At 41.5% G+C, this 287,108-nt stretch overlaps 2 protein-coding genes across 4 annotated transcripts; one reads left to right on the top strand and one right to left on the bottom strand.

The window, feature by feature from the left end:
• Positions 1 to 35,769: 35,769 nt before the first annotated feature.
• On the bottom strand, positions 35,770 to 91,608 carry MUSK (muscle associated receptor tyrosine kinase). 3 transcript variants are annotated; one of them, XM_071580540.1, is made up of 17 exons: positions 91,530 to 91,608; positions 86,920 to 87,046; positions 84,691 to 84,842; positions 83,188 to 83,315; positions 82,553 to 82,694; positions 67,738 to 67,862; positions 63,813 to 63,972; positions 62,329 to 62,335; positions 59,314 to 59,580; positions 54,515 to 54,690; positions 54,077 to 54,100; positions 50,333 to 50,421; positions 49,885 to 50,044; positions 48,458 to 48,647; positions 47,926 to 48,117; positions 38,493 to 38,641; positions 35,770 to 36,446 (listed from the first exon to the last, which is right to left on the bottom strand). In XM_071580540.1, exons 1-17 carry the CDS (start codon positions 91,606 to 91,608, stop codon positions 35,770 to 35,772), a joined length of 2,844 nt encoding a protein of 947 aa, XP_071436641.1. The 3 variants fall into 3 exon arrangements, with proteins under 3 accessions (XP_071436641.1, XP_071436642.1, XP_071436643.1); XM_071580541.1 differs by lacking the exons at positions 49,885 to 50,044; positions 50,333 to 50,421; XM_071580542.1 differs by lacking the exons at positions 49,885 to 50,044; positions 50,333 to 50,421; positions 54,077 to 54,100; positions 59,314 to 59,580.
• Positions 91,609 to 150,583: 58,975 nt separating this feature from the next.
• SVEP1 (sushi, von Willebrand factor type A, EGF and pentraxin domain containing 1) lies at positions 150,584 to 286,627 on the top strand. Its single transcript, XM_071580647.1, has 50 exons — positions 150,584 to 151,105; positions 173,027 to 173,282; positions 174,485 to 174,661; positions 200,877 to 201,035; positions 201,281 to 201,460; positions 206,020 to 206,199; positions 210,206 to 210,403; positions 212,788 to 212,906; positions 214,332 to 214,461; positions 215,115 to 215,222; positions 215,439 to 215,570; positions 216,906 to 217,100; positions 218,102 to 218,223; positions 220,093 to 220,201; positions 222,859 to 223,044; positions 223,366 to 223,599; positions 224,109 to 224,270; positions 224,962 to 225,123; positions 226,004 to 226,165; positions 227,637 to 227,731; positions 229,043 to 229,139; positions 229,785 to 229,898; positions 230,763 to 230,876; positions 231,758 to 231,959; positions 232,768 to 232,925; positions 234,067 to 234,268; positions 234,932 to 235,107; positions 236,401 to 236,525; positions 240,896 to 241,019; positions 241,543 to 241,713; positions 243,952 to 244,125; positions 247,046 to 247,165; positions 247,932 to 248,108; positions 248,879 to 248,963; positions 249,256 to 249,447; positions 251,458 to 251,625; positions 253,615 to 254,287; positions 255,679 to 258,458; positions 259,619 to 259,844; positions 260,943 to 261,098; positions 262,917 to 262,980; positions 263,681 to 263,854; positions 264,695 to 264,868; positions 265,319 to 265,492; positions 265,848 to 266,024; positions 267,526 to 267,696; positions 273,002 to 273,097; positions 274,632 to 274,727; positions 278,122 to 278,215; positions 284,102 to 286,627. Exons 1-50 carry the CDS (start codon positions 150,584 to 150,586, stop codon positions 284,130 to 284,132), a joined length of 11,073 nt encoding a protein of 3,690 aa, XP_071436748.1. The 3' UTR covers positions 284,133 to 286,627.
• Positions 286,628 to 287,108: the final 481 nt, after the last annotated feature.

The following is a 287,108-nucleotide window of genomic DNA, read 5'->3' as shown; positions in this document are numbered from 1 at the left end:
CCTTTATCTTCCTTTCCTTTTTTGCTATGCTTAGACATGTTTGTCCTACAACATATCCCCAGAAGCTGGTGGTCTTATATAAATAAATTAATGTGTCCACACACAGCTCTACAAAGTCATAGGAGGAAGGCAGAAATTAAATAATTATTTCAGTGTGCTAAAGTATGGGCCATTTAAGGCTCTTTTTTCATGCTAACTCCTATTTCACATTTTGAAGATGAGGACTTGTGTGAAGCGGTCATTAACCCTCCTGCCTTTTGTTAGAGAAGCCAGTCATTTACACACTGATAGAAGCCAAGTGTCTGCTTCAGCAAAATGAAAGAAGATAAAGTTGGTGTTCTTAATCACTTGGGGCATTATTGAGTAGAAAAATTGAAAAAGGAAGAGTTTAATTTTTTCATCTCCTCAGATGCTGGTGATTCATGACTGAAAGCGCTGGTGCTGGGCTTCCCATGGCATGTCATGTGCCATGTAAAGCAGCCCCATAGAGCTTGAGTACTGGACATAATGAGCAGAAAGCCAAAATACACAATTGCTAAATAAATCACGCCTCAGGAAAATACATTGCAATGCCTCCGGGATTTTCTGTTTAAGCCCTGGATCACCATTTGCTGGGAAAGTCAGGCTGTTTATATGGCAATCTGTTAACATTAAATACACAACACGTGCAGCAACACAGGATGCAGCCTCAGCATGTAGTAGGCAGCACACAGGGCAGGAGTTCTGAGAGCAGAGAGCCAGCATGTTTGAGATCACAATGCCCAGCCTGCAGCATACTTCTCTGCGTTGCTTGGGCGAGCACTCCTGTCCTGCTTTGTGCCTGTGTGTGCCCCTTCAGGCTGGGTGTGTCTGGGTGGACAGACCTGCTGCACGTGAGCTGGTTCCAGCAGAAGCAGATGCAAGTCAGTCTAAAACCTTTCTCCTTTTTACTGCCTAGGCTTCATACAGTTACGGATCTGCTGCTCCCTCCTCTAGTCCTTGCATGCTCAATGTCATCTTGAACATTCTTGTCACCCCTCAAAGAGTCCTTCCAGTTCCTCATTTGTGTTGCCTTTCTCTGTGCCTCCTCCAGAAAGACTAAACCATCTTTTTGTCAAAAAACTGCAAGGTAAATGCCAGCTGCTTTACATCACCCATACAGCTCCTTTGTAAACCCCTGGGGAACAGAATGGGAATGGAGTTAAATCCAGTTCACAGCTGGTCACAAGTGGAGTTTGCAGGACACAGTATTGGAGCCTGTTCAATGTCTTTACCAATGATGACCAATGGATGTCACTATCCCTGGAGATACACAAAAGATGTGTAGATGTGGCACTTGGGGATATGGATTACTAGTGGGCTTGACAGTGTTAGGTTAATGGTTACACTTGATAACCTTAAAGATTTTCTATAACCCAAACAATTCTATGATTATAAGGGAAATAAATAAATACAATATATAGAGAACAAGGAAGTGAGTAACTGTGGGGAGGAAGGGGCAGCACAGAAGAGACTCCTCTACCTTCTGTGAAGCATTTGGTTTGTAATTGTTTCAAAGGCTTTCTGGCAAGGTTTGTGGGGTTTTTTTCAAGAGGAAAGAATTATGCTCCTATCACATGGCACTACTTTTTTTTTTTGTCTGACTGTTGGTTTAGGTGTATTTCATTTATTAAGAGATCAAAAGGACTGCTATAGGTTGGTGGTTTTTACTTCTCTGTTTTTCCAAGGTTCGTGATATCTGGATATTTTACTGCTATTCTGCCACAGATTTTGAAGTTTGTACATTTTTCTTGTCCTCAAGTGTCTCTCTGCAATCATGCCTTTTCAAAATATGTAAACACTCCTTAGTTCTAGGGAGTTACTCAAAAATGTGCCTGGTTTGAGCTAGTCCAGCTGCTGCAGCCTTCCAGACCTCTCCTCTTTGCTCACAGTGAGGTCTGATTTTGAGCCTCAGCTAGATGCTAGCAAGTGACAATTATTTTGTTTAGAAATTCTTTTGTCAGGGAAAATGTCAGTAATGTATATGTGTCCCTACAGCTAATGCAACATGCTGCAGGCAAACTGGCTGCCCCTGTGGTGTTTTTTCAAGAGACGCATCAGAAAAACAGACTTTCCTGACCTGGACTCAGTTAAGGGTTTGAAAGAGGTGCCTGACCTTCCTTTAATTTTTGAAACATCATTCATACTTCTTTGCATGAACATGCTTAGGGGTGAGCTGTTGTTTAGTCTTCAGATCATCTGTCCTTTCTCTTGCTGTTCAGAGATATGCACACTCCTGTCTGTGGTCCTGAGAACCCCAACACTGTCAATGGCAACAGTGCTGGGATGAGAAGTGCAGGTGCAGGTGCAGGAGCAGAAGTTGTAGAGGATCTGTCAAAAAAGCTCAGTAATGGTCCAGCTCTGGCCAACACAGATTTGCACTGACCTACTGGTGTCAGCAATGCCCTGTGGGCTCCTGAGCTGCAAGTTTGGCAGTGTCAACCAGTTCTTTCATTTTGGAGGTGGCAAACCCACTGGGAAGAAGGATGTTCCCAGTCCATGTTTGAGGAGGTGAAGGGTGAAATTGTGCTCCTGTGAACATCTGCAGAAGTCTGGTTCTTATCATTACTTGTTGCTCTTTTCTGCTTCCCACATCACTTATTTTACCTCGAATGTCTAGGTGGGGACATCCCTCTGGGGATATGAAGTACCTGGCACACAGAAGCCCAGTGAAAAACTGAGACTTTTTGGGTTATCAGCCAGAGGGTTTGTAGTCACAAGCAGGGGTGGTGATGGTGCCAGTCCAGGGAACAGCAAGGTGGCATGCCCATGGCTTCTTCCTTCACTTTCAGGAGAGATTGAGTAAAAGCTCTTCCATGTTTTGGGGGAGGAAAGGTCATTCTGACACCCCAGGTGCAGGTTGAGAGTGCTTCTTCAAGTGGGTTGACAGCTCTTCAGGAACACATGCCTTATGGCAGGGAAGTGGGGGCCAGGCTGGGGCATCTGATCACGACCACATCAAGCTGGCACAGGCCCATGGGAGTGGGGGAGCTTCCTGGAAATGGCAGGGCCCTGGGGTTCAGAAGCTGGTGCTTTCCTTTGGATTCATTCCTCAAAAGCACAGCTACAGGGTGGAGGAAGTGAGGGCAGGGGGTATATTTTCTATACATTGTGGAAAACTTGTTTTTCTTTCCACTTGCTTAAAAGCACAAGCCATTCACACATGGTCTACCAGAGGGAGTGCACAGGAAAGTAAAGCAGGAGCTGGGACCCTTGTCTGTCAGACTTCTTTTCTTGTCAACTGGACACATGAATAGTCTATGTTGTGATGTCTATTTTTTTGGTCTGAGAACATCAGACATGTTTAGTGACTTAGAATCTAAGTACACACATAAAACACAGTTGTGACACAGGCAATGATTTTTCATCGACAAACTTCATGAAAACTTGTAAGATTAGAAGACTTTCACTTTCAAAGGGGTATTTTTAGATTTCTATTTTATATTTCTGTGCATAAAATTGGACAGGATTACTTTAATTTTTTGAAGTAAAACATACCCTGAATCTAAGTAAGTGTTCCAAAATCCTAGAAAAGCATAAAGAGCAACTCTAAAGGGAAAAATTATGATTTTTTTTCATCACCATCCAGAGATGACAGCTTCCTTTTTTGAATGAACCATATTAACCTAGCTGCTATAGAAGGTTTACTGTCCTTGAAAGCTGCCAGCTTCTGCACCTGACTTGCACCCTGTGAGCTTGGGAAAGAGAATACTGGGGAGGTTTTGTTCACTCTCACAATTTTCTGCCTTGCCATGGCATTGCAGAGTAGAGGCACCACGGGCCAAAAAAACTGTGGGGGAGAGGAAAAGCTGTTGTCTCTCTAGGATGTGAAGTCAGCTGGGGTGGGCAGCTGTTCCAGGAGAGCCTTACCACAAGGAGAAGCCACAGGTGAGCCACAGCGTCATGCTGCAAGAAGATCATGGCAAAAGATACTCACAAGTATTTACATGAAATGGATCCAGGCTACTCTTCCCTACCTTTAGCACTTTACAAAGAGGTGAAATCTCTGTGGGGATCCAACAGAACACTATTAAATTTTTATTGAATTAATTATATGGTTATTATGAACCCATAAAGTGGATTATAAGGATTGCAGATGTGGTCCAGAGAGCAAGGATTTTGTCTTGGACAAGGCTTCTTGTCAGGAAGCATCACAGCACTCCACAATTAATTCAGGATGGGCTTCTCTGCACTGTCATTAAATTGTGCTCTATGGCTGTAACAGCCAAAAATGACATGTCAAATAACATATATGGCTTTGACAATATGAGAGGGTCCTCCCAGGAGTGTGGAAAAAATGGCAGCCTGATGGCCCCTCTGCAATTCCCATAGCTCCTGAGCAGTGGACATGTCTGGTTTACATTGCCTGGCTGGAAGGTTGAGCTGTGGCAGCAGAATCCATCCCACAGCAGATGCTGTTTATCAAGATGTGTGTATCCTTCAGATAGAAACAAGGTGTGGGATTTTCTTTCTCTCTAGCATTTGAATAGTGTTTTGAAAGTTTCTTGCAGCACAGCTATAGCCAAGCTAGATGTTTTATTAGTGAGCAGACACCAGGCAGTTCATGTTTAAGAAAACACATCTAAATCATCTATGCAAAATTCAAGTTCTTGCTTTTTCTACTCATGTTCCAGGGAACTGTGGTATAAAAGGAAGTCTTTGTAACACAGTTGTTTGGGGTTTTTTCTCTTAATCTTAGTGCTCTGTTCCTTTACTTGCAAAGCTAGCATTTCCCCAAAATATTTGCATAGCTGAAGAAACATAAAGTTTTTTCAGAATAATTGACTGAAAGTCAATGACTTTTCTTCAAACGTACCCTAAACCACTCACAAATAAGGCTTCATTCATTTTGCTAAGTTTGATATAAGAGACACAACTCAGCTTGTGTCAAAAGGTCTGTGCTGGTCTACCATTGCTTATGCCTGTCCAGGATAATCTGGTTCAGGAACTAAAAGAAAGGGCACTAGTAAAAGGCACCTTTTTTGCAGTGTCTTGTATTACTCTCTGAAGGTGCAACCATTGAAGGAAAAATATGACATCCAGTCCAGTATGCACCAGTGAAATTTTTCTGGTGTAGGCTGTGAACTCCTAAGTAGCTCAGACACTTTTGAAAATACTGCTCTTCATCCAAATAAAGTAAAAAAGCAGCCAATATTCAGAGTAAGTGGCTTTGCTAATAATATTCCTTAATGCAACCTCCCACATGCTTCACCTTCTGTGAGTAACTTCATAACTGAAAAGTCTGGAGATCATCCAAGTAAAACAGTGTGTTTTCCATTAAGAGTGGAAAAAAATTATACAGCATATAAATTTACTATGAAGCCATGTTGTTTGCTATGAACTAACAGTGACATACGCATGATTTTAATAAAAAAATTATGATTTCATTAGTTAACAGTGTGTAAGTCAACCATACAATGAAAAACAAACAGATCCAGTCATTCATCAAAGAATTGTTAATCAATAAAGCTACATGAACCTTTGCAATCACGCTGCCAGTCTGGGTGGGCTTCTGCCTTCTTTCCTAACCATACCCAGCCTATTTGCAGTTGGACTTGCACCATGCTGAGAAGGGCTGGGTCTATATGGTCCTGATGCATGCCCCTCTCCTGGGGTTCAGTGCTTGTGCACAAGGCCATCACATGATACAATGTATCAGTCCAGTCACTATAGCATCCTGCGCCTTACTTTCTGGTCCTGCCTCTGAGCCAGAGACCCTGGACACAGTCAAAAAACACAACGAATAATAAGACTAGCAATAATATTTTTTAAAAAAGGGGGGAGGAAAGAAAAGCTTTTAAAAATTAATTAAAACAAAAAAGGAAAAAAAAGAGGCAATACAGCCAGATGAATAAAATGCTGTGCAAATACTCCTGAGACAGAAGTCATGCCTGGCTCTGTTGCAGGTTGTACACAACTAGGCAATTAGCCCTTAGTATCTAAGTTTTCCATTTCACTAGGGGGATTATGCCCTCTGCTCCCTTTTCACCAGAAATCCCATAGTATGGGAAATACCTCTTTGTAAGGTGTTTTTGCAGAACTGAGAGCAATAAATGAACATGTTCATGAGAAAGCACTTACACCAATCAATTAGGCCATTTCTGGATGAAGACTCAAGAATCACTCAGTTAAACAACTCAATTACCCAGCTGACTCACTGTCAGCTTAGGCGTGAGCTGCTTAGTAATCTATTTACCTCATTCTTCTAGAGGACTTTGGACAGAAAAGAGGGAATTACATAAGAATGCAGTTGGACACCAAAAATAAGCAATAAAGGAAGAAATCAAAATATATGTTAAGTGATTATAAACTAAGAGGAGAATTGTAGAAAAAAAAGGTAAAAGTAAAGGATTAAATGTAAAGGTGAAAGACTCCTTGTGGTTAAGCTTTACTGAAACACATCCAGAAAACTAATGGTCTGCAAGGCTTGATTTTCTGCAGGACTGGAGATAAGGAAGCAGTCAAAAAACCTGCTGAAAAGATGCTGAAGTAGTGTCCATCCAAAAACACTTGTATTTCCTGAAAATCTGGGAGGCTTGAGTTGGTCAGCAGGTTTATCATTTACACAAACCTAGACCTCTACAGCTGAGGAGGGTTATGGAAAATCAGTGGTACTATATGGTCCTGTGAAATGCTGTTGCAAGGGAGCCTGTGGTGCTTGGGAGGAGAGAGAAGGGAATGGGCTTTGCTTGAAAAACACGGAGTGGAGCCGTTCAGCTTCAAAATATGACTAAAACACAGAGCAGCATTTGTTGAAGCAGACTTAGTTCACAAGAGATCCATTATAGAGGATCTTGGCTGGAACGTACAGCATCGAACTCACTAGTGGGTGAGATGGCTCTTGGATGGGAGCATGAACCCACAACACCCTATGGATAAACAGGACCTGAATTTTCCCTGGTTTTCTTTCCTGAGCTTATGGTCCCTTCAGGCATGGTAATTCCCCAGGGGCAACTAAGAATTTCCATTCATAAACATGGAGATGAAACGTCTAATCCAGGGAAGAGAAGGGCTCTGGTGACCATGTTGAACTGACCCTCTGTGAGCCAGCTGCAAACTCACTGGGGCTGATTTCTATCACACTTTGTGCAGGATAGAGCTCGAGTCATTCAGCTGCCAGCCCTTCTGTTTTCTGTTGTGTAGAGTTCGGCTGGACTTTTATTTCTTTCCTCACCTTTGTGACAACTGGAAATGTGTTCCTTGCTTCCCTCACCAGAGCCAAGGCCATGGCCACAGCTATGTTTTGGTGAAACAATCAACCTGACACTTTGCTGTTGAATTTTGTTGTAACAATCAAGTTCAGAAAGAAGGTAATACAGTTGCTTGCAATCAGTCTCACGTCAGAGTCCTCACATCTTTCTGTAGAGAAAAACACAGAATGGATCTTTCTCTGCAAGTGGAAACATAACTAACTGAATGGGAATGGGACATCCAAGAGAGACAAGGCAGGTGGTATTGGAAGGGATTTCCTTCTAGCATAACTGAAGTTACAGAGTCTAATGATCTCAGGGCACATGAAAGCCTTGTCAATTTTTTTGCAAGATTATTGAGTTCAGAGGCCTGCTGCCTTCTTCCAAGACACTAAAGGTGATGGAAAGGAAATCTTGCTGACTTTAGGGACTTTTGGGTGGGAACATCCCTGCCATGGAGGGAAGCAAGAGTCTCACCAATGGTGCAGGGTCTGAAGCCAGCATAGTTTCCCATGCTGCCCAACACCATGCCTCTGAATGGAATGCCCAGGATGTCAATACACACTTAGTCATTGGGCATGTCCTTGGAGGCAGAAAAGAAAGTGCCTCATCAGGGATTTAACTGAAATGCACAATGCCAACCATTTGTGACCACTTCATAAGAGCACTTGTCCATTAGAGCAAACAAATGCTCTTCAAACAGGCCAGCAGCCATTCTTAAAAGGGAAAGATCTTTTCTCTTTTACAAAGTCTCCATCAAGTGTGCTACAATGTTCAGTGCACTGGTGGGAACTACTTCTCTAATAAAATCATTAACTTGTTTGAACAGTTTTGCAGGTGGTATACCCTGGAAAAATCGATAGTCACAGGTTTAAATTCTTACTAAAATACATATTTTAAGCTGTTTACAGAACCACACAAGATGAAATACAGAAAGTGGTGTTACTATCTTCTGTATAGTCATGATCTTGTCTCATTTCTCTGTAAATGCCAGACAATCCTATTGCAATCAGAAAATCAACTCCAGATGTATGTCTGTGAGACCAAGATCAAAGCCTGGGCACTGCTTCTACACTTTTCCAAGTGGGAGTTAAACCTGTCTTTGATGTAATCTCTGGAAACTCATGAAAATAGAAATGATGGGTAAAGTCCATACTAATTATAAGGACAAGAGCCCAGTTCTTCTGTGATGAGGACTGGTATTAAGTCTCTGAGCTATCTCTGTGACAGCAAGTGATCAGGGCGTGGAAGGCTACAAGCATGACTGTGGTCATTGATAACAGTTGAGTGAGCATTGGCCTGGAACCTGAATTTGCTATTGTCCTAATCATTATCCTCGTAATACTTCTGGATATGTTTGGGGTTTTTTTTTAAGGTAAAGATGAAGTTTGTAGTTTGAAGTCATACTGATGCAGTGGCTAAGATTTCCAAAGAAAATCTTTCCACATTAATTTGGATAGAATTAGCGCTAATGATAGAAAAATTTAATCTTGTTCACATCCACTCAGAACTCTAAATCAACACTGCAAGTGTGTTTCAGAGAAACATTCCCACCTGCCTTCACAAATCTCCTACAAAACTGCCACTGCAAATTGTGGGCCATTCACAGCATACTTGTTTTGGAGACTTTTCATAGTCAGGAGTAAGTAAATGTTCTGGTTGTGGAAAAAATGGAGCTCTGAAATCAGGTAGTGATCTACATCCAGTGGGGGTAATGTCTGTTCTCTGGTACATTATCCTGTTTGGAGAAGCAAGTGTGAATGTTTGGAAACCCAGCAGCACCCTTGGCAAGACACAGAGGCATTGTCAATACTATCAAAGGTAGATTTCAGAGTAAGTGGAGCAACCTGCTTTCCCTGCAATTGTTTTTAAACATTGTGGAAACTTAAAAATTCATGTTCCTGGAAGCTAACTATTGAAATGCACTTACTTTTCAATTTTTCAAAGGTGTTTCATTCTCCATGGTTCTTCTAGAAATCAAAAGAAGAGCTGAGTTCAACACTAATTACGATTTAGCTTCATATTTACCTTTTTCAACTGCTACAAAGTCAGGTATCCAGTACAATAAATTTTACAGTGCTTTTCTTAAGAGTATTTATTTTTCAGCAAATAAGTTGCTGTCCAAAAGTAAAGTGAAGAAAAGGGCAACCAGAAATACAGGTGTGGTGTTTGGTGTATAAGTTCCTTCTTCACCTCCAGTTTGACTGTCTGGTAAGTTGTTCTCAGGACGTGTTTCCAAAGTTTGTATATTTGCTGAGGGGCAACTCACTCCCTTGTGCAAAAATCCTCACTATGTCATGATGTTTGTAATAAAAAAAGGTCATGGGATGGTGTAGAGAGAAGAAGGCTTAGGGAATGTATAGAAGACTGGCTGAAGGATGCTTTTGTCATGTGCATTATTGGCCAAAGGGATGATCTTAATCAGATGAAGAATGCTCACAGCTCCAGGCACAAAGATGGGCTGTCTTCAGAAAATATATAGAATTTATGACCTCCAAGAATTATTTCTGGGAATTAGAATGCAGGTCCCAGAATATCACCAGCCCTTACAAAACCCAGAAAGTGCCTCTCCCATTTCCAGCTCTAGCAGGAGGGCTGAGGAGCCAGAGCCACTCTGTGATGACTTGCCTTCAGCAAACTCTGAAGCAAAGAACAGCAAACTGTGACAGACTAAACAGAAATAACACAGCTGAACAAGAATGGGCTGCTGGAGGTCTTTCTGAAAAGATCCATTATACTTTAGTAAAGACACATCAGAACGCTGACTGCATTTCCTATTATTTTGTGAATGAATACTAGTAGTTGATGTGGTAAGAGTGGAAATTAGGTGAATGATGACTCTGGGAAAGGGACGGCATTACAACATTCACAGTTTGGAGAAGTGTTAACAGCAGGAAGGGGAAATTGTTGGCAAAAGGAAGTGTGGGACCCTGTAAAGAGGAAATGGAAACTGAAAGCAGAACCCACATAGATGGAGGAATTTATTTCTGTCTGATCCAGGCAGTGGTATCACTACAAAGGGGTTTGAGAACTATTGCTCTAGATACACTGTGTGCACCCTGGCAATGTCTCTCTCATACAGTTGTTTTAAACAACTTCATAATTTCAGAAGTGTCTTTTTCCATAGCACTTGGCACTACCCTTGTCTGTGTAATTAGTGCTAAAATTCCACTACAAGTGAGGAAAATAGCAAAGCCAGTATAAAGAATTTTTTGTTTGTTTAGAGTGTCATTCATCACTATGATATGATGGAAATAGCCTTTAACTCCCATGCTGACACAACCCAAACACAAATGGCCAGGAAATGCTCATGAACCCACCTGATATCTGAGCTTCCAGTAAACCTAAAAGGGAGAAAGGCAGGCAGGCATCTGTCCTGAGGCACTTGAGAGATAAAAAGAAATATCAGTGCAGTGGGTAGAAAATGTCACCATCTTCCACTGAGACATCTTTGCACTCTGGAGGACCCCAAAGCACTTTCCTTAGCATCTGCCTGGATGCCAGCTCCTTGGGAGGGTAACAACTGCAGACTTTGGCAGAAACAGACGAAACCGTGTGTGTTGGCATAGGAGGATCTCTTCATCCACAGCTGTTGTCTTTCTGTGATGAAATGGGAATATGGAAATCCATTGATATTGCATATCTTACCTCTGTGTTTGGAACAGGCAGATTGGTCATTTAGTCTATTTTCTAAATTATCTTAAAGTGAATCAAAACATGTGCTCCTAAAGAAACCACGCAAAGCAGCATAGGTATGTGAACTGTGCTGTAAAAAGCTATCCCAGAATTTGGGGTTGCTCACATTAATGAGTCTCAGTCCTGCAGCTGGAAAATACATATTTCAGCAACGTGATGGCCAAGGATTATTGGAAATTCTAGTGGGCTGGATTCTTGCAAGACGGGGTATTATTAAGTGACCTTTCTCTAATAAAAGTCTAGAGGTGATCTGGAAAAGTCTAACTGCCTGGAAAAACTCCAGGCTGCTAAAACTTACCCTGACCACTGCAGAAACGAAGTGTCTACCTTAAAAACAGAGAAGAATTCCTCATTTTTCACCAGCTGGAGATGCTGATTGCTTCAGTTCTGTTGCCATATAATACAGCTCTTCCCTGTCCACCACTCCTTTTCTTCATCTTTCTTTGACCATGCTCCTCATCCTGACAGTTCTACTCCCTGTTACATTACCTGCTTTGACAAGTGTTTCTTCAGGTTACTTTCCATTAGCAAATTTCTTCTATTTCTGGATCATACCATCTGCAAGAGCAGGACCTGAAGATAAATACCAAATATTTATGACTTTTAGAAATTTTACTTAAGGGACACATTTTGAGTTCAACTCTTAGTCTCTTGGAAAAAAATTAGCTGTAGCTCTGGATGTTCCAAGCATAATTCTTCAGCAACATAGTCTCAGTATTTTCTTGTGTCCAAGTCCTGTGAGAAGAGCAGAAGCAGTTACGCAATCCAGGAAGAAACACAGCTGCAGAAGGTTGACTTCCCATGACAGCTCTAAACAAATTAGCTGTTCTTGTCTGTCTGAAAATATGCTTATATTGCTATCTTACTTTCTTCTCTCTCTCCCTAGCCTCTTGTTTCCCCCATCTGTTGCATGTTGTCATAGATACGGGGCAAAAATATCCTGTTTTCTGAATGCTTCTGCAGCACCTAGCACAATAGAGTGTTCCAACTTTACAAAGAGCCCTTGGATACCACCTAGGTTTTTGCAACAATTTTATATCTCTTAGGTTAGGGTCAAAGAATAAGTTTTGAGGATTTGTTCCAGCAGGAAGAAATAAAAGTTTGGTGTTTGGCACATGTGTAATCATTATAGCAAATTTGTTCTATTTTTTCTTCCTAAATAAGGCCACCCTATAGAAAGAAGTACCTGGGAGGCTCTTGTGTGCCTGTCCTTGCATGTTAAAGCAAGAAAAAAATTCTGCTGTGAAACAGCACATTAAACTCATGAGCTGCATACTCAGTGGTTTGGAGTGTCACAAGTGAGTTTCTGTCTCACTCTGTTGCTAAGCTCTTTAAAACGCTTTTGAGCAAATAAACAGTTACTCCTCCAAGGCCTCTGATTCAATTGTAAAACTGTCTTTTGGACCAGTGAACATATGAATATGGCAAAATTTTTCTGGTGCTCTTTGGATTCCACAGCTTGAAATAATTTTGCTGGAAGAAAGAAAGTTGGGACTGTGGGGAGCAATAAACATGAGTTTGGGAAGATACATGATAGAGGTGTACTTTTAGGCCATTTTTTTCCCCACAGTGGTCTGTTCATTTTGTTCATGCACATTACAATTTCTCCCTTTTATATTGCATAAGCTTGTCTTTTCTGTAGCTGTATGCTACTAACAAAGGTGCTGCAGCTGCAGAAGAAATAGCTGCAGAAATGGTAATATAAGTATCTCCCACTTATCAGAATCATTTAACTGTCTGTGACAGCCAGTTGTACTGATTTTAGTGGGACTGAAAGAACAGCTAACGGTGACCTGGGCAAGGAGTCCCAGCGTGTCCCTGTTGTAGGCGTGGAGTCAATCCTGTAGTCGTAGGCAGAAGATAAGTGGCTGTGTGCACACAGCAACTGTTCAAATAATAGGGAAAATCTGAGGATTACTTCATAGAATTCATTCAAGACTGTTCCCAGCCCACTTCCTATCAGCAGTCTGGTTAATGAATCAAAATTCTTTGAGCTGGTAACTGTTTTCCATGAAACTATTCTGGGATAAATTTTTGGCTAGTGACAGAGGCCCTTTAGTCAGAAATAAATTTTCCGAGAAAGGAACTGGTATGGGAATTTTATCACCTTGCAGTAGTACAACCATATGCAAAGACAAAAAATTGTTCCCAAAGTGATTCTAAAGAAGGGAATAAATAAAATTACCTTATACCAAATCACTCCTTACAGTCAATGCCTTGAAATTAAAACTACAGGAAATCATTGGCAGGTTTGGTAATAGCTACTATTAGTTTTAATGAAAAACTGCTGCACAGTTACAACCACAGTTCCTATTAATCAGCACAGCCCCATCAAAGTCACTCTTCAGTTTTTGAAACCTGAGGTTCTGTCCTGGAGAAGATCACAGGAAAGGCAAGTCATCTTATCCTATGTCATCCTAGTAGCATAGATCTGTTCTACAGGACTCTAAACAGGAGTCCTGTATGTCTATCTATCTAAACATCTATCCAAATCTATCTATCTATCTATCCAAATATCTATCCAAACAGGAGGGGTACCATGCACTACAGAACAATTTCAGCCATAACTTCCATGGAAGTTATGCTGGAAAAGATTTATTATATGTTAATGCAAGATTTCGAAGGTTTCATGCTTAATGTGCATCATGAAGGATTTCAAGTAACTCTGAAACAAATAATGGCTGGAGACAACTCATTGCCCTTTGGACTCCTTAAAAATTAATTACCTGTTACTAAGGCAGTCTATTAAGCACCTATTAATAAACTTTTTCAGTAATTTGTATAAAAGCCTTCATGAAAACTATGACTTATGTTTCATTTCTAAGCCTTCTTCCTCTCCAAAAGTCCTGGTTTTGCAGCAAATAATTGCTGCCTCTACTTATTTGGAGTATATGGCACAATTCACTGATTTCAAAGGAGCTGTTCTGCAAGTAAAATACAACTTCTGCCGATGAAAGATGATGAAGTCTATCTCACAACCTCTGTTATTCTAAAATAGGAATTTTTTTCATAAAAAGGGGGGAAATTGTGTGTGGATTCATGGGGAGATAGCAAGTAGGAGAGGCTTTCAGGCAGTTGCAATGCAGAAGTCAGAGCCAGCATGGGTGAGGCACTGTGCCTGCCAGGCCTGTAGGCAACAGCAGATATACACTCCTCCAGATGACAAAACCACCTGTCTTGGCCCTGGAAGACGCATCTCTACTCTGACTAACTCATTAAAACTACCCTGCCTTGTACTTACTGCTCTACAATAAAGTAAAAGCAGTCTGTTCACTTTCACAGAGGGAAAGAACATAAAAGAAGGCAACAAGGTGGTTTTAATCATTTGGCTCACAAAGCTAGGAAAAACCCTATCACACAATAAGAAAATCAGATTTTCTGCACATCAGTTCAGATTATTAGAAAAAAATCTGTGGAAACCTCATGAAGAGTTGTTTGGGAATGATCTAGTTACCAATTTTTTTTCCATGCAGCTGGGTGCCCTACTGCTTTTTAAGGACTAACCATTCTGAATTAGCACAGCAAAGTACCAAGGATGCAACTGGCTAGGGAGGACCTCCAGAGACTCACTGTCGAAAGAGAGGAGTTAATAGCAAAGGTTGACACCAGAGGTGAAAACTGGTAGGCAAAATGTGCTTGCTGCTTTTTAGGAAGCATAAAAGGGAAAGTTTTTTTCCTCCAACTTGTCTTGTGTTCAGCTGTAGAGTTAAGAGAGGTCCTTCTGTTTTTCTATTGCTTTTTCTCAGCTAGATTTATCTTGAGAAGGGTGTTGGGTTTTCTTTCCCTTCTGTTTCCTTCCTCCTGTTTTATAATACCTTTCATGAAAGCCCAGGAGTCCTGGATGTGGGCGTGGCTGAGGAGTGGTCCTGAAGATGCACAGCATGCTTTTTCTCAAGTTCTGCGTGCAGAGTGACACTGTTTGGAGTTCTTTTCAGCTGCATCATGCTTTTCATCCCCTCTCTGCTCACGGAACCTTCCACTGTGTGTCACTCCTGATCCACAGCTGGGCAGTTTGTGCATCCCAACCTTGAAAATGAGCCTCTGACATGATGGCTTCACATTGTCCCTGCCCACTTCCTGCAGCTTCACTGGTCATATATCACCCTTCAGTCTTCACAGGCTTTTAATGGACCAGCACTGATAAATTATGTGATACATGAGAGCACTAGCTTCCCTGTTGGGTTTTGATGTATTTTGGTTTAATTTGGTTGATATTTTTGGTGCGTTTTTTAATTTCGGTTTGGGGTTTGTTGTTTGTTTAGGTTTTGTTTGTTTGGGGTTTGTTTGTTAGGGTTGATGATGTCATTGTTGCTATTGTCGGTTTTGACCGGTTAGATTTGTCTTAGTATAGCTTTCCAGGGCTTGGAGAACTTGAAAATAGTAGTGCTTTCTCTCCTCTCTCCACTTTCCCCACATACCCTGCTCCATCTAAATACATCCACATCAGCAGGCAAATGGTGTAGCCTGGTGCCTGGTGTGACTTAGATCTTGTGAAAGGCAACAAGCCACTTTCTAAATCTTTTGGGTGGAGAACTGGCTTGCACCATGGTTATTGCCATGTACTGACATGTTTTTTCTTGCTGTCAGAAATTGAACTACACCAGCAAAAGTAGGAAACCTGATGAGGAGTTTTTTAAAAAAGCCTTATACACAAAAGGCCAAAGCAATAGGCTGCCCAGGATGGATGATCCAGCCTTTGCATGTGATCTGCTTGTAATAAAATAATAAGAGATCTTGAGTCATTGGCCATGGTACAGTGTCCAGTGGAACAACACACTCCTGCTGTTTGGCTTTTCAGCATTTTTTGCTCCATTAATTTTCCATATCTTGCCTTTTTTTTTCTTTTATCTCTGGATTTTGCTTTCTCTCTCTTGTTTCATTCTTGCATTTTGCGGGAAAAAGCACAGTGCAATACGAAGGGAGCAGAACATTGGTTGTGACTCATTCCTATGCAGACTTGGTGCAATGTATATAGGTGGCACATGGGGAAACATATGCATATTTTTTTTTCCTTGGAAAACATTAGGTAAGGTCCTGTGTGAAGTTTGCCAGTTCTGAGTTTTCTCAAGGTGTGTAATACATTTATTTTATTATTTTGTAACACAGTCTTCAAAAACTGTTGGCTTATGATTCAAGGCAGACCATTCGGAAAATGATATCTGTGGGGTTTGCCACTGTAAGATAGAGCAGGGATCTACTTGTTAGTTGGATCATTGCATTGTTTTGGCCTTAAGCAAGAGATAGAGAAAGAAAAAAGGAAGATACTCATTTTATATGTGCACCGAGATTTTCAGCTATTTTCTGTCTTCACCAGGAACATATCCTGCTATTGTTCACCTATCTTGGGACTCCTGCCATGAATTTGCCTGTTTGCACTTGACAAAAAACAGATGCTTTCTTTTTAAATGTCCACAGGATTGGGCTAAAAGACCTTAAAGTCAGGTCTAGACCAGGTGTTTTTGCTGAAATAAGAACCCTTCTGGCATTGCACTAATATTTTCAGCATTTTCAGATCTGCATTATGTTCAGAATGAAAAATAGTCATTTTTTTTTAAATTGTTTTTAATTGGTGGAATGAAATAAACTGAAAGAGTAGGTCTCTGTGATATTCCTAGCTTGGATGAAGTCAGAAATCACTCACATACCAGAGATCAAGCCCAGTCATTTCAGTACATTTCTGGAATGAACAAAGTTTCAGCTCTTCAGTCTTTTCTGCAGTAGCCCTAACGATTTCTTTAGTGTTTTCTGCTTTATACATATGTTTAATTTTAACATGATCATTTAATAAACCTAGCAATTCAAGTTGCCTTTGAGCATGTGACTTTACTACATCTTTTAAAATTATATGTAATATTAAAATTTCACATGAACAAAATACCATTTCTGATTCACTTAATTATCTGATAAGAAAATAAACGTGTACTCCTGTGCTTTTCTGTTCCGTACCAAAGTAGTTATGTCAACTTTTTTGTTTACCCTTGGCAACATCTTTCTTCAGCATTTTGTAATTTCATCTTGATGGCTGTTTTGGCACAGCTTCTTGTGTGTAATGAATTGTTGTGTAACAGTATCTGCATACCATGACATATTCAAGAAATGAGTAAGGGAATATACAGAGACATTAAAATTCTATGGTGAAAATTCAACATTAAAACCAACTGTATCTGTAGTTATGTCACAAGTTTGATGGGAAGCACAATTTCTGTGCAAAGAAGAGCTTGCTTCTTACACATAAAATTTATTGAAGACCTATGACTGATTGAATTGCTTTGGTATCAAAGCTTAGAAGTAATTCTAGACTCAGACTTCCACAAGTTATGACATTGCATTAGAAGTTATTAATAGTTTAAAAACAGTGCCTTTAGGACACTTTTGCCTCCTTCTCCCTCTTCCAGGTATTCTCGAATTTTTCTAGCCTTTTCCTAACAGCTACACAAAAGCTCAGCATGTCCAAACTTGGACTTAAACACCAGCATTTACTGAATTTGTACTCTGAAATTGAATACACTTGTAGCCTTGTATTTGAAACTAGATAAGGAGCTTATTTTGGGTTACTTTTTCGCCTGTTTTCTGCTCTATCCCAAGCAATCCCTGTTCTCTCAAGTGCCCTGTAGCCTGCAGAGAGTTAAGTTGTCAGGTTTTGTAAGCTGCCTTGAAAGCCCCAAACTGGTTTTAAACCGAGTTCATTGCACTTTTCTGTATCATGGACATCTCTGTGGTAGTCTGCAGAGTAAGATATAAAAGTCTCCCTGACACAACTAATACCTTTGCAGACTTTTTTATGGACAGACTGTCTTTGTCCTTGTATTTCTAGGGTTTGTTATAGAGTAGCAGACAGTTCTCCTAGAGTACTAGCTTAGGGCAGTCTCTGCAGCTTGCAGTGAGGGCATTTACTACTATTTTCTTTAGGTAATAGGAGCAAAATTTTTAAGTTTTTATCTAGCAGCATGGCCAAAGCTTTCCTCTTCTATCTTTGGAGGCATGCCCATAATTTGCAGTAGTGTGTGGTCCAGAACACTGTGAGAGGTGATGAGGTGTCTATTACTTTTGCAGAATCTTTTCTGTCTTCTGGTCTCTGAGAAAATACTTTCTTCAGGACCTTGACACCAAAGAAATAACACAACAGAAGTGAATAATTTGAAGGAAACTCTCGTTCAGCATGGAGGTACTGACTTGTTGCCCCTCGGGATGTGCTTTGCCTCAGCTCAAGTTGAGTCCTCCAATGTCCTGAGTATCTCCTGCCAGGGATTGGGTCTTGTTTTGTTTTCAGCTGACCACATTATTTTACAGAAGTGCTGGAAAATTCACCCCGACAATATTTTTTAATTGTTTATTTGTAAGTCTTCCTTGGCCAGTGGTAGGGAGCTAAGGAATGGTGGGCATCCAGGGCTGCAAACATGAGCAGCTCCACAGACAAAAGCTTCCATCTTCTGTGGCATGAAACATAATATGTGTTCCCCTCTGGGAGATGTACTTCCTCTCCTCAAAAGACATTGTCCCTATTGTTTAAGCCACGTCAAGTCACAAAGGCTGTGTCCCTTCTCTTGCATCACAGCCACCACTTAGCCACAGATGGGACCTGCCAAACAAGGATTGCAAGACCTTATTCTTCTCACAGTGCTGCCTGCAGACGCTCCAGTGCTTTACATGCTGGACAGGGAGAGGCACTTCTATTTTTCACTAAATAGTGCAGTAAGATCATGTTTTTCTCTCCCACCTGTAGGCAGACCTGAGCTGGAAATTCCTTTGGCATCTTCACTGGAAAAAAGGAGTTGGGAAGAACTTATCCGCTGCCTGTGTGTGAAAGGATAGGCTGAGAACGTGTATCTTCCTGAGTTTTTGCCTGTTCACAAAGTGGGATATGCTGTACATTACATATGCATAGATGATGACTTGTAATGGAAGCATGTTCCAGAAACATGGGACAGGCCTTTGGAACTCATATTTCTTAAACAAATCCTGCAATGCCTCTCTATTCTATATGTTTAATTAGAAGAAAAGCACCAGCTGAACACCAGTTATTTCTGGAGTTAATTCTTTTTTGAAAGTCAGTGCATATTACTGACACAGAATGAAGGCACAAGGCTTGTGTGACACCGGATTGTCCTGTCAGGATGCTTGCACTCAGCCAGTCTTTCTTATATTCTTTAATATTAAGTAACCTTGTACCAATACAGCTTTAAACAGAGTATATATTGCACCTCCTGATGCACAAGTGTCCTGTGAACTTCTTATATTCCCCCTACAGCAGACATTTCTCATCCAGATGGTGGGCAAAGAAGCATTTGCAAAGTCCAGGGACATAATACTGCCCACAGGTTTATGGACATACTGCTTCATTGAGGGAAAAGATCTGGCCAAAGGATCAGAAAAGCTTCCTTGGAATGCTCAGGAACCAAATGGGCAGAGAGACGCATTTCAGCTCCTATTCTCTATTAAAGGAATCCCTCTTTAATAAATAAAAATATTTTAATAAATTAAAATAACTGTTTAAAAAATGAAAATAAATTTTAATTAAAGAGCTTGATCCCTTAAATGCAGAATGATTCCCATGAGAAAATAGAGCAAATTCCTAACTCTGCAAAATCTTATGGGGAAAGATTTGCTAGCTTCCCAAGTGCTTGGGTGCCACAACAGTCCCTGCAAAGATCAGCTTCTATCAGTGAGTTAAGGCTCTGTGCTGCTCCAGGAAAGCATCTGAGCACAAGGTTGAAATTAAACATGCATTTATGTGTTTTGCTGAGTAGGGAAGAGCAATAGAACTGAGGCCAGTGGTAAGGAAAAGGTGATATTTTGAAGCATAATGTAAAGGCCTGGTTAAGCCATTGAGTTATACACCCTTTTCTTCCTTTTAAAAAAGCACTTAGTGACATTAGACTCTGTCTCCTGAAGAAGTGCATATCATGCTTACAGATTGTTCTTAGTTTTGCAAAATACTGGCTGCATTCACCTTTTTCTCAGATATACCATTTTATCTCTTATGATTTTGTATTCCTCTGCCACTGCAAGAACACTGCAAATCAGTAGACCCTGGATAGAGACCTGCTGTTCTGTATTTCAGAAGACTGAGTCCCACCAAAACTGGTGGTACTTTTTTCCTCTGTCTCTCATCAAAGAAGGAGTAACACCCCAGTGAGTCCTCTCATACCATTGCATTGATTTTTGCAAAATATTTCAGGTTTTTTATAATTGTTTTCTACTTTTTCCACTTCAAAGTTTTTCTCCAAAATCAGTTATTAAATTTGTAGTCTCTTAGTCCCTCACCGTTTGTATTTTATAGGATAAGGAGAAAAGAACATGCTGAAGTCTGTTTTGTTATTCAGCATCCTCCATTCTCCTCCTATAGACTTCTGACCACACACAGAGAGTCATTAGCAGTCTCTATAATCACTGCCAGATCAGAGCAGAGTGTGCACACAGCTTTGGAACTGAAGATGCCAGTGGCAGAAGCAAAGGACTGTCATGTGTTCAGGACTCATGTCCAGGCTAGAGGGTTTGACACTATGGGAAGTGCATGCTGTTACTTCAACTGTGTTATGATTTGGCCCTGCAGATGTTCACCTCTGCAGCATTTGCTAGGATAACAGAGCTGTGAGTGCCTTGCTTTTTGTGAGTGCCTTGCTTTTTGTGAGTAGCCTCAGGGTAGACAGCAGAGACTGCATCAGGTGTATTATTGTCATCTTTGGCAAAAATGTATTATTGGCTGCCTCCATTCCTGTTGCATCAGATGCTCTGGAAACACCAGACTCATCTCTCAGCTAGTCTTATCTCACTGAACATCAGAGTGACTTGTGGTCACTGGTGAAACAAATGTGTGTTATTCTTCTCTCACAACAGGCTGGAGAGAGGAAGCGCAGTGAAGCTTCACGAATTTCTCAACAGTGGATGTGGAGGAATTATTTAAGCAGGACTCAGGACTTTCAGGCTCTACAGGTTCCCTTTGTTCTTAACATGCTTTAAGAGGTCTCCAGCATCTTGAATTTCTGTGCCTTGCAAGAGCCATTAAAAACTTACCAAAACTACCTTTTTCCAAATTTTTAATGTAGTTGACATCAGAAAGCTAAAACAACCAGAAAAAAAGGGTAGTACTTGAGAATCTTGCTACATAGACCCAATAATGTGCAGAAGTACTGACTAAAACACTCCTTGAACATGAGCCATGGCTTAAGACATAATTTCTTTACAGAGTGCCTAGTAGAAAAAATACACCAAGAGGCTGCTGCTCTTGGGCCATTGTTGTTTGACTCCTGTGCCCAGACTTTACTGGGATCATAGATCCATTAAGCTGAGTGCTGAAATGACACAAAGTAAGGGGCAGCGTGTCTCAAAAAAATCCTGTGTTTAACACCTAATCACGAAACTAATTATCAGTGTGGATAAAACCTTTATCTGAGCCTGGCCAGGATAAAGTTAATTTTTGCAGTAACCAGCAGGGCATGGCTGGGACCCAGAGGTTGTTCTATACCACCTCATGTCACTGCTGCTGTCAATTGCACAAGGGGTGGTTGGGTACTGTCTGTTGTTGAGGGGTTTCCATGTGAATCATTCACCTCTTTCTTGTACCCTCTGTCATTAGCATTGTTGCTGTTGCTCTTCACTTTCTTATCTCATTGCTGTTTCCAGTAAATTGTTCTTATCTCATCCCATAACCTTTACCTTTTGTGTCCTCAGTTCTAAACTCCAGCCTGCTGAAGGGGGAGGGAAGGAGGACAGGGGGATTGAGCAAGCAGCAGCTCATGGTTTGGAGAGACTCAGTGGGAGCACTCGACTGGAGAATACTATTCCTAACATATAAAAACCTTGTGTGCTCCAGGATTATACTTATATTATGTAAGGGAAATTGTCCCAGCACAGGCCAATCAGAACAAGACCTAGGCAAGTGCCACATGCTGGGCTAAAAGGTGTGTTAATGAAGAAGTAGAAGAGAAACAACTGGAAATGGAGGAATGTGCCTTAACACTGTATTATCCACAGGCCTCAGGCTTTTCCTTGGCGGACAATGCTGTGTATTCCTGACCAAACTGGGAGATCCAAGTTTCTTTAAATCCCTGTTGCTGAGCTTCTTGAAGACCAGCCCAGCCCATGGTCCCAACCTTTGGATTTTGTTTGTCTCTGATATATAAGATCATCCATATCAATGCTCTCATTTCTCCATATGCTGTAGTCTCTCAGCTATCCACTGTGGCTCATCTCTTCCTTTCTATCCCCCTGTCTTGGGATGAGCTGGCAAAATGCCAACTGCCCAATACAGAGTCAACTTCCCTCCCTCTGGCCGAGAAAAGGGAGAAGGGGAAAAAACCTTCAAACTAGGTTTATGCTTAAACTAACTATATATGTTTATACAGAAAAGAGAAAATTAAAACTACAATATAACACGCACTTACACAAGTTAGAAATAACATGAAATAACTTCCCACTCCCCAGTGAACAAAAATTCCACCATTCTAACTACAAATTACTCCATAGAACTCAATCCTCAGAGAGACAGACTTGAGCGAAAAACTAAGAACAAATGTTTTACTTCCCTAAGATAACATGATGTTATCTGGGCCTGGGCTTCCCCGCCCCTCCTGGAATGGCATGGTGTGTCCAGTTGGGACAACAGCTACAAAGAAACTGGCAAAGCCACTCCTACACCAGCTCTTACCCTTGAGATGATGTCAGAATATGGTATGGAATACTATTGGCTAGAAGAAGTCAGCTGTCAGCTAGTTCAGCCCAGCTCAAGTCAGCCGACAGTCCCAGGTCTAGACTGAAATTTAAAGCCTAAATTTAGGCCTACTTAACTAAACCCATAACATCCCTGGATTACTGACTTGGAGTACTGTTGTTCAAACATGGCACTAAGCCTTGAGATCTTTTACCATGGTCATTATAAACAAACAACAGACATAAAATCCCCACCACATTAAAAATCCCCAAACACCCACAGTTTCCTTGTTTTCTACAGTACACTTCTACTAAAAAAATTCTTAAAAAAAATCATCCATATAAATTTTAAGGAAGACATTACTTTTTCAAAGAGCCTGTCCTTGCAGTGTGGAAGTTAGCTTCTTCAGACAAGGACAGCATCCAGCTTGCCGCAGTGAATTTGTTGTTCTACAAAGGGCAGCATCACCTTCAGAGGGTTAATTTAGTGCCTGCAGATATGATGCAACTGCAGAAACTCCAAGGGAGATTAGAATCAAGCTCTTAGCCACAGACATAGGCACCTTGCTGATATTTCCCTGGACCTCCCTACCAAGAGAAGGGCAAGAGCAGAATTTGTCCCTCTTCTCTGAATGACTGTGTCTCCTCATTAGGAAGCAGGGCAGCAAGTCAGGACACTGGAGTGACCTTTAATTCTCTCCTCTTAGCAATGACCAGGACTGTGTGACTTGGGACTCTTGGTCATGATTAAGGTGTTGTATTTATTCTTGATTGCCTACAACACATGAGGATATGGGGAGAAGTTATTTAGTCTCTCTAAGAAATAGGGATTCAGAAATACAGCCTCAAGGGTCACATGTTGAGCAATACTGAATTTTGGAGCCATCCTCCAATGTACACTCTTACTTTATTTGTGAAGCAAAGGGAGGAAAACTGCTTTCCTTGTGCTCATAAATAATTTTGCTGGGTGACTACTAGACTAGATTGGTCAAGCATACTGAAGTCCCATCTCCCTTATTCTGATCAGAACTGTCTTGCTAACAGATTCCCATCCCAGCAACTGACAGACTTGTAAATATTTATGAGCTAGTTCTGTGCCCTGAAATGCAATGGCTGTTGTTTCTAAGAGCCCCTAGAGGTTGTGTGTGGCCTGAGCCTGCTTAAGTTGCAGACATTGCTACAAGCTTGAGAGCACACACTAAGACATGGGAAATGTGCTGGTAAAGGAAAATGTGGTCCAGAAAAAAAGAATGAAATGAAAGCTGTAAACCTTTATGGTTCCCCTCCTGGAAGTGATATCAGCTAGCCAAGAGTCAGTTTTGTCTCCCTCACATGCATGCAAGGAGAACTGAACTGAAGGAACTGGTAAATGACCTTCAGTCAGCTCTTCCTCCTGACTTTTGCTTTTCTGGCTCTTCTGACTTCATTCTTCTCCCAGAAAAATATTCTGTGCCATGGTCTCCCTTGTGGCAGCATATTCTGTGGCTGTGATTTGAGTGTGCATCATATTTTGGCAGACCAGCATCCCCTAAATAATAGACACATGCCCCTGCCAAAGCACGTGAACTCCACAAACCTGTTGTCTCTTTCCAAGCCCTTTACTCTTTACACCTGTACCTGACCCTTGTACATGACCTCTGCCTGTGCTACTGCACAAGCCATGGAGCTCAGCCATTATAGCTCCACTTGGGTATTTTTTGAAAAGAGAAACTTACTTCTTCCCGGCATTTCTGAGTTCCATGTAGACAGACTTCTGTTTGGATTTTTTCTTTTTTTACATTCATGAGTTTCTAACTTTCTGTGCTTCCCTCTGATAAAAATGCAACCTTCAGTTTTATAGGCAGCCAACAGCTAGTGACTACCTATGTCTCAGCCTCCACAAACTGCAATGCTAGCAAGTGCAATGGTTAGCCTTGTCTTGTTCTCAATTTGCTTTTGCAATGAGAGGAAAGGAGAGCAAAACAGCCTGACTCAAAGAGGCACTGAGCCCTGTGAGTTATTGCCTTGTTTTCTCATGATCTGAAAGGAGAGAAAAGGTCTGCCTTAGCCAGGACTGTGAATATTTTGGGCAATCAGTGTGAGATGTCCCTCCTCCTCTTCTCTCTCCTTTGCACAACTAACATTGAATCAGAGACAGCACAAAAGTGCCCAGCCAGGACCACAATTAGCACCTGTGTGGTCCAAACTACTTCCAGCTCTACATCAGTATTAATTTTGTCCAGTGTTCATCAAACAACAATGCTTTGTGCCCCAGGACACCTACAGATAGTTGTGACTGCTTTATCAGAGAAAGTCAGGGAATAGCCAGTAGAATAATATATATTATAACGAAAGAAAGCAACAGTCATACTCATCCTCTGCCTCCAAGACAGTTTTCCAAATACTGTTTTAGTACACTTTCATGCCAACTGATTTGTACCTCTGTGGAAGAACTTTATTCATTCATCTCAAAAGACCTGTTTCTCTGTGAAATAATTTCTCCTAGAAAATTTGTTGTTTTGCATCCCCAAGGATGCCAACACCAGGGAAAAGAAGCCATTGTAGTATTCCTCATTGCTTTCTGAATGTTTGGGTTTGTGTTTAACTTGACTAAAGTCTGCTGTGCACTGTAGCCATCTCCTAAGTGAGGTCAATGAAAGCTGGCTCACACTCCATTATGCTATATATAACAGATAGTTTTAATGACATGTAAGCTCTTTTTGTTTGCATTTTAGCCTATTTTTTTTAAGATAGGTTGAAGAACCTGGCTCACACTCTTTCAGAGAACTATCCTGTTTCATAATAGGTTTTTGGTTCCTAGTCAGATGTTTATGTAAAGTTTCTGTCTGAACTTTTGTGCTCGGAGAGCGATTAACTGCACACACCCTTATGGCAAGCTCTGTTAAGTATTCTCACCTTTTGGCTCCACAGCAGCTCTCAACAGCTCAAACAAAATACACACTGGGGAATAATTAATAGCTTGATCCCAATCCATTCACAATAGGAGTAGAGATTCTTTTTGCTCACCAACAGGCAGACTATCTCTTTTTGTATGAGCCTTAAATAATGAGTTGTCTGTGGTGGGTCTCACAAAATTTCAATTATGCTACTGTGGGTATATGTTTGATGCCTTTGTTTGGACAGAATCAGGAAAATGATTTTTACACAAAACCATGCTTCACTGACCATTGCTGAACAATACCCCGTGGCTCTAGGGCCACTCATTTGTTTATTCAGGCTAGAGATTGCTATGTAAAACTAAAGGTAAAGTAAGTTGGACTTGATGATCTTAGAGGTCTTTTCCAACCTTAATGATTCTATGATCTCAAGATGTAGGGTGATAGCCCTGATAACCTTTAGATAGTTTAAGGGGAACACCCTGCAGGAGTGCTCCCAGGAACCATTGTCAGGGGAAGACTCCAGTGGCTTCCTGAAAGTGTTTGTCATATTGATAGGATTACCAAAGAAGTGCTATGGAAATGACATGGCCCTTCTTAGACACACCCTATGGAGACACAGGGAGCCAGTCCCCAGGCTTATGTCATCCAGCTCTCCCCCCCAAAATAAAAACTATTATTGACTATAACCACTTCACCTACCTAATCATGCAGTAAAATGTTATCATTGACTAAGCAACCCATATAGTCATTGTCACATATACATACTTAATAATATACATACTTAATAAGTTATTTTGGGTGCTGCAATAGGGAAAGTTCTTTCTTGCTATTAAGTGTGGTTTCATAACAGAATATCAAAAACCTTTCCAGACAGTGTGCCATCCAGCGTTGTCTTTTTAAGTGAGACGCAGACAGGCTGATCTGGGTTATATAAAACTTTGATGTTCTGGGGATGCTTATAGCTAATATCTTCATAAAGTTCCCCCTGGCTAAATTGTGGTTCTCAAAATAGTGTTGATGACCCACCCAGACTGTGTTCTGTCCAGTGTCAGACAGGCAGTGCTGAGTTCATACGACTTTGATGTTCTCAGGGTGCTTATAGCTAATAACTTTGTATTAATACAGGTGGGACAAGAAATCTTTGCATTTCTGCCCCCATTTTCACATGACACAAAGGCTCTGGCACCTGTTGTCTGCTGGATCTCCCATGGGCCTGGCATTATATGTCTAATTCAATTAAGTCCTGGGGCTGATAGTTTGCCTGATTGGAGCCATGAGTTACAGAATGCCCCTTCCCACTGCTGCAGGTTTAGGTGACAAAGACCTGACCTAGGAATGTACTTGTTTTCCCCATTTCCTCTCCTACTCTTGCTCTCATCAACACTGTGTCACAAGCATTAGAAGGCAGGGAACTGTCCTGTCATTGTGAGTTGGGAGACTCACAGCTTGAATTTACTCTGGAGTTGCAGCTTACCAGAAATTTTTATAGCTGTTTCAATCTAATCATAAATTTGTCACCAGAAGAGCTTTAATTATATATGGGGAGCTGCCTGGTGAGGTAAAGTACAGGTCACTTTTTTATAACTCCATCATGAATATGCAACAACTCAAAATGTTGTGTTATGTGATCAAAAATGCCTGGATTCACAGCAGCATAGATGTTATAAATCTTTGCCTTGCATAATCACTGAAAATCTTACTGTCAGCGGCGAGGGTGGCATTTTCAAACGTGATCTGAGCAAGCCAAATTCTCCCGCTGGAGCCAAAATCAAGGGAATTGCAACTTCAAGGGCCAGCAAGCAGCACTAACTACAAGGAGAAGGTTGTAGGATGAGCCTCATACTTCTGCTCGACTTCTTCTTCCTCAGGAAGTGGAGTGGGTCAGGAAATGATCCCTGCTGTTCCTCACCACATCTGTTACTTGGTAACAGCATCAACACACTTGCTGCTGCTTGGCTAGGATAAATTGTGTTCCTCAGGACAGAAAAGCCATCCCAAAAGTAGTTACACCCATCCTGGGGTGCCTTACAGTTGTTGTCCTACAGTATCACACTGTCTACGCAACGCAAATTTGCACCATGATGAATGGGGTGCCCCAAAAGTCCCGCTCCCTGCTACTGCTCAGCCAAACATTGAGCCTGAAACAAACAGCAAGAAGCTTCTGCAAAAGCAGAATTGATGCCCATGCTGGGGTTCGTGTCCTTGCTGGGGCAGCAAGCCCTGGGATTGCTGGTTTTCTTGGCTGTGGGTGGAGCTGCCTACTGATCCAGGGAGCCATCTGCAGATGAATCATGGGTTTCCTTGGAAAAACACCAGCCCAGGGGAGACAAAGCCACCAGTTTCTTAGGTCGATGGTTTCAAGATTTGGAACTGAAAGAACTTCATTTGGCTGCAATCATTTGAAGCTGGGGGACTCAGAGCTGTTAGTGACTGGATGGAAAGAGCACTTGCTAAGAAGTGCTGCTGCTGATACTGTGTCGGTTTTTCACAAATAGTGGCATTGCAAAATCTGTATGAAGAATATTATGTGATCTTAAAATGTTGGTGCACCAAATCGGCTCAGTGCAGGAATAGTCTTAGGGACTCAGAGAAACTTCAGAAGTGTGTATTCAGCTTTCAGAACACACTTCCCTATGGCTTGCCCAGAGGTGAGGGCTCCAAATATATGCTTTCTTGATTTGAACTTGGAAAATGGCTGTGTGCAATCCTGGCTGACACAGTGGGATCACAGGGTAAGAGTCCCAAGTGCAGGTAGGACTTCAGTCCTGGGCTCTAGCAGTTGTCTCTGCAGATGAGCTTGGCTCTTTGCTCTGTATCCTCGGGTCTACTTTTCCTTATTCTTACCAGTTATTTCCCTTCAATGTTTACTACAGTTGCATCTCTGTCAGTTGGAAACATGGTGAAGGCTTCAAAAGTCATTGACACAAGTCAGTGGGTCGCAACACGTCAAGTTACACTTGGAAGAGTCTTTTCTGGTCCTTTTAGCCCTGCAGATACATGCCGGGCATTTGCCTATTGAAAGCTTAGGTTTTGGTTCAGAAGGCATTATAGCATTATCCAAGAGATGCTAAAAGACAGCACACAAAAACCGAAAGTTAACAATTTTTCATCCAGTTACATGTCAATGCCAAGATCAGACCAATTACCCTTCAGGTAAGAGATATCTGTGATCTGAGCCCAGATTTTACAACCTAGACCCCTTTGCAAAGGAATCTCTCAAAAACAGCAGTAAACCAGGCATCAGAAGGACAAACATTTGATATCCTGACTCCAACTCTCACCAGCAGCAGTTTTAAGGAAAGTACCAGTTCAGGTCACACCTATATCCATAAAGTACATTCTTCGTTCTGTCTTCCTCTAAAATGTTCTAGAAAACAGCACTGTGAAGCATTGAAACCATCAAATTAAATGAAAATTGGCAGGCCTTTCTTGTGTGAACTTGTCTAATCTCTGTTTTGTTTTCTTTTTTCTTTAAATTTGTTCATATTTTTGGCATCTGTAGCTTCATGTGCATATAATTGTGCACTGTGCCTGATCTTGGTTTCTTTTTTGTTAAGTTCATGGGTAGCCCCTCATTCTAGTATTGGCAGAAGCTGTAATAATTATCAGCCCCACTAAAATCTGAGTAAAATAAGAAGGGTTGCCAGTGAAGTCAAAGAGGATCTCAGAGTCCCAAAAGGATGGACTGTGCATATTTATTGTAGACAGAGATACTTCTATCTCATGTGTAAGATTTTAATCTTTGTCTCAAGTTATTTTTAAAATCTTCTTGCTAACAGATAATCCTTTGTCTGGATTGGCATAAAAGGGCAAATGTGTACTAGCAGCTATTTCATTGCATGGTAGTTGTCCAAGAAAAATATTTTTGCAAGTCTTGCTGAGTCAGGGTATGTTTCCAAATAAGCAGTGTGTCCCTTTCCTTGACAGGATTTATCTCATGTAAGCCAAATCCAATACTCTAATGTCCTGTGCACTCAAGGCAATAGTATACACAGTTTTCAAAAGAGGCAGCAGTCCCGTTCAGCACAGTGTAGAGGTATCATAGCGTTTTGTTTGTATATGGTGTGTTACACAGTAAAATAGATTAGCCAAAAATTTTATTGTTTTGTCTAGACAGGTGCCACCTGTTACCCAGACAGTATTTCTTGATTTTTCACATCTGAGATTAATGAGAAGACAGATCATTAGCATTCTTTGCTGCTGACTTGAAGATTTCACATGCAAGACTTGCCAATACCAAGTCGTCTTGTCCATTCCACAGCTGTTGGACTGCAATGTGTTACTGACACCAAGCTATAAATCAGAGTAGCTTCTCTTGAAATGTAGCTGAGCAGCAGCCTAGTGGCATGCAGATTATCTTAACAAAACTCATCAGGGTGAGTAAAGACACCCAAACCCATGTGACTCTCCATTGCTGGAGGTTTTGATCTGAACATTTTGTACAGTTCTCTTCAGGAGCTCTTTGCAAACAAGATGCAGCTTCCCAGTCCCATAAACACTTGCAGCTGTATCACAGGTCAGGTACCTGCCATGGGGGATAGTGCTGATCTCTGCAGGAGCCACACAGCCAACATCTCTTCACCACTGTAAGAGATGTGGAAACATGCATCTTGTTTCCTGGTGCTGCCCTGCTCCACAGAGAGGCACCTATCTGGAGTCTACAATCAGATAAAAGTGATGCAGGGTTAGGAGTAAAGGAAGGGGAATAGGGTTATCCTGTTGCTTGCCTTGAGAAGAGCATGGGGAGTTTGGGGTCTTAGAGTACCAAGAGAGCATATGGTGTTCCAGAACTGAACAAAAAACTAACCAAGGCACTACAAGTAAATCTTAACCAAATCTGAGTGAATTCAGCATGGGACTGTCTGTGCCCTGGTACTGTATCCCTCAGGAAAGAGGCATGTGCGTCTGCTGAGGAATGCCCCTCTCCTTGCTGCACATTCCATGCAGCGATCCTGTGTTACGATGTCTGCTCCCAGCCAGCCATGGAAAGTTCTCTGTCTTCACAATAACCAAAGCCCTCCTGTTCTTCAATGTTGCTGCTGTGAAGTTAACACCACTTTAAGTAAGATGTTATATTTAGCTCAGTGTGAGTTCAACATCCAGAGGGTGAATAACCCCCATTCATCTGGCGCTCCTCATTTCTGCACAGATCCCCTCTTCCATTAAGTTGTTTGTTTACATAATAGTTCACTAGCCTATACAAATTCCCAAACTGTAACATCTCTTTGACATAAGAGTCATGGAGGAGGGCAGATAAACATACAAGTGCCTCAAGGTGTTCACTCATGCTCAGTAGAAATGTGTAGTGTGGTTATCTCAAAGTAAACACACTGGCCTATAAATGGTATGAAATTGAAAGCATCCTAGCAGACAGAAAAAAATATTTCTTCAGTAAATACTACCAATTAATTAATTGATTGCATGATGATTCAAATCTGTCAGAAACCATTCTAACAGTTGCTGATGAAACTTTTATTTACTTAATGTAAGTCTGTGGGACATTATAAGATGCTGTGTTAGCACAGAAATATATCAGTGGTATAAAGTATGACCTTTGCTAAGAGCTACCACCTTCTGCACTGAAGAAAATTGTAGGTACTGGTTTAAAGGGCAGCTTTGAGCTCCTCAGATATTACCCCTTTCACAGTGACAGCTGGCCACTGTGTGTGAATCATTATATGGGGAGCTGCCTCTAGGGAATGCTCTTGACTACATACAGCAAGACTATAAAAAACAAGTTTCTACGGACTTTTCAGTGACTGAATGCATGATTTCTCTCCTAAGGTTAGGAAACTTGTAAAACAACCATGACATCATTACAACAGGTTCTGTGTCTTTGGAGGAGTTGGTAAATTGACAGGATGTTTTTTTCTCCCCTTTTTACTTCTTGTTAATAACAAGAAGATCCTAGTCTGCATTTGAATACCACTGGAAGCCTCCAGTTTCTTTATGAATTACAAAAAGCTGCTTCACAGTACTTCAGAGCTCCATACCAGCAGCAGAGAGGGGCACAACTCCTACACCACTGTAATGTCAGAAACTTCACTAAGGCCTCTTAGGACCTCAAGTTTCCTTTGAGGAAGTGAGATGTCATTACATCCAGCTGAAGATGCAAAGTTTTAAACTGAGTGGAAATGGTTGGATGTTTTGAAAGACAAGGAATTTGCATAGAAGGCTAACTGAAATCTCTTTTGCCCTCCACACAAATCATGCTTCCTCACTCTACCTGTTCCCATACAAACATACACAAACACAAGGATATGCATCCACAAAATCACAAATAAAAGCCAAGGAAAATGAAAGTAGTTATTACATGCTCCTGCTCTCCCCAGCCACATGTTACTCTCATTGCTTCATGCAGGACAGCTGATATTACCACTGAATTACTCAAAATACTTAGGGTGATTCATGGCATTGAGTCCACTTGTGCTGTCTGGTTTAGGTGACCTTAAAGGGAGTTACAAGGGAGGGAAGCCTAGAAGAGATTTTACTGCTGAAGACAGTTCTGTCATAGGGTCACACTGTTAGCCAGGCTGAAAAAAACATTTCTCAGCAGTTTTAAAAAAACATTTTGCGATGGGAAATGAGTGTACCACTTCTCCTTGTACCTTAAAAAACTTGGCATGTAATAGTCAAACCTTTTAATATGATTCAATCTGATTGAAGGGGTAAAAAAGTAACTTTTCCTAGTTCATTATAGACTTTCTCAGTGAAAACAAATTTTAAAAACACTTTTTTCCTAGGATTTCTAGCAAGAAGATTTGCAGAAAACACTTATATTGTACCTGGGAAAAGAAAAAATGAAAGACTACTTCATGGTTCGCCTGGTTAATTGTAGTTGGAAATATTGTTTTATTCCCCATTTCTGATTGTTAAATATTTTCAATTACTTTTAAATAGTTAAAATTCCCATAGACTTAGTGAGGGAGTTCATGTTCAAGAAGCATGTGCAGAATATACCTTTTAGATAAAACCATCAGTAGGAAACTTTTCTCAGCTGTGTTCTACAGACAGCAAACTCAATTCCCTTTTAATTTTATATCTTACCTTAATACCCTGTGCATCTAGGTATGAGATCAAAACACAGGCACAAATACCAGCAGATGTTGGCAGGGAGGCATATGTCATTCTCACCTATGTGAGACATCTTTCACATTGGGAAAGTGGCCAAGGGACTCCAACTCATGCTGCTGTGAAATCCTCCTCCTTTCCCTGTGTCAGTCTTAATGTGTTCTCATAAAAGAAAGTCTTTTAATGTGTGCCTACAGCACACAATTTAACTCATTAAAACATGTCTTTGAGAACTCACAGTAAGTTGACTTTTTACTGCAATTGCCTGCAGTATAACTACTGATATATTAAAGCTGTAATAAAGATATTTTAATCAAATTAAATGCATCCATTCTCAGAAAACAAAACAAACCCAAACCAAACCATGCTGAGGGAGGAAGAGAACAGAGACAACAGAATCAGTATTATCCTTTTTTATACTTACTTATTTTTAAAAATATTGCACACATGAGTTACACAGGTTGAGATGACAAATGTACATTTATTATGGGGATGTCTTTCAAAGCCATCATTCATGAAACATACAACATACAATCATAGACTATTAACTAGTATACTACCCTTGCAGAAAGGAGATGGATTGTATCTATGCATATTTGTATGTATATGTCCATCAAATGCTCTAGGCAGCACACTTGCAGAGGGAACAGGTACATCAAGTATAATGTCAATCTTCCTCTTCTTGGGGTTCTTACAAGTGCTGCTGCAAGGTTCCCTCTGGCATCAGTGGGAATGGGAATCAAAGCACTGGAAAATGTTTGTTTTGTATATTAGCATGGCCCTGACACAAGAGTAGTATGCAAATTCATGAGGGATTCCATAATTTTTGGGCCAGTTCTGTAAGGGCAAGATGAAGAAAAGTACTCTAAAATACAGCACAAAAATGTTCAATAATTAGCACAAAAATGTTCAAAAATTAGAAAAAAATGCTCATTTTAGGTTCATCTTCTTTATCTGCATGAATTATAAATCCTAACTACAGAAGCAAAATATTTTTGCTTCCAAACAACTTTTTTGAGTAACAAATTTTCCTTTCTCTTCTACTCTTTCGTAATCCCTTTGTTTACTCCACAAATAATTTGTGTTATGTGATAGTGGTACAGAAAATCTGGAAGCATCCAGAGTAGCAGACTACATAACATAGAATGAAGATCATAGAAATCTTAAACAAAAGGAGGAAAAAAATTCTGTGAAAGAGGACGTATCATGAAAGCAGTTCAACCTCCAGCTTTTAGCAAGCTGAAAAGTGTACAGCAGAAAGCAGCAAAATCCAGCTAACTGTCAAGTAGGAGTTCTGCCTGCCATTTAATTCTCAAAAAACACCACCATTTAGGTGCTAAGCCCTTCTATTGGACCAGTACACAGAAGCAATTACCATCCTTGAAGAGCATGTTGCTGAGAGCCTCTCTATTTTGAAATAATCTCTTTCCCCTTGCAATGCAGGAAGTGTTTTCTGTCCTGACCTGCAGTAACTGACTACCACACACTTCTGTGCCTGCTTGTAATGGAAAGGCTGGAATGCTGAACAAGGAAAACCAAATCTACCACTGTTGTCCTGAATATGGGGTCACTGAGAGAAGGGGTTGGGCTAGGAAGAAATCAGAAAGAAAAAGAAATCAGGAGAGCAACAGAGGAAGCAATATTCTTTCAAGTTTTGTTCTTCCTGATGGTTGACAGAGCTTTTCAAGCTTACCTTTCTGAAACCAAGGGTACTGCTGGTAGCCCCAGAGATGGTTGCTCTCTACTGCTGCTTTTTGGATAGACTCAACCAGAGCGTCTCAGTTACAGAAGCCACACTGAACTCTCATTCACTGGTACTCCTGTTCTGCACATCCCAGCCATGGATTGTATTTTGCATCAGCAGTGAGGGTCTGAGACAATGGCTCCTCAGTCCACAAGGAGCTAAAAGGTAAAACCTGTAATCAGAGAAATACAATTTTCTCTGGCACTAAAGTATCTGTTACAATTTGAAGAACTTTAGCAGAGAAACAACATTTGGATTTGGATGTGGGCTGTAATTCAGCCAGTCTCATCTTTTCCCTGCAGATGAACAGTCTGTAACATCTCTTGTGTGGAGTGTGAACTCCCATTTTTTCCACCTTCTGCATGGCTGGGTTTCTCAGAAGACCACTGATGGCAGAGATCCACCTTCCTTCTGTGTCTCTAAACTGTAACACAATGAAAGGTGGCCAGCCAACATTGTTGTGGAGCTTAGGTGCCGCTGTCAGGAAAGGAAAACCACAAACAAGAGGCAAGATTTGAATAGAAAAGGAGAGAAATAATTAACATAAGCTGCCACATTTCTGCAAGAAGGACTGGATTTCTCCCTGCTTTTGGCACAGTGGGGATGATACTGCATACAGTGGCAAATAAATACCCCTCATATACCTAAGAGTTGCAGGACTAGGGTTTTGTGACAACTTTCTCCCTTAGAAGCAAATCATTTTGTTGCTGCAGTGGAAGGTAGGAAAGATGGGCTGCAATGCTTAAAGAAAGCTTTTGCATGAGACCTTAATAAACCTCACAGTGAACCTCACAGTGGATTTCCCACTTTTGAAAATTGAAGGTTTCATGCTTGACAGGAGTTCGCTCGTCTGTGTAACATGAGAGGCATGTGTCTGCCAGTGGTCCTGAAGGCACTTGTTCTGACTCTGTCAATGTAATTGTCATGCAAGAAGGTGAAAGCTACAAGGAAAAGTGGCCTATGGCTTCAGAAACATCCATTTTCTGCAAAAGAATAAGTATGCAAAAATGAAATAGTAAACAGTATGCAAAAATAAAATAATAAACAGTATCCCCAAAAAAAGATTCAATTCTGCAACCTTTTTTTTTTTTCAAATAATACTTGAAAGTATATGAGGAAGGGAAAAAAAGGTAGAAGCCAAGAGCGCAAATGCAGGACATGGAGGGACCTGTTAGGAAGGGAAGTGTCACCATTGAAACATTGGCTTGGTTTCCCTGGGGAACTCTGTGCTCCTGGAAATGCTTAATATAGGTACTGAGTTAGCATGGTCAGCACATTCACCAGTTTAAAGAGTCCTGGCTTGGTGTCAGAGATCACCTCTGTTGTTTTGGAAGTACAGTCCCACTCAGAATGGTGCATAAGGGTATGCAGTCCACAATTCTTGCTTGGTAGAGGAGCAAGCTGTTTCTCCTCCCCTGAAGTGGGACTTTGTGTGAACCCACCATCACTCATGGGCTGGTCCAAGTCAGTCTGGATAGGTGCACACAGGAGACAAGGAAGGAAGTGCAAGAAGGCACATCCCTCAGACAGACATGTTGGCCACAGCCCTCTCATACATGCGCTCCAAGATGCGGTGGATGCTCGCGAAGCCTGGACGGTCAGCAGGCAGCTTGCTCCAGCAGAGGCGCATCAGGTTGTAGAGCTCCAGGGGACAATTGTCTGGGCAGGAGAGGACGTTCCCATCCCTCACATAGTAGATGACCTCTTCATGAGCCATCCCATAGTAGGGCTGCATGCCATAGGAGAAGATCTCCCACAGCACCACTCCGTAGGCCCACACATCAGATTCTGTGGTGTAGCGGTTGTAGAAAATGGACTCAGGGGGCATCCAGCGGATGGGGATGGCATCATTCTCGTTCGCTTTGTAGTAGTCAGCAGAATACATGTTCCTCGAAAGACCAAAATCGGCAATTTTGACCACCATGTTCTCCCCTACCAGACAGTTCCTGGTGGCCAAATCCCGATGGACAAACTTGCGCTCAGAGAGGTACACCATGCCAGCAGCAACCTGCTTGGCAATGCACAGCTGGCTGGTGCAGCACAGTGCTAGGGGGTTAGGAAGACGAATCCTTGTGTCCAGACTGCTGTGTGCCAGGCTGCAGAGGTTGCGGGGTGAGCGGTCACGCAGATATTCATTTAGATCACCATAGGCCATGTACTCAAACAGCAGGCACATTGGTTTCCCAACAGCACACACACCTGTAAGAGGATAGATGCACCACACAGGTCATTTGGGTAGCAATGAGAAATCTGATGTGCAAATCCCAAAAAGTAAAAAATACTTACACAAAAGGGAGACTTCAACAATGCATGAAGAGCCAGGGAAAAATCTGACCATGCAAATACCATCAAGTTCACATGCATCCACCATGCATGCTGTCTCTTTGAAATGCCTTTACCAGGGATATAACACTGAGCTCTGTGGGAGATGCTAACAAGTCATGGACTTCACTAATTTGTGTGGACATCCCAGGAAAAATATAAACTTTTGGATTTATATTTAATTAAGAGCCTGATCCTGTTTAAGCTAGCATTAATAGAAATATTGCCTCTTTCCAAGTGCAACTGCAAGGTCATACATTCAGGAAGTAATCTTTGTAGCTCTGATCACGCTATTTTGTAATTCTTTTATATGTTGCAATTATTGTACTAATTATTATAATTATTACTAATACTAACGTGGAGGCAACACATAGGCAGGAAGACTTCAAATGTAATCACAAGGGGCATGTTCAAGGGTTCAGTGGGATATTTGGAATGCAAAGAAACTCCCAGTACAATTCCTTCTGAATTTTTTTTTAAACAGCTCATGCAAAAAATTTCATTGCAGAAATTACTTTTGGCATGAAAGATACTCAAAAATTGAGGAAAGACAAAGAGAAAGCAGACATCAGAAAGGAGGCATTTTTCATATCTGATAGATAAAGAACCTAGTCCCACTGAAAGGCACATTCTTGGCTCTACATCAGCTGTATTGGTGGGCCAGCATCAGTAGAGGACTAGATTTCCACCAGTCTTACTGAGAATACAGTGATATTTTAAAAATATTTGTGTGCCTATCATTAACTCACCAACAAGCAAAAGCCAACATTTAAAATGTATGTGTTTTGCTTTCCTAGGACCAGCATTTAGCAATTGGTCATTCAAGTCATTGTGAAATCTTAAATTTTGGTTGATGACCTAACCTTTGAATCTTTGAGGCAAAACAGATAGCTATTCCCAATGTGATGAAATCAGGATCTCACAATCATTAGAACTGTATGTAAGAACTTTATCTTCTAAGCTGTCTTCAATAATGTAGCTGTTTTATCTGTTTTTCTGTACCTTTGCCCCTTCCTGACCCTAAATGTGTTGATCATAAACACAAAATTTATTTGTGTTTGGGGCATTTCCTGCTTTTCTATAGCCAAAGCAAAGATTTTTAACTCAAACTTCCCAATACTGTGGTTTATCTATTTCAAATCTAATTCAAAATTACTGAAATAAATCAAGATCTCAGCTGCCTGTTCACCAGTGTGAGATCTGTATACAGCAACTTACAGCAGGATTGCCAGGTGAACGTGGCCAGCAGCATCTATGTTAAACAAAAAATGACAATTCACTGAAAGACTATTTGTTCCCCAGCTTTCTTCACAGAAGAATGCCCTATTAGTCAAGCTGCAAAATCAAGACTTTCAAAAAAAAAAAAAAAAAGAAAAACCCAAACCAAACAAACAAAAAAAAAAAGGCAGAGTTTCCTTTCAGATGAGAAGGGAAGGGAAGAAAGAAACCATTTTTGTGATTGGCTTTTTTTGTTCGTTTGTTCAATTTTTGTTTCTTTAATGCCGATGAATGTTCAGACATCACAATAGTATGGGACCTATAAAAGTAACAAGACTGGTGCCTGTATTTTTTAAGTACCCACAAAATTAATAACAGCTCCAGGAAGTTCATGTCTTCACTGTAAGATATATATTACAGTGGAAGCAGAGCTAGGCAGCAAGATGGCCAACAGTATACTCAATGCATCATGAAGAGGTTTAATATGTTGCACCATCCTGTTAAGCCTTCATCACACATACATTTTGAGCCTTGTTTCAGTGGACAATTTAGCAGAGCATACAATGGCACATAGAAAAGCTCATGACTTTGTAGAATAGACCAGCATTGTCATTTGCGTTAAGCTCGAGTCACTTGCACTTCCAACAGCCCCACAGAAGATTTGCAGGAGGTGGTACCCTGTACGTGGGTGTCCCACTGAGATACCTAAAAGCTTGACAATATTTGGATTATCAAACTCTGCCATGAGAGCTGCTTCCCGCTGAAAATCGGCCTGCATGTCTGCAGATGCTTCCTCCTTCAGCATTTTCACTGCCACCATTGTGAAAGGCTCATACGGCAGCAGCCCTGGGGCCCTGCAAGGAGAGGGAAAGGAGGAAAGCATCAGTGAATGCATGCACACTAAACAAGGTGGGAGGCCCCAGCATCAACTAAAAGAATATTAGAGACCATCTTCACCTCTCAGGCATGTCTGCATTGCATATTACAGAGATATATAATTTGGTTCAGGAGGGTCTAAATCCAGTATTAACTTTCTTGATCACTGTTCTTTCTATTTACAGACTCATTACTATGACTGATGAAGACATAAATAAGTTAACAGGCTGGTAAACAACAACCTATCCCTAGGTTGGAGGTCACATCATAAACTTCATGAAGGACAGGATGAACTCTCTAGTCCAAAAAATTCACTTTTACAGTGTTGCATGCTCTGGAGAGAGAAGCAACTCACCCCAGGCTGATGTACACCCAACCAACTAACTTCACTAAAACTTGTAGTGTAAACTATCCTAACTGCAACCAAGAACGATTAAGCTACCCAGTCTTTTATCTGGCCTTCAAGCAACAGCAAGAAATTTCACCCTTGGTAACTCATTCTAATGCAGCCCAGTTCCCAGCAGACCTGGGAAACTCACACTGATCTTCACAGAGGGAGATTGAAGTGCTGGCAGACACCTAGCAAAGCTGCCCCTTTTGGTGCCCAAAAGACAGTCTTTGCATAAAAGGATAGGGGCACATCTCTAGGGGAGCAATGAGAAGCTGCTGGCTCTGAAACAGGAGAATTCAGGTAAAGGACCACAAAGTGGAGGGTTTTCTAACAAATACTTTAATTCTCGTCTGAGTATGGTGAAGACCCACTTTTCCTATCTTTTGGTTAAATTTATGTGAGGGTAGGAGAGTGCTCTGAACTGACAGGGGCTCATTTTGTCATGCCTTTTTTGGTTTTCAAGGGTTTGGGGTATTTTTTTTTTACTTTGGAGGAGTTTTTTCTTTTGGTTTTGGGGATTTTTTTATGTTGGTTGGTCAGTCAGTTAGTTGGTGTGCTGGTTTGTTTTTGGATTTTGAGGGTGTTTTGTTTTGTTTTAATTTACACCCACACTGTTAATTAATATCCATTAACATCCATACACTGTTTTTCAGTGATGTTTGAGATATCAGCTCAAAGAAACACACTTTGTAGATGGAGAGAAAATGAGGAGACTTCTGTCAAGAAACTCTGACCTTAGAAACAGCTTTGTCTCTTGCAGGAACAAAAAGCTGTGCCTTTGCAGTGGGGGTCTACTAGCCTGTTAGCAAAGGCTTAACATCCAGGCTTTTAGGCAATCCTGGCCTTCAGTCTTAGCCTGGACCAGCTCTGGGAGAAAACTTGCATGCTGGTCTGCATTGAACTACATTAAGCTGGTGCTCTGGTGTCTTGTGGGGAGCAGTGTGGTCCTCCTAGGGGCAGAGTCCAGGCCCCAGCTGGAATATACCTGAGCCAAGTCTTGAATTTTGTTTTAAGCATGGTTACTTCCTCATCCTTTCCAGTGTGAAGCTGTTCCTGGTGAAGACAGCAGCCTTTCAGGAGAAGCTGGTAAGTGATAGCCAGACACTTCCTGTCCTAACATGTTGCTTGACCCAAGAGTGAGTAAACACTGAATCAGGACTCACAGCAAGCCAACTGGCAAAGGCACTGCGGCACTGTGTGCAGAGCTGTGTTTACAGGATAGGGAGAAACATGAGAGCAGGAGGAGTATTGCTAAACTTAGCTCAAGATGCCCATTTAACACATGTAGGAAAGTACATTTTATTCATTCAAGATGGAGAGGCAACAATCTGAGTTGATTTAGTTTCAGTAACCTGCAGGGATACACATCTTGTGCTACTGGATCAGCAGTCTGCACTGATCTCCAGCAGTGCACAGAAATGCCAGTGGCCTATTATAAGGAATTATAATAGTTACAAGGAATTATAAGGCCATGGAGGAACTTTTGACAGGGTTATTACTAAAAATAAGGAAGTTCCTCAGAAACGATATCTGTGGCTCCTTTCTTGAGCCACAGAAAGCAGACATTTCTCAGGGTGTGGTACTCTCTACTTGGCAAACACTGGCTAAGATGTGATGCTTTATTTTTCCCCATCTCTTTTACTCTCAGTTTCCTCTATCAATAACAAAAAGCTTTAATTAAAAGAAATTGCAGCACTGAGGTGAATGAAATCCACATAAAAGATCTCTACACTACTTTAGCATTTGCTTAACCCAGCACTTCAGCAACATTTGAATGTCCTTTGAGAGGTCCTGTTTGATGTCCATGAGAGTCATTTACAGCTCAGAAAGATCTGAGTAGCATTTATATTGCATTAAAGCTTCTAGTGCAGGTCCAAAGTGGCACTTGACAGTAAGACCGTCTGTCCTGCTTGCTCACCACAGCTGCTGCATAAACTGGAAGATGATGCACCATAGGGCACCCTGAGCACTGTGCTGAGACAAGAGCTGCCTTGCTGGCACACTGCCCCCAAGCACAGCTGTTGTGCAGTTTCTACAGTTTTGCTCCTGTTTCAAGCTCAGATGCATTCGGCCATTCAGGCAACAATCAATCACAGGCTAAGCATCTGTGACTTTCCCACTGTGTGCCCCTTGAACGTTGTTATTTTTAGCTCTTTCTGTATTAAACAAAAGTATGCCTGCATGTCTTCCATTAGAAATAACTTATCCCTTCATTAGAAAAATAAATCCATCACAGCTATTGAAACTTTTTCCCAGCTGTAACATATTTAACCTGTGCATAGCTCATTTCCTAGCAGATATGCTAACAGCATAACTATAAACATTAAAAATATCTGTATTATGACTCCTTTATGCAAGGAGAGTCCTTTACCTTTGAAGTCAATGGAAGCAGTTTCACCAGAAAAATTTTGGCCCATGGTGGAACTCTGACACATCCTTGGGGTTTTTTTTGAGGTCATCATACACTATTCCAGATACAGGTACAAAATCAGCCACATCCACTATTATTTAACTGTAAAGAACTGTCATGAGTAAGCATGGAACTAGGTAGTCTGTAGACTTCCTCTCAGGAATTTGGGAATGAGACTTTCTGAAGAACCCAGTATAAAGATTGTCCAGCAGAAATTATGGATTCTGTCAAGACTGACAAGACATCTTCCATCCACCTCAGTGTAGGAAGGACTGGGTTCATCTTTGGGTTTATTTGGGAGATATCTTTGTAAGGAGGACCTCCATGTACAGCAAGGACAGTGGAACATGTTGGAACAAGGTATCCAGTGCTCAAGGCAATTAGACATACTGGAGATAATTTTTTCAGAGGATGAGAGATTCCTTAAAAGTCCACATGGTGTAAAGTGCACATCCCAGATGTGGTTAGAATTGCACAGCTTGGGTCAGAAATGTATTCCCACTACCAGCAATGTTGCAGGTGGAGAGAGGGAGAGGACAAGGTGGGAGCACTGGTTAGCAAACTCAGGATTTATGAAGACACTGTTATTGCCCCATTACAAACCCGTGTCTCATCTGTGGAAATAAAACTGGACAGACTGGAAGAGAAGATTGTAGAGGGCCACCAGAAGCTAAGAGAGGAAATTAAGGAAGGAATCTTCCATATCTTACCAGGACAAACAAGAGTCTCTGCCATAAGGAGCAGACATCCCCCAGCTAAGGAGAAAGGGTACAATCCACACGGCAATCTGTGGTTTTACATCCATGAGCATGGAGAAAATACGAGGAAGTGGGATGGAAAACCCACCTCTTCCTTAGCAGCTCGGGTACGTGAATTGAAAAGAGGACCAACTACCACAAGGAATTCTTCAGGGTAAAATGCTGCTCCAGTCTCTCGTCGACAAGACTCCAGATGGTATAGGAGTGATGATGTCATGTCTGATCCTCTTGAAGGAACCTCCCAGTCATACTCACAAGGAAAGCGCAGTGAGTACCATGATCAGAATTAGGGGGGACCTGCCTCTAGCCAGGTAAAGGAGAGGGACAATCGGGTTTATTGGACTGTGTGAATTTGGTGGCCTGGCACATCATACCCACAGAGATACAAGGCTTTAGTTGACTCTGGCACACAGTGTACATTGATGCCATCAAGATATGTCGGGGCAGAATCCATCTCTATTTCTGGGGTGACAGAGGGATCCCAATAACTGACTGTACTAGAAGCTGAAGTCAGCTTGACAGGGAAGGAATGGCATAGACATCCCATTGTGACTGGTCCAGAAGCCCCATTTATCCTTGGCATAATTACCTGAGCAGTGGGTATTTCAAAGACCCAAAAGGTGTTTGTTGGGCCTTTGGCATAGCCACTGTGGAGACAGAGGAAATCAGACAGCTGAACACCTTGCCTGGCCTCTCAGAGGACCCTTCTGCTGTGGGACTGCTGAAAGTTGAAGAACAATTGGTACCGCTGGCCACAGCAACAGTGCACCGTCGGCAATACCGCACTGACCGAGACTCTGTGACCCCCATACACAAAATGATCCGTGAGTTGGAGAGCCAAGGGGTGGTCAGCAAGACTCACTCACCCTTTAATAGCCCCATATGGCCAGTGCGAAAGTCCAGTGAAGAGTGGAGGCTGACGGTGGATTACCGTGGCCTCAGTGAGGTCACACTCCCCCTGAGTGCTCCTGTGCTGGACATGCTGGAGCTTCAGTATGAGCTGGAGTCCAAGGCAGCCAAGTGATATGCCACCATTGACATTGCCAATGCTTTTTTCTCCATTCCGTTGGCAGCAGAGTGCAGGCCACAGTTCGCTTTCACCTGGAAGAGTGTGCAGTACACCTGGAATCGACTGCCCCAGGGATGGAAACACAGTCCCACCATTTGCCATGGACTGATCCAGACTGCATTGGAAAATGCTGAGGCTCCAGAACATCTGCAGTACATCAATGACATCATTGTATGGGGAAACACAGCAGGGGAAGTTTTTGAGAAAGGAGAGAAGATAATGCAGATTCTCCTAAGAGCTGGTTTTGCAATTAAATGAAGCAAGGTAAAGGGACCTGCTCAGGAAATTCACTTCCTAGGAGTGAAGTGGCAAGACAGACATTGCCAGATTCCAATAGAGGTGATCAACAAAATAGCAGCTATGCCCCTACCGACCAACAAGAAGGAAACACAGGCTTTCCTAAGTGCCATGTACAATCAGATTGTAAGTCCTCTCTACCTTGTGACACGGAAGAAAAAATATTTCCAGTGGGGCCCTGAACAACAACAAGCCTTTGAGCAGATTAAACAGGAGATTGCCCATGCAGTAGCCCTTGGGCCAGTCAGGCCAGGCCAGGACATGAAGAACGTGTTCTACACTGCAACCAGGAAGAATGGCCCATCCTGGAACCTCTGGCAGAAAGTAGCTGGGGAGACCCAAGGACAGCTGCTGGGATTCTGGAGTCGGGGATACAAAGGATCTGAAGCATCCTATCCTCCAACTGAGAAAGAGATCCTGGGGGCTTATGAAGGAGTTTGAGCTGCCTCAGCAGTGATTGGCACTGAGGCACCACTCCTTCTAGCACCCTGACTACCAGTGCTGGGCTGGATGCTCAAACAAAAATCTCCTTCTACCCATCATGCCACAGATGCCACATGAAGTGGATTGCTCTGATCACACAGCAAACCTGGATAGGGAATCCTATTTGCCATGGGATTTTGGAAATCATCACCAACTGGCCAGAAGATGAGCATTTCAGACTATCATCTGAAGAAGAGGTGCAGGTGACACGAGCTGAGGAGGCCCCACCATATAACGAGCTACCAGAAGAGGAAAAGTGATATGGTCTCTTCCCATTAGGGACAAACTGGAAGTGGAAAGCAGCTGTATGGAGTCTTACATGTCGAGTTGCAGAAGCGACTGAAGGACAAGGTGGATCAAGTCAGGTTGTAGAGCTGAAAGCCATTCAGCTGGCTTTGGATATCACTGAACGAGAGAAGTGGCTAAGACTCTACCTCTGCATTGACTCATGCATGGTGGCCAATGCTCTGTGGGATTGGCTGGAGTGATGAAGAAAGGCCAAGTGGCAGCACAAACGGAAACCCATCTGTGCAGCTGAGATGTGGCAGGACATCACTGCCTGGGTAGAGAAGCTGAGTGTGAAGGTCCGTCACGTAGATGCTCATGTACCCAAGAGCCGGGCTAATGAAGAGCATCATAACAACGAGCAGGTGGATCGAGCTGCCAGGATTAAAGTTTTGCAGGTAGATCTGGATTGGCAGCACAAGGGAGAATTGTTTCTAGCTCAATGGACCCATGATGCCTCAGGTCATGAGGGCAGAGATGCGACATACAGATGGGCTCGGGACCGAGGGGTGGATCTAACCATGGACAGTGTCTCGCAGGTTATCCATGACTGTGACATATGTGCTGCCATCAAGCAGGCCAAGAGGGTGAAGCCTCTATGGTATGGTGGACTGTGGTTGAAACACAGGTATTGGGAAGCCTGGCAAGTTGACTACATCACACTTCCCCAAACACGCCAAGGCAAGCACTATGTGCTAACCATGGTAGAGGCAACCTCTGGATGGCTGGAGACATACCCCATGCCTCACACCACTGCCCGGAATACCATCCTGGGCTTTGAAAAGCAAGTCCTGTGGTGACACGGCACCCCAGAGAGAATAGAGTCTGACAATGGCACCCACTTCAAGAACAGCCTGATAGACACCTGGGCCAGAGAGCACGGCATTGAGTGGGTCTATCATATCCCATACCATGCACCAGCTGCTGGGAAAGTTGAGCAGTGCAATGGACTGCTGAAAACTACCTTGAAGGCAGTGGGCAGGGGAATTTACAAACACTGGGAGCTGCATTTAGCTAAGACCACCTGATTGGTCAACCCCCAAGGCTTGCCCTGCCCAATCAGAACTTTTGAATACTGTAGATGGAGATAAAATCCCTGTGGTCCATATGATAGGTATGTTAGGAAAGATTGTTTGGGTTAATCCCACCTCAAACAAGCAAACCCATCCACAGGATTATGTTTGCTCAAGGACCTGGTTGCACTTGGTGGGTAATGCAAAAAGATGGGAAAACACATTGAGTACCACAAGGGGACCTAATTTTGGGTGAGAACAATCTGTAATGTTTCCTTGTGTGTGGATAGATAGATAGATAGATAGATAGATAGATAGATAGATAGATAGATATGCATGTATATACTTTTAAAAAGGTTATCAATTTTGGCATGATATAGCTGGTATAGAATAAGGAGTGAATATTATCCTGCTTCGCAGACAGGACCAGTTTATCACTGTGGGTGTGACCAAAGTTGTGTATTCTCCACCCTCTACATCATTTCTCATGAGCAGTTAACAATGGACCATTTGCAGCAGCTGGCCAGGGCACACCTGACCCCTCAGGCTGTGAACTGGGTGTTAAAGAAGCCTGTGAGATAGGAGCTGTGATAAGTCCCCTCCAGGAAGTCATTAGAACCTCCACACCCAGCCTGAGGGGTCATGTCTGCTAATGGGCCATCAACAATTCCAAAAATACTCCATGACTCACAGAGTCAGATCACCCATTGTGGAACTACCCACCCTGGGGAGGTACTGGGCGTTCCCACATGAACCACGGGTTATATAACCTTTGGGTTTGAAGACCTCTGGGACCACTTGCCAGATCCAGAGGAGGACCAGAACCTTGACAGGACTGTGACCACCACTCTCAACTGGACTGCAATGACCATCTGCACCAACAGGTTTTCCCTTCCTTTTTACTTTGGACTCAGGGGAACCACATGGCTCTCAGCACAGGGGCTAACAAACATCATTGTGTTTGTGCCTCAGGGTGCTGCGTTATACTTCTGGGTGTTGTGGGTTAAAAGCAATTTCTCTTTGTATCATTGGATTCATTGTAACATTTTTATCAAATTGTAACTCTGAATTATAATCTCTTTTGTGTTGGATTCATTTCTCCTGCTGGTTTACCTTTAAACCAGCACAGTCAATTAAAGACTTTTCACATTTGAAGAAGTGCATGATCTCACCTTCCATGAGATTTAACAAAACTGGAATCTAATCTATTACTTTAAATTTAGAACAGGTAAAAATGGCTGCAAATTCCAAAAATAAAAAGTGAACAAAGGGGACACCTCAGAAGCCTAGAAGATAAGGAGATTGTTGTGTAGGTCTCAAACAGCAATAGCCCAATAGCTGTGGAGCTAACCCACGATTGTTGTGGCTGGAGAAGGGGGCCATATGGAGGTAGGGCAGCACTTTTTGGGAACAAACATTCTTGTTCCAGCTACTGGAGATAAACACAGCACAGTACAGCACAGCTGCAGGAATGAGGTCAAGTAGAAGGGGAATCAAAAGCACTGAAGACCCCCAAAACCCCCGGACCCATTTCCAGAACAAAGAAGAAGAAGAAGAAGAAAGAAGAAAAGGAAGAGGTAAGAAGAAAGAAGGTCTAGAAGAATGGACTGTGCATGCTAACTTATTTGCATAGAAGTCAACAACTTAATCCCAGGGCAGGAAAACTTGTCTATAAAAAAGTATCCCCGGGAAAGCCTGCACACATGTGCCCTAAGACCCTAGATATCCTATTAGCTGAAATGATGCTGAAGCCAGGGATGGTGATCTCTTTTTCTTCCTATCTTTCTCTCTTCCCATCTTTAATTCATCTCTCTCTCTCTCCCTTCCTTTTCACACTACCCCTTTATTCAAAACCCACCACTGTATGTTTATATAGAAGGTCAGGGACCATAACATACCAATTTCCATGCAAGGTGTGTAATATACTATAAAAATTTGTAAGCTTTTGTGAACCCTCTGGCTTTTGCTGGTCTTTTATACCACAAGCATCTACAAATCTTAGGTGTGCCCTTTCCCTTAAGACTGGGACACCACAGACATACACACAAAAAACCCCTATTTTCCTAGCTGGGGTTCGTTTACAGGCGATTTTTTGTTTGGTTTGGCTTTGTCACTGAATCAAATTGAAAGTGGCTCAGGAATGAACTATAACATAACACATTGCCTTCTGTGGTAATTACTGGCCACTGTTGGTGTTATAATGGAGGCCACTACACACAATTTGTAAATAATGGAAAATGAAAGAATTTCACAATAGGTCATATGTCACAGACAATACTCTTGGCAAAAACAGTGTTGATAAATTTAGCTAAACTTTTACACCCCTTTTTGGTATGTGAATAGAGAGTAGAACAAGAAAGTCATATGTGACAGAAGTTTAACCAGTATCAAAAGACAGCAGAGGACAACAGAAAGAACAATTTAAGACTGAGTGTACCATTTGGTACACACATATTTGATCTTGGTTTGAGTGAAAGAATGAATAAATGAATGATTTCCAGTGTCAGTTTGTATAGGTACCTCCAGATAAAAAGGACTCCCACAGAGATCGCTTACCTGGCTTGGAAGACTCTCCCAAATGCTCCTTCCCCAATATCTCTCACATATTCAATATTGTTCCTGGGATACTCCAGGCTAAGCAATTTTGGATTGAGGAGAAGGGGCATGCGCTGATACATTGGGTTTGGGTGCAGCCGGTCCAAGAGTAGTTCTGAGGGCAGAGTGGTGAGTGCTGGTGTCTCAGACTCTCTGAAACAATAGAGTGATTTCCAGTCAGCATGTGCACAGCTTTCAACTAGGACATAACTAGCTGCTTCTTCTCCTGGGCTTACTTCTTTCAAGGTGGAAAAGGTATGTGCAACAGACCTACTGTACAAGCCTTGTAGGAAGGTTTCATGCCATGTTGCCAGTCACCAGGCAGCCACTTTCTGCTCTGGCATAGGAGTTTGCCAGAACTTGCACTGAACTGCCACAGGCAAAGAGGGGGTTGCTACTCCCTAACATGTATTTGCAGGACTTTGCTTTCAGAAACAGGCAAGCCCTCTTTCAAAGCAGTGTTTCATGTGTTGAATTAGGTTTCAAGCTTTACCTTTTTTTAGTTTTCCACTGCTTTCGATGATGACAGCAAACCAGAGTGACAACGCCAAAGATCATGACCAGAGCAAAGCTGGAGATAATTGAGATGATGACAGTCATGGAGTACGTAGGTGAAAAGGGAGGAGCAGCAGGGATATTTAGAGTCTGTTCATTTGGTTTTCTTGTTGCTAGTGACAGCAACACTGTAATGTAAACAAAATCAAAGGGTTATGCCTCTACTAGTTTATAGCGCTTTCTATAAGAGGAATTTATGGAGTCAACCTGATTTCCTGGGAATTACTGACATTACATATACAGCTGTATAACCACATGAGAGAACCATACGAGGGAAGCCAGGTTTTCAGGAAGCAAAACCTATTTATGCTTGCCAAATGTGAAAGTCTGGTATCTGGTGAAGACTAAGAAATGGATCCCATTAAGCTGGGAACACAGTTTTCTTACAGAATGTTTGCAGGAGTTAAAGATGGGAGATCACATTTGATGGTCTCAACAGTAGTCAAATACAGTTATGTCTGCAGTGGGAAAGATCAATGGTCTACACTGTGAACCACAATGTATCATGTGTCCTAAAAGGAATCTGCAAGGAGGAGTGTAAGACCAAGTAAGTACACAGTGATACTCTCCTGAAATACCCCCTTGCCTTCAACAATCTCCATCTCAGTGTCTTTATGGGGCAAATACGGAAAACTAGTTTAAAATACACTGAGCTGTATCATCAGGAGAAAAAATCACATATCTATCTGCTGAGTTTTTTCTGAGACATTTGAGAAAATGGTACTCTGTACATGCAATGATTGAGAACAGAAAGAAATTTAAACTCTTCTTTTCAAGGCCAGCTCAGAAAATGCCCCGCTCATCTATATCCATCAAATTTCTAGTCTCTGTGTAAGAAGAATTGTCTTTTTTCCAAGCATTGACATCCACAAACTGTGAATCTTGGGTAAAATACCTATCAAATATTGTTCTTTTCTTTGAACAAAAAATAACATGAACACTTAGTTTCAACATCAGAGAGAAAACATGTTTCCATGTTTTTCAGAACTTCTTTTTAGTTAAAATTGGCTTTTATATTATGGAAAAAATATCACCCAAAATAAAATAACTTTGGAAAAGGACCTAAAACCTTACCTTCAAAACCCAATAGGGCAAATCCATTTTTCAGAATACCACAGGCAATCTTATTCCATCCTTTGGCATTTATATATTGTAGGACAAGGTGCTCAATTTTACCCATCTTCATTTTCCCCTCTTTAAGGATCAAGTTATACTTTCTGGTCAAATATGTTGAATGAATCTATGAGGAGGCCCAGAACTAGCTGAATCCAGAAGGCAGAACAGATTGGTATACGCACAATGTAAACACCTTGCATGGCCCCGAAAAAAACACAGTGGCAGCTATCATAAATTGCAGATGCCTACCGTCTTCACAGGGAGATACGTTGCAGTATTCCCAGATCACAGCTGGATTCTTTGTGTAGCACCAAGGACGTTCGTTCTCTCCTCCTGGATTGCGACAGTAGTTCTCAGCATCAAACAGCTCAGGAAAAACCTGAGGAGTCCTCCTGTGGAAGTGAGGAGCCTTTGGGAGAGGAAGCAAATTGGATTAGTGTTTAAGGATAGTTTTTCCTGTTGTTATTAGTAAAATAAAAGCAAGTAAAACAAATTTAGTGAAGAAAGGCAGAGCTTTTCTTGAAACAGCCTTCAAGAATGACAGAGAATGCATCTTGCCACAGGAAGGGGAACTTGCTGATTGAAATGTGATGAGGTTGTGAAATGCCAGTGAATTCAAGAATGAAGGCAACCTGTCCCCTGCTTTGCCCTTCTACTGAGACTGGGCTGCCTGGTTCTGGAATACATTGATACACACCTGGTCACTCCACTTCTGGCAGGGAATGCCGGAGACTGTGACATTGACCCAGCCCTGGTAAAACTGGCCATTGCCACTGTAGCAAGTTCCTGTGAGAGAGCAAAACACAAACAAACATGGCGTCAAGGCATCTCAGACCATGTCCTGCAGCAAGGACTGACAAGAAGAAATTTCATGTCCTTACACAAGAGCATATGGCAATTAGCATCTGATCTGAGGCACATAATGGGACAAGACAACTGCAGGCCTGGTACTGCTTAGCCTCTTGTTTATACTTAAACGGATTTTGGGCTCAATACATAAGATCAAATCTGGTAAAACTTCCAAGAGGAAACTGGAGCTCATGCAGATTGAGGAAATAGGCCATATGCCTGTGACAGTTGAGCTGCAACAACCTCATGCACAGCACTTCCATGCAAAGGACAGGCAGAACCACACCAAACCCACGCAAGCCAAAACAAGACAGAAAGCAAATTGCAGCACTAGTTCCATGATTCACAGCCTGCACTGTAACAGGGGCACTAATAGGAATAAACCTATGTTCCTCATATAGGTAGCAGAGGGCTGAGATTCATAAAGTTCCAAGGTGGCATCCCTTCTTCTGCTTCCATACAGTGCTTGTCTGCTTTGAATATTTGGAAATAGCCTATGATTTCCAGCATGTGTGGAAACCACACACGCATGGCAACTATGATCTGAAGGAATAGTATCAGTAAAAAAACCATGTTCTTTCTAATGAAGAATGTGTAGTTTACTTTCTATATACAAGGCTTACTCCAGCTGCAGATAAATAAAGAAAAAAAACTTGAGAGGATTTTGCTATAGGAATATGCATAAATGTAGATATCACCTGTCATCATAGGAGATGTTAATCCACACTGAAATAATCTAGGAAGCAGGAGGACAGTATAGGAGTTGCAGCCTTACACATTTCAACACATAGTAGCTAAACTTTCGTAAACGAGGCTAAGCAGGGGCCTACATTCTGATTGTTGGCATGCATTAGGGTCCACTGAATTAACAAGCCAGCAAATACTGGCAAATACAATTATGTTGTCATAATTTCATTTTCTATTACATTCATAAACTTGCAGCTCAGGAAGAAAGAAGAACAAGAGGAAACCTGATGTGTTCTAAAATAATTATTTTTCTTAAAGCAAATATTTTTCAGCTTCATAAAATCTCTTTATAAATTTTGATGCAAATTTGAGACAAGGCTGTGTGTTTTAATTTATTCTTGCAAATTGTCCTGTTTCCCCTGTAGGAGGACCATAGTCAATGCACCAAGATGACTATCGGCTCCTTTCTTGTTGAAACCCTCAAGATTGCAGTTTTATTTTGTTATAGACCCTTAGCTTTATGAAGTTTCACCAGGCAGCAAGCACTACATATGAGTAGGTAGAAAAATCACAACTGAAGTGTTTGATCCAGGTAAGTGAGCTTAAGCAAAGGATCAATTTCCTGTTGCTCAAACAATAGGGATGACTGCGGACTGTGGACATCCCTCAAAAATACAAAGAAAAATAGTCTAATTGGACTTCTTTGACTTATATGTAAATACCATTTATGACTCACATCAGCAACAAGATAGCAGCCCCAACATGACATAGATCTGCAGAGGTGAAAAATCTTGTTAAACTGCCCTGATACATACTTGTGTGCCTGAGCCCAGCATTTTACATGTCTCACATTCAAAGGTAAGGAAAGCAATGCCTCATGATGGAGTTAGAAATGAACATGAAAAAGATTTCTGCACAGATCTGAAATAAATGAAATAGAGGATCAATGTGCAGTTTTCAGGGTAACAAAAACATTAAGGAAGCACCCTGAGTCCTTCATACTCTGGAAAATGAAGATGTATTCTTAGATGGTCTTGCTATAATGAGGACAAAAGGAATATTCTAAGTGGTCAATTTGGGTTTTAATGAATGATTTGATGGCAATCTAGAAGACAGTTTGGTTCATGCTCCCCAAACCTTTGTGCACACAACAGAGGCTCTAAAGTAAAAGGAAAGGGGTAATTTTACTAAACTTTTACTGGTATGCTTTCCTGGTTCATGACTGAATATTGCACATCTGTGCAATGCCATTCTGGGAAAATGCTGTGAAAGCTGAACAAAATGGTCATGCATTTCCACAGGAGACAGAGGCTATGTCCTGAACTTGCAACCTGTCTTGGGTTGAGCTGGCAAAATGCTAACTGTCTAGGACAGAGTGAAAAGGGTTCTTCCTCTCTTCAACTAGCTAAGGGAAAAAGAAGAAGGAGAGGGGAAAAAAAACCCCTTCTAAACTAGGTTTATGCTGAAACTAACTATATGTATTTATAAAGAAAAGATAAAATTAAGAGAGAACTATAATATAACATACACTTACAAAAGTTATATATAACTTTGCAGTCTTCAATTAATACAAAGTGTATCACTTTAAATCTATAAGTATTCTAAAAGACACTTAGCAAGAAACAGAAAGAGTAACAACAAAAATGTTTCTACTTCCCTGAATTCAAACAAAATGCAAGCAGAGGCAGCAGGAGTAGAAGCTAGGCCTACTCTAAGACAGAAGCTGGTCACGTCCAGCTTGTAACTCGGCCATGGCAGAAAACTGACTTACCACCTCCCACTGTTCCACACATATCTTAAGTTTGCGTGATTTGGTATGAAATACTTCCTTGGTTACCTAGTCAGGTGATAGCTGTCTCTCAATCTACATAGATTCTCTGAGCCTGCCAATTTGAGGCTTAGCTAAAACCACTACACCGACATCTAAGGGGAGGCTGAAACCATCCCATGAATGCACCACTCATTTGCTGGTACCCTTCTCTTGTGGTCCTTCCACCAGGGAGGAGATGGCTGCACCTGTTGGCTGTAGGCATTGGGCAGTGATGCTGCAGTGCCTATGGGGTGCTGAAGCCCTGTCTCCCAAGTATGTATCAGTGGACACCTAGGGTTTGGGTCCCAGGTGGAGCCAACATCTTTTCACGAAAGAATAGTCCCCAAAATTCTTCATTTTGCTCTTTTTTTTTTACTTTCTCTCTCCATGAAGAAATTGCCTACCACTGCTAGATCTGCAGATCTCACCTGCTTAGAAGCATGACAGGAGAGAGATTCTTCCTTTTTCCAATGGCACAAGTTCAGTGGCTGAGCTTGAAACTGCCATTACAAGTCAGTGGAAGTGCTGCATATGTTTCAGCCATGATGAGCAGCAGGGCAGGAGGGGTGACAGGAGTCATAGCAGCACCTCAGGAGGTGTCTGGGTCTCACCATTGGTCATGGGGAGTCACACAAGAAACAACCAGACTTCAGAGAAGATTTGAGGAGAATTCTGGGACTTTTTGGATATTAGAGTCTTGTAAGGCCAGCCTGACATTAAGTAACCCAGTGGGTAATGGCATATAAGGCCAGGATAACCTCAGGCATTATCACAAATACCAAATATGGATAAAGTAGAACTAGAAGAAATTGGTAGAAAGAAAAGGAAACAGCTGGAGGGGAAGGTGCTACCTAACACCACCACACCTCTCCCATCATCTTCAAAACGTACCAGCCCACATTCTCCCCAATCTCTGAAGAGCTGGAAATGTGTTTCCCCATGCCTTGGATGTGGAAAACCAGACATTCCCTGGTAATCACCTGAATTAAGCCAGCCAGGACCAGAGAAAAACACAAAAGTACTGTGCAAACTGCATCTTCATTGAAGAATATATGTCCACCTCTAAAAATATAGAGCCTGGAGCAATCTACTTACTGGTTATATTCTCCTTCTTAAAATCTGCAAAAAGACAAGACAAGATGTAAGGAGGGATTGTCCAGAATGTGATATAACTGGATCCTTACCTAGGAGCATGTTATAAGAAAAAGTTCTCACCCTAGCAGTGCTTAAACAGCTTGTTTCTTTGCAAAGGCACCTGAATGGCAATTTTGCTGTCATTAAGACTGTTTTTTGAGATTGTTATGATCTTCTCAACAAAGATCCAGGCTTTATTTACTTGAGGTATTTTTCCCACATCCCAAGGACAAGACAGGCAAACACCAAATGCAGCTGTTACAATTCGATGCAGAGGTGCTGACAGGATGGTACCCACCACTGGCTTTTGTTTTAGCTGTAAATTATGGATCTCATCCTTCCCCCATCCCCTGCCAAGAACACAGATCTCCAGACAACAGGCAGCATGTGCCACCTTACCAAAGAAAGGGATGCGGGTGCAGGAGCTGGGGTCCTCATGCAGGCTGGGTAACCTGTTGCATTCAGGAAGAGTGAGCAACATCAGCCCTGGCTTGTAAATCCCCTTCTGAGAGTTTTCCTCTATTGACAGCCATTCCTTAAAGCAGTAGAGATCCTTTACAGCAAGGCAATTCTCTCTACATTATTTTGCAAAAAACAGTGAAATACAGCAGTCAATGATAACGTTGATAACAATAGCTGCACTTAGCAGTGGTGTGCAGGGGTTATGCAGGCTGACAGAAATCCATTAATGTAGTGACACCTCTTTAAAGCCCGCCTGTCTAGCTCATAAACCATAAAGGAAACTATGAAATGTAGGAGCTTCTTTTAGGAAACAAACAAAGCTACATTTTTAATGAAGCAGCATTATGTTCAAAACACAACACATATCACAGCCTGTGAGACGTTCATTCCCATCTTTGCCTACAGATTTGTTGATGTCTTCTACTAATAAACATCTTAGAATCATAGAATGGCTTGGGTTGGAAGAGATCTCAAAGATCATTTAGATCCAACCCCCCTGCTATGACACCTTCCACTAGATCAGATTGCTCTAAGACCCATCCAACATGACCTTAGACACTTCCAGGGATGAGGCATCCACAACTCCTCTGGGCAACCTGTTACAGAGCCTCAACACCCTCACAATAAAGAATTTCTAGGTAATACCTAATGCAAACCTATGCTTTTTCAGTTTGAAGATGTTCCCCCTTGCCCTGTCATTATATACTCTTGTAAACAGCATCTCACATGTCTGAAGTTAGAATTTTTTGATACATTCTGAAAATCTCACCTGCATTCTCTGAATTGTAGATTAACATGTCATCTACTAAAAGTAAGACATGAGCTGCAATTCTTTATCTTCTTAAATTAGGTATTTGCCTGTATTTTTAATGTCACAGAATCACTCATTCAGTTTTCTTCTTTTCTCTACAGACAACTTTCAATCTCTTTTTTCTCTGTTAGCTGTCCGCGGCAAAAGCTTTCAAGTGCCTTGTAAAAGGGAGACATGTCTCCCACCAAATGTATTACCTCCATAACAATGTGAGACATTCTCTGACAAGAAGTGCTTTAGATGTTTAAATGGACTTTAGATGAGAAACAGTTTGTGAAAAAGGGCAAGACAAAAATATCTGCTCTAGAAAAAAAAATAGAAAGAAAATGCACCATCTCGGAAAATTTGTGAATTTGTTGAAGTCCTTCACAGAGCTACAACTTTTCCAATCATCACACCATAATGCAGAAAGACAGAAAGGTACTGCTAGGGTCTGTTTTGAAGGATTTAGCCAAATTCATCACCTGATGCAATCTCTCTAATTGTACAACAGTTTTGGCCAGAGCAGATGGCCATAACATTTGGTAATGACTATCAACACTGCAAACCCTCTAAAGCACCTGAAGGATGCAGGACATTGGAAATTCCACCAGGGCAATACCTTTTCTGCAGCAGTAATGGATGCCTTTCAAGTCTGCAAGCTGGAACCATCAAAGCTCAGCTGCTCAGTGCTTAGTTTTAGCTAGAGCTGGTTTATTCCTTCCTCACTTCCATGAAAACCAGAATGCAGATATATGGCACAATTTATTGTTTTTATGTTAAGCAACAAGTGAAACAGGAATGACCCTCTGAAGTAAAGAAATGCTTAGATAGGAAAATGAGAAAAACTTGCATTTGAAGCACTGGCTGAGACTTGGGACATCTGGATTGAGTTAGCTTTGTTCACTCATGGAGCCTGAGCATCCTTAAACAAGCCCTTTATTCAGTGTTCAATTGTAAAACAAGAAAGACCATTCCTCTGCAATACTGTCTGCTCTGGCATTAAGGGAAGGTTATCTTCACCACAACCCTACCCTGGAAGCATGGTAAGGCAGTCAGAGGGAGGGATGGTCAGTCTCCTCTAGCTGGGTTCATACCATTGTAACACTTAATGCTGAGCATTGAAAGCTTGATGAGATCATATGCAAAGATTACTTCAGATTATTATTAGAAATTTTATGTCATGTAAATGACAGATGGACAGAGAACAGTAGCGACACAAGAGAACATGTGTGCCAGTAGTGATTTTAGGGACCACAGGAGACTATATAAGAGGAGATGGGGACACATAGGCCCAAACAAAGTGAGACAGTTTCCAGCACAAGACTGTTCCCTGCAGCCTAGTCACTTCATCTCAGCCGTCCTTGAAACAGAGAGTGTTTCTTTTGCTATCACAATAGCAGCCAGTGGCAAAAGGAAGATGTAATCAAGAAATATTAAATGAGACATCATTTCCTTAAGAACTCTTATTTTAATCAATTTGCATCTTAATTTACATGAAGTGAAATTTTTCCCATATTGTTTTTTTTTCTATTTCATCTTGTTTTACCCCCAATCACTTTTATAAAACCTTTACTTAGTCTGTCAGTTGTTATTCTTCCTAACTAGCTTCCAAACCAAAATGGGCATTTAAAAAAATGGCATGGAGAGAGAAAAAGTGGTGCAGAGAACAAATAACAAGACAAAAACACAGGAAAATATTTTAAGACAAATATGTGCCTCACAGACTGAGAGACTTCTCCCATCTCTGAGACAGTTAAATTCTCATTCAAGAATTATTTTGGCTGAAAACTTGTGTAGTCTAGCCATTTCTGCAGAGAGGTATAAAGTTGTCAGTAAAAAGTAATTAAGATAATTGGAAAGTAACCAAGGCCATGCAAGATGTGTTAAAGAGCCCCCAGACCTCTATCAGTTGTTCAGAAATACTTATTAGATGTTTCTGTTATCAAAAGGAGTATTGGGCTGGGACTTTGGAGGAATTGCTTTCCAGCTGATTCTGGGAAGAAGAATTGGAAAGGATGCTGTTACAGGGCTTTTGTTACGAAGAAAACTTAATTAAAATTGGGGCTGGAGGAGGGGGCAATAATTAAAATATCCAACACTAATTCATGAACATAAAGAAAGATGATGCCAGACAAGTTCATTAACATTTAGACATGTTTGAAAATGCTGTACCTGTTAGCTCAAGCACAGATTTATGTTGATTTACATCACTCTGACTTTAGAATTGCCCCAGAATTTCAGACCTTCAGTCAATCACCATAAGTTCTGGTCCTGCAGGGCCACTTTTGTCTAGGAGTAAATGAAGTAAGGACCTGATCTAACTGAAATGTCTTGTGGAGTTCTATGCAAAATCCTTAGCTGACAAATGTGATGTGTATGAGTGGCTGAAATATAAATACTGGCACACATCTTGAAAAATGGCAGAGAATCAAGTCCTTAGGGACACAATGACAAAAAGCACAATAATTAGGTGGCAGGGAGGAGTCTGCCAGCAAAAAGCAAGTTTCAGTACTTGGCTGCATAGTTATCTGTGGGTACTCGCACATACACTTCATTTGTAGCATATATGCCACCCCTGTGTTGATGGTGGAATACTGAACATCATAGGTGCCAAATAGAAAACTGAATGTATAGTCAAGCTTCATTCCGGGATTTTCCTCTGTGCTTTTATTTTAGAGCTATTAAAGGAGGAGCAACCAGAAAGGTCCAGATTATAAAACCATTATGTTTCTATTGTCCTAAAAAGCCCCTACATAACTGGAAAAATGATTGCCAATAGACCATATCTAACCCAAGTGCAGCTGGCATTGTGATTGCCGTGTCTGCAGAGAGGACTCGTATTTTAGCTGAGACAGTAGAGCTGGCACTGCTCTTCCAATAAACCCAGATCTGAATAAAGTTTTAAAATGTGTTTCAAGGAAGACAAGAACAAAGCACTGCACTTCAGACCAGGATGTGAGCTGCCCAAATGTAAAATGGGTAATGGCTAGCCCTCTAGGGAGTGAATATACTAGGAAAAAAGAATGCTTCATCCTGATATATCTGTGTGGGACTGACCTCAGCAAGACACACCAAGCAATTATAACTCCATTATAGTTAACAAGAACAGAACCTAGACTGGCCAGAAAAGCAAGAGTTATGTGCAGAGCTTGGAAAAACCTGTTTTATTTTAGTCAAAAAACCTGGAAAAGATGTAAAATCTCACTGCAAAGAGGAAGGGAAGAAACTCGCCTCCATGGCCATGGTGGGAGAACAAGGAACAACATGGATCGCTCATGAGGTTGCATGGGAAGGAGCAGTGTCTCTGCCACTGGGATGTGTGCACAAATACCTGTCAGCAGTGGATTAGTGAGAGATGCTTTGGACTCCTCAGGGTCCCTGTCAGCCCAGTTTCAATAGACATTTCTCTGCATATGGAAGGATACAAGAGCCAGATTGGAGTTTTGGTTTAGCAAGTTCAATTACACTGACAGTGTCTCTGATATTATCATTTTTTGCTTCCTCTTTGTCATAGTGAGAAGTGCTAAATGATTGTCTTAACCAGATTTGCTGCACTCTCTTGGACTGTATTTAGCCAAAACTCCAAATAAGCATTACATTTGATAGTAATAATGAGTATATACTGACCTAGTAAGATTTAAGTGATAACAATATGTTAAATATTTAAACCAATTATGTCATTTGAATGGATACTTCTTTTTAACAGCCTCTGCTAAATGCCTGATATAATACAAAGTTCTGGGCCTCAAATTCAGTCCATTCCCTAGCAAGGAGCACAGAGACAGCTGAATCAGTCATCTCTGAGTGTACAGAGAAGAAAGAAAAGGGAAAACTTTGAAGGCCCTAACTTCACTCAATGCTGCTGCAAGCCTGGACAGTCCTCTCCCACCTATACATCCCAATGAAATGAAAGTGAAATATAAGCATTTTTTTCTTCATTTACCTGCACAATGGTTTTGGAGCTGGCCCAGCTCCCGAGGCATTGCACTCCTGGAAGATGTAGTTACACAGCAGAGACTCAGCAGCTGGTTGGCAGAATGAACTCACCATTTTCAGTTCAGTCCAGGCAGTGTGCACAAGCAGCTCTTGGGTCTCCTCTGGGTCAGCATAGGAGGAGTTGAAGAAAACAAGAGCATTCTCCGCCAAGATAGCACTACACACCTCACCTCTGTACGTGCTGCAGTAGCCTGCATCACCCTTGTACAGGTTGCTGTTGAGGACAAGAGCATGAGGACATACACAGAGTAAGCTCACAGCTATAAAAAGCTACAGGCTTACAATGCCTGGGCTCTGTTTCTGAGTAAAGTGGAATGTGTAAGCCTAACAGAGGACAGAGTAGATAGTAGGTTGTTATAACCACTAAACCAGCTAATATATTCCAAAAATGAAACTTCTGCAAAGTACCCCAGTGTGAGCCCTGGGGAGCTCCAGGGATGAAAATCTGGTCAAGTGTTGCTAACATTGTAAGTGAGCAAAACACTGAGCAATCACACGCAACCATGACCAAGAGTGGCCCCTCACCCTGGCCCTAATGAGAAAATATTTTATTTTCCCTGCATTAGATATCAGCTGTGCTGCTTCTGCAGCCCTGTCCTTACTCAGGATTTTTTTGCCATGCGATCTAATAACAGTTTAATTTAGGATAAACTCAATCAGCAAGAGCCAGGTAAATCCAAACCAACATGTGCCAATGAATTTTTTACAAGGTCAAACCAAGTTCCTGCCTGCCCCTCTTCAGATCCTTCACCCCTCTAGATCCTGCCTCACTTCCACACACAGGTGGGAGACAGAGAGGAGAAAGGCACATGCCTCTGCATTTTAATTTCTGGTTCTTCCCTGCAAGGTCCATCTCCTCCTCTCTTCACTGTATCTGCTACTTTGCAGACTCCTGCCGCAACACATGGAGATAGAACTATGCAGGACCTTTAAAAAGCGCAATAGCATCAGCTCATTTGAGGGCCATTTATTTATCTTTCCTTTGGTTTTCACATCGAGAAGGAGATCCTTCCCTTCTTCCCCATGGCCATCAAAAGGAAGTAGAAGGGCAAGGGTAAAGTACAGGTCAGCTGAAGCTGTAGCTCCCGCAGTCACTCAACAGCAGCAAGGTCTGAGAGTGAGGAGGTGCCCCCTGCCTAGGCAGCCTGCGGAATGCAGAGTCCTTGGTGTGGGAGGGAAATGTGGGACAACAAACTCCCTGTGTGTGGGGGATGGCCAAATCAGGGGAGGGAGGAGGGCGGGGTGCAGCTGTCCCCATTGCTCATTAGGTCAGTGTAACTGGGGTCAGGGAGTTCAATTCACAACATGCCAACCATTTGGAGCAGTCAACAGAGCTATTTGTATCTTTGCCTTTTATTTCTTTTCCCTGTCCAAATAATCACCCATTGTTAACTCTGTGTTTCTTGCTGTTTTTCCTTCAGAAAGCTGGAGGTTCATGGACAAGGGATTACACACTATGCTCACATATCTGCTTTGCAGATGTTTTCTTTGCAGATGACACTCCCTGGCCCTGTTTTAGCTGTTGTACTTAGGGTTCTATGTGAATTTTTTTTAATTATATTTTTTTTCTATTTTACATTGGCTAAAAAACACAGGAAAACACCGATCTCTTGAGGTATTACCAAAATGGCAGTGTTGCCATGACACCCTGCATCATCCCAAGTTTCACAGATATGCCTTTGTGTGACACAGGTGTCCCTCAGCATGCTGTACCAGTCTCATAGCCTGTGACATCACACTGGCACACAGTAAGTTTCCCAAAAGCAATGCACTGCCCCGAGGACCATGCCAGAACTGTTCTTGGCACAGAGGGGTCATGTTATTTACGTTTTCCTGATGATGCCCATTGTGCTTAATCTGAAAGTTATGTCCTTCCTGTGCCTGAGAGGTAAAAGAAGGGGCAGATGCACATGGGGCTGCTGTGCTGCTGACTTCAGTGGGTTGCAGAAGCAGCCTAAGAATAGCCACCAGTGCTAATATTGTGTTTCCTTGCTTTTCTAAAAAATGCTTGGAGGCACAGACTGAGTTGTGATGGAAAAGCAGCAACAATGTGTTTCTTACCGTGCCATGTCACAGAAAGGGAATTTTGTACAGCGAATGTTGAGAACGTCTGTGGGACAGAAAGGCTAAACATTTGATCACTGTTCCCATGCCTGTCTCACCTGCATAGAGCAGGTGTAAGGCATAAGTCTGCCATCATCATTGAGTGGTCACTTAATCACTTACAGGCTTCCTAAATCAATCTAGCAAGTCCCTGTGATGGAGGTAATGGCCTTTGCAGGGATCCTGTGTCATTAAACTGGCAAAGCCATTTACTCTGACTTTCTCAGGCCCTACTCTTTTCTCTGAGGGCCAGAAGCTCCCAGCACACCTCCTAGGCTAACCCTCTCATTTTCCTTCCAGACAGATCTGCCAGTGCAGCATGTAGAAATACAGTGAAAGAAAAATCTGGCTAAATTGTTCAGTGCTCCAAAAACTACTATGCAGAAGTGCGTTTCTCAACACATATAAATGGCTTTACCCAGCCATATCTGCTTGCAAAATATCTAAACTTCTCTTGCCATAACCTGGTCATCACCGAACCAAATACATCTACATTTACTGATTGTGTACAGGCAGGAGTTTAACTTGCAGTTAAGCTTTGCATGTTAGTTTATAAGGTCAATTGAAGGTGAGGATCTGTAACTGTGAACAGAACTTACTCCAGAATGTTCTGCTCACTACTGTATTTCAAACATCCTTACTGCTGTGTGATCCACTGTTGGCTGGGTACAAAATCATCCCTATCTACTCTGCCTCCATAGAGGAGTTCAGTGTTCCCTCAGGTGAACTTTATCTGCACAACTGGCATCCAGAAATCCTCTCCCTTCACTTAAGCTGAGTTAAGCAAATCCCCTTGGTACATCATTCTTCTCCCTGGTCCAGAAAAAACCTTCACAAAGCTACAGAAAGTCATTCTTACCTCCACTCTGCTGAGAGGCACCAGATCCAGGAATTGTGATGAACCAGAAGAAATAAGAAATGGAAAAGACATCAGTGACACTTCATTGCTCCATCTGAGATGTGTAAGTTAAGATTTCCATGCTAGGAAATTTGTCTGAAAACAGTTAAGCTGTATGAAAAAGAATGCACTTATATTTCTGGCCTTTCTTTTTTTGGTACCTTCTAGTAGGGTATAAATGTTGGGCAACACTGGACGCTGTAAATCTAGAGGGAATGAAAAGGAGGAAGTGCATTGTTAACTGCAGTGCTGGCTGAGGTAGACTGTTGCACTCTAAACCCACATTTTTAGCCTGATCTTTTGGGTCTTACATAATCAGGAGGTAGCACCCTCTGCTTAAACCACCCACATACCCACTACTTCAGGCAGCAGCTGCAACAGCTGGGAGAAACCAGTGCTGGAGATGCAGCACTGGCACACAGCAGTGCTCCTGACTTGCCAGTGCCATGGGGACCTGGGGTGTGCCAGCATAGGAGGAGGTACTGAGCATCAGGCAAGGACCAGGACACCTGTGCCCTTGGCCCCTTGTGAGATGGGACAAAGCTGAAGCAGACTCCTGCTTAGGTCTAGGGGTCTGTTTCCCTTCTGCTGAAGACACACAGTCTGGAGGGGAGCAGTGCAACTTCTCCCACCAACCCAAAGCACCTGTCGTCCCCACTGCCTTTGTAGCTCTGCTTTGTGAAATAGAGCACCAAGTGCTGAGTCTCTTATGGGGCAGAACTTGCTGTTAGGTTTCAATGTCCAGTATAAGAAAGGGCATGGTTATTTTCTCAAGAAGGCACAGAGAGAGGAACAGGTGCGTGCCTGGTTAAATGCAGGACCAGGGCTGTCATCCTGTGTCTCAAGGGATTCTTCTTTCCTCTAACTAAACCTCCCTGCCTGTCCAAAGAGGGGAGGCACAAGATGCCACCTTTCTCTCTGTGTACCAAATGCTGTAAGCTAGCTCTGTCCGTTGGTATTTCTCCCCTTTGAAACACACTTTTCACATTTAGGAGATGTCTTTGGGAGCAGAGATTACTCCAGGCATGGTGGGATACTACTCTGACAGCAAACTCCCTGCTTTATGCATGCAACTCCCTGTGAAGCTAAACTGTTCAAAGCTATTTTCACTTTGCTGTTAGGTGATACCAATGCTGGGTCATGGCCACGACTTCCTTTACATGGATGAATTTACCAAGTGCACTTCTGGGACACAAAGTACAAGACAGCATCAAGCATTCAGGACATGACAGCTGTGGCAGTCTCCAAAGTGTAAGAATATATGAGGAAATAGCCTAGTGAAGGATGCACTTGTACTCAGCTTTAAGCCCCTGCATGCCATCAGCTCTCCAAGGCTTTTTGTCTTCCTCCAGAGGACTTCACACCCCTTAACTCTCCCGCAGCAGGAAAGCTAAGACACTGCTTTCAATGGTAAAAAATTAATGACCCCTTTTTTCCATGCCTACCTGAAATGCTGATAGTTGCTGCTGCTTTAGCGGCTCCAAAAGTTTTGCTGTGTTTGTTCGTGGCAAGGCAAGTGAACAGGCCAGGTCGGGTGACGTACACCTGCAGTCTGGAATCAACCACTCTGTCCATCACACTTTCTGCTATAGACCCGGAAGAAACCTAAGAGGGTGGAAACATCAGTGCAGTGATATTTCAAAAAAAAAAAAAAAAGGGCAAACAAACAAACTAAAGAAAAATCTAAGAGACACAGGTCCAAGCCTTTAAATTAGCAGAGAAAGTTGTGGCAAGCACATGAAAGTGGCAGAGTGCTAAACCTGCTGCTGAGGTAACTTTGGTGCTTTCATAGCACCTGACTTCACAGACAAAAGTAAATGTTAAGGATCTCTCCTATTTCCCACTTCAACAATATTTTTGCAATTATGTTTCAGTTTCAGAGGGCTGTGGTCACAATTTTGCACTTATAATTCATCTGGCTATTTACTCCAGGACTTCTTGTAGTAGATTGTCTCCTCATGCCTTAGCAAGGAAGGGCACAAGGTGACTTTGTGGACATTCGCGATACAGAAGAAGAAAAGAAAATAGTTTGGAAGTCATTGATTCCTGATTAATATAACCAATGCCTCACTTTCAAAGCAGTCATGAGCAAAGAAAGCACTCTGGCTTCAATACTTCAGCAAACACCTGGTAGATTTTCTTATCTGACAACTGGAAATACGGAAGAGGCTGCAAATGTGGTGATTTTGGCCAGCTCTTTTCCAGATCATAAATTCCCAGGTAAATGAGTTTGGAGCCTGCTGATTTTGGCCAGTTGGGCTTGATTTCCTGCTCATATGGAATTCATTAAAGTAGGAAGGCATGGTACATCAAGACTCTACCTTGCAAGGTAAGTAGGAAAGAGCAGCATTGCCAGCTTTAATCTTCATACTGATAGGAAGCATCAAATGTAATTTAAGTGAGATGTGGCTGACTGTGTATCCCATAGGTGTGACTAAGAACAGTGAGAATTGTCTCTCTGGATTCATCCAAACAAAGCACTCTACCTATGCATCTAACTGAAAAAACAAAGATATCAATCTGACCTCCCAGGGGGTTACTAGAAATGTCCTTTCAATGAAATCTTTCAGCGAGATGAAATACCCACATGTATTAATGGCAATAATTGAAGAAGGAAGATGGAACATATGAGTGTTTATCACATCTTTTGTAAGCAGACTGGATTCTTTCTGAAAAAAAAAAAAGTTCAAAAGAATACATTTATTTTGCTTCACTTGAGCTCAACTTGGAGTTGTGGTGAAAGAATGTGCATGGCAAGAAATCACTAACCAGACCAGAACAGTTTGTAAGTATTGTACCAGGTATGCCAGTCACTGTGCTAATACAGGGACCAGCAGTACTTTTTGCCTTATACCATGAAGGCAGTTCAAGTGGATGGAAGCTCAGGGGATATTTTTTCACAATTTTCTCTTTCATTATGGTGCTGGTCAGATTTAGTTTTAGAATCTTTTCTCTCCAGAAAGCATTCAACACTAAAATAGTGTGGGGACCTTCCCAGTAGAAATGGGGAATTCCTTATAGGCTGCCTCTGCCTCCCTGCTTCTGCCTAGGATATGTGGCTGATTGCCCTGAGCAGCATTTGTTGATTCAGTCTTCTCTTCTTTCTTGGTCCTCAGTCCTTGAGTATACTACATCTGGCAGCACTGGACTGTGTCTGGCGAGCACAGAAAACTGGTGGTTTTCCTTACGGTTTGGGACATAGGAGGGAGCAGTTGCTCAGGTAACTGCAAGCAGTACAAGCACTTTACACCATGTGCCATGGAATATCATAGGTGAATGTGTCAGGTAGTGGTGCATAGGACTTCCAACTCTTGTCTTCTCCACTGGGAACCTCAAGACATCCCCTTGTGTTAATTGATTCCCCTCTCTTTTCAAATACATTTCCTAAGATTTTGTTCCCAGCAGGTTTCTTTTTAGCCTGTAGAACAACCTCTCAGCCATCACCAATGCAGAGACCTCTTCACATCTTCACACCTGGCTCATTTATTCTTTGTGGTATGGAAAACTGCATTATAAGGTCCATGATGCCCTGTGGTGCATCTCAGTAGGATAATTACTTGTGTTTCTATTTAGGTAGTCAAGGCAGCTGCTGCACAGAGTCGTTTCCATCCTTCTCTTCAAGGGCAACTCAATAAATTCAGCAGAATCCCATTCTTTAAACCTCATGTCAATTATAGGCTGGTTTTCAGAGACCATAATGCCACAGGCATGCTGCGTCTTCTAATGACACCATTGTTGTGAACCAGCCCTCAAATGCACCATCACCACTCCAACCACTTCCTGCTGACTTTCCCAGAAACAGATGCTCATATTTAAAATGAGGCAATCTGGACCACTACCCTCTTGGGACTGGGCTATGCTTTGCAGAGCAGGGATGGGGCAGAGCAGATATGACCAGCCAGGCAGTGGCCACAGACAGAGACTGAACATCATCTCACACACAGCTCTCTGCAGAACCCACATACGGGTAGCTTGGCAGAGCATAGGTCTGTGCTCTGGAAATACTCTCCCCGTGTCAGGTACCCCTGACCCCTGCAAAAGGTTTCATACCCAATGGGAAAGAACTCTTAAATAAACACAGTTGCCTCAAACTAATTACTGTCAGAAACTACTGAAGATTCACAGTCTCTGCAGAGGCTGATCTGATCCCTTTACTATTCTCCCTACTAGCCCTAATCAGACTGAAGGACACCATAAGATTTACAGGAGGTAAGGAAGGCAAGACAGCCTGCTTATCAGTCCTGGGGCCTCAATAACATATTTTAATAAATGGAAAGAGGGGATACAGACCAGTCCCCGTGAAGTAAGGAGCTTGAACAAGAGGATTTATTGGTCCTACTGGACAAGGAAGTCCACAGAAATGGCCATGACCAGCCTGTGGTCAGGAGGACTTGGGATTGACAGGGGATCAGTGAGAAAGAGCAGATCCAAATAGCCAGTCTGCACTCTTAGGACACTCCACCTGCCTCCACAGGACCACACCCTGGGGCTCACATCCTTAAAAAAGGTGTTGAAAGACCACAGAGAGTATAAAACATGTTCACCATAACCATATGAAGACTAGAGGAAACCCATGAGAGGCTGAGGCTGCAGAGTTGCTGCGACTGTGGTGCACTACACATTCCATGGAGGCACTACGCACTTCAATGGAGGCACTACTGGGTGTGAAGCAGCTCTTCAGTTCAGCTGAAGTAAAGACATTGCAATGACTCACACACAGGCAGGAAACCCATAAAAATTCAAAGCAAGCACCTACGGACCACAAAACAATTTCCTGTGAGATGCAATGGATTTGCATCTCTTGGTGCCTGCCACCTTTCCTGAGGTCATGCTTCTAGCCAGGAACAAATTGGTAACATAGTTCATTGCATCACCTAGATCGGTCTAGAACATTTCAGATCTATTCTCTTCTGCAAACATAGGTATTGTATCACAAGACAGTTGGCCCTATCTAACTCCTTGGTTTGCGTTGTCTTGCCAAATAAGCAATTTTGCCATATTTTTCAAACCACATTAGAAGAAAGGAAAGGGAAGATAACTGCAGAAATATTTAAACCCACAATAGTCTTAGAAACCCTGGCTTGGAGGAAGGTTGAACAGTACCCTTCAGCTAAAGTATCCTTCAGCTTGAGCTTTCCAGATCTTAATAAAGTAACTCATGCAACACCCTGAAGAAGGGGAATAGTGTTTTTCAGAGGAGGCTACAGCAGAGAGATGAGGTGGACTCAGCCAGATTGCTCAACAAGTTGCTGAATAAGGCATGAATAGAAATCACTGGTGCTGGATCTCAGCCCTGCATTTTAATCCCTGGGCTTTGCTTCCAGATGTTAGCAGTCCTCCAGGACCAAAGGATGAGAAAGAGGCACTTACAGCTTTCCCGTTTTCCAGCCAGGTGACAGTAGGGACTGGAAGTCCGGTCGCCATGCACCGCAAGGTCACCACAGACCCAAAGGTGATATTTTGGGAATCGGGAGCCTTCAGGATTCTGGCAAACACTGCAAGAGAAGACCAAGCTGCTTAGTAGAATGGTAAAGTACAGCTGAGGCTGGTGCTGGCATGGTGGTACTTCCTCCTGAGCAGGTCTTTATAAAAGCCAAAGCTCCATAAATAAGAGAAACCTAATACAGACTTCCCAGTGAGTGACTGTTTTGGCAGAGGGAAGAGTAGAAGAAAGAAAGGGATCAGCATGGTTACATTCTGCATCTCATAGACCAAAATTTTAACTCTGGAAATTTCTACATAAATTTGATGACTTAGAGGAGATAATGTGCAAGAAAACCAAAGACAAACTCCTCAGAAGCATGGAGATGGAACAGCTTACAGCAAATAGTCAACAAGTTACCATGCTGCCCTGCCAAGGATGACCTCCTGTGAAACTTGTTCAAAACCATCAAAGAGGAACCCTTATGTGTGGACACATACTATGAAAGTTAAGAGTTAGGTAAAGTCCTAAGCATGATTTCAGTGATTAGGACTTGCCACAGAGTGCCACAAACAGCAACATTTTCCATGCCACAACAAGCTGCCCTGAGGGGAGAGAGCCTAACATCACGTTAAGAGGAAATGGCTGGCAACAACCTAAGGAAGATGAGATTATGATGAGAAAGTAGATTTTTAAAGTGACTTCTCATTTCTACTGCTGTTGCTTCTTTTGTGACAGTATGGTTACTGGGCAGTTTGAAGATAAGCACACGCCTGACTCCAAGAATTTGGTTTGGGTTGGGTTTTTTTGGTTGAATGGAAACGACAACTGAAGTATTTTTGCTGAAAACCTACCTCAATCCAGAAACAAAATTCTGATGGTCTTCACAAGCTGCTGTACTGGGACCACATAGAGGAAAGCAGAGAAGAGATATTTCCCACCTGGAACATTTGAGTTTTGATCCAAATTTTTTAATGGAGATGACAGAATGTCTGTACAGAAACGGGCTGAATAGATCTGCCATTTCTCACTCCAATTTCTCATGCCTAGTGAGCAACACCTGGACTTCACAGCAATGACTAAAAGTCTCCATCAGAAATTTTAGTAAGAAGGGGAGCTACTCTTGGAGTTGCCAGAAAAGCCTGATCTCATTTGCCACTTTTTCTATCTGTATGTTATCAACATATCTAGTGTCACAGTCTTCTGTGTCTCTGTTTGCCCTGTTCAGAAACAGAACATCTGACCCCACTATTTCAGATGGGAAGGCTTTGAAAAATTTGAGTCTTAATGAAAAAAGTATGTTTTCCACATAGTCCTTCCACCCAGCTCTCACCTGGGATGGCCCTTAGATTTGTTTTAACAAAGGGCCTAAAACTAGTTTTTGCTCATGCATAGTTGGTACTAGGAGTTCATTTCAGCATGGAAACCTTTTTATCTTAGAAACACAGTCATTCAGTAGGCTCCTGGGCAGAGGTTTTTAGGAAGATTAAATTTAATGTCACTGGAGTAGAAATGATGAGAGGGTACACATTACAATGTTTATTAATTCTTCTGTATATTCCAAGAAGTGTCACTGTCGGTGCTCAGTTCCACTTGCTTGAAATCAAAGCAGAGCAGCACCAGGCTTCTGCACTACCTCTACATCTCAGCAATACAAGCTCCATCACTAATGAGTAAAGCTGCAGTTGCTGGCCAGGGACTTTTCTGATGAACACTAAATAAAATGAAACCTTTGCCTGAAGTTTCTCTTCAGGCCATTAGCACCAGATGGTTATGAATTTGCACCAAAGTGTTGTGGGCCAAGCTCGTAATTACTTTTATACTTCATTTGGAGAAATACTAAACTTTTGGACCTGTCCCCTGGCAGCAGTTACATTCTCATGGCTCCTGATGATGCCAGTACATTAGCTTCCGGAGTCGGAACATGGACCTCAGTGCTTTTCTCATGTTGCTCAGTGTCCTGCTGGGACCCTGCCCACCTGATGGCTCTGCTGCTCAGATCCTGGCAGCTTAGTTAATTCCAAAGTGACAAATTACCAGCACCCAGTCAACTGATGCTGGACGCTGGCACATATGCCCTCCTCTCTGCTAGCTGCTCTCCCAAAATCTTCCAGAATCTCTCAGCCAGGGATAAAAAAGGTACACTTTGAAAATGGCAATACCACAGGCAGTGTGCAAAACCACAGTGAGTGCTGTGGCTGGTCCAGCTCATGCATGGCATGATACCTATGAAGAGACCAGAAAGCGGCATCCCGCTTCCTGAGGTCCTCCTACCAGCATTGATCACAGCACTTGCTTTAGTAACCTAGCACGCTGCTCATGTGAGAATTGCCAGGACAGGGAAGGAAAAGGGCCAGGCCATTCAATCTCAAAACACCAAATATAGGGATAAAAATTCCAGCAGCAGTTGCTAACATGCACATGTTTCTTGTGGCAAGTAGTGCATAGAGGGATGGCTAAATAAAATTTGGCCTATAAAGAAATAAGGTTATTTCCAAAGTGTGAAAGAACTGAAGCTTCTGCTACCCCCAATGTCACTATGTTTACTTTCAGGACCTTTAAAATTGAAGTTACAGATTTAATTCCTCAAGTTTCAAGAACTTACATATGCATCTTTTTAAAAAATATTTACTTAAAGTTTAGTTATTTAACTCAATTACTTAGCTGTAGATACCATCATTGCAATAACCTGGTGAGAGAGGTTATATTATTCTATTTTTTTAATGAGAAACTTCCTGGGACAAAGGCTGGACTCCCCAGGTCCCAACAGCCTTTGGAGCATGGCTCATTGGCATGTCCAGGGGCACAGTTTACAAAGGGCTTTAAATCACTATTGGAAACAGCATTAAAAATACTAGCATCAGCTATTTCTCACCCACATCTTATATTGCTGGATTATCAACACACTGCGATTGCTGTCTGGCCTGGCTGCTGTGGCAAAGCCAGGACAGGTTGTGTAAGAGCAGCCAGTGTCATCTTCCACCACTGCAAAGCAGGGCAAGACCTGGATGAGCTCAGGGTGCATTTTCGCAAGCAAATCTGTCCTGTAGCTAAATGGCAGAACCCAGGTCTCAAAACCCATTCCATCCCCCACCACACATACTGAATTACACAAAGAAAAAGAGGCAAAGGCAAGGAAGAAATAGCAAAATTGATGGTGCAGCTGCTGGGAAGAGAGGAGTGAAAGGCAAGAAGAGGAAGGTTAAGGAAATAGCAATAAATGTTTGTGAAATTTGCATTATTTGGTGGGCTCAGAATACTATTTTGTTCTCATTTTTTTTTATTGGAGTGAAAATTCCTAACAATCAGGTGATTTTTCATACCTCCATTACTTGTCATCATTTTCCAGTTCCTCCTGAATGTGGATTTTGTCAGAACCTTTGCCTGTTAAGCTACATTGCCACAAGGTTAGCAACATTCACATCAAGACCCCCAGGCTCTCAACAGTAGATTTGCATGAAGAAATGCCAGAAAGCAGTTAGGGAAGGCAGGCAAGGAGGACTTCGTTGATTTATTTATTTATATAATCAGAAAATAAAATAGAAATGAAAATGAAATTCAGACAGCTAAAAGCCAAGCCAGCATGTCAAATTTCACTCCCAAGTCCCTTAATAAATGTACTTTCTTTCACAGCTCTGGTAAATGATGTGCTGTGCACTGCAGGGCTTGCTAGGAGTTATCTGTACCGTGGCCAGCTGCTCTTGTTTCTGAGAATTGCATAACATCATCCAGTCCAAACAGTAGAGCTTTAATTCAAAAATTTTTATATTTTATAAAGATTAAAGTAGCACTCGCTCCCCCTGGCACTGCTTTTCCCTGCCGTCACTTTGAATGGCTAACTCTTTCCAGGTGACTGTTTTCTCATTGCCTTTGATTGAGCTATGTTTCATTTCCCAGGTTTGGGGCCTGATCCTGCAATCCTAGCAAATGCCTGTCCATTGTCTGAGTAAGGTCTGGTTTTTTGTTAAAGCAAGTTGAATTGGGTCAGTCACAGCCAGACAGCAGCCTAGGTGGCCTGGGGCCATGCTGCTGCTTTTTGGAAAGGACAAAATGATGCTCAAAGCACCAGGGCCAGTCAAGCACTTGTTTGGGGGTGTGAGGTAGGTTGTTTTTTATCCAAGGACGACAGTAGCTTTGGTGCACCCCAGCCTTCAGAAAACATGAGCAGCACTTGCCCATGTATATGAGCAAACCCAGACTGTCAGCATCTATGTGCATTCACGTACAAAAATTTGTTGCTAGTCCTGGAATATTGTTAAGCATCCTTGATAGTCCAAACCAAGATGAGGCCACCAGGAGCTAAACTCATGTTCGCAACCACCTGGCAACACTGGGTGCACGCTCCTTTCCCACCACAGCCTGAGCATGCCCTGACATGTGAGCCACAACCAATTTGTCCATACCGCCAGATCTGATCGCTCCACCTCCTCCATTTCCCTAACTTTTTTGTTTATATCATGTAAAAAGGCCTTTTGGGTGACTGCAACCAGGTCTCATGCTTTCTTTTTTAAGCAGCAAAACACAGTGGACAAGGCAAATTCTCTGCAGAATACATTTTCCTGTGTTGATATCCAATGTGTCTACATTGCTGCAGGAATAAGCTATATATTGTCTTGGAAACTTTCCTGATATAAATACACTGGCACAGACTTTGCACTGTGCAAAATTCCTGCGTAAGCACTTATATGATCAAAACTGCAAGCATTTTTTTGTTTGTGTTTGCCAGTGTTCCTGTAGCTCTTTGATACCTGAAGCATGAGAGATCAAAATTACTTCTCTACAGAGGTCTTCTATGGGTGGGACTTTGCTGACTAATCCATGAAGAACCATGAACTTGTGCCGCTGTGATTGCAGTCTTCTGCCAATGGGAAGTCTGGTTGTCTAAATCTCCATTCGGATTCATTCATCTCATATCCATTTACATTTCCTGAGAACTCGAAACTTTTCATGGAGAAGTAACCAGCAGAGGGGCTACCATTTCCTTCCCACTGGTGAGAGATGAGGGAAGGTCTGATAAATACATTTTTAAGCACATAGTAAGCCGGGGCATTTATGTTTTATGATATGAATTAACCCATGTAAAATCCAAAAAATCCTTGAAATGCCAGGGCCAAGAATAGGCCACACACCATGTGTGTGGATCAAAGGTCACAGAGACAGCCACGCCAAGCTGTGCAGCAGCTAATCACATTCCAAGAGCCAGGGCTGAACAAACAAGGCACAGTCTCTGCAGTTGACATGACAGGACCAAATCTCAGCTTGGAGAACAAAGAAATTCTTTAGTAAGGACAGTTGACAACTCGTCTCGCAGCAGCAGCAGGCTCTGCATATGGCTTACCACTTCCAAAACTGATGGGTTAATAACACAAGATAAATAGAAGGCTAGTTTCACTTTAATCTCCAAGTATTTCTTACCAAATGGCAACATTTACCTTTTTTACAAGCCTACCAAGTAAACAAAAAGAGATACAAAATGGTTCAGGCAAAGCTGATATGAGTGAGACACTTTCAGTTATCTCTATCAAATTGCTCACCTATTTTTATTTAATCCATGTCCAAATATGCTTGTTGCTAGAGGACCATGAGTATTCAAGTTACCAAAAGAAAAAAAAAGTACAAATGCAGCAGCAAATGCACACAACCACTGTATTGTTTCTCAAGGAACAATGCTATTAGGTGTGGGCCCCCAAAAAAGCAAGTTGAGGGAAGACTGTAAGTAAGCAATACTTCATCATTGACCTGCCCCTCACTCTGTTATCATTCTAACCTAGCAGGATAACCCTCCAATGCAGCTGAAATACCTGCATTTTGTACAAAAATCTCAAAATCTCCAAGCTCTTCTGACCCGATACATGATTTTGTTAGCCTGAGGCTTGTAGTAGTCCTTAATACATTAAGCAACATTGCACAGCAATACACAGACACTCAGTGTAGAACCTTAAGTTGTGAGAGGGACAGCAGGAACAATTTAAGATCTGTGTGGAAAGGAGACAGAGCAAGCATAACACCTCCATCCTGAGGCATATTCCTTCAGATTCAAAGCTCTAATGTCTAATATCAAAGCAAGTTTTTCTTAGCAAGGCAATAACTTTTCAAGGTAACTTTATTCTAGGGTGAACCCCCAGATTTAAGGATGGTAGGACAATATGCATCAGCAGAAGTCCTCATATAATGTTAGTCACAACAGCCACTAACTTCTCAGCTGTGAAACATTTACATAGCATGTAGATATCCCTGGAATTCTAAAAGGAGACACTGCAAATATGCAAAGATGTAATAACCAGCAGTAAATTGTAAATAGATAGCTTATATCCTGTGTAACTATATAACTGTTCTGTACAAGTGTTCATCTCTATATACAGAACAAACACCAGATTCAAGGACAAGTGAGGATAGGACGTTCAAATTACTTCCCAAGGAAATGAATAAGGAAATTCTCCTCATGTCGGTACCAGTCTTATATATGTGTTTGGTTTCTTTGAAAGAAAAACCCTTTTAAGCCTCTCCATATTGCTTCTACAGGACACAGACATAGCATGTGCCATTTAACTCTGCCATAACCTGTTACTGCTTGTGAAATTGGAAAGGAAGTTCCAAGCCTCCTGAGTCAAGGAATAATTCTTTTGCCTATTCCATTTGTGATCACAACCCATCATGACTGCTACCAAGGCTACCAATCTGTCTGCACATACTGAGATCTCCACAGCTATACACAACTTTTTCTTCCTCTCCCGCTCTCAGGAATTGAGCAGGCCATTATGGGAATCACTGAGATACCCAAAAATGAGATAAGCCCTGCAGCATCTTCACATCCTATCTCCACTAGTTGGTAGAAGCAGTGCCAGAAGTTTAATTGCATGCCATATGAAAAGTACTTCCATTAATCTACTTGAAACTGCTGCTAGCAGTAGCTGCTAGGATGTATCTTGGTTTGGGTGATAGCAAGTAGCCTGTTCCCTGCTCATTTTGTCCATCATGCATGCTTGATTTTCAATGCTGAAAACTCAGCTAGTCACTCCTACCTCAGAGATCCATCTTTGTTCCAAATTCTCAACTCCCAGTTGGATATGCCATTTTTTCGAGGGGCTAACTGGGGCTGCAGTCTCTTCAGGATACATGTCTGTTAGCTCTGGTCCCCTTTATCTGGTAGCTTTGGATATTTTCTATCCTTTGTTGCTTTTTGGGAAGCACATGCTTCGTGACCAGCCAACAGTTTAAAACCCAGAATTTTAACTGCCATATCTTTCTTTTTTTCTGAAAACCACAGTCCATGCAATGATGTCAGAAGTTCATATACTTTTCAATCACCTTTCCAAACACTTGTTAGATGAAAGAGGTTTTTGCAAAAGGAAATAGCAGGCTCAAATGCTCCTTCAAGAAGAATTGTGTGTATATCCCTTGTCAGAAGCCTCCTGCTCCTACAGCATTGCAGCTTTTCAGTGCAGGAGGCCACCGTGTGACAATTACTCAAAAGCAGCATACACCTCATGCCAGTATAGCAGCAGAGCCAGATTTGGGAGTAAATTAGACAGCTCACATTTATTTGTTCATTTGCTGAAAGTCTGGGGCTGTTTTCTTTCTCCTGCAGCTTGCCCTGTTACCCTGGAATTAGGGATACAGTTGTTTTTTCAGCATCTGAGATCCTTGGGATGACCATGGTGAATGCTGTAGATAGGAGGAGATTTAATGAGATATTCGGGGCTTTTAGTTATGCCCATGCCACCCCACTGAAACTAGTCAAATACTTTGGCGTAATTACAGGCAAGGTTGTCTTTCACTGTTATACTGTCTCCCCCAAAACCCTTTGCAATTTTTAACAGCAGTGTTATTGGACACGGCCTGCAGGTAAATACACATGCATCAATGCAGACAGAGAAGGCATCCTTCCCCAGAGTTTCTCCCTCTGCTCATGGTAGAGCCAAAGACTCGTCCTCAGTGTTGGATCAGAATTTCCATGACAAAATTTCATCCAATACTTAAATGAAGATTTACAAACTTTCTTGCCAGTCTGATGTTTGACAATTCACCTCACCCAAAACATCCTACCTCAAATGATGGCTTAAAATAAAAATTCTGATTTCATCTAGATATCTAATCTGTGGGAAATGCAGCAAGAGTCAGGGTAGCAGTGCTGACTGGCTGCTTTGGTGGTCTCTTGGTATCTCGCTTTTCTACAAAATCTATGCCAAGTACAAATGAGTTGGCACAAAACTGTAAAAAATATTCTGGATGGTACATCAGTAGTCAGCTTTCATTTGAAACAGAGATCATCTCTGAAATGTGGGCCATCCAAATTGGTAGATTACCTGCACTAAATACATATTTTCATTCTTGTTACTTTAATTTTGGTGTGACTTTCTAGTCTGTTGATTTATATATGATGCAAATTTGTCCCAAGACTACATAAGTGGTCCTAAGAACAGCTGATGGAAGCTAGTGATTTGTACTTATGGGGATAGTCATTTTATCCTGATGGCATTGCTTTCTATTGTCAACGATCTGCTGTCTACTCATTACCCCAAGACCTAGACAAAATTATTTTTAAAAAATCAAAAATCTAGACCAAATCTGGCAGATCATTCCTTCTAAAGGAATTATTCTCCAAGGAAAACCTTCCTATTTTTAGGCTAAGTCAGTTCTCAGAAGTGGCTTATAGGGTAACATTTTTGTGGCCTGTGGCGGGGTATTATTTTAGCAGCTAGCAAGCAGTAACAAACTCCAGATAGGAAAAGAGTTCTACCAACCAGGGTTGCAAAGGAAAATCAAACAACATCTAAGTCAGGGGAGTGTAGGGAGCATTGCTTCTACCCTTGTTTTGATTTAATTGCTTTGTGTGCTATTACATAATAGCACAGGATGAAACAGAGCAGCAACATTTCAGCAGGAGAATGCATAAAACTGCCTGGATAAAGAAAGGATCAGTAGCCCCCAACTGATCCCATTCTGACTAGTGAAAACTGCAGAGAAGATGTTATCCAAAACCATCACTAAATCCATGAAAAATCTAGTTAGTTTCTTTTAAAACACACTGGATCTTCCAGCATTTGTCCTGGCTAATTTGTTTGTTTTCTTACAGATTTATGATTGCTAATTTCTAGACATGTCTCTATAGAATGACGGCTTCAAAATTAAACCTTATCACACCTCTCTCATGCCACAGGCTGAACTTCAAGTTCAGTTTTATTCAAATCACAAGATGGAGATGCATCTAACCCAGTACACAACTAACAGGACCATCCATATACTCCTTCCTTTCACATTATAGCCCATTTATTTATTGCTTTTTTCTTTTTTTATCAGTATTAAAAATGCATCACTGGGCAACCTGAGATTTCAGAGATTTCACTAGCTGAGTACAATACCTAAAAAGGAACAACAGGAAGGTTGCTTTTCATGCTCAGGTGAAAAAAACCTTTTGCACACAAAGTCCCAGTAGATTATTCACCTTCTGCTTTCCTGCATTAGAAGACTGACACACACATGCTTCTGTTGAATTGGAAGTACATCCCTCAGAAGAATATTTAGCCTTCAGTTGTGTTAGTGCCTAATCCACCACAACCCTCTGTACATTTCAATGGTAATAACTCCATTATTTTCCATAGTTGAAGCTAAAAGTAAGACTAAGGCTAAAACATGTAGCTCATGGCTTTATGTCTCATTTTTAAATAGTTACTACTTCTAAACTGTAAAATATTCATGATCGATTTTTCAATTTCTTTTGTGATTTTTCATTTTTAAGAATGAAGAAGGACATATAAGGCAGGAGCTTATTCTACTAATTCACAGAGTGGCACTTCCCTTTCCCCAAGGAGAAAAGGAAACATTTTCCTAAACAGGCCCAAAACCTGAGTCCAGGTCAGGCAATAAAACTGGTAAATCATCATGAAATTTACTGGTTTATAGTTGTTTTTCAATAGACACTTCTTATTTCATACAGCAATTACATATACTTTGAATCTATGTAAGCACAACATATGAAAAAGATAGAAAGAGGTTAAAGCAAAACCATCCAATAGAATTCATTCCTCACGTTAAGAAAAGAAAAATACCAGGCAACTTCTCTCTGTGTCTGAGTGACAAGCATACTCATAACTGGAATGTTCCCATCCCTCTCACCAGACAAGAGTTCATGGTTTTAAATATATTCTTTTAATAACATACAATTCATACATAATGGATATGGAGAACATCGTATTCATACACATCAAACTCTGGGGACTGCAGAAGGTGTTCAGTTTAAGGCAGCAGGCCCAGAAGCTGAACCTGAGGAGCTTTTGTGAAATTGGTCCTATTAATAGACTGGATTGATGTTACTGCAAACACCAATGAAAAACAAAATTCTTCCTGTTCTATATCCCATGTTACATAAACAACTGACCAATGCATGGAGGAAAAAACAGACAAAGGTCTTGCAAACACTATAGATTGCAAATTGTCAGACATGGTCCAAACAATACATTCTTGGCACAGTTTAAAAGCCTTTACCCTGCCCTAAATTTTCACTGACCTCAATGGGAATTTCTGCAGTTGAGGACAACTCTTAACACTACTGAAGGCAATAGCTGCTCTTCTATTTATTTCCAAAGGAGTGGCCTTCAGGTAAAACTGGATTGACTATTTTACCCATCTCAACCAATATATTTTCAATTCTTCAGCCTTCAGACATCTGTGTTAACTACAAATCAGGTAAGCTTCTGTCCTACTATCATCCTGAATCTAGCATTCATCCAGGAATCCTTCAGCCAGAGATTCACTTTGGGCATCAATACAGCAATCAACAGAAAATTTGTAGAAATCCTTTGGCAATGTACTACCTCATTGTCCTAGTTCAGCAGGAGGGTCCAGCTAACCCTGTGTGGTGGTGATCAAAGCTGTGTATTCTATCCCCTCTATTCATTCCCCAAGGACAATGGGCCATTAGCAGCAGCTGCCCAGGGAGTCATCACTCAGCCTGAGGGGGCGGAGCTGCTAATGGGCCATCAACAGTTCAATACCCCCTGGCTCCCAGAGTTAATCACCCATTGTGTGAGTCCCCGCCCAGGGGGAGGGACTGGGTGCTCCCTGAAGGTATATAAGTGGTGGGTAAGAAAACTTTGGTAGCTTCTCGTCGGATCCAGAGGAGCAGCAGGACCTCGACAGGAGGAGATCACCGCTCTCGCCCAGACCACAGCCCTCGCCTGCACCAACAGGTTTTTCATTTCCTTTTGCTGTGGTCTTGGGGGAGCCACAGGGGTCTCAGCAGAAGGGCAAACAAACCCCCTGGGGTTTGTGCCCCAGGACACTGGGTTATACTGCTGGGGTTTTGTGAGTTGAAAGCAATTTCCCTTTTGTGTCAGTGTTTTTATTGTAATATTATTATTAAATTTTAGGTCTGACTTATAATCTCTCTCTCGTGGTGAGTTCATTTCCCCTGCTGGTTCGCCTTTAAACCAGCACACTCATTGAGTATATAAATGCTCTTCTATGGTTAGCAGAAGTGTGTGTTATCAAAACTGATAAAGCAGTGAATAAGCAGCTTGTTAGCAAAATGCTTAAGATGGTAGAAAGTGAATACAAAGCTGCAGGTCAGAAATGTGGCCTCTGGGAAATTAAAACCACGTTTCTTGGCAAACAACCAAGATTACATTATTGTTCCTTTATCTCAATGCACATGTTACCTTCTGTAGACATCTCTGGATGTACACGAGCAAGAGGAGGTCATCTCACATGCTAGTTTTGACTGACCCAGCAAACTCATTGTTGTTTACTTGTTTTGCTTTGCAGAGTAGTGTGGAAAAGGGTTGTGTCTGCCTAATGCAGTTTGCTTCATGCAAATACTTTCGGTCCTTTTTTTCATCATTTCAGTGGATCATAACTAATGGAACAAACCAGAGGAAAGACAACTCAATACAATCATACAACTTCTCCAGATCTGTAAACCTGGACACTAGTGGGGAAGCGCTTCATAGTGGTTTCTCTCTCTCTCTTCCACTCTTTAATCTATCTCTCTTGCTCACTCCCTTTCCTTTCATCCTACTCCTTTATCCAAAACTCACTGCTGTGTGCTTTTGTAGGAGGTGAGGGATTAAGAAATTTCCATGCCAAATGTGCAATTTATAAATAAAACTTTGTTAGCTTTTGCAGGCTCTCTGTCTTTCATCATTCCTTTCAATGAGAACCTATGAATTTGGGTGCTCCCTTCCCCTTAAGGGTGGAACACCACACAGGGATAATGCTGGATTCATTAAAGTGGAAGCTCACAACAGAAATCAGATTCCATCTGATCTAGATTTAACTAGGCATAAATGTTTGCACTGCTCTTTGAACGAGCACTTGCCTTGGTATTAAATATTCATAGTTAGCCAGCCACGCTTAGTCATTTTAATTTAATATTAAACCACACTGTGAAGGATGGTGACTCCAGTAAATACTAGCACCAATATTTAAGCAAAAATATTGTAGTATCATTAGAGAAGCAATAAACAGCAATTTTCATAAGTTTTCTGAACACCGTGAATGCTGAACACTACTACTGGAGTGTAATTTTCCTGCTTTGAGTAATTTTATTAATTATTTATTTGGAGTTATTTTAAACTGGAGAAAGGGAGGAATACTAAAGGTAATAATAAAAGCGGTGTGTGAAGGTGGTGCATGTGTGTATTCATCTGCACGTGTACACAGGCATGTGTATGCATATGTATGTATGCTCAATAGCCATAAGAATTAAATGTGAGGGGAAGAGATTTGTATACACAGCAAGCTATAGCCAGGAATAAATAATAGCTTTGCTTTTGGAAGCCAAAAAATGTAAGACAAACATGCATCAGTCTAGTTTGGGTGGCAGCCTGAAATTAGATACAGTATATAGGTGTTCTACCAGAGAAACCAAGATGAGCCTGGACAACAGCATTTCTTTGTTCATTCAACAGATGCAGGGAATATGAGGGGATAACTTGTGCTGGAGCACTGAGCTCCCATTGATTAATTAGGAATTAATCTTTCTCATTTAAAAAAGACCATACACAGGCTCTCCTTTGCAAGTAGGATATTTGTGGATTATTTTGCCTTTTCTTAAATTAACAGGTCACAGCATAATTCTGGAGATGGGGACAAAACAAGATATCCACCTTAACAGCCTGGATTTTTGGTGCAATTCCAGCTAACTTTTAGGTTCTTAACTGGCTCTGGATTTGGAGCAAGAAAATTCCACAGGCCAAACTATAATTCAGGACCCAGGCCGTTCACACCAAGATCCAGTTGTTTTCATTTTGCCTCATCGCTTTTAGCTGGGGAGAATTACAGCTCTGAATCTAGATTAGGAATAGCTACTTTCCTGTTTTAAAACTATTTAAGGAATTTCTATCATACTTGAAGTCTGTATATATAAATATTAAAAAGAGAGAAAAAACCACTTGACAAGTCAATGCACTTTTTAGGAAAACAGCAGACCTACAGTAATTGGTAGTTGGAACTAATATATCTGGTCCTGTTCCCAGAAGAACGTCAGTAGTCCACTTAGAAATGACTTAACACCATAAATAACCCTCAATAGTCCCAGGCCTAATGTAAGCTATAACATGCTTCTGAAGCTTACTAGGCAAATGGAGACCTTTCTGCACTCTTTACAGTATGAAATCAGAAATAAAAAATTAGTTCATCTACTGCAACATTCATTTCTTCAACCAATCTATAAAGCCTTGCACAACCCAAAATCTCTTATAGGATTCAGGAAGATAGAATGCCTTGTTGCCTATGTTAGGGTTTCCCTGCAGTTCAAAGGTCTCAGCACTCTGGAACTGATGATGATTTATACCATAAAGCAAATATCTTCTGTACATAAGAGATGGACACTGAGTACATAAAGACCAAAAACTGAAAAGTCAATCTGCTGTTCAGATTAGTATGAAGAAAATGTTCAAGTCTACAAAGAGAAAAGCTCCCCTCTCCTCCCCTCTCCTCCCCTCTCCTCCCCTCTCCTCCCCTCTCCTCCCCTCTCCTCCCCTCTCCTCCCCTCTCCTCCCCTCTCCTCCCCTCTCCTCCCCTCTCCTCCCCTCTCCTCCCCTCTCCTCCCCTCTCCTCCCCTCTCCTCCCCTCTCCTCCCCTCTCCTCCCCTCTCCTCCCCTCTCCTCCCCTCTCCTCCCCTCTCCTCCCCTCTCCTCCCCTCTCCTCCCCTCTCCTCCCCTCTCCTCCCCTCTCCTCCCCTCTCCTCCCCTCTCCTCCCCTCTCCTCCCCTCTCCTCCCCTCTCCTCCCCTCTCCTCCCCTCTCCTCCCCTCTCCTCCCCTCTCCTCCCCTCTCCTCCCCTCTCCTCCCCTCTCCTCCCCTCTCCTCCCCTCTCCTCCCCTCTCCTCCCCTCTCCTCCCCTCTCCTCCCCTCTCCTCCCCTCTCCTCCCCTCTCCTCCCCTCTCCTCCCCTCTCCTCCCCTCTCCTCCCCTCTCCTCCCCTCTCCTCCCCTCTCCTCCCCTCTCCTCCCCTCTCCTCCCCTCTCCTCCCCTCTCCTCCCCTCTCCTCCCCTCTCCTCCCCTCTCCTCCCCTCTCCTCCCCTCTCCTCCCCTCTCCTCCCCTCTCCTCCCCTCTCCTCCCCTCTCCTCCCCTCTCCTCCCCTCTCCTCCCCTCTCCTCCCCTCTCCTCCCCTCTCCTCCCCTCTCCTCCCCTCTCCTCCCCTCTCCATTCTGGGATGTTTGTGTTGACATCAATGTGATACTTCAGGTTAATTTGAGTTGAGTACTCAAGTATGCACAAGGAGCTGGAACATGTAGCTGAAGCTTGGTGCAAGAGTTACTCACCTTCTACTACAACAGTTGCAGGTTTCGAGTACGCTGTGCCCAGACTGTTCTTGGCTACACAACGATACTGTCCTGCATCTTCTCTCTGAACATTGTGTATCCTTAAATTCCCTGAATCGAGAACAGCAATGCGAGCAGTTTCCTGCCAGAGGAAGGAGCAGTTGAGATGAGGCCTCTACCTGCAGGCTGCATATAAGCAGCATCAAATATCTATTTACAAAGATTGGGCTTACGTGCATGAATATTGTTTGTGTTATCCTACAGCTGAAGAATTTGGGGCCAGCTCTTTCTGCTTAACATTGTCATAACACACTCACCCACTCCTGTTTGTGCAGATCTGTGAATTATAGCTTCAAAAGAGCTCTTATTTATGAGTACACTCACAAGTGCTTTCATCAGCACTTGTCCACACTTAGCAGTAATAAGGATATATGATATAAGATATAGATAAACAGAGCCTGTTTAGGTTCCATGCAGAACTATTGCAGATGAATATATTTATGAGATGAGCCCTGGATTTTCCAAATGCTTGCTTTCTAGGAACTAGAATTTACAAATACTATAACTGATGGTAATATTTAACAAAATACCTTTAGTAAATTATTGCTATTACTTCAAAATCATTCTCAACTCACCTTTACAACTGTTTCTCCTTTGATCCATGAAACAGAAGGTTTTGGATTCCCCATTGTAGTGCATGGAAGAACAGCCTTTAAACCTTCTATTATTTCCACATTTAAGGGTGGCCGGGTTATTTTAGGTCCTAAAATTTTAAAAGTCAAAAATTAGAGCTGAAATGAAGCTAAGACACACTAGAACAAGGAAAATTCAGAAATTACAACAAAAAATCTGCTGCTTTTTCTGTGTACTGCTGAAAGGTAGAGCAGTTTTACTTGGTCATGAGCAGCCCTGGAAAGAAAGAACTTGCTTCAGCACAGCGTTAAGTTTCAGTTTATGGATGCAAAAGCAGCTAACTTGCATGGGTTGTTTGTTTTCCTGACAGGAGTTTGACAGTCATTTAAATTGGGCCGGTAGCTAAAGTCCAAATTCAGATAAGAGTATTTCCAGTATTGAAGAATGTTTGCATTCCAGGTTTTGACATTCTTCGCTGTATAAACACTGTCTTGTATGAAAGTTCATATTTGAATTGATTTTTAAATTTTTTTAACCCAGGCTTGCCTTTAGCTCAACAAGAATTAATATCACTAATTGAAGGATTTATAACTATGCTAGTGGAAAGGAGAAATGGCCCTTAAAGAAAAAAGTCTTCCAAGTACCTTAAAGTTAATAAGGTGTAAATTTAAATTTATTTTACCCAAAGAAGAATAGGGCCTAACTTACTCTGAGCAGGAAGTGAAAAAGATTGCCATCTCAGATTTTGGGAGACTGGTCATTTTGACTCTCTTGCATGATACTGAACCAGCAGGAAAACAAACTTCAACAGAGCATCACCTCTTGGCTCTCATGTGCCAGTGACTTGGGTGCTGTAGAGCTCCAGAATTATGAGAGCTGGAGGGTCATCCTCATTAGCACAAACAAATCCTTTCCTACAAATAGATGCTTTAGCCAGAATATATCTCCTCTGCTCTTTGAATTGTTTGTGTAAATTATTGAAGCCACATGAGTTCAGCTTCACTGAGTTCAGAATTTATGTAGACCTTTGCAAGAACAAGTAATTTGCCTTTGATGTGGGATGATGACATTTATCCAATGGTGCTCCAGACCATTCCACACTACTATATTGAAGGCATCTGAACATCATTTACTTGCTTTTGCCATCCTCAGGCAGAAATCTGCTTCGTGAAATCTTACATTTAAAATTCACAATATTGTCATAGAGGTCTATTATATCAAAGTGCACCTCTTTTATGTTATGGAGTTTTACACAAAAGGCATTCTTAAAAGTGTTTCCTTTTTCCCTTGATTCTATCATGTGTGTATTACTCAAAATGAGTAATCAGAACTGCATTAAGATTTAATCCAATATGCTGTGTCTCTGCCTTGAAGGACTGCACCTAGCCTTACAAAAACATGGGTCTGCCTTGAACTTGGAGCCCCAGGGGCCATACCTGGGGGTCTGCTCAGGCTTTCAGTTAAATACTCACATGGTGTCAGGAAAAAATTGCATTTCCACTTACGCATTTTCACCTGAAGAGCCCCACAGCTCTGTGCAGCTGCTCCAACCCCGTTATCCGCTGTGCAGCAATACACCCCATCATCACTGTCCTCCACGCTCAAAATGGTCAGGAGCTGCCCGTTCCTCTGTATGCTGTACCGTGTGTCAAACAGCCTGCAGGGCACAGCACAGGTCATCCGTGTTGGGAAGACAACAAAGGGCAGTGAGGGGAATTATATTTGAATCTGCAGACCAGTGACAGCACTACAAATGGCAATAAGCTTTACTTTTAAGCTCATTGTAGAGGAAGTACTGCTTACACAGGAACTAGAACTGGCTGAAGTTGTTCAAAGAAATCAGATTTTAAAAAAAGTGTTTTTTGACTAAACAGATAAAGTTACAGGAAGATTTATACTGGTCTGAAAATAGACACAAACAAAACCCCATGTATTTTTGTGTCTACATCCAGAAGTGGTTTTGTCTATTTTTTTTTTGAAAACAAACAAACAAGTAAAGAAATGTGCTGAATTCATTTGAAGGTTTGAGGTTGCAAGGATAGCTCTAGTTTTCACAACAGCAAGCTTTAACCTGGAAACTTCAAAGCAGTCAAAAGAAACTCAGAAGACGGAGCAACAACGATATAGAATATTGAAACAAAGTATGTGGAGCGAAGACCAATTCCATATGTGAGCATGATGAGAGACTAGGGAGAAAGTGGGAGGGTGAGGAGTGGATGAGAGCAACGGAAAGGCAGAAAGGTGATGGGCAGCAGGAGTGCTGAACTGGATTTTCATTCCAAAACTACAAAAATACAAGAAAACATCAGCCAATCAGCATTCACATGAAATTTGATAAATTTCTTTGTTTGCTGTAATTTGCCTTTACAGAGGGAGTCACTAAGAAGGGTCTAGAATAAGAAACTCATGTGAAGACGTGGCAGATGCAACATGGTTTTGGAAGTGGAAGAGTCTGTCTATGGCAACAGAGCAAAAGCAATAATAGTCTTTCATAACATATTTCCAAGGCCGCCTTCTTTGTCAGCATCTTGATGCCTGGTGGTTAATGTCTGAAAGTGGAACAATAAGAAGACACTTTCCTATGGTTAGATCCAGAACTAGAAGCAAACAAGAACAGCATAGCATTACCATGCAAAGTTTCCAAGAATACTGAGACAGGAAAGAAGCCTTGTAAAGCTTTTAAATATTATACATCACCCTGCAATTTCATAAATGTATAAACTGGGGAATAAAGGAGATTGAACTGTCTGAAGCTAGAAAGAAAACTCATTGCAGAGCTTGCAGGAGAAAGTCTTCAAGCTCATGAGTGGAGGTGCAAGAGTATCCCCCAGGTGCTCCTATCACTCCATTGTCCTGGTTCAGCAATCCAGGACCAGTTTATCACTGTGTGGATGTGACCAAAGCTGTGTATTCTAAAACCTCTATGTAATTTCCCATGAACTGTTAACTATGGACCATTTGCAGCAGCTGGCCAGGGCACACCTGACCCCTCAGGCTGTGAGCTGGGTGTTAAAGAAGCCTGTGAGATAGGAGCTGTGATAACTCCCCTCTGGTGAGTCATTAGCACCTCCACACCCAGCCTGAGGGGTCATGTCTGCTAATGGGCCATCAACAATTCCAAAAAATACCCCAGGACTCACAGAGTCAGATCACCCATTGTGGAACTACCCACCCTGGGGGAGGTACTGGGTGTTCCCACCTGAAACACAGGGTATATAATCTTGGTGTTTGAAGACCTCTGGGACCACTTGCTGGATCCAGAGAAGGACCAGAACCTTGAGAGGACTGCAGCCACCACTCTTGACCGGACTACAGCGATAATCTGCACCAACAGCTTTTCCCATCCTTTTACTTTGGACTCAGAGGGACCATGTGTGTCTCAGCCCAGAGACTAACAAACATCATTGTGTTTGTGCCTCAGGGTGCTGGGTTATACTTCTGGGGTTTGTGGGGCAAAACTAATTTCTCTTTGTATCATTGCATTCAGTGTAATAATTTTATTAAATTGTAACTCTGATTTATAATCTCTGTTGTGTTGGATTCACTTCTCCTGCTGGTTTACCTTTAAACCAGCACATCCATAAAGAACACAGATTCTATATAATTACAGCCACTCACCCTCTTCCCTGCCACAGACCCATTTTTATGATGTTTCCAGATATCTCCTTCATCATGAAGGAAAGCACTGCCAGTTTTGGCAGGAGGTGCTGTAGGGGACTGGGGGTGCTCCCTACCTGATGGGAATGCTGTTTCGTGTCCACGTAATCTCTGGCTCAGGGTAGGACTCCACTACACAGACAAATTTGGCCACGTCCTCTACCAATGCATCCACTGTTTCCAGAGGAGTGCTAATCAAAGGAGCTATGTGAAGGAAGAGAAAATGAGAAAGCTTTATGATGCCTCCTGGAGAGAGGTGCTTAGACTGCCAGACACCTTCAGTGGAGACAGGCATCCCTCAACAACATTTTGCCTTGTGGTCTCTTCACAGTGTGCAAAACAACCTCCAGCTAGCCTAATGCATTCTGTGTCTCTAATACTTCTCTCCTCCAGGGTTCACAGCACTAGGTGGCATATTGCAAGGCCAAAGGTGAGGCTGTCCCCTGCTACAAGGCTGGAAGTGCAAGGGGGCAGCACACTAACTGAAGCCCAGCTGACCTTTCCCTGGGGTGGGCAGAGTGCCTCCTTATTAATGCATAATGCTTGAGATCTGGGCTTCTTTGTCATTATTACAGCATTTGTTCCACTTAACTATTTATCTTAAAAAAAACCCAACAAACTCACCTGTTGTATAGCACTGTATTTTTCAAAGCCAAGTTCACAAAGGTCATTCAAGTCTTTCAGATTTGTGTCACAACTCGCACATATTCTCTTTTTCTCACATTTTCTAGCCAAGTAGCACAAGAGTTAGAAGTCTAATAGCTATATCTGATAGTTCTTATCACAGACCTGTTGTGATACCTGTTGTGATACTTGAATGCATCTTTAGAAACACTTGCTGTCACTCTGGTAAAAGACTTGAAACACAACTAGAAGGGATTAAAGCATAAGCCTAGTGAATCACTGTTCCTCCACATGGCATGCATTGCAGCCACTGCCTCCAAAGACACTTGAATGACTTTTAATCTATGGCTGCAAGGGACACACATCCATATTTGTTGAACTAGATTTCACTGGCTTCTGTGTTGAGATAAACTGATTTCATACCATATTTCTAAACATCACCTTAAAAATGTATAATGGTGAAGGAGTCTTCCTGTTCCTCACTGACTGTAGCAGTGTCTGGCCCCCTGTTTGTCTTTTCACAGGAGAACACCAACTGTTGTGTATATGCTGACCCTCTGATACCAAAAAGCAGCAGAAGCAAACTTCTTAACACCAGTTTGTAGGTGTTAAAAAGGGCATTCTTTATTCAGCATAATGGATGTTTGAAGGATAGCTCTTTCAGTTGAACATGAGAAATGACAGACAGGCTTATTATTACACATAATGTTCACATATTCTTACTTGCTAATACATATTTATTGGCTTTCTTTACATAGTCAAACCCATATTGAAAGTCCTTTTGGTCCTTTCAGATCTTCTTTGTCGTCTTGACCTCAGTTCTTGGACAGGCACAGCATCACAGTGTTTCAGCACCAAAAACTGTAGTGTTTGTTCTTTACCTTATTTGGGTACACAGACTTCAGTTTACATCCTGTTTGTTTGAGTTACATCCCTTATCTGATTTTCCAGGACTTCTCTAAGACTATATTTTTCCTTATTTCAGCATTCCAGGATACTGTGACTAAAGTTTCTATTTGTCCTATCACCTCCTTAGTGCAATAAGATTTAAATTCAGGCAAAAAAAAAGTAAACTATATTAATTTTACTTTCTTTTGTAAGGAAAGGCCAAAATAGAAGGCACTCAGATTTCAGTGACTTAGAATAATAGAAAATCTACACCTTAATGCTTTTTCAATTTACATAGGAGTCAAAATTAGAATGCCTTTGGAGTTCTGCCAAGAGTAAAGCTAGAGGAAGAAAGGATCAGCTTCCACTATCAGCATTATATAAAAATCTAAACACTTTTGACTTTCATTAGAACAAATATGTCTAAATAATATTTCTAAATCATATAACCTTAGGTTGTGTCATTGAGTAGCAATAATGACTACACATATAAATCTCAAAACTATAGCTAAGCTCGCACTAAACATTCTATTAGAGAAAATTTAATTCAAGCAAGTCTGTGACAGTCATTGTTGAAGATAACAGCTTCAAATTGTATCATGCTTCAGTGCTTTGGGTCATTTTGGGTTACATTAGGTAGAAATAATCATCTGTATTTCACCCCAGATGAATCCCACCCACATCAGTGAAACCAAATGGATTTCTATAAAGCTTAAATTTTCCTGCTACCGAGAGTTGTCCTAGGAGAATAACCCCCACCAATGGCTATCCTGTCTGCTTCAAAAGGGACATTATTGTTTTGTGACAGTTTATTGGGGTTTGATGGAATTAACCCTGGAGTTTTGCAATCTAATTTTATATAGTATGTTTTTATTGCTCTTGTCTGCATGCCTCAGTCTCTGCAAGGATGCTTATCTAACCCTGAGACATGTAAATTTTTACAGTAATGATAATTCAAAACAACCAAATTTATTACTGTTGTCAGGATGAGCACAGCTGTTCTCACAAGGAATAGATACATTTGTACTAAGAGCCGATAGGCATAATGACAGTAACTTATTCTTTTTGGGTAAACAAGCACCGTCAGCTTTATATATTAAAGAAATTATCTAGAAACAGTTACCTACTATTATGGTGTGTCTTTAATTCAGTAACTGACAGAATATTGCCCACACCTGGTCTGATCTGGCACCTTCTGAAAGCCAGCATACAGCCCATTGGGCAGAATTAAACCTCATACTTACAGATTATATCATCCAAATCAACAGCACATCAGTAAAAGCAAAGGAGCATTTTTACAGCTGCCTCCCCAAATTCTGAATCCTTGAAGACCAACCATGACAGCAAAAGTGATGTGGCATTTTCTTGTATGCTTTTTTTTACCTTTGTGATATTAAAATCAAGTGGAGACAACGAGCAGTGGAGCATGATGCCATTTTGTTGTGAGGTGGCAACAGAGCTCCAAAATGGCTGAGATAGTGCTTGCTTTCACTTCTAAAGGCCATCCAAACAGCTCAAGTGTTTCTATTAGTCAATGTTTTCTTCAGAAAAAACTCAAAACTTGTGATGCCTGTATTACCAGATTTTAGCAATGGAAAATAAAATCTGAATAGTGTATAGACATATCTATCAGCACATAGAAATGGAGCCAAGCCTTTACATGTGCATCCATTTGGGCTTTCTGACATTTTTAAGATAGCCCGGTGGCTTTAAATAACATTGGAAATCAATTAAATTACATATATGCAAAGCCACATAGGTGCCCTTTTTGTAGTTGTCAGCTGTAGTTTCCTGAGATAGCAAAATGACCCAAGGGTGGTCACGGGACCATGAGAAAAGCCAAATCACCTCTTATCCCCATCCCATGAGAAGCTTTCAAATTGCCTGGGTTCAGATTTGGGTTCACACTTTTGAAACTAGACAAGCTAGGCAAACAAAATAATGCAGAAAGAAGAGCCAGTCCCTCCTGCATTACAGATGCCTAGAGAAACTGCAATTCCCGTTGTCAAAAACTGCTCAGTTGTGTTTGCAGCTAATGCTGCAAAACCTGTATAGGGCAACACTAGACTATAGTCACCTTTCAGCCTCTTTCAGGAAACAAGCTAATTCATTCACCTGACGAACTTTTCTAGAAAAGGATATGTGTTTGTTCCTTGCACTGTGACACGAGGGAGAAAAAAATCTATTCTTGTCTTCTCTGGGTTTTTTCTTTCTCCATTACTGTCTTATCATAGCATTCAAAAAGACTAGGGTTCACCAACTTACTTTAATGTCTTAGGGACACCTTAATATTTTTATTTCAGAAGGTTTTTACAAAGAACATACCTGTCTTTTTTTTTCATTTTGAGAACAATCTGTCTAACAATTATAAAAGCGCAGCCCTACAAGAGAAGTAGTGTTTGCCTAACATGTGAATACTGCTATCCTCCTTAAGATTTTATTTTGTGTTTTTTTCCTGAAGCTGCAACATTTCTAGTATGCATTCAATGGCTTTGGATGACCACTGTGCAGCAAAAATTGTTGTGCACAGTGTTATCAGATGGTACATCCAGAAGACCACAGTTCTACTAGGTACCTCAGAGACTTTTCTAAATAGATTTTTTTTTTCCCCGGTTTCTTTGTTGGCTAAAAGTATGAGTGCAGGTGTCCATCTGCATGTGTGCACACTTGATAGGAATAAAGTATAATAACTTCTATGTTATATATTATAGAAACAATGCACTTTTGTATTTATGTAAATACACTTTGTCAAGACATCAAGCTATTTATTTCTTTTGAAGCTTTATATACTTATAAGCAGACATAAGCACGCAAAACACCACAAATCTTGGACCCTGCAACAACAGTTACTATCAGCCATTAACTCTCCTGGTTTCCTCTGACATGAGAAATATACATCCCACCCAGGCTGAACCCAAAAATCCGCTTGCCCATTACAATGGACTATGTGTCCTTCAGAGACAAAGAACCTTCAATTCCAGACACAAATTAGAGAATATTTTCACAGCTATGCTTCTAAAAGTAGTGAAGTGACCACTAAAACCATAGCATTTGTCTTTTTTGGGAACATTACAGCACCACCCACCCAACCACTACCAGAGATACCCTTCCCTTTGCAAAACCTCTTTCAGCAAGTGGCAGAAGAAGAGTAGGGCAAAAGCCTCTCTAGCCAAACCTTTCAGGAGCATCTCAGCCAAGCTGAGGGTTGCCAGGGTGAGGATGTGCACCAAAGGCACCTTCAGTAGATCATTCATGTTTGATCCAGAAGGCATCCAGCTTCTTCAGACAAGGCGTGTGGACCTCCCAGCCTGCTGCATTTCAGAAGCAGTGCACAACTAGAGCTTCTCTGCTGGCGAAAGAGTGGGGTCTGAGGGATCTAAGTATAATCAGGAATTCTCCCACCCAGTGGTGATGATGGACATGGCCAGCTGGTGCTTATCCACTTCGGTCAGTGTGAAAATGTGGGGCTCATGAAACAAGAGAAAGCAAATCCCTTTTGAATTCCATCTAAGCAAACAGAGAGCAGTACAATGGGTAAATGCATTTTCAGGACAGTACCCTACCTCAGTGCTGCAAAGTCAGCAGACTTTTATTCCATCACCATGTAAGAGCAGTAGTGGAAAAAATGCTTGCCATTAGATTTTCCTTCTGATTAGTCACTCTCTTTTCCATTTTTTATCCTCTCCCTCTCACACACATTCCCTGTTATTATAACCTTTCAAGATTGGCTGCAACATGCCACCTGTTGTCCTGCTGATAGCATTTCTTTTCTTAACAGATGCATTTGCTGGAGCAGGAGAGGTCAGCATTGGTGGTTGAAAGTGCCTTTCTTTGCCAAGAAGGTTAGCAGTGTTTGAGAACCACTGCAGTATAATGAAAAAACAAAGTCTTGTCCTGGAAACAGACCCCAAAATAAGTAAATAACCACAGCAGAAATTAAATGTATAGCATAGGAGAAAAAGGCAATTTTATTTCAACATCAGCAAGAGCCCAGGGAAATTTAACATGGAAATTGCTGTTGGGAAATAAAACTGCTGGGTATAGATATTAAATTTTAGAAATATCTTATTAACCACCAGATCTCTGCCTAAGGTGAAAGACTGAAAAACAGTGTTTGTTTTCTGGGAAGATTTAGAGGAGCATAAGAGTCAAGATGATCTCCTGACTCCCTCTGTCTTGCCCATCCCAAAACAATATCAAGTCATTTGTACTGGCTATTTTTCCAGCATACATATTTATATGAAAAGTGTCAGTAAAGAGGTTTTACCTCTTTGTCAGACTGATTTGGGGGCAACAACTGCATGAGCAGAAGAGAAAAAGATGGATAATCTAGCTGGGAGGAACCTAATTGATGATAAAGTTTTTGGAACATGACTCCAAATAATTTTCATCGTGTTATCAGCAGAGTGGATGAGAGCTTTACATTAAACCACATGGTTTGAGGAAAGGGAATGCCCAGTCATAATGTATCACAATAAAGGGTACTTCAAGATCTCTGGAATTTGCTTTATTTGCTGAAACTCTTGATTTGAACCACTGCTTAACAATTGTTTCTGCCATGAACCTACATAGAGTTCTGTAGTGCTTCTTCTGAGGAGCAAATAGAGTAAAACTGGACAGTGTTCTAAGTGTGTGAATCCCTATGGTTTGGCATGGCTTGATAAAGGCAATGTTACTTTGGGGACATGCCACAGCTCTGAAGATGAATAAAGCCTGAAACACAGAGGATGTTAAAGATATTTCAGGAATTCTGAAGCTAGTAATGGCAACAAAGCAAAGCAGAAGACAACAATGAAACAACAATTGTCCTAGCAGGGAACAGAGAAATCCTGATTCATGGCTGAACTTACAAATATTCTTTTGTTTAAATCCAGACATATCCAATTAATCTGCTACATAGAAATGCATCTTGGTCTTTTAGGGTAAAATTCTCTTCATCTTTTGTGAGGATGCCTGTATCTGAGAGGCCAGCATCTTTGAGGAGTGAAGCTGCAAGAGTGCACCAGGCATCAGGTTAGTGCAAGTAAGGACATGTGCATGCATGCCCCTCAAGGAAAAATCACACAGTGCATCCTTTTGGGCTCTCTTCTGACTGGAAGAGGCTTGGAGCTAAGACATGGGAGCTTGGGATTTGAAGATCACTTCTTTTTTGTCTGTACACATCTGCTAGCTTGGCAGGTTAGGGCTCACTCTTTTCTGACTTGCCTTCATCAAGGCACAAACAATCTAAGAGGTTCTTGGAAAGCATGTACCTGCCTGACCTCAGACTGAGCTGAGGCTGACTGGAAGGTAGTTCCCTGGGTCCTCCTGCTTGACCTTTGACTGGGTGACATTTGCTTTCTTCCAGTCCAAAGACTGAAGACCTTTACATCAGAGTATAACTGTTTGGAACATGTTACAAGGGCTTTGAAACTGCACCATCCATACAAGTGTAAAAATTAATATTTCCCTTTTACTTGCCAGTTGCAACATTTAGAAATGAGACTGCCAGCTATGGATGTTAAATGTTAATAATGCCTTCACATTTTTAAGATTAACAAAGTACTCCTAATCTCTCATTTCCTCTGCTTCTTTTCTTAAGGATCACAGTGAGCTCCATGGCTTTAAACTGACAGTATGTAATCTTAAGTAGGACATGGGAGCAGAGAGGCTACATGTGCGCAAGGTCCACAAGTTCCAGCTACACATGCCACGTACCTAACATACAATATAGATGGGAAGCTGATGGTCATATGTGTCCATCATGGAAAGATGTTTCTATACAGAGTGAAATCAGTGAAAATTAAATAATAGTGACACCAAACCTTTTTTTTATTCCAAGCATTTTCCAGGCTTACCTTACAAAAGTAAAATGCCCCTTTAATTTTAACTCCCAGTAGCTGTGAGTTTGCTGCTTGTTGGTTGTTGTTTTGGTTTTTTTCCCTAACAAAGCTAGGTTGTATACAGTTTACAGCTAATTGTATTTACATATGCTGTTATTTTTAGTCATGCTCCAAGGTCTTCACTCAGATGAGGTCCCAGCATTCTACACAACAAGAAGCAGACCCCAGCTTTCAGACATTTCAAGTGAAGCTTTGCTCCCACACAGATTTCTGCAACAGCTTAGCTCTCTGCACTAACATTTTCACAGAAGTCAGTTCATGAAGTTCAGTACAAAAAGATAAGGTGTGTTGGAATATTCATTCACCTACCTACTATTTTTCCCTTTGTAAACTGTTGGCAGAGTGACTTTTAAAAAATACAGTGTTTTAATACAAATGCATAAATACATAGAAAGTAATAATTTCTTAGATTTTGCTGACTAGATAACTGTCTTGCAATCAATTAATTGCTTGGCATCTGCCCCAAATTGATGAGCAGGAACTGTTTGCAGGACAGGACCATGCTGGACATTTTTCTGTACACTTCTGTATGCCTCCCTCCTTCCAAGTATTCTACTGGAGGGTGACAGTTTCAGATGTTAATGTAACATCATTGGATGTCACTGAATCCTTTGAAAATTGCCTTTTGTCCCACTTCATCATTTGGGATATCATCTTCCTAGGTAGACCAAGCTAGGACAGGCTAGGACAGGTATTTCCAGCAGAAAATGTCCAGCTAGGGAACAAAATTCTACTAGAAAGGGGCCTGATGAAATTGCTTTGGCAATGGCCCTAGGCACTCAGCACCTGGTGATTCACATGGAAATAATCCAAGTCAACATTAACCCAGCTGACCAGTGATTGACCTGCCTAACCTCACACTGAGGTGAGTCTGACTGGCTGATGGTTCTCTGAATTCTCCTTTGACTGCGTGACATTTGCTTTCTTCCAGTCCTCAGGCACCACTCCTGGTCACCACGACCTGTCAAAGATTTGTTGTTGGTATGAGGTTCAACACTACAACCTTTGTCACTGGCTCCTCCACCTCTTGTACCAAAGTTATCCTCGACACTTTCCAAGAACCTCTTAGATTGTTTGTGCCTTGATGAAGGCAAGTCAGAAAAAGAGCATACCTTAACCTGCCAAGCTAGCAGATATGTACAGGCAAAAAAGGCATGTGATCTTTGAATCCCAAGCTCCCATGTACTGTTTCCTTGAGATGCATGCACGAGCATATCCTTCCATGCACTAACCTGTTGCCTGGTGCACCCTTGCCGCTTTCCTTCTCAAATCTACTGGGCTCTCAGATACAGGCATCTTCACAGAACTTTTGATAGTGAAACCTACTGATCACTTGGGGCTGCCCATGTGCCTTCTTACACAGAAATGAATCAAGAACACAATGCCATAGGGTTACAATCGCACCAGTCCTCCCTGGATATATGGTATGGAAAGAGCATCTTTGTCAATGCATGTCAGCACCAAAGGAGAAGAAAAACATCATTTCAACTCTTTAATACACATTGCAAATCACTTCTTTAAGGTGATCCTGAGTGGAAGCAGCTGATACAGCCACTGGCTCCAAGGGACTTAACCCAACCTGCAACACATATATGGTCAGTAAGGTATTGTTGATTGTGTCAAAATAGTGAATGCTGGTATTTAGGGTAGCATGTATAGGTATAAGCTCTGCTGCTGCTGTTCTTTACCCTGAACTTGAGACTTTTTTATTTAGTTGTGCTGGTTTAAAGGTGAACCAGCAGGGGAAATGAACTCACCACGAGAGAGATTATAAGTCAGACCTAAAATTTAATAATAATATTACAATAACAACACTGACACACAAGGGAAATTGCTTTCAACTCACAAAACCCCAGCAGTATAACCCAGTGTCCTGGGGCACAAACCCAAGGGGATTTGTTTGCCCTTGTGCTGAGACCCCTGTGGTTCCCCCAAGTCCAGAGCAAAAGGAAAAGAAAAACCTGTTGGTGCAGGCGAGGGCTGTGGTCTGGGCGAGAGCGGTGATCTCCTCCTGTTAAGGTCCTGCTACTGCTCTGGATCCGACGAGAGGTTCCTGAGGTCTTCTTACCCACCACTTATGTACCCTCAGGGAGCACTCAGTCCCTCCCCCTGGGCGGGGACTCACACAATGGGTGATTAACTCTGAGAGCCAGGGGGTGTTGAGCTGTTGATGGCCCATTAGCAGCTCTGCCCCCCTCAGGCTGGGTGTGAAGGTGATAATGGCTCCCTGGGCAGCTGCTGCTAATGGCCCATTGACCTTGGGGAATGAATAGAGGGGGTAGAATAAACAGTTTTGATCACCCCCACACAGGGTTAGCTGGTCCCTCCTGCTCAACTAGGACATTATCCACCCCTTATTCTACTCCATCTAGTCATTCCCAAATTAATCCCCTTTTTACCTATACATACATATATATACACATATATACAATGAAACATTACAAACTCTTCTCGCTCAAAATTAGGTCCCCTTGTGGTACACAACGTGTTTCTCCATCTTTTTGCATTACCCACCAAGTGCAACCAGGTCCTTGAGCAAAGACAATCCCTCAGATGGGTTTGCCTTTGTTTGAGGTGGGACTAACCCAAACAGTCTTTCCTAACATACCTCTCATATGGACCACAGGGACTTTATCTCCATCTACCGTATTCAAGAGTTCTGATTGGGCAGGGCCAGCTCAATTGATGGAGCCCTGGGTGTTGACCAAGCAGGTGGCCTGTGCCAAATGCAGCTCCCAGTGTTTGAAAGTTCCCCCACCCAACGCCTTCAAGGTTGTTTTCAGCAATCCATTACATCGCTCAACTTTCCCGGCAGCTGGAGCATGGTAGGGGATATGATACACCCACTCAATGCCGTGCTCTCTGGCCCAGGTGTCTATGAGGCTGTTCTTGAAGTGGGTGCCGTTGTCAGACTCTATTCTCTCTGGGGTGCCGTGTCTCCACAGGACTTGTTTCTCAAGACCCAGGATGGTATTCCGGGCAGTGGCGTGAGATACGGGGTATGTCTCCAGCCATCCAGTGGTTGCCTCTACCATGGTCAGCACATAGCGCTTGCCTTGGCGTGTTTGGGGAAATGTGATGTAGTCAACTTGCCAGGCTTCCCCATACCTGTATTTCGGCCACCGTCCACCATACCATAGAGGCTTCACCCGCTTGGCCTGCTTGATGGCAGCACATGTGTCACAGTCATGGATAACCTGTGAGACACTGTCCATGGTTAGATCCACCCCTCGGTCCTGAGCCCATCTCTATGTCGCATCTCTGCCCTGATGACCAGAGGCATCATGGGCCCATCGGGCTAGAAACAATTCACCTTTTTGCTGCCAATCCAGATCTACCTGAGAGACTTCAATCCTGGCAGCTCGATCCACCTGCTCGTTCTTACGATGCTCCTCATTAGCCCGGCTCTTGGGTACATGAGCATCTACGTGACGGACCTTCACACTCAGCTTCTCTACCCGGGCAGCGATGTCCTGCCACATCTCAGCCACCCAGATGGGTTTCCCTTTGCGCTGCCAGCCGGCCTTTCTCCAACGCTCCAGCCATCCCCACAGAGCATTGGCCACCATCCACGAGTCAGTGTAAAGGTAGAGTCTTGGCCACTTCTCTCGTTCGGCGATATCCAAGGCCAGCTGAACAGCTTTCAGCTCTGCAACCTGACTTGATCCACCTTGTCCTTCAGTCGCTTCTGCAACTCGACGTGTAGGACTCCATACAGCTGCTTTCCATTTCCGGCTTGTCCCTACAATGCGGCAAGAGCCATCTGTGAAGAGAGCATATCGCTTCTCCTCTTCTGGTAGCTGGTTATATGGTGGGGCCTCCTCAGCTCGTGTCACCTGCTCTCACCTTCCGGCCAGTTGGTGATGATTTCCAAAATCCCAGGGCGATTAGGATTCCCTATCCGGGTTCGCTGCGTGATCAGAGCGATCCACTTACTCCATGTGGCATCAGTGGCGTGATGGGTAGAAGGAGCTTTTCCTTTGAACATCCAGCCCAACACTGGTAGTCGGGGTGCCAGGATGAGCTGTGCCTCAGTGCCAATCACTTCTGAGGCGGCTCGAACTCCTTCATAAGCTGCCAGGATCTCTTTCTCAGTTGGGATGTAGTTGGCTTCAGATCCTTTGTATCCCCAACTCCAGAATCCCAGCGGTCGTCCTCGAGTCTCCTCAGGTACTTTCTGCCAGAGGCTCCAGGATGGGCCATTCTCCCCGGCTGCAGTATAGAGCACATTCTTCACATCCTGTCCTGTCCTGACTGGCCCAAGGGCTACTGCATGGGTAATCTCCTGTTTAATCTGCTCAAAGGCTTGTTGTTTTTCAGGGCCCCACTAGAAATCATTTTTCTTCTGTGTCACAAGGTAGAGAGGGCTTACAATCTGACTGTACTCAGGGATATGCATCCTCCAAAAGCCCACGGCACCTAGGAAAGCCTGAGTTTCCTTCTTGCTGGTCGGTGGCGACATAGCTGCTATTTTGTTGATCACCTCTGTTGGAATCTGACGACGCCCGTCTTGCCACTTCACTCCTAGGAACTGAATTTCCTGAGCAGGTCCCTTGACCTTACTTCGTTTAATGGCAAAACCAGCTCTTAGGAGAAGCTGGATTATCTTCTTTCCTTTCTCAAAAACCTCCCCTGCTGTGTTCCCCCATACAATGATGTCATCGATGTACTGTAGATGTTCTGGAGCCTCACCCTTTTCCAATGCAGTCTGGATCAGTCCATGGCAAATGGTGGGACTGTGTTTCCACCCCTGGGGCAGTCGATTCCAGGTGTACTGCACCCCCTTCCAGGTGAAAGCGAACTGCGGCCTGCACTCTGCTGCCAACGGAATGGAGAAAAAGGCATTGGCAATGTCAATGGTGGCATACCACTTGGCTGCCTTGGACTCCAGCTCATACTGAAGCTTCAGCATGTCCGGCACAGCGGCACTCAGGGGGGGTGTGACCTCATTGAGACCACAGTAATCCACCGTCAGCCTCCACTCTCCACTGGACTTTCGTACTGGCCATATGGGGCTATTAAAGGGTGAGTGAGTCTTGCTGACCACCCCTTGGCTCTCCAGATCACGAATCATCTTGTGTATGGGGGTCACAGAGTCTCGGTCAGTACGGTATTGCCGACGGTGCACTGTGGCTGTGGCCAGCGGTACCAATTGTTCTTCAACTTTCAGCAGTCCCACAGCAGAAGGGTCCTCTGAGAGGCCAGGCAAGGTGCTCAGCTGCCTGATTACCTCTGTCTCCACAGCAGCTATGCCAAAGGCCCAACACAGTCCCTTTGGGTCTTTGAAATATCCATTCCTCAGGTAGTCTATGCCAAGGATAAATGGGGCTTCTGGACCAGTCACAATGGGGTGTCTATGCCATTCCTTCCCAGTCAAGCTGACTTCAGCTTCCAGTACAGTCAGCTGTTGAGATCCCCCTGTCACCCCAGAAATAGAGATGGATTCTGCCCCAACGTATCCTGATGGCATCAACGTGCATTGTGCACCAGTGTCCACTAAAGCTTTGTATTTCTGTGGGTCTGATGAGCCAGGCCACCGAATCCACACAGTCCAATAAACCCGATTGTCCCTCTCCTCTACCTGGCTAGAGGCAGGGCCCCCCTAGTTCTGGTCATGGTATTCACTGCGCTCTCCCTGTGAATATGACCAGGAGGTTCCTTCAAGAGGATCGGGCATAACATCATCATTCCTATACTGTCTGGAGCCTTGCCCACGAGAGACCGGAGCAGCCTTCAACCTTGAAGAATTCCCTGTGTTAGTTGTGCCTCTTTGCAATTCACGTACCCGAGCTGCTAAGGAAGAGGTGGGTTTCCCATCCCACTTCCTCATATCTTCTCCATGCTCATGGAGGTAAAACCACAGATTGCCGCGTGGAGTGTACCCTTTCTCCTTAGCTGGAAGACGCCTGCTTCTGATGGCAGAGGCTCGTTTGCTCTGGAGAGATATGGAAGAGTCCTTCCTTAAGCTTCTCTTCCAGTTCAGCCAGTTTTGTTTCCACAGCTGAGACGTGGGCTCGTAATGGAGCAGTGACAGTGTCTTCATAAATCCTGAGTTTGCTGACCAGTGCACCCACCTTGTCTTCTCCCTCTCTCCACTGCAATGTTGCAAGGTAGCGAGAATACATTTCTGGCCCAAGTCGTGCAAATTTTAACCACATCTGGGATGTGCACTGGACACCATCTGGACTTTTAGGGAATCTCTCATCCTCTGAAAAGATTATCTCCAGTACGGCTAATTCCCTTAAGCACCGGATACCTTGTTCCATCGTGTTCCACTGTCCTTGCTGTACGTGGAGGTCCTCCTTACAAAGATATCTCTTCCTCACGCTTGACAACAGTCGCCGCCAGAGGTTGAGAGTTTCCTGTCTCTTTCCAATGCCCTGATCAATGACAACATCTCGAGAAAGGGATCCCAGCTGCCTCGCCTCGCTCCCATCTAGAATTGTATCATTGGCTGCAGCATCCCAGATTCGAAGTAGCCAGGTCAAGATGGACTCATTTGCCTGTCGTGTGAACTCTCTCCGGAGCTCACGCAACTCTCCCAGGGATAGGGACCGGGTGATTATTTCTGGCTCCATTTCTTCTGCTTGAGATTAAGGTCCTGACTCTTCCTCGTCATGCGCTATACGAACTGATTTGGTCTTTGATTTTCTTTTCTGGACAGGGGCAACTGCTATCGGTTTCTGTTGTCCTTCTGGCTCCTCCATGGTTTGTGTGGACATGGTGCTGGTTGATTTGTTTCCCTTTCTCTCTGGCTCAGCTGTAGTTTGTGTGGGCATGGTGCTGGTTGATGTGTCTCTTCTCTCTGACACAGCCATGGTTTGGGTGGACATGGTGCTGGTTGATGTATCTCTCTTCCTCTCTGGCTCAGTCATGGTCTGGGTGGACATGCTGCTGGTTGATGTATCTCTCTTCCTCTCTGGCTCAGCCGTGGTTTGGGTGGACATGGTGCTGGTTGATGTATCTCTTTTCCTCTCTGGCTCAGTCATGGTCTGGGTGGACATGCTGCTGGTTGATGTATCTCTCTTCCTCTCTGGCTCAGCCGTGGTTTGGGTGGACATGGTGCTGGTTGATGTATCTCTCTTCCTCTCTGGCTCAGTCATGGTCTGGGTGGACATGCTGCTGGTTGATGTATCTCTCTTCCTCTCTGGCTCAGCCGTGGTTTGGGTGGACATGGTGCTGGTTGATGTATCTCTTTTCCTCTCTGGCTCAGTCATGGTCTGGGTGGACATGCTGCTGGTTGATGTATCTCTCTTCCTCTCTGGCTCAGCCGTGGTTTGGGTGGACATGGTGCTGGTTGATGTATCTCTTTTCCTCTCTGGCTCAGTCATGGTCTGGGTGGACATGCTGCTGGTTGATGTATCTCTCTTCCTCTCTGGCTCAGCCGTGGTTTGGGTGGACATGGTGCCTGTGGATTTGCTCCTTTTCCCCTCCTCCTGATGATGCTGTACCACACCAAGCAGTGTGCGGTAGGCAGTGGCCAGGGCCCAGCAGGTTGCTGTGAGCTGCACCTCTCTGGGACTACCAGAGCATCTTCCTTTCACATAGCTTAGCATTTTGGCAGGGTCCTGCAGTTGTTCCGGGGTGAATTTCCAGATCATTTGAGGAGAGAAGGTCTCCAAATACTGGCCCATATCTTCCCACTTCCCATACCACTCAACATCATCCGCTCCCAGGGCAGGCCTCCAGCAAGTCTCCTTAGAAAGCCCAGTTCGGACCCTAAACATGGTGTATACAGTACAGAGGAGACAAAGCAACACTAACAGCACTAACAGTAGGATTATACTGTCCCTAACATCAAAAGGAAGCTCAATATTTTCAATGATTGTTGTAGCAGAGGTGAAAAGGTGGAAGTAACCATCTCTGCCTGTTTTCCCCACAGTCTGGGTGCTATTTTTAATGAGACCCCAGAGGTAACAACCCAAACCAGGACAGGCACACCAGACTGAATATACATTCACAATGAAATTCATTGCTTCTGATGTTATGACAACATAAACATAGTATATTAATAAAGCAATTTTGATCCTTCTCCTTGGTATTAAAGAGAGCATCAAAATAAGCAAATGGTTCCCCATGTGTCGAAATATGAACAGGCCCAGATACACCATCCACATGAATACATCAAGCAACATGGAAGTCAGGGAGTTTCTGTACCCAAATACACAAAATGAAATTGTAATTCTGACTTCTCTCTCGTGGCCCCACGTTGGGCGCCAAAAGATGTGCTGGTTTAAAGGTGAACCAGCAGGGGAAATGAACTCACCACGAGAGAGAGATTATAAGTCAGACCTAAAATTTAATAATAATATTACAATAACAACACTGACACAAAAGGGAAATTGCTTTCAACTCACAAAACCCCAGCAGTATAACCCAGTGTCCTGGGGCACAAACCCAAGGGGGTTTGTTTGCCCTTGTGCTGAGACCCCTGTGGCTCCCCCAAGTCCAGAGCAAAAGGAAAAGAAAAACCTGTTGGTGCAGGCGAGGGCTGCGGTCTGGGCGAGAGCGGTGATCTCCTCCTGTCAAGGTCCTGCTACTGCTCTGGATCCGACGAGAGGTTCCTGAGGTCTTCTTACCCACCACTTATGTACCCTCAGGGAGCACTCAGTCCCTCCCCCTGGGCGGGGACTCACACAATGGGTGATTAACTCTGGGAGCCAGGGGGTGTTGAGCTGTTGATGGCCCATTAGCAGCTCTGCCCCCCTCAGGCTGGGTGTGAAGGTGATAATGGCTCCCTGGGCAGCTGCTGCTAATGGCCCATTGACCTTGGGGAATGATAGAGGGGGTAGAATACACAGTTTTGATCACCCCCACACAGGGTTAGCTGGTCCCTCCTGCTGAACTAGGACATTAGTATTTTGGGGTTTGAGCTGTCAAAATGAAGGAAAGGTTTTTCTCTAAAGTCCTTTAAGAAACACAGACATTCCAAAGCCTCACTTACTGTGTTTAATTTGGAGGGTTTCAGGCACACTTGGTTTGGCCTCTACCCTCAGCCATATGGACTGATCTCTGATGTCCTACTAATATTTCAACATTTACTGAGCTCTGATTCCTGAATCTAAAGAGGTCCTCTTTTTCTCTTGAGATTTTGTGGTAATTTTGAAACCTAACATTTGCACTGATTTCTTGCTATCATCTTGCTTATCATCTTGCTATAAACTTTTCTGTAATTTTTCAGCTCACAGGATCTGACAGTACTGGCTAAGGACAATCTAAGCTGCTGTACTATGTTTTGTGGTGGGGAAACATTATGTAGTGTTATGAGATATAATTACTGTAGTGAAATAGTGGAAATACTGTAATGAAAGAGGAATATCCTTTGTGACGCATCTTGCTAACTGTGCACAGTGTATATAATATGGAGGGTGAGTTGAATGTGGTTATTTCATAATATATAGAATTAATTTGTCTGCTGGGAGACCTGTCTCCTATTTCAGCTTGTTGTCCACATTTTCCAGACCCACACCGTAACATGGGGAAAGAGCCCACCCTCAGTAATCCTTTACCTCTCTGAGAGGATAATGCTGTCACAGTGCTGAACTGAGGAAAGTCAAAGAAGCCCTTCTTTCCCCAACCAGGGGTGCCACAGGAAAATACAACCCTTTTTACCTAGCCTCTGATTTTAGTCTTTTATCCTCTGCTTGCCATCAGAAGAGTGCAGTCTGTGGGGCCAGGATGACTGCTGACACAGAAAACCTGCTCTCCATCACATGGTACCACAACCCAGCAAGTGAGAAACAGGACCTGCATTTAGAAAGAGTTATAGCAGAGCCCTGGCTGAAACCCCTAGGAATCAGGGGCAAGGAGAGACAGTGTAGATTTCTGGGTTACGGGAATTGCGTGAAGGAGAACATCTCCCTACTGAATCCCTTCTTGATGAAACCAGGAGGTGCTGGTGGACAGCAATGCATTAGGATTTAATACAGCCCACTGATTTTGATTGCAAAATACTGCATCTTGTAAAATCTCACTCTCAACAAAAAGTAAATTCAACCTCAGCTTGATCCAACTGTAATGTTGGCAGTTACTGCAGAAACACAGTCAGTACAAAACAAATTCTGGCTGTTTCATAAAAGAACTCCTGTAATATTTCAATTTTGTCAACACCTCTTTAAATTAAAACTAAACCCGAAGAAAGGCACAATTAAATATATATATGTACTGTGATGTCTCATGTGTCAGATTGAAAAATTTTCAATTTTCAATTTTTGCCTGTTGTTGCTCTTGATTGTTGTTTTAGATTGTGGAATAGCAAAAGCCTAGAAGCTGGATTTTATAAACATGTCAAAAGCAGCCAAACAGTTTGGTTTCAAACATACAGCTCCTAGCACCACTGCCTTCAAGTGAAGGATCGTGGATGTGTATACAATGCAGAAATTGACTGTTCTGAGTGATCATAGAATCATAGTCCTGCAAATACCTTTTCCTTCCATCTCTCTGGCATCTCTAGAACTCGCAGCATCTCTCTGCAACTGAATAGGATCCAAGAGGTGTTACAACATATGGGTGTGATATGAGGAAACACTCAAGTTTCAAAAGTACCTGCACCCATGCAATAGCATGTCTGCCAGTGGAACTAGACACCTGAAATGGAGCTGCCTCATCCTGCCAGCTGATGGCAGGTTGCCATGAGTGGTTGCAGGAGATGTGCAACACCCGGGTGCCAGGGGCATCTTATCCCTTTCATTTCACTGAACCATGACTAGCATGTTGCAACACGCAAAACAGCTCCAGGAGCTTTTCCCACTCAATATAGCTTTTTTCCTGTTGCTGCAAGAGCAAGATCTTTGCAGCATGTCTAGCTGAGTAGTAACTGATGACATTTGTAGACACTGTACCATATGCTAAAAACAATTTGGGGTGTTTGACTATACACGAGGCTAAAAATGAGAAATTAAATTCTGTTCTGTGTTAACCCCAGGCAACCTCACTGACGTCAATGGAGTGTAACTGAGAGCAGAAGGTTGCCTGTGATCTTTATTTCTTAGAGTTCACCTGCTGCTCATTTGAAGCCATAATCCTTGGTGACATCCCAGTCGTTTCTACAGGAGAGAGGCTTGCACTTCAGGGATTGGGTCCCAGTGTGAACCTCATTCAGTGAGACATTCTTGACTATGGTGTTTTGGACCATTCCAATCTCTCCCTGTACAGCAATCACATTGACTGCTATTTAAACACTGCTTGCATTACATGGAAGCACCACAACTAGCATAGCGTATATGGGTATGTCTCCTTAATTAAATGGCAGATCTTTGTCGAAAAGATGCATTCAACACTTTCAGCACATTTAAAAGCAAGCACTGCAATAGTGATATGCACCCAGATGATATGAAGCAAGAAATGGGAGAAGAACTAAAGACACAAGCCTCAAGGAAATATCCTTCGCAATGCACAGTTCCCCATGGTAAATGGGCTCCTGCAACAGCTTCAGAAGTATTGCAGACATCCATTGCTTTCTGCAAGAATCACAATGGCATTATGTGCCACTACGCAGCTTTTGCAGCCCTGAAAAAAAAGCCTGTGGGGCACTCAAAAATGAGAGGAGGAGGTTCAGTAGCCCATAAGATGCTACAAAAGAGCAGTAGGTATAGGATTTTGCATGTGCCTGATGAGCCTAAGGAAGAAAACTAAACACTGAGAAGAAAATTCTGCAGGTTCTGCATAGCAGGTGGCATTTAGGACATTATGGCAAGAGGTGTTATGCTATCTTGCCCCATATTTATTTTTGCTTAGATTTAGTTCTCCAAAAGAACTAGAAGACCTGATGCAAATAATGCAGATGTCAATGTGGGTGTCTCCTATAGACATCTCAGCCAGGACAATGCCAAATCAATGAATTATTCTTTGGGAAACTAAGGGACACCTCCCAGTCAACTACCCTTGTCCTTATGGTTGACTTCAACTTGCCAGAAATCAACAGGGAGCAATCACACAGCTGGTGCAACCCAGGCCAGAAGATTACTGAAAAACTTGGATGACAACTTTATGGAAAAGGTCTTGAGGAAGCTGACTCAGAAAGATGCACTCCATGATCTGCTGCTTGTCAACAGAGTGGATCTCGTGAGGGCAGTGGAGATTGGTGGCAGTCTTGGCCACAGTGACCATAAAGTGATCAAGTTTAAAATCTCTGTTGACAGGAGGAAAAGTGCCAGCAAACCCTCAACTCTGGACATAGGCTTCAGGCTGCTAAGGGAATTAGCAATTAAAGTTTCCTGGGAAAATGTTTTTGCAGGTGCTGGGGTCCATCAGTGCCGGTCACTTTTTAAGTCACCTCCTAAGGACACAGGAGCCACAAATTGCAAATGTCAGAACTCAAGCAGCAAGGCATAAGGATGGCTTGGCTGAGCAGGGATCACCTAGTTAATCAAGGGAAGCCTGATGTGACCTTTTTGGATTTCAATAAAGCTTTCAATACTATCTCTCATAGGATCCTTCTGCACAAAATGTCCAGCACACAGCTGGATAACCACATCACGTGGTGGGTAAGCAGTTGGCTCATGGGTCAACCACAGAGGGTAACAGTGAACGGGGTGATGTCAGACTGATGACCTGTCACTGATGGGTCCCTGTGCTCTTCAACATCTTCATAAATTATTTGGATGCATGACTGGAAGCAAGTTTGCAGATGATACAAAACTGGGAGGAGCTGTTGACTCCCCAGAAGGCAGGCAGGCCCTGAAGAGAGACCTCAACAAATTAGAGGACTGGGCAATCACCAGCCATAGGAAGTTCAACAAGAGAAGTGCCACATTCTGCACCTGGAATGGAGCAACCCTGTATGTCCATACAGACTGCAGAATGAGATGCTGGAAAGCAGTGCCACAGGAAGGGACCTGGGGGTCCTGGTCGATGGCAACCGTGTCCTGGGGGTCATCAAGCACAGCATTGCCAGGTGGGCAAGGGAGGGTGTTGCGACACGGGAAGCATGAGACACTCAATATGAGAATCAGCAAGCTTCGATTTATTATCAAGCAACAAGCTCTTTTATGTCATAATGATAATTACTTCATGCATATGATAATTAAGCTATACATAATATAATTCTAAACCCCTGATTGGATAACAAAGGTATGCAACCTAAAAACCCCTATGGTTAAACATTGCTTAACTTGGAGACGACTTGTCGGCTCACAGATCCTGTTTTATTGTTTTAAAATCCTGTTCTTAACCGTTGGTGATTTCTGGTAGTTGGTTCTGCTTCGTCTGCACAATGGATGTGCTAAGTTCTACATTTCTGTGGTCCGTGTACCAGAAATATCTAACTGTCCCATACCTACATGTCCTTTTTCAGCTAGCCATGTCTCCACAGGAGGGGATTGCCCCATTCTGCTCTGCACTGGGGAGGCCTCACCCTTAACATTGTGTGCAGTTTGAGGCACCACAATATAAGAAAGACACTAAGCTCCTATAGAGTGTCCAAAGCAGGGCAACAGAGATGGTGAAGGGCCTTGAGGGGAAGCCATATGAGGAGCAGCTGAGGTCAGTTGGTCTGTTCAGCCTGGAGAAGAGCAAACTGAGGGGAGATCTCATTACAGTTACGACTTCTTCCAAGGGGAAGAGGAGGGAAAGCAGCTGATCTCTTGTCTGTGGTGACTAGTGACAGATTCCAAGGGAATGCCCTGAAGTTGTGTCAGGGAAGGTTTAGGTTTGACACTAGAAAAAGATTCTTCACCCAGAGGGTGGTTGGGCACTGGAACAGGCTTCTCAGGAAGTGGTCACAGCACCAAGCCTGACAAAGTTCAAAAAGCATTTGACTGATACTCTCAGGCACATGGTGTCACTCTTGGGAATGGTGCAGGTCCAGGAGATGGATTCAGTGATCTTTGTGGGTCTCTTCCTATTTGGCATATTCTGTGATTCTGTGAAAAGATTTTCAATTTCCTTTGTTTCAACTAATTTTTTTGTTTTAATTTGAAAATCACATTCTGAATCTAAATGCATTGAAATTAAAAGCTAATTTTCCTAGTGGGTGACAATGCTGTATTTTATACTTTCATGATTTTTACATACAGAGGGAGCAAAGCTACCATTATTATTTAAACAGGCATTAAATAAGCATTAGAACTGTTTATTCTAAATTGACAGGTTCTTACATTCCTTTGAGGGACTTTTTTTCATATTTTTTAATTGGACAACAACAGAACATGGAATTTGACATGCTGGTTGGCCATTTGTCATGCTGCAAGCCTGGCAGAATTCAAGAAGTGTTTGGATGACACTTCAGACACATGGAGTGACTCTTGGGGATGGTACTGTGCAGGATTAGGAGTTGGACTTGATGATCCTTGTGAGTCCCTTCAAACTCAGTATATTTTGTGATTTTGTGGTTCCGTTTCTGTGCCTTAAGGAAGTGTCAGAAGCTGAGAATATTTTTGGTTTTGAACCAATCTTTAGGTTCCCTTAAAAGTCAAGTTCTTAAGCAAATAAATAAATGCATTTTATCCAAACCTAATGCTACACATGAATGTCACAAGGGACAAGTTTTAGAGGAACAGGGTGCATTTATCCAAATACAATGGGTCACATGCTCCCTGAGCAAGGCCCCTTAAACCTCAGAAGGTCCTTTGAAATACTATGCTTTGTTCTGCTAGTTAATTTGTCACTGCATTTGTTCCTCAGGGGCTTTTCTTTTCTCCTATTCAGACTTTTTCCATTGATTGAAACAGAACTATCATGCAATTTCTGACAGCCACTATCCAAAAACTGCAGCCTGGAAAAATTATGTCTGTGAATGACTGTACCAGAGCACACTACTCCTCTAGATGTGGGTTGGCAAACCAGCTCCCAAACCTATTGCCAGGGCTACAAAAGTTAATTTAGCTCCAGTATTTCCAACTGTTGGGATTTTATCACATTATCTGATGTTTTGTTTAATGCCTCAGCTCCTAGGACTGTTAGCTTATGTAGGAATCTCTGCTTTTATTACAAAATACAGTTCAGTTTTCATTTTTTCCAGAAGAACTTAGAAATGTGACCATTAATAGTGCAGATGGCACAAGGATACTAATCCCCAAAACTATTATAGTTAAGCCAGCTATGGGGTTTTTTAAGACCGGACTCATGGTTTTTGAATTCCTGAGGGGCTCTAGTTTATTTTCAAAAAAAATTTTTCAGCTTTTCAGCTTGATTTCTTATTTCATCAACCTGACAGAATTGCCTAATTCAGAGACTTTTGTTTTTCTGAATGTTTTGAACCAAGTAGCTCTGTAACGCATTACTGACATGCCAGAAGCAAGCCCCCAGGAGCCTCTGTCATGCATCTGTCACTGGAGGTGCCTTAACAAGTGTGCTATCACATATCTACAGTTTCAAAAACATGCTTATTAAAAAAAAAGAAAAAGAAAACAAAACCCCAAACTGGTCTCTACTGTGAAGCACCCATATATCACCTTAATTATGTGCAGCCAGCACAAGTGCTTTTGTGACTTTACAGGTACAAATCACACCCCCTTTTTCTGGCTCAGTATCTGGGGAGATTAAATTGTGCTATACTCAGGAGCATGCTCTTCTCCCCCCCCCCCCCCCTCCGCAAGCAGACTCCCGGAAGAAACACATGCCATGTTGTTTGACTCCTGATAGTGCTGGTGAGTGGTGTTGCCTCTTGCATGAGTGTGCAATGCTTTCCTTGCTCATAGGGGAAAAAGATGAGAACTGAGTGGGAAGAGGACAATATCTTCATCAATGTCTGGGTGAGTTACTTTACTATAGCTCTGGGCTAAAGGTGAAAGGCAGCAGTGTTTGAGAGGAGTTTACTGAGACAAGCACATGGTATGGGACAAGCATTGTCATCTGGCACTGGTGACAACAGCCCCCAGAGCTAGGGCTATAGTCTCTATAGATAGCTGTAGACAATTGCCTAATAACTGCCCAACTTGGATGGATCTAGAGAGTTACTGTGAAAGGCTGTCCAGAGTACTCCTGCTGGTGTGAAAAGCCACTGGCACAAAGGGGGAGAGCAGCTCTGGGGTCCATGTAAGCTGAAGTAAAGCCTAACACCCAAATATCCCAAAGATATTTTTCAGTCTGGACTAAAATTCTAGACTCCCCTTGCTGAACTAAAAGGGGGTCCCTGACTTTGGTTGGACATTGTACCTCCATATATACCTGTAGATTGCACAGCAGGAACTGGTCCCAGTGCCTGAAGCTCCAGGTCCATACTATTCAGTGGCGTATTAGTTTGGGGCCATGTTAAAACAATGATCAGGATGGCTTGCATTTTAGAACAGGCCTTTGCCAGCAGGTGACTGGAAGGCTGTCCACCTCATGCGGTTCAACAGCACAGATGTAGACCAGTGGGTGGTGGTTGCTGTTACAGAGCTTTCTCTTTTCTTCTAGGCCCAGTGAAAAGGAATTGCATTTTGCTTGATTTATAAAAGATCCAGGCACTTTAACAGAAACTTCACATTCAGAATGCAGAATCTGGCTCCTGGCCTGATTTGGTGTAAAGTCAGAAGGTACATCCACCAAAGTTTTAATGTAGATCATACACAGCCTCTATGGCACAAGTCTTCACAGAGACTTGATTTAAAATGTATTCATGCACTAAACCACTTTTTTTCCACTGGAGTTAGGGCAGAGGAGAGCAGAGTTGTTCACAAAGAATAGCAGCTGCCCAGGGAAACTCTGAAGTGCAGATTAGACGAAAAGCTGAAGTCTCAGAGATGCTAATCAAATATGAAGTTCTCAAGCAAGGTCAACTGGCATAGCTCCACTATTGCCAAGGGAATGATAACAGTTCACACCAGATGGAAGTTTGTGGACATTTTACCATCCTGCTTTTTTTGTCTTGCATCTTCAACTTTCTTATCAGCACTCATAGAAATTAGATTCCTGGTGTCAGTGAGAGTGGAATTTCCAGCCTCTGCTAAGAGAGGAGTGAGTCTCTGTGCATACTTCATTGACATCTCCAGTGTCCCCAGATGGCTGAGGAAGAGTCATGGATTGGGAATGCAATGATCCATTCCTTGATGTAGGGCAGAGAGGGTTGAAGGACACAGATGATTGCATTCTGTGGAGCTGTGTGGCCTGTCCCAGCAGTGTGGATTATTCTGCAGTTTGGCAGACCTAGTCTCCAACCACACAAGGGTATTGCCATGGGAAAGCCCATGCCTGCTCCAGACTGCCAGCAGACATTGCTCAGCAGCTGCAGTGCATTAAACATGGCATTGGGGAAGGGGAATTTCACCCATGGTGCATGCCTGATGAAGTGGTCAGAGGAGTTGAATTTGACCCAGTGAATTTTTTATTTGTCAAGATTGCTCCAGAGTTACCACTGCTACTTACACAAGAAAGGTATTATAAAAAAGCTCCAGACAAAAGCTTTGCATGGAAGCACTGACTGGAAGAACTGACTTATTGGGTTGTAAGCTATTTTGGGGACCAAAGCTCGGTGCTGCTTACCAAGGGATTTCTAGGACAGAATCAAACCTTGGTCACCACTGCAAAGATTCTCAAGTGCCTTACTACTCCTGAGGAAATCTGAATCCATACCAGTTACCCTAACACGACCTTCTCTCCCAGGGACCACCTGCCTCCAGCAAATCTGCCACTGATGGGGAAGAAAGTCCAAGGTGGAAACGTGCTGAAGCAGTGACCAGAAGCCCCCTATCCATCTGGACTGGGATGGAGGAGGTGGAGGGGAGAAGGAACCTCACTAGAGTAAATGTTCCCCTCTAGCTGCACTCTGGGATTGGCTTCTCAGGCAGTGCAGATGTTTGTAGAAGTCAATGCCCCTTGGCAGCAGTAGCCATTGCTCTTGGAAGGTATTCTAAGCCTACCTTCTGAGTCTCAGCCTCTTGCATAGTTAACCAGGGTAACTGTTCCCTGTTCAGTGTTTGAGTGAGTGTTTCGGATGAGTTAGTTACAAGGTAATTTCTGTTTAGGCATAAACCTTTGACCTCCGTCTGTATTATCTCCTGAGCAGCTGTACAGCTGATGCATAATTAATTAATTACAATATATTAAATGACAGAAGCATATCATGTTGGCCAAGGATTTGGGCTGTAGGGGTAGGCCCACAAACAGGAAATTGTCCTTATTTCAAACATGTTTAATGATGCTATGTCAACAACAGGCAGGGACAGGACCCTTAGGCCAAGTTCACTGAAGTTTAAAGGCTAATCTTGTGGATATGCCAGCATTTTCACAGAATCACAGAACATGCTGATTTGGAAGGGACTCACAAGGATCATCAAGTCCCACTTCTAGCCTTGCATGGGACCATTTCCAAGAGTCATATCATGTGCCTGAGAGCGTTATCGAAACACTTCTTTAATTCTGTCGGACTTGGTGCTGTGACCACTTCCTGAGGAGCCTGTTCCAGTGCCCAACCATCCTCTGGGTGAAGAATCTTTTTCTAATGTCTACCCTAAACCTCCCCTGTCACAACTTCAGGTCATTCCCTTGGAATCTGTCACTGGTCACCCCAAAGAAGAGATTAGTGCTTGCCCCTCCTCTTCCCCTTGGAAGAAGTTGTAACTGCAATGAGGTCTCCCCTCTGTGCCTTGTGGAACTTCCTATGGTTGGTGATTGCCCAGTCCTCTAATTTGTCGAGGTCTCTCTGTAAGGCCTTCCTGCCTTCCGGGGAGTCAGCAGCTCCTCCCAGTTCTATGTCATCTGCAGACTTGCTCATATCCCTAGTCCTGTTATCCAAGTCATTTATGAAGATGTTGAAGAGCACAGGGCCCAAGATGGAGCCCTGTGGAACCCCATTAGTGACAGGTCATCAGTCTGATGTCACCCCATTCACTGTTACCCTTTGTGGTTGACTCATGAGCCAATTGCTCACCCACCACATGATGTGTTTATCCAGCTGTGTGCTGGACGTTTTGTGCAGAAGGATCCTGTGAGCAACAGTATTGACAGCTTTATTGAAATTGAAAAAGATTACTTCATTGGCTTCCTCTGATCAGCTAGGGGGGGTTACCTTGTCCTAAAATGAAATCAGGTTTGATAAGCAGGACTTTCCTTTCATGAAGCTGCGCTGGCTGGGACTGATGACTGCATTGTTGTTCAAGTGTTTTTCAATACTTCGCAGAATAATCTTCTCCACAACTTTACCAGGCACTGAAGTGAGACTGATAGGCCTGCAGTTTCCAGGGTTCTCCTTCTTCCTCTTCTTGAAAATCAGGACAACATTCACCAGCTTCCAGTTATCTGAGACCTCTCTAAATTCCCAAGACCACTCAAAAATCATTGAGAGAGGGTTTACAATGATATCAGTTGCTATTCGAGGATTCTGGGTGAACCCCATCAGGCCCCAGAGATTTTTAGGAATCCAGCTTGAGCAATAGATCCCATACAATTCAGGTTCAATTCATTTTAGCACTAGATCAAGAATGTCAAAAAAGAAATCTAGTCAGAAAATCCTTGACTGTTATGGCTGAAAGTGTGTGAGCATTTCCCTAGTGGTACCCAGCACCATGATAGCAGAACCAGAGGGCACAAGGCTCACACAGTTCTGGGCTGGAAAACAGAACAGTAATGAACAGGTCTAGTAGATTTTCATTCTCCTATAGAAACTGGTGACCTGTGAGCCAATGAGCATGATTGGTTCCTCTTGCAGGGTTTTCCAGAAGACACTCTTTCCCCCAGTAGTGTGGCCATTAAGGGCATGAAGCTTTCCAGTGGTACCCAGCATGGGAGGAGCTATATCACATACGTCATCATGGCTAGGCTTCGCGAACAAAGACTTGGGAAGGGCACTACCCACGCTTGCTGCAAACGTGCTGGTGTCTAAAAAGACCAATGCGGGATAGGCAAGTCCAGTCTCAAAAGGCACAGTGGAACGTCTCCTTAGGTGATATCGGCAAGGAATGGTTCTTTCTGCGTTGTCTTTTTTCCTCAAGACTGATTCTGCATGAGTTCTCGAAGGAAGCAGCAGCAATGTCATGAATGGTGTGTCTCCATGAATCCCGATTGGAGTGGTCAGAGTGGATGATTGATGGCAGTCACTGTGGCCAAGGCTGAGGTGTTGTTTCAGGGAGTCCTTGTATCTCTTCTTCGGGGCTCCTCTCTTGCAGCAGCCAGTGGCGAGTTCACCATAGAGCACAATCTTCGGGAGGCAGCGAGTGATCCTCCATCCTGGAGATGTGCCCTGCCCAGCACAGCTGCATTCGCACCATCATGGCCTTGATACTGGTGACCCCTGCCTGCTAAAGAACAGACACATTGGTCACATAATCAGTCCAGTGGATTTTTAGGATTGAATGGAGGCAGCACTGATGGAAGCGTTCGAGAAGCTGCAGGTAAAGTAAGAAATGTCGGTTTTTGAGCTCCCCAGGTTTCGGCACGAGAGTCAAAGACGTTTCCTTCATAGAAGTATGGTCAGTGCTCTGATCTATTGTTTATACTACACACACACATATTGCATACTTTCTGAGTCCACAAATAGTACAGAAATATCATTGGTCAGTGGCTAGGGTGTGCTTGTGCTTGGTTTACCACACAGCGGGATTGGTACTTTTCTCAAAGCCATGCCCTTCTGTATCAATGTTTTTACCTGCTTCTCCTAACAGCTGCCGCATCCTTTCTATTGTTTACTGCTCTTCTTGAAGCAGGCTCAAAGTGCAGGGGCCCCGTTTCCGTCTCCATGGCCTGGGCTGTGCACATAGGCTTCCAATAACACACTGTGGCCTGTGTTATTAAAGTATTCCTCAACACGCAGGTGGTGGCGGTAGATGACCCAGGATTCAGACCCACATAAAAGAGTAAGACAGTACAATGGCTCTGTAAACACTGATCTTTGTACTTTTCTTAAGGTGTTTATTGGACCAGACTCTTAGGCAGTTTTCCAAAGGCTCTGTATGCCTTTGCTACCCTGTTGTCTATCTCTTTGTCAATCTTACTGTCTGAGGAAATGATACTTCCCAGATAGGTGAACTGCTGGACTGACTTAAGCTCTGATTCACCTATGGTGATGTTGTAGTTTGGGATTATTATGTAAATTCTCTCCCCTGCCACTTAACTGCCCAGGCCAGCGGTTAACAAAAGAAGCAGTTAACTGTGATCGCTGGGGTGGGGGCAGGTTTGTCTCTTTTGGTTTTTTTTTTTGGATATTCTCCTCAGTCTTGGCTCGGCGGAAGGGGGGAGTGGGGACTCCAAGGAGGCAGGCTGCCCTGCTGGTTACTGCTGGGGTTTTTTTCCCTGGCTGTCTTGCCACTGCCTACTTCGGACCACCTTTTCCTGCCGTGCTGCTGCCTGCCTTGGATTTGCTGCTGGTTGCTCGTACCTTTCTGCTTCTTGGACGGGGAACACAGGGGGAAGAGACTGAGTCCATCTGAAAGCCCACTGCTCGTCTGTTTCGCTGGAGAGGGACTGAAACTCACTCTGCAGCCAGCCGAGCTGTGACAAGGACACTTAAGTATAACCTTTTCTCCCGGAGGAAAACCTGCTGGGTTTTGTTGTTGTTTTTTTTTTCTCTTATGGTGTTGGGGAAGTGGGTTGCACTAGTCTGTTTACATATATATATATATATATAGCAGTTATCCTTCTTGTATTAAAATTCCTTTTCTTAAATTTGATAAAGAGTGGTGTGATTATTGTGGAGGAGGCCCCTCCCCTGCTTGTGGGTAAAACATTTTGGTTTTTCCCCTCAAACCTAGACAGGTGACATGGGGATAACAGAAGGCTTCCTGAGGTGCAGGTTGATAGAGAACTTCTGTCTTCTTCAAGCTGACTTCCAGCCCAAAAAGCTCAGTAGCCTCTGCAAAGCAGGATGTTAAGCACTGCAGAGCTTCTTCTGTATGAGCATAGTCACCAAAAAGCAGCTCACAGACAAGGTGATTCAGGGTCTTGGTGTGGGCCTTCAGTCGCCTTAGGGTGAATAGGCTTCCATCGGTATGATATCGGATGTAGATGCCATTTTCTTCATCGAGGTCTGCTGTGTCTCTTTGGAGCATCATGCTGAAGAAGATTGTGAATAGAGTTGGTGCAAGAATGCAACCTTGTTTCACACCATTGGTTATTGGAAAGGGCTCAGAGAGTGCATTGCTGTATCTGACTTGTCCATGCTGATCCTCATGTAGCAAGATGATCATTTTGAGGAACCTGTGGGGACATCCTAAACGTTCCAAGATCTGCCACAGGCCTTTTCTGCTCACAGTGTCAAAAGTTTTGGTGAGGTCAGTGAAGGTTACATAGAGACCTTTGTTCTGTTCCCTACACTTCTCTTGCAGTTGTCTGAGAACAAACACCATGTCTGTGGTGCTCCTATTGGCTCTGAAACCACATTGGCTTTCAGGTAGAAGTTCTTCTGCAAGAGCAGAATCTGTTCAGAAGTATTCTTGCAAGGATTTTACCAGCAATGGAGAGCAAAGTAATACCTTGGTAATTTGAGCAGTCTGATTTTTCTCTTTTCTTCTTGTGCAGCGTGATGATGACTGCATCACAGAGATCTGGTGGTAGTTCCCCTTGTTCCCAGCAATGCACAACAAACTTGTGAAATTTAGCATGGAGTGCTTGACCTCCATGCTTCCAGACTTCGGGTGGAATTCCATCAACCCCAGCTGCCTTTCCAGTTTTCACCTGCTGTATGGCCTTAAGTGTCTCTCCCATAGTAGGGGCTATATCCAACTTGTTTTTCACCAGTTGTTGTGCAATGTGCTGAATTGCTGAGCCTTGAACTACACGGTTGGCACTGAAGAAAGTCTGAAAATATTCAGACCATCGGTTCAGGATGGAGGTTTTATCTGTGAGAAGCATTTGGCCATCTGCACTGAGTAGGGGGCTTTGGACCTGGTGTGTGGGTCCATACACTGCTTTCAGAGCCTCATAGAATCCTCTGTGTCACCCAAATCTGAGCATAGTTGAGTCTTTTCTGCTAGGTTGAGCCACCATTTGTTCTGGATGTCTCAAAGTTTCTGTTGGAGCTTGCTGCATGCAAGATGAAAGGCAGCTTTTCTCATATGGCAAGATGGCTGAGCAAGGTGTGCTTGGTGAGCAGTTCTCTTCTTCTTCAGCAATTCTGGATCTCTTGATTGTTTTCATCAAACCAGTCTTTGTTTTCCTTGGAGGAGAACCCTAAGGACTCTTCAGAGGACTGCAGGATGCAATTTTTAATATGTTACCAAATTGCTTCAGGAGAGGGATCTATGGGATTATCTTTAGGTCTAGTTTGAAGATTTATCTGGAAGCTGTCTCTCACTGTTGTAGCTGTTTAAAGATTGTTAACTTGGAGCCTCCTCCCTGGAATGCCACCCCTCTTAGGATTGGGCTTGAAGTGGAGGTTTTTTCAACGCACAAGCCAATGATCTGTTTAACATTCTGCACTCGGCATCACTCGGGTATGAGGGACATCATGAACATGTCTCAGTTGCACTAAGACATAATCAATGAGGTGCCAGTGCTTGGATCACGGATGCATCCAGGTTGTCTTCAGGCTGTCTTTCTGTTGAAAGATACTGTTGGTGATGGTGAGCTGCTGTTCTGCACAAAACTCTAGCAGGAGTCCATTGTCATTACAGTTTCCAATGCCGTGCTTGCCCAGGACTCCTTTCCAGGCTTCAGAGTTCTTACCTACTCTGGCATTGAAGTCACCAAGGATTATGATCTTATCATCTGCAGGAACCTTTTGGGTGAGGCGGCGCAGGTTGGTGTAGAATTTGTCTTTTTCCGCTGGGTCAGCTTGGAGAGTTGGGGCTCATACACTAAAAAGAACAATATGTTGTTTGTTGTGCAGCGGGAGGTGTAAGGAGATAATGTGATTGGAATGACCTGTCGGCAAATTTTCAAGTTTTGAGGCGATGGAGTTTTTAATCATGAAGCCAACTCCTGAAAGGTATATTTCAGTTTTAGGTTTGCCTGACCAGTAGAGTGTGTAGCTGGCACCATGTTCTTTAAGGCTGCCTTCCTCAGGAAGAAAAACTTCACTGAGAGCAGCAATGTCGATGTTAAGTTGTGACAGTTCATGGGCAATTAGAGCAGAATGACACTCAAGACTTCCACTATCCCCAGTATCAAGCATGGCTCTGATGTTCCAAAATGCAAGTGGCAATATGAATACACCTTTGGAGGCAGGTGTATACCTTTGTCTCTTTGTCTTTGTTTTTGTTTGGCCACATCAGAAGATGTTGGTTGGCCATGGTATCCAACTGGGTGAGGAGATGAACTTTGGTTAGGCCACCTTTTCTAGGCCCCTCTCTGTGTGGAACAAGCAGTACTGTCCTTGAAAAAGGCTGCTTGGTCATTCAGGATGCTGCTGAACCAGACTGTCATCTCTGGGGTCTATCTCCAGTGGCCAATGTCCTGAACCACCTGCATGCAGGGTTGGATCTGTGGCTTCCAGCACTTCCTATCACCTGCCATTTTGACCCTCACCTGTCGCTGCAGGGCTTTGCAATGTGGGTGAACCCTTCAAGCCTGAACAATGGATTTTTTAGGTGAGGCACAGCGTGTGTGGAATTGGCCCCACCCTTTACTCCTAAGGTTCGTCTGCCAGGGCCCAGCAAACTTGGACGAGGACAGCGAATACCTCAGGATGTAGGTTTGGTTAGAGTATCCTTCTCTTGGACGGATGGCCTTACAGGGCTGAGCAAGCTCCATCCGCCCAGGTTTGGAGTTAGAGTTATCCTTCTCCTAGGATGGTTGCCAGAGGGCTAGCAAGCCCATCCTGCCCATGGACACACTTTGTCTGACCCTTCAGCTGAGACCTGTCTGGCATGGGAGACCCTACCAGAGGCACAAACCACCTCCAGAATAGCACACAATCTCATAAGGGCACCCAAGCTTCTCCCCCACGACAAGAGGGTGTCCCCGGAGAGGTATATCACATACATAGTATTCATAATGAGCAAAGCCTGACAACCAGACAAAGAGATAGTATTAAAATGTCTGCCAAGGTGCCAAAAGTTTTGTTGTAGTGATGCACCTTTATCTTGACATTTGTATGTATTGTATGGCCAAACTCCGCGAACGAAGATTTGGGCAGGGCTCACCCCACGTGGGTGTGTCCTTCCAGCCTGCACAGTGGATTTTTTAGGTGAGGCACAGCATGCGCAGAACTGGCCCCACCATTTAAGTCCTGAGGTCCATCTGCCACGGCCGAGCGAGCTTGGACGATGACAGTGAAGTTCTCAGGACTGTCTACAGCACCTGGTACTAACCGGGGCTGACCCCTGCTGAGCATCCGAGATCTGACAGGATCGGATGGCAGGGAGGCATTGAACTGCCCGGTATGGTCTCCACTGAGACTCGAACTCATGACCTTGTGATCAGAGTCCGGAGTGCTCACCATTACACCACGGGAAACATACTAAAAAAGTAAAGTAACAGCTTTAATGATAACAAAATATAACTTGTTGCTCAGAACTGGATCACAAAGATCTGTTCTGCTTCTTTGCAGAGATATGCATTAATTTCAAAAGGGTTTGAATTACAATTGAGAGTCATCTACAGAAGATTTTCATATGTAAGTTTTTCTGTGCATCAAATATTGATCCTACAGAAAGTCACATAAGAAACAGGCAATGAATGAAAATGTCCGGAAAGACTCCTGATTTTAATTTGAATTCTTATTCAACCTTCAAATAATCATTGTTTAATGTTGTGTTAAGTGCCTGATTTTATCAAAAAGCTATCACTTTGTAAAAGCCATTTAATAGGGAACATCGAATATTGCCAAGTTAAACTCTTCCAAACACTAAGAAAAATAAGTGAGGCCTTAAAAAGAAATATGCAGTCTGGCACTAATTCCCAGGAAATTTTTGGAATACAAAGCCTTTATTACATTAAAAATGCTGATAATTCATAAGAATAGGTCGTGGAAAATCTTCCTTTCATTTAATTATCATTCTGTTTGTAGTAGTTTAAATCTAACTGCATTTGGACTACTAAAACATCTGCATGGGGTTTTCAGGTTTGGGTAAAAGTAACATGAATGGAATACTGTGGTGCAATGCCCATTTGCTGATCTGAAAATCCCTCTCACTTAATCCAAAAGGCAACATCGCTGGATAGGTTTTAAAACAACCTCTGACAATGAGAAGTGCAAAGACTAAAGTGACTCACTCTGTGCACCAAAATGAGACAGCACTTCAGGTACCTACCTGAAATTGTGCACCTTATTTACCTCTAGTGAGCACACTCTTTCAACAAGAAACTTCTGTGGGTCACAGCATCTGAATTTCTAAGGACAGAGCATATATTGGGTATAGCTCAGTTACTGAACTAGAGACCATTTTAGCAAGATGAGGATAGGTTTGGGAAGTTACAACCAAGCCAAAAGCAGATAAGAAGTTCAATTGTGATATAAGGTCATTTTGGAAGGAAAATACGGCCTATATGCAGAAAGAGCCATTGCTGTGTGAGCCCTTGTGCTGACTAAAGGTACACAGGCAGAATTGTCTGCTTCCTCTGCACACACCTTCCACTAAAAGTACAGAACTAGGCTTTAGGCATTATTTAATGTTAATCTCCCACAGAGTAAGACATCAGTTTCCAAAAGAGTCAAGCTTGACCTGGTTGAAGACATTTCATGGGGATCACTCATACTTGCTCACATTTTTGTCCCTTGTTGAGGATCACGGACCTTAAGAAATATAGTTCAGTGATGTGTCATTACATACAGTCTAGCATGTGTTATAAGTGTCTGCTTTGAACATGCAATCTTAAGACCCATCAGTAGTCCAAGAAACCAGTATCTGGCAACTGGATAATACTGGACATCCACAATACAAGGGTTAAATCAAAACTACCAAAATAGTATGTCTGGGGCCTTTTTGTCTCAGAAATGGTCATTATTATGAAATTTCATTTAGAAAGTCTGTTTTCCTGTGACAATTTCTTTGTCAGAGCATGTTCTATTTGTTTTTTGTTTTTTTCAGCTGGATGATCCTGAATACTCTGGTGTGAAACCACAGGGAAATCTATGCACAGGTTGTGGCAGATAATGCTGTTCCTCATAGCACAAAAAAAGTGTGAAAAAAAATCACACAATTCAACACATCTAAACAAGAGAAAGAAAAAGTTGACTTTTGGACACCAGTTCCTCTCAGTCTGCATTTTAATACCACACAGAAAAAACTGCAGAGTTGACTTGGACTGCATGGATCCTATTCCTGCAGTCTGCATCTGTGGTATGCCTGGAAAACAAGATCACAGTCTTTCTGATAGTCAATGTAATAATGCTGAAAGCCTTGTGCAAGTACTTACTGGGATTTTTCATGAGCTGTTTTCATGTCTCCATCTCTGATTTCCTTCGCAAGGCATGATTCTGTCAAGGGCACAGCCGAGGGAAAAGTCCATTCTTTCAAAAGCAGAGAATCTGGTTTATTTCTATATTACTATTTATTTTATGACAGTGTAACTAGGCCTGTAAATGTTAAGCCAAAATCAGTATTAGCAATGGAAATCATTACTACCTCTTTAACTGACATTTTGTTAATGTTACTGTGTCACTGTCTCATGAGTCATGACAGGATAGAAATTAATTTGTCACTGCTGTAGGTCTCTTTCTTTACTATAAAGCAAGGTTCTCCTCTTACATTCATTGCTCTAGTGTCTGTAATAGAACTAATAGACCAAAAACTTATTTGAACGTCCTTTTATGTGCTGTCTATCCTGTGGCCAAGGCATATAAAATATTGTTTTGCTAAGGTAATGGAACAGTTGTTTGAAAACTGAGGCCTTGGAGAAGGCATCTCTGAAAGTCACAGAAAGACTCTGGACGCCTTCAGCCTTTCAAAAAGTATATTCTCACAGTCTTTGCAAAAAATTTGCTTCTGAGGACTTTGTGGCATAAAAGTTGTGCCTCCTGTTAGTCCCCAGCTGTCCTCTACCAAAACTCACCTGCCAGCATGGCAGTGTACTGAGTTCATGTGATGCCTTTGGCCGCCAGCAGCAGATCTTCATTCCTTCATATCCCTTTCAGGTTGCCACCTTCTTGTGATTCAAAGGCTTCTTGACAATAAACTAAAATACAGTGAGATTATATAAAGAATAAGCAAGAAGATACTATATTCTACCAAGTGAGCACAGAAGGTCCTTACAGCTGTTAGGGCTGGAGCGTAAGACATAGGATGGAAAGCAGAGGGTGCTGGACTGGTTGAGCCTGGAGAGGAGGAAGGGAAGGATGGACCTTATGTTCACTCATTATGTGGTGCACAAGAAGCAATAGGACATAATTTGCAAAACGAGTAATTCTGGTTTACTTATTAAGAAAAGTTTTTCACTGTAAGGGTGGTCGGTCATTGGAAGAAGAGCTTGAAGATATTGCAGGATCTTCAGCCTTAAAAATACTAAGATTTTGAGGGCACAAGCCACACAGTAACCTGCTCTAACAGGTTCTCCGTCATGCAGGGATTTGCACAGTCAGAGGAACCTTCTCAACTCAGTTATTCCATGAGTTGATTAAGTCTTCCAAAGGTTTTTTGGTTTATTTCTGTGTCTGAATAACTGGTTTGTAATGCTTGTTAAGTTTCTCTGCTTTGGATTTAGCAAAATCACATTTCAAGTACAGTCTTTGACCAGTTTTCTGTATAACAGCTTTAATTGTAAAAATTCCAGTAGGAGAAAATGCGTAGATTCTGAGACGAAAATATTTAAAAGGAAATTCCTCTTTCTTATTCTTTGCCTGTTAGAAAAGGACATTGTCCTATTTGAGCAACCATTTTGCCATTATCTGTGCATGTGTTCAGAGCTTTCTTCAATACACCCAGATTGCAGTAGCCTGTTCAGTTTTCAGCCAGTGGCATAATCTGCATTATCCAGTGTGGAGTATGACTGATACAACTGGAAATTTAGCCGACTTCATCTGGCACTTCCAGATCTGCTTCCAAACTCTCTTAAGAGTGAATAAGTAGGAGTGCTAATGCCAAGCTGTTTCTAATTAAGAGCTTTTTCTCATTTTCAGAGCTCAAAGAAGCCTTTCTCCATTGTTAAGGGATTTTTATTTTATAAATTGAATTTAGCCTTTACTGAAAACTTGAATTTGTTTTAAGTTGGAGGAGTGTACTTTGGGGGGTTTTGTGATGTTTCAATGTCTGAAAGTGATGCAGTCAGGAAAGCTGGAAGAAATTAAACTTAAAATGAAAAACAACTTTTCTTGAAAACAGACTCCAGCAGTGAGGTCTGAGGAAGCCTAAGGCTCTCATCCACATGTGCAGGAATCCAGCTTTGTCCCTGAGAAAGTATGTCTACCTTCTGTGACCAATGATGAATCATAGCCAACAAATTTCCTGCCTTGTACTTGAAGAGCAAGACCTGAGTACACAGCCCACCTCCATCTGCTCCCTGCACCCAGCTTGGTGAATGGCTCCGCGGCCCAGGTGTCCTTGAGAAGATGCCAGTTCCCTTTCAACATAATACTATGCTCTCATAGCAGCTTGCATGTACAGCATATGCCTCCAGCCACAAAAGGACCTGTGGACAAAGGAAACGTCAGACTTCTTTCCAAAGACTTCATACATATACTTTACCACTTAAATGTTTCATTATGCCATGATGTGCTTTGACAACACACAGAGGAAATAACAGTGGGCTTTCCATCTGCAAACTCCATTTCTTCAGGTGAAATTTTTCCTCTTGAAACCAAATCCTACTGTGAAACTCCTTCCAAAGGGCTTTCTGTGAGCCTGATGCAAATTCCGTAAGTTCTGAAACAATACAATATCCCTTTATGACACAGGTAAATTGCACCATTTTCCTTATTTCACCTCAGCTGTCCAGTTTTAAGTACCACAGCAATACAGATGCATATTTAAGGCTTGATAAAAACCAGAACATTGATAGCCTACATGGTGTATTGGTCTAAAACAAGGCTTTCTCTTGCTTCAGGCATAACAATCTTATCAAAGAAGGATCTGAGGAGGAAAACACTGACTAGTACATGACAAAGCTGCCCACCCTGGGGGCTGGGAGGGGTTGGAGTGACATCTTTTTGTTACAGTAGCAGTTTCACTTAGTTCCATTCAACTAGCATACCATTGGATCTGAAAGTTTGTTCCCAAAACTGCACCACTGTCTGAGAAAAGCATGGCCATCATACCAACAGTATGTTTTCACAGTGCCCATGAATTAAGACCTGAAGAACATTTTCTCAGATTTACCGAACAAGATGCCAAAGAGCTGGTAAAAAACTTGAATAGATATCATAACCTGGATGTTTCATACCTCTTTCTTCATCTCTCCAATGTTCAATCTCTTGACCCAAGACTTTCACAGCATACACACACATATTTTTTCCTAAATGAGTAGGTCACATCATTAGTCAAAATAGCACATAACAGAAGTCGAGGAAAGCTAGAAATCTCTTTTCATAGATGTTGCATGTTAGCATCTAGACTCGTCACGAATTGAACGCGATGCTTAAGAGCTGATGGAAACCAACAGTGTAGCTCCATAATACATGGAGATTTGCTCAACTAAATAAAATGAGAAAGTCTAGGTTCTTTTTGTAGGTCACAGATTTTTTCTGTTGACTTGGCATGAGCTACAGAAAAGAGCTTTAAAAAAACAGTATTTGGCTTCTAGTACATTATTCAGGAACACATCATCTTGCCTTATTCAGCTGCAGAGAGGTTTAGCCACCCTAGCAGACTGAAGAAATAGAACTGGGCACATTCAGCCTGAGACAGTTCCTAAAGCTCTTGAGATATCTGTTTTTCAGATATGCTTTACTTTGTCATGGGTGTATAAATGTTATCACTGAATAACATATGGAAACTGTTCAGTGCATGGTTCAAGTCAAGGAGAGTTCTCTTGCAAGTTTGATGAGACAAATACCTATCTGTCACATTTATCTTATAGACTTAGTAAATGTTCTCCTCTGTGGGAAAGAATAAGAGGACTGCCTAAGATATAAGGTCTGAGATGCTCCCTGCTGTTTCCTCAAGCCATCTGTAAGCCAACAGCTTTTTCTTTGCGATCATTACTTCTTGGCTTCTGTTGCACACTTGCTTTGCGTATTAGCAGCGCTGATTTATGAGATGTGGAATATCTGTTCATGAGCAATTCCGAATCAAAGGCACAAAAGATTTGTCAAATGTTAACATCAGCTCTGATTTTCATCTCTTCTGCTGTTTTCTCTTGACTTCATGCAGTATAAGCTATGGAGGGCAGGAAAAATTTTCTATTTTAGAAATAGGTGGCTGCTGCCTGACTTTGTCTGTGAGTAGAGCACAGGTGCAGTCATGCTACTAGCTTTCCCATGTGAATATTCAACAATTTTAATTTTCCAGGAAGAATCCTTCTCCTAAGCCATGTCATATATGAAAAAGATAAATTTCTATTCCTTAGAACATCCAGCACTACTTAAAACCACCTTCAGCTGTTTGTTCTTTGTGAGCATACTGACATCTCGTGGTTGCATCTGCAACTGTGATCAGTTCATGTACATAAATGTAGTTTCTGCAAAGGATAGTCTAATATTTTTATATAAGTTGCACTGTTTTGTCTGATTCCAGGAAGGTAGGCCACTGGTAGAGAAAAAAAATCAGATGCTAAAATTCCAAAGCCGAAGTTTTGATTTTAAAACAGCTTTTTTAAAAGTAGCCTAATGTAGTTCAGGAATTCAGTTTCTGGCAGAGCCACCAATGCTGAGACTCAAATCTATGTCCACCTTTCACTGCACTGTCTTCAGAGAGGTAGGTGAAGTGATTGTCTGGGGGATGATAACTCAGTGTGACTCCGCCTTGTCTTTTTCTCCAGATCCCCACAGGGCCACTTACATTGCACTGACCTTGACCATTGGTGAGATCTTGCATGCCTGGAAGATCAGTTCTGGTCATGGCAGAGAGAATTTCCAAATGTTAGCTAAATCAAGAATTACGGCAGCTGAGCAGCATGTGAAATGCAGGCCACAAAACATCTCTTTTGTCACTGAATATCTCAACTTCTCAGACAAGGAGTTTTAACGAAGTCTGTGTTTGATATACACATGCAATTTTTACTGTGGTTTTGGGAGGCTTTAAGAAAAATCAAATCTCCTGACTCTGAAAACTTGAAATATTTCATTCAAACATACTGGAAGAAGAATGGTCTGACTTTTTATCCTTGCTTTTCTTTCTGCGTTCCTCACAGAAGAGCTCTTACTGATATTTAGTTGCTTTTCTGATAAGAAAAATGTCCAGATTTTATATCTCCTTTGTTGTATCAATTTATTTGAACAGTAAATTCATTCAGTGTCTTAGGAAAACATTACTTAGTGCTAAACCTTCTAAGTCTGACTTGGGTTCACAGTCAGTGATTCTAGTCAATGCAATTCTGTTATGCAAAAATTTAAGTAAGTAATGTTATTAAATGAACCAACAAACAAAACAAAACAAAACAACCCTCTGCATACAGGGGAAAGTCATACACATGTAGCTACTTCCCACTCATTCTGCTTAAGATATAAAAAGCCTAGAGCAGGGGCTGACACTGAGCTGACCAAGGCATATTTGCCACTTGTCTGGTGAAGGATGCTGTGGAAAATCTTCTTGCATCTAACTTGAGTTAATAAATCTGTTTTCAAGAAAATTTGGAATTTGGTTCCTGATCTTCTCCTGTATCTGTGAGGGGGCATTATTATCCCTCTCAGGTCCCAGAAATGCTGGAGGCTTGTAGAGAATGAGGGAAGACTGAGATGGCTATACCTGTTCCCTCCACATAGCCAGACATAAGTAGAACTGGGATATTGGGGAGGGCTGAGGAGGGCAGTTCAAGCAATTTTGAGGTTGTACTGCAAGCAGCTCAGTGAAGGGTTTTTCACCAAAGACCTGAAAAGGAAGGCCTCACTGAAAGGCCTTCCAAAAAGTAAACCTGGGAGATGATACACTCTGTGTTGTTGATGAAACTCTCCTAGATGTAGTGCTGAGAAGGGCATTCTCATTGAGCAGTGATGATCCCAAGAAGGAGTGTCATGGGGATGACCAGACTTCCCTTTCCTCATCCCTTGGAAGGAGATGAACTGCCCATGTCAATCATAAGAGCCAACACAGCACAGTGGAAGCTGTCATAAACAAGGAATAGACCAGGACAAGAAGAGGAGAACATTAAATTGCAATGGAGCTACTCCAAATCAGCCATACAAGCTGTTTTGTACCTGCAGCCTCCAAAGCATTGAAAGCCAAACCCTGCTCAACTAGAGAAAGGCTCACATTTCTAAACTGTCTCTCATCTTGAGACAGGAGGAAGATAACCATGTTAGGAAGGTGACCATCTCAGCGTGGGAAGAACTGCTGAGGCAGAGAAAAGTTCTGTCCCTTACAGTCTTTCTTTAGAGACTCAGTTTTTCCTTTCTGTTAAAACAACACTATTGATGTTTCTTTTGGACAAATTATCTAGAATAATTTCTGTGTTGATTGAGTATCACTTCTTTCTTTCTTTTTCATGTAATGTGTAACCAATTTCATGAATGCACTGAGACCAGTGAGTGTGCTGAAGAGCAGGTCTAATCTTAATCTCTGACCATCAAAACATGCAGGAATGTCTTGCCTAGAGCCAAGGTATCCTTTCTGGGTAATTAGGTGTGAGACAGTCTGAGGCTCAGTCTGTAACTGCCATCCACATTCCTGTAGTGATGCCTGTTACAGTGCAACTTAAATTCTCTCTAAGATGCTCTTGCGACTGTAGAGGTTGTGGTGCAGGAGTCAAACTGCATGATACAGAGGGGTTCTAGAGTGTTGTACAGCAGGAGAAGAATTGTTGCTTCATCACTTCAAAGTCTTCTGGGGAAAAGAAAAAAAAAGGCCTTAAACAAGCAGAGATCTTGTGAGGGAGACTACTGCAATTTTCGTGTGAGCTCACAAATAATATTGCATTGAACAGTTATTTACTTCTTTCACTAGCCACAGGACATTGCCTCCTTCCCCTGAAAAGAACATTCCAGCTCGGCACTGCTAAAATTAACTTCATGGCTGGAAAGCTGAAAGTATTTACCCAGAAGAAAAGGCTGGAGAGTGTACTTCTCCTAAGTCCTATTAACGCTTAGGGTGCGTTGCTCTCAATGCCAGCTTTTCAGGAGCTGTGAAGAGTGTTTTACTCTAAGTAAGGCTTTTGCAATGCCTCAGCTCGTGCTGGTTCTGCTACATTTTAGTTATTTTGGAGTGAGTTCTCCTAAGAGTGCAATAACTTGCAGGCCCAGAGAAATGTGAGCAACCTTGAGAGCACAGGAAAGTTTCCCTCAAAAATATGTGATACTTAACTGTTTACAATCTGCATTTATAACGTGTCATAAAATCCATGCCAGCTCCTCCTGGCTTTCCACCCCAGCTTGGTTGATCCTTAATGATGCCCACAACAAGGGGCTCTGGCAGGGTGCATGGCCACCCTCAGTAAATGTTCCTGTGTGCGGGCTCCTTTGATCTGCATGGCCGGCAGACTTTGTGGCAGAGGAAGCAACAAGCAAATGTCAAGCTGTCAGCTCTTGCCAGAAATTAGCAAGTGGAGCGCACAGGCAGGTGAAGAGGCTCCCCTGCAGGTTTGGTGTCTCTCAAATCTCTGAGGTTCTCTGCCCAGGTCTGTAATGTAATTTCTCATCCTTCACTAAGCAATCTCAAAGGCTTGTGGGGCAAGGATCAAAGTAAAGTTACTGCAATATGTTGTTTCAGCTCATGAAGTACCTGACAAGGGAAAAATAAGAGCAGCTAAAAGAAGTCACAAAAAATTGGGACTGGGAAAAGTTCTTATCTGTTTCACTGGATTTTGGATACACTCTTCAACACCCTTCATACCTAGATTTTGTCCTCATCACTGGCAGCATCATACTGTGTCCCTTCACCTGAAATGTTGTGACACTAGCAATTCTGATGGATATTTCTGAAGAGTATCTACCAGGGCCTCAACTGCAGGGCCATTTCCTGTGGCTTAGCTGTAATGAAAGTGTTAACAGATGTTGCAACTGGGCAGACAGAAGAGAGGACAAGAAAAGACAGGAACAAAGTATTTTCATGTCTCTTCAGCTGACAAGATTGTTTATTCTTCTACCATCCTGAAATGGAAAGGAAAAAGTCTCAAACTTCTGAAAAACAGCAATATTGGACTGAAACAGAAACAAATTAATGAAAATTAAACGTAATTTTAAAGTGTTGAAATGGCACAATTTGACAGTTCATGCTTTGAAACATCTGTTTTCTTGCAGTCTTAAAACAGAATAATCCTTCTGGAAAAGACTTCATGAGAAAATGCCACTTCTTGTTGCCTACTCTGCAGTGCATCACTAAACCCTGCCTCCCAAATTACAAGGACTTACAAGATTACACCAGCAGGCAGAAGTGACTAGCTGCTTGGTTTATGGACTTCCTTTGCCTCATTTGTGTTGCTCATTTCAAATCACTCATGGATGGAATAAAAAATGCTTCATGATCTCAGTGACTGGTGATTGCACAGATTCTGCTCAGAGCCCTTAAATACTAGAGCAGATTTAAATGTCGTTACATATATAGTATGCAAATATTCATGTATTTGTAGATTTTCTAATTTGAAGCTTTTTCTTTTATCTATCTCTGGAAAACAAAACATAAAACATGTGATAATATCTTACAAATTCCTTTTTTTGTTTGTTTTTGTTAAAAAGCACAGCTCTGACTTACTTCTTAGTTTTGATCAATCTTCACCTGGTATAGCAAGCATGTTGTGTTCAGCAAAATCAGATGGGCCATCACAGAATTTGGTCTTTTTCAGGGTTGGATAACGTTTTAAGAAAGCATTTGTGTTAGTGACTGTCCAAGTAACTGCTATGGCTTGCGATCTGCCAGCAGTTTCACCAGAGCATCACCAGAGGGCAGCAGGACACTTTGCTATAGCGGCTGCTTCTGGGTTGCAGTGCTGAGCTTGTACAGACACTCCACCTCACCTCGCCCTGTATTTGTTCTGTTGATATGTAAGAGATGCTAACCTACTGAAACAGTAAACGTTATTTACTGTCTTTATTCTTTTTAAAGACAGCATGGAAAATTGGGACTGAAATCCCCATCAGAAGAGTTTTGATTGTCGCTTTTGCATGGCAGTGTACATCACTGCTTGGATTTAGTGGGAACACCACGCTCACTCCTGTCATGCACTTCCAATAGCAGTTACCATTCTCTAACCTTCCAGTTACAAGAGCAAAACCATGGAAATAGCACTCTGTCTTCTACACTTTTCAGAGTTGTCTCTATGGAAAGCAGTTGCTAGAATGCTACTTTCCAAAATGCAATTTGCACAGCTTTGCATAGTTGCTGCTTACTTGTGAGTACTTGCAGGACACCAGATGCCTGCTTCTACACAGCAGGGCAAACCTGTTTCTTGTTTTCTTTCTTGTCATCAATGGTCTTGAAGGGCTTCATAGCTAGAACCAAAGTATTTATCGTCAAGAAAGTAAGAAAGAGAGCAAAAGGGAAAATCATGGAAGTCACCCAAGAACTTCAACGCATTTAAAACAGTTCCCACTCACTGGCATAAAGGTAGAAAACTGTGGTGTTCACAGGTGCACTGTCATGATGACACTGCTGCTTTTGCAGGCTTAATTTGGGAATGTCTAGAAACAGCTCTGCAGAAGGAGAGGACCAGCCAGGGTGGAGGTACTCAGGATATTTAGCAGCTACTATACAAGTCTGTGTGTGGCTTGGTTGGACCAAGTCCTTCCTAGGTAACCTTTTCTCCCTAAAGGAAGGGGGATATTTTCTGCTCCATGTTAAAAAAAAATGTTATGGGCATTAGTTGGTGTTCAGCAACTGGATCATAACACCATGATCTGTAGTCGGTTTCCAGTAGATGATGCTGTAGCCTCTCCAGAGAAGAGAGATTATCACTGTTAAAAAGGGCAAAATACATTCTTAATGTTAACTACAAATTTAGCTGAATTACTCTTTCTGCTCATCCATTCACACCCAAACCCTAGTCTTCCATCTTATACAAAGGCTACTCTCAGTGAAGTATTTTGCATAAATGAGAAGATGTTTCAGGCCAGATGACCACCCACCTACTTAACAAGGATATTCAAGACTGGGTGGCAGCAGATTTCCAGTGCTAGCCAAAGTTTCAAATCTCTTCTATTATCCTCCTTTCCTCAGCATGGGACATTATCTGGGGTATCCTAACGTAAGAGTCTGATGGTCTATTTCCAGCAAGTATTTGCCACAGTCAAGGAGGGCCAATGTCCAAAAATTCTGCTTCATTTAGCTGGAGCCTGAAATAACTCTTCTGGTAAATCTGTGAAGTGGCAGAAATGGGAATCATAATTTTAGGAAAGCAAATTAAACTTTCATCTTTGATGTTGTAGTCATTGGAAAAAAAAAACATGAGAGGGAGGGAAGTTGTGCTCACATCATCTGCGACTTTCCTATTGACACTGTCATTGTGAGTAACTTCTGCCAAATGCTGTTTACTTTTTGCTGTCAAATTCATCTGAATTAATCACACTTGACTGAAAAGTGAGACTTGTTCTCCCCTGCTTGCTAAGTGACACACAGACTGAGTGTGAGAAATAGCCTGCCAAGGGCTACATCAGGAATCCTGTGTCAGTACAACAGCTGAAAAATACAAGACATTTTACCAAGTCTTCGTCTTAGCCCATAGTCTCTCCTACTGCTCTCCCATGGGCGCAGTTGTATGGCCAGAGCATGGAAAAAAGCAGAAATAAGACAAGAATCTTACTTCAGACCAAGCTGGTCACACACACCTTAGGACTCAGAGAAATTAAGCCTGAATGGCAATAGATATGAATTTGGGAGGCTACATGAAGACAGACTGGTCAACTAGGGAGTGGTACACAAGATTAAATATTTGTGTTCATTTCCAGCATTACAAAAACTGTTGCTGGCTTTAAGACAGTCTTCATGGGGTATCTGGACTCTAGAAAAAAGAAGAAGTCTTCAGGTTCTCATCTGTTCAGTATAAATTGGTAGTATTTTTTCTGCCCTTACAGATTAAATAAGGAATTCTTCTTACCATGTTTACTTACAGTTATGCCACAAAAAAATAAATGCACTCTGAAACACAGTGTTTGTTTCCTCTCTTCTCAAGACATCTAAGTCAAATGCATTTACATTAAAGCTAAAATATCTGATTTGTCCTTGGCCTTGCAGGTAATTCACAAGGAATTGGATCCATATCTGCTCAAGTCACATGAGCAGTTATAGCTGTGAAGATTTTTGGCTGACCTTGATGATGTACAAAGTCTCTTTGAGCTTCACCAGAATACATGACTACTGAGTGCTCCAATTAACACAGAAGCAAAGAGTGAAGAACTCAAATGAAAGTGACACACCTTCTTTGAACTACCCATTCCAGGAAAAACTGCTGACAAATGGGAAGTATAAATAATATTCTTTTAACTGTAAGCGAAGAAAATTAGCATGTCAAGTGATTTTAGATGCTTCTATGTGAACAGCCAAAGCAGTGCTCAGAAAGCCCTTGATCTTCCCCATGTGTTACAAATGTCTTCAGCAACCACCAGTGCTTTTTTATTCCCCTATGCACTTTCTACAGGACAGAGGTCTGTATGAGCATGAATTATAGGAGACAAAACTTTTGTGCCAGCTTCTCTTCACTTGATTCCCATAGAGGGTATATTATTGTCCCTGTGTTGTCTCTTCCCTACCTGCCTAATTCCTCTTTTTAAGAGAAGCGAACAAGGAAACTTCATAAACCAACATACTAAGATAGAATTATTGGGAATTAACTGTATCACAGTCTTAGAAATCTAGAGGATTTCACATAGCCATCCTCTGCCTTTGCACTGCTAATTCTTTGTCTAAAAAATCCCTGTCAGTTTGACAGAAAGAGCTAATTCTATGCAAAGACACTTTATGATTTAACTGACACTAGTGTGGTGAAAATCTGTTTGTTCTTGGCACCTCAAAATCTCTAAGTCAAGTATCATGGCTGTCATCCAGACAAGCTTTTAGTATGAATGTACACTCTAAGCATGTGCATCATCTTATCAGATGTAAGCACTAGCATAAATAAGAGCCACCATAACATAAATGTTCTCTGGATTGCATATATAAAAATTCATCTCATCAAAATGGATGCTGAATATCCACTTTGCATGTACTTTGCAATGTTCCTCACTTGAACAAAAAGCTATGAAGTGAGTGTGAACAGAAACAGATTAAGAAATGCCACTGAAAATGGGTACAATGACACTTTCAAGCTACCTTGAACTTGTATGAATTCTGTACAAACTTTTCATAAGTTAGCATGGTGAGGCTTGTTCTGTATTATTTTTGGAAGCTGGGTGGGGTTCCTCCACTGGCATTTCCAAATATCTTATGCTCTCTGTACAAGCCCATCAGGCTATCCCCTCACTTGGGTGGTATATTCAGGTCTGTCTTCTATTCCAAGGCTCTGACCTAACAATTGTTATATTTAAACAACACCCCTGGGAGAGAGCTTTCCTTCCCTGCCTATCTTTAAGATGGGTGGGTAACAGACTTTCAGCTCTCAGATATGCACTGTGCTTTGTTCTCTCTCACCCTGTCCAGGTTAGTTGGATGCACAAACACACTCAAGAACACAACTTCTGCAGTGACAAACTAGATATGGCTTACAACAGAATGTCGTCCTGCATTAGCAAGTGGCTTGTTTTATGATAAACTATAAAGCTACTTTATCATGTTTATTGTACTTTGAGGCACCTGAATAAAACAAGACTTTCCACCTTGGCACTGTTGTACAGCTGTGCTAAAAGTATTGACCTGCTTATAAGCAGAGAAACATTCCAGTTATGTAAACAGCAGATAATTAGTTTTCTTCTCCGCATTCCTAGAGTAAGCTGACTTTAGCTGAGTCCATAATTTCTGTGTGTGCTATTCCTTTTGCTGTTTCTACACATATAAATTGATCTCACCAGCTGTAGGCCACTGAAACAAGGGTTTTCAATGTGTTCTTGTAAAAGCCAGCAAAACATTTTGAAAAGACTTTGAGAGATCAGCTCTAAAATGCATTTCCAAAATAAGCAAAAACTTCTATGCTGGATGAGGCCAAATGCTGCTTTGAGCAGCAATCATTTCCAACAATGGTTGCTAATGACAGTCTCAGAAAGCCTCAAAACAGGACAAGTTAAAACCCCTTTGTTTTCCCTTTCTCCTTGCTCTCCTTCTCCTCCTCCTTCTCCTTCCCCTCCCCTTCCCCTTCTTCTCCTTCCCCTTTTCCTTCTTATCTCTCTTCTTTCCCTTCGCCTCCCATTTCCCTTTTCCTTCTCTTTCTTTGAAGTTTATATTTGAAGTACTGACTTCAAGAGAGTTTTAATAGACATACATACTTCTCTTCCTTGAACCTATTGATCCTATTTTAGCCCATTCACATCACTGTCTTCTATGCTATTCCATCCTAGTGATCTTTAGAATCTAACTTTTGTAGTGTATATAACACAGAAGAGGTCAAAAGGGAGTGGAAAGAACTTAGGGGTTTTTTTTGTTTGAATTGACTGCCTCACATTTCAAGTTTGTTGCCTTTAGCCCCTGAATTATTAGCAGTAGTAATTCTTCATTCTCTACATTTCCACTTTATATAGTTGCACTTTAAATCATCATGTCCCCAGGAGCAAGAGTTATTTCACGTATATGATAATTTTTCTGTTCTATTATTTGGTTTGACTTTGAGATGATGCAAAAAGCAGGCATATTGATATGGCTACATGACAGGTTTATATAGGACTGCCAAATTTTTTTTATTCTGTTTTCTCTCTGTAGCTATAACAGGAAGCTGAAATTATTCTTTTTTTATTTTTCCTCACAACATACACAGGGATTTGAAATTCATGAAGTGCAAAAATACTGCCACAAAAATGCACAGAGGGCTCGGTTTTTCCTTGATTTGGATTGGACCTCCATGTGGACCACCACAGAAGGCAGGTTGAAATTATGTTTGAAATAAAAATACAAATGTGTGAGTCATCTTCTACAGCTCAAGTTCATTTCTTTGCTCATCCATTTAGGAATGCTGTCTACAGGGTGCATTGCAGTTCAGTTCTACATACATACTATTAAACTGGCTCTACCCTATTAACAAAAATGTTATAAATTTTCTGGTTCGTTGCCTTTGTAAATTCAGCTTTATCAAATAACTACTTTCTATTAACCTGGAATGCAACTGCTTCATCTTTCAGATGTGTTTTGGGCAAAAGACAGAGCAGAATAGACAATTTCACCTATTTGATAACTAGTATCTGCATAGTCCTCAAAGCAAGGCTGCTCTGGAATGTCAGAGATAGTGAAAGCCCTAAATAACTAAACAAACAGCTCAGAATAATAAAGCGATCCATGCAATTTCCTGTATTGTCTCTTTGGAGTCAGTTGGCTCATGAGGCTCTTAAGTGAGCAGGAAAAACACAAATACCTCAGGCAAAAAGAGAGCTACCGCCATGAAATAAACACTCTGCAAGAGCTGTATCAGCTGCAGTGGGTGTTATCCCACCTTTTCAACCAGAAACCAAAATTCACATTAGTAGGAAAAAGAAGCAGTGTTGAAAGTTTGATGGATGTGTGTGTCAAGGCATGCTCAGAAGCAGCAGTTCTACTCTGGCCCCAGCATTTATTTATGTTGTAAATAAAGTGTGGAAAATCATTATGAAAACCTACTTTTCAGTTTAATTTCACACAAACACATGGAGGTGGGGGCCGTGTTCTGGAATGTTGAATACTGCCCTCTTCCTACTGAAACCAGGGAGAGTTGCATTGGTGGGTGCACTATTTTGCATGATGGAGCTTATCTCAGAAGCTTGTAGCATTATATATGCACCTATTCGCACTAATTATCGAAAAATTCATGGATCTGTAGAATGACAAGGAGATCTTTTCTCCTTACATCTCTTCTATTCCTGTCGGATTTTCTTTTTTGAAAAAATTACATGGAAAAAACCCCAAAAACTACTGATCACTTTTCCAGTTTGGAGATGAAGTCTGATGCTTTTCAAGTAGCAAATACTTGCTTACCCCACTGTGCTTGGCATTTGTGTGTAAAACAATAAATCTGATGCTGAGCTCAAGCTGGCTTGAAAGGACTCTGTACATCCACATAATGCTGCATCTTCGCTAAGAAGTTATAAATGAACTCAGAAGAACAGCATGAAGCCAATAGACGTGCAAGCCCCTTGTTCTATGAACAGATATGCTTCTTAAGTGTTTGGCAAGCTACTATGAATATTTATTGGTCTAGTTAAAGAATTCAGCAATACTTGTATGGAGTAGCTAGACAAGTGAGAGGCACAGCCTTAATTCAGTGTGTGTGTACATGTAGCAAGATAAATTATGTCAGCAGTCATTCAAAATAACTCCTGCCTTGCTTAGTGCAAGCAATTTTGTCCAAAGAGTCAAGACAAGCTGGCTGTGTTATTTCCCAGCCTCTGAGTAACCACTTTTGCAACCTGAATGTATCCCTAAACTTTTCAATGGTCTTAAATATAGGATGAAGGTAGCAGTCAGAGATTGCATGTTTCCCATGGCTCTCTGAAAAAAAAATGGTGTTCCAGACACAATACAAACTTTAAAATATTTGGAAGGCAAAAGCAGCAGAGCTTGCCAGAGGATGACTGTTTCACAACAGCTCTCAAGGTTTCAAAACTTGTTTTCAATGTGTGCTAGAAGAAAAACAAAGCTCTTCCAATACTTCCAGGAGGCAGAACTATAACAAATGGATCTCCCCAGACACAGAAATTTTCCACTTCCCAGCAGCAAATCTCTCATGTTCAGCTCAAGAATCCTCAAGAATCCTCTCAAACTGCATCTAAGACTTCTTTTGTTAAATGAGGACATTTTGAAAGCCTTTGAGTACATCTGGTGGGTCTATCAGCTTTAAATCAAGTGTCACCTTGTGGATCTGACAGAAGTTGAATGTTCCATCACACAAGCCTGGACCCAAAGGCACTGGTGACAATAGAAACACTCTGGATAAATTTTCTAGATTATATTTGGGGGAGGGGGTTGTGGTGGGGGGGCAGGATGTTGTGTTTCTTAGTCCTTTCTAAGTTGTACATATATTGCCTGAATACAATTCTTCCTGTTTCTGTTGCAAATAGATTTTTCAATATTTTTTTTAAAAATCCTGTGGTGAGGAAAGCATGTAGAAAAAACATCAGAAGAGCAGAGCCGTAAGCTTTCCAGAAAGCCACATGCTCTTCATGCTGCTTTCATTTGTTCTCATAGTGTAGGAGCACATTTTGTATCCCCTATATTTTCACCCATAGGATGCTAGGATCTTTACTAGTCAACTTACCATATTGCCATTTAACCTTTTGCCACAACTATGCAGACTATTTAACAACCCCGGCCAAGGAAGTTAAAGTTTTTAGGCATACTTGTGCAGTAATCTTAGCATTTTAATGTGTAAGTGGTCAAATCTGTCTATATTCAAAGCCCAGAAAAATAAATGAGCTTTCCTATTTAGCTTCATGTGACTGTTAAAGATTGTTTAATGAAACAACAATCATTTTGACTTTCCAAGGTCATGTGCGTGTTAGGGACAGAATTCAAATGTAAAATGTCAATGCACTCTTAATTAGGTCAGAATGTCTGAGCAAAATTATTTCTGTCAAAGGGATCCTCTTATTCCATGTGTAGAAAAATTAAAATAAATTATGCCCATGAGAAAAGCCACACTCTAACATCAAAATCCCATTTATCTAGATAAGTTTCAAATCTCTCCTTGGGTTGTTCAAATTAAGTTCATCTGTCTTTATTTGCAATTGATCTGGCTTTGCTTAAGCTTAGTGCATTGGATTCTTTGGGATGTTTTTGCCTTTGTAGCTTCCATGATTAGGTTTACATCATTGAAAATACAAATCCTAAGTCCCTTCAGCTTTCCAGATGCCCTCACACTCTTTATCTTAACCTTTACAAGTGACCTTTTAAGCCTCCATATCTGGCTATCCTTAAGAAGCAACAATCCAAAGAGTCATCAACAAGTCCATCTTCACCCTGTGGTTATAAGGTGAGGCAATGCTTAGACCGCAGGAAACATCACACTTTTCTCATAGGTATTGTGGTTGATAGTACACTACACTCTGGGGAGATGTCTTGAGACACGCAGTCGTGCCAAAGACCTAGGAAGAGGATGAAATGCTCTAGTATTTATTTTTCTAATAGATACTTCATTTCCTGTTCTTCCTTTTCAGTATTTACATTAGGAAGCATCTCCAGCTCCACTGGATTCTATGGCATAGTTCACTAGTAGTAATCACATGAACAGATCATAATGGCATATTCAACACCAAAAAGGATGGTTGACACTAGCTTTGAAAACAGGAAAAGTACCCTGCCATCTTTCCTGTCATCTAGAGTAAGAAACTAGCTTCCACATGTAAAAGTAACTCTTTCCCTTACTCCTCATAGCTTTCCAAGACTTCATCACCCTTCTACTCGAGGTATTTCTGAGTTGGGGGAGGGGGTGGTGGTGGTGTTGTGTTTGCCTCTAGGTTTTAATGCTGAAGAAAGATGTTCCTTTACTGTACACTCTCAAATGTGCTTGCAGGAGAAAGAAGCAAAAGTAAACAGTGAAGAGGAAGCAATGAAATTATGAGAAAAAACTTTCTTCTTTCAAATTTAATGGAGCAGGGAAAACCTAGTCCCTTAGCTAGGTCCTAGCTACATTTGCTATTTTAGAAGGTTCTTGCTTGCTGGCTTGTAACGTATGCAGCTGATAATAAATTTATAAAAATAGTGTAAGGAATTAGCAGGTTTTAAACCTCAGATTACTATTTCATGGAAATAAATATTTTTGTATTCTTGTAACATTTTATCAATAACAAAAAGCAATTTCCATTATTATCTCCATTTCAGCTCTGCAAACTTTACTTTTGGAGTTGAAATTTTATAATTCCTCTCTAAAACCAACTATTTAATGACTTCGGAGAGAATTTTAGTTGTCATTGAACTTGGCTTTGTTTTTTAGTTTATCATTCATTTTTTTTGGTCTGAATGGGACCATTAAATGCATATATGAATATCAATTTCTTTATGACTTTCTGTAGGCATGAACTTGAGCTTGCATGAGACAAAACAAAGAGAAATTGATAATTTTGGTGTTCAAAAATCAGTGGGTGTTCAAGAAGAACCTGCAGCATCATAACTAATTGCTTTTTTAAGAATACCACAGTTGTAAAACTCATTTTTAGATTTCACACAGCATTAGGCTCCCTTTTCACTGTTGTCTATACAGATTTGTTTTCAGAGTTTAACAGTGTGGTAGTTCTGGCTTTAGTTTTAGCTAGGCCTCTAATTAGCAGACTCGGAGAATGTACATAGATTAGGAGAGACAGGTATCACCTGACTTAAGCAACCAAAGAAATAATTCATACCAGATGATGCAAACCTGAGATATGAATACAGGAGTAGGAAGTGTTCACTCAGTTCCATCATGGTCGAAGAAGAGACAAGACACGCAGCTGCTGTCTTGCTGTCTGGGCCCCGCTGCTGCTGCTGCCACTAGTTGCATTTTGTTTGAGTTCAGGGAAGTAGAAACATTTTGTTGTTATACTTTCTGTTTCTTACTGGGTGTCCTTTGGGGTGCTTATGGATCTAGCGTGATGGAACCTGTTTTCAGTGGGAGGTAGAAAATTGTTGTTATACCTAACTTGTGTTACGTATGTGTTACATTGTAGTTTTCTTTTAATTTTCTCTTTTCTATATAAATATATGTAGTTAGTTTAAGTTTAAATCTAGTTTGAGGGGGTTTTTTCCTTTCCCCCTTTTCTTCTCAGTGTGGGGGGGAAAGAGACTGACTCTGTGTTGGGCAGTTGGCATTTTGCCAGCTCAGCCCAAGACAAACGGGTACAGGAAATTGTTTAAAAAAGTATGTGAATACACTTTATGCTTCCTTTTTAACACTTAAACTTTCCCAAATTGGAATAAGCCATATGGATTTGTGAGGTACTGTGTTCTTTTTCTTACACTATTTTAAAAATACAAAAATGTTACATTCCTAAACAGTTTATTTTTGCAAGGGTAACATGAAAATCTGCAAAATTCCTGCTCATGGAAACTGGAAAATTCTTAGATGGAGCAAGATACTTTGACTTTCTATAGTTCTTGAAGGGCTTACCACCTAAATGAGAATAAATCTCTGTGGAAGGAAAGACCTTTTTTCAGTGATTGTGGTTAAGAGATCTGAAAATCCATTTAACACCACACTGCTGTTTCTTTGTTCCTCTAATTTTTTAAGTAAGTAACATTTGTTTCAATTTATTTTCCATCACCATATCTACTTGAAAATTACAGTTCTCATGAACAATGAGAAAAAGAGAGAAAAAGAAAGTAAGCTTCTGCCAACATGGTTCTAGCACACAGAAGCAGACAAAAATGTGATTTTTCAGGGGAAAGCACCATTTTATGGTTGGGTCCTAGTGAAGCTGGTGTGTTTTAAGGTGATTAATTACAGGCTAGTTCTATGGGCACTGAGTCCATCAACTTTTATTAAAAAAGTTTTCTATTTGAAAGGGCAGGGACAGTCACTGCTGGGATCCAGTCCATTCTTCAAGATAGTAACACCAAAGACTATGTGCCTCCATTGCTTTCATCAAGTAATAAAATTGCATCAAAAACTCTTGGTCTTTCCTTTTTAAATGATGTGATATGATTCAACCTGTAAATACTTTAACCAGCTCCAACAAGTGTCACCCGTGGGCTGACACTAGCACGTGCACATATGAAACAACACAGCAACAAAAAGAGAAGCGATCCTTGTATATCTGAAGAACAGAAAATGTGTTCCTTGTAGAATGATTTTGAAAGTATGCATAATCTATTGCAAATAAGTAAGAGGAGTTAATGTTTATAAACAAAGAATTCTGAGTGTAAAAGACAGTTTCAGCTGGGGTGAAATAAGCCATTGCTTTCATTCACAAAAACTGTTGTCAAACGAATTATACTCTGACACTTCTCCTGATGTCAAGGAAGACACTTTAGGGATTGTACCTAACAAGGAATTCCGTCATTTTGTTGACTTATTCTGAGAATAATCGTCTCTTAAAGATATGAACAGACATGTACCCATTTTCTTTGTGTATATATATGAACAGCCCATGTCTACTCCAAGTTAAAATTAGAATTTAGAATCAATTTAGAAGCTTGTACAGGTGCCACCTGCTATTTGAAGATCTGAAGGAGCTATTTGAAAAATTAGAATACAACCTGGATACTGAATACTGATATCACAGTATTGCACCAATATGTCTAAAAGAGGAAGCAAAATCAAGAGCCTATGTTTCATGTGTACATTCAAATGATGAGGAGGGAAAATGCAACTACCAAGTTTGGAAGAACTTAAAACCACCAAAGGCAGGAAAGAAAATAACAAAAGAGAACAAAAGTGTCTCTACATGCATGATTCAGGACCTGCAGTTCCTACCTAATAGCTACTAACAATCCCTGAAATTTCCCTCCCAGCATGTCAGTAGGCATTATTCATGTCTTGCTACATAATTTTCCACACTGCCCTAACTGATTGTATCCCACTGTGCTGGTGTAAAGGTAAACTGGCAGGAGAAACCAACCCAACACAAAAAATATTATAAAACAGAGTTACAATTTAATAAAACTATTACCATCAATGCAATGATATAAAGAGAAATTGGTTTTAACCCACAAAACCCAGAAGTATAACTCAGCACCTTGGGGCACAAACACAATGGTGTTTGTTAGCCCCTGTACTGAGACCCACACGGTTTCTCGGAGTCCAAAGTAAAAAGAAGGGAAAGAAAAATCTGTTGGTGCAGGTGATAGTCACAGTCTGGATCAAGAGTCGCAGTCACAGTCCTGTTGAGGTTCTGGTCCTCCTCTGGATCCAATGAGAAGTCCTGAAATCTCCAAACCCCAAGATTATATACCCTGTGGTTCAGGTGGGAATGCCCAGTACCTCCCTGAAGGCAGGTAGTTCCACAATGGGTGATCTAATTTTGTGAGTCATGGGGTATTTTTGGAATTGTTGCTGGCCCATTAACAGACACGTCCCCTCAGGCTAGGTGTGGAGGTGCTAACAACTCCCCGGAGGGGAGTTATCACAGCTCCCATCTCACAGGCTTCTTTAACACCCAGCTTGTAGCCTGAGGGTTCAGGTGTGCCCTGGGCAGTTGCTGCAAAGGGTTCATCATTAACAGCTCATTAGAAATTATATAGAGGGTATAGAATACACAAATTTGGGCACATCCACACAGTGGTAAACTGCTCCTGGCTTGCTGAACTAGGACACCTACGTTTCTGGTAAAAATGTGTGCTTAAATTTTCAACTCATAATTTTAAGAGTCTTGGTCTAAGTGGACTTCAAGTTGTTGATGCTCCTAGAGGTCAGTGAGTCATGAGACTTATACCAGGATCCACCAGGCTTTTATAACTCATATAGAAAATGGAGTTGTAGTATCCCTGACGACGAAGACTGCAAAGATGCAAAAACTAACAGTTTCTAATAGGTGAGCTTGCTCAAGCAGTGCTATTCAGTGCACAGCCCTGATAAGAGCTCTGTAACCTGGAATGTCTGAGAATGAGACATTGCTGAAGCAGAATGAAGGTCCACTCTGCTAGATACCCTTAGCCAAAGTGCTTCCCTCCCTAAGCATCTCTTTCCTTGCCCAAGGCACTTGCAACAGAACATACCTCTGTATTATCTAGCCTTTGTTAACCAGGCAGGAAAGGAAACACTTTGACTGTTAAGAATAAGAAGATGCAACACAAATGTCCCTTCAACAGGAAAAAAAGCCACATGAACCAAATAAGTCAGACTGCTAAAAGAAGTACTAAGCTTACTCCAAACACTTTTTTAGTTTAGCCACTGAAAATTTATAGACTTCTGGTGTGATTTCAAGTGGGTGAGGGAGTCAAACACAAAAACACGTCATGTCCTCCTTTATGTCTGCTTTACCTTCTGATGGGCTGATGAAAGGAACAATACATGGTTGTCTGCATGACTTCAAACAAGGGTTTGTAAGCTCTTGGGGTGCTGAGTGTACCTACTGTTAGGACAGAAAAGATGTAGCAGATGTCTGGAAGAGGACAGGATGGAGGCTGACACTCTTGCAGCAGTGACATGACTGCTGGCTAGGATGCCCCAATGCTGTCCTTGTTAATGTGTAAAAGAGGTAACTGAACCTTCCTACTGCTCTCTCATTTCAGTTTTTCCCTGCTCCCATTTTAACATCCTGAGTTCAGTGCTAATTACTTATGCTGTTCCAAAAAGTTAGCTAAAGAACTCATATTTTTTTCTGTAAGAGAAAAAAGAGCACATTCTCTCCTCAACCTCATTTATTTCCATTCTCTTGGCACAGCATTTTGAAGAGCCCATTGTCCTACATGTTTATCACAGTAATTCTGAAAGCATTTCCATTTTTCATGTCTTCAGTCCTGGGTTGGCTTCATTTCAAAATAATATTTTGTGTAACACACACATGAACTCTCATACATAGGGAGAGAGAGGTTTTATGACTATAATATGAGCCATATCAGTCTAGATTAAGGATCTATGTTTGAATCTTCTTCTCAACTAAAACATTTTAGGAAACGGTTTAAAACTAAGCAAGTGTGGTTAACACTCCCTTAAAATGTGGGATAGACCACTCCAAGTTTTCCGAGATGGAAGAGATACCTTTGTATTATATTGGGGAATGCTGGCACTGCAAGGAATTTTATTCCACAGTTTTTCTGCACACAAACTTTTACTATCTACTGCATTATTATATGGCTTGGGTTTGATTGCTTAGGTATACACTGATATGTGAAGCATCTCCTTTTGAGAGAGGTCCCTGACATTTTCACTTAATGACATGTAATATTTTTTATTAGAAATCATAGTGAAGCCTCTCTCTATTCATCCAGTCTGTTTTCCTCATAACATACTATCTATCCTACTCTTTTGCCTTCACATCTCTTTTCAGTTATCTCTTCCAGGATGAAGATAGTTTCTTGTCTGAGAGCAGTATTTTCATCATAATATCCTAAATACACATCTAAAATATTTTATATTCACAGGCAATACTGAAAGTTGTGTGAATTTTATGAAAAAGTTATATCCCGGAAGACTGAGGTTGTTGTTATCCACAGAGAAAAGTCACACTTCTCCTGCTTGGGAGTTTCAGTTGCAATAGCAAAGAACTGCTCCACATACCTCAAACTCTTTTCCTTGACTCCTTAAAACTGCAGTATGTCTGGAAATTACTGAACTAAAATCCTGATTCAGAAAAGCACTTTCTAAACATGTTTGTGGAGGCCTCAGGGCCTTTTTGATTTAGTGAAGAGAGTTTAGAAATTTACTCTCATTTTTTCAGAGCACCATCCTACTTTATTGGGTTAGTGCAGAACATCTTGTGAAACACATATGCACAAGGAGCAGAACCTGTGCACTGTAAGCAAGAAGAGTGAAAGACTGCCAGTGCTTTTGTATTTTAAGGCCACAATACACAGCAGGTTTTGAAAAAGCAACCTGCAGTAACCTATCAAGCCTATTTTTTAATTGTGCCAGCCTATTAAGGAACAAAAAATGCCATAAGCAGGCTCCACCCTACAGACCTTGTCTGTATCTTGTCCTGGCACACTAGAGCTTTCAGTCTCTAGTTACCTGGAAGATGAACCTGTCTTTTATGATCAAAGACATCTTCCACATTTTTCCCACATTAACTGTCTGCCTATATCTTTACAAAAATTATACAGCACATGCTTCAGGATGTAGATTATGGTAAAATATACTCATTTTAGCATGAACAAACTAGGCCAAAGACAGACTGACTTTGTATTTATGGACAAAGTATGCTTCATGAACTCTGATGAGCTTATCTTAAAAGGAAGTCAACATCTGCTGTGCAGACAGAGACCAGCAGATGTTTTGATTTTGCCTACCTTTTTTTTTTAATCTTGGAAGCTAGCCATATGATATTCTTATTGTGCACTGGGGCTTGTCCACCAGTGGAGACAAAAATTTTATGACTAAACATTGTGATTGTCTGAATACTGAGAACCAATATGAATCTAGCTTTTCTTTTTTTAAAGCTTGAACTAATAACCCATAACTTGGCTCATTCAAATGCTTGTTTGCTCTGCTGAAGACTAAAATGCCTAGACCTCTGCCTGAAAGGAGAAACTTTTGGCAGACTCACTCTCCCCCTACATAATAATCATTTTCAAAGTCATGTGGACAGATATTTTGCTCTCATTTAAGGGCCATGTATTCTCTTCAGTGTGTGTCAGAACTCCCAGAGGTGTCAATGGGATTTGCATGTATAAATCAAAAGTGACTGCCCTCAATTTTTGTGTGTTTAAACAATGTTTATGTGGGAAATCTGAACTTCAAGTTTCTATTCTGAACAATTTATTTTAAAATAATTAAAGCCAGTGAATTACTGCTATTCAAAAGGATTGCAAGTATCTATCCCAGCTTTTAACAATAAACAAATTATAATTTAGGATATTAATATTTTTTACCCTTCCTTTTTGAGAATATTCTTATATTTATAGAAAATACTTTGTTTCTTCCATATGTTTCTTCATATTCTGTTTAAGCCAAGGGCTGAGGCCTACACTAGCAAAAAAAATTCACTCAGGTTTTATGACTAAGATCTTGATAGCCTAGCTTTTGTTCCTCAATGCTGAGTGTATAATGCATCCTGATCTCTCCTCCATGCTCCTTTCACTATTGCCATTAAAAAATTAAAAACAAAACAAAACAAAAACCCCAAACAGTCAGAACTGCTACAACAGTGTATTCCAGTAACACATTCTAACATAGGGACCTGCCCAGAGTAGACTTTGCACAGAGACTGCAATCTTGCCTGGTCTTTTTCCACAGTTTGGGGGCAGTGGGATCTGCTCTTGCTGCCCTTCCTCTCAAAAGGCACAAGAGAAAAGCACAAGAAACAACTTCCAAGAGCCCCTTCTTCCTTCCCCTTTCCTAGAATAGATCTGCTGCTTTCACTTAAACCACCAAAACTGGATATATCAGGGACTGTCATTTCTCCGACACTGTATCAATGGCTCCCGTGTGGCTGATTTCAGGGGTCATTTTCTGGGATTGGAAATATTTCTACTCCTACTTTGTAAATATATTCCTGAAAGCTTTGGTCCTCATATAGAGCCTTAAACACACCCCACTGAAATATTGCCTGATATCTGCAAAAAGGAAGTGGACAGCACCAAGGAATTCTGTACCCTGGCAATGTCTGAAAGCAGAAAGAAGACTAGCTCTGCTAGCTACGTATTGTGTGAGGCTTTCCTAGATCAACACTGTGCAATTGAGCACAAAGAAAGTCTTAGAAGAAGCTTAAGTAACATCAGGTTCTGACTTCTGTTCTTAAGCTGTCTTTTTATGTCTGGCTTAGCTAAAATTTAGAATGCTGCAAGCTTCCTGCAGAAGACTTAACATTTCAGTTGTGATAGTGTTTCCATTGTGGCATTTCCATTGCTAACAGAACATCCTTACTTTAAAAAGCAAAATGACCCGCATTCCTTCAAAAATTGTAGGGTATGTGATATTGTGGTGTTGTCTCCGCAGGCACAAATACTGCGTGGGTTGAGTACAAGCATGTGTTCTGTCCAGCTGTATTTGGTGAAACACGAAGGGGGAAGATTACAATACTTTTCTTCTCCATATTTGGAAAGGTGCTTGGCTGTGTTTCATTGAGTAATTCAAGCAAAAAGATATTTGGCTAAAGACAGCAATCCTCAGACTGTTTGGAGAAGGGTTTTTAACTGGGGATAAAGCTTTCCCTTTTGTTTAGTAAGCAGTATGGTGTTAAATGACCATATGATCTTGTGGAGAGACAGTAAAGAATTACTGGAATTCACGAAGTCTGTGGATTTTAATAAGACAATTAAAGAGATACAGTAACGTCATTGTAAAAGCAGTTGAAGTGCTGCTCTTAAGTTTTCCTTAAGACAAGTCACCTCTCTTCTGCCACGTGACAAAGGCAGTTTATTCACGAGATCTGTATTTTTCTGTTACCTGCTCGTTTGTAATGAAATAGAGTCACAGTCACAATCACAGTCACCTTCTTATGCACACTGTCATCAAAAGCCACATGAAACCTGCATTTTCTATTCAAGTAATGAAGCCTAGGGCAGATATTTTGACCTTCAGGGACACTTAAAGTGGGACAAACTCCTTCTGCTCTCCATTTTCCCATCTGCTACAGATAAGTATGAACCAAAGCACAAATAACATGCATGAATACAACAGGGAAAAGACCATCAAAAGAAGAGGGCTTAAGCGCACCAACACAGAAAGGATTTGTAAAGAGCTGGCAAATAGGCTCAGAGACGGCAATTTCATTACAACAGAGATTTCTCCTGGAAATTCTGCTTTCAGAAAAGCTTAGTGAACATATAGTGAACAGAATGTCTGCTGTTCACACACACACATACGCAACCTCCACCACCTTCAGGATGATTTTTTCCTCTTGCAAGCACAGCCCCACAGAAAGAATTCCTTCTTGAGGATTTCACTGGATGAATTCAAACTTCTAAGTTCATATCAGAAATTATTCTATAGTTTTCTTCAATCACATCAGGAACAGACTTGAATACTTTGGCTGCCCTCACTCTCTCCTTCATACCATTAGATCTTATTTACTACAGATGTTGATGCTAACTTCTCAAGAGAGTCTTGCAATGCTTTACTATCTCCTCTCTGCACAACTAGATTGAATGTCAATGACAGTAAAAAGAGTTCCCTACATTATATATAAGGGAAAATATATAAGGGGTGTTATTCACTATATACAGGTCACTGGTTCTTTTCAAAGTCTTTCTCATGCTAATTATAAATGGACTGAAAGGAATTTTCTCCTCATCACTCAAATCTTCCTGGATTTGGCTTCACTTCAGTACCATGCTAGAGTCTCAGTCTTGCATACAGAGTCAGAGCTTAGCTGTTCACCTATTTACTCCTTTTCTACTGTGAACACCCTGTGTGACAAATATATTTACATCTTATACTGATGACTTCATTCTGCTGCCCTGTACACAAACAAATACAGCTTTTCTTTAAAACAGTAACAGCTTCTGTGTAGTACGACTGCAGGACTTGCATGATCTGATAGAATAAACATTTTTACAAATTGTATGTGTATTGAGAATTAATTTATAATTGCCCTGTTATATTTTGCATTCATAATTCTGATGAGATCACTAAGACTGAAATTAACCACTCTGTTCTCACAGTTAATCACACCTGACTGTACACTGGCAGTACAGGAGATGCACATGAAAAGTGGTCTTTAACTGTTGTTCTTTTGCTACAAATGTTTCCAATATATCTTACTTTCCTTTTCTTTTTGAGTCCTGACATGTGTGGCATTTATAAAAATAAATCTGGCATTATGTAAACATAAGGGAAACAAGGGAACTGGGAGTCAGCTTTCCAACAAACTACATCAGTCTAGAGAGAAGTACTCTTTATGATCTGAAAATTCAGGAGTAACAGCAGTACATGGTAACTGCATTTACTCACTTTAAGCACCTTGCAGAAACCAGACTTTTCTTGGTCATACTTTTCCATTCTTTCATTCTGGTTTGTATGAAGACCAAAGCAATTTAGAACTCAGTAGAGTGTAGCACAGGAGCATTTTGTAAGGTGCACTAGTGGTGTGACTCAGACCAGAGTGGATGCAATTACAGCATCATTTCTTTAGTCTTCCAAAGATGAATGGTCCAAAACAACTTTCTGAGAATTCTAGTGGTTGTAGCAACTTTCAGCTACCTTTTTGAGACAAGAAGTTTGCAGAGTAGACCAAGTGTGATGTAGAGTGATGTTATATCCTCTGTTTCAATATAACATTAGCAGAAACTGGTCCACCCACCAGCTGCTCACCCCTCAGTACCACAACTACTCTAAGCATTTGCCTCTGTAAGAGTGTCTGATTGCTATCTTCTCTTCAACAACTAAGTTGAAGAAATATACCTTCTGTAGGAGAAACAGATTTTTGTGAAGCACGTAAACTACTACATACATATAAAAGTATGTTGGATCCATACATTAGATACATCATTTCACTAATTAGTATCTTCTGTGTCTTAGTCTGTAATTTGCAGTGGAATCTGATCATTGCTGGAAAGGCAAAAGGACAGTATTGGATCAATTTTCCATCAGTTGAAGCCCCAGTGAATAAAGAGTAAATAATTCAATTCATTGTAAATGTGGGGTTTGATTTGCAAATGCTCCAGTGTACCTGTTTATTCAGTTGCACTGTGATATGTCAACAAAAGTGAACTAAAGCAGAAAGAAGTATAAAATGTATAAAAGAAGGAAAAATACCAGCTAAAGACAAAGAGTCACAAACGACAGGTTTACAGAGCTAAACTATCCTGAAGAAATTTTTCTGAGACTGAGTTACTCATGGAACTGGAGTCGATCAGGTAAAAAACTGTTTAATATTAAAATAAGGTCTAAAATACACCCAAGTTCTTGTCTCCTAACAGTCTAGAAATTTAAATCTATAGTGAAGCTAATTGAAGGAGTCACTACAGGTTTTGAGTTTGCTCGGAGGTCTGATTAGGAATGTTTCTCCCTCCCAGAGTGATTCACAGACAGCATGACAACAGAGGAGCTCTTCCAAGAAATGGCTTGCAATCTCACATGTGGCTACCAGGAATTTTTCACAACAAGCACAGGTTTTTATCACTGTTGCTACATCCGTGTACATATATATTTATTTATGTACACATATCGATGTATATATATGTAAGTGCGGTCCTTGCCTTTCATGAACACACCCTTGTGGCCACTCTCCCCTCTATATCCAGACACCTCGCCATCATTTTGGTGAGACCTAAATCAGTAAAGTATTGCTACATCTAGAAAGTTGGAAAACTGAGTCCACAGATGGCTGAAGTCTGCCCTTGAACAAGAGAGGGAGACTCTTGACAGAGGCAGGAACAGGACCAGAGGATAGGGACCCTTCAAACCTCCTAGCTGCCGGCGCATCCTCCACGCAAAACACAGGAGTAAATTAACCACGACTAATTCAGCACGTGTCAGTGCAAGCCCTTGCTCAGTCGCCGCGAGCAGCGGCTCCAGCTCGCGCGGCAGGGGAGCGGAAAAGGCGCTCCTCGATTTTCGGAGCGGGGGGGGGGTCCCGTCTCCCCGCCTCCTCGCCTTCTCCGAAGCCGAGTACCGCTTCGCCTCAGCTCGGCGCGTTTCCAGTGACCGCCACCCCGCCCGCTGCCGGGCTGGCCCCCGACAACCGTGTGGGACCCATCGGGGCGGGACGAGGCGGCGGAGGCGGGAAGGACGGGGGAAAACGTTATCGAAAGCCGAGGGGGGGGGGGGGGGAACCGAGAGGGGGGGCGTGCGAGGGGCAGCGCCTCAGCCGGCGGGGAAGGCCCGCAGGGGGATTAAAGGGCGCGGATACCTGCGGGGGCCGGCAGGGAGAGAGGCAGGGAGACAGACCGACAGCCCCTCTGAAGAGGGAGGAGGTGGGGCGTCAAAGGGCGAGCAGCCGCTCTCCTTCCGTGGCTGCCGGCGTTTCCCCGCTCCCGCCATGTGGCCCCTGGTGGCTCTCTGCTGCTGGGGGGGGCTGTCGCTGTCGCTGTCGCCGTCGGCGCCGCAGGGCCGGGCGGGCGGCCCCCCGGGCGCGCTCTCCCGCGCCCCGACTCTCGCGTCGCCCGCGCTGGCGGCGCCGCCGCCGCTGCCCGACACGACGGAGAGCAAAGTGGAGAAGCTGGGACGCGCCTTCAAGCGCCAGGTGCGGCGGCTGCGGGCGCGCAGCGGGCGCCTGGAGCTGGTGTTCCTGGTGGACGAGTCGTCGAGCGTCGGTCCGGCCAACTTTCTCAGCGAGCTGCGCTTCGTCAAGAAGCTGCTCTCCGACTTCCCCGTGGTGCCCGCGGCCACGCGCGTCGCCATTGTCACCTTCTCCTCGCGCAGCAACGTGGTGCCACGCGTGGATTACATCTCGCGGCGGCGGCCGCAGCAGCACAAGTGCGCCCTGCTGGGACGCGAGATCCCCGCCATCGCCTACCGCGGCGGCGGCACCTACACCAAGGGCGCCTTCCAGCAGGCGGCGGTGAGATGGGGCGGCGGGTGGGAGCTCTGCCCTGCCCTGCGCTGCGGGGCACCGCTGTGCGGTTGGGGGTGCGGCCGTGGGGTGTGCGGTGGGATGTGCGGTTAGAGATGGTGCCGTGAGGTCCAGTGCCCTGGGCAAGGTGAGGTCTCGGCAGCGAAGGGAAGCGCGCCTCGTGTGCGGCGCACCAGTGCTCGGAGTGTCGGGGCGTGACGGCTCGGTGCGTCGTGTGCTGTGCAGCGTGCGGTGTGCCAGTGTGGTTCTCCGTGCCGTGCGAGGGTATTCAGTGTCAAGGGTGCAGGGCGGTTTGGTAGGATGTAGAATAGTGTGGTGTGGGACGCGAAATAGTCTGATTAGAGCAATTAGTCATTGTCTTCCCGCGCTGTTTGCTCCTGCACCTCCCATATTTCCTGCTGCCCTTGCAAACAAATGTGTGAAAGCCACTCTTTGAAGGGGCATGGAACTCAGGTCTCGATTTCCGAAGTGATATATATGAGCCAATTCTGGCATCTAAAACGTCTGCCTTGTTTCATGACAGCAGAACTTGGGTACCCGATAGACGTTAGCAGTCAGAGATACTTGCACACTGTTGCCACATGAATGTTTTACTTGCTGATGACTGACAAAGGTGCCCTTCAGGTGTGTATACTATACCAATAAATAGAGGCATGTCCAGGAACATTTCCAGACACTGGGGCACAATCCTGTAGTGTTATCATAAAGACCCACAGAAGAAATTTGGTCTAGGCAGCTCTTGGGCATGTTTTGGCATTTGATCATGCTGGGGAGGCTTCATGCATGGTTCATGGACAGCCAGTCTACTCTGGAAGATTTTTCACCTTGTCATTTGGCCTCTGTGTGCAGGAGCAACCTCCAAAGCAAGTCTCTTTTTCTGGGCTTTTTAAATCTAATTTCTGGTAGTGTCTGTAGCTGAGCACTGGGTGTACTTGTCTTGAAACATTTTGTGCATTCTCATTTGCAGTTGAGGAGTGAGAGTGCAAGAGGCGCATCACCGTTGGGCATATGAAATTGACGAAGTTTGTTTTCTTTACGTTTAGCAGGAAAAAGCAACTGTCTTAACTTGCTTGTTCAGGGCTGCATATGTCAAACCCACTTTAGCAAAACATGTTTCAACATAGATTCATCCCAGAGGTGTTGTGTGAAAAAGTTAATGATACAAGTTAAAAATAAAGGTTACAAACAAAATGCAAGCCTAAGAAATACCATCAGTTTTCTTGGTACTGAGTCTTGACTAATGATATCTTTAAAGTGGAATAAACAGAAATTCACTTCAGAAACCTATAATTTAGTTTCCTGAGCCCAGCTGAACTCTGTGGCTGCAACAATATGACTGTCGTTTTAAACTGTGGTCTTATAAGAATGTGGGAAGTAGTCACATGGTGACAGGGAGAATTGCAGTAGAATGACAAGGTTAAATTCCAGTCTGCTTGCTGGCTCTTGGTTAAAGATATTGTACTGTGATTTGGGTCAGTGTGATTTCTTCATGTCAGACAAATTAACATCTTCAGAGAATGATCTCCTTTCTAGACACTCTTCTGAAGATGACTGTTCAAAGTTTAAAATACTACTATTGGAATAGCTCTATTTTAAGTCTAACAAAACCACTGTTCCCTCTGGACTCTTCCTGCTGTCTTTTGTTTTTAATTGTCTTTTGTTACAACCATAATTATTTATTTTTTCGCTTTTCTGAAGTGTCACTTTTTTCTTCTCCTTTTACACTTCAGTCTGGGATTTCTTCTGCTTCTGACCAGAATTCTCTACTTTTTCCAAACTCAAAAGTCTCTGTAAAGCATTACAAAGCCACCAAAATAGTATCAATTATGTGTTTTAGTAATAGAAAATGAAGGAAAATGCACTGTTAGAAGAATCCCATGCAGTGCGCTTGATTGGTAGGTCTTAATGGGATTGATTCATTCCTGTGACAGTTCTAGGGCCACTACTATGGAGGGAGAGAGATAAGTGAATTCTGCAAGGTCATCAGGCCAGTTAGAGTCTGACCTGAGAACATCAGTGGACAGGACCAAGATTTACATAGCAGTTGCTCAGCAGGTCTCGGAATCTGGCAGCAAACCTGTTCATTTAACATCATCTAAAAACAGAGCTGCTTGGTTTGACAAGCTGTTGCACAACCATGTAATGTCCATCTGCTTTGAAAACATAAGGGAGTTCTCCTTGGCACTGCAGTTTTTTATCCTCTCCAAAGGGACTTCACAGAGAAGTTTATTGCAGAGTTCCTGTGTTTTATCAAAGCTGCCCATGCTTGCTTTTGCCACATGGGCCACACTTTGACATTCCTACCCAGCAGATTAAAGATAAATTTTGTGATGTTCACAGAAATATGCCAGATATATCACAAGAAACAGTGGCAAGAAACAGCACCTTGATCAGAAAAGCTGAACTGCTGTCAGTGTTTGGTTTTGAAGACCTGTTTGAAAATTTCATGCTACACTTGAGCCAGCAGTTGCTCATGTTCTTCAGTCTTTCTTTTAAGGCACATGAAAGGGGAAGAAACTGAGCGTACTCATTCAAAACTCTTTAGTGTCAGTTTTTCATAGCATAAATTGTTGCAACAGCACAAACTACATGCACCTTGTGTTAAGCAGTTTTCTTATTGCATTTTCTAAGTATCTGGTCTTGAAATATCATTTTCTATCTAACATGATATTGAGGGAGCATGAAAAATGGCAAACCAGGATGTCAAATTCCATGTTCTGTTGTCGTCCAATTAAAAAACATGAAAAAATTGTTCCTCAAAAGAATATAATCACATATCAGTTTAGGATAAACAGTTATTTAATGCTTGTGTAAATAAGTAATGGTATCTTTGTTTTCTCTGTATGTCAATATCATGGAAGTATAAGATGCAGTATTGTTACCCACTAGGAAAATTAGCTTTTAATGTTGATGCATTTAGATTCAGAATGTTTTTTTCAAATTAAAACAAAAAAATAATTGAAGCAAAGGAAATGGAAAATCTTTTCACAGGATCACAAAATATGCTAAGCTGGAAGGGACCCATAAGAATCATTGAGTCCAACACCTGTCCCTGCACCATTCCCAAGGGTCACACCATGTGCCCAGGAGTATCAGCCAAATGTTTGTTGAACTCAGTCAGGCTTTGTACTGTGACCACTTCCTTGGGCAGCCTGTCCCTCAACCAAGTGGCAATGCTTTGTGTGATGCCCCCCAGGACTCAGTTGGCCCTCCTGGTTGCCAGGGCACTGCTGACTCATATGCAACTTGCTGTCAAACAGGACCCTCAGGTCCCTTCCTGTGGCACTGCTTTCCAGCATCTCATTCCACAGTCTGTATGTACATCCAGGGTTGCCCCATCCCAGGTGCAGAATCTGGCACTTTACCTTATTAATACAGTTGATTGCCCAGTTCTCTTAATTGGTCAAGGTCTCTCTGCAGGGCCTGCCTGCCTTCCACAGAGTCAACAGCTCCTCCCAGTTCTGTGTCATCTGCAAGTTGGCTTAGTATCCCTTCCAGTCCTGCATCCAAGTCATTTATGAAGATAGTAAAGAGCACAGGACCGAGGATGAAGCCCCGTGGAACCCCGCTAGTGACAAGTTGCCAGTGTGATGTTCCCCCATTAACTATTACCCTCTGTGCTCAACCTGTGAGCCAATTGCTTACCTATCACCTGATGTGTTTGTCCATCTGAAGGCAGGACATTTTGTCTGGAAGGATTCTGTGAGAGACACCATGGAAAGCTTTACTGAAATCCAAAATACTACCTAGACTGGCTTTCCTTGATCCACTAGCTGGGTTACCTTGTAAAAAGAAATCAGGTTTGAGAAGCAGGACTTTCATTTTGTAAAGCTTTCTTACTGTAGACATGGTTTAATTTTTTTTAATTAAAAAAAACCAGTGCCCTCATTGAGAAGATGAGCATTCAGAGTCATATATGTTGTCTGTTTATGAAGAATGTGTTCCTGCATTTTTATTCCTTTGACCTCTGTAAAATCAGCAGCTGATAATGTGAGAGCAGCAGATTCTAGGCTATCTTTGACATGCTCTAAATATCTGATAATGGCTTGGACCAGTTAGAGCTAACTCATTAGTTGACAGTGTTGAGCCTCTCTAAGTTTTAATATGGCCTTGACAGTCTGTATTAAAGATATAGTAGAAAAAACAGAAGTCAACCTAGTTTACCTCTGGGGTCACCTCTGAAATTGCAGAACTGGTAGCTAGGGATTACTGATGCAATGGAACGTAGAGTTCCTGTCAGCAATCACTACTGTCTGATCTAAATGACCACTTTTAGTTTGTTAACAGTGCTTGTCCTGCATACTGCAGCCTTGCATTGGATACGTTCACAGGATTAATACAGCAGGGTCAGAGGCAAGATTCATATCTGCACCTTCTTCATTGTCTTTAGGCCTAGCCTGAAATGTGTCTGCCTTAAGAACTTATTAAGTAGTTAATGTTTTGTCTGACCTTTTGGCCAGGCAGGCAAAAAGTGTCTGTTTAGTGTCACATCTGGGGCTGGCTAATCAGGGTTAATATTTTCTTTGGTTGAAAACCTGTTCTTTGGAAATTGTCTGTGATTTCAAAATTGTGTCCTGCATTTTGGTTTAAGCTGAAGTGTGTAATTTGGAAGTCTCGTGTTTAGATTTGCCACTTATTATCTTTCCTTTAACTTATGTGCAATTTGTTTTAAAATGCTCAAATATGTGCCTTGTAAGAGCACCAAAGGATTCTACTACATATCCTTCTGCCTCATCTCTTCATTGAGGCAAACTGAGTTCATCAGAGTGAGGTACTGCGGCCTGGCTTCAGGCACAGACTGAAGTGCTTCATCCTGGGAGTCAGTATTCCAGTAGAAACCACCAGTACAGTCATCCCCATGTGCAGTACCTCTGTGTGGCAGTTCTGCATTAGATGTGATGAACCCCTTTGTTCCAGTGTCACCCTCTACATTGATTATGTAGGAAGCTGCAAATGTATTGACATACCAGCTGACTCTATAACCTGAATTAAACATCTGCTTCATCTCACTGCTTTTTCATGTTCTTCTTTCTCCAGCATCCCTAGAAGTAGTACACTTGGTTGTTGATGAAAAAAAGGCAAAAAGTACTAGTGAGTGTTCTGTTCTTCATTGCTTTTTAAAGAATTGTTTTTCATGGCTTGAAATGTCACTTGTCAATTCTCTTTTATGTTTTATACTGCATGCCCCCACAAGCCATGGACATTATACCTTTGAACATATTCCAAAAGTATGTTCATGCTACTACTAGGGGTAAGTAGCAGCAATGTATTATATAAAAAGAATTGTTATCAGATGGAATGATTTAGACTATTTTCATGCAAAATTTATGGCTTACTAAAACCTGGCTTGACAGCATTCAACTCATCATCTTACGCTTATACTTTTGCATAGCTCCAGGCCAAGTAGTTTGCTCATGCAACTTGGTGTCTTTAAGATTGGCAAATCAGCCCACAAACATTACTGTTCTTAAATTTTTGAGTGGTTGTTATGGTATATTGTTTATTATTTGTAGCACTGCTGTGAGTTTGATCAGCAGTATTCAGAAATACTAGTAAAAGAAGATTGGTTTTGCTTGTGTGGTCACATCCCTACACACTCTTCTGTAGAAGTTTAAAAAATATATGAACCTGAAAGCTAGGCAAACCAATATAAGACTTGAAGAAAGTACCCTATTCTGGAAGCTTTTCAAGGGACAGTTATAAGAGTGCCAGCATCCACTGCATGGCATATCTGTCAAGACAGACCTCCCTTAGAAGGCATACTGTTTATTTACAATATGGTACCACAAAGCCTTTAGCCATTCCCCAGTGTAGCCTACAGAGGCAGAGGTGAGAACCTTGAGGTATTGCTGCAGGAATTAACCGAAATCTCACTGATAGAATGTCAGAACAAACAATACAATGAATTAAATATTTCACCACTAAGGTATCTGGAGATATCATAAATGTTTCAGGAATGGGGATTCTTTCTCAGGAGGAAACAATCTTTTGTTGTCGTCTCAGAGCCTTTGCTGGAGTGGTCTGGTAAAAAGTGCCTTCTGATCCCCAGTTCTTAAAAGTTTGCAGCTTCACAGAGAAATCAGTCTTAGCATGTGCTTTGCTCCAGAGATACAAAGACAAACCAGAAAAGCTACTGAGTAATTTGTTCCAAGAGAAGGAAGTAAATTTCCAGGATTAAAATTTTTAATAAGTCAGGACAAAATAAGTTAGTTTATTTTGAATTAATTTCGTAGATTTACAAGAGGCCTTTACACCAAAATACATCATATTTAGCAGTATCTCCTGAAATGAGCCTCTGCATTAATATTCTGGATGTAATTTATTTTGCATGTTCTGTGATGCGTATTTTATCCTTTGTCCTCCGGTTCCATGTGTTACTGGAATTTTTAAGTTAGACTTTTCAGGTGAGATAGAGTTTGTGATGCTCAGAATTTTCTGAAATTTGTAAGTGTAAAAATTAAAAGCACTATTGCCTTTAGCAGCAGGTTGGCTCTTCGTATGACCAGGAAGGACCCTGTTGAAATCTTGGAGCTACTTACATCTTTATGATATTAACACAATTAAAACTGATGCCTTAAGATTTTTTTATATTTGTAGATTTTAATATAGCCATATAGTTTCTCACACTTAAGGTAGCAGTGAACAGTTTTTAAACCACTTTCTCATGACTTGTACCACATCCTTGAAATTCTGTTTAACAAAAGCTCTTGTTAAAATTATGATACTCCCTTTAGTTCAGGGTCTCACTGGTAACTTCAAGAAGATGAAGAGCCTCCTTGAATGCGAGCAGCAGTCTGTAAAAAGCTTTAGCATTCAGAGGTGGGGTGCTCTGCCAGGCATATGCATTGTAAAGAGTTAAGCAGAGACTCTGATTTCTCTCCCAAACATTCCCCAACACCCCAAGACCCAACATCCAGTTGGTCTGGGACAATTCTTATCAATTATAACTTTGTGTTATTGTTGCTCAATTCTAGCAGTCCAGGAGCACTATATATAGAGAGAGAGATACAGAGAGATGTAGATATATATACACACATACATATATATATTCAGAACATGACTGAGCAGTGACACCTGGCAGTAGACAGGTCAGGTCATGAATTGTGTTTGTCCTTTTGTAATTATTTTTTCTGTTCAGCTCTTTTTTTCCCTGCTTTTTTAAGTAATAAATGTTTAAAGCAAACAAAAAAGAAACAAATATATGGCAGATGTACTAGTTAATAGTGATGTGAATGTTTGGTCTGAATATACATGGAGATCAATTATGTATTCAGTAAAATACTTTTGAGTCCCTATTTTTATTATTAGCAGAAGACTGGAACAGTACTAAAGAAATGAAGTAACATCTTTGTTATTTTAATGATGGAAATTGCTCCCAGACAAAAAAACCTAGGGTTTTTAGTTTTTCAAATCAAACTGAGATCTATTAGCAAGATGATATTTTTAATATGGCACACAGAGTAGCAGCATATAAGGGCCTCCAGCAACTTTTTGAAGTTGTGATAAACTTGCTGTTAAAAGGTTGTATAGCACCAAGAGCTCAGAAAATGGCTATGTACATAACATGCCTTGTCTTTTAATGTCCTGTTTAGAAGACGTCAGAATGATAAAAGATAAAGGATATGTATGTTAGTTGGTTCCTAGAAACCAGGCGCATTCTATTCTTTCTAGTTCAGAGCTCAAAACTGCAAGCCACACAACTTCAAGCCACCAGATCCAACAGTCCTAACACAACTGTGTAAACCAAAATTCTGTGTAGTAGCTCCTATTTTTGCAAAGCCAGTGGTGATTTTGAGTTGTTTAGTTTTTTGCTCAGGTTGGTCAGGACTGTGTCCAGGTTGGGTTTTGAATATCTCCAGGGGTGGAGATCCCATAAACATTCTGGGAAACCTGTTTAAATGGTTGATCACCCTTATAGTAAAAATGTTGTTTCACAGGACCACAGAATCACAGTATATTCTGAGTTGGAAAGGACCCACAAGCATCATCGAGTTCAACCCTTAACCCTGCACGGGACCAGCCCCCAGAGTCACACCAGATGTCCAAGAGTATTATTCAAATGCTTCTTGAACTCTGTCAGGCTTGACGCTGTGACCATTTCCCTGGGGAGCCTGTTCCAGTGCCCAACCACGCTTTCAGTGAAGAACCCTTTCCTGATACCCAAGCTAAACCTCCCCTGACACTTCAGGCCATTCCCTTGGGTCCTGTCACTGGTCACCACAGAGAAAAGGCCAATGCCTGCCCCTCCTCTTCCCCTCACAAGAAGTTGTAACTGCAATGAGATCTCCCCTGTTTCCTCCTCTCCAGGCTGAGCAGACCAAGTGACCTCAGCCACTCCTCATACACCTTCCCCTCAAGGCCCTTCACCATCTCCATTGCCCTGCTTTGAACACTCTACAAGAGCTTAGTGTCTTTCTTACATTGTGGTGCCCAAAACTGCACACAACATTCACAAGGTTAGGCCACCCCAGTGCAGAGCAGAGCAGGACAATCCCCTCCCTTGATCAGCTGGCGGTGCTGTGCCTGATGCCTCCCAGGACATGGTTGGCCTTCCTGGCTGCCAGGGCACTGCTCACTAATATTCAACTTGCCTTTGACCAGGATCCCCAGGTCCCTTCTTGTGGCACTGCTTTCCAGCATCTCATTCCCCAGTCTTTACGTACATGCAGGGTTGCTCCATCCCAGGTGCAGAATGTGGCACTTTCCTTGTTGAACTTGCTATGACTGGTGATCGCCCTCTCATTGGTCAAGTTCTCTCTAAGTGGAATTTTGGTATTTAAGTTTGTGCTTTTTCTGTCTGTTATAGTTTGAGTATGCTACCAAGATACCTTATGCATCTTCTTTACTCTCACACTCATTAAGTATTTATATATATATGTGGATACATGTGTATGTACATGGAGCATTTATATAAAAATTATATACATAATTATATATAATGCAAATATCTTCATATGTGCATGAATATATACCTTAAGGCTTCTTTTCTCCCATCTGAACAATATTTGATCTACCAGTTTTTCCTCAGATGACACGTGTCTGCATTTCCTGGCGGTGAGCATGCCTGACTTCTTTATCTGTGTGCTTTCATCCGTAGAGTGGGAATGTCTGATAAAATTGTAAGATTTACTGAGGTCATACTTGCCAGCTACTTAGAGCACTATTTAAATATCCAGATTATATATACATCTTTTCTCCGAATTATGGAGGCATTTTTTGCTAGGGGGGTTATCCAAGGAAAGCTTTAAAATTAATTAGGCTAGGCAACAGCTCTACAGTGGCTCTAGAACTTGTGTAGCAGTTGTCCTAGTTCAGCAGGAGGGACCAGCTGACACTGTGTAAGAGTGATCAAAGCTGTGTATTCTACCCCCTCTATTCATTCCCCAAGGACAATGGGCCATTAGCAGCAGCTGCCCAGGGAGTCATTATCAGCTTCACACTCAGCCTAAGGGGGCGGAGCTGCTAATGGGCCATCAACAGTTCAATACCCCCTGGCTCCCAGAGTTAATCACCCATTGTGTGAGTCCCCGCCCAGGGGGAGGGACTGGGTGCTCTCTGAGGGTACATAAGTGGTGGGTAAGAAAACCTCGGGAACTTCTTGTCGGATCCAGAGGAGCAGCAGGACCTCGACAGGAGGAGATCACCGCTCTCGCCCAGACCACAGCCCTCGCCTGCACCAACAGGTTTTTCATTTCCTTTTGCTCTGGACTTGGGGGAGCCACAGGGGTCTCAGCACAAGGGCAAACAAACCCCCTTGGGTTTGTGCCCCAGGACACTGGGTTATACTGCTGGGGTGTTGTGAGTTGAAAGCAATTTCCCTTTTGTGTCAGTGTTGTTATTGTAATATTATTATTAAATTTTAGGTCTGACTTATAATCTCTCTCGTGGTGAGTTCATTTCCCCTGCTGGTTCGCCTTTAAACCAACACAGCAGTGCACGAGAAAGTGGTGAAAGATTGGAAACAAAATCTTTAACTGTGTTATATCTTTGATAATTTCATTTCCTGAAACCTAAAGAGAAGATAAGATTAATTTGAGAGCAGTGTTCAATGACCAAAAAAAAAAGGTGATGGAATAAGCTATTTTAGAGAGGGAGCTCAAGAGGTCTAGTCAGCTCTTTTATATAAAGGAATAACAACATTTTTGTCATGATGGAAGGGAGCTGTATTGTCATCCCTTAGCTTTGCATTACTCTTGTGAGATGACCAGTTTGTTTAGGGTTGCTGTGGATTCAGTGATAAGATGCCTAATTTCCACTGAAAACTGTGTTTGGTCTTATTACTGGTTATTTTTTGATTTATAGAATAATTATTTACACAAAATTTTCTGCCAGATTCAGACCTTTTTACCTGCAAGATGGATGAAAGTAAAGAAACCTGAAACAAATGTTGAGCTTTGCAAAGAGATTTCCCATTGCTATTTCCTTTGTGAATGACACGTGGATCTTCTGAAGGCATTGGTGATAAATTAAGACATACTGTTTAAATATTCTTAGGAATATATAGGTCAAATCTATACAGTGTTTAATAGTAAACTTGTTTTATTATATGTAGTTAAATTCTGTAATGTTATAAGATGCAAATTCTTTCTTTTATAGTGAATAAGTGATCTTCTGGAAAAAAGTAATCATCTCATTCTATTTAGAAATCATTCCTGTGGTGTGTAAGTTTTATGTTATTCCTAGAGTGAAAAGAAATTCAGTGTAAGTTGTCTACTGGTATAGTAGAGCTGAAAGGCTCTTTAGTGGGTGGCTTTCTGTTTTGCACTGAGGTACAGTGTGCTTCTCCCTGATCTATAACAGAAAACATTCCCTTTGTAGCCCTTAGTGTGCTTCTTACAAAGTGAATGGTTGGATATTGTTATTTTCAGGGCAAAGTTCTAACTCAGGCCTTTTAAGGCAAGCTTCTCCTGGGCAAGGGACCTGGGGCTGTCTAATGTTACCTGAATCTTAGCTTGTAAAGTGATAAAGGTTAAGCCATTTCATTTTGTTTCTCTTTAAGCAGATATATTATTAGCCAATTCTGAATAGTCAGAATCTTCTTTAAAAGCAAAACACAGAGTAAGGACAGGGATCAGGACCGAGATCATATGTTTATGTATTAGATGCAGAAGATGTAATTGAGGCAGTAACAAGGAACCTTTGACACATCATTGCTGTGGCTGTCAAGTGACTGAAGAAGTCTTTGCCTTTGGATGATGTTTATCTCCTCATTTTGTTTTACAAACTCCATGTTAATATTAAAAACACAGAAGTTAGAGGTTTATCTGTTTTTGTGACTGTACTGATAGGATTTAATTTTTCCTTATAGTAGTGAATTTCTCAAGGAGGATTTTGAACGGCAACTCTTTTGTTGCACAAGACTTCATTTTTTAATTCTAAGAGCTGTTATTGGCACAAAAAATTGGTGAGTCTGCCAGATATTTGTACATGTTAAGCAGACACTGGACACAATACAGATGGTAATAATCTTTTGCTAATGAGAAAAGAATGTTTTATTTAAGATCTGGAAGGGTTACTGAAGCTTACTGATCTATCACTCCTGTGAAAGAATGGACAAGGAAATAGTTATGAAAATGGTAAAAGACTATGCATTTCTTTTCAATCAAGAGCACTAATTGTTTAGTTTTGTTTGTGCTTATCCCTTATTAATTTATGGTAATGACCAAATGGGCTGTGTTCTCATTTAAACAGGTCATTCATCACTGTATTTTGAGTTATAGCTTGTGCTCAGTTTCATTTCATGGTAAAATCAAAAACAGATGTGGATATTCATACCAAAGAAACAGGTTCTCTGGATCTCTTAAAATTCTTAATACTTGTTAGTGGGCTTTTAAACTGTATTTACTGAAGAGCATGAAGGGACTGCAAAGCCTCGTCATGAAGAAGTCAGCTTTATGTAGATACAGTCCATGAAGTTGGCAAACATTGCTGAAATACATGGAATGATCTCTGTGTACTGACAAGTTTAGGTGTTAAGTGAACAGACATGTAAAAATATATGAAATTTCCTTTGTGGAAAAGAACAGCTTTCAAAGCAATTTTCAGGAGAGGGAAGAAAAAAGGTTTCTCAGAATAGAGGAATATAAGTCAGGGTTAGAGAAACAAAAATGATCTGAAATGCCACACAAATACTGGAGAGAAGAGGCAGAGTAATGCGGATTGATACCTGGATTGTCAGCAACAATGGATGGCAGCCTGTCCCCTGTGTCACTGCCATCACAAAAAGAAACAAAACACTGACTGGACCACCAGACATACACAAAGGATTTAAAAATAAACTTTGTTCTTCCCTTTGCTCTGTGCTGAATGTTCCTTCCTTTCTCTTGTTATTTCCCTCTGCCATTATACAGCAGGGATTCTGTGTCTAGAGCTACAGCTGCAAGACATGAGGGCCAAGATGTTCAGTGGATTTGTTTTGTTTTGATTTCTAGGGGCAATATGTAGCAATCTTGTCTGTTTGTCTGTTGTTTCTCTACTCAGATTCCCTAATGCCTGAATATTCAAGTTCCTGGGTGGCAGGAAGACAGCTTCATGCTCTCTTACCTGTTAGCTCAATTGCCCTTTGAGATGCAGAGAACAGAGAAGCTGTTTGCTGCTTGCCTTACCTGAAGGTCCTGTAGCTAAGGCATATTTTTCCCACAAAAATGGTCATTTGCTCCTCAGAAATTGTCTTTACTGCTGCTTCCCACTTACTCAAACACATATCTTTTAAGAGGGCTTGACAAGCAGTAGTTTATGGGTTTAGAAACTTCCATGATCGCATGAAAGGACATGGAGGGTTTGTGTTTCAGAAGTTTGAGAGTGCTTTGTGGCAGCCTACTTTTGTAAATTTACTAATTTACTAAGCAGAATTAAGTAGTCCTTTCTGAGATCTCTTTTGTCCTGACTAGACTACTGGGGCTCAGGCTAGTTTGCTCACTGTCTATGCAGACATGTCTCTGTATTTAAGGAAAGCATGGAAGTTTGATTGCTATCTGAGTATCAATTGCTGAACAACCAAGGCAATGTGGAATGCCATCCACTACCTTCACCTGCAAAGTTTGTGCACCTCTGTGTTACTCACTGAGGCAAACAGTGCTGAAAGAATACCAAAGAAATTGCAAAGCCACATGCTTCCAAAATTAAGCTTTTGTTCCCCTTTCTGTTAGGTGTTATGACATAATCATGACCTGTAGGTGGAATCTTCAGAGAATTGCACTGGCAATATCCATTATGTCTCTTAACCCTGTATAAGTAGTGATTTTTTCTTCAGTTACACACATTCCACAGCTTGCATTTGAGGCATACTTTTCCACCTTTATTACATGATTTGCAGATTGAAAGTTCTTTCTTCAAAGCTCAGAGATGCTACTGTTGCCAAAATCAAATAAGTGTGGATGGAACATATGTTTTCCTCATCTTGTTTTTTGCAAAAAAGCCTTTTTCACTGAAGCAGCTTGAGACAAACATTCTGAGTGGAGAATTTCAGCCTTAATACTTAAGAAGCTGGATGGAGTCTTAACTTTCTTATATTTTAAAATAGCACAGTTAATGCTAAATATGTTAATTATATTGTTAATTACAAATAGCACTACACTCTCTGCCTGCAACTACACTTGTCTGAGAGCATCAGTTTCAAAATGCATTTTGAAATGAGGCTTTTCTACGTTTTTCCTACTATTTGTCTTCATGTTGTCCTTTTTCTTCCTGATTCTTTTTATTCTAGCTTTCTGCTTCATCATAGGCTTTCACTTCATTCTGATTTTCCACTTAAGCAATGTGAGGAACAATATGTTTCATTTGTGAAAGGTTTTTCTGTCCAAGAGAATTTGGTTTCACTCCCTTTAGGTTTTACATACAAACAGTAATAAAATCAAGCCCAACAGAAAAACATTGCTTGTCAGTCTCCCGGATCATGGTGTCAGTGGTATGTGTTTTGATTTATGGCGTGTGTACTTCATATTGTTTAATATCTACCTGAAATCAGCAAGCTGCCAAATCAAAATCAAATTGTCTCAAATATGGCCTGCCTTACTGAAAAGAAGTATAAAAACTCCGCAGGTTATTTGGACTTGCCTAGACTGTGAGCCTAAAGACAGATAATTTTCCTTCATAAGTCTGTGCTGGTTTAAAGGCAAACCAGCAGGGGAAATGAACTCACCACGAGAGAGAGATTATAAGTCAGACCTAAAATTTAATAATAATATTACAATAAAAACACTGACACACAAGGGAAATTGCTTTCAACTCACAACACCCCAGCAGTATAACCCAGTGTCCTGGGGCACAAACCCAAGGGGGTTTGTTTGCCCTTGTGCTGAGACCCCTGTGGTTCCCCCAAGTCCAGAGCAAAAGGAAATGAAAAACCTGTTGGTGCAGGCGAGGGCTGTGGTCTGGGCGAGAGCGGTGATCTCCTCCTGTCGAGGTCCTGCTGCTCCTCTGGATCCGACAAGAAGTTCCCGAGGTTTTCTTACCCACCACTTATGTACCCTCAGAGAGCACCCAGTCCCTCCCCCTGGGCGGGGACTCACACAATGGGTGATTAACTCTGGGAGCCAGGGGGTATTGAACTGTTGATGGCCCAGTAGCAGCTCCGCCCCCTCAGGCTGAGTGTGAAGCTGATAATGACTCCCTGGGCAGCTGCTGCTAATGGCCCATTGTCCTTGGGGAATGAATAGAGGGGGTAGAATACACAGCTTTGATCACTCTTACACAGTGTCAGCTGGTCCCTCCTGCTCAACTAGGACATTATCCACCCCTTATTCTACACCATCTAGTCATTCCCAAATTTAATTCCCCTTTTACCTATATATACATATATACAATGAAACATTACAAACTCTTCTCGCTCAAAATTAGGTCCCCTTGTGGTACACAACATGTTTCTCCATCTTTTTGCATTACCCACCAAGTGCAACATGATCCTTGAGCAAAAACAATCCCTCAGATGGGTTTGCCTTTGTTTGAGGTGGGACTAACCCAAACAGTCTTTCCTAACATACCTCTCATATGGACCACACGGACTTTATCTCCATCTACAGTATTCAAGAGTTCTGATTGGGCAGGGCCAGCTCGATTGATGGAGCCCCTGGTGTTGACCAACCAGGCGGCCTTTGCCAAATGTGTCTCCTAGTGTTTGAAAGTTCCCCCACCCAACGCCTTCAAGGTGGTTTTCAGCAGTCCATTACATCGCTCAACTTTCCCGGCAGCTGGAGCATGGTAGGGGATATGATACACCCACTCAATGTTGTGCCCTCTGGCCCAGGTGTCTATGAGGCTGTTCTTGAAGTGGGTGCCATTGTCAGACTCTATTCTCTCTGGGGTGCCGTGTCTCCACAGGACTTGTTTCTCAAGGCCCAGGATGGTATTCCGGGCAGTGGCGTGAGGTAGAGGGTATGTCTCTAGCCATCCAGTGGTTGCCTCTACCATGGTCAGCACGTAGCGCTTGCCTTGGCGTGTTTGGGGAAGTGTGATGTAGTCAACTTGCCAGGCCTCCCCATACCTGTATTTCGACCACCATCCACCATACCATAGAGGCTTCACCCGCTTGGCCTGCTTGATGGCAGCACATGTGTCACAGTCATGGATAACCTGTGAGACACTCTCCATGGTTAGATCCACCCCTCGGTCCTGAGCCCATCTGTATGTCGCATCTCTGCCCTAATGACCAGAGGCATCATGGGCCCATCGAGCTAGAAACAACTCTCCCTTGTGCTGCTAATCCAGATCTACCTGAGAGACTTTAATCCTGGCAGCTCGATTCACCTGCTCGTTGTTACGATGCTCCTCATTAGCACAGCTCTTGGGTACATGAGCATCTACGTGACGGACCTTCACACTCAGCTTCTCTACCCGGGCAGTGATGTCCTGCCACATCTCAGCCACCCAGATGGGTTTCCCTTTGCACTGCCAGCCGGCCTTTCTCCAACGCTCCAGCCATCCCCACAAATCATTGGCCACCATCCATGAGTCAGTGTAAAGGTAGAGTCTTGGCCACTTCTCTCGTTCGGCGATATCCAAAGCCAGCTGAACAGCTTTCAGCTCTGCAACCTGACTTGATCCACCCTGTCCTTCAGTCGCTTCTGCAACTTGCCATGTAGGACTCCATACAGCTGCTTTCCATTTCCGGCTTGTCCCTACAATGTGGCAGGAGCCATCTGTGAAGAGAGCATATCGCTTCTCCTCTTCTGGTCGCTGGTTATATGGTGGGGCCTCCTCAGCTCGTGTCACCTGCTCCTCTTCTTCTTCAGAGGACAATCCGAAACTCTCACCTTCCGGCCAGTTGGTGATGATTTCCAAAATCCCAGGGCGATTAGGATTCCCTGTCCGGGTTCACTGTGTGATCAGAGCGATCCACTTACTCCATGTGGCATCAGTGGCGTGATGGGTAGAAGGAGCTTTTCCTTTGAACATCCAGCCCAACACTGGTAGTCGGGGTGCCAGGATGAGCTGTGCCTCAGTGCCAATCACTTCTGAGGCAGCTCAAACTCCTTCACGAGCTGCCAGGATCTCTTTCTCAGTTGGGGTGTAGCTGGCTTCAGATCCTTTGCATTCCCGACTCCAGAATCCCAGCGGTCGTCCTCGAGTCTCCCCGGGTACTTTCTGCCAGAGGCTCCAGGATGGGCCATTCTCCCCGGCTGCAGTGTAAAGCACATTCTTCCCATCCTGTCCTGTCCTGACCGGCCCAAGGGCTACTGCATGGGTAATCTCCCGTTTAATCTGCTCAAAGGCTTGTTGTTTTTCAGGGCCCCACTGGAAATCATTCTTCTTCCGTGTCACAAGGTAGAGAGGGCTTACAATCTGACTGTACTCAGGGATATGCATCCTCCAAAAGCCCACGGCGCCTAGGAAAGCCTGAGTTTCCTTCTTGCTGGTCGGTGGGGACATAGCTGCTATTTTGTTGATCACCTCTGTTGGAATCTGATGATGCCCATCTTGCCACTTCACTCCTAGGAACTGAATTTCCTGAGCAGCTCCCTTGACCTTACTTCGTTTAATGGCAAAACCAGCTCTTAGGAGAATCTGGATTATCTTCTTTCCTTTCTCAAAAACCTCCCCTGCTGTGTTCCCCCATACAATGATGTCACCAATGTACTGTAGATGTTCTGGAGCCTCACCCCTTTCCAGTGCAGTCTGGATCAGTCCGTGGTGGGACTGTGTTTCCACCCCTGGGGCAGTTGATTCCAGGTGTACTGCACCCCCTTCCAGGTGAAAGCGAACTGCGGCCTGCACTCTGCTGCCAACGGAATGGAGAAAAAGGCATTGGCAATGTCGATGGTGGCATACCACTTGGCTGCCTTGGACTCCAGCTCATACTGAAGCTCCAGCATGTCCGGCACAGCAGCGCTCAGAGGGGGTGTGACCTCATTGAGGCCACGGTAATCCACCATCAGCCTCCACTCTCCACTGGACTTTCGTACTGGCCATATGGGGCTATTAAAGGGTGAGTGAGTCTTGCTGACCACCCCTTGGCTCTCCAGATCACGAATCATCTTGTGTATGGGGGTCACAGAGTCTCGGTCAGTGCGGTATTGCCAACAGTGCACTGTGGCTGTGGCCAGCGGTACCAATTGTTCTTCAACTTTCAGCAGTCCCACAGCAGAAGGGTCCTCTGAGAGGCCAGGCAAGGTGCTCAGCTGTCTGATTTGCTCTGTCTCCACAGCAGCTATGCCAAAGGCCCAACACAGTCCCTTTGGGTCTTTGAAATACCCATTCCTCAGGTAGTCTATGCCAAGGATACATGGGGCTTCTGGACCAGTCACAATGGGATGTCTATGCCATTCCTTCCCAGTCAAGCTGACTTCAGCTTCCAGTACAGTCAGCTGTTGGGATCCCCCTGTCACCCCAGAAATAGAGATGGATTCTGCCCCAACGTATCCTGATGGCATCAACGTGCATTGTGCACCAGTGTCCACTAAAGCTTTGTATTTCTGTGGGTCTGATGTGCCAGGCCACCTAATCCACACAGTCCAATAAACCTGATTGTCCCTCTCCTCTACCTGGCTAGAGGCAGGGCCCCCCTAGTCCTGGTCATGGTACTCACTGCGCTCTCCCTGTGAATATGACCGGGAGGTTCCTTCAAGAGGGTCAGGCATAACATCATCATTCCTATACTGTCTGGAGCCTTGCCCATGAGAGACTGGAGCAGCCTTCAACCTTGAAGAATTCCCTGTGTTAGTTGTGCCTCTTTGCAATTCACGTACCTGAGTTGCTAAGGAAGAGGTGGGTTTTCCATCCCGCTTCCTCATATCTTCTCCATGCTCATGGAGGTAAAACCACAGATTGCCACGTGGAGTGTACCCTTTCTCCTTAGCCGGAAGACGCCTGCTTCTGATGGCAGAGGCTCGTGTGCTCTGGAGAGATATGGAAGAGTCCTTCCTTAATCTTCTCTTCCAGGTCAGCCAGTTTTGTTTCCAAAGCTGAGACGTGGGCTCGTAATGGAGCAGTGACAGTGTCTTCATAAATCCTGAGTTTACCGACCAGTGCGCCCACCTTGTCCTCTCCCTCTCTTCAGTGCAATGTTGCAAGGTAGCAAGAATACATTTCTGGCCCAAGTCGTGCAAATTTTAACCACATCTGGGATGTGCACTGGACACCATCTGGACTTTTAGGGAATCTCTCATCCTCTGAAAAGATTATCTCCAGTATAGCTAATTCCCTTAAGCACCGGATACCTTGTTCCATCGTGTTCCACTGTCCTTGCTGTACGTGGAGGTCCTCCTTACAAAGATATCTCTTTCTCACGCTTGACAACAGTCGCTGCCAGAGGCTGAGAGTTTCCTGTCTCTTTCTAATGCCTTAATCAATGACCACATCTCGAGACAGGGATCCCAGCTGCCTTGCCTCACTCCCATCTAGAATTGTATCATTGGCCGCCGCATCCCAGATTCGAAGCAGCCAGATCAAGATGGACTAATTTGCCTGTCATGTAAACTCTCTCCGGAGCTCATGCAACTCTCCCAGGGATAGGGACTGGGTGATTATTTCTGGCTCCATTTCTTCTGCTTGAGGTGAAAGTCCCGACTCTTCCTCATCATTCACTATACGAACTGATTTGGTCTTTGATTTTCTTTTCTGGACAGGGGCAACTGCTATCGGTTTCTGTTGTCCTTCCGGCTCCTCCATGGTTTGTGTGGGCATGGTGCTGGTTGATGTATCTCTCTTCCTCTCTGGCTCAGTCATGGTCTGGGTGGACATGCTGCTGGTTGATGTATCTCTCTTCCTCTCTGGCTCAGCCGTGGTTTGGGTGGACATGGTGCCTGTGGATTTGCTCCTTTTCTCCTCCTCCTGATGATGCTGTACCACACCAAGCAGTGTGCGGTAGGCAGTGGCCAGGGCCCAGCAGGTTGCTGTGAGCTGCACATCTCTGGGACTACCAGAGCATCTTCCTTTCACATAGCTTAGCATTTTGGCAGGGTCCTGCAGTTGTTCCGGGGTGAATTTCCAGATCATTTGAGGAGAGAAGGTCTCCAAATACTGGCCCATATCTTCCCACTTCCCGTGCCACTCAACATCATCCGCTCCCAGGGCAGGCCTCCAGCAAGTCTCCTTAGAAAGCCCAGTTCGGACCCTAAACATGGTGTATACAGTACAGAGGAGACAAAGCAACACTAACAGCACTAACAGTAAGATTATGCTGTCCCTAACATCAAAAAGAAGCTCAATATTTTCAATGATTGTTGTAGCAGAGGTGAAAAGGTGGAAGTAACCATCTCCGCCTGTTTTCCCCACAGTCTGGGTGCTATTTTTAATGAGACCCCAGAGGTAACAACCCAAACCAGGACAGGCAAACCAGACTGAATATACATTCACAATGAAATTCACTGCTTCTGATGTTATGACAACATAAACATATTATATTAATAAAGCAATTTTGATCCTTCTCCTTGGTATTAAAGAGAGCATCAAAATAAGCAAATGGTTCCCCATATGTCGAAATATGAACAGGCCCAGATACACCATCCACATGAATACATCAAGCAACATGGTAGTCAGGGAGTTTCTGTACCCAAATACACAAAATAAAATTGTAATTCTGACTTCTCTCTCGTGGCCCCACGTTGGGCGCCAAAAGATGTGCTGGTTTAAAGGTGAACCAGCAGGGGAAATGAACTCACCACGAGAGAGAGATTATAAGTCAGACCTAAAATTTAATAATAATATTACAATAAAAACACTGACACAAAAGGGAAATTGCTTTCAACTCACAAAACCCCAGCAGTATAACCCAGTGTCCTGGGGCACAAACCCAAGGAGGTTTGTTTGCCCTTGTGCTGAGACCCCTGTGGCTCCCCCAAGTCCAGAGCAAAAGGAAATGAAAAACCTGTTGGTGCAGGCGAGGGCTGTGGTCTGGGTGAGAGCGGTGATCTCCTCCTGTCGAGGTCCTGCTGCTCCTCTGGATCCGACAAGAAGTTCCTGAGGTCTTCTTACCCACCACTTATGTACCCTCAGAGAGCACCCAGTCCCTCCCCCTGGGCGGGGACTCACACAATGGGTGATTAACTCTGGGAGCCAGGGGGTATTGAACTGTTGATGGCCCAGTAGCAGCTCCGTCCCCTCAGGCTGAGTGTGAAGGTGATAATGACTCCCTGGGCAGCTGCTGCTAATGGCCCATTGTCCTTGGGGAATGAATAGAGGGGGTAGAATACACAGCTTTGATCACCCTTACACAGTGTCAGCTGGTCCCTCCTGCTCAACTAGGACAAAGTCTTACCTTAAGATTTTGCAGTAAAACTACTCAGATCAGTTCATCTCCATTTTTTGGTTTTTATTTATTAAGGATGGCTTAAGTGCATTTACCTGTTCATCATAGAACATGATTTTTGGAGTATCATTCGTAGGTCTATCAAATGTGGTGTTTTGTATTGATTGTATCATGGTACAATCTATTAGTGAAATAAACATGGTAGTAATTTGTTTGATACCAAATTGAAAGTCTGAATCTAATTCCTTCTACATAAGTTTACAAAGGAAGGAGAAAGTACACCTACCCAATCCTTTAGGGTTGCAGTCAGCACCTAACCATGAGTAGGAGATTGGCACTGGTCCCTTATTTACTCATACTCTGACTGGGAGTGACTACTCATCAGCATGGTAACTCCATAGGGTGGTTTCTAGTCCACGGCATGTCAACATTGCATTTTTGCAGCCTATCATCCCAAAACAAACATACTTGGAGAGTAATTAGCAATATTGCACTGTCAGTCTGGAAAGATGAAATGGGCAGGAATCTGGGAGGCATGTTCTTATTCAGGGAGCACTGAGTAGTGTCACAAATGTTTTGTGTGAAATATTAGAAAGAGTGATCCTCAATCTTTAGACAACAGCAGGATGGAAGGAACTACTGGCAGTTTTTGAGGCCATGATGGACAATAAAGTGATCTTAGCAAACCATTGCAAGGGAGAAAGCACAATTCAGTGGGGTCAATGGGGAGTGCTGTGCTGGGGTTAAAATAAGTATTAGTCCAAATGCCGGTTGGGAGAAGACTAACAGTAAATCAGAAGTGGAGTTTATAATATAGTGGAACAAAACGGAAGATGATGCTAAAATCTAATTGAGTCTTGCATTAGATTTTCAACGTTTGTATTACCTATTTAAACTGCAGACTTAACAAAGTTGCTAAAGCATTGGTCAGAATCGTTGCTATGCTATTGGTGAGTATCAGGCAGTGTGATAAGTCTCTCATTTCAGATCGTGTTGTGATTTCTGTGATTGTGCAGACTATAACCATCTGAAATGTAAATCAGTGGCTGGCCTTCTTTAAACACAGGCTCTGCTTGCAGCTGGTTGACACTTATTGTAGTGGGAGACCTTGCAAGGGCCTAGTTTAGCTGTATAATTCAAATAAAAGGAGTCACATCATGGAGAAAGTAGCATACAGATCAAACATTAAGTCCTTGCTGAGGTATGCAATTTCCTTTCTCTTCCAGCAAATATTACGGCATGCCCGTGGAAATGCCACAAAAGTGATATTTCTCATTACTGATGGATATTCCAATGGGGGAGATCCAAGACCCATTGCAGCATCCTTACGTGAATTTGGAGTGGAGATCTTCACCTTTGGGATATGGCAGGGCAATATTCGGGAACTGAATGATATGGCATCGCACCCAAAAGAAGATCACTGTTACCTTCTTCACAGTTTTACTGAGTTTGAAGCTCTGGCACGCAGAGCTCTTCATGAAGGTATTAATGTACTAACCTCAGAATCTACAGAGAGCAGAGAGGTCTGAATATAAAGATATCCAGTGTTGTATTTATATTTCATGTAGTGTTGATTCCCTCTTTTTCCCTTATACTTTCTAGCAGAGGTGTTCATTCCTCTGTTAACAAAGGATAAATTTTATTTAATGAATTCATAGACAAAATGTGAGAAAATTTCTCTACATTGATGTATATACATTCTTATGTCCACTCAGATCTTCATTTTGTCCATGAAGAACAGACTGTGATCTTGGCCCAGTGTAACTTCTGCTTGAATGGATGAACCTTGAAGTCAGTTACACGATTGCCCTAAAGAGGTTTAGGAATATGCTTAATACCTTTTAGTATCTTACGTTGCAACAAACTTTAGTCTGTTCAGAACTGATTTAGAACTTTCTGTATAAGAGTAAATACCATTTATGTTTATGATCTTATACATTCAGTAAAACTGAAAAGAGCAGGGAGTGGAACGTTTGGACTGTAGTTCTATCCTCTTTCAATCCACTGTATTCTAAAAAGAAGGTTCTTCCTGAAAAATAAGGTAGGTTTAGACAAGCTAGTGAAAACACATGATTAAACATTTGTTTGAAAGGCTTGATTGAGGCTTAGAACAAGAATCAGACTACCCATTTGCATGTATTTGCTACAATTTTTAAAACCATGCTACTTTTAAATAAACAGTGTGCTTTACTGTCTTTCTGGTGCTGTATTACTATCCTGTTTGTTCCAAGTAAGGTTGGATTGGTCTGTGTGAACATGTCAAAAGAAAGATTTCAATTTTTTTTTAATAATACGACCAACTGGTTGTACATGCTATGACCAAATACTCTTTGTATGCCCAATATGGCATCAACCAAAGCTGGGAAAACTGTCTCAACAACTTCTGTTGGGAGTGAGACTGGATTCTGGCAGTGTTAGACTCAAATGAAGCTAAGTGAAAAAATTTGAGGGCACCATGGATTCAGTGAGTCTTTTTCCAGAAAAAAAGACACCAACCTTTTATTTCTTTTCTTTTTCTTTTTTTTTTTTTTTTTTACATTTTAAGCATAGCAAGGCTCTGCTTCACAGTGACATCACTATTACTTAGAACTGGAACTTAGGGGTTTTAACAAACATTTCACTAATGACATAGTGTGAGGCTCTGTGAGAACTTTTATTTGATTTTTTTGTTAATAATATTTCAGACCTACCTTCTGGCAGCTACATCCAAGAAGATACATCACATTGTTCATATCTCTGTGAGGCAAATGAAAACTGCTGTGACATCATGGCAAGCTGCAAATGTGGTACTCACACTGGCCAGTTTGAGTGTATATGTGAAAAAGGATACTATGGGAAAGGGCTACAACATGAATGCACAGGTGAGTCTCATGTCTCAGTGTTTGGGTTTCTCTTTATGCCTGAATACATGGCTAATTTAGCTGAGAATGAAGAGATTTATTTGGGATTATGGCTATGAACCTGGATCAGAATGCATCCAAGGCTGAAAGACTCTCTGTCTGAAGACATAGAATAACTCTAGAAGTTACTCTCACGTCATGCTTTGTCTTCAGCAATAGCTCAAATAAATGCACAGGAAAGAGGTAAGAATAGGGCAGAAACTTCCCTTTGTCAGAACATTAGAAATGCAGCACATCAGAAATTTGTGACTGGAAATTTACCAAGTCTGAGGTAATATCTTTTGCAATCAAGTGCTCATACTACACATTTCCATAATAGATTTTGCTAATCACATTTTGAGCTTTCATAAATTTTGCTGTTTGGAGTGGGGCTATATATGTGGATCTTTGCAGGATGAGTTCTTTACAGAACTTCCAGTCTAGGAAATGTGCTTCAATTCTCGCATGTTGACTTTCAGTTACTGAAGAGGAAGAAAGCATTTGGGTCACTAAACAGAAACTTGTCATCACATTTTGCTAAGATTGTTTTTGTTACTACTTTTTGGTGAAGTTCTTTTGCTAGTATGCATTCAAAGTCTATGGTTAAAATAACAGCAGTTTATTATTGTTTGCAGAAGTTGAACAGTTGTATTATGCTCCCAACCAATTAACACACTGTAATTCACTAGGTGCCTCTGAAACAGAATCTTATTTTATGTAATTTCGTGCAGGTTCCTTGTGTGCTCAATTAACTCTTATCAAAGATAAAGCATTCCATTTTGCTTATTTTCAATTATGATTCTAATTTATTTAAGAAAAAAAATAAAATTTTGTAGTATTTTTTCTTTTGTCATTAAGGTCAATTTCCTCTGTCTTGAGTGCTCTAGTGAGCTATTGCATAAAACCAATGCACCATTTCTGCCTCTATCAGTAGCTTGTATCATTAAATATTGTTTTGAGCTATTCCTAAAGATATTGGGCCTATCATTTTAGAGCTGGCCTTTCTACATGAAAGACTTTTTCATGGGCTAAGCGTACCTTTCAAGTGCCACCAAAAAAAGTAAAAGTCAGATTTCTTTTAATGAGTACTTGGTGGCTGCAGACAAAGGCTTAATTTTTACTTCTGTGGCAAATGCTTCTGAAAAAAGTTTGTAGAAGGGGTTAGTATTGATATACTTCAAGTAAGCTAATGGTTGCAGCCATCTGCTGTGTATGTGAAAGCAGTTGAAGTTGCTTACATATAATTTAAGGGGAATTTGACCTGACTAACTCAAACCTGTTCTTTATGTCTGCTCTGTTCTACTATTATATTCTTTAAGACAGACAAAAAAAGAAAGTAATACAATACGTGTTCTTTAAAGGAAAAATGTTCTATTTTGCAATCTTTTATTTTGGAAAGTATTACAATATTTTTTTAACATTTTGCAGCTGAGCATAGCTGTGGATTTGTAAAGCATAAGGAATCTTAAGAATGCATCTTAACTTTTCCTCAGTGTATAATGGTCAGGAGGACTTGTGGCCAGTTTACAATGACAGGACTTAAGTTTTGATTGGACTACTTTTATCTCCTGTTTGGTTAAAAATGCAGATACTCCACTAACCTAGGTTTGCTTAATACAGTAAGGGTTTTTTTAAAGAGTTTTCATTAAGATGGGATATTGTTCTTCTGTGATGCATCTGCTATTTTTGCTATTTTATTTATTTTCTCTGTTTATTTTCTATATATATGTTTGTCTTCTGCATTATACAACCTTACGATTGATTATGGTTTTAAATATGAGGCATCAGAATAATGTGTAAAAGTCACAACAAGTTTTCACTTTCATAATTACCAGAAAAAATTCTCTAGAAGGCATCTATAAAATAAAATAGGAGCCACGTGCCTTGTGCCGAAAAGCAGAAATTGGCTTCAGTGTCCTCCTCCTGTTCTTTGTGATACTGTTGATGATGTGACACAGAAGGAAGAACAGACTGTCTGTTCTCTACTTTAAAAAGCAAACCAAACAAAAGCTTCTTGGCCCACACTAGGTGCCTCATGTGGCCAGAGACATCTGTGACAATTGTGGCAAAGGAAGGGAAAGAAAGAAAGGAGGCAGAATCCTAACCAGTCACAAGTACATAAACACCTTCTCTTTAGTAACTCCTCACTTTTTGTTCTTCTTTTCCTTGATTACAAACATTGAGTTTCAAACTAGAGGCAATCAAAGAAAAATACAGAAATCAGCAAAACTAAATCTTGTGATTTTCACTAAGACTGTTTTTTCCATTTCACCAATAAAAAGGTGAGCTGTTGGAGTCAACTGCAGGTTTTATAGAAGAGTAAAACAAATGTCCAAATCTCCATTTTTATCTTCTTCTCTGCCTTAGAAGATGGATATATGTCTTTAACACAGCCTTTTCACAATTTAATTTTTTTTTTGGCAAGACTCTCCTGGGAAAGTTCTATTTTAAGATACAAGGTAATACAAAGAAAGGATCATACCCATTATGTTCATTTCATCAGTTACTCCTAAGCACAGCCACAGTTATTGGGGAGATAAGGAAATTGCTGTCTTATGACCACTGATTTTTTTTACTTTAACACGTAGACTTCATTTTCTGCATCCATGAAGATGATGTGCAGTTTACAAGGCAGAATTAGTAAATTAATTCCATGTAATCTAGGCTGGTTTTTAATTCTTTTATTTGTATTTCGTTGACTATTTTGGTATAATAATTGAAATGTAGAATTTCACCTTATGTATGAGTATTTAACAGGCTGCTTAGGCTTTTATTTAGGAATATACAGCATATCAGCTATAATATGCACAACCATTAGATCAACAGTTTTTTCTTCAAAACACCAAATGGATTAGATCTGTAAAGAGCCTTTCCAATGAAACCTGAAATTGTATGAAAACTTTGTGCTTTTTTTGCCTTTTTTTTTTTTGCCAATTTTGATTCACAACACAATCACTGAAAAGGCTTTAAACTGAGAAAATGTAGGTTCAGCAAGGCAGGGGAGATTTGCATTTTGTGCTTTCTTGTATTGTGGATGCAATTTCCATCAGAGGATTTTTTCCATGAGATTTTAAGTATTGTTCCTGTTGAGAATTCATAACAAAACCCACTCTTCATAAATTGGATAGCTTTCTCATTAGGAAAAACCAAACCAAACCAAAACACTTGTGTTTAATGTATTGCTAGCAGTTCTTTTCTTAGTCACACAGAAAGAACTTTAACTCCAATGGTGATTCTAAGGGCCTAGTCAAAGAAAAGTAAACATCTCTTCTGCCATGCTGTCTCCTTCCTCCCCCTCCTTTTGATAGGCTCCTCTACACCGCTGGAACTTGAATCAGTCTTTCTCCGTATTTTTTTATGGGAGATGTTTCTTTAGCTACCCTGTAGGAGTTAATTAAGCAGGCTTAATCAAGCTTTGCCAACAATCTTGAACTTATCCTAGAGTACCTGGAAATTTTCACTAAGTTTACAAGATCCCTCCAAGTCCCAAGGCATCCAGAATTAACAACATATATAATAATATAGCTGCACTCTTCCATGGGTGCCTAGAATTGATCTGGAGGAGAACCAACAGCACCAACAGCACTTTGAGATTCTAAGAGACAGGGAGTGAAAGGAAAGCAAGAAAGGGAGTATGAAAAAAAAAGTGTATAAATTATACACTATATAAAAATATAGACATAATTAGATTCAGGCTAAATTTGCCTGTTGAATCTGAAGGTTTAAATTAGTTCTTAGAACTGCAGATTTTCAAGCTCATAGAACTTAGAATCTTGCTCTCTCTCAACGCAGTGCTATTTCATGCTTTCAGTCATTGATTCTGCATCTTAAAACGTGGTAGAGGTTTGCTTTGATTCCTCTGTTCTCCTTTGCTTTTAATGTATAAATCAGAAAAGTATTCTTCTGTTCTAACTTAGCTATCAGTAAAAGAAAGCTTCTCATGAGACCTGCAGCAATTGAAAACTGCCAGATTGAAAAAGGAGCATTTCCTTGAGGAAAGATTTAAATGGTTACTATTGTGTTGTTCTGTCACATAAGCCTTGATCTTGATAAACAAAAAGAAGAAAGCAAATAAAAATTTTAAACAAGATGAGTTGCCAAAACTTGGATTGCAGCTGTGCAAGGAAGTTTGGATGTACATACTTAATGAAGCATTAATGCTTATAAATGCTGAAAGACTGTCTTGAGTTAGATTGACCTACTGTAGAGACAGAAAAACTTTACTGGAGAGACCTTTTCTGTGTACAAAATCTGTCAGTGATTCACCCCTTTGACTGAACAGTTATCTAATCAGGAACGTCTTTCTGTAACATTTTCGAGGGATGAGATAATTTTTTATACATTACTCTTTCATTTGTAATTTATTCACTTTTAAAAAATTTTACTCCTGAGTTTAGATTTCTTTTGTTACACCCTCTCTTGAGTGACTTTTGTCTGTGATAATACACAGAAGTTCTATTGTGAATATACTGTGTTAAAATGACTGACTGTCATGTCAGGAGGAGAGCTCTAAACCAAGAGGAAGGATGCAAGATATCCATGACCAAGCAATGGTGACTCAATATCTAATTACTACTGGTAAAAATACTCCTCACTGCCATTCTGTGTATTTTTTTCTCTTTCTTATAAATCTTATGACTCTTTATGGATAACATTTTGAGGGTAACATCATAATGGTTAAATGCAGCAAAAAATGTAAATGTAGGAAATTATAAAAGGTCTGAAAAATTATAAAAGAAGTGGTTTTTTCTAGTAATGGTGTACTTTCGTGATTAAACTCTGTGATAAAATGATAGATGAGTACAGTAGAAATGTAAATCAATCTGCTCTTTCACAGAGAGTAATGGAAGAAAGTGGATGAGAATGGTGAATATAACAAGCAAGTGCTTTAGATAAGGATATGGTAATTTAATGGGTTAATTATCTTTTAAAAAAATAAGACTTAAAACAGTAATGTGAAAATGTTAATAGTTACTGTTTTCACAAAGACTGATGAAAATGGCTTTTACAAGTATTTTATGTGCAAAATAAATGCATCTAGAAGCATGCAGACATACTCTTCCATATTTCTTACATTTAGATCTGCTTCCTCAAAAATTTGTCCCCCGAAGCTCAGTTATTTCCTGCTTTGCTTTTGGAAATTTGGGTGGAGTTGCTCCTGCTTGTTGTTGTAGGAAGCAAAGCAAAGGCAGAGGGGAAAAATTATCTGGATGCTGCAAGATTTTTCAAAATTAAACACATCATAGAGGTAAATTCCTTCTGTTTAATAATTGAAAACCATAATGTCACTATCTTCTGCATATCATGAGCAGGTTTGGGTCTTTTTTTGTAGGAATAGCTCTAGTAGAGATGAAGGTGTACTGCATGGTACTACAGTAGCTTTGCAGTTACATTAAATGACTTCTGGCACCAAAGTAATTTGTTTCCCACCTTTACAAGCTGCTTTATGAAGATGGGGCATTTCTGGCTGTGGGAGCTTCTTTTGCTGAGTCCTTCAAGCCTGATAACGTTGTACCCATGGAGTGATACTGAAAACCTTCTTAAGACAAGGTGTCTGTGAAGTTATAATGGCTTTGTCATTTACTGAAGTGTTTCTTATGGTTCTGTGATACCTCAATGAACTGCTTGTCTCGTGGGAAGTCTGTGAAGGGAAACAGGATCAAAAAATATTGGTTTTCCAAGTGTAATTTTTAAATGCAAGTAGGAAAAAAAAGAACCTGCTGAGGTTGGGATTTTATTTTCTTTCTTTGTTAAGCCAGTGGAAGTGGATAATAGTACTTCCAATACTCCTAGTGAGTTCTGGTCCTTGGAACTGAGTGACTGGCTTTTCTCTCTTCACCAGGCTTTGGGTATCAATTTGTATAGATTTTTTGCAAAAGTAAAAATTGTAAGTAACACAATAGCTAATGTGGGTAACAATGTTTCTAGGATATATATTTTTCTGACTGCACAATGTCACTTTCTTCCTTGAATTTTAAACTGAACTGTAATGGGGAAAGGATACACAAAAAACTAAAACAACAAAAAAAAAACCTACCTGCACAAAGGTTTTCTCTGCATTCCTACTCCACTTCTGAGGAAATTCTTTGAAAATGAACTTAAAAGGTGAAGGTGAAAACAAGGATTCAATTTTGATCTGTGAAGACCAGAAAAACAGAGGTGTAATTTTACATGTGTACAAGGCATTGAAAAACATCCCATCTTTCCAACTAGATGTCATCTGAGGCTTTAGAAAATATGTTTCTATGCCAAAACAGAGTCTTTTATATTAAGCACAGAGCTGTTTGTGAAATAAATTTGTTAGAATGTTGGAAAGTGATGTACAATTTACTTTTTTGTCCTTATGTTGAAAGTGACTTGTCGTGGTCACCTCAGAAAGTTATGAAAATAAAGCCTCTGGACAAAGTAGATACATGCAATTGAGGAGAAAAATCAAACCTCTGAAGGGCTTGTGAGGAGCAGAAACAGTGCTCCAATTAGAAATAGACATGACATAGAAATAATCTTCGGCTTTCTGTGCCAATCAGACTTGGGCTCTCCATGGAGCATCCATGGTCTCCTTTGGCCACAACATAAACATTGCATGCAGCCATCCTAATGAAGAAGGCTCCAAGAGTAAATACAGCACCAGTTAGATTTAACCTTTAGTCAAATGACTGTAAAACCTTTGCTGTTAAGCCTCGGGTTTGCCCTGAGATTCTGGACAGGATAAAAATCAGGCTCTCTTACCTTCACTGAGATTTTAAATGGCTTGAAAAGCATCCTTTTTCAGCTGTGTAATCCTGGGAGAAGTGGTAGTTTACAAAGTTTGCACTAAACATACTTTCTTTAACTGATTGAAATATTCATCAGCCAGTTTCCACTGATTTTTCAAGAGTTTAGGCTCAAAACATTTTAATAGGACCCAAAGGAATGACCTGAAAGTTGTGCTGGGAGAGGTTTAGTTTGGATGTTAGAAAAAGGTTCTTTACCCAGAACATAGTTGGGCGCTGGAACTGCCTCCCCAGGGATATGGTCACAGCACAAAGACTGACAAACTTCAAGAATCATTTGAACAATAGTACAAGCACATGGTGTGACTCTTGCTGGTAGTCCTGTGGAGGGCCAGGAGTTGGACTCGATGATCCTTCCAACTCGACCTATCCTTTGATTCTGTGAGCAGGGCCTTTCATAAGCCTTTGACTGGCCTTGCAGATTTGAGAATCTGTTTCAGGATTGGGACTTGTATCATACCAGGTACTTACTGGAATACTTGTACATTAAATGGCTTAATGAAAGGTTTTTTACTGCAACATTCTTTGGTTACCTTTGTGGATCACATGGTGTCATCTTGCCTTCACTACCTTTTCAGAGACACATAGGCAGGATGTTTTCATAGACGTGTACACTCATATTGTTCCTGAACTTACGCTCTCTCACAAGTTAAAATCAGACATGTTAGCATTCTGTGAGCTTTTAAGTAGCTTTTGTCTTGGAGGAAAAAAAAAAAAGAAAAATTAAATTCTTCGAAGCGTGCGTCAGGGACAAAATAAGATAGCAGTATACAGCAAAGAATGTTAATTTTTGAAGGGAGGAGGGAGGTTAAGAGACTTAGAACCTGTTTTAATTATTATCTCTGTAGTGGCTCTCTATGGCTCCAAAGCTTCACCTTTGATGTAACTTAAGCTACAATTGACTTGTAATGTTTAGTCTTAGTGCCTGTGCCTGTGAAGCTGTGAGTAGGTATCAGGATTTTTAGCTCATAAAGTTGCTCCCAAAATCATGTCAAAGTTGATTCATTTAACTAGACTGGAGCATAGTGCTCTTAATGTGACAAAATCAGGTATTCCTGTGTCACTTCTTTTGGATTTTGATGGATTGTACACAGTGTGTTTGTCACTTAGTCATGTGAATTTGATTCTGAACTCTCAGAATCAGTTTTGAATTGAAGGGGGAGTGTAGGAATATTTTCATTTTATTTTTAAATTCTTGCCTGGACTCATGCTCTGAAATTCACTTTGCCCAAGCCAGTGAGTATTGCAAAGTGCTTTATCTCTGAGTACTGTTCCTTTCAACCCTTAAACAAAATTGTCTACTTCTCTCACAATATGAAAGAAGTATTTGGTGTAAAATGTGATTGGCATAATTTCCAAATGTTCAAAGGTGATCATCTGTTATTTGCCCTGGTTTTGCTGAGATGGAGAAGAAAATATAGAAGCAAAAGTGCACAAAGCTCATCAGGTCATAACCCATAGCTAAATAAGTGATTTGTTTGCAGATTTTGACCTAAGCAAAGCCTTTCAAGGGGTATGTAACCAAAAGGCAATGTAGATATAGATATTCCTTCCAATACCTTCTTTCCACTTGGCTACTACCATCATAAGAGATTAAACACAGTAGTGAGAAGGGATGAGATGGCTTTTCTGTTGCCTGTTCTGTTCATCCCTGTCCAGCTGACTTCTATGTACTCTCTGTAGAAAATTGTCTGGCAGGTTCGCAGATCGTTTCACAATTACTTTGGGGAAAACCCCACCTCTGTCTTCTGCAGCTGTGCTCATCACTCCCTCCCTCTGTGCACATCCTCTATTTCTTTAGCCACAGTGATCCAGAAATATTTCAGGTTCTGGTGCCACTCAAGCAAAGGCAGTGGGCAGCAAGAAGAGTATGCTGGGGGAAAGGCAACATGATGAAAAGGAGTTAAAACCCTACTCAACTCAGAGCAGAATTAGGTCATATAGATTGCGGATATTCTATTACAAGCTTAATATATCTACCAGGTATTCAGCAGTCAGAAAGGAGCAGTTGGGTTCACTGTCTTATGAGCAGCATTGCTTTCTTCTGTCACTTCAAAATCTGCTGCAGATAGCCCAGACTTGTCACCCAGAAACAATACTGATTGCACAGTGGAGTGTGCTCCGGTTCCTTGGGAATGAGAAAGCAGCAGCACAGCTCAGTTTCATCAAACAGAAAAGTGGTTTCTCCTGGTTATGTTGGTGTTTTGTTGAAAAGAGAATCAGGACTGTGCACATAAATAGGAACTTCTTCAGGCCAAAACCCTAGGGTTTAATTTGTTACCAGGCAAAACAAAGCCAGAATGGCAACTAACACTTGCAGTGGAGTTTGAGAAGCTGATTTTTTTTTCTCCATAGTCTGAAATTTATTGAATAGGAACGGCTTTAGTCAACAAGAATGGGAAGAATGACTGGACCTGGGGCAGGTGAGGACTTGAACATGTGTAACATAGTTAAACACATAGTTTAATTATAGTCATATCTTACAGATATGATTTGGACCTGACATTTAAAACAAGCTTAGTAAAATTAAACACTAAATTGCCGTTTTTCAGCAGTTTAAAGCATAGAGCAATGGCAAAAATCTCCCATCTATGTAAGTGTGTGCATTTTACACAGAGCTGCACCTATTGTAACAACATAGGATCAGGCTCCTTCCTCTGACCATTAGGAAAATCTGCTGGGGTTTTTTTTCCCCATGGCATCAAAAGAAACCTGATGAGAATAGCTAAAAGAAAGTGGAGTTCTGCCCTAAAAAGTTCAAAGAAAGGGTGTTCTCTTATAACTCAGACTATTACCCACTGTTGGTTGTCCAGGTTGGAAGTGATGACATTAATAAAGGGAGTACCAGAGTAATTAAAAAAGATTTCAAGGCACTGACCCGATCTCTTCAGGGGACAGGAGCACAGGTAGTAATGGCCTCAGTTCCTGTGCTAGCTGGGATGAATGAGGAGAGGTTTAGGAAAGCCCAGCTTACCAATAGGTGGCTTAGGGGATGGTGCTATCGTCAAAATTTTGGGTTTTTTGATCATGGCGCAAACTCCGTGTTGCCCAGTCTCATCAAAGCAGATGGGCTTCATTTATCTAGGGAGGGCAAAAGAACTGTAGCCCATAAGTTGGCAGGGTTAGTTAGGAGGGCTTTAAACTAGGTTTGAAGGGGGAAGGAACGGCAACTGGGCTCTCCAGAGACAGGCCTAAGGGCATAGAGCCTGAGTTGAGAATGAAATCAATGGCCCAGCTGAAGTGCATGTACACCAATGCACGCAGTATGGGAAACAAACAAGAGGAGCTGGAAGCCATAGTGCAGCAGGAAAACTATGACATAGTTGCTGTCACAGAAACGTGGTGGGATGAATCACATGACTGGAGTGCTGCTATGGGGGGCTACAAGCTCTTCAGAAAAGACAGGCAGGGAAGGAGAGGTGGAGGGGTGGCTTTATATGTTAGAGAGTCTCTTGACTCTGTTGAAGTTGAGGTCAGCAGTGACAAGGTTGAGTGCCTGTGGGCCAGAATCAGGGACAAGGCCAACAAGGCTGACACCCTTGTGGGTGTCTGTTACAGACCACCCAACCAGGATGATGAAGGGGATGAATTATTCTACAAGCAGCTGGCAGATGTCTCAAAATCTCCAGCCCTTGTTCTTGTGGGTGACTTTAACCTGCCAGATATCTGCTGGGAGCTTCATACTGCAGAGAAGAGGCAGTCAAGGAGGTTCCTGGAGTGTATAGAGGACAATTTCCTTCATCAACTGGTAAATGAGCCTACCAGGGGGAAGGCCCTGCTAGACCTACTGTTTACAGAGAGGGGCTGGTAGATGATGTAGTGGTTGGAGGCCGCCTGGGGCATAGTGACCATGAAATAATAGAATTTTCAGTCCTCAGGGATGTAAGGAGAGCCACCATTAAAACCTCTACTTTGGACTTCTGAAGAGCAGATTTTGGCCTATTCAAAAAACTGATTCAGAGCATACCCTGGGAAACAACCCTTAAAGGCAAGGGGGTCCAGGAGGGATAAACATGTTTTAAGAAGGAAATTTTGAGTGCACAACAACAGGCTATACCAGTGTGCCGAAAGGCCAGCCAGAGGGGAAGACGGACAGCTTGGTTAAATAGGGAGATTCTGCAAGAAATGAGGGATAAAAAGAAAGTTTACAGACTATGGAAAAAAGGGCTGGCTACTTATGAAGAATTTACTAGCTAGGTCATGCAGGAAAAAAATTAGGGAAAGAAAAGTGGAATTTGGCTATTTCAGTTAGGGATAACAAAAAGTCCTTTTATAAATACATTAATAACAAAAGGAGGGGAAAGGAAAACCTCCATTCTCTGTTGGACTTGGAGGGAAGTATAGTTAAGGAAGATGAGGAGAAGGCTGAGGTACTTAACACCTACTTTGCCTCAGTTTTCACCAGTAAGACAGGTGGCCCTCAAGACAACTGGCCTCTGGAGCTGGTAGACAGGGAGAGGGAGCTGAATAGCCCTCCTGTATTCCAGGAGGATATAGTTACTGACTTACTGAGCCAGCTGGATCCTAACAAGTCTATGGGACCAGATGGGATCCATCCCAGGGTGATGAGGGAGCTGGCAGAAGAGCTTGCCAAACAGCTCTCCATCATCTTCCAACAGTCCTGGCTCTCTGGGGAGGTCCCAGATGATTGGAGGTTGGCGAATGTCACCCCAATCCACAAAAAGGGCTGCAAGCAGGACCCTGGCAACTACAGGCCTGTCAGCCTGACCTCTGTGCCTGGCAGGGTTATGGAGCAGTTCATCCTGAGTACAATCACACAGCACCTTCAGGGTGGACAAGGGATTAGACCCAGCCAGCATGGGTTGAGGAGGGGCAGGTCCTGTCTGACCAACCTGATCTCTTTCTACGATCAGGTGACCCACCTGGTGGATGAGGGAAGGCTGTGGATGTGGTCTATCTGGACTTCAGCAAGGCCTTTGATACTGTCTCCCATAATATACTCCTGAAAAAGCTGGTAGCCCATGGCTTGGACAAGTGTACCCTCTCCTGGATTAAGAGCTGGCTGGAGGGTCGGGCCCAGAGAGTGCTGGTGAACGGAGCTGCATCCGGCTGGCGGCCAGTCACCAGTGGTGTTCCCCAGGGGTCTGTATTGGGTCCTGTCCTGTTTAACATCTTTATTGATGATTTAGATGTGGGGATTGAGTCCATCATCAGCAAATTTGCTGATGACACCAAGTTGGGAGGGAGTGTCGACCTGCTGGAAGGCAGGAGGGCTCTGCAGAGGGATCTGGATAGACTTGAGAGATGGGCTGATTCCAATGGGATGAAGTTCAACAAGGCCAAGTGCCGGGTCCTGCACTTTGGCCACAACAACCCCCTGCAGCGCTACAGGCTGGGCACAGAGTGGCTAGAGAGCAGCCAGGCAGAAAAGGACCTTGGAGTACTAATTGACAGGAAGCTCAACATGAGTCAACAGTGTGCCCAGGTGGCCAAGAAGGCCAATGGGATCCTGTCCTGTATCAAAAATAGCGTGGCTAGAAGGACCAGGGAAGTGATCCTTCCCCTGTACTCTGCATTGGTGAGGCCACACCTTGAGTACTGTGTTCAGTTCTGGGCCCCTCAGTTCAGAAAGGATATTGAGATGCTGGAGCGAGTCCAGAGAAGAGCAACAAGGCTGGTGAAGGGACTGGAGCACAAGTCCTATGGGGAGAGGCTGAGGGAGCTGGGGTTGTTTAGCCTGGAGAAGAGGAGGCTCAGAGGTGACCTCATCACTGTCTATAACTACCTGAAGGGAAGTTATAGCCAGGTGGGGGTTGGTCTCTTCTCCCAGGCACTCAGCAATAGAACAAGGGGGCACGGGCTTAAGCTCTGCCAGGGGAAATTTAAGTTGGATATCAGAAAAAAATTTTTTACTGAGAGAGTAATCAGGCATTGGAATGGGCTGCCCGGAGAGGTGGTGGATTCACCATCCCTAGAGATCTTTAAATGCAGATTGGACGTGGCGCTGGGTGCCATGATCTAGTAAATGAACTAGAGTTGGACCAAGGGTTGGACTCGATGATCTTGGAGGTCTTTTCCAACCCAATCGATTCTATGATTCTATGATTCTATGAAATGCTAGTAAATATCCGTGCAGAGTTTCCATCTACTTGTGGCATGTAGTTTGATTCTCCACGAAAATGACCAGAAGATAAAGCACAAGGACTTTTCAACATTGTGGCTACTAATGCTGCATGCCTTCCCCCTCCCCCCCAGCTTAAGGCCATTAATTCCATCCTGGTTTTTGGTTAGAGCTGTACAGATTAGTTAACAGTATAGCATTCCTCTAATTATTGTCAGATTCATTTCACCTCCAGTTTTTTGTTTTATGGCAGAAAAGTGCTTGCTCCATTCTCACTGTGTTCCTATTAAAAAACTATTATCTTAAAGTACACATATGTGGTGATTAAAACTGTATAGAGACAGGAAACACAAGTGTTCTGGTGGAATAGAGAAACACCTACATCTACATGGGCTAGGAATACTCTTTAAGTCACATGAATTAAAAGGCATATATTTATATTTTTAGTTCAATAATATAAAAATAGTATAACAATGCTTGGAGATCTGAAGGAAGATGTTTGCCTGTTACTGTGTTGTCTTTTGCTGTCCCTTATTTCACAAGTTGCCTGCCTGCTGACCTCAGAACATGTCACGAAGCCTGTGTGGGCCCAGGAGCATTAGTCTGTTAAAGCCTGCTGCAGTACCTTTAGAATATCACAGAAGACAAGACCAGCACAGTCCTAGAGCAGCAGCAGTGTGTGTGTGTTTTCACACACTGGGGAGTCCAGTCCAGTGTGGAGGTGCTTTAGTACCATGAAGCGCAGCAGATAACTAGTTTAAATCTTCTGCATCTCTTTTGTCTATGTAACACAGTAGTGCCATGAGTCTCAAGACAGAAGGCATGGAAGAGAGGTTTGCTGGCAGGAGTATGAAGTGCTGCAAAAGTCACTCAACTCAGTTCACAGGACTAAGTTTTTCTAAATACAAGGAGGAGATTGAGAGGCTGAGTAGCCTCATTCTGAGGAACTGTAGTGTCAACACAGAACATAAACAATGCTTGCCAAGCCTCATGGTTATACATCAGAAGAGTCACATGTAGTTAAGCTGATGTTTCTTTTGGATTTATTTTATCATGTCTTACAGAGATATTAGTATGTATACCTAATTATCCTCTTGTCCCTTAGCCCTATTTTTTTTCAGCTTGGCAAAGAATATCACATTTAATGCAAATGTTGAGTTTCCCTCTTTTTAGGGTCTAGACCTTTGCCTCAAGTTAATGAGTATCAAAAGATGCTATCACTGTCACTTGAAAATCCTGTCACTTGAGTTTTTATGTCACTGTGAATTGTAGAGGAGTAAAACACATACATAAATTTTGCTCTTTTATTTCTGAGTGGAAATCCAAAATACGTTCCCTTATGAACACAACACCCTTTTTAAAACACACCACTTCTGTGAGCACACATGTTCTCCCTAGCTGGCCAAAACCACTTCAATAAATGGTCTCAGTGGCAGTGCAGGTGTGCTGGTTAGGTCATGGCACAGGAGTACACAAAGGCAATGGCACTTAGCCTTCATTTAGTGACTTGATTTCAGCAATGAGAGTAACCAAGCTGTATTCTTGTATAGCTTTTTAGGTGGACCAGTAGCCCATCTTGTGTCCACAGTCCAAATCTGTGAAAACAGAAGTAATGTGATCACAAAAATTGGTCTGAGAAGGACCTTAGCAGCCTCAGACACTGAGGTATCCTCGACCAATATCTCTTTAATGTAACAGTAGCTGAGGGTTACCTTCATTCCTAGCTTTTCACTACTTAGCAGTGATGCTCCTTTTCGGTACTCATAGAATGATAGAACCATTTAGATTGGAAAAGACCATTAAGGTCATCAATTCTGACAATTAACATGGCACTGCCAAGTCCACCAGTAAACCACATTCCTAAATACCACATATACACATAGTTTAAATACCTCTGGATGTGATGACTCCACCACTTGCTTGGACAGCCCGTTCCTTTTAGTGAAAAAAATTTTCTTAATATCCAACCTAAACCTCCCCTGGTGCAACTTGAGGCCATTTACTTTTATCCTAGCACTTGATACTTAGGAGAAGAGACCAACTTACATTTCACTACAGCCTCATTTTGGGTAGTTGTAGAGAGCAATAAGGTTCCTCCCAAGCCTCCTTTTCTCCAGGCTAAACATTTGCAAGCAGTCTTAGATGCTCCTCATAAGACTTGTGCTCTAGACTCTTTTCCATCTTCATTACTCTTTAGACATGTTCTTGAAGTGAGGGGCCCAAAACTCGGCCATGATAATGGCTCTCCTCACCTAACTGCCTGAGAAGTTTGGCACTAAGATATACCATGGCTCCAAGAAGACTATCTGCATGGCCTTCAATTCCAGCTAACAAATGAGGTCTCAGGCTCTGCCAGCCTCCAGGATTCTGCTGTCTTCCCTCTTCTGATAGCACTTCACCTTCACCAGCATTTCTTAGGGTATTGCCTAGGAATTTGCCACTCTATCATAGATAGGGAGGTAACTTTTCACCCTGAGAGCATTGAGAAACCTCTTATTCCTGTATTGTTCCCTTGCTTCTTTTTAACTACCTATCCCTCATTTGTAACTGATGGAGGTGATGAACTACAGATGTTACATGTCTGGTTTTTTCCTCAAGGATGAAGCACAGACAAGTATTAAAGGGAATAAGTTCAAGGTCTGTGAATGTGATTCTTCACAAAGCTGTCTGGAACGTCTTAACTTTCACTCCCAGTGATGTTAGAGATTGATTTATTCTCATTACCTTTAAGGTAGTATTTGGGAGGCCTCTTACACTGAAATAGAAATTGTGGTGTCTCATACATTCCTACATCAGAGAGTTTATAATCTGTCACTTTCATCCCTCACTGGTTCACAGTCTGCAAAGGTGCAAGAAACTAGCCAAGAACTTGGCTCCAACTCAGGAAAAACTGGGATATTTTTAGACAGCATTAATTATCTTGTGATAACTAACTAATTGGAATCAAGTGCTGTTTAGAAATATATTTTCTAGCTAAAAATCTGTGGTTTGATAATCGTCCTGGGTTAAGTCTTGAGTCTTGATATTCAAGCAGTGATTCAATCATTATTGCTGCTTACCTTTTTTTTTTTTTCTCTTTGCTTCAGGGTGCAGTAGAGAATGTCCCCTCCTTCCTATTGTTCATCTCTGCAGATGTAGATGGTCTTGTTTATGACAAAAGAGCTTAGTAATAAAAGGGCATGCAATTGGAGGAGAAGGTAGGATCATGAATGTGGCAGACCTTGTATCTCCCAAAACATGCAAAGACTCTTGCTGCCCTTTTAAAGGACAGTAATTGAATCTGCCTCTTCAAGGTGAAAAAATTACTTTTTAAGCTGAGAAGAGGATGGAGAAGTGGGTCACAGAGCACTTAGGTGTGCAGAAAACCTGACAGTTCTTGAGACAATCTTGCTCAGCTGCTTCCCAGCTCCTTTTCTGGCAGCAGCAGGGTATTTCATTTGAGTTTAAACAACTGCCCTTCAGTAAAACCCTTGGATGTTACAGGGTGCTACTTTAGCATGTTTGGTCAATACTGGTAGCAAGAAGAGACCTTAGAAACACATGGCTCAATACCCAGGGATTCCTTCTTTATGGCAGAACTCCTGCATTGCAGAAATTGACTCTTTGCAGAGTGGCTAAGGGATGGAGACCAGTTTATTTCTGTCTAAGTGGAGGATGCAAAAGTGTTGTTCAGAAATGTTTTAATGGAAATTCTTCACAGAAGGAAACTTCATTAGACTGTTGTCTGAGGGTGTGTATTTGGTTGAGATACTGCAACATCAATATCTTTCATCTCTTTTACCATAGTTTTTTGCAGTAGTAATGTTCACTTTGTTGTCAGTCAACAGGACTTTGTACTCAAAAAAACATTTCTTCTCTTCAGATATGAAGAGAACCTCTTCCTTGCAGACATTGGTTTAAAAAGAGTGAAATATGTTCTTAAGGATTTCCTTTATATCTTGCAAAGAAATGAGAGGGGAGGACAAGGCAAAAAGGGGGAAAATGAAGTGAGAAACAGTCACTTCTCCAAATGTTTTCTGAGCAAGCAGCAGTTGATAGTGAGCATTATGATTTAGTTGTTATCTCAGTGCTCTTGCTTTCCATAAACAAGACTTTATTTTGATCTACATATTTAGATGATACTGAAAGAATTCAGGGGATCCTGTCAGTTTCCGTAAGAGTTTTGCTTGAGGAATGGAGAATGGGATTTATGGCATTTTTCACAGTAAATCATGAGTATCAGTAGTGATTCCAGGAATTAAGTAGAAACTATAACATCAAGATTACAACAGTTTACTGAACTGTACACAGGGATATCTGGGCTAGTTTCACAATATCTAAAAAAATAATTGGCAAACCCACCACTTTCTATTGCCTGGTTACTGGCGTGAGCCATTACATGTGCTTCAGCCATCTTAAGTTAACCAAAAGCTCTGTTTCCTACCCTGGGCTGCTAAGTAAATAAACATGGAAATAGTGACATATGTTCTCCATCTGCACAGTCATGTGCTGTATCTTCAGTGCTCAGAAATGTTACTTAATAGGCATATAATCACTGTTGTTGAAAAGTATATTTAATGATAAAAATAAAGGATGAGGAAAAGAGGCCAAGTTTGGCACCTAATGCAGTAGTGACAGTTTATTGAGGGTCTGGCAGAAATAGCTTCACTTTCCTGTTTATAATAACTTCTGCTTGCTGCATTCCCCATCTGTGATTGAGCAACTGGAACTACTCTGATCTGCAGAGAACAGAGACAGAAATAGGTATCTGGTTTGTTAGGATTTTTTATCTCCATGCTCATAGGCACCAGAAGCTGCTGGGAGTGGGTGTTGGAGGCAACAACAGAAAGGGAGTATTTCACATTACATTGGTAAAATGATTCAGGAGCATACAGGGCGCTATTCATATTTTGCCAGAGAGAAAAGTCATAATTTTTGCCTGAATGGAAAGGAGAAAGTATGAGGATGTGATGTCTCCTGACTACTCCTGGATGCCTCACATAACTTGGTGCTGTCAGGAAAGTCAGTTTGCTCATTCACTTTGATCACAGAGTAGTTTCTAGTTACATAGAGTCCTAAGAATCACTGAGCACCAAACTTCAAGTTGCTGAGTTGGAGAACGCAGTGGAGATGGATCTTTAACCATTAGGCACATTCTTCACTGCAGGCACCTATCAGTGCTGTAAAGTTTCAAGGGCATGTTTTGTTCACTTTGAAGCCCCAATCCCTTATTTTGTTTAAACTGAGGAATCCCAGGAGAAAGTGATGTGTATAGTTAGCTGTAACATGAGCCTCTTGCTCCCTGCTTCTGGAATAAAGTGTAGGCTGTGCTGGCTGTGTCATGATTTCCGCATGTCCCAAGAGTCACAGGCAGTGGAGTAGATTCTCACTTCTGTCCAAATTCCTCTGGGTATAGCACATTAGGAGTTGTTAAAGAGTAAGATTTTTCACCCCAGCTCAGACTTCTCTTCTTGCCAAGTAGTCCCTCTTTCAAGATGTCGATAAAGAAGGTCTTATTTCTTGCTTTCCAGTGTGCCTCCAGCTCACCTGGAAGTTAGCTGAGCAGCATATAGTGCAGCCCAGTGGAGCTTTTTCACTCTGCTGGTGTATTTAACTGCCATCACTTGGGATCTGGTCTAGGGGTATTTTAGCCCTTTAGGCATCCATTCTGTTAGGGAGGTAGGTGATGGTTTGGTACAAATGTGTTCTTTTTTCTTGTCCTTCCCTTTTCCTTCTTGACCAAGAACCATTTCTGAAAGGGTGAAAGGATGAGTGGAATTATTTAATACATGGTACAGTGATTGAGCCAGGCCTAGAGAAAACGGCTTTCAGAGCCTTCAGACAAAACAGATACTAGATCTCTAAAACAGTATTTGCTTGCCTGTGTGTAGCACAAACTAAACAAAATGTTTGGGCTTTCTTTAGTAGCATTTGCTTTCCATCACCCTGTCTGTTTTGGTTTTTTTAATTTGCTTTTTCTCTAATAGCAAAAGTGTGACTTCACAGCAAGTATATCAAAATGGCAATTAAGTGCACCTAGGACAGGATGGTGTTCCTTTTCAGGTCATGTCCAGAGAAGCTGAATGTATAGTAGGGCTGCTCTGAGCAAAACATTTTCAGAATTTATTTTATTTTTCCTTTTAAGTAAGATCCCAATTGTATGTGAAGTTTTAGACACAAAACCTTCACTTGCACATAAATAAATTCATAAATAGTCTCTATTTGCATAGCAAATTTGCACAGTTAACTGAATTAATTTCACAGAAAGACGTTTTTGTAATTTTGAAATATTTTTTACACTTCTTAGAACAATAACTTTTATAAATACACAGGACATAAATCAGTATCCAAACTCTAAAATCAAAAGAGCTGGCATGAGCTGATACCCTTAGCCGATAGCTATGTTTATGTTTGCTTTGGGTATCCTCTCCAAATGTATTACCAAGGCTAGATATTATGTCTGTGCAAACAGCAAATCTGCAAACCGTCTAAAATGCCACTAAGACTTAAATTTAAAGAGCTTCATTTCAATACATGGTTGCCATTTCTGTATATATATATATATATATTGCACAAGTTGTCAGGACTTATCCTGTGAACTTGTAGCTTGAATAAAACATTTGTAGGCTTCTTCTAAAGTTACAATACCATGCATGGAATCAGGATTTTGATTTTTTATTCTTGAGTAAGCCACATGCTTTAAAACAAAAAGGGAAGTTTTGTAAGATTATATATAGTAGTCCTTATTTTCACACTTGTAAAACATTTTAAATACATCTAACAGCCCTGTGTCCTTGCAATGCAGGCATGGTTCAAATATGAATCTGTTTAAAGCACTCACCATGCTTCTAACATACAATAGTTGGTCTGCTTTTTAAAAAAAAACAAGTCTTAAAACTGGGCCTAAATGGGTTTTCTATAAATTCTGACTACTGCTATGACTGAGGAGGATATTTTACAGTCAGAATCATTCCTTTGCAGTAATCCTTTCTAAATGTGCTGGCCCCAAGCCTGCCCAGGAATGCTCAGCACAGTCAGGGCTCACAGCCAGACCTCCCTGTGGAGAAGGTCCTTCTAGGCGTCCTAACTTTTAGAAGCAGTCGTAGCTTTTGGGCTTATATTCTTCAAACAGGCAGATTGTTCCCCACATTGTGGATGCTTATGCTGCTGGGACAGGATGTTCATCCAAAGTACTGTGTCTCCTTGCAGGCAACTTTACAGTTCTTCTGCCCCATGGGAGAGGATCCAAGATTTTCATTTTTATCAGGAGTAGGTTTTTATTTCTGAAAGTTTGGGGTTTTTTTAAAGATCTAGGGCTATATTATCTCAAATTGTCATTCAAATTCTGCAAATTCTACTTGGTAGAAGTAAAAGGTTTGAATCAACCCTTTTCTATATATCCTGTGTGGAACTAGCTCAACTTCGGACTTGTTTCAGCCTGCTGCCTCTTGTTGAGAGGAAATTTGTAAATCTAATAAATTAATCAAAATACATCAAATGGGAACAGAGACGACATCTAGCTTGTTAAATTGCTAATCATGTTGCTGTGAGAAGGAATACTGACAAAGAGCAGATGGATGAACAGGTTCAATGCTGTCTGAAATTAATGCAGAGCACATGCTGGAGATAACAGGAGATATTAAAGAGTTGGAGAACATGCTGAGACTTAGCAGAAATCTTTCCCTGAACCATACACATAAACACAAGCTCCTGGTTTTCCTTTGCAGTCTTTTTGCAAGTCCTATGTGTCAAATGTTTCACTAAAGCAACTTTCTTGCATATTTTTTTTGTAATCCTAGTGTGCTTCTGCCTTGTTCTTTTCAGGGTTTTTTATGGCACCATACATGTTGCAGACTGAAGAAGGGTGAGTTCCAATATATGCCAAAGGTTTAGATTGCTGTCTCCTTAGCTTTTTAAAGGCACTTCATGAGCACAGTGTGGTGAACCTGGCAAACCTACCATATAGAAGATCTTAAAAAACCCTACCTTCTCAGATAATTAAACGTGATAGCAAAAGCTGTGATTTCTGGAGGTAGTGTCTCTGATAGAGACCCAGCATGTGGAAAGTTTTTAAGAAGCAAGCTGGTCCCATGGGATATATTTCAGAGGCCATGGTCACCTGTTTTTCTGCTAGCCCAAGCCAGGGATAGCTTGTGAAATAGTTACAGCAACAGCCAAGTGATATCCCTGTGAAATACATGGAAATGGCAGAGGACTGGGGAGTATCATGAAATCATAGCTTCTGTCAGTTTGCCTCCCGTGTTATTCATGTTCTTCCCTTGCACAAATGAACTGTGAAGCAGCAGCAGAATGGGGTTTTTTGAGACAGGAGGGAATGGCATGCCAGTACTACAGGACATACCAGGCTCATCTTCTGCTGCAACAGTAGGTGTAAAAGTGCCAGGAAGTCTGTGGCTTCATGGAGTCAAACAAGGATCTCCATTTCCTTTGTGACAGCATGCTTTATCCTTAGAAAGCGTATATTCATTGTGGCAAATTTAAAACCCGACTGACGGCAAATACAGGTACCACAGCACTTGTTTCATGCACGTGAAGTTCAGGGTGACATTTTTTTCTATTTTTTTTAAATTATTTTTGTTTCTGGGTTTTGTTTGGGTTTGGGGGTTTTTTTTGTTGCTGTTGCCAAGGTATGAGAATCTTAGATAAAGTAAGGCAGTGGGGAGAGACCCCACAATTTTTGACTGCAGTTCTCCTCCAAGAACATAAGTGTGAGGTAGTTTGAGGTTTTGGTTGTGGATCTTCCACTTAGCTTTCAATAAATGAATAAAAATACAATGCTGTATATGTCAGGTCAAAGATCCACACAACTGAAAATCTCCTGTCTCTATATGTCCAGTAACAAAAACTGAGGAAATGAGGAAATAATTGAATACAAACATCCAGCGTTCATTTCTTCAAGATTCTGTAACCTATGAGTTGCATCATTTTTTGCAGACACCAGCAAACCAAGTAAGGACAGGCATTCATGGAATACGCTGGTTCTGGGAGGTCTGTTGAATATGTATGCATGTAACCAGTGTCATAAAGTAATTACCATAGCATAAAACCAGTTTTATTAAATGGAAAACTAGGCTTGCCTTCCTCATTATAGAAGCTGCAAGGCTGAGTAATTTGTGATCTGCATCAAAGTGTCATTTCATTTCGGCTTCCCACTTAGGGAGAAGAATGCGAATTGCAGACTACAATCAACAGAGTAGCTGTGTATGAATGGTGCTCAGGTTGCTAAAGAAGAGAGTGGGATATTGCCTGCTGATTCCTGCTGTATCCTGCGAAAGATAAACTCTTAATCAGATCCCTTATTAGCATAAAATGTAGTAAAAGAGGTTCATGTCAGGGATTACTTAGTAAATATAGTTAGTGGGAAAAATTAAGGATTGAAGAAAATACAAAATCCCTCAAATTAATCTTTGAAATACGTGGAGTTTGACTCCTCTCTCTTAACACTAGGACAACTGAAGAGTATTTCCATTTCAGTGACTTAGAACACTAGTGTCACTGGAGAGGAAATTGAGTTTGGCTGCTCTCCCAAGATTTTAAGTCTTACATTTTTAAGGCATAATTGTTTATCCTTAGAAATTGTACTTATATCTTCAGAAGAAGAATTGCACCCTGTGTCACAGGGTGGAACTTAGGCACATGATCTCCACCTGTTTAAATCCAGAGCCTTTAGGCCATTGTGGGGGTTCAGTACTGGTTGGCTTTACTTTGTCACTGGCTTTAATATTTGGAGTTTTTAAAAAGCCAAACAGAATAATAAATGTTAATTGATGAGTCTCTGAAATAAACCTTGGTTTATGTTGTCACTTTTAGAAAGTTAAATTCTTCTTGTGTGAAGATTAAAATGTCAGATACTACATTATTGTAAGATTCCTACTGAATTTGAAAGTCTGTCTTTTAGCTCTTTAGTGGACTTTCCTTACATTCCATGTTCATTGTTCGGCTTCAAGCAACATCTTGACATATAATTATGCTGTTAGTACAGTTAGTTGACTGAGATGTTGTTATGTCTGCCCTGTGGGTCTTTGTTTTCTAGCAAACCTGTTTTTCTTTCTAGAGATTTCTATGTGCAACTTAAGCATAAGTAAGGAAGTGTTTTCCATTGGTGGCCTAAGATGTCGTCAAGCTTGTCAACGTTCAAAACCAGAAGAGACAAGAGACATGCTGGATTTTCTTACAGTTTTTCAGTTAGTTGTATACCAAGGAGAATGTAACTGGGGAAGAGAATGCAGGAGACATGCTGAAGTAACCATGTTTTATTTTATTATCATTTCTGGTCAGAAGTTTATTGCACTGTTATCATGACAGACAATAGAATCTGCATGTGAATGGTTGATGAATATCTACTATTTTATCGAAGCAGGTTGTTGGTGAGGACAACTTCAGTGTGAGCTGTCTTTGTGTGCTTGGAGAGTTTGGGTCTCGTGCTTATTTGAGTTAGCACACTAATCCCTGCTTCCAGATATCCTTTAAAGTAGTAATCCTCTAGTGTAACTGAGCATTCACTGTTCTCAAGAGGAGAATTACATTAAACAAGAAGTATTTCCTTGCTCCTCCCCTTGCTTCTGGGCAAAGAACAATGTGGTTCAGAAACAAAAAGCAGTTAAATCTTTTGTTGAGCAAATCATATATGCAGATGCGCATATAAATTTCCCCTCTGTTTAAAGCCAGTACTGTTAAAATTTTTTCACCATTTTTTAAATTCTTGCTGGCAGTACCAGATTGGTGCGCATTTACATTGGGGTTCATTCACACACTGTTTTGAGGCTTCTTATGCCATGACATTGTTGGAAAGCAGAAGCAAACTTTGAAAAAAAGTTCAAGTTGTTTTTCCAGAATAGCACTGGAGATTATGATGTGTTCCCTGCAGTCAGTTTTTGCAAGTATACAGTTGGAGAGTGCATACTGGTGGATTAGAATGCAACAAAAATTTGACACTGCTTGATTCTTGGAAGAAAGCCCAGAGAGATACCCGTAGGATTAGTCATGGATTGAGCCATGTGTGGTCTTCAGATGTGCTTGCCCCTCAAGTTCTCATTTAGTTTTGAATGGATCACTGCGTGTAGACTTAGGCCATGCTGTAGTGCTGTGTGGAGCAGGAGGGCATAGGTCTGCAGTTGAGCTGGGTCAAGTATGGACAGTCTAGAGTGGATGGCTGAAGCTCTGCTCTGCCACAGCTGATTTTGGATGGTTTTAATGTGAACTGTGGCTAGGCTAACCCCTGTGACTCTGATGAAAATTCAGTGTGCTTATGCTCCATTCTTAAGCCATCTCTTTTTCATCACAGGATAGACTGTGATCTCACACTCTTGGAAATAGCTCTGTAACCTAGTCTTATCTTGTGAAAAGTCTGATTGTAACTCATACAGATTTTCATAGTTGAATACATCTAGGGTATATGGGGGTCAATGAACGAGTTCAGAGACTCAGACTTGAAGAAAATTCTACATAACAAGCCAAGATAGGATATAATTCAACTTCCTGTAAAAGCAGTGATAAGAATTTGAAGCATTCAAAAATAATCAGAACATTTGAAAAAATACTTGTTTTTCTCAGTAGAGACATTAATAACCATTTTATCAGTGTTATTTACCTCCTGCTGTTTCACTGGAAAGAGCAAATTGTAAGTGTGATTTCAGAATTAATAATTTTCTTCAAAGCCAGACTGATTCAAAGCCCAAAGCAAATTACTGGGTTTATTGTTAAAAATGCTCATATTACAGAATGGGCGATTATTTTTATCACAGAGTTCTCAAACCAGAAACAGAAAATTCTTGCTTCTTTATCTAAGGTGAGGTTGAAAGAAAGAGAGAAGTTAAGCTGAGGGTTTATTGGTTTGTGGTGGGTTTTTTTTGGAATGAAACACTTAATTTAGATTTCATTTTATATCCCACATAAGGAACAGAAGAGACAGTTTACTTCTACTGGCATATGGAGGGCAGCTTTGTCATATAGCAGGTCCCCTGTGATGCTTAATTTTCACTCTTTCCTGTATCCTTTTGGATGCACTTCATCACTTTGTGCTGCATACAGTTTTAAAAAGGATGCACAGAGACTTCCACAAAGTGCCAGATGGAAGTATTTCAGAGGTTTCAGAGTACTGCCTCTGATACTTTGCCATTTTGAAGGTGATCATCTGAAGCATGAGAGAATATTTCAGAAAGACGTAATGTCCAAGGTGGGAGTTTCTGCACAGAAGAGATGGAAAAAGTAGTAGCAGATCTACAATCTTGCATAGGAAGAGCAGGTGAATTATAGGAAATGAGAATTTTTCCAAATGCTTTTCCTAGAAGTCCCAAAACAAAAATGAAAAATTCTGACCTCTAAAAGTGGTTGGATTTTTCTGCCCTATTTCCTTCCTGAAATGCTTTTTTGTTGTATCTTTATCCTTTACTACATAGACATTTGCAGTGCCTTCTTAAAATTGCATTTAAAATACAAACTTGTGAATCCAAGTTACAGCACCCAAAATTGTCTCTGAACTGTAAGCCACTCAGTTGCTTTCTTCAAAATAAACATGCAAATTTTTCTGAAAAGTGGTAATCTGATCAATCAGAACTCAGTTGAGCAGCACCAGTTGATTAGTCACTCCCCTATTTCACACATCATCCTTGGGAAATAGATTAAAATAATTGTGATTATTTCCCGAAGAATAGAATGCAAGGGAGAGAACAGAAAGCCTATTTCACCAAGTTTCTGCCTTTGAAGACATCTCCTGAATTTTTAAAGGCTTTTCCATGTAGGTACACAAAATTAAAAATATGAAATAAAATGTATTTTAGTATAAAACCTCCAAGAAGCAGTTGCTTTGATTAACTGCTTCATTATTTGTGCCTCATACATTTTAGCACATATAATATGTTGATTATATATAATATTAATGTGTTAATCAAAGGCAGTGGGTTTTTGCTGGCTTATATGAGCTTGTTCCTACCAATCTGTATGCATTAAAATTCTGTGTAGTCTTGAGTGGCAGGTATTTAGTCTGAACTAATTTTTGCACTTGTAAATCAAGAATGTCTTTGTGAGGTCTGCATAGGTTTTGTCAGCGAAAACCTGATGTGGCTTCTGGGACTGAGTTTCTTTTCAGGATGATTAATCATGGACTTACTATCAGTCCCAAGACAATCACTGTAGGTAGCTCAATTGAGTCTGGTAGGCATTAGCTTGCACCTGTTAAGAATTCTGCACCACTTTAAGTGGAGAATACTCCTGCCCTAAGGTGACACTGGATGTATGAGGTAGAAAAAAAGTAATGTAAAAAAATCAACGCACCTGAAAAAATACATTACGTGAAAGGTGAACATCCTAAACTCCTTTCTGCCATGTTTCCTTTTGCTCCAAGCTTGTCCACCAGGAACATACAAGCCTGAAGGTTCACCAGGTGGAATCAGCACTTGCATCTCGTGTCCTGATAAGAATCATACTTCTCCACCAGGAAGTACCTCCCCTGAGGATTGTACATGCCGGGAGGGATATCGTGCTGTAGGACAAACCTGTGAGGGTAAGTGTTGCCATTCAGAAACAGAATACCTCTGGAATGCCCAATGAAGTGCTGGGACAATTCATTGTCACAGTGGTTTTGCACTGTGAAGGACATGTGAAATTGCATGCAAGCTTTTCTCTGTCAAACCAGCAAAACCACCAAGCTGCAAGTTGAGTTAGAAATTTTAAAATACTGTTTTCCTTCATTAGCCCATTGTATTCCAGCAAGTATCATAACTCTGTTGTGGTTGTTTAATTATTTAGTTGTTCACTGCCCTGAACTGAAGCCCCCTGAAAATGGTTACTTTGTCCAGAATGTCTGCAACAATTACTTTAATGCTGCCTGTGGGATCCGTTGCAAAGGAGGATTTGATCTCGTGGGAAGCAGCATCCGACTTTGTCAGCCAAATGGCCAGTGGTCTGGATCAGAGGCTACTTGCAGAGGTATGGATGCAATGTGTTTGAAAAGTTATTTTTCTGTTGGGTGAATTTGTTCTTAACAGTGGTTTTCTCTACACACTACATAGCTGGGTCTGCAGATCTGATCCTGTTAGCACTTGGTAAAAGAAAGTTCAGATGTAAAATCCATTCCAATCACTGTTTCCCTCCTTCCTAAAATGAAAGGATGACATCTACGATAGAAAATACAGTACAAGATTTACTAGGCCAGCAGTCTTTTGCAAGTAATCTACACTATTTTTCCTTAAGGCTCTCTTCACCTCTCTCCACTTGATTTCTATAAATTTTGTGTCTACATTATGTAAGTCCAGCAACCTACCAAGTATTTGAATATGGAACCATATTTAGACCTTGCCATATGGCTGTTTTGGAACATCCACCAGACTCTTGGCATAGAAAGGCATTGGTGTTGGGAGATATTATCCATGGAAAAATTCCATTTTCCTTTCTTACAATTTCTTCTTATGAAGAATAGGGAAGCTTGGGCCTTGAGCATAGTTTTCAGAATTTTGAGTGGAATTTCAGTAGGGTAGAACTGACAGTATCCTAGAAGTTCACTGTAAAACAATGCCAGCTGGAAAAGAAATAAACAGAAGGTATGAAAAGGAGGAGATTGAGAAAAAGCATCCTGAGAAACATTATTTCTGGATTTTCTGATAGGAACAGAGTTTTGTTTTACTATCTCTTACCTCTGTCTGAGGCTGGGTTCTTGATGATTTAGAACAGAAGCTGCAATCCCATATCTCTATGTCTCTCCGCTATGTCTTCAAAGGAGACACTCAAAAAATTAGGCAGCAGCCCTTACATCCTCAACAGCTACAGAATGTAATTCAGCTTGTTTAATTTGACTTGAATGCACCTGATGTTAGTATGCTGCACTGGAAACTAGTTAATAAAACGTCATCACCTCATTCTGTAACTCTTGCCCTGGCATTGTGTTCAGGGAAGAAGGCAGGAGAGATCCTTGGAGGCATTAGCACTTCATTTTGGTACAGCAAACACTGGCAGCCCATAAAAAACCCCAAGTCATGGTTCTGAAGGGAGGTGTCTGAGCTAGAGATCAGTGTCTCAGGACATTCTTCCTATAGTGGTTCACTTCTACTTACGTTTTAGAACTCTTCTTCAGATAATCCTGAAAAAAATGATTTTCCTTTTTAGCTTCCCATGACAGAAACCAGAAAGGAAAATCTTTCAATATGAAATAAATTGTTGGCCAGTACCATGAAGGTATCTTGAGAAGCAGGATTTAGAGCTGTGGACTTTCTCGCAGTCAAAACATAACCTGAAGATGTAGACTGGGTAGACTGGGACACCAGGAAAAAGCACCTGCCTGCCAAAGTTTCTGTCACACAGTAGCACCCGGTGCTAAAAATCTGGGGAAAGCTGGAGTCAGACACAAAGAAAGGATCCTTCAAATTACTTTCCAGAGAGAAGTGGAAGATTGTAGTATTTGAAAATCTTGCTGGAGCATTTAACAAAATTCACCTATCTGGTGTTCATGTGTGATCTTCCTTTAATAGGGAATTTGGAAGATGGAGGAAAAGTCTGCATTGAGGTACTGTCTTGATATTGAGTTAATATCCTTTGAAGCATTGAAAGGATATATTCTTGCTTTTTATATGTCGTTGTCTATCATACTGAAGACTTCCAATTTAAAAAAAAATTTAAAAATCCCACTGTTACATATGCTGGATCTGCTAGTCTTGATTCACTCAGACTGTGAAAGGGAGCAAGATCAAAGTCACGGTTTATAGCTGTCTTGTTAATCCCAGGAGTAGTTTAGCACATAAATTAGGAAGGGAGAGTGAAGGAAAATCCCTTTGCACTGCTTTGGATTTTGACATTAATTACTCCTCGGTTCTTCAGCTAGCTAAAATCTGCTGTGCTATTGGAAAGTGATTAATGCAGTCATGTCATGCAATTAAGGGTGACCCATAAAAAAAAACCAGCAAAGCATGTATTTAATTCAGAACAATGTATTAGGAAAAAACCCAGAGTGAGCAGAATACACTGTTACTGGTTTTGCTGTTTCCACTGGCTTTATGAGAATATTTCTTGGTCATGGAAAATGTATTATTGATAAGAGCATGCATTGGTGTTTAATGATTGGAACGATTACCAAGATAACATGGACTCAGTTACAGGTTTCTGCCAGAGACATGCTGACACACTGAGTAAGCATGATCATTGAAACAATTGAGGAGGCAAGAACACTACAGCTGTGTAGTCCTTGCAGAAGAAATGGCTAGACTTACCAGGTAGTGGAAAGGAATGCCTTCTCTGTAGGCACATTAACATTGCCAAGAGCCTCCTCAGTGCTCCTAATTCCTTCAGACTTCCTCACTAGTAGAGTTCATTAGCATTTGCTTCTTTTTACTGCAGATTCAATATTAACTTCTATAGAAACCTTAAAAGACAAAGCATACTCTCTTGTGTATTACGCATATGTGATTCAGCTGTAAAAATGTTTTTCTTACATCCCCTACTAAAGTTAAGAAACATCATATTATGAAGCTTCTCTGAAGCTTAGAGTGCCTCTCACAACATGGACATTTCAAGATCTTTTTTTAACTTTTAAATGCACTTTCTAGAAGGTGCCCATGTATGTGCAAGCATGACAGTAGTAGTACTTCCAGAGAGTAAACATGAGACAGCAGTAATGTAAAGGCATATTGGGTGCATCTGAATGGCTTTTTCCCCTTCTTTCTTATTCTATGCATTTTTCTACAGATTTTTTTTTCCACTCAGGTGCCAGCATAGCTGTTTTCAAAAGAGATGTTATTTAATATGTGTTGTTTGTAGCTTTCAGAGGCTACTAAAACTACAATGTAGTCACTGGCATTTATACAGCTGGCTTTCATTTGAAGGATCACTCGGGCTATGTGCCCATTTATTAGTTTGAGGATGTGATTGTGCCCACTTGTAGGTGTGTTCTGTTTTATCAATGTGCAGAGTAAATAATTACTGGGAAAAGGAGACATTGCCAAGTTACCTTTGAGTGCATTTGTAGAGGATATCATGTTTTGCCTCCTACCTGGTAGCAGCAAGGGTGGGTTAACTGGTGAAATCAGCTTCCCAAAGCACAGCAGAGTTGTTCAGCTGTCTGAAACCATCCATTACCTGAGCTTGCCCTCCTGCCAGCAAGGTCGGTAGAAGCTGTGAAAAACAATCAAGTGAGAACAGAGTTCTTATTGTGAGGATTAGGTGAGAGACTGAGGGAGCTAGACCTGTTTAGCCTCAAGAAGACTGAGAGGGTATCCTGTCAATGTATGTAAGTGTCTGAAGAGGCTCTTCTCAGTGGTGCCAAGCAATAGGACAAGAGGCAATGGGTGGAAACTGACAGAGGAAGTTCCACCTGTGTATTAGGAAGTATGAGGAACAATTTCTTTACTGTGAGGGTTATTGGAGCACTGTAGCAGACTGTCCAGAGGGACTATGGACTCTTCCTCACTGGAGATATTCAAAAACCCTTTGGACACAATCCTATACAATGTGCTCTAGGATTACCCTGGTAGAGCAGGAACATTGGACTAGATGTGCTACTGTGGTCCCTCCCAACCTTAGCCATTCTGTGACTGTAGGCAACTGCAGTCTGCTTGATGATAGTTTTGAGCAGTCACACTGTGTGCCCGTGTGTGTTTTCTCTGTTAACTTTTGAACATACTGAGTGGTATCTGCCAGCTTCAGCTGTGAGCAGAGTTTTCAACTAGAGTCTTCTGCTCGTTTTATAAAATCAGTAGCTGGTTATTGAGTATCATCGTCACAGAGTCATGGCCAACAGCCGGTGTGTACAGCTTAACTGTCTGAGGCAGCAGTACCTAAAAGGATCTCTTTTGTCTCAGCAACAGCCTAATCATTCCTTATCATCTCTCCTGGATCTGATGTATATAAATGGCTTGTATTCCTCCTCTCTGTGTCTCCTCCAGCATGATGAGTGTCTTTTCTTATGATTTGTGGAGGCTTACGTGTGCCTGTGTCTATGAATACACTCCAGAGCACCTAAGAATGTTCCTGAGCACTGGGACCCTGTCATCCAACCTGTTAATAAGCTCTTAGTCTCTTCCCTGGTGTGCACTCAGCCTTTAACATCCTGCCAGATAGAAATGTCCCAAAGAACTCTGGAACATTGTTGGAGACTAGAAACTTTCAAAGACACACACTTTTCCACAGGATTCCATTTGCCTGCAGCTGTCCCATTTTGAAGGGTGATAGACGTTACTAGCGCAGGCCAGACTATGTGCCAGATGCAGAATTATCAGCCTGGACTTATGTCAGAACTTAGGTGAGCTTAGAGGTGTGTGTCCGATCTCATATATTCTATGTAAGACTGTTTCAAGAAGAGGAAGGCATCAAACCTTTGAAAAAGTCTGCTCTGTTCTAGCTCTGTTTCCTAAATTTGTATGAACTACTGTAACTAGTTTACAAACTACTATAACTAGTGTATAAACCAGTACCTCTTCCACCCCTAAAAACTTGAGCAAACTACTGTAACTCCAGTAATTCTCAATCTGCAGAGTGAACTGGTGCATTTTTTCCCTTGGCAGTTCGAACATGTCCCAGACTTCGATCTCCTGAAAATGGACACATTAATTGTTCAACAGTTGATATCTCCTACAAGACAGTATGTTTTGTGACCTGCAATGAGGGCTATGAAATTGAAGGAAACAGCAAACTCACCTGCCAGGGAAGCTCACAGTGGGATTCAAAGGAGCCAAAGTGTGTGGGTAAGTATCTGATCTAACTGTCTGTTCATGTCTAGAGTTCAGCCTTTTTATGACCTGCTGTCATGGCTGCGAAATTCTCCACATTTTGTTGACTGGTGAAGCCAGTATAGGAATGAGAATTTGTCTGTGGATGTTTTATACAGTTCTTAGAAGTTGGAGAAGGACTAAGGAATTTGTAAATGGAGAAAGAGGACAGATTATCTTTTAAATCCAGCAGAGGCTGGTGATAACTGAAAGGTTGCTGTTGTATCTGGTTAGTGTAAAGGCGCTGTCACACATAAAGTTCCGGGAAACATACAAGTTGTAGGTTTATACTACGGATTAAATGTAGGGGTTTGAGTTACCACCTTAAAGCTAAAGTTGATCTACAGGCAAGGACTAACTTATGTCGGCCAGGCACTATGAGTGCAGAGTGAAGGTGTGGTCCTTGTCACTTTTGCTGGACTCCCAGCAGGAAGAAAGAGTTAAGACAAGTTAGGAACTAAGCAACTCTAAGTTAGGATTCAGAGGTCACACCAGTTGGGCAGGGATAGGTAAGCATATATTGCTGTTCTAGAAAAAAAGGGACTGTATATCTCAGAAGTATACTTTTAGGACTAGTGACAGGTATTAAAATAACTTAGAAAATACTTAGATGATGAAATGCAGTTCAAACACTTTCAAGTGTAGACCAAAAAAAATAGGCACAAGCTGAAAATCCAGTAATTCAGAAGCTGATCCACTGCTGACTAGTTAGGGTGTCATGGGTGTAGTATATGTCACCTGGATCCAGTAAATTTGATGTTGGGAAGGTGACTTGGCTTGAACTTGTATTACTTTTTTACTGGGTATTTTTCAGTTTTAAAAGTGTGGACTTTGCAAGAGACAAGAATAAATTTCAATCTCTAGGTTCATTCTTTAAAGTGATGAAAATAATCCACAGAATTAATTCATCAAGACAGTTTTTTAAGAGATCTTAATCTTTCTTCTGTTAAAGTCAGTGGAAAAACTTCAATTAACTTCAAAAGGAAGGGACCCTGAAATCCTGTTGGAATATTATAATTGGAAGATTAACTGCATTCATCAGTTGAACTCATCCTTCCTGGCTTAGCATTTTGATTAATAAAATCCATCTCTACTTTGTATCAGAAGATTTCTTCTCACCAGGCAATACTGCCTCCACTCCTGGATTACCCATGGCAACATCTTATTTTTGGCTGAGTCTAAAAGTCTAGTACAAAAGTTACCTTTCATTGTCACAAAGGGAAGAGTGACATCTCTGCTGCTTCTTCTTGAGACTGATGTTTAGAACAAGCTTGCTGAGATTCTGGTTCAGTAGAGAGTTGTCAGTTTTATTTGTGGAAGGATGTAAATCAGAAGGCTAATATGGTGTCCTTCTCAAAAGCTACTCTTTGTACTCATTTTCTGAATGATCATCATTGTCATGGAGGTATTGTCTGTTTATTTTTAGTCTGAACAGCTTCTGACTAGTATTGATCATCTACTACATAAAAGGTATCTGAAATCCTGCTGTATTTAGGCATTTGTAATTGATAATTTATTCATTTCAGAGCCTTCTATTACAAAAATGAAACAGAATTACCTTCAGAGCCTTTAACCAGATTTCTTGGACCTCAGGGTATTCTTCTAGCTCATTTTCTGAGTGCTTTGCAGTTTGACTGCTCCTCAGTGCAAAGATTGCCATATTTGCCAGTTAGCTCACTAAGACTGTACCACAGCCATCTGTAGCTATAACTGACACTGTACCATAACATTGCTTGGATTGTTTGCAGTCGCTTCTGTGAAGTCTGTTCTCATGCATCTTTTTCCAGGAGACTGGGAGTTAATTAAGCAAGTTTGGAAATTACATATATTTTAAATGTCTGTCTTTTCCATTCAAGATACTGTTAGCAGTGAGCTACTTTTGAGTAGGCTACATATATTGTAGGGGTGACTGACAAACAAAATATCTGCTGAAAAGGGAAGCTTGTCATTTGTCCAGTTTGGGGGGAAAAAAACCTGAAACCAAACCAAACAAAACAGAAAAACTCAAACAAAAAACCCTCAAACAAAAAAAAAACAAACCACCACCTGGAGTCATGTTATGTTTTCTTCCCATTGACAGAAGTTTAATACCCAAATGCAGATAGCATCTAAGGTGTTGATGCCACCTAGCGTTGAAAGAATTCCTACCCCACACTTCGATTCCAACTGGCCAATTCTTTTCCATGAAACCGTGCTTGCAAAGGAATTGAAGGAAATAAGCGTGATTTGCTTTGTAATCTTTTTATTTGACACAAGAGTGAAATTCCTTTTTATGTTGAGAATTATAATACAATGTTGTGTTTCACCATAGGTGGTTGCAGGTGAGAGCAGATTCCTGTCTTTCCTTAGAAATACTTTTCTCTGTATTAATTCTCTATTGATATGACTAATGGTATGGATATCACTCTGCTTCTCATGAATTCCAGACTTCTGGATCAGCTTGACAAATTTTGGAGTTGGGCACAGATAAAAAAGCTAAACAAGACTATTACAGCTGTTTTTCTGGTATAAAACTCTCCCACTTAAAAGAGATTCCCTCAGGCTAGATACACCTGAATGTTTATCAAACATTTCAAGATTGTGCTGTACTAGGATTTTTTTAGTAAAGCTGGAAGTTTCTCAAGCAAGAAACAGGACTGTTGGTGCTTCCCAAGAAGCTGCGGTTTTCTCTGGTTTTCATGCTGACAGCTTTTACAGTGTTTCTTCTACTTGTTTCCTGGGTATTATACATTTGAATGCTTTTAGCTTGTGCTTTCAAATATTGTTTTTCTAACTGGTGATCTTTTTGCCATTTGTCATTTACCTTAATGTGGTGAGCAACCAAAAGTTAGGGTTTGTTTGGGGTTTTTCTTCTGATGGAGTTGTTTCACCTTGCAGAGCCAACAGTATCTGCTGTAAGGGGAGAGGAGAGGAGGGATGTGAAGTAGCTTGAATGTGAGTCACATCTCTGTCATTAAACTATTGCTAAGAGATGAACAGATCTTCCCTTCTGTATAGCTGTGTTGGGTTGTTTTTTGTGTGCCCATAGTCTTTCTTCACTGACAAGCTATAAAGAGTTACAAGTCTTTTCACTGGCTAAGAATAATGGAGAATTTTTCTTATGTGTTTGTCTATTTTCTGTTGTAAGAAACACTACTGAAAGACTATAAACTGTGTTCATTTTGCCCTCTTTGTTAATGCCTCCATATTTGAAGTAAATATAACATTCCTTGCCTCACACAGTAAAAACAACAGCTCAAGAATGAAATAAAGCTTTTGTCAACCTGTTTACCTACATTATGGTTTTTGCTTTGGTGCACATGGTCGTCAGAGTTTTTAATGAATCCTAGTAATAAAATAGTTCAAACTTCCATTTTATACCTTTAGGCAACCATCAGCCCTTCCTGATTTTACAGAGAAGCTCAGCTGCCTCTTATAGTCACCCTGAGTCTTTCCAGCTGAATTTCCAGCTGAATTTTGAACACAGACAAGACCAAGAACAATTTCATTTGGTATGGAATGTCATAAGCAAGATCATGTGTCTGATCCCAAGCCTATAGAGTTCGCAGCAGGGTATCCCTCTTCTTCCTTTGTTTTTATTTCAAAACAGAATGTAGAATCTGTAGAAGGCTACAAATACAAGAATATTAACTCTGCCCTGCTATTGTCTGTTTTTCGTAGAAGGCAAGGGCATGCCAGGAAGTGGATCTGCATGAAAAATACCATGGTTCTATTCCAGTGAAGAACATGAGCAGGAAAAAAAGGACTGGGTGCTGTTCACTTCAGCACCTTATATCCTGGGTGCTGTTTACTTCAGTAAGCCCTGGAGTACAAAGTTTTGTCAGGTCTTACTGTTTTGGTGCACTCATATGCGTACTGACTGTTAAAAAGACTGTGTATTTTGTGTTCACACAAAGTTTCCATATTATTTTATTTGCCAATTTTTTGTAATGTTTACTTTGTGTATGTCAGCTGTAAGTCATGTCCTACTCGTCTCTTGCAGAAAAGCATTGTCCCATGCTCCAGATACCAGCAGGTGTGACAGTTCTCCCTCACAGATGTGGGCTGGAGCCTGCTGTTTCTGGGACTGTGTGCCGGCTGAGCTGTCCCCATGGATTTGTCCTGACTGGAGCTAGAGAAGAACTAAGCTGCATTTCATTTGGGAGATGGAGTGCAAATATCCAGAAGGCTCTGTGTAAAGGTAGAGACCAGCATAAAATCTTGTCTACATACACATGTGCAGAATTGAAGGGAAGCACACAGAAAATAACTGAGTGAGGACAGGTTTGAACTGTAAAAAGTGTGATTTAAACAGTGTGTAACTAACAAGTGTTCCCTGTACTACCTTTATAGCTTGGCCATCAGATACACTTGTAGATTGTAATAAAAATGTGGAGTTCAGAGGTCGATTGAGTGTCACCTTATAGTGCTCACCATTAGCTGCCATTCCTGGGATTCCATCTCATGAGTCTGTTGTTGGGAAGGTGACTGCTAAAAGGTCTGATCTGCAGGGAAACTTCGAAGTAGACGGAAAACCTCTTAGCTTAAAGATAGTCAAAGTGAAACCCACACTTCTGGTAAAATAACAGTAATAATAGTAATATTACTCCTGGTTTTGCACTAGTTTATGTGAACCCTGTAGCTGGAGCAAAACTGTGAACACTGTGTAAACCCTGGCTGATAGACAGACTATAGAGGAATGTTCATTTCAGTTGTCTTTGAGCTGACTGTGACTGTTGCTGTGCCCCAAGCCACAGTGCACAAGAGTTAAGGTCAAAATTGTCTAACACAGGAGTATTGGCTGACACAGGTGTATTAGCTGACCATGTAGGATAAGGCTGGGCAGAAGATAGTTACATGCATTTTAGAATGGTTCTGCCATGTTTACCTACCTCTTCTACATGCACAACTGAATTGGAAGGATTTTGGTGTTGGATTATAGCAAAGCAAAATCAAAAGCGCAGCTTGTCTGGGAATACAATATTCACCTCCTAGGAGAACTATTGTGCTTCTAGAATTATTGATTTTACCCCAAACTGGGGCTCTCGCCAGCCAATGGGTGAAGGAACAGTACAGAAAACAGTTATGGCAGTCATCATGCTGGGTTGCTACAGAAACTGAAGGTTTTTTTCACTGTAAAGGCCAGGAAGATTTTATCCCCTTCTTAAAACATACTGTTTTCTACACTGTGATGTACTACATGGTTTTTCTGAATCTTTTGTGTAAACCTGTGCCAAACCAGAGTTTTTAATATTTGATGGAACAAAGCACAAGGCTACAAGGTGAAGTGTTTAGATCAAGATAAAGCAGGATGGCTTTTGTACAAGCTTTTAGATATTGAGTAAAGCGCTGAAGTAGGAGGCACAGTGAAACTCTGAAGGTTATTCTTTTTGAGTAAAAATGAACAGTTGCATTTCAATTGCTTTCATTCTTTTATTGTCTTTCTCTATTTTGCTGCCAACATATTTGGTCAGTTCTTTCTGACTTACTTATTGTTAAATTTTTTACAGAATTTCACTTTTAAATGGAATTTGCCCCAGCTGGAGGCTGTGGGTCAAGTGAGTGTGAACCATAACTGGTGGTTTTTTGCATTTGTAGTAGAATTTTCATCTGAAGGCATTCAGAGGAAGACAAAATCACTTGTATTTATTGCTTTGCATTCTTGATTATGGAATTAAATTGTCTGAGTTATGTATTTACTGGAACTATTTAGTTTTTAAAACATAAGTGATATCAGTTCTGAGTTGTTTTAAAGCCTCTTGGGCATAGATGAGTTCAGAGCCAAATGTGTCGTTGTCTCATGAGTCTACAAACCATTTATCAAGCATCACTACAGCAATAAAATAACCTCACCACAAATGTTTTTAGAGGCCTTGTGCCAGGTAACTGAAGAAGTGCTTCAAGTTTTTCATAAAAACCTGAGGCTTAAATTGTCGTTGGTGATCATTGTATCACCAGTCCTTTGAAACCATCCAGCATTGTCACCTTCACAAGCAGACTCCATTTGTCCTACATAATACCTTGTAATAGGAGTTTATTAAGGAACATTTCCAGCAGCTGTTGCCCAAATTCTTGCCATTGTTTATTTCAAGTCAGTTCCACACCATGCTCCAGAGAATTTCAGAGTCACTACTGTCTTGTTCATAGTACATATATCGTGTCACAAATACTTCTGGTGTTTCTTTAAGTCATTGACTATGAGAAGCAATAAGTGTTTTTGTCTGTATGTACTATGTGTGTGGATAGTGAAAGGATAGAAAAGAAAGGGATAAATAACAAAAGAAACTAATTCATTCTTATTTATTCTGTGTTTGGTTCTATGTAGAAACCAGTCTCATTTGCCTCAGTGATGGATAAAAGTACAGCAAAAAAATCAGTCCTTTCCCCAGGAGAATTTACCCTTTATATGTGAGCCTACAGGCAAGAATTAAGAAGGGGCAGAGACAGGAAGTTTGCAAGAATATGTGCATTTACATTCCAGGCAGTATGAAAAACAGTGGTTTTAACAAACTTCAGTCTATCCATTATAGAGGTTTTACTTCTGTAATCCCACATAAAAAGCTATTTTGTCTTTTTCTGGATAAGATATTGAAGCACCTCACATCCTCTGTCCAGACAATATTGAGACTGTGACTCTGGAACATCATAACTCTGCTAATATCACCTGGCAGGTACCGACACCTGAGGATAACTCAGGAGATGAGGCAAGTTAAAATCTCTTATCTACTTGATTGGAGAAAGTCTTTATGATTGCAATTAATTTTATGATTCACTAGAACTTTCTTGTTCTGATAAGCAGGAGTAGAATTAAAATCTGTTGGAAAGTTTATCTTGAAAGTTCAGCATTTTCTGTTTTGATTGGAGTTACACAGTCACAGGACACTCTGCATGGAGTTTCAGTGCATAAACCCTCATATCATTAATGTATGCGGTGAAAAGAAAGAATGTGCCACTGTTTATGAGATGGAAACAGCTGCTTTAAAAATGAGCACTTAGAATGTGAAGAAGTATAATAAGCTCTTCTCAGAAGGAAGTAAACCAGTTCATTAATCTAAAAGGCTAACAAGTATGAAGTGTGATGAGTAAAAACTTATTTCAGCTTCCTAAGTGAGAAAGAGAAATCTCATTTTCCTATGCAAGTTTCAGAACTGGGCTTTTGGCTACTGTGGGTATCAGAGGTCTGGAACTGTAGTTACAAGGAAAAATTGCTCCAGAGGTGTTTCATGAAGAGTAGCATTTCCTAGAGGCTCAGACACAATCAAGTTCCAGCAACTGAATGCTTTATCAGTAGTTAGCAGAGGAGCAGTGAGTCTGTGTATACTTTTAATTTACTGTAAACACAGGAGTTTGTTGCACTACAAAATTGAGCTATCCCAGTAAAAGAGATTTAAGGTCACACAGGTTTTTTTTTGAAGCATAATCATGGTCAGGTACTGTAGCTCTGCTGACAGAGAGTCATTAGTTGAACTGTAGAAGCCAAGTATCTTGACTCTTAGTTGGAAGAAGTTTATCAAAACCACAACTGTCAGGTGAAATGCTTTTTCTCCATATGAAACCCATTTTTTTAAAGAAAAATTGCTTAAGTTCCAAGCCATATGAAAGAGCCATAGACAGCAGCCAAATGTCATTTACTCCAAATGTAGGGTTTCTTTATTGTGCCAGAACATACTGAAGCATCTGTGAGCTATTGACTCATATACATATGTAGATTAAAACTGGTTATGTAAGTATTTTATAGCCCACAGCTGTCTGTTTCACTCATCCCCCAGGTCAGCTGCCCTTGAGCTGGAGAACTGAACTGCAGTCAAACATGTTCTGCGCTGATATATTTTGTGTTCTGTGCAATTAGGCAAACTAGAGTTTTCTATATGCACAGTGCTGTAAACTGCAGCAGCTCAAGGTCCAGATCCTGACTAAGCAAATTCCTATTACTATAGGGAAGGACAACTGGAAAAGGGGCTTAGAGGACTCTACTGCAAAGTCTGTCCTCGTTACTTTAAGAGACTGTTTGCATTAAGAATGAATAGGTTTAACATTGAAGGATATTATTCTGCCCATTTTTTGAAACATGGATGTCATGGTCAGTAACCAGCTTTGATTTTTAAATAACAAGTGTTTTCCTATAACAGGTCTCAGTTCATGTTACCCCAGCATTCATACCACCATTTCTTCTCCCAATTGGAAAAGTTGACATTACTTACACAGCAACGGATAAGTCAGGCAATGAGGCAAGCTGTACATTCAGTGTCAAGGTTATTGGTAAGTGCTGTTAAAAATCACTGGTGAAATCTGTCTGTCGTCGTTGAAACTTTGAGTTGTGCAGAAAGAGACTGGGAGTCAGTGTGGCTTTCAGTGTACAGTTATAAACCTAGGAGCATTATCATCTCTGTAAGTCCTTTGCTGATCTTGGGTCATAGTTCACATAGCGTGCAGACATTGCTCACAGTGTTCAGTGTTTTACTCTGCCGTTCATTCTGTATGTTAAGATTTCTCCTCACACTGGTGTATAAAATACTTTATTGCATTGTCACTTACTGCTTTCATCATATATCTCTGTTTAATTCTTGAAATATTCCAACAAAATTTCAAAGGTTTGCACACACTGCTGATGCAAATAATTGTTCAAGTATTTCTGTCAGACAGTTGTGTTATTCTGCAGTCCTGTAGGTAGTCCAACCTTTACTCTGCCGAAATTAAACGCTGCAGAAACCATGAGATCAGTAGAAGAAATAGTAGTCTTGTCCATTCACTCAGCATCTTCTGATTGCAGCAGCTTCCAGGGGCTCCACCTTTGTTTTATCCTCTGATATGAACTGAATATTGCGGTTTACCTAACTTCTGATGATGAATGCCAGCTGAGTGTGTTGACAGTTCTGTAAGCTAACGTCATGCTATCCTTTCAAACTCTGCAGATGCAGAACCTCCTGTAGTTAACAGATGCAGATCCCCACCACCTATGCAAGGAGCAGAGAATTATTACCCAGCAACATGGGAAGAACCAGAATTTTCAGACAATTCAGGTGAAATAGTGCACCCCAAAACATGCATGCAACAGTGGAAGACTAGAGAACTCCACCTCTTTGCCTGTTCGAGATTTTTTTTATGTTTCTTTTACTTACTTGTTTCCAAGAACACATAATTTTGAAAATGTCCTGCCATTTGCTTTTCCATTTTTCAAAATGGGGTATGACCAACCCACTTTTACTTGCTGATGTTTTGTCTTTTAACTCTTCCAGGTGGTTCACTGACTGTCACTAGGAGTCACGCACCTGGAGATCTCTTTCCCAAAGGAGAGACAACAGTTCTGTACACAGCCATGGATCCTTCTGGCAATAACAGGACATGTGAAATCCACATTGTCATCAAAGGTTTGTTGTCTTCAACTTCTGGTCAAGACCATATGGCATTGTTCTAACTGAGTATCATAAAGTATGCAAGCCGGCTCCACTTTTTCATTTAGTCTTTACGTTTTCCTTTGGTCTCCGCTGTTTCATTTAGTTACTCCCATTTTGTATTGGAGCCACTTGAAGGCAGTCAGAATATTTGTTAGTACCACAAATAAATTATCTAAGACTGAAACAGACAGCAGTGAATTTGGGCCTACAAATTCAAATTAGGTGTAAAAGCATTGAAATTATGATTCATTAAGCAGTAAAACTTATAGAAATGGGTCTTTTTTTTTTTTTGCAGTGACAGGTACCATGTGAACTGTATTAATACATGGTTACAGAAGTCTTATTTCAAATCTGGAGTTTAAAAAGAAAACTTTCTCCCAGTTTTTCTGTAATCACCTACAAGTATTGTAGCAGATAATAGAGCGCTCTTTGGATTTCAGAATCTGTCTGTATCTATACATGTTCTAGTGTATTTTGTTAATTTTGTAGACATCTTTTCCTCACAGTTCACTTCATTCTTTAAAGTCTGAACAACAATTTGGCAGACAAAGTATTAAGGATGAGAATTCTGCTTCATTTCTGCTTTCTAGTTTTTATGTCCCAGTTGGACATCTGTAATAAAAGATCAGTTAGTATATAGAGAATTTAAAATTATGCAGACTGGAATTTTGATTATAGCTTTTAGAAAAGGTAAGTTGAAAATTGATGTGCTAGTCTCTGATTTGCTCTCAATCTTATCAAGAACAAGCCAGTGCTTAGAGTTGGCATTATTTCATGGTCTATACCACCTCGGACTTTTTGTGGTTCAGTGTTTGTTGCATAATGTTTTGGGATGTTTACAATCTCCTTCACAGTCAGCATGAAAACTGAATCATAACTAAGGTTTAACAGCCAGTTCCTCCTAAGATGATTCTGACAAGCTCATGTGCTGCTGCAATGGTGCAGAGTGGATAAAGTTTAGTTTCAGAAATCAAGGTGTAATAGAGTTTACTAGAATTCATTGTATAAAATTCATGTTAAAATTTAGATTAATGTTTTATATTATTTTAGTAAACAGTTTCTCATATTTATCACAATTTTTTTAAATCTTCATGTTTCTGAATTTCAAATTCCACTGGCAGGATTTGAGAATTATTGACCAGTATCCCGATACTGACTTCAAGTAACAAATAATACTTCAGCAGACTTCAACAGAGGCAAGATCAGGTTGATAGTAGGTACTTCTGGAAATCCTGTCAGTGCCATTTTCCTGTGGGATGACTTAGATCACCACATTCATTAATATATAAATCTTTGTATTGTTTATAGGTTCTCCCTGTGATATCTCCTTTAAGCCTGCAAATGGAGATTTTATATGCACTTCAGATGAAACAGGAGTTAACTGCACATTGCGCTGTGCAGAGGGTTACAGCTTTTCAGAGGGATCAAGTGAAAACTACTATTGTGCATATGAAGATGGTCTCTGGAAGCCACCCTATTCTCCAGAGTGGCCTGACTGCTCTTGTACGTCTTACTGTTAATAAAATGAATCTGCAACTCATCAGACACTATGTTTATAAAAATATTTTAGAGATTTAGACTTCTATTTCATTATAAGAAATGTTCTCTGTCTTCTGCCTCTGAATTGTTACAAATTCTGTGAAATAATGCTTGGAAGTCTGTAAATGTGTTGTCTCAGAAGCTGTCTAAAACACAAAAATAGCAGTGAATTTGGATCCCAGGAATCACAAAATAGCAAATATGCAAAGCAGACAGGTTAATTGAAACTATTTGCAAACACTAACAGTGTCTTCTCAATAAGAATATCAACAGTATTTGCAGCTTACTGATCCAAATGCAAAGTATGTGCTCTACTTACATACATAATTACTGCCTGATCAGAAGGGTTTATGTGTTTTCTTTGAGATGGACACATGCAAAATTTCAGCTGTGGATTTTTTTAAATAAATGTATTAGAACTACATTTGAAGCCAGTCTTGGTACCATGTTGCATCTACTTCCATCAGAGTTGATTTCTCGGTTTCACTGAAAAAGGGCAGTGTTTCAGCTATGAACGAATAAGTTATGGTTCAGAGCTATCTCTTAATTCAAAATCCATAATTTAGATGCTTAAGAACTTAGCTCTGCTTAAATTCTGGGTGATAATGTTTCATATTTAACCTAGCAACATTAGAAATAAGACTTCTAGTATTTATTCCTTCTCTCTCAGTGAGGAGTAAGTACTGAGGTTAGTTGAAAGCTCAAAGATTTCTTCCCTTAAGAAAATGCTGCAGTCGATCAATGACCTTTTTTTAAAATGTCTTTTTGCTTTCGCAGTAAATTTGATGCCTGCCAAAGGGTCGTATTAGCTGCATTGGCTGACAAATGAGTGATCCATTTAGGCTGCTAATTTAAAGACAGTGCTTCTTACCTTATTAAATTCCAGTCTTAGCCTGGATTATCTTGACTTTAGCTCTAAAACTCTTGTGTTGATCAGAAAAATTTATTCCTCAAATGTTTTTCAGTAAATCGTTTTGCAAACCATGGGTTCAAGTCATTTGAGATGCTCTACAAAGCAACACGATGTGATGAGAACAATCTTCTCAACAGCTTTACTGACGCATTCCAGAGTGCACTTGGTAAAATGGTAGGTTAGTAAATACTCCTTCCCTTTATATACTTCCTTAAATAATATATGTCATTGTTCCTTTTTCCATTTAACTAATTTTGTACCAGCAAAATAACCCATAAATGAAATCTGTGCTTTTTCAGAAGATGTCGGGTCATCTTCAAAAATAAAGATGATTCACTGGCATTTTAATCTAGGGATCTGCAGCTTGAAAATTTTCAGTAAGCTTCCAAATAGAACCTGTGCACTTTTGAAAACCCCAGTCTATTGTCCTCTAACCTCAGTGTTGTTTTTGAAAATTGGATGTGACAGTAAAATAAATGCATTTTATATAGAATATGTATAATATATATCCATAAAATATGAATTAACACACATATATACAAATTAATAAATTGCATATTTGATGTGTATGTCCATGCACTTAAATCCAGTAGTAGTGATTTGCTCAGATTTCTGGAGTTTCCAAGTTCTGTCTTGTCTCTAAGAGCTGCATGGCATTGAATTTGAAGAGGTACTGTGTTCCTTCTCTACCATGTCTCTTGCTTTCCATTTCATTATCAAAATCTCTCATCTTAATCCACAAATCTGTTCTCAGCTGAAAAGCAGGAACATCAGAACTTTGAGTGGTGGTCTCAACAGTGGGTGTCCAGGCCTAGTGTTACAGCATTTTTGCAGTAGAGAACACTGGACATTTACAGGTTTTTAGCAGAATATGACTCACATGCTATTAAAAGCTTCTCTAATAGCTAAAAAACATTGTTAGCACATACAGCTAGCAGGCAAATTCCTGTAACTTTGGAATATATGTCAATAGCCTTTGTCAATTGGCTGAAAACTTAGATAATGTGTCAGGCACTGTCTGATGCTTGGACCTAAATATGTGTTAATCTCTTGCCTTGATTCAGGTTTGTTCTCTTCCAGCAGAGAAATCTTGACTAGTTTTATTTCTGCCTCTTTCCCCTAGGAGCCTACGACCACCAAGTTTCAGTGCTTAGACAGTTACTATTGTAAAGTAAAAGACATTAAGAAAAAGATGCAGAGTGACCTTCCAAAGCAATTATATCAAAATGCAAGTCTGGGAAAACATTCAAAATGGCTGGTTTTAATATGCTATTCCCAAGAATTTGAAACTCTAGCAGATACCTGAAAGAGGGGAAATAATGGGCAGGAGCCATCTTTTCAATGAAAATTGATATGGAAAAAACAGAACAATTCCAAAACATGGCCTGGGAGCCAACTTACTTGAAACCCTTCTTGAAAAAGCTAGAAGTACATACTTTATCAAAATCATGTATTCATCTATTCCTATCTAATCCCCATTGCTGTTTTGGAGGGAAGAAATAAACAGTACCAGAAAGGTTTCTGTTGAATTTTCTGTTCTGTGATTCCTGTCCTGCTGAGATTATTTTCTTTTCTGAGATCTTTTGGTGCGTGAGTCTCTTTCCATGGGTAGGGAGAGGCGGTTATAAAGAAGTATGATTTGAAAGCTAGAAAAAAGTGACAGCAAAGTTGTAAACCTGACAGAATAATAAGTAACATAGATGGAAAAACTACAGATGCTTTCAAACATGAGCTCCCCTGTCATCTTTTGTTGGGAAAAATAAGCCCAAATTTATTTCAGTATTCTGGGATTTCACGTGCAAGAGCTTCTATAACAAAGAGTTTGTATACCTGTAAGTTGCCCTCTTATTTCCCAGTCATATGAATAGAACGTACTGCTTTCAGCAGATCTCATCAGGGTTACAAGAGACTTGAAAGGGGAAATCTGGCACTGGTGTCACTAGCAGAAACAGTGCTCTACATTGTAACTACAAGTTTTTATAAATCAAGGGGGAGGGCTATGTGGTTTTATGTTTTTAATGTTACTCTTCTTTCTGTCAAAAGGTCCCATCCTTCTGTAATGATGTTGATGATATTGACTGCAGACTGGAAGATCAGACACAGAAACATTGCTTGGAATATAATTATGATTATGAAAATGGATTTGCCATTGGTAATTATTGATTCCATACATTTTCAGCCATCCGCATTGAATGCAGAGTAATTCCTGCAACAATGTCTTATGTGAGATACTTTTTAAAAATAACTGTGGGTGTCATAAGATAATAAGCAATTACATAATAGGTTTTATAAAAATATTATGGAACAATTTGATATCTGGTATTGATGCTGCTTCCTATATAGAAGAAGAGTTTGCTGAGATGCCTAGTGGTGGGAAGGGGAAAAAAGTGCACACATACACAGAGTCCTAGAAACCTGCCTGGTAAGCCTAGAGGAAGTAACTTTTTAAAAACAGAGTTTCAAACCAAAATACCAAAAATGTACAGTAAATGGCTTTGGAGATTGTTAAGAAAATGAGGACCTTCTGTGATGCTAGTTCAGATCTGCACAGAATCCTCACTGTGTTAAGTTATACAAGTCAAGTTTAAGTTTGCCCATTTAGCTGTGAGACTACTCCGTATATTCAAGAGCACATTTTGCACCATAATTGTACCTATATCAGAGTGAAAACTGTGTCAGTCCTTGTGATTGTTCCCACGTTTTTTATGTCAGGTAAGCTGTCTATTTCAGTCCATTTTGGAACAGGTTAGTGTCCATGTTATGCTGCTGTTGTCCTTGGCCTTTCTGAGTCCCATGGGGGTGCTCAGAGCAGAAAAGCTGAAAATGGAAAACTTACATTACCTGTTTTAGCAGGAGGCATCTTGTCAGACACACATCAGACTGTACTCTGTCACAGGACTGTGTCTCTTTTACAGGTTTTATAGTGGAGTTTCTTGGTAGAGCCTTCCTCTTATGCTCACCTCTTAGACATCCTTCACTTAGTCTGAGAGCATATTATTTTGTGTTCAGACATGGGACAGGGCTGGACGTGCAGTCTGCAGTTGTCACCAGGGTAAGGATGAATACTGATGACAGCTGAAACTAACCTGTAAAAGCATTTGAAAGAAACAGTGTTAAGGACGTGGAATTCAGGATCCTATTCCCTCCTGATTCATGACAACCTCTTACCAGAGTAAACTTGTTGCCATTTTTCAGGAGTTTGTCATTATTTTACACTGGGAAGGCAGGAGAGGAGAACTCTCCTCAGATCACAAGAGACAGCGGTTTAGAAAATTAGTTGTGGAATACTCGTACAGTATTAACCTCAAAGCTGTGAGGTTTACTTGTTCTAGTCTCCACTGTAAATTAAGCCTAATCTAATTGACTGCTCATAGTTAACTGGCAGATTTTTTTTCTCTATGTTTTTTAAAATAAGCTAGATCAATGAAATAGACCATGCCCCTCTAGATTTAGTCACAATGATAAAGTAGATTATGTAGAGAAAAATTGTTTTTTTCTGATTGAAAGTATGTACAAATGAGACCAGATGCCAGAGTAAATTCTGTGGGGTTTTTTTAATGGTAAATGTGAGTCAGAGAGATAGAAACTGGAAAAGGAGGGAGGGGGAAGAAAGTGACAGACAGAGATTAAAATAGAAAATGTATCACCATTCCACATAGGCCAGTGGCATTCCATCAGTTCAGTTCTGGTCTTCCTGGTGGTGAGGGTCCCACAAAACATAGAATCCAATGGATTAATATACATTCAGGAGATGGCAGGCACCTCCCCTGGGATGGGGGGGGAAGCCTTGCAGTCTTTTGCAACAGGCTCTGGATTTGTTACCTCACTTGGATTGCGTGCAGTCCTTTGGTGGTAGAAGGCCTCCGGAATGAGTCTGTGAGTGCTTTGGGGGTCTTTGATGGTTTATGACCCTTCTCAGCTGCCTCTCAGGTGAATGTCCTGTGTATACATGTCCTTCCCAGAGCAGGGGGCTGACTCCTCCAGTGTGGTGTGGAGAGGTTTTGCCATCACACACACAAAATCCTTCTCTCCCACCACCCACTGAGGTCAGCTAGGGCTGATTCTTAATACAGAGATATTCTTCCCTGAACCTGGTTTACCTCTCCTCAGACCTCACATTCTTTGTCACAGTCCAAATTCCAGTCAGGAGGTGTTGGGAGGTGGGTGCTTCGGTGGTTGCCCACAGGCTGTTGCTTCCTTGCAGTTTGACAAAAGTCTTTCTGTGATTTTGACAATGTTTAAGAGATTAATGACATTCAGTCCATCACAGTATATTACAGGTGAAGGACATTATACAGTGGCTGAATTTGTCTCTCTGTATAAGAGGAAATGCCTGTCTGGGGGTAATGAACACATAAGGTGATGCCTTTTTTGAGAGGCCGCATGATGTTAAAACTGTTCAGGAGTTGTGAGAAGAAGATGCAAAGGAGTCATGGAATAGGCTATGCTGTCTGTAATTAAGCAGGAAGAGGAAGAAACAGCAATAAGAAATTTCTGGTAGGGGAGGGTGAATGCAAGACAGAGGAAGAGAAAGAATTGCAATATGTGACTTTTATACCTATTTCTGTAAAGCTTTGGCTAACTGCACAAGACTCAGAATCTCTAGAACATCAGGAAAGAGATTGGTTTTTCCTTTTACATTAGTCAAAATAAGGATACAGTAGGCATTAGTGAGGAGGCAAAGACAACACTCATCATCTGGAGCTTCAAACAGACCATTCTGTTGTGGTTGTATTTTATAAATAAGTACAGGTATTTATTTTCCACATGATGTTGCTTCTCTTTTTGTTCTTTCTTAATGTCCCACAGGACCTGCTGGCTGGGGAACAGCAAACCAGCTGGATTATTCCTATGGTGATTTTGTGGATGCAGCACAAGAAGACTTATCCAAGCATATCTCTGCCTCTGTAAAAGCAGCACCTGCTCGGGTCAAAAGGCATAAGCTGAATGTTCCTATGACTGACCAAAAAATCAAGTTAATATTTAACATCACAGGTGAGAGAAGTCAAAGTATTTTCCTCCACATCTTCCTTCTTTTTAAAAATTGTGTTTCTAATACATTCAGGAAAACCTCTTCAGTTCACAAAAGTCTGTGGATGATGGTTTTTGGGACACATTCATAGGGCTATTTCATGACAGACTTTCTGCCTGAGGGAAACATCACTGCCTCATGTTCTTGGAGGGCTTTGTGCACATGGCCTGCTTTCAGTTCCCACTGATGAGCTTGAATTTTGCACTCTTGATGTATTCCAGAATGTGATGGAAGTGCTGACTGTAAAATCTGTGTGCTTTTCATGTTTGCTGTTTATATTCCAGCTAGCGTGCCACTGCCCGATGACAGGAATGATACATTGGAACTGGAAAACCAGAGACGGCTCCTTAAAACTCTGGAAACAATCACAAACAGGCTTAATAGAACTCTCAATAAGGAACCCATGTATTCTTTTCAGTTTGCATCTGAACTCATTGTAGCTGACACCAACTCACTGGAGACTGAGAAGGCCTTTCTTTTCTGCAGGCCTGGTTCTGTTCTGAGAGGGAGAATGTGTGGTAAGCCAGACAACTTGTTTCTTACATATATTTACAATCCTTTTGCAAAGCCAATTTTTCGAGGTTGTTTGCAGAGGGTTATGATTTGACACAGTCCAGTGCTTGTGGTCTCCCATAACAATAAACTGCAAAAATGCTTCGCACAGTTCGGCTTCCAGAGAATGTTTATGTTCCTAACCAAGGCCTGTGGAAAAGGGATGCTTTTGTACCCAGGATTCCAGTCTCATGGGGAAATCAGGCATATCAACACTTGGTCATACACAAAAAACAGTGTTTGGTATGCAGTCTTTTAACCCTGTTAGTCTTGTGAGTGATGTGTAGCTGAGACAGGGAATTGGATTCCATTTCCGCTGCATAGTTAAATCTTTGCAGTGTTCCAGAGAGATACCCCATCTGCTGAGGTGCAGACTCACATTTCATATAAACAGTTTGACTAAACAGGAACTCCAGAGGCAAGAGGTATGTATGATTTTTCACTCTGAGGGGGACTTACATTTCCGCCATTACAGTCAACTGTCCTTTGGGTACCTATTACTCCCTGGAGCATCTCACCTGTGAAAGCTGCTGGACTGGATCCTACCAAGATGAGGAAGGGCAGCTGGAATGCAAAAGTTGTCCATCTGGTAGCTATACTGAGTATCTACACTCTAGGAGCATCTCTGAATGCAAAGGTGAGAACATTCCTCTTACTCAGGCAGCCACTTCTGAACAGTTGGTGACATCCTTTTGGTCTCCATGGTGGACATACCGGAATGAGGTTAGCCTGTGCAAAGAGAAGTCCTAATTGCACCTTAATGCATGCGTATAGAGAAAAATCCAAGTTCTCATCACTGCTTTGGCCTGTCCAGGCAGCTGTTTTAAGAAGAGCTGGCCTTTGAAGCCTTGCTTCATTTCTGTCTTTGATTTCTGAGATTGTGGCCCCATTTTTCAGGGACTAATTCTCTTAAAATAATGTCATTCTTGTCCTTGCCAGCTCATCTCCATCGTACACTATAGTGCTGAGATTTTGAACAGCTTAGAACCACTACCTCTTTCTTACTTGTTCTGGCAAAGAATTTGCTAGTTTTAATTCCTGTTTATTGTATTATCATTATTTTTTAATTAAAATGAGTTGCAGTCAATTATCTGTAAAGCTGATCAGAAAACAATTCACTGGTTAATAATTCACAAATGCACTATCAGTAGCTTATCACACTTTTCTTTTCTCTTTGTACTCGTGAAGTCCTTCAGAGTAGATGAAGCTCCAGAAATAAGTCCATGCAAATGCGATGTGTAGTGTGATTTCAACATTATTTTCAGAGATCAGGAGCCATGTTTCCTCTTGGACTTTGCTTAATCTTTCTGAATTCTTCTGCCTTATAGCTCAGTGCAAGCAGGGAACATATTCACCTAATGGTCTTGAGACCTGTGAAACATGTCCACTTGGAACATATCAGCCAGCATTTGGATCCAGGAATTGCATCTCTTGCCCAGAAAATACATCAACGGTAAAAAGAGGTGCAATGGATATCTCAGCTTGTGGAGGTTTGTAAAAGAAGGCGCAATGACATTTTTTTTAATGAAATACTAAAAATTTTTAAGTAGTTTTTTAAACATCAGCAAATGTAATCCAGTTCATCTGCCTGAGATTGAATTCCTCCTCAGGTTAAGTGTGGACCAAGCAACATTTCCCAGCAAAACAATAGGTCATGTTCTGGCACCCTGATAATTTCAGTTGCCCTCCTGATTTCCAAGGTGGATTCTTACCTAAAGACAAAAATGAGATATGTGATGACTCTGTACTTGAAGGGTTGGCAGTTTGCCAGCTCAAACCAAGACAGATGGGTACCTAAATGAAAATAGAACCTTACTCCTTACAAAAGAGAAAGGGAATGACAGGATATGTGTCACTATTATCTCTGGAACAGTTTCCACGTTTTCTGTATAAAACCAATGAATTTTAGCAGAATTTGTTCCATAATTCTTTCTAAGAAATTCTCTTCAGCTGTCTTTGACAAGGTTTGCCAGAAGGATTCCCAGGGGAAATAGTCTGCAGGGATTGATGGTAAAAATATTCTTGTCTTCATCCTTACTCCTTCTCGAAGAGAAAAAAAAAAGTGAAATAGGTGTGAGAGATGAAAGTGAAAGGAAGTTCCATTTAAAAGATGCCCCCAGAACAGCAAAAGTAGTAGAATGAAATACTTCCTAGATATTTTCATGGTCCTTTGGAAAGACATGTCACCTCACGGAAGAATTTAAATAGGTATTTGCTAGAGTTGTGAATTCCTGACATGTTTCATCCTGTTCCTTTTATGTCTAAGGAGGGACTATGAGGAGAAGAAAGTGATGAAAAAGAGGTGGGTGGAGGTAAGGTGAAGGTCCAAGAGATCAGATCACTCAAAATAATGTCTTTTTGTTCTCGCAGTACCATGTCTTGCAGGCGAGTTCTCTCGTACAGGCTTGAGACCTTGCTACCCTTGTCCCAGAGACTACTATCAACCAGATCCAGGAAAGTCCTACTGCTTGTCTTGTCCCTTTTATGGAACAACAACTGTCATCGGTGCCAGATCCATCACAGATTGTTCAAGTAAGCCAAATTATCTCTTCTGGATAAACTGAATGAAGGAAACAGCTACAGAATAGTCATGGGTAGTCTTAATAGAAAACATTCCAATTACTCTCCTGATATACGTAGACCTTTAATTTCAACCAGGGAAGTTCATAGCTGGCTCTGCCTACTGATGTAGCCTCTGGTTATGTAGGAGTGACTGTGTGAGTCATACCAAGGCTCAGTAAACTGAGAATACAATTGCAGAGAGTGTGTGTATACACTGTGTATGTGTACTATATATGTGCCTTAGTTTAGAAGACAACTAAGATATTTATATGGACCAGAAAAGAAGGGCTTCCCCAAAAAAATCACCGCAGCTTTGAAATTTAGGAGTTTTAATCAGAAAAATGTATAGGAACAAAGGATAACAGTTCTTAACTATAAAGATATATATACGTAACCAAAACTAGGACAAAACAAACAACTACACTGTACCCCCAAAGGCAAAAAAAAACCCCCACCTTTAAATGAAACTGAATTTTTTATCTCAGTTCCTTTTGATGCAATTTATTTACGGACAGCAGCGGGTCACTGTCGCACCTCGACTGGCAGCAAAGTGACTCACAGTTTCTCTGGTAAAACAAGACAAAGGTAGTCTGTGAAGTGCTGACTCCTCCGAATGACTCATGTGGAGAGGTGGAGGCCACAGAAGAGGATGGGGTGGAACCCTCTGGCAGGCAATGCAGAGTCTTCTCTTTGTCCCCTGGTCAGGGACGGGAGACTAGGGACAGAAGCTGGCAGTGGTGGTGCTTACTACTGTGCAGATGGAGAGCTGGCTCAGAAAAAGGGATCTGTAGCAAGAATCCGGGACAGTGGACATGGGTCTTCTTTCTCTCTCCCGCCGACAAGCAGCACAGAGCACCAGAGCTGAGCTGGGGTCGTGGGTAGCCACAACCAGGGCAACTCAACTCCCTCCAAACACCTTCACAAGTCCAGCAAACAATGGGTTCCACTCACCAGAGCTGGCTACGAAACCCCCCCCCCCCCCCCCCCGCCCTCCCAAAAAAAACCCTCTTCCCCCCTCCTCAGTAATCAAGTTGGAATTCAAAGCAGTTGACTACTCCTTTTGTTATCTAGTGGCATGGGGGTTGGGCATTAGCTCCCAAATTCTGTGTTGGTAGGGAGAGTGAATTTCTTTAACATCCGAAACTACAATATGTATTCTATAGAGAGAGTTACAGATACACACTAGTATGTATATGCATACATGTATCTGTTTATAAAAACTTGGTGTTTTTTATATGTACGCACATATTTTAGAATTGTAAGTTCTTACAAATGCATATATGTGTGATGAGTACTGTAAAGTTTCGTTTTTATTCCCACAAATTCACTTTTTTTAGCATATCTTTGGATGCATTACTAATATGCAGTTATAATACCCTCATGGGATAGGGACCTTGCTGTACAGTATCATTAACTATACTCTCATATCTTTCTTCTTTAGGTTTTGGCTCTACATTTTCAGCAGCTGAGGAAAGTGTAATGATGGTACCAGCCTTTCCAGAAAATATCAGCAAGCAGTACAAAGTCAGCAGTCAAGTAAGGACAGGTGTTATTTTCCAGTGTTATCTCAAATGAAAGAAAAACTGCTTTATGCAGCAGAGAATGACTAACACCTTTCTAAATGTAATTGTTTTGGTGACTATATTTCCTGAAGGGATGAAAGCAATGGTTTACAGGGGAACACTCAAACTCTTTTTGTAGTCATAGAAATACTGTCACTGAACAGAAGAGGCATCAGCTGTTGACAATCTTAAATTCTGAACTTGAAGCCTTCACCTGATAAATGAAATATTTATTACACTTGTAAAAGAAATGTGAACTATACAGAAGAGGTTCAGCCAATCTATAAAAAGTAGATTGACCATAGTCAGGCCTCTGAGGTTTTCCATATGCTGAATTCCAGTAAATTCTACCAGTCATCTAAATCTATTGTACAATCTTGAGTTTACATATGTATCATAGATAGGCCTGAGAGGAGGCAAGCAGAGCTCCTTGCTGCTGTGAGTACCCCCTCTGTAACAGAGACAAGTCCTTGTGTGAAGGTCCTCTAATGGCAATGTTTGCTGGAGATGCCTCCTTGCATCTCCCTCCCAGTCGGTAACTCTTGACAAGACTGCTTGGATTGAATCTGAAATTGGGTTATTTTGTAAACAGGAACAAAGTTTACTCATGATAAATTTGGCCTGAACCATAATATAACATATGGACAGGTGACAAACTGATGTCCTATGATTTTAGTTGACCACTTACTCAAGGGCTTTGATCAATTCAGTTTTGCTGTGATGGAAGAAATAACGCCCCTGGTGAAGTTCCCTGCTAGCTCGCCTGATGGCCACTAGCAGGAAGTGATTAGCTGATATAAAAGAAGGCAAAGTGCACAAATTGTGACCCGTGAATCATAGCTAAGAAAATTATGAGGGAATAACTGTGATGATCAAATTTTGCTAATTAAAATGTAGTTTTAAAATAGTATTTCAGATGTGTGGTAGTTTTCTGTAGGGGTAAACATAGAATGGTTGGTGTGCTGAAGAGACGAAGAGGAAGAGCTAGAAGTTAATGCTGGTGACTTCTTTATCCCAGCTTTCCAAAGCGACTATAATGTCACTGTCCAAGCTCACTCGGCCGTGGCAGATGAACCTCAGGACTTAAATGGTGGGGCCAGTTCTGCGCACGCTGAGCCTCACCTAAAAATCCATTGCACAGGCTGGAAGGGCACACCCACGTGGGGTCAGCCCTTCCCAAATCTTCGTTCACGAAGCCAAGCCACACACACACATAGGGTGTAGTTTAAAACTGGAGTATTTTGCGCCACTTTTGCAGTAATTGTATCAGTCTTGCCTCTGGCAGGTCTTTCATGAGTGTTTTCTGGAACCATGCCACAATAATGGGACGTGCAAGCAATTGGGAAGTGGATATATCTGCGTATGCCCACTTGGATATAAAGGTAAAAAACTGAGAAGCACGTGGAGAAGCTAATATGTCCTAATGCCCTTAACGTGAGCAAATATAAAGGATCAAAACATTTCAACTACAGCCTAACTAATTGGAATATCCATCACACACTTAGAATACACAAGTATCAAGAAAATAAATACTTCCTCATGCTCTTGCTGAATTATAGTGTGTTTAGCAGAAATGGTTTTGAATGAGATTTCTTTTAATGTAGCTAGAGGATTTGAAAATGGTATCATGGCAATATTTATGATTAACAAAAGCTGGAAATTTTCACTCTATACAGATAATTCCATCTGTGCTGTGCCTGTATTTTTCTTTGGTGTTAGCTTCCCAGTTGCTTCAAAGAAAAAAGATGTCTTATAATTACACTATTATGAAGAAGTTACTTGTGATAAATGTTAAGTGCCACATCTGGAGCTGATTATTCTGTTGCCAAATGTGCATCACACTTTTCTAATAACATTTTGTATCAGGTCTGTTAAAACACAAACTAATGAGAAGATAATAAACCTGAATATCTGGTACCATAGGCCATTAATCAATCATGTTTTCCTACATTAAGTGGTCATGACATCTGTGTTTCTGAACAATTTCATTTGCCTCCCTATTCTCGGTCTTTTATTTTATATTCTAGGCTTGAAATGTGAAACACAAGTTGATGAGTGTAAATCATCTCCTTGTCAAAACAATGGAATGTGTAAAGATGGAATTGGGACCTTTGTTTGCCATTGTCAACCAGGCTATTCAGGTAATTTGTTTCACTTCATAGCTTTTCCTGAAATGGGCATTGTTTCTGTGCAGAGCAGATTATGCAGAAAACAAGTGCTGTGTAATTCCACAGCCTTGGAATTATAGCAGGAAAGCAATCTGATCTACAGGTTAGAGTAAGGTTCTACTCTATGTGAATAGATTTTGAAATAAAAGGATGAGCATTGGAGAATAAGGGCAAGGAGGGGGTGTGTGCATTTATGCTTCTCTTTTGTGAAATTTCTGGTCAGAAATAAGGAATACAGTTCAAGGAATTAGTAAATACTCACAGGGACAGTCTTTTGAGAGTGAGTGTGGCCTGACCAAACAAAGCATTTATGCAGTTGCTTTACTGCATTTCTATGAATGAGTGAGTGGGCTGTTGCTTATATTTTTTCTCAGTGGTTTTAACAATCAGCTGCATCTACATTGAAGGTATTGAAATCTATGGGGAAAGTAACATGCTTATGTACTTTTCCAAAACAGCACCTAATTTCTAAATATTAAAAGAAACTATTTAGGGGATAATTTTGTGTGATTTAAAAAAGTCTTTTTGTTTTCTACCAGAAATGGTCTCCCTCATTGTTTATGTATGTGGCTATATATTTATCAACAGCAATAATAGGTGGATGGTTTTTTAAATTTCGTAAGGCTGCACCATGGACTTTGTATCTTTCACATCCCGGCAGTTAAATAACACAGATGATCTCTGTAGCTGTTTGCAGTCAATCATGGAATTTAATAATCTGCTCTCAGTAGTCATTTGTTTTGCCGTAGTATGGTGTTTTGTTTTCCACATGCAGTCACTGCAGAATGCAGACAGTGACTGTGTCTGATGATGCCTTGTAATCCTTGCTGTTTGAAGGTCTCCTGTGTGAGGAGGACATAAATGAATGTAGCTCTAGTCCATGTTTGAATGGAGCCCACTGCGTTGATGGCAAGAACAGTTACCACTGCAGTTGTGCAAAAGGGTTCACAGGTACACCTTATTCTGTTTAAGTGAGCTGTTGCTCTATCTGACAAAAAATGTTTTCCTACCCTGCCCAAAGTATTTCCATCTCATTGCTGTATAGCTATATGTAGCATATATATATATATATATATATACATATATATATAATATATATATATACATATATATATATATATATTTTTAGCATATTTTATATGTTAACATAGATGTACTAGATTCCTTAGGTCCTTCTGATCTGTGAGAGTCTCTGTAGTGTAAATATGACTTCAGAAGGCTTTACTAAGTTCTAGGTCTTTTATTACTAATTTTGCCATGAACTTGCTGTGTGATGTTGAGGAAAGAATAAGGATATCCACATGGGTTCACATTGGTGTTTTTTTTTAAAGAAAAGCATTATAACAGTAGGCAAGACGGTCTATATTAAAACTGTTCCTCATACTCAGCTTCCTATTGCTTTCATAGCTTTCTTTAACAAATGCACATATCTTTTGATTATCATGTTGCCAAAGAGCTCAGTTTCTTCATTCTTCAGTGTTTGTAACTTAGAGTTTCTTTCACACCAGAAATCCCATAATCTTGTGTTTCTGGCCTTCACATCTCTCCGTAGAGCTAAGGTTTTAGCAAAATGTCTTTTGAAGCAGATTTATTGCTCAGAAAATCTCAGTTCCTCAGGTGATTTCCTGATTCAGCCCATATTATTCACATAATGGGCAAGATACATTTAAATTACTCACAGTTTGCTATGTGTTGATTTCTATAACTGCAAAGATGGTTCCCAAATTCTTTGATGGCTACTTAACAGTCCTTGAAAATCAGAAATGGGTTAGTAGTCTTCATTCTTAAATTAATTCAAACCAAATCTGTTACTTTCTTCTGTTTTTTCTCAGGTCATCACTGTGAAATGGAGATCAATGAATGCCTTTCAAACCCATGTCTTAATAGGGCTGCTTGTGAAGATCGAGTTGGCAGTTTCTCCTGCAAGTGCCTCCCTGGTTTTACTGGTGTTTTGTGTGAAAGAAACATTGATGAGTGTCTCAGCAGACCCTGTAGGAACGGAGCTACATGCAGAGATGGTATCAACAGCTTCAGGTGAAAAACAGACAATTAATGTAATACAATGTGGAAAGTGAGACAGATTGTTGTGCTTCAGCCCTCTTAGATTTCAGCAAGCCTTTTGGCAGCCTGATCCAACATATAGTGTCCCCTTATGGATACTAAAGGATTTTTTAAAAGCCAAGAAAATATATCCTAGTGTCTTCACTCTTAAAAAATTCCAAGGTAGACAGCAAAGAATATATGCAGAGTCTGCACTGTATGCATGGTAGGACTTCATCGTTTTAATATTGAACTTCCAGAAGAAATCCACCTTCCTAAACATTAAGAGCTCATCTTGCATTTCACTAGAATAATAGGTGATGAGCAGTTGTATATTTGGTAATACTACATTTCTGTAGCTTGGGAAGACAGGGATATCTGTACGTATACAGACTATACGTAGAGACTATAGAGGTTAAAATACGAACACCAATAGTAACTTCCAAATAGTTATTTTTATTCTTTAGGGTATTTGAACTCGGATCAGAAGTTAGAAATACCAATAGCATTGTCATATCTTAGATCACTGTATAGATAGGTGGTCCAGCTGTTAATGTCTGCTTTAAATAACTCTTTCCCTCTCCAAAGCCCCAAAAGTTTGGGTGCTTTTCACACACCTTGGTTTTCAAAGTACAAGAGGGTTTGGTGCCTTTATACTACCTTATGTATCTGCTTGAAAAGTCAAATACCTGTTGATTTTTTTTCCATTCTATGCCACTCCCATTGGCAGATCTGGCCTTATGAACAGAATTTCTTGTTATGATGGCTGCCACCTTTGAAGTGTGCTTCTCTTCCTCCATAGGTGTCTCTGTGTGGCAGGGTATACAGGACTGAACTGTGAAGTGAACATCAATGACTGTGACTCCAGTCCCTGCTTAAACCAAGCCACCTGTGTGGATGCCTTGAACTCGTACGTTTGTAAATGTTCCCCTGGCTTTACAGGCAGCAGGTGTGAAACAGGTACACTGGACTAAGTATCAGAAAATGGTGGCTTGACTAAGTCTCTGCACAAGATTTGCGCTGGCTAGGCTGATTTCATACAGTTTCCCCAAAAAGCAGCTATGGTGGTGGGACCCTGAGAGGCTGAGTGAAGCCTATGCGACTACACTGTTGATAACTGTAACTTTAGACAAGAAGCAGCATGTGTGCTCTGTCATTTCTCTTTTCTAAGGAATGGCTCTATCTTTTTAATACCCAGTAGGTCTATCAAAGTTAATTTGTATTTGCTATGTATATCTGAGTTAATTAGCTCTTGGTTTTTCTTGTATTTTCTGTAGGGCTTTGCATCGCAGGGTTAGAGATGAGTGTGTGGTAGTCTTAGCTTTAGAAGTCCTGAAGGCATCAAGTTCCCTAAAGGCAAAAAGGCCATTAAATTCCATATGGTTAGGCAAAATGGGTCACACCTAGCATAACTTTCCAGGGGGCATTTGAACCACAAGGCTCAAATCCATGTGTCTTTTAGCGACTCCATGAAAATTGCAAAGTGTTGAGCTAGTATCTGGTGAATCATTAAACAGAAGCTGAAGAAGCCATGTTGATTTTACAGAGATAGTAGAGGACACACAAGTCACACCTGCCATCCTGTGTCTAACATCCAACTTGCAGTAGAGTTCCACCTGATAACATTCACATGTAATATCCTTGTAAAGCATGTCACTCTGCACTGAACAGCAGCACAGAGGTGCTATTCCATACCAGTGCAGTGTGTTTCAGTAAGTCCAGAACAGGAAAAATCTTGGACTGTTTTGTTGTTTGGTTTTTTAAAATCTTGATTCTTGCCAGTTACATGGAACCAACTGATCACACCTCTTTAGGTTACTGGATGGTAGCAGGCTATGTCATTTCATTGACAGAAGACTGAAAAGCAAGTTTCATTTCATTGTTAGATAATCAGCTTCTTTTCCAATTGTCTTCAAACACTGTGTTTCTAGCTTTGTACCCTGGCTAATGTTAGACTGCTGAACATTATAGCTATGAACAGTTTAGAGTAATTTTTGTAGATGGGCTGTGTTTCATTTCATTGCATTTGCTTAGACTCCGTTTGATTCTCGTTCCAGTTTTGCAGGAATGTTGCTCTAAAAACTCTTTGTCTTTGTTGCAGAGCAGTCCTCTGGATTCAATCTTGATTTTGAAGTCTCTGGTATCTATGGATATGTCATGCTTGATGGTGTTTTACCATCTCTTTGTGACATCACCTGTACATTCTGGATGAAATCCACTGACACCACGAACTATGGGACTCCCATTTCTTATGCAGTGGAGAATGGAAGTGATAATGCATTTCTTTTGACTGATTACAATGGGTAAATCACAGTTCTGCTTTTCTGTAGCTTACAGATGTCTTGAATTTATAAAGTATAGAACAGAAGCCTGAATATCAGCTTCACCTACGTAGGGTAGAAAAATATGCACCCAAACTCTGTAGCTGAAATTGTCTCTTTGGTTTTTTTTCCTCCTTGCTTTGTTTCCTTTTACTTATTGCCCAATAGAATATTAATGGTGAGAAAGAACTGAATTTAGAAAACAGGATTTTTTTTTGTCTTGACTACATTCACATCAGATTTAAATGACTCCTTGAGACAATGAGGGATTACTTTGGAGCCTAACACTCAGAGTACTTGTACCATGACTCTAAATATGACTTGGACTTATACAAAAGCAGAGTATGACTTGTAGTATGATTCCAGTCTTAACCAGCTAGTTTAAGAATCCCCTATGCAGCCATGACTTGAGTCAGTATTTTGGTACAAAAACACATTACTTATTGCATCATACTTTTCGTATATAACCATAACTTTCAAGTCCTCTGAGACAGAGATATCTTGTATGATGATCTTTCAAGAGAGATTTCTTGCATGATACAGACTCAGTTAGGCAAATAATATTTCTTTGAGTCCTGTGGGACAGACCATGATTTTAAAGTTGCTGCATGCAACTGAGTATGCCTTCATCTGCCTTCCACGCAGCTGGGTTCTTTATGTAAATGGGAAAGAGAAGATAACAGACTGTCCTTCAGTGAATGATGGTAACTGGCATCACATTGCAGTCACGTGGACATGCACGGATGGGGCATGGAAGGTGTACATCGATGGAAAACTGTCCGATGGCGGCAGTGGGCTGTCTGTCGGATCAAAAATCCCTGGTATGCTTTACTTATATTATACCTGATCTGTTGCTTTCTTTCTGTTTTCATTGCAGAATTTGCTGTGCTTGCAAGAAAATGTTTATTTTGGTGTTTTTTGAGTATATCTTCACATTTTCATCATGTATGCAGGGCTCATGTTTGCTGTTCTTGTTTGTGAGGACAGTTCCCCTCGCTCAGCATCACTGAAGATAAAGTGCACTTTTCTGGGGTAAACTAGTGTAGTGAGTCTCTTGTTTGATACATGATGGAGTTCAGTCCACAAAGGGACCTGGGCTGAACTGGTTCTGTAAGGCCTTTGTGAGGATAAGTTTCACATTAAGTTTAACTGGAACTTCCCTTACAAATGTGTGTGCAGAGTTCGTTGATTTTGTCTTCTCCTGTTCCCTTCAGACATCTTTTTAAACTTATGTTTGCATTTTTCCTAGCAAGGCGGTTTTTGCTATTTTATTGTTTCTTGTGATCAGTGGTCTCAACAGTAATATCAGAAGACATGAAAAGGTGTACCTCTAGCATAGAAGAGCTGTACAAGGCTGGGCATCACATGGCTGCAAAGAGATTTTGTTTTGATAATGTGTGGATACTACCACCATCCAAATTTACATAGACTTTCAAAAAACTATCCATATTAAAATAAAAAGTAAAATACTGAAGCATTTTAGTCCATGTACCTTATGCTTTCCCCTGTCTTTCACAATTACATTGGAGTTACTTCCAGAGGCAATACTGCCTCCATTACTTTTTGACCATGTACACATACCCTGTAATATACAAGATGTGTGTCCACATGCTACTGGTTGAGGAGCAAAATTTAACTTGTATGTCATATCAAAGCACTGATGGTCTGATCACCAGTGTGCTTCTAAGGGTGTGGGATCACATTTGATCTATATGACTTTGCAAGCTTTTGTTTAAAGCTTTTGTTAAAGCTACTGCAAGGTGGCACTGTAAAATATGCCTCCATCTGCTTAAAACTCCATTTAATATTGCTTCAAATACTGAACTAGGAGTGGTCTCTTAGAGCCGATATAATTCCCAAAGAATCCGTAGGAAGTTTCTGCTCTCACATGTATTTGAGAGTCACTTCCAAATCAATATTCACTTTCATCAGTTTAGTATAAGGCTTCCCAGAGGTTTCTTGAGAAAGTTTATTGAAGGTGGCCAGTCTTCTTTACAGCAAAATCCTAGTAACAAAGAGTAACGAAAAGTTCTGTTTTGCTTAGTTTTTAATCTTCCTATGGGATCCCTGCTGTAAGGCTTCATTTGCTATCCCTGTTCCAATTCTGAGTTTAGGTGGTGGTGCACTGGTACTGGGTCAAGAGCAAGATCAGAAAGGAGAAGGGTTCAACCCAGCTGAATCTTTTGTGGGCTCCATCAGCCAGCTCAACATTTGGGACCATGTACTTTCTCCACAGCAGGTAAGTCCTTAACTGCAGTGTTTGAGCACAAGGCTCTAAATGTGGGATGAACATTTGAAAAGCATTCCAAGTTAGCATATTGGATAGAACTCTGTGCTTACAGAAGTTGGTGGGGACTAGATGGAGCTCTGACTTGGGGTAATAAGCTGAGTGTAGTAAGTAGAGTAGCTTTAAGCAAAACTAAGTTTGATAAAATCAACTCTGAGTCACCTTTTCTACAGAGCTGCAACTACTTTTGGGTTTCCCCAGCTTATATTGTTCAGAGGATTTTCCTTTCTTTTTTTCTTGTTGAATTTCGTGAAGTCTGGATTGGCTCTTTACTCCAACCTGTCAAGGTCCCTACAGATGCAATTCTGTCCTTGGACATGTGGACTGGGCCTCTCAGTTTGATATTACCTGCAAACCTGATCGCAGTGTGTTCCATCACCACTTCCTGGTCATTAGCATTCCAGTCATAAAGGTCAGGAGGTAACTGTTGGTAACACTTGAACAGCAAGGACTGATGTTCAAAGTTGGAGGGATTTCCTGGGGGAAGGATCTTTGAGTTTAAAGGTTTTGCTCTTCTCCTGGTGTTTTTTTAAGGTTTCACCACTCTTTAATGGTTTATAGCTGTTGGTAATCCATGTTCCAAACAAGAAATAACATGGAGAGAAAACAGAAGTAAAGCAGAATCTTGGCTTCCAGCATCCAAATGTCTCTGCTGTTTCTTTTTCTTTACTACTTTGATTCTGCTGGATTCAAAAGTACCCAGCCAACTTCGTTCTTGGCTTTTGGCATCACCAACTGTTGCATTGCCAAGTCAAATCTTCAGGTTTTTGTTCACTAGCAGTTTTGAAGCTGATAAACACACATGTGATTTTACAGGACACACTGGGGAAGAGTTTTAAGTGTGACTTTCTGAGACTTTCTCAGTAACTGCCTCTCTTTAACGACAGGCTTGGTTATATTCCCATTTGCTTCAGATGCAATGCACTTAGGAAGAGAAAGAAAATCCTGCCCTTCATATATGTTATTCAAATTACTCATCTGACAAGACAAGTGTGACATCAGACAGGAAGATGAGCCAAGTAAGCTTCGTACAGAAGCTTTACATCATTCATTTCAAAGATTAGGATAGCAAATCACTACCATTATCTGTTACCATCAGTTTTGTTCTGGCCAGCTGCAACTATTTTCTAAGTCTTACCTACCTATTCTCAGCCATAAAGGAAAGCAGGGTGAGAGAGTGTGTTGCCGAATGAATAAAATGGAGGTGGAATCTAGTCTTTAATATTTTTCATTTTGTAGGTTAGTTGCTTATCCACTAGCACATTCGTTCTGTATAGGTAAACCAGCAGTTTGGTTATTTTGTTGTTGAACAGACAGCAGTGGAAATATGAGTTATCTGTAGGGGACTGTGTGATCCTTTCTGACCCTGGATTTGCCATCATATGACTTGGAACTTGCCTTTCCCACACTGTGAATTTTAGTGTGTTGATACCATGCAGTTTTCAGCCCTTGACATAAGCAGTTTCCTTCGGCACATAACGGTCACCAAATGAGGGGAAAACGCTCCCAAGCACACACTCCGCACTCAGCATGGGGGTGAAACAAAGAAGCACTTTACTAAAGAAAGAGCCGACCTATAAAGGGTTGGTTAAGGGAGGTACTCAGAACTGGATGGAACCTTAAAGGGGGTTGGGCGAAAAGTGTGTCAGCAACCATTAAACATCCAATAAAAACAGAGTCCTGGAAAGAGGAAGGAAGTCTGAGGGGAGGGATTTGGAACTTGGACATGATTGGTCGAGGGCAGGGACAGAGTGGACTACTGACAACCCAAATAACCAATGGGGAAACGCTCATCAAATGACAAGAGAACGGACCAACGGGAACTCAGGGATTGGGGAAAAATGGGTGGAAGGGGCAGGAGCATTTCTAGTGGACCTGCTGGCAGCACAGCGAGGATCACCTTGGGAGGGGATGTGCCAGTCTTGACTCCCTGGTGGGTCTTAGATGCTGCCACAAGGCAGCAACACCCACAGTGGCAACTGCGTTGGCAGCACGGGGCAGGGACTGTACACAAGTGTGGCCAGCCCAGCTCCGGGGATTGCCCTGGCACCTCAGTGGCACCATGACTCATTAGGGAAAAGCCATAGGGGGAACACACAGGAGAGGGATGAATGTGGGTGGTAGCAACAGCGCGGGGGGGATACAAAACCAAAGATCCGTACAAAATGTTTTGCAACATCCAACATTCAAAATTCTGAAGTTCCAAGTCCACTGTCTATCCCTATTCCCATCGGCTCTGCTTCCTCACAATCCTCATCCATCCACTGCTGACAATATTCTTTCCATTCTTCATATGTTATTCATTTCCCTACAGGCACATATGGCTGAAGTGAGATCTTTGAAATAACCTGAGAATAAACAGAGCACCCTGGTTTCTTCTCCAGCTGTGCTGACTCTTGAAGACTCTGATTTGCCTTACTTAGTTCAGAGTAGGGGCACTGTGAGAACAAATCACTCTAAAGTTCATGATGTACCTTCCTTTCTCACAAGGATAGACATTATGGCACGTTATTCTTGGTAGTTGATTTCATCCACTGGAAACTTGACAGAAGCCATTCACCCATCTGCAAGAGTCAGTTTTCCAACAGAAGTGCACATCTGTGCTTTCTAACCAGTTGGTTATGCCCATGCTGCACGTTTTGCTTGAGTAGGCTGACTGTGCTGAGGTGTACACAGCCTACTGATGTACACAGCCCACTACCCATCTTTGCTCTTTTTTATTCATTTTTTCACACTGCAGAAGGAAACATTCATTTCTCCCTGCCAGGAAGTTACTGACATGACTTTCCAGAGAAAAAGAGCCAAAAAGTAGGAAGTATTCTCAGTAACCTACAACCTAATGTGTTTCTTAACTGAATAAACATCTCTTGCCCGTAGACCACTTGTCTCTCTGATACAAGAGGAAATTCCTAATTATCCCTTTACCGCACATTTTTCTTCCTCAGAGCATGTATGGGGTTTTTTTGGCAGTTCCATAGCTGAGATACGATAGTGTGTGTCCTGTTAGAAAGAATCATAATGGAGAGTACTGTGCCAATAATACATACCCTTAGTCCCAATAACCTTATGGGCTATTTTTCCTTTCTGTGCCTGAACTTAAACTGAACAAAGACAATGCAAAGTGAATTCAAAGCCCCGGTCTTCCATTTGCAGTTTTAAAATACTTAAATGTAGTAAAAATCTCCCTGAGCATACAATGGAACTAAACAGCCTTCTATTTTATAAATGTTGCAGTTGGGACACCCGAGTTCCTTTCAAGTGATTACTATGTGACATCCCAACATTAGGAGTTTGTCTGCACGTTTTTACTATTGCATATAGTTTAAACTGGTGTCTGAATAGTTTAAAAGTGCTGTGCCACCTGAGATTGTAGTCCCCAAGTTTCTTCTGTTGATGGCCAGATAGAAATATAATTATGTTGCTATGTTTAATAGATTCTCAGAGTCACTGTGAAGAAATAGAATTGATTTTTGTTTTCATCATAATACAGTACTGAAACAGTTGAAGGATTCCCATTGACATTTCAGTTTCTTGTAATAAGAATGCAAAAGAAACCCCTTCTGATGCCATTAAATGAGTTCTGTTTCTAATGGAAAACTTTTCGATCGAAGTCATATCACCAGATCTCCCAAGCTGTTAATCTGCTGTTGGTCTAACAGTGTGTTCCTTTCTTTCTCCTAAGCTTAGTTTGCCTATATAGTTCCTCTTGCAGTACATGGTTAGTTATGCCCCTGTCACATTTTGGTTGAAGTCTGTACCAATGTTGCTATTAGTATTGATGTGAACAGACCTTGCCTGCAGTATTTTAGAGAATCTAGTGAATCAAGTAACAAAATTTGGAAATTGCTTTATTAAGCTGCTCCTTTTTGTGTTTCTGTTCCTTAAATGTGGTGCAGTGATAGCAGAGTCTTCAGAATGCAGATCTTCAACATTAAGATCCTTTTGACTCCTAATTGACATTTTCCTGCAAATGGATGAGTTTTCTCTTCAGGCTGCATTCTCATAAATGTCTTTTTCTGTGAAGTAGATGTGTTTTCCTTTTACACTAACAAATTCAACTGTGTGTCAAGAACTGTGTTTTATTCCTTGCTCATATGTCAAGTAGTCCTTAAGGCAGTGACTCAGTATGACCACAGCTAGATGGCTTATAAGTACAGAATAATAAGTACTTCAGCCAGACACTTCTTGTGGTAGAAAGGATGAACATTACTCATTCAGTGATTTGTTCTAGAGCTGTATGCACACATGAAAGGAGTATTTTTTTACATTCTTTTCCTACAGTGTCCTTAAACATCACCTAATCAACTGTTTTAAATCCATAGGTAAAATCTCTGGCTACATCCTGTCCGGAAGAACTGCAAAAAGGAAATGTACTAGCCTGGCCAGATTTCCTACCAGGAGTGGTTGGAAGAGTGAAGATAGATTACAAGAGTATATTTTGTGCTGGTTAGAACTTTACTTCTAGAACCCTTTCTTTCCTGACCGATATTATAAGACTCTTTTATGAGGTCAACTATGCTAGCTTGAAACCTTTGCCCTAGCTTTGAGTAAATTATTTTGATAATTTGACAGTTAGAACACACAGTTGTTCATTCCTCAAATTCCAGGGTTTTGTAACAAAAGTTCTTTTAAATCTCTGATGGAGATTTATTGCTTCCTGAATTGAGATGAGGGAAGAATGAAGATCGTATTGGATCAGAAAAAGTTTTTCATTCCTTTTATTCTAAAAATATTTGGATGATATTAAAATTCCTACTGCCTCCTCACTTCTTTTCCTGAGGATTCCTTTTTTGATGTTATGTATTGATGATATCTAAAACCCTTTGGACCCAACCAAAGTGTAGCGCATGAACACTTCCCAGAGCTCTTTCCTGGATAAACTTATACAGGATCAAACAATTACATAACCAATTTATTTGTTTCAGCACATATCTGTATCTCTTACTGTAGGCATATATTTTGTTCACAGACTGTCCATCTTTGCAAGGATCCATACCACATCTGCGGGCCTCTTCTGCTGATTTAAAGCCGGGGTCAAAAGTGAGCCTTTCCTGTGACCCAGGTTTCCAGATAGTGGGAAACTCTGTCCAATACTGCCTTAACCTGGGACAGTGGACGCGACCTTTTCCCCGTTGTGAAAGTGAGTTGTCTGAGTGTGTTGGCAGGATTAGGTAACCCTAGCTTTTATTTGGACCCTATCATTATTCATGGCCTGTTTACTTCTGCAGCTAACATGCCCTTGAATCCATACACATATATGCTTAAATTGAAACTCATGTTTGACTGGCCAGAAACTATATGACAATCACATTCTCACATGTTTTTCAGTCAGTTTCTAATGCTCAGGGCAGAAATGAGTCCATTTGGATCAGTAGTCTAGTACTCACAGCTTTCCTCCTCAGTGGCATCAGGAGTATGAAAGATGCACAGAGAGTGCTAGAATATCTGTGGTATTTTTAAGTGTCACTGAGAATGTCTGGTTTGAAGTAGAAACCTTGACTTTAGTATGTTATGAATGAAAATTCTTTAAAGGCAGCAGATATTTCTGTTAGGGCGTAGCACTGCTACAAGACTTGCAATACGTCTTCAAAGAAACTGGGATGTATGCATTCAGTTCACCAAGTTTCTTTTGATTCTATGATTCCTGCTCCTGTTTTCTCTTTTTCTTTGGTGCTCCTCTCCTGTACTTGTGACTACACATGTGTTGGAGCTAATTACATTTTTCATTTCAGCAGAATAGTAAATTAGTTCTAGAAGTAGGTATTGCAAGATTCTTGAATTTACACATAGTTTGGAGAAAACCATCAAATTTGTTAAAAATACCTTTAAAATAGTTTGATCTAGATTTTATGTGATTTTAATGTCTTCCTTTTTATTCAGTTGTTTACAGCATAAGTCCACGCTCTGTCTCATCTTCTGCATAAAGAATAGCTTGCCTGTGAAGATTTACCCAAAAGCAAGTCCTGCTGGACAGACAGAAAGTTCACTGGCAGAGACAGCTTTGCGCTTTCTTGGTGTGTGATCAGGGATACGCCACCAAAATTCTGTTAGTGTTTCTGATTTCTCTGTACTGGGCCAGGCAGTTGAGCACAGAGCTTAGACGGAACAAGGCTGACCCGCCACCAACACACTGAGTGAATGAAGGCCAGACTCGCCCACTGGCCTTTCCTTTCAACCTATTCCACAAGTACCTGATGAATGAAAGTTGGTTGAAGATACATATTTCCTGCACAAGGATGGTGTGGTACTGAAAAAGTGCTGAATGAATTGGGCTCAGTGTAATCACTGTCTGCACCCACTTTTTCCACTGCTAAAGAGTCCAAAACCACAGATGCCTGACAGCCCATTTTTGTTACAGGCTCCTCAGGTCTATTTCTCTGCAGCAAGTAATTGCCTTCCATTACCGCAGGCTTTAAATTCTCTGCAGTGTCTTTGCACACAGCTAGTGAGTAAGGAGTTGCAATAATCTGTGTAATTACAAAGATGAGAGGTGTGTGTGTGTGTGGCTCGGCTTCGCAAACGAAGATTTGGGAAGGGCTGTCCCCCCATGTGGGTGTGCCCTTCCAGCCTGCGCAGTGGATTTTAGGTGAGGCTCAGCGTGCGCAGAACTGGCCCCACCGTTTAAGTCCTGAGGTTCATCTGCCATGGCCGAGGTGTACACGAGAGGTGTAGCTGCTGGAATAAATTCATGTCAGGTTGATTGAGATGCACAGAAGCAACTCTGCTAGAATAAATAGCATCCTCTGTCAGGCAGGTACAGGGATGTCTTCTGCTGATACAACTGGGATCAGAAGGGCTTACTTACTATAGTCAATCAAGGTGATGCCCAGGGTTGTATGTGAGATCAGTTCCAATCTCCCCATCATTCATGCACTCCCTGGTCTCAGGCCAGTACTCTAACCTCTCAGCTACTGTTAGCTCCTTTTGCTACCATTAGCTACTTCTGTGGTGTTTAAACACATTAACACTGAGCATGCTTTTCAGTGAAGTGAAATAACAAGAAATTCCGTGAAGGCAAACTTGCCTTTTTTTTTTTCCTTAAAACTCAGTAAGGACCACAATTTATTAGAACTGTCTTACAACTGAATGGCATCTGCTCAGATCTCAGTCATAGATGTCTCCTCCAGAGCTAGCAAAACTCTCTTAGCAGGAGCTGGAGAGTCCTAATAAGTCTCTTATTGACAAGTGCTCACAAAAAAGGACCCTCCACCAGATGTGGAATCAATCCTCTACCTCAGTAAAGGACTGTCCTCTTGCCAGTGGGGTTCCACAGCTACAGAGAAAAAATGTCCAGTGGTAGCTCTCATGTGGAATTACTCTGAAGTTGAGCTATGTTTGCCCTGCTAATATCTGTGCCTTCTTTTCACTCATATTGCAGGGATCAGCTGTGGAGTGCCTCCAGCTTTAGAAAATGGATTTTATTCAGCTGAGGACTTTTTTGCTGGTAGTACTGTTACCTATCACTGCAACAGTGGCTACTATTTGTTGGGCGACTCCAGGATGCTGTGCCTTGATAACGGAAGCTGGAATAGTATTTCACCATCTTGCCTTGGTAAGATGTGCCTACATTCAACTGCATGCTCTGACGATCTGACACTTCTCCTATGCTCTTAGGTTTGAGTGGGAATTCATTCTGAAATTCTGAAGACTTACCAGAGTCCCAGAATCATTCTCCAAAATATTTATTTTTCTGAAATACTGTGCTCAGCATTCTGTGAAACCAAAACTGTATTCTGGCACATTTCTCTGTCCGTCTTCTTGTATGCTACACTCCCTGCATTTATCAAACATATATAACATTATATACTGAGTAAGCCTGCATTGCACTCCCAGTCTCTCCAGGTCCTTCAGTCCTTGCATTCTGTGCTTCTGACCTGTACATTTCATTGTGCTTCAGCATGCTGTCAGTGCCCCATGCTCTCTGACCATGTTCTTTAAGATGTTTCTTGCATGGAAGTTGAAGTATTTAATACTAGATTTGCTTACTCAAAGATAGTTGATGCTGCACAGGATTTCCGATTAAACAGTGATACTAAATGTACAACGTAACACAATAGAAATAAATGCAAGTTACACTTGACAAAATACAGCACTTGAAATACACAATTTAGTCACAATTCCAATGTGTTTCCCATTATCAGACTCTGTAATATCTTCACTGTCACGACATTTCACATTGCCAGTATCTGGGAATGAATGTGTGGCTTAAAGTCAGCCCAAGACTGTTTCTAGTTGTCTGATATTCACACTTCATGTTTACTTGAGGCATATATTCAATTTCTCCCAAGTGCAGGTCTGGCTAACTCAGGGACACATTCACACTCTTTTAATGTTAAGTTCTTTTAATGAACTCAAGGAGAAGCATTTACACCACCGGTTGAAGCACTCAGCTGTTGATAGCTGTTTACCTAAAATAAAGGCCACCTTCCTATCTCCTTAGTCTCTGAGCTTCAGGGGCAGATTGCCTTTGCTGATGTCATCTGAGCCTTCTTGCAGTGTGTGGGCTTATTGGTCAGTCACACCTGCCTGTCAGCAAGCAGCTGAAAGGGCTGGGAGTGCACTTATGGACATAGTTCACATAGTTGCCATGCCATAACTTACTTGCTGGTCGGCTGGATGTGATGTACCAGATGCAGTGGCACAAGCTGAAGGGTGAGACAGACTGGCACTGTACAGCGGAGGGGGACTAGTGTCTCTGGTCTTGCAGGGCCATGTCTCCAGCAGATCCCTGCTGGAATCCACTAACTAGTTGTACCTGAATTGCTGTTGTCTTAGTCATGCCCAAAATGGGAGTTGCACAGTAGAAACCTAGCAAGATTTGTGTTTAATTTGACTTAATTCTATGTAGGTATAGCACATAATTTTTTCAGTCAGGATAAGGGGGAAAAAACCCTACAGTGTTTTAGTTCTGTCAGTTCTGTCAAAATTCACTTAAGAGTAGGATCCATCTGGTTTCGTAGCATTCTGTCCACTGGCACACCTTCAGAAACTATGAACACATCATCCAGGCTATTGTTCCTCTCTGCTTTTCTCCTTTGCACTTCATAACTCAGCCCAAATAAGAGCCAGTTCAGATCAGGTGCTGCAAGGCAGTCCTAATTGTTCAACCTCTATGCAGTAAGGAGGGACAGTGTTTAGAAGGAAAAGGCCTGTTGCCCCACCTTCCAGCTTGCCTGTCTCTCATAAAGTATGATGGTAAAATGAAAACAGGAGTAGTTTTGGCACCTGAACTCACCCTGTTACCTTTCTGATTCATGCTTCAGGCAGGTGCTAGCAAAGCCTGGTATGCCTATGCCCTGGAGCATTCCTTTTGCTCTGTTACAGGTCTGATTCACAGTGCACTTCCACTTTGTTGGAAGTTCCTTGCCTTACAAGACATTACAGAAGAAGCAGTCATTCCAGTTCTGCTGTGGTAGCACTTTGCATTCTCCTGGTACTTGTGTATTTGGCAACTGTTCTGATACTAAATGTGCAATTGTCATCCTGCATATCAGAAAGAAACTCCTCAGAACATCGTTGTGGTATTTTCATAGTGGTCAGACTCAGTAGTAGTGAAGAATAAACACGACAATTCGGCAAATTGTGTCGCTTTTTTAACCAAATTAGTTCCTTTGCTGGAAATTGGTAAAGAACCCAAGCCGTGTGCCTGTATGGTATACTTAGATCCACACGTGCCCTTACTTTTCAGTAAGATACTTTGGAATAGACCCTTTGCAATTTTGACTTGTTGTTTACATATCAAGGGCATTTCTTGACAGTCAAGAATAAAAGATGATATGAGGTATTCTAGAGAGAGGGTTTTTTTAGGGTTTTGTGGGGTTTTGTTTTCACTGTACAGTGCAAAACCACGTGGATCTCAAATTGTTGTTTTTAGGCACTCAGTCATGTAAATAGTTGCTTGAAATTACTAATATATTTTGAACTCATTTTAACTTTTCTGACAACTGCAGGCACTTCTTATGCCTAAACTAATGCAGTGCTCTTCAGCAAAGATGTGGCTCTAATATTTTATGTTTTTCCTCTTGGCTAAGTTTTCCTATCATACAAGTAGGAAGTCTGAGATACACAGCAGTTCCCAAGCAGATGTTTAATGCAGAAATCCTCCCTCACACTGGCTGTCCAGACTACTAGTAACAGTAGTTACAGTATCTGTTCTTTTGCAATTTGAAAACTAAATACTTTTTACAGAAGTATTGACTGGAGGTTAATAAGACTTATCTCTAATTTTCTCACATTTCATGATTATTATAGTTATAATATAACTTTATAGTAAGTTTCAAATATTTGTTTAAATATTACGTATCTTTACCAAGGGAACAAAAATGTGATAGCAGTAAGAATGATTTTAATTATATTGAAGTACCTCCTCTTGACAGTTAGTGTGACAGAAATTTAAAGAGAATGCTTATTACAAATAACACACACGGGACATCTTTTTTGTTGTGGTGGTTTTTGTTTTGGTTTTTTTTTAGATGTTGATGAATGCGCTGTTGGATCAGACTGTGACAAACATGCATCTTGTCTCAACACAAATGGATCCTATGTTTGCACTTGCATCCCTCCTTACACAGGAGATGGTAAAAAATGTACAGGTATGGGAAAGAAAAATGTCGGGCTAGCCTTTCCAAGGTTCTGTGTAGGCCAGTATCTTGCCTCCCACCGAGGAAGACAGTTGCCAGTAACAGATATATACAACAGGCACGCTCTCCTCTCCAGGTCACTTTGGCCTGGATGAGGCTGTGATGAAATGTCTCCTTTTGTTTCTTGATAACTCATCTCTCCATACAGACACAGATATCACTGGGATTCTGCTGCAAGACTTACACTCTTGCAAAGTCCTCATGCACATGGAGCACACGACCTGGGAAGGCTACCATGTGCCACTTCTCAGAGCAGGCCTTTTCAATGAAGAAATATTTTAATATAGGCATCTGAGTAGGGCTAGAGCTGCTTGTGAAAAGATTAAACAAAGTGTCTTTGGGTGAAGATAACAAGACAGTGGCATAAGTTGGGATAAAAGGTTGCTGAGCTGATTTCATGTTCATGGATGGACATGGGCTGGGATGGGCCTTTCCTCACAGAGGGAAAAATTACTGTAAGATGTGTTTCCTTCTGACAATGAATGCAAACTGAGTTACAGAGGGCTCTTCCATGTCAAGATCAGCTTACTTGGAAGAGTCGTCAGTGTCTGTCACCTACGTATAGAACAGAGAACAGTGGGTAAGGCTGTAAACTACTTATAAGTGTTTTCCATTTGCTTTGCATTCCTACTTCCTGGAAATTCCCAAGAATATCTCCTGCAACTTGTTTATAAAACCTGACAATCACATTATTCACAGTTTCTCTCTTCCTCCTCAGAACCAGTAAAGTGCCATAATCCAGGAAATCCAGAGCATGGCCTTTTATATGGGGACACTCATAATGTTGGCAGTGAAGTAATGTTCTCCTGTGAAGAAGGATTTCAGCTTACAGGAGTGACAAACCTTACATGCTTGGAGTCCGGAGAGTGGAGCCATCCAATCCCGTATTGTGAAGGTGTGGTTCCTGGGGAGAATGCATATTGTAATGTGACTTGTTAGTAAGATGGAAGAGGGAAAGTAGTCATGTAAGCCTTTAGAGATCATGATAGCTTGTGAAACCCTGTCCTAGCAGATCTGGATCTCAGTGTTGAAGTCTCTATTGTCTTGAGAGATGTAAGCACAGTTGTCATATTCATAGTGGTACTCTTATGAAGATTCTCCAATGTGACAAAGTTACAGATTCATTTTAATACAAGCATTAGAAGTGTGCTTCTTCTCCACCCAAGCCTCACATTGTCAAGAAACTTTCAGGAAACCCATGACTTAAAGGTCATTAACTATGTTTTGGTGGATAAGAAGCATCCAGCAAGGACAGGCTGGTGCATTTACATTTCATGGTATAATTGCAGATACTGTTTCAATAGAAAACCAGAACAAATGAGGTGAAGCAATAGGGTAAAATGAAGAGGTGACAAAGACTGCGTCAAAAAGGACAAAACACATTACTTTGTGCATAGAGAGTGGTGGATATGTTGTCCTCTTGATTGCCAAGCATATGATTTGTAAAGCAGTTATAACTACCTACTTCCAGTTAGTTCAATCTCTCAGTAAGGTGAAGTCAGATAAAGAGTCCTAAATGTTGTGTATAGCTTAGTCAAGAACTCTGTGTTACCTAGGGCTTTACACCTCGTCAAACTTACCTAGAGAAAACAAAGCAAATCCTGATTATCTGGTCTTTTTTATTTGTATTGTATCAACTTCTCTTGTGTTCCCATCTTTTTATAGCTGTATCCTGTGGTGCGCCAGTTGTTCCAGAGAATGGTGCCATTTTTGGCTCAAATTTTACATACCACAATAAAGTGGTGTACAGGTAGGAATTCAGTTTGTTTGATGTGCTATATTAATAACTGATTGAGAATGTGGCAACAAACAAGAGTATGGCTGAATTGAGTAATCAAAATGAAAGAGAGGAGCAAGATGGGATTAAAGTAATAGAAAACATTTGGTTATAGCTGTGGCTGTTCATTAGCAGAGCTAAGTGTTTACTCTAGTACAACTTCTCTGTGCCTGGAAAGAATGGTTTATGCAGGTGTGGATGATGGCTAATTTTGTTGTGCATAAAAGGCTCTGTGTTTGATAGCACTTATTTTCTCCTAACTCAGATGCAACAATGGATACAACTTAGTGGGTGAAAAGGAAATTCTATGCCTTGCTAGTGGCATTTGGAATCATCCTCCACCCTCCTGTGAAATGGTGACATGCCCTAGTCCACAGGATATCAGGAATGGAAAATACACACTCAGTGGCACAGCCTACCTTTCCTCTGTATCATACAGCTGTGACAATGGATACAGGTAAATGCAGCAACATTTCTGTGCCATATGCAGGTGGTATGCTTGAGAGAAGCTGTAACTTAGGTTTGAAAGAGACAAAGCTGGAGTCATTGCTCAGAAAGAGAAAATAGTAACACAGAATTGAAAAAGACTTCTTTATATCTTGAAGGTACCTTCTGTATTTTATCCTGAATTGATGCAGTTCAGAAAAGTCATTGGGGGTTTGCTGTATACATATGCTGTAATGTTTGCATTTTGTCATCAAGCTCAGAAAAATATTTGGAATATTCAGAAAAATAGTTGTCATTATTCTTGAAAGTTCTTATTTGTCTTTAAAGATCATCATACCCCTACAGCTCCACTGCATACCCAATATTGTTTTTGCTATTCTTTTACAATGCCTTTTGTGAAGTTACAAATTTAGTCCTTGAACTCTTTGTAGTAGTTATTTATTCTAGGCTTTTATTCTCTTCTGTATTTGTAAGCCATTATATTGGAAACATGTTTTTAATATGTTGCAATTAAAAACTAACACAGTAATGCTATATCCAAGGATGTAGCTCTTAGTGCAGGTCTCTGCCTCCCCTGATATCTGCTTGTTCCTCTAGCAGATATACTCTGGCATAAGTGGTCTCAAATAGACCTGTTTAGGTCTGATTTTTTCTGCATTTTCCTGCTGCAAGCATTTTCTTGTCCTGATGCAGCCAGATAGGTGAGGTGTGTTCTTTCAGTAAATGTTTTAATCATGTTAATACAGATATCTCAGCTGCAGTTGAGTGTAGTGTTAAGTCATAGATTCACATTGTGGGCTTATCTGTATCCCTGTAAACCAGGAATTGTTTTTACCAATACCAATGAGTTTTTTTGACTGTGGACTTTGGACACATAGGAAGCAAATGCCATACTAGTTTTGACTCTTTATCTGTCTAGCGTAGCTTGATGGGAGAGTCTTCTCTAACGTGTTCACCGTTTCAGAGGAAGCCCTCACAGTGTCCATCTTACACAGTATTTCTGGACCTAGTCTCTTCTTTCAAGCACCTCTTAGGTGCTTTTGATCTTAAACATATTGCCACAGGTAGGCAGAGTGCACTTTCCTGACAAAGGCCTGTGCCAAAGCTCTATGGGTCACAGAGGTCAGTGTTGCACTTTTCCATTAACTGTTCAGCCTGGAAGAGTCTGGGGGAGAACTCATTGTGATACAACTTCCTCATGAGGGGAGAGGAGGGGCAGACCCTGATCTCCTCTCAGTGGTGACCAGTCACAAAACCCAAGGGAATGGCTCAAAGTTGTGTCAAGGGAGATTTAGGTTGGATTTTAGAGGGTGCCCAACCACCTTCATACAGAGGGTGGTTGGGCACTGGAACAGGCTCCCCAGAGAAGTGGTCGCAGCACCAAGCCTGACAGAGTTCAAGAAGTGTTCAAATGATACTTCGGATGCATGGAGTGACTATTGGGGATGGTCCTGTGCAGGGTTGAGTTGGATTGGATGATCCTTGTGGTTCCCTTCCAACTCAGCATTTTCTGTCATTCTCTGAATTCAGAGAACTAAACATAGGGGTCTAATACCATTTGAGACCAAGCTGTAGGGAATCAGATGTTTCTGTGAAGGGCTCCCAGGTCTGATGTGGGACCTATGAGGAACCCATAGACAGCTGATAGAGCAGCTGGAGGCCAGGGTTTTCACTCAGGGCATCTCAGGGTGGCATTGCACACCTCTGTTCAGACAACCAAGTCACACCCCTTGAACCAATGCTATTTCCTCATCTAAGGAGACCAAAACAATACCATCAGCTTAAAATGTATGTAGCCATTTACTCAAGCAAAGTCCTTTACTGCCTGAAGGAACTGAATGCCTTTTTTTTTTTAACAAACCTGAACTGGGGAATTTCCTTCAGTCTTCTGGGTGAAGATAGTTAAGTCCTGCAGTGAATCAGGTCTCAGACAGAGGCTAGTTGCAAGTCTCAAGCCTGGCATGGTGTTGATTCCTTTCTGGAATGAAATGGCATCCTTAAAATGGTCTTTGTGTCTCAGCCTTCAGGGACCTTCTGTACTGGTCTGTGCATCTTCAGGAAACTGGAACAGCACACCACCAGCTTGCAACATCGTGTCTTGTGGATCCCCTCCTGCCATCAAAGATGCAGTTGTCAATGGAGATAACTTTACTTTCGGGAACACGGTCTCTTACAGGTGTAAGGAAGGGTAGGTACATGAGCACTTCTGGACTAACAATCAGGACGAGTAAAATGGGTTCACAAATCCTTTATAACTGCACATATTCATTTTTACTACTTCTGTTTAGAAGTTAAATGTGATAGAGATTTTTTTGCAAGTTAGTATGGGACACAAACATTTTTAAAAGTCATTTTGGAACAGCTGAATACACTCTGGAAGAGGAGAATGGAAAGGAGTCATAGGGAATGATAGATTAATTCATTAGGAAGCACTTTTCCTTGAGTTACTTCAGAACTAGTACTTCTGTGGTAAACCCAAGGCCCTGATCACAACAAGTCCTTTATGTCTCATCAGGCTATACAAATGCTTTTTGGTGCAGTTTAGCAATTGTCTGTTATGATCTTCTAAATTCTGCTTACATAAAATTAGGACTCCTTGTTTATTGAGGTGCATTGTTTTTCATATATTTTTATCTGCTTAGTGTAGTGACCTTTTCAGACCATATTTCATGAAAGATGAGGCTCAATTTTTATGATATTGAGAATGAATGTAATGCTGGACTCTGATCCTGCAACACCCTTTGCAAATGGTTATCTTTACAGCCTGTAAGCAGTTCTACTGAATTTCTTGAAACAGTTCTGTCCAAAAGGCAGGTGAGGTATGCAGAACTTTTGCCAGGTGATGCCCAAAGTGACTGGAGAATTTTCTACTGCTTGGTGTAAAAAGTTAAATTGAAAGTCAAGCATTTTTCTTATAAACTGGCTTTTCAGTATTATTTGTAACATATAACCTGAGATTAGTTCAGTTGATTAGAGCATACTTGCAGGTTCACTTAAGACTTGGACTTGATGATCCTTGTGGGTCCCTTCCAGCTCAGAATACTCTGTGATAATTGAACTAAGGCATCCTTACTCTGGTTTCTAGACTCTATTATGAGTTTAAAAGCTGCTTCTCTTTCATTTGCAAGGATTTTAAATGGGATAGGATAGCAGCATTTAAAGACTGCCAGAGCTGTCTGTCTGTGACTGTGGATCATATTAAACATGGGCACATAATAAGATCTTTTTCTGGAGTCCAGTCATGAGGCATAGAAAACAAATCCTGCAAACAAGACAAAACACTTTTACAGATGTTGCCATCAAAATATGAACAACCAGTTTCCAACCTTCAGTTGGAAAGTCACTGGGAGCATTTTATCAGTTACTGTTTCTTTGCTTTCTATGAGACAACACCACAGAGATCTCAAAACTATAAAAGATAGCTGTCAAAAATACTGTGACTGCACTGTTGCCTATTGCACGTTTAAGCAGCAGGCTTTTAAGTGGGCTGATGAGGAGCGTGAAGTAAGGCTTGTCACTCCATCCCAGAGACAGATTAGAGAACTACAGCTACACTAACAGTATTCATGTAATAGAATTTCGTTGTAAAGGATGAGGTTTTTTCCACTCAGCATTATTATTTCAGTTGGATTTTATTATAATTATTACAGTGAGTTTTTAAGAATAAGTTACAAAGTTATAATGCAATTTCCGTGTGTATTATTGGCAAGAGTATGTCTGAGTAACTCACTGAAGGATTTCTCTTTGCTTGCAAGTATGATAATAGATAGGGCTGGTACAGGAACCTGAAAGCCTTTATGGGCTTTTTATCTCTTTCTTCTCCATTCAGTTTTGCTAAACAGAAGTAACTTTTGGGTAGGATCATTTCTTTGGGGATTGTGTGGACTGTTACAGCACAATAGTATGTTTGTTATGGTAGTTCCAAACAAAATGGAAGTTCAGAAATAGAAATTGTATGGACAGATGAGAGAGAAGGAATATATACAAGGTGTACTAGGATATCAATCATTGTGATACCTCACTCATGGACATGGGGGTTTTAAGATTTTCCTTTTGAAGTTGTTCATAGCTTTTGTAAAGGATCCTGTTCTTCCAGGTTGCTAGCAAACAAGCTCATACTGCAGGGTCTTCAGGAAATCTTTTGACAGTGCTTGTCTTTTTTACTTCCTGTTCACAGTTACACATTAGTTGGCCCTGCAACCATAGAGTGCTTAGCCAGCGGCAAGTGGAGTGTGAGCCATCAGCAGTGCCTGGCAGTATCCTGTGATGAACCACCCCATGTGGAAAATGCATCACCAGAGAGTGGCCACCGCCTCTTTGGCGATATAGCTTATTACTTCTGCTTGGATGGCTACAGCCTGGCTGATAACTCTCAGCTGCTTTGCAATGCAGAAGGGAAGTGGGTGCCTCCAGAGGGCAGGGGCATGCCCCACTGCATAGCTGATTTCTGTGAAAAACCATCCACCGTCTCATACAGCATTCTGGAGTCCATTAGCAAAGCCAAGTTTGCAGCTGGCTCTGTTGTGAGCTTTAAGTGCATGGAAGGCTTTATTCTGAATACATCGGCCAAGATCGAATGCCTTCGAGGGGGCCAGTGGAATCCTTCTCCTTTGAGCATCCAGTGCATCCCCGTTCGCTGTGGAGAGCCTCCCCACATTAGCAATGGCTATGCCAGTGGGTCCAACTACAGCTTCGGAGCAGTGGTGGCTTACAGCTGCAACAAGGGGTTTTACATCAAGGGAGAGAAGAAGAGGACCTGTGAGGCCACTGGCAACTGGAGTGGCAGTTTGCCCACATGCCACCCGGTGTCCTGTGGAGAACCACCACAGATTGAGAATGGCTTTATTAAGGTAAAGAATGAGTTTTCCCATCTGCCTAGTACCGTGGCAAACTGAATATACTTTCACAACTGCTGCTGTTGGGATTTACTTTTTTCTACTTTGCTCTCATGTTAAAGTTGGGAAAGCACAGGATTGGATGGAATAAGAAAAAGGAAAGGTGGGTAGATTTGCAGCAGAATCAAGTCCGAAAAGCATGAACACTTCCATGGGATTTCCTATCATAAAATGGGGTTTCAGTTAGGAGACTCATGATGCCACATGACATTCAGCTGATTTCTTTAATGGCTTGTTCTTCATTTGTTTGGTTCATGGGTAGCTTTCCAGTGTCATCTAGAGATACTTGAAGTGCTGTTGCCAGCTCAGAAGCCTTGCTGTTTTCACTGCTGTGAAAAAAAGTGATTTGCAGTACATAAATCACCTTGGCATAATTTCTCTTTTGATGCAAGCACACTTCTTTACAGAAGTCAGAACTTCCCTTTCCTTATCAAAGTACGTTGCAACCTTGCCCAAAGTTAAAAATCTCCTTGTGGCAGACCAAACCAGTAACAACTGCTTAACCTGTGTTTTACTTTGATGTATAAGGATAATCTTGTGATATGGAAGATCAAAGACTATTATAAAAATTGAACTTTGAATTTTGAAGCACTTTTCTTCTGAACATCCTTTGTCTTTCTTTAAATCTAACTAAAAGGGAATCTGCATTTGCTAAAAGTAGAATGGGGGGCAGTTGGCATCTCAGTTCCTACATGGGTTTCCAGCAGTAATAGCTACATCTTCTGTTCAGACTCCCACATAGATACATCCTCTAATGTATATAATTCCTTACATAGGATCACTCTTTCATATATTCTTTACAATTAGAGACATGTTTTGAATACCTCAGTCAGAGCTCAACTTTCAGCTTTGAGGTGCTCTTCACCTGCCTGCTCAAGGCCCTGCATCTGCGTGTATGGCATTTATAAACATGTTGTAGTAGCAGTAGATGTGAGGGCTCCAACCTTAAGTACAGCTGTAAGCTAAAGAACCATGACAATGGTAGGCCATTTCATGGCAGCTTCTCCTGACCCATTTCTTTTCTGTCTTCCTGTCCATACATTTTTAGGCCTCATGGATCAGGAAGGGAGAAAGCAGTAGAATTATTTTCTAGCTTCTACGTTCTAAGCCTTGAATTTTCCCTCTTCTTTTGGTAGTGCTCTCAGATTTCCTGACAGCAGTGCATCATCTGAGGTGAGATATTCTGTGTCAGTTATTTGCCTTCATTCCTTTTCAGACAGCCTTTACTGCTATCAGGCATTCAGCTAGAAGCTAGATGAGGAGAACACAAGAAATTACATCAGTCTCCTGTTGCCCCAGTCATACATCTTCATTTCACACATGTCCCTGTCTTGTCTGTTTTGCAGGAAACAACTGGGCACTTCTTTGAGAATCAGGCAAATTATCAGTGTGAGTCTGGTTACCAGATGGTCGGGAGCTCAGTGTTTATCTGCCAAGCAAATCGTCAATGGTATAGTGAATCACCTCCTTTCTGTGCTCCCCTCAGCTGTGGAAAACCACCACCCATCCAGCATGGCTACTCCAAGGGAGAAACTTTTGATACGGGCTCCAAAGTTGCGTTTTATTGTGATGAGGGCTATGAGCTGATTGGGGATGTTTCCTGGACATGTCAGAAGTCTGGGAAATGGAGCAAAAAGCAAAGCCCCAAGTGCGTGCCAACAAAATGTCCGGAACCACCCTTGGCAGAAAATCAGCTGGTCTTGAAGGAAGTGACTCATCAAGTTGGTGTTGTACTGTTCTCCTGCAAGGAAGGTTATGTTTTGCATGGCTCCTCTGTACTGAAATGCTTGCCCTCCCAGCAGTGGAATGATTCCTTTCCCTTCTGCAAGATTGTGCAGTGTTCTGCACCTCCCTATATCCCCTTTGGTGACCCCTTGACTTCATCCCTTCATTTTGGTAGCACTGTGAAATACATCTGTGTGGATGGGTTTTTACTGAAGGGTGAGTCCACCATCAGATGCCAGGCTGATGGTTCATGGAGCTTGCCTTTGCCAGAATGTATTCCTGTGGAGTGTCCCCAACCAGAAGAAATTCAGAACGGCATAGTTGATGTGCAGGGCCTCACCTTCCTTAGCACAGCCCTCTACACATGTAAGCCAGGTTTTGAACTACTAGGGAACACCACTATCCTCTGTGGAGAAGATGGACAGTGGCTTGGAGGAAGGCCAGTTTGCAAACCTATTCAATGCTCAAGGCCTAAGGTGATCCTCAATGGCAAATACTCATTCACAAGCTTCCATTATGGGCAGACAGTTAGGTATTTCTGTGACAGAGGTTTCCAGCTCCAAGGGGAGGAAACGCTGAGATGCCTAGAAACAGGTGAATGGAGTACAGAGGTTCCTTCTTGCAAAGCCATAAATTGCCAACCCCCTCAGCCCATTGAGAATGGTTTTGTAGAGGGTGCAGATTATAGCTATGGGGCTATGGTCATTTACAGCTGTGTGCCAGGCTTCCAGCTGTCTGGCCTTGCCATGCAGACCTGTGAAGAATTGGGCTGGTCTAGCTCCACACCAACCTGCCTTCCAATAGACTGTGGCCTGCCTCCTCACATTGACTTTGGGGAGTACGTGCAGTTGAAACATGGAGAAAGATGTTCTGACCAGGAAGGTGTTACAGAGAGTCCCTCTCTTTCTCATACACTGCTGGCTGGAAATTTGAAAGACTCCGATAGCTCCTTGAAGGATGACAATGCAATGCAGCTCACCACATTCTTGTTTGGAACAATCATTTTATACACATGTTACTCTGGCTATGAGTTGCTGGGAAACCCTGTTCTAGCTTGCCAAGAGGATGGGGCTTGGAACGGTACTGCCCCAACCTGTGTTTCCATAGAGTGCACCTTGTTGTCACCTCCAGAGAACGGTTTTCTACATGTCACTGAGAAAACACTCGGTAGTGCAGTGCAATATACCTGTAGGCCGGGATTCACACTTATTGGCTCTGATACACGACTGTGTTTGCCAAGTCGGCAGTGGAGTAACACCGCTCCATACTGCAAAGCAATAGCATGCAATGCACCTGCCCAGCTTATGAACGGAAAGATAAGAGGGGAAAACTACACATACAGTAGTGTTGTGTACTATGAGTGTGATCTTGGTTACCTGTTAAATGGCCCCACAGAGAGGAAATGCCAAGAGAACCAGAAATGGGATGGCACTGAACCAATCTGCATTCCTGTTTCCTGCAGCCCACCACCAGTTTTGGAGAATGGTCAGGTGGCTGGAGAGGAGTACACATTCCAGAAACACACAGACTATAGCTGCAATGAAGGGTTCCTGTTAGATGGGGACAGGAGTAGAGTTTGCCTTGCAAATGGAAGCTGGAGTGGAATCGCTCCAGTTTGCAAAGCAGTAACCTGTCCTGCACCACTGCCTCTTCCCAATGGGAGAACTACTGGATCAGATTTTAGCTTTAAGAAAGAAGTGCACTTTCACTGCAATGAAGGATATAGCCTGCAAGGAGTGTCTACACTTACCTGTCAGAGTGATGGTACATGGAATTCAGAAGCTCCACACTGTGAGCCAGTTACTTGTGGACCCCCTGAAGACATTTCCCATGGCTTTCTGAATGGCTCAGGTTTTACCTATGGAGAATTTGTCCAGTACATGTGCTTTCCCAATTATGAGCTGCATGGCAATCCTTTAAGGCAGTGCCTGTCCAATGGCTCCTGGAGTGGAAGCCTTCCATCTTGCCTACCCTGTCTGTGTCCTACACCACAGATTCAGAATGGGGTTGTTCTTGGTACAGATTTCAGCTGTGGGATAAGTGCCCAGTTTCAATGCCTGGAGGGCTTCAAACTGCTGGGCCCTTCTGAAGTCACCTGTGAGGCACCTGGCAAGTGGAGTTCCGGGTTTCCTCGCTGTGGGCAGATTTCCTGTGGCTCTCCACCCATCATCCCTAACACATTTATCAATGGGAGCAGCTCTGAAGATGAGAACACCATTATCTATACCTGCTTGACAGGTTTTGTCATGAAGGGGAGTCCAGAACTGACTTGTGTGGCGACTGGTGTGTGGAAGAAGCCATACCCAAGCTGTGAGCTGTTAAGTTGTGGCCCACCGCCGTCTGTCCCAAATGCAGAGGTTCTTGGGAACACTTACACCTATGGGAGTAAGGTCCAGTACAGGTAAGGATGATGCTGCTATTCTGTTTCCATAAAAAGTCCCTGAGGGAATGAAGATGGGAGGTTTATGTACCCTCAGTTAGTACAAGTTTTCAAATGCTCAGATGGACAAAGCCCACATTCCCATGAACTTAATAAAATATTATTTGTACCACATGTGAAATCTCAAGAAGGTATTTCAACCTGTTGGGCTGCACTCCTCCACTGAGTTTAATTTCCCATTTCTCCTTCTCTGAAACTGTTTCAACATAAAAGTTTTGTTAGCAGGTGACAACAACAGTCAGCAGGATGTGCTATTTTTCTCCCCTTATGGTACTGCCTTCATGCTTTCCTTCTGCTTTGAGTACCTGTTGCGATATGTAAAGGCTGATCTACCTCTTGTCCCATTTTCTGTACTGCAACGCTGTGCTGTCAGCAAGTTTCTCTGTTGTCAGATACAAGAGTGAGGGGTTTTTTTGTTCATTTCCTGAAATCTGCACACTGCAGAGCTCTTTTCTCCAAGGTGAGGAATGCCTTGTCAGAAGGGAAGATGGTTTTCTGACAGAAAAAGCAAATAATTATATGGGACAGAACTGAGAGATGGCAAGTGGATGAATTTAACAGTATCAGTTATTTCTGTGCAACTTTGACAAGGTGAAGACATTACTTGTTCTGCCATTCTACAAGTGAACCCACTTGAGCAAGCCAGTTGACTTGCTCTTGGTAAAGCACCATGTGGAACAGAACACATCAGCCTTAAATGTCTAAGCAAATGGTCAGTGGTCAGCCTAAGGCTTGATGTGTTCTTGGAAGAAAGTGAGATCATCTTTAGAATTGCTTACTCACAGTTTACCTGACCAAAGGCCCTCCTTGCAAAGGGAAGGGCAGTGTAGGAAATGCACTAAAGCATTCAGTACCTTCCAAACACTAAAGCCACAAACTCACTGTCCCTTGTGGTGCTGCAGCAGCATGAAGCAACTGGAGATGAATTCTGAAGTCTCCAGCTCTTGCAACAGAATTAACTCAGTCCAGAGAGGCTTCTTACAGGCATGAAATAAAAGAGAAATCTCAAGGTACACTTATTAACAACTAATACTGAAAAATTACTGTCTTGACTTTGTAATTTATGGGTTGGCTTGTTCCTAGCTCTGTCTCTGTGGTCAGGTCTTCATGCTGTGTTGCAGATGCCTGGAAGGCTACACAATGGTGACAGATGTGGATGTGTGCATTTGCCAGGAAGACGGAGAGTGGTCTTCTCAAAGTATTTCCTGTCGCCCCAGAAAGTGTCCCCTTCCAGGAAATATCACAAATGTAATCGTACTTGGGAACAACTTCACTGTGAACACAAGCATTGCTTTGTCTTGTGTGGAAGGCTATACTCTGGTGGGAGCAAGCACATCTACGTGCAAGGTATAGTTTTATTAGCAATTGTTTATTTTGATGGCTTTGTTGAATTAGGAGTCCTCATATCCTCATTACCTTTTGGCCCATAAGTGAACACAACAAAAAGATTCAAAGCATATCCTGCAAAATATAATATGCCTACTTGTTGCCCAGTAAGAACAATTATTCGTTTTCTATGTACAGGTTCTCAGAACCAGAAATTATTGATTTTTTTTTCACTGAAAGCCAATGCTGTCCATTAGAAAAGCATTTGTTTTATCACATTTTGGGCACTAAATCATGTCTGAGATTTAAAAAAATTATATCCAAGCTTTCTAATGTATTTTGAGGAATGTGTACAGAGTTCTTTTTCTACACAATAATAGGCAACACACATTTTAATCCAATGTACACCTGTAGAAACTGGAATCCTTGGTATATTAAAGAACATCCTCATCAGTACTACTATTAATCTCTTGTTATATTAGTTATGGAAAACCTTGTCTTAAACTTCTAAATAGAATTTTAAAGTCAGTAAGTACACTCACATGAGAAAAGCTGAGCATGCGTGTTTTTTGTAGGAAAAACACTTCAAAAGGAAAGGTTTTCCCCTTGTTTTGCTTCTTCAAAGATCTGTGGAAGTAGGAGTAGGTGTCTTTGACTTGTATTTCATCAGGTGTCTGATTTGCCTTGGCAAGTCAGGGAAGGCAGCTGAAGCACTTCATCATGATATTAGACACTCAGCCAGGGGAGAAATACAGAACACGAAATCAGGCTGATGTAGTTTTCATTCTCCTGATATGTTCTCTGAGCTATTAGATGACCTTGTACAAGTGAACTTGCTTTTCCAACTTCTTTTTCCCATTTTACATTTTGTTCTTGTCATGTAAGTCAAGATAAGCATTCCTGCCAAAGCTAAGTTCCCGTCTATGCTGACATCTTAGAAGTGTTACTTAAATTACTGAGTTACTTAAAAACTGATTATTGCACAGATAATACTATATTAACCACATCTCTACACCCTCAGCAGATGACTGTTTCTACTGTGATTTTTCTTTTTCATTTAGATATGAATTAAGCATATAAAGTGGTGCCTTTACAATTCTAATTACATTTGTTTTTCAGGAGAATGGTGTTTGGGTGCCACCATTTTCTGATGGCATCTGCATTCCTGTGTCCTGTGGAACCCCAGAGTCTCCAGAACATGGATTTGTGGTTGGCACTAAATACAATTACAAAGATGTGTCTCATTATAAATGTGATTCTGGCTATGAATTACAAGTAAGTAAGACCAAATCTCCAGCACTCTAAACCTATAGTTGTCATTTTCAGTTCCTGTGTGATGGCTGTGGACTGTCTGGTCTGTATTGACGTATTCCCTTAACTGCCACAGAAGCTGGATATCTGCTGGTTTTGTTACTGCCTGTGGAGTGCTCCTGGTATGTTTGGGATCATTCTTGAATGACTTAAGGGTATAATTGAACCAAATACAAGAATCCTGTTCAGAGATATGTATTCCACAGATACCTTTCAGTGTTGGATTTTTTTACTGAAGCCCTCTGCATATACAGACCATAAGTCATGGAAGAGTTAATTCCTCATGTATTGCTCCCTTGACCTGGTTATCTGGCCAGAAGTAGATTGCATTCTTCCTTCCATTTCATCATGTTACAAGCATTATGTTTGCTGCATTGTGCCTTTCAAACTCAAAGCTCCTGATAAACTACACTGCCCTCAGTGCTATGGAATTGCTAGATGGTATTAAAGTGATGTATCTCAAAGAGATTCCAGTCTGGTCAGTGGCAGCTGTATTCCCTGATGGAGAAGGAATCAAAGTTCTTTCCTGTCCATTGTTTTTATTATGGCTTTTATCCCCAATGAGCTCTGGAGCAGAACTGCTTTCCTGGTATCAATATTCAGGCTAGCAAATTCAGAGCTGCCCCAGGTGTGTTTTCAAAAGCTGCAGTGAATTTAGAAATGACAGTATGTTGCTGAGGCACAGCATGACCTCCACCATCCCCAGGTGATGGCAGAGTCATGAGATGGTGAAGTGTCCTTAGGACAGAAGCTGGCTCTTAATGCTGGTTTTGTGAGTAGCAAGTAGAATGCAGGATTGTGCTTCCTTTATACTGTCATAATACCAGTAATTAATTGAGAACTTCATGCATATGAATTCACCCAGTTGGAAAGGAATTCACTCAGTCACTCAGTATAAAAATGAGAATTTGGAGAATTCTTAAGTAGTAATAAATTTAATTTTCATTATGTTGCCAAATATGCAATATCAGTGGAGATGGAGGTGGTGTTATTTAGACAGAAAGGAAGAATTGCTGTTTCAAGTAAGTTTTGGAGGTAATATGTCAGTGATGGCATACAGTAGTAAGTTCTTCCAAGCTTTATATTCTGCTTTTGCCACCTCGTGTCAATCTGTCTCCCTGCTGTTGAAGAGAAGTCCTGATTTTTCCCTTTGGGAAGCAAAATCCGTTGGGTGCAATGTCGTGCAACACTCATGTAAAACAGCTGCCCTTATCTATGGGTTTGCTTTGTTATGAAAGTATATTACATCAAGGGAAAAATTAGATATTGTTCTACACGTCTTGGAATAGAATAAGAAATAAATCCTGGGCTATTAGACTGTCTATACTATAAAGCCTGTATGTAAGAAAGAAACAATGTATTTTACAGTCAGATTTAAAAAATAAGTGGGATGTGGCCAAAAATCAGCACATCACATTTATAAAACACAAGCTTGTACTGTTGTTGAAAAAATCCCAGTTAGATTTCCTGTGAGTCCTGAAAGGAGAAAATTTGACACATCCCTGGGAACAAGAATGATAAAACTGACGAAAAAAATATGGTAGCCAGGAAGAAGGAGAAGAAAATTGGCTAACTGGCCCCACAAACATTTGGTTTAGAATCCCTTTTTAGGAACTAAACCCAAGTTCTACCCAAGTAGACTTGGACTGTAGCATTTAACTTTCTCTTTACATGAGTTACTCTTTGAGAGAAACCTCTTCACCTTGCTGGATACTAAAGTTGATGGGAGAAAAGAGTTAAATAAGTAAAGGTTTTCTTTGAGCATTTTCTTTTCTGTCCCAGGGTGATGCAGAACGGACTTGCCAAGAAGACAAGCTTTGGAGTGGCACAGTACCAGTGTGCAGAAGTACGTTCCACCTGAGTCTATCCCTTAATGTTGGGTCAAGGGTGATGTTACACAACTGAAAACACTAACGCTTGTATTGCTTTATAACTCATACTGTCTGCATTTACCTAAAAAATTTTGGTAAGTACCACTGGTAACAGCCTGGAAGAGTTGCAGAGTTGCTGATGTGTACAGGTAGTAGTGTGAAGGAAACCACTGCACCATTTTGCCTTGCTCCTGCTGTCTGCTCTGCAGTCAGATTCCAGGTTCAAATAGTTTTATCACTTGAGGTCCTGATTTCTGGAGTCACTGAGAACCTCTGAACACATTAGTTGCCATCAGTCACAGGTACTTAGCATGCTCAAATGAAACTCTGTAGATATTCAGTTCTCAGTGGTAGTTCACTTCTGTGAGATGTCACTGGCTGCAGTGCTGAAATAGGAGTTTCTACATAAATGCTTATGTGGAGTTTAGCTGTGGCTGAAAGTGGTGACAGTTTCCTGAGGCTTACTGCCAGCACAGCCACAACAGACTTTTTCTTTTAGCAAGAACTGGGAACACGAAGCATGATTCTGTTCTGCTGCTCGGGGATGAATATCAGCAATGACCAGACAACTGCTGTGTTCTTTCCCTGTTTCTCAGAATAAAACCCATGGAGGAGCTGTGAACAGGACAGGCCATACACATTATGTTTGATTGGAAAGTATTGCTTACGTTACAGGAGTATCATGTGGACCCCCAGACATGATAGAAAATGGATCTATTCAGGGAGAGGAGTTCGTGTTTGGCAGTGAAGTTTATTACAGCTGTGACCCTGGCTTTGAGCTACAGGGACCAAGCCGAAGGATTTGCCATGTTGATAAAAAGTGGAGCCCTTCTGCCCCAGTATGCACACGTAAGTAGCAAGCAGAGCAACATGGAATCTAAGAGTGCTTTGGCTGGCTTCCTCTGTCTTTCCCTCCTGTAGGGGGGCTGTAAAAGGAGAAGCCAGAGGAAAAGCCAGCAGAGTTCTCACTGGCAGCTCCCCAGTGATCTGAAGGGAGCTCCTTCTTCACATTAAAATGGCACAAACATAGTCATACTCAGGTCAGTAGAATGGGAGTGAGACCTGCTGTACTTGACTTGCCTTGCAATGTGATCTGCAGAGCCTCGGACATCATATGCAGTAGAAGATGGCTAATTGTGGGAACACAGACAGATTTTTGAGTTATTTCATACAGCTTATAAATAAAGTGCCGATATTTATAGTCTTTACACATAAATCATTTTCTGTCTTTTCATGTTGATGTCAGAGTCCTATTCCTTGCATTCCTCTTTCTTACCTTGATGAATTTACCTGGTCTCCACAGTATGGAACAGGGGTCAGGATCCTTCTTAACTACTGTTATTTTTATAAGCACATATTGAGATCACCTTCTGCTGTAGGGGAGCAAAGGAGTTCAAATGCAGCCACTGGCCTGCTCAGAACAAATATTCTGTATCACTCTGTTGGATTGGACACGACTAATAACTTACAACACCATCAAATATATTTGGGCAGATTCTCAGATGTCTGGAGTGTGAACCCCAGGAGAACAAGCAGGGAAGATATTGTAAAACCTTTTCCACATAGTAGTTCACAGCTTCTTTCTTCCTGTCTTTCCATCAGTTCAGAGTGGGAACAGAGCTGTCAGAGAGTGTATAAGTGATAATCTTCATTGTGTGTATAAACCTCCAAATTTTTCTTGTCTCCTAGAAATTACTTGTGGGCTGCATCCCTCCATAGAAAAAGCAGAGGCCATTTCTACAGGAAGCACATACAGAAGTAATGTAACTTTCATGTGCAACTCCGGATACCATCTTGTTGGGCCCCAGAATATCACATGTCTTGCCAATGGGAGCTGGAGCAAACCCTTACCATTGTGTGAAGGTAACTGTTCAGTTTCATGTCCTGGCACTTTCCGATCTGGGGTAAGCAATAGCTCCTCCCTTACATATGCATACTCTATGATCCAGGGATTGAGTGGCTTTTGAGAAACTGTAGTGTGGGGTTTCTGGATTATCTGTCAGTGGCAAGAAAACATTTTCCATATTCTACCTCACTGACCCCAGTATGAAGTCATATATATGTTCTCTCTTCACCAGCACTAACACATTTTGCTGATCTGAAAAAACATGTGACTGGGGCTTTTCTCCATCACTGGGAGATGCTCCTTCTCTAGCTTGGCTACATTTCCTTCCCAGGTCTACTGATCTCTCCCTCAGTGTTCATAATTTATTGGTCTGTGGCTGCTTTAAACATATTGTTTGACTAATTTAAGAATTGTTGAAAGTCCAGGTCTAATATACAGCTGCATTAATGAGACCTCTTTCTTTGCAGAGACCAGATGCAAAGTTCCAGTTTCCTTGCTGAATGGGAAGGCAATTTATGAAAACAATACTGTTGGCAGTACAGTAACCTATTTCTGTCAGAGAGGATACAGCTTGGAAGGACAGCCTGCAGCAGAATGCACAAGAGATGGAAGATGGAGTAATCCCTTGCCCCTCTGTAAACGTGAGTGTTTGCTTTGTAATGAAAAAGTGGCCTCGATTTGTAAGCATTACAGGCTAGGCTACTCTCCATTTAAACTGATAGTAAATTAAAGCAACTTCCACAGACCTTTGTGAAAAATTTTCTTCTGGACTAGTCATGAACAGCATTTGTCCATCTAGTTTAAGAAATAGGTCTGGCCTACATTGGGAGATTTGTTGGTGTGCATCCCATTTATGCAAAGGAACAAAGGGAGCAGTTTCTATTGCATTTCATATATTTGGTTTTGAAATTCTCAGAAACTATTCTAAAGTGTTCTCTTTCTTCCATTCCCTTTTTCTTCCCTTATCCTTTTCCCTCACACCCTTTCTTTGAACAGCAAACCCTTGTCCTGTGCCTTTCATAATTCCAGAGAATGCCCTTCTGTCTGAGGTGGATTTTTATGTTGGTCAGAATGTATCCATCAGGTGCAGGGAAGGCTACCAGCTGAAAGGGCAGTCTGTGATCACTTGTAATGCTGATGAGACCTGGACTCCAGCAACAGCTAAGTGTGAAAGTAAGTACTTGACATGCGGTTCCAGAGGGGTTGATACTTTCCAGGGAGCTCATGACGACAGCTGTATCACACAGGAGTGTGGCAGCACAGACATGTTCAAAGAGCTCTCCGCTTAGATGCGGGTATTCTGAAGTCAGAGAGCTTCTGCCATTGAGGTATTGAGAGCTGAGTCACTCTGAGAAACTGAGGCACATAAAGGTGCCCTAAGAAGCTCTATCAAAGAACTATGTTTTCTTTCTAACAGACTTATTTCTTTAAAAGGATCCAGGGTGTGTCTGTGTGGATTGATGCCCCAAGAGCATCTGTCCCACTATTTACTAAGCTCTTCTATAAATTTCTTTTCAGTTTACGTTTTGCAGGCCCTGGAGCTGGGATTGGTTGTTGTATACAGTAAATATTCTAAAAACAATTCCTGGGAGATTATGGGTGACAAGACAAAAGTTGTGGGGAAAGGTGCTGCCTTTTATTTGTTTTATTGATACTCACAGAAGGCATGGTATCCTTTTGCAAGCATGTCTGGAACTCCCTTGGCTTCCTAGCAAGCAATATTGTTTAGATTCATGGAATCACAGAATGGTCTGGGTTGAAAGGGACCTTAAAGATCATCTAGTTCCAACTCCCCTGCCATGATCAGGTTGCTCAGGGCCCCATCCAACCTGACCTTGAACATTTTCAGGAGTGGGGCATCCACAGCTTCTCTGGACCTGTTGCAGTTCTTCAAAACCCTCCAAATAAAGAACTGCTTCCTAACATCTAATCTAAGCCTATGCTCTTTCAGCTCTAAACCATTGCCCCTTGTCCTGTCCCTCTCCACATGTACAGAATGTCCCTCTTCCTCAATTTTTAGAAGATTCCTTAAGATGCTGGAAGGCTACAGTGAGGTCTCCCAGAAGCTTTGTCTTATCCATGCTGAATAACCCCAGCTCCCTCAGCCTGTCCTCATGGGAGAGGTACTCCATCCTTCTCATTTTCTTCATGGCCTTCCTCTGGACCCACTCTAACAGAACAATGTCTTTCTTATGCTGAGGACGCCAGAGCTGGATGCATTACTCCAGAGGGAACCTCACAAGGGCAGACTAGAGTGGGATAATCACCTCTTTCGACCTGCCTCCCTCACCTTTTTTGATGCAGCCCAGGATATAATTGGCTGTCTGGGCTGCAAGTGCACATTGCTGGCTCATGTCCAGCTTTTCATCCATGACAAGCCCAAAGTACTCCACAGATCGGCCCTCAATGACTTCTTCTCTCAGTCTTAGATCTCATATCTGGGATCATGCCAACCCAGGTGCAGCACCTTGCACTTGGACTTATTGAACTTACTTCATGAGGTTGTTGTGGGCCCACTTCTCACATTTATCCAGGTCCCTGGACACCCTTTTACTGATTTGTCATCACAGGTGTGTTTCTGGCTCCTGTCCTGGACAGTGTTTTCTCCAGGTTTAGAAATGGTATTGTGTAGGCATGGCAGCTCACCTACCTCTGGATGACTTCTTTTGTTTAGAGATATCTTGCGGTCCTCCAGCTCACATAGAGAATGCTCTGATTCGTGGTAGCTTCTATCAGTATGGAGATATGATCACCTATTCATGCTACAGTGGGTACATGCTAGAGGGGCCCCTGCGGAGCATTTGCTTAGAAAATGGAACGTGGACAACACCACCTACTTGCAAAGGTAAGGCTTTTTTATGAACTGAAGCACATCTTAACTTTACATAAGCACAGAGCTTCGCTGCAATAAAAATGAAAATGAAATTTTTACTAATTTCAGTGCAGTCACAGTTTCAGAGGGCATTTACAGTGCAGGTTTTTGCTTTATTTCCACGTGAAACAGGGCTTCCACAATTTTGCTATTTAGTCTGTGCAAATCTTATAGTTTCTTCTGCTGCAATGTTGTATCCCAATTCTAAGATCTTTTCTACTCTCATCTTCTGTAAGAAAGTGACAGAATCAGTCATCTCTCTGACAAGCTGAGCTGTTTCAGTTAGGCACTGCCAGTCAGTTTTTCACAGTCAAAAATCAAGCACTGCAGAAAACAAAATAGGGCAAATGGGAACTTAGCCCACCACTATGTTTAAAGTGTGACAGGTCCAAAAAAAATTAATTTGCAGTAAATCACTTAAAGACAGATTGATATAGCTTACTAAATAATACACACTGAGTGCTGTAGAAAATTCATGGGTTTAACAAAATACCAAAGACAAACTCTAGTCTTTCTACCCTTGGCATACTAGTAGGTTACATAATTTTTTGGTCTGTTGAGCTAAAACATTCATCTGTTTAATTACAGAATTAGCTCTTCCATACAGAAGATTCAAATAAATAAAAAGTTTTGAAGAGAAAATGGGGAAAACAAACACAAAACATATGAAATTATAAACTCAACAGTTAAAAACAGGTATAAGCATATTAAAATACTAACTTAAAACCATGGATAAGGCATAGCAAAAGGGTTCCAGGCTCACAGCGCTTTGGTGGAAGAGATCTTGTCATCTGCCATATCCATATCCGAAGCTTGACTAGTGTTCTACTCTGGGTAGAGCAGTGAGTTGAGTTAGCTGCACCCCAAACAAAGTCTTAGATTCTGAAACAGCCACCATATTTCCAACTGAACTTCAGGTATTTTGTTTATAAATCTAAAAACATTAGGACACATCAGTGACCATTCACAAGCAGCTCCTTTCTCTAAGCTTCAGAACTCACATAGAAGAGGAAAGGTTCCAAAACCCTCAGCTGGGAACAGTGGAACCATTATCAGAGTTTTCAGGTCTGCCTCTCCTCCTGCAAGTCTCAGTTCCCCATGTCAAAGTAGAAGTAACAATTCTTCCTTCCTCAGTGATTTTCTGTTTAGGTCAGAAGCCCTTTGGAGAGATGGAAGATTCTGTACTGTGCTAAGCCTGACTAATCATGAACCCGCATCAGTTTTTTTAAATAAATTCTGACAGCAAAATACTACGAATGCTAAGACCTAAGCAAATTGAGTTGCGCTACTCTATGAAAGCAGGTGCTTTGTTGAAGTTCTGTATCAGATAGTTATAATGCCCTGCCTAAAAATGATGGCTCAGTAGACCATTTTGAGGAGCCCAAAGCCAAAAAGTGGGCTTGTAACTCCTGAAGGATTCAGAAATAGAGAAGCAGCTCCTGAAAAACGAGTTTCTCTTGTTTTTGTGACCATGGCTTGCCATTGCCATGGAGAATCACCCACTGAGTAGCCAAGTAGAGAACCATAGAATCATAGAATCGATTGGGTTGGATAAGATCTCCGAGATCATCAAGTCCAACCCTTGGTCCAATTTCAATCTGTTTACTAGATCATGGCACTCAGTGACACGTCCAGTCTGTGTAAAAACCTCCAGGGAAGGTGAATCTACCACCTCTCTGGGCAGGCCATTCCAATGCCTGACCACTCTCTCTGTGAAGAATTTTTTTCTGATCTCCAACTTAAATTTTCCCTGACAGAGCTTTAGCCCATGCCCCCTTATCCTAATGCTGAGTGCCTGGGAGATCTACAGTAAAAGCACCAGAGTTACTTCAGATGTCTTGAGGAATCCAGAGGTGCTGTTAAGAAATTTACACTCCCAAAGCACCAGGTTTCTTGTGAAAAATTTGTCACATGCATCTTTTTTTCTTTCTGAACTGTGACAGCTACAGAATTCAAGGGATCTCTGCATAATAGCTACTTTGGCTAAGCTAGAATTCATTAGCAAAATTATTGGATTTTATTTCTTCAGATTGTGGCACTTCAGATTCTTCAACTGCCCCTTTAATATTACCAGCTTTACTTTTCTTTCTTATTTAGTATTTTTTAGTTACACAGAACCCACCTACTTTACGCCAAGAAATGTAATTTTCTGCTAAGATATGTTCTTGCCACTGGTTATCAGTAACCAGGAAGGGCTGATCTGCAAAGCACTGCCAAACGTGTCCTGTTTGCAACACTGTGAAGTCTACTGGGGCTGTTCAGAGGAGTAAGTGTTAGGGAAAATTATTTCAAAAAAACAAAGTGATGAAGTAGACAGATGATGCACATGGAAAACAAAGCAGAATATACTGTGTATTAAGGGAGGGGAATAACAATTTGCCTTCTCTTTTCACCTAAAAGGGGAACTAAAAAGAACTAAAGGTGTTGCTGAGAGGATTGTCCTGCATTTTCATGACACATGTCAAAGTAATCTTTCAACTGCTTTTTAATTCATGTGAGTAATTTGCCAAACAAAAGTCCTGCAGGACTCAAGCCTTTGTGGTCTACATCAGAAGTGACATCAAAGCACTCTTTGTAATGACTCATGCTACATTTCTTGTTTATGGCTGTGTGAGTTGATTATTAATGTGCCCTAAACCTGCTTGAAACCTTCTGTCCTGGTTGAACAGGTTAGTTACTGGAAATATTATAATTACAAGAAGACTTCATTAGCTTCTTTGGAATAACTCTAACCAGAACTGCACTTGCCTGAATCACCACTGGTTAGAGATTGCAGGCCAGATTCTGATCTGAGTTTCAGAGGTGAGAAGTATTGGATCTGCTGATTGTAAACACTTGCAGGATTTGGCATTCTGCACAGAGGCACACAGCTTACCTGACTCCAGTTTTTTCTTTCTGAAGTAGTCTAAAATCTGACTTGTTTGTTTGCCCTCTTCCCACATCTTGCTGACTGGGAATGGTCATTGTGGAGCTGCCAACCAAGAAGTTCATACCCCATCAGAAAACAAGAGCATTACAAGAGGGAAGCTGAGGCCTGGAGGAAAGTGTTCACTTGCAACCACAGGGAAGCCTTTTGGCAAAGCTGAGAACAGATAACAGAACTTTCCCCCCCCCTTATAACCCATGCTTGTCTTGCAGTAGTGTAATGCTTTCGTGTCCTGTGAAGATAACTCCCAGGCATGGATTTACAGGGTGATCTCAAAAGATTGATACCATGAATGTGGGATCTACTACCTGTAACTGAAGTCACAGTGCATGGTTCCTATTCTCTCCTCAGCACACCAGGACTGCATTTGCTCTGCTTGCTTTTACAATAGCCATAAAAAGAGAATGAAATCCCAGCTTAACTTCCAGTCCCTGGCCTTTCTCTAGTCTTGTATCTTGAGTTAAGAATAATCCCCACAGCTACAGACAAATGGTCTCTGCCTGCCTAAATTGGTATATTACAAGTGCACACCTAGGAATGATATTCTCATTCAGTTTCACAACCAGGACCTGGGCAGAAATCCACCAATAGCCTATGTCTGCCTGAGATCCTGGATTGCACAGTGGCATGGAGTTTATGTAATTCATGAAAAATTCTGTACAGCAATTTCAGTAACTCTTGGAATATTTGCATCTTCTCCATTGACAGAAGGAAAGAAAACATATTTCGAAGACCATTGTTCATGGGCTTTGAATTTAATGTGGGATATCATTTATACACAAATCTTTTATCTCACAACCCATTATAAATTCATGGGATACTGTTTAAGTGGTGTGGATCACAGGAAGCTTTAAATGGTTTTTCATTGCACAAAAGAAATCTCTTTAGCACACTATTTTGCTTTAGTCAATGCCCAGAGACAAGCTGTCTATGTAGTAATAGATATTTTTACAACTAAACTTTTCAAAATCACTGTTGAAAGTATTACAACTTCTGTTAACCTGCCAGAGCCCAGGGTCTCATCCCGTTCTCATTATCAGCTGACACTTGATGGGAAGGCTCCTGAGATCGAAAAATAAAATGGCAGAGCTTTGGCCTTATTTCAACAGACTCCAAGCTGTAGCTTGCAGCTTGGTATGGCTTAGATCCAAGAGTGACTCAAGTTTGGCTCTATGAAGGAAGATTTGCATTCTTTCCAAAGTAAATTTCATGTCTGAACAGTGTTTTAGTGTGCTAATCCACTGTCTATATTTAATTCTAATACTGAACATGAACACTCTAAGCCTAAATGCATATTTTGCTCACCTACTAACTAATTAAAGATATGTTGCAATTAGCAGTTCAGATGGAGTTTCCTGAGATTACTCTGTGTTCATAACTACCACTAATTAGATGTCAGTCTGATTACTTATTTGTTCTGTAGCATCATCTGGAAGCCACAGTTTTTGATCTTCATAGTATTTACACCAACATGAGAAGGATTGTACTTCCTCAATCAATCTTTAAGTCTAACATGTTTGTACATAGCTTGTCACCTGATTTTCTGAAGTAGTCCTGGTTTCCCTGGGTATGTGAGCCAAGATACAGTGCAGTGTTTTAGAAAAGACAATGAAGTTCAAAGTCTGTCCAGTCCAGGCAGCATACTGGGCTAGCATGATGGAGTCCACTCCAAATACCTCACTTTTATAAGCAGGTGCTTATTAATAACTATGCAAGCCAAGGGGCACCAGTCAGCATGAATGCTAAGTGAGATTTATAAACACACTTTAGATTCCACAGCTAAACACTGCCACTGCTGCACCCTTTCTGGTCACTTCTCATTATGCTGAATGATAGTGCAATAAAATTTGCTTGTGTTACTACAAGGTTTAATTTTACTTTCGACAAACCCTATATTATGCCAGACAGCATTATCTTCATGTTTCATACTAAGGTTAGAAGACAGCTTGATTCTATTCTAGAGTTAATTTAGAAGGCATGGAGGAGGGAGAAGGAGGATAATCATTTTTTATGAGATAGGGCAATTTTTGTTTGTTTTATGAAAATTAGTGGGAAAAGCAGATAAAGCATAGCGTCAGCCTTGAAACATTGTCCAAACAATTTACCCAACTATGCTAAAAACTTCTGCATTTCTGCTCTTGTCTTAGGCTCTTGCTTACAATACTTAATCAAACACACAGAGCCAGAAGATGAAGTAGTCCTTGAAATCAAAGTCAAATAATGTTTCTTAACTTCACTGCATTTGTTTGTTCTACTCTAAGCTTCAGAACTGCAAAGATTTATGCAGGGTGCTGAAATACTAAGCTTCTAAATCACCATCTTGAGTTTGTGATGAAACTGTATTGTTTTCAGCTGTCTGTCGGTTCCCATGTCAGAATGGTGGCATCTGTGAGCGACCAAACGCCTGCTCATGTCCGGATGGCTGGATGGGCCGTCTCTGTGAAGAGCGTACGTATATCCCCCAAGTATAATACTAAGGTTGTTGTAGGTAAGACAAGTGAATTTACTGCAGTGAACCAGGTGGGAAAATTAAAGGCCTAAGAGCCAAAAACATAAATACCATTACTATATTTTCTTGACAAATGAAAGTGAACAGAAACTAATGGCTTGTTTCTATGCCCTGACATCTCCAAACAAAAACAAACATTGTTTTAATTGATGTGATTTTGTTTGTGGGTGCTCTTTCACTATGGTTGAAGAACAGATTGCTGCAGTTTTCCAAAGTTGGTTTCCAATAGCAATACATGATAGTCTTGGGGAACAAACAGGGATTATAACAAAAGAAATGTGTTCTCCTGGTGCCTGCATTGGTTTCTTGTCTTCCTTTTCTATCAGTCTATCAAGCTATGAACCTGATAAAATAATGATGTTCAGGTAATGCAAATGACCTTTTTTCCACACTGTCCTTCCTGACCTGTGTACCCATAGGCCACAAACTCTGGGCTGACTTTCATATCACATTTAGAGAATTGGATTTGTTCTGATTCAAAAGATTAAAATCTGACTCTTGGCTCTGTCAAAGATTCCCTCGGTTACATTTGGGATACCAATTCGAACTATGTTTACCATTTTCTTCATGTCAGTCTTAGCACAAAGAATTTGGGAGATTTAACCCTTTCACACTGGCACAGCTGCTGCATGAGAAGCCTTATTGCTGTACACATAGTCAGGCCTGGGTCTCTGTAATAGAAAGGGAAAGTACCCTTACTGTGTGTATTATTTGATATGACCCTGACATAAAGCTTTAGTATATCCAAGAATATCTGTAGCAGGGATGGTGTCACTGTCCCTGAGTCCAAGTATACATGGAGACATACAAAACGTTGTGCATATTCTCATGTACTTCTTGGAGAAGAATGCATTCCAAGCATTTAAGATGTATCACATCTTAAAACAGTCCTCTGAATCTACCTCATCAACCTTCAAGTCTTCTCTGTGGCAGTGTCAGTTCCACATGGCACAAAATACAGATGTGATACACTAACAGGTAGATACAGGTGTCACCTGTCCCAGCATATTTTACTGGCCCAGACCAAGTGCTTTTCTATGGGCAAGGCATAGATTAATTTGTTTTGGATATTACATTGTGGGAGCCCAGAGAATTAATGAACAATCCAGTTGTTTGCAATTAAAGCATGAACTGATTTTGTTAGCCACCATCACATAAGTGGGCAATGTCTGTGGATATTACATGTGCAAAAGAAGCAAACAGCCTTGGCTCATCTCTTGTGAACATGGAGCCTACAAGCATCAGAAGAACTCTAGCTCCAGCCTGTCCATTTCTTTGTCATTCTTTCTCATATCTGGCTGCCATGCCAGTCATATTTGCTTCTCCTGCCTTGTGGGTAGATCCTGCTCAACTCTACTGATACTGCATGCAGACACTTAGAGGGGTAGTACAGTCTCTAATTAAATGCAAGGTGTTTTCTTGAATTTTCTGTTCTTTACTTTCATGGGAGATAATTCTGTCTCCTCTTCTTAGCAATATGCATTCTGCCATGTCTCAATGGAGGTCGCTGTGTGGCTCCTTACCAGTGTGACTGCCCCCTTGGATGGACTGGATCACGCTGCCATATGGGTAAAACTTCACCTGAATTATTTTTTGCTTTTTGTGACTCTACTAGCAATACTTAGCACAGGTCACTAAGGACTCATAGAACTCCTAAGCTTCTCATAGGAAAACCCAGGCCTGCAACAAAATTCCTGGAGTATTTGCTGTCTCCAGCTGTAAACTACTTTCTAAGCAGTCACTGATGAGTCTTTAAAACCCCCAGAAAAGCTTGCTCCCAAAACAGACAGATAGCATTCACAAGCAGTGTAAATGAGAGAGGATTTCCAAGGAGAAGAAGAAAACTCAACTGTCCATTCCAAGATGAGTTAGAATTTAGTTTTCATCTTCAGCACATGCAGGTCACTATTAAATTCACAAATAAGCTACAGGTACTAGGAAATTTTTCACCAGATAGCTGTCTGATTTGGTGTATTGCCACTTACTGCCTAAGCACTTAGCCAGGAAAGACAGCAGAGCAAAGCAAGGATTTAAGCGTGGTAGAGTTTAATGGGTACATGGGTATCTTACAGTGGGTATCTCTGAACAAATTAAGCATTTACGGTATTTTATTAAAGATCTTGCTTGCACCTAAACCAAAGCTGAAAGGCATGGAACACACCAAAATAGTGAGAGGTAGCAAGGAGAGGGATTCTAGGGTACAGGTCTGTGCTGTGGTTCAGTTTGTGTGAGATGTAGCTGACTGCAATCATGGGTAATACTTGAAGCCAAGTTTGGAATATGTGGTTCCGTGTCAAGACTGAAGAAATGTTAGCTTTTTAAAGACTTGTCCCTGTGAAAACAGACATAAAATTCAGCAACTGACTGATCATTTATATGTCTTTAAATCATTATTAAATCTTAAACACTAATAAATATTAGCTCTTTTCAAAAAATTATTTTACAGTTTCTTCACTGTGTTTTTATTGCCCAAGTGCACTTTAAATGATTTTTAGCAGGGACTTAGCATGAAAGCCCAGTTTTGCTTTCCTGCAAGTCTTTGAAGTAGCTGATAGGGTGAGCTGGAGAAGGAACCCATGCCTCTGCTAATGAATGTTCATATTATTTGTTTAACTGGTAAGAATAGCAAGTCTGGTGGTTAAGCTGTATGATTCACTGCAAACCCAACCATCCTTCAGCAAACTAAAATTTTAGAGTGAACATTTTAACTCTGAACTACTGTCTTTTGAAGGGACTCTTGCCTAGTACATAATGCATTGTTTCATATTTCACAAGCTTTGCAACTGTAATAGGTGCTTGAGGAGGTGTGCTGGTTTAAAGGTAAATCGCCAGGAGAAGTGAATCCAACACAACAGAGATTCTAAGTCAGAGTTACAATTTAATAAAAATATTACAGTGAATGCAATGATACAAAGAGAAATTGGTTTTAACCCACCAAACCCAGAATTATAACCCAGCACCCAGGGCCACAAACAGAATGGTGTTCATTAGCCCCTGTGCTGAGACCCATATAGTCCCCCTGAGTCCAAAGTAAAAGGAAGGGAAACCTATTGGTGCAGACAATGATCTCCTCCTGTCGAGGTTTTGGTCCTCCTCTGGATCCAGCAAGTGGTCCCAGAAGTCCCCAAACCTGAAGATTATATACCCTCTGGTTCTGGTGGGAATGCCCGATACCTCTCCCAGGGTGGGGAGTTCCACAATGGGTAATCTGACTCTGTGAGTCATGGGGTATTTTTGAATTTGTTGCTGGCCCATTAGCAGACATGACCCCTCAGGCTGGATGTGAAGGTGCTGACAACTTCCTGGAGGGGAGTTATCACAGCTCCTATCTCACAGGCTTCTTTAACACCCAGCTTGTAAACTGAGGGGTCAGGTGTGCCCTGGGCAGCTGCTGCAAATGGTCCATTGTTAACAGTTCATGAGAAATGGAACTGGCGTAGAGGGCATAGAATACACAGCTTTGGTCATACGCACACAGTGACAAACTGGTCCCAGCTGCGAACTAGGACAGGAGTATAGATGGCTTCTTTGCTTTTGGACCAGCAATTCAAATCTGTTCAGGCTTGACTTGCTTTTCAGTAGCTGAAGGAAAAATTGTAATGAACAACTGCATCTGTATCAAGGTCCATTCATAAAAGTTTTTAAATGAATTCTTGTTTTACTTTCTGCTTTTAAAGTTTTGCCATGACAGAGAAATATTTTGATTAACTGGTAGTCTCACAGGAATAATTATGTGCATAAAGTGAGAGCTAAAGATGTTTCAGTCTTATCCTTCATTTCAGAATCAGAAGTCATCTTCAACCTGACATACTTGGTGCACTTAATTGCATAGGCATAGTTTATAACCGTCTTCATTGTCTGTTTTTGTTTCCCCAGAGAAATTAGAGTAGTGTATTTCTATATCCTTTCACATTACTCATTTCCATTTCCTATAATTCCATTTTAATCAGTGTTTTCTGATGCATATTCCTCACAAAGATACTACCCAGCATTTGTCCTCACTGGTATCTTTAAGACTGTTCTCTCCATATGGCATTATCTGCTTAAAAGAGTTCATATCTGTCACTTTTCCTGCCAAATAGATGTCTGCATTTGAAAAACTTCATTAAGTGAGTCTCCAGATCTGTTCTGTAAACTGTGCTTCTTTATCTTTCAGTCTCGAAACTGATTGGAAAACTTGAAGCTTTGGCATTTGTTTGGTTACTTGATATCCTTGGGTTTGCTTGTCACAGAAAAGCATGTGCAGTGTAATTTCACTGCTGGGGCAGCACAACCCACAAGGCAGACTAGTGTTTGTTTGCTAATTCAAATGCCCTGTAACACCTAGTCTCACCTCTTAGGGCTATCAAGTTCTGTCAGGAACTTACTGTCATTCTCTACTTCCTTTCTTTGTCGCCATGCAGGTGCCATTGTGTGAAGTCTTACTCCTTGCCTTCTGTTGATCTGCAAAAGACTTTCTGGCCCTTAACTTCTTCTGCTTATGCTGTCTCATTTTCTACTTTTGCTCCATGTCTGGTATCTGCTTGCCCTGGCTACTGTTCAGCTATCACATTCCTTTCCAAAAAAATCTACATTTTATTCCTAGAGATAAGGCCTATTCTCCTGCTCATCTTCAGCCTCTTCTAATTACTTCTCCTGCTTCATTTGCATTCTTTTTTTTCCCTTAATTTGAGGCAAAAATAACAGAATTTTTAAGGTAGTGTAAAATTACACACTGTTTTGTGTAACTCATACTCTGCAGCAGATAGCAAAAGTAGTAGAAAGAGTGAAATCACATTCAGCTCCTTTTAAGAGCAAAACTTCTTTCTCAACAAACTCATAGCTGATGTGTAATGTTGCAGTTTTTAGAGCAGTCCATTCTTAACAGAATAATGCAGCATGGATTTTCAATGCCCTGTTTCTCAATCAGCATGTTGTGGGTACGCTCATTAATGCAACTTTGTGTGTGTGTATTTGTATGCAGCTGTTTGCCAGTTGCCTTGTTTAAATGGCGGGAAGTGCATACGACCGAATCGATGCTATTGTCCCTCATCATGGACTGGACATGATTGCTCTAGGTAAGCATTGCTGAGCACTGTGCCATAACTAGGTTGAATCACATCCTACTGAACTCTAAACATGAAGAATGTGCAATTAATTTTGAGCATCTCTAGATCCTGAAAATCCGTGACATTTAGATGACTCAGGATTTATGGGTCATCTGGAAAGACCTTAGAGAGGCACTCTGCAAAATGATTGTCAAGCTTCTAGAAAACTCATAAAATGGTGCATTTACATGTAAGCTGGCAGGCACACCTGCAGTGCTGAGATTGACTTTTCATAGTGTAAATGGAAGTGGTTTTTTGACATGTAATACAGAATGTTCAGGAAACTTTGGTGGCCTACTGTTTACTAGTGTTCATTTGGATCTGTATATGCCTCAGGTGGATCCATGTTTAAGACTTGGGTTATGCAACAGATGTTATAAATAATAGGTCTTCTTGAATGATGTAATCATTTTTAAAGAGTACAACACAATGCCTCTGAGGCAAGTCCCAGTTCAAATCACCTGGCAGCCAGGGCCATGAAACATATACAAGCAAAAGCTCACACAGGCTGCTGCTGAACACGCTGGTCATTACCCTGGAGAGCTAAATAAGAACGAGAGAATATTTTTCTCTGGGAGACAGACAAAACCTGTGACATTGCAATTTTTTCTAGTCTTCTTGGTGGACAGATAGTGACAGACATTCCTCCCGATCTCTCTGATAAGTAGTTTATCTTAAAATTATAAACATATGCTTGAGAAACTACATTGTCCAAAATGAATAGTTTTTGTTTGTCAGCTGTGATAATATATGCCTTAGTGAAGCAACTTAAATGTACTGCCAACAAATGGTATCCAGCTTAAGACTGAAAGGTACACATCTGCAGTCTGATAGTATTACCACTTAGGACATAAAGCAGAGAAGCCCATATCCAGTGGATATAACAGCCAAAAATAATGGAGTTTATCTCTGAGGCAAAGCAAAGTTTCAGGCTATCGCCAAACCAAACTCTTCTTGTTTCATTACTTTGTTGGGGTTTTTTTGTCCAAGTCTGTAGCTCTGTACAGCATTGTGAAATCTGAGAGAATGGCCATTAATCCTGCAGGCTTGCAGTCTTCAAGAGCTGTCTAAGAGGAAGTTCCCCCAAACAGGATTGAGTGGGTAGAGGGAAGAGGACAGCAGGAACTGAGATTTGTTTTATAGTTTGTTAAGCCTTGGCCTCAGCTGCTTGTAGCTGTTTATGGGGTATGATACCATTCTGAGGACTGAAAAACCATACAGGCAGAAAAGGAATAAATAGCATGAGTGCAGAGACTTGCTGTTGCAAGTTCACAGAATCATAGAATCGATTAGGTTGGAAAAGACCTCCGAGATCATCGAGTCCAACCCTTGGTACAACTCCAGTCCATTTACTAGATCATGGCACTCAGCGCCAAGTCCAATCTGCGTTTAAAAATCTCCACGGATGGTCAATCCACCACCTCTCTGGGCAGGCCATTCCAACGCCTGATTACTCTCTCTGGAAAGAATTTTTTTCTGATATCCAACTTAAATTTCCCCTGGCAGAGCTTAAGCCCATGCCCCCTTGTCCTATTGCTGAGTGCCTGGGAGAAGAGACCAGCCCCCACCTGGCTAGAACTTCCCTTCAGGTAGTGATGAGGTCACCTCTGAGCCTTCTCTTCTCCAGGCTAAACAACCCCAGCTCCCTCAGCCTCTCCCCATAGGGCTTGTGCTCCAGTCTCTTCACCAGCCTTGTTGCTCTTCTCTGGACTCGCTCCAGCCCCTCAATATCCTTTCTGAACTGAGGGGCCCAGAACTGGACACAGTACTCAAGGTGTGGCCTCACCAACGCAGAGTACAGGGGAAGGATCACTGCCCTGGTCCTGCTGGCCACACTATTTTTGATACAGGACAGGATCCCATTGGCCTTCTTGGCCACCTGGGCACACTATTGGCTCATGTTGAGCTTCCTGTCAATTAGGCCTGGCTGCTCTCCAGCCACTCTGTGCCCAGCCTGTAGCGCTGCATGGGGTTGTGGTGGCCAAAGTGCAGGACCCGGCACTTGGCCTTATTGAACTTCATCCCTTTGCAATCAGCCCATCTCTCAAGTCTATCCAGATCCCTCTGCAGAGCCCTCCTGCCTTCCAGCAGGTCGACACTCCCTCCCAACTTGGTGTCTTCAGCAAATTTGCTGATGATGGACTCAATCCCCTCATCTAAATCATCAATAAAGATGTTAAACAGGACTGGACCCAACACAGACCCCTGGGGAACACCACTGGTGACTGGCCGCCAGCTGGATGCAGCTCCGTTCACCAGCACTCTCTGGGCCCGACCCTCCAGCCAGCTCCTAATCCAGGAGAGGCTACACTTGTCCAAGCCATGGGCTATCAGCTTTTCCAGGAGTATATTATGGGAGACAGTGTCAAAGGCCTTGCTGAAGTCCAGATAGACCACATCCACAGCCTTCCCCTCATCCACCAGGTGGGTCACCTGATCTTAAAAAGAGATCAGGTTGGTCAGACAGGACCTGCCTCTCCTAAACCCATGCTGGCTGGGTCTAATCCCTTGTCTATCCTGAAGGTGCTGTGTGATTGCACTCAGGATGAACTGCTCCATAACTCTGCCAGGCACGGAGGTCAGGCTGACAGGCCTGTAGTTGTCAGGGTCCTGCTTGCAGCCCTTTTTGTGGATTGGGGTGACATTCGCCAACCTCCAATCATCTGGCACCTCCCCAGAGAGCCAGGACTGTTGGAAGATGATGGAGAGCGGTTTGGCAAGCTCTTCTGCCAGCTCCTTCATCACCCTGGGATGGATCCCGTCTGGTCCCATAGACTTGTTAGGATCCAGCTGGCTCAGTAAGTCAGTAACTATATCCTCCTGGAATACAGGAGGGCTATTCAGCTCCCTCTCCCTGTCTACCAGCTCCAGAGGCCAGTTGTCTTGAGGGCCACCTGTCTTACTGGTGAAAACTGAGGCAAAGTAGGCGTTAAGTACCTCAGCCTTCTCCTCATCTTCCTTAACTATATTTCCCTTCAAGTCCAACAGAGAATGGAGGTTTTCCTTTCCCCTCCTTTTGTTATTAATGTATTTATAAAAGGACTTTTTGTTATCCCTAACAGAATTAGCTAAATTAACTTCAAATTCCGCTTTTCTTTCCCTAATTTTTTTCCTGCATGACCTAGCTCTATCTGTAAATTCTTCCTAAGTAGCCAGCCTTTTTTTCCATAGTCTGTAAACTTTCTTTTTATCCCTGATTTCTTGCAGAATCTCCCTATTTAAACAAGCTGGCCGTCTTCCCCTCCAGCTGGCCTTTCGGCACACTGGGACAGCCTGTTGCTGTGCATTCAAAATTTCCTTCTTAAAATATGTCCATCCCTCCTGGACCCCTTGCCTTTAAGGGTTGTTTCCCAGGGTATGCTCTGAATCAGTTCTTTGAATAGGCCAAAATCTGCCCTCTGGAAGTCCAGAGTAGAGGTTTTAATGGTGGCTGTCCTTACATCCCTGAGGACTGAAAATTCTATTATTTCATGGTCACTATGCCCCAGACAACCTCCAACCACTACATCATCTACCAGCCCCTCTCTGTTTGTAAACAGTAGGTTTAGCGGGGCCTTCCCCCTGGTAGGCTCATTTACCAGTTGATGAAGGAATTTGTCCTCTATACACTCCAGGGACCTCCTTGACTGCCTCTTCTCTGCAGTATGAAGCTCCCAGCAGATATCTGGCAGGTTAAAGTCACCCACAAGGACAAGGGCTGGAGATTTTGAGACATCCGCCAGCTGCTTGTAGAACAATTCATCTCCTTCATCATCCTGGTTGGGTGGTCTGTAACAGACATCCACAAGGGTGTCAGCCTTGTTGGCCTTGTCCCTGATTCTGGCCCACAGGCACTCAATCTTTTCACTGGTGACCTCAACTTCAACAGAGTCAAGAGACTCTCTAACATATAAAGCCACCCCTCCACCTCTCCTTCCCTGCCTGTCTTTTCTGAAGAGCTTGTAGCCCCCCATAGCAGCACTGCAGTCATGTGAGTCATCCCACCATGTTTCTGTGACAGCAACTATGTCATAGTTTTCCTGTTGCACTGTGGCTTCCAGCTCCTCTTGTTTGTTTCCCATACTGCGTGCATTGGTGTACATGCACTTCAGCTGGGCTATTGATTTCATCCTCAACTCGGGCTCTATGCCCTTAGGCTTATCTCTGGAGAGCCCGGTTGCCGTCCCTTCCCCCTTCAAACCTAGTTTAAAGCCCTCCTAACTAACCCTGCCAACTTATGGGCTACAGTTCTTTTGCCCTTCCTAGATAAATGAAGCCCATCTGCTTTGATGAGACTGGGCAACACAGAGTTTGCCCCATGATCAAAAAACCCAAAATTTTGACGATAGCACCATCCCCTGAGCCACCTATTGGTAAGCTGGGCTTTCCTAAACCTCTCCTCATTCATCCTGGCTAGCACAGGAACTGAGGCAATTACTACCTGTTCTCCTGTCCCATGAAGTGATTGGGTCAGTGCCTTAAAATCTTTTTTAATTACCCTGCTACTCCTTTTATTAATGTCATCACTTCCAAACTGGACAACCAACAGCGGGTAATAGTCTGAGGATTGGATAAGCTTAGGAAGTCTTTTGGTAATATCCCTCACCCTGGCCCCGGGAAGGCAGCAAACTTCCCTGTGGGATGGGTCTGGCCGACATATAGGGCCCTCAGTTCCCCTCAGAAGGGAGTCACCGATTACAACAACCCTTCTCTTTTTCCTCTTACCTGTAGTTGTAACCCGTCCGGTAGACTGGGGGTAACCAGAAGACCTTGTAGACAGATCCTCCTCCTGACTGTCCTCCAACAGACTGTCTGAGTCCAGGGCCATATACCTGTTTTTTAAGGACACCCTGGCAGGTGAAAGGGGTTCAGAGGGGGTGTTTTTGCCTCTATGACCAGGCACCTGTTTCCATTTGACTCCATCCATATCGTCCGCTCTGTCTGCCTGATGGCAGGAGGGGCTGGGTTTCACCACCTCCTGCTGGGCTTCCTTAGGAGTGGAAAGGGTGTGACTCCACCAGTCAATTTCCCTTTCACTCTCCCTTATGTTTCTGAGCCTTTCCACCTCTTCCTTTAGCTCTGCCACCAGACACAGCAAATCATTCACCTGCTCACATCGTATGCAGGCGCTTCTCATACTGTCCTCTGGTAGTAGGTCCAGGCTCAAACAGTCTATGCAGCCAGAGGCCTGAGTGGCTGCATCCTTTTTAGAGGGTTCTGTCTGTATTGACACCCCTCTACTGGTAACAGGAGCAAGAGCTTTCATTTTTTTGGGAGGCATGACTGGCTTGAGCTGTGGGGAAAGGTAGAAAAGAGAAACAAATGAACAGAAAAATAAATAAATAAAGACATAAAAAGGTCCGCAGAAATACCTAGGCTTATGCCCTGCCTGTGCGAACTGCCGTGCAAACTGACGTGCCACGCCCTCACTGACATGCCACGCCCCTGTTTGCCCGCTCGTGTTCACTGCACTCCAGGTCGCTTGCACTCCCTGGAGATGTTTTTAAAGCTTTTTCACTCTCCTGCTAACGAGCAAGCCACACCTCAAACTCACCTCTGAGTCACCTGCTGATAGCTGAAGGAGCAGCAAACAAAGCCTGGCAGGAAAGTTAACAACATATGATTTGTAAGGGTAAGCTGAAAGGGCTAAAACTTTAGCAGCATCCAGGACAAGATTAGATCTAAACCAAGCTGTGATGAACCATGACTTAAATTAAGTGTCAGATTATCTCTGTTCCCCATGCACAATTTCTTGCTCTCTCAATATGCCATCTTGCGCTGTAGCACTTTAACTCCTGGTGTAAGTTCAGGTGCCAGCCTCTTGTTGATGTTTTTTGGTATGTTCACTACAGCACTGATCTTATTTTGTTTCTGCAGGAAACGGAAGGCTGGATTCTATCCCTTTTAACAGCAAAGCAGCAGTTCTCTATTCAGATATCCTTCTTCAGCCTAGGCACCATTGGAATCTAATGTATTGTAAATCAAAACCATTGTTTCCTTTCCCCACACCCACCTCCCTTGTTTTGTATTTTATTTTGTGATACATTTTACAGTACCTTTCAATTTTTAAAGAACTCCTCTCTATTTTTCATTTACAAAAGTATTATCAAATATATGCTGCTACACAGACATCATACACACATGCACATACAGATGTAAAGGTTCCTACAGTCCACTGAGGGGTTGTGTGAAGTCCCTCCCATTTCTTACATACAGTGAGCTAATTAAACTGTATTATACTGCCAACCATGATTAAACAGAATGTGGCAATTCTGCTTATCAACTGTCAAAACATACTGTCCAGTAACTCAACAGTAAAGAAGTGTTACACAAGGCTAACTGAGCCAACAAACTTTGCATTGGGCCTGTTTCTGAACTTAAGCTGACAAAAATTACAACTACATATGATAAAGTCTATGTTGTAACCACAATTTCTGGTGAGCATAAGAGATTCTATAATGTATTGTGTGACATTAACTTAATTGGAGCGTGATTTAATGGGAGACATCAGCATGAATTTTACCTGAGATTTCATGGGAACATAGTCAAAAATGTAAAAAAGGTAAGAGAACATTATGTCATTCAGAGAAAGATGGACCAAGTCTAGTCAACAAGAGCCTTTGAGGCTTTTTGCCCTATAGACAGTTCAGGTGTAGCTTTACAGCTGGAAAATCCAGGTTCCAGCAGGAGGACAACTGAAACTCAGACTTTCCATTTGCCATGGGATTCACCACCAGCCTGTAACCACCATCCCTTTCCTGTGTAAATGAAGTGCATATCTAGCAGTTATCCTCTAGGTGAATGTTTTTGATATCTGGGGTCTGGGTCCTAAAGCTGACTGCCCCTAAGATGGAGAGAGAAGGCACCAGTTGCATTCACAGGTGAATTTCATTATTTGCTTGCCAAAAGGCTGTATTTTTATTATGCAGAACCCTTAGAAAACTGGTGAAGGCCTCTCTCAAGTAGACACATAGGCAGAAATACACACATAGGCTCAACTGTCTGAGAAATACTGAGAGCATACATGGTGTCAAATTTTTCATTCTCAGACTGTTGATCCCATTGCTTCTGTGGATAATATATCTGAATGCCATCATTAAGTCATGGTCTGATGAACTGAAATGCTAAGATTTACCTATGATTAAGTAGGGTGGTGGAATTACAAGGTGGAAATCACATGCATGCTTCAAAGTCACATGCTAGGTAATTGTTGTCAGTTAGCAAAAAATTTGATCTGAGAACAATGTTAGGAGTCAGAAACCTGAGAGTCATTGATCAGAAGCTCTGTTTTTTCCAGTAATAATAGGAAAGTGTAATTTGCAGTCAGCACTGGGAAAGAAAAAGGAGAAATAAATTTCACCATTTGTAGCATTCCTGCTTAGTTACCCCCTGGATTAAGAGTGTGCACAAATAACCCACCCCTCCCCCTTTATAGATGTACCTTCCTTTTATGCATGAATTTTTATACAGGAATGAGATACGACACCAAAATGAGCTCACAGTAACAGGGCTCTAATAAATACTGACACATAACTGATGGCTGTTAGCCCAATACCAGAAATGGGGAAGAAACAAGCAAATTTGTGCGCCAGTAAAGCTTTCAGCCAATTGAAAGAAAAAACTAATAGAAAAGAATAGGAGTCATTAGGGGATCAGATTAATGTGAATGTAGATTCCTTCTCAGTGGGAGCTGCAACCAGCTGAAGAGTTGTGGTTTTAGCTCTCACAACCTTTTTGTAATGGACTCTACTAGCACTTATCAAAAATCTTCTTTCTCCCAGCTCCACAGCCACTGATGTTTACAGCTCTGACTGAAGTTAGTGTTCAGTAAGTCATGTCTGCATTTCAACCCATAATCACTACCATTTGTAGGCACTTTGTTCCTTAACCTCCTTGCTGCTTTTACAGCAAATGAAGGGAAGCTGTGGTAAGGACCAGAGGGCTCCTTAAGGGAAAGACAGTATAGGTGAGAAAAGTAGATGTCATGCTCATGGTTTTGTCCTTTTCCAGTGTGCTTCTCTGGTATGTTCCCTGTCTCTGCCCTGGTCATCTCCAGAGCAGAGCAGAAGAGGTGAGGAGAATGCTTAGAGCTGGCAGGACATTGTTGTAGAATTAGGGCTGCAGAATGGCTTTTAGCACTCCAGCTTTACACTAGTGACTAGTACATGGAGTCGTGGGAACAAACAAGTCAACACATTTTATAAGGAGATGTGGTGTTAGGACAGAGTAGCTGAAACTAGAGGCTGTTTTATTATTGTTATTGATGATGTTTTGATACTTGCTGGAATACTTTCCACTCCCTACCTGGTACTGTATTGTCATTTATGTCACTGCTTGTTATGTGTTTTAAACAACTTCCATGTGATGCACTTTACACTGTAAATAAAGTTGCACCCTGTTTAGTACCCATATTGAGGCAACATTGCATTCTTTTCTTAATGCCTCACAAAAATATTAACCTACCCTTTAGGACCTGCTGGCAAAGCCCAAGTATTAGGGGAACAGAACTCCACTCAAAGGAAAAGACAAAATAATTGCCAGAAATCTTAAAAGGATGTGCTGGATCAGTCCAGTTTTGACCTTAGATAAAAATGTAGTTAGCACCTAATTTTTCAAATCGTTTCTGCTGCTAGGGCACATTTTAAAACCTGTAAGGGCCAAATTTACCACTGGCATAAAGAGATGGATTAAAACCTGCTTTACTCACTATATGTATCTGATAGAGATATGGCTTGTTTCATACTACACCAGTATTGAAATTTTTAAAGCTATGGGGACGTCCATATTCACTAAGAGATGAGGTGAAAATGTACTGTAGCAGAAAGAAAAGTTTGTAACTCAAACACCATTCTTCTAAACAAGAAGTACATATGATATAACAAGA

The sequence above is a fragment of the Pithys albifrons genome, chromosome Z (assembly GCF_047495875.1).
Source record: "Pithys albifrons albifrons isolate INPA30051 chromosome Z, PitAlb_v1, whole genome shotgun sequence".
Classification (NCBI taxonomy): domain Eukaryota; kingdom Metazoa; phylum Chordata; class Aves; order Passeriformes; family Thamnophilidae; genus Pithys; species Pithys albifrons.
This window is presented reverse-complemented; position numbering and strand designations above follow the sequence as displayed.

What these genes read in the sequence shown, in the direction of transcription:
- SVEP1 (XM_071580647.1), top strand. Translation starts at nt 150,584, where the DNA reads ATGTGGCCCCTGGTGGCTCTCTGCTGCTGGGGGGGGCTGTCGCTGTCG. An exon ending in TGTCGGATCAAAAATCCCTG is followed by an intron (nt 235,108 to 236,400) that starts GTATGCTTTACT and finishes TTCTGAGTTTAG; the next exon opens with GTGGTGGTGCACTGGTACTG. An exon ending in ACCTTTTCCCCGTTGTGAAA is followed by an intron (nt 241,714 to 243,951) that starts GTGAGTTGTCTG and finishes CTCATATTGCAG; the next exon opens with GGATCAGCTGTGGAGTGCCT.
- MUSK (XM_071580540.1), bottom strand. Translation starts at nt 91,608, where the DNA reads ATGAATGATCTACTGAAGGTGCCTTTGGTGCACATCCTCACCCTGGCA. An exon ending in CGAAACAGCATTCCCATCAG is followed by an intron (nt 84,843 to 86,919) that starts GTAGGGAGCACC and finishes TGTGCCCTGCAG; the next exon opens with GCTGTTTGACACACGGTACA. An exon ending in GGCTGGAAAACGGGAAAGCT is followed by an intron (nt 63,973 to 67,737) that starts GTAAGTGCCTCT and finishes CCACCCTCTTAG; the next exon opens with GTTTCTTCCGGGTCTATAGC.